This window comes from Trichosurus vulpecula, chromosome 2, assembly GCF_011100635.1.
Source record: "Trichosurus vulpecula isolate mTriVul1 chromosome 2, mTriVul1.pri, whole genome shotgun sequence".
Lineage (NCBI taxonomy): Eukaryota > Metazoa > Chordata > Mammalia > Diprotodontia > Phalangeridae > Trichosurus > Trichosurus vulpecula.
In genome coordinates, this window is record NC_050574.1 from 156,576,850 (window position 1) to 156,865,207 (window position 288,358).

At 39.6% G+C, this 288,358-nt stretch overlaps 2 protein-coding genes and 3 pseudogenes across 3 annotated transcripts; 2 read left to right on the forward strand and 3 right to left on the reverse strand.

Annotated features, from left to right (window-relative positions):
• Positions 1–11,235: 11,235 nt before the first annotated feature.
• On the reverse strand, positions 11,236–54,496 carry PANX1 (pannexin 1). Its single transcript, XM_036744312.1, has 5 exons — positions 53,511–54,496; positions 37,330–37,469; positions 18,938–19,161; positions 16,837–17,495; positions 11,236–15,289 (listed from the first exon to the last, which is right to left on the reverse strand). The coding sequence occupies exons 1-5, from the start codon at positions 53,689–53,691 to the stop codon at positions 15,204–15,206; spliced, it is 1,290 nt and encodes a 429-aa protein (XP_036600207.1). The 5' UTR covers positions 53,692–54,496; the 3' UTR covers positions 11,236–15,203.
• Positions 54,497–69,903: 15,407 nt separating this feature from the next.
• Positions 69,904–70,512, reverse strand: LOC118835284 (annotated as a pseudogene).
• A 7,438-nt stretch (positions 70,513–77,950) lies between these two features.
• On the reverse strand, positions 77,951–201,136 carry HEPHL1 (hephaestin like 1). 2 transcript variants are annotated; one of them, XM_036746688.1, is made up of 20 exons: positions 200,836–201,136; positions 155,519–155,763; positions 144,507–144,719; positions 143,379–143,558; positions 128,354–128,608; positions 126,365–126,533; positions 124,229–124,368; positions 123,952–124,083; positions 119,212–119,423; positions 115,775–115,925; positions 107,654–107,866; positions 100,383–100,596; positions 98,039–98,178; positions 93,767–93,907; positions 90,347–90,453; positions 84,763–84,985; positions 82,732–82,871; positions 80,245–80,407; positions 78,430–78,501; positions 77,951–78,332 (listed from the first exon to the last, which is right to left on the reverse strand). In XM_036746688.1, exons 3-20 carry the CDS (start codon positions 144,670–144,672, stop codon positions 78,133–78,135), a joined length of 3,018 nt encoding a protein of 1,005 aa, XP_036602583.1. In that variant the 5' UTR covers positions 144,673–144,719; positions 155,519–155,763; positions 200,836–201,136; the 3' UTR covers positions 77,951–78,132. The 2 variants fall into 2 exon arrangements, with proteins under 2 accessions (XP_036602583.1, XP_036602582.1); XM_036746687.1 differs by lacking the exon at positions 200,836–201,136 and adding an exon at positions 177,610–177,779 and having other exon boundaries at positions 78,133–78,332; positions 78,427–78,501.
• Positions 201,137–218,914: 17,778 nt separating this feature from the next.
• On the forward strand, positions 218,915–220,906 carry LOC118836799 (annotated as a pseudogene).
• A 54,525-nt stretch (positions 220,907–275,431) lies between these two features.
• Positions 275,432–278,826, forward strand: LOC118836800 (annotated as a pseudogene).
• The last annotated feature ends 9,532 nt before the right edge of the window (positions 278,827–288,358 follow it).

Consider the following 288,358-nt stretch of genomic DNA (forward strand, 5'->3'; position numbering starts at 1 on the left):
GTAGATAGCCCTCTCCATCATGAGTCCTTTGGAATTATCTTTGTACCTTGTATTGCTGAGAAGAGCAAAGTCTATCAGGGTTAGTCATCGCAGAATCCATATATCTGTGGTTTTGTATAATGTTCTCCTGGTTCTGCTCCCCTTGCTCAGCATTATATCATGTAGGTTTGCCCAGGTTATTATGAAGTCCATATCATCCCCATTTCTTATAGCACAGTAGTATTCCATTACCTTCATATAATACAACTTGTTCAGCCATTCCCCAATTGATGGGCATCCCCTTGATTTCCAATTCTTTGCTACTATAAAAAGAGCCACTATAAATATTTTTGTACATATGGGTCCTTTTCCCACTTGTTTGATTTCTTTGGGATACAACCCTAGAAGTGGTATTGCTGGGTCAAAGGGTATGAATGTTTTTATAGCCTTTTGGGCATAGTTCCAAATTGCTCTCCAGAATGGCTGGATCAGTTCATAACTCCACCAGTTGTATCCCCAGTGCTTAGTACAGGGTTTTGCACTTGGTACATATTAAATAAATGCTTCGTTCATTCATTCACTCACCCATTCACTCATTCATTCATTCATTTCTTCGTTCCTTTGTTCATTCACGAGGTTGTCCCACCTTTGCTTAAAGCCCTCCAATGAGTGGGAAGCCACTGCCCCTGGAGGTACTCTATTCCATTTGGGGGCATCTCTAATTGTTAGAAGCTTTTCCTTAGATTGAGCCTGATTTTCCTCCTTGCAGCTTTCACCCATCACTGCTTCTTAGTTCTATTTTCTAGTGCCAAGTAGAATACATCCACAATCTCTTTTCTATACAACAACCCTTTAAAAACTTAAAGAGAGCTAGTCTGTCCCCCATGAGTTTTATTTTCTCCAAGTTAAACATCTAAAGTTCCTTCAACTAATCTGCTAATCTGATTATCCTTCTCTGGATTCTTCAGATAGTCAATGTCCTTTTTAAAAATGGGGCATCCAGGACTAATAATTTTTAAAAGTTAAAAAATACATTAAAAAACTTCTCGGTCATGTATTCAAGGCCTAGTACAAGTTTCCAATCAGCCTCCCAAATTTTCACATTCTATGCCACTTCTTACACTCTACATCTCAGCCAAATCAGAATCACTCTACCCCAGTCTCATTCTGTCCTTTCTCACCTCTGTTCCTTTTCCCATTCTGGACTGCATGCCTAGAATGATTTCCTCTCCCAAATTCTGCCTGTTGAAAACCTTCCTTTCTTTTAAAGCCCTGCCCAGGTGTTATTTCCTTCATAAGATCTTCCTGGACGTGGGTAGCTATAAGTGATTCCTTCAAGTTGGTGAGTTTTATAATCTTATGTTCATTTTTTTTTGCTAATTTCATTTCTTCCTTTATTTCCTGAGGTATATTTAGTATGCCAGTGGATGTGTCTTGTATTAGAATTCTAGCTTCCTTTCTTGGGGTATTATTGATAATTCATTATATTTTCCTTTGGGCCACTTCATTTTCTTTTAATCCATTATATCTATTCATTGAGCTGGAGATTTTCTTTTGTTTGATCCTTTTTTTGGATTATTCCCTTTCTTTTTCTGAGAAACAATTTTCTTTTATGGAGATTTTTTTATATCTCTGCTTTCCTTTTTCTTATTACTATTGTTGGCATGTCTATTGCCACATTTGAAGGGGACATTGAAGAGTGGAGCTCTTTTGTGACCTCTTCTTTCATCACCGATTCTCAAGTCCCTCAATTAAAAAAAAATTCCTCTCTCAGAGCCGTTATCTCATTCTGTTTGGATTTCTCTTACCTGCTTACCATAATATAATTACTTCTCATGACGTAAAATGCAAGTTCCATGAGACCCAAAACTTTTTTTACCTTTGAATCCTCAGATTGTACATTCTGATTTTCTTGTATTAATGTTTGTTGAGTGGAAATCTTTTATTGTATTGACATATACACGTCTATATTAGTTTATCTATTTCTATTTATCATTTATCTATCTGCTGTTGTTGTTCCCCTAATAGATTATAATTATCTGAAGGGCAGGGACTTTATACCCATAGAGTCTCCTACAAATAGTACAAATATTATACTACCATCCTCCTGTGCTCCATTCTCTACCTCCCCCTCTCTTCCTATGAAGAAAGTGCTCCTAATTTTTAAGAGTCAAGGGTCTGGATTTACTTCTCTTGTATTCTTCATTCAGAACATAACAGAAGGCAAGATACGTTGACTCTGAAAAACTTTTTGATTGATTAATTCTGAGCTTTCCATCTTTTGGAAGAGAACACTTATAACGGTAAATAGGTGCCTCTTTCAGGCTCTCCCCAGCCCCCAATACTTAGCTCAATACTACATCATATCATGTAAGTACAACTCTATGTGACACATTACATTTCAGGCTTTTGATGTCTACATCTTAGCAAGAAAGGTCAGGAATGTGGCTGAGTAGATGAAAGGAGGCAATGATCCTGCCCCCAGGATTTGGCATTTATTCTATGCTCCGCCCCCCCCCCCCAATTCATTACATGGGAAAGGAAAGGGACTTGGACTTTGAAAACTGAAGACCACTGCTCCCCAGAGCCATTTATAACCTTGCCTTCACAGATTAGAATGGAAGGTATAGAGAATGCTTGTTGTTCACAAAAGCCTCAGCTGTGAAAGATAAAAATTAATAGTATGTCTGATTTTTACTGGATCGACTTTACAATGTAATTGATTTTATGCTATATTGATTTTTATAATTATTAGTATCTGCATGAATTCACCTCACTCTAAAATGTGGTCTTTCCTAGTCTGAATGAGTTTAAAGGAGTGGTTGGAAGGGAATGTTGTTACCACTCGTGTGGTTAGCCCCTGGGAATCTGCCTATTGTCGGTAAACCCCAACCAGCTTAACCTGCTGACACTCCCTTCCCCCCAAGATGTGTCATCTCTCCTTGTCTGTCCTTATACAGTTGGGGGAGATTTTATTTCTGCCAAAGTGTCATCAAACCTGGTGGTTATGGTACCCTAACAAAGATTACAAGAGGCAGGTGAGTCCCATAAAAAAATGAACATTCCTTAACTGTCAGCAAGTGTGATTAGCCAAACCTGACTACCAACTGACTTTTCCCAGTAAAACCAATTGCAATGTTCTCAAACTGCCCAGACCACCCTCACCCACCCATTCCTGTGTGTCAATAAAGAGGATACCCTCCTTCTCAATGAGGTTGCTGGCCTTACTGAGGGGGCCAGTCTGACCCTCTCTGTAAATGATTATACATGTCACTGTTTATAAACCGATTATGCATGGAGTATGTGTCTCAGTTTATCTTTATTGTATTTATTCTCCACACAGCCTAGCAGCCTGTAAGTCTAATTAAGGAAAAAAACGATTAAAACTGAGGGTACTAGCTATCTTCTAGGAATCTTGTCTTTGTTCTTAAGAGCTTGATGCTTGCATCTAAAAATCTCCTGCTGCAGGGATGAGATATTTAATACCCAACAATCTGAGGAAACAAAGACAGGAGAATCTGCAGAGTTTTTTTGTTTGTTTGTTTGCTTTCCAAGGTAAAAGTTTCTGTCTTTTTCTACAAGACCTGAAACAAGAAAAGGCCTATGAGCTCCAAGCTAAAAGGACATGACAGTGTGTCCTCTTCCCTGAAGAGAGAGATAGCCAAGGATTTAAGCTGAGCCTAAAGCTGGAAGCACTGAGCAGCAGCGGATACCATACTCCTACTCACACATAATCCATGGAGGCAGCACCTAGCAGAGACTACATGACTAGTTACCCCAACAGCAGGAGTGAGATGACATCTTTTATGTCTTTTATTTATGTCTTATTACCTTTATTACTAAAAGACCTAAGTGGGCCTGTAGTGTTGGAGACATGAATGGCTTCTTCATTAATGTGCTTTGCCAAATGTGTTTCCTCTATATGTGTGTGCACCTCTAGTAGCGTCCTAGTTAAATTGTGCATTTGTGGGAGAGTGAGCCCTAGATTCATAGGATGAACATTTCATTACCAATTGATTGAATGCCTTTGCTTTGAACTGGCTAACTACTAAGGGTAAATGCATGGATGGGAGCTTATGAGCTATGGCGTTAGGGGAGTTGGAGGCACAGAGTACCTTGAACCTCCTGGGGTATCTGTCTTATGAGTTGAGAGATGCCTTCAGATGCTGCATAGATATTTAATAAATAGTTTCAGAATCGAATGTGTGTCAGACTGAGATGAACTGAATGCCCCCTTTGGAGGTACCCAGAAGAAGCACCCCTTTTACATCATGAGTGTGCTCCTCTGAAAGATGAAGGGCCCAGAGTCGATCATTCTGGAAGCTTTTCATGGTTGGTGTATCTTACCTTGTGTTAAGTCCTGAATGAGGAATGCAAGAGAAGTAAAACCCAGTTCCTCACCTCTTACCAATTAGGAGGACAGGCCATAGGGAGGGAGCTTCAATGTGAGGGGTGACAGAGAGTGGAGGGGAGGAATACGGTGGTGTAGCTTCTTCCTACCTATCTGGGAACAGAATAGGCTTGGGGTAGAAAGTGAAGGCAAAAGGAAAAAGAGCGCTCTCTCCTGCCTCTCCACCTTTGGAATGTGGGCATTGCCAGCCAGGACCAGCCACAACTTTTCTCTTCTTGCCTGGCAATTCACTTCAGTCACCAACTTCAACTTTACTCTGACTTTCTCTGTGCACATGTTGGGAGGTTAGGGTGGGTAGTACGATGGGGACAAGGAGTGAGACCACATGTTCCAGCCTTGTTTCCCAAGAACACAATTAGCCTAGGAGGGCAAAGGAAGGAAAACCCCAGCTTCTGTTCAGTTCTACCCTGTGAAAAGTTTATAAAAACATTCCTAAGGGGGTACAGTGGATAGAGGGCCAGGAAGACGCATCTTCCTGAGTTCAGAACGGGCCACAACTGTGTGAGCCTGGGAAAGACCCTTAGCCCTGTTTGCCTCAGTTTCCTCATCTATAAAGTGAGCCACAGAAGGAAATGACAGACCGCTCCAGTATCTTATGAAGAAAGCAAGTATCGGCATCCCCATTTTACTGATGAGCAGGCTAATGTTCATAGAGGAGACAGGAGGAGCCTGGTGTTGAGAATGAGTTACTTAACTATTTGTTGTATCTAAAATTCCAAAGAAAATGTCCCCAGTAAATTAAATCATCGTGCAAGGATTAAACGGCGGCTGGAGGATTTGAAGCCAGATCTTCCCGACTCTAGGCCCCGCTAACCCAAATCCAGCATTCGTGGCAGATTGCATAAAGTGCCAGGCCTGGAATCAGAGACTCCTCTTCTTGAGTTCAAATCTGGCCTCAGATACTTAACTGTGTGACCTTGGGCAAGTCACTTCACCTTGTTTGCCTCAGTTTCCTCACCTGTAAAATGAGCCGGAGAAGGATGTGGCAAACCACTTCAAGTATCTCTGCTGAGAAAACCTCAAACAGAGTCACAAAGTATTGTTCATGACTGAACAATGACAACGAGTCCAACCCTTTTATTTTATAAGAGACCAAGACAAATGGAAATGCCCACACAGCTCATGCGTGGCCGAGCCTGGAGCTGGACCCTGAGCTCCCATCCACTGTCCTTGACATCCCATCCCAATCTTTCTACTCACAAAGAGATCCAGAGGAAGAGTCCAGTGAACGCTCATGGACGGTCAGACGCGACTGAAACCGCCGCACAACATGAAGCCTAGGGCTGGGTCCAGCTCCCGCCTCAGGCCACTACTAGGAGTGTGACCCGGGCAAGTCACTTGTTATCTTTGAGGCTAGGTCGCTTCATCTATAGAACAGGGAGGAGGATCGTGGGTAATTCACAGGATTAAATGTGATAATGCAGAATAATAATTGCTAACATTTACATAGCATTTTAAGGTTTACAAAGTTCTTTACAAACATCTCATTTTATCCTCACAACAACCCCAGTGGGTGGATGCTATTATCGCTTCCATTTTACAGATGAGGAAACTGAGGCAGAGGTTAAAGGACTCGCCCAGGGTCACACAGCTAGTAAATGTCTGAGGCGAAATTTGAATTCAGGTTTTCCCAACCCCAGGAGTAGCGTTTTATCCACCGTGTCACGTAGCTGCTTCATTTGTAAAGCATTCTGCAGATCTTACAGCGCTGTGTGCTTTATTTATTTATATGCTTTATTAGCAAAATATGTATCTGAACATAAACTGGTACAAGCAAGATAATTTGCTCCCTCAAGGAAGACAAAACTAGCCAATTTTGGTAATTTGGTCGTCTTCTTCTTTTGGGGAGTCGGACTCTGGGACAAGGGGGCAGGGCCACTCTTGCTGAGGATCAACCAGGAGGCTCCCCTGATACACCTGCTCCTTCCATCCTCTGTAACCGCAGCTTTGCCTCCAGCTCACAGAATCAGCTCTAGGGCAAAGAGGGACCTCAGAGGCCTACCTGACTTGAAGTGACTTGTTACCCCTGGCCTCTTCATCAGCTCTAGTACACACCTAGAGTTGAGATAGGAATTTCTCTCAAGATATGCCAATCAACAAGAAAGCATTTATTAAGCATGTAGTGCGTTCCAGACATGGGTAGTGAGTACCCTAGGGGGTATTTGAATCCGGATCCTTTGACTTCATTGTATGACCACATAGGGCTAGCTGCATCCGTTGATGCACAGAGATATATTACATTTCATAAGTGTACATATTTTTTAACACTAGGAAATTTCCATTTCTGTGGCGGAGAGGCATATTGTGACAAATTCAGTCCCATGTGCTGTAGCAAAGGCGCAAAACCTTGGGCAGACAGAAGATGCCATTTTGAAATGTAGGTCAATCCTTATCTCTGGTGCAGAAATGATTTACCTTAGGTCTCCGACTAGACAGTTTGTTCTTGTTGAATGTATCACTGCTTATGCCAAATGATAATGTTTTTTATAAAGTACTTTGAAAGAGGCAAGAGGGCCTCATGGGGCCTCTGTACTTAACAGTGTCTCCTCCATTGTAATGGTTCTCATATTTCCCAAAATGAACTGAATTGTTCCACATTAAAATCTTTATGGATATCCAATCTACCTCAAACTACCAAGGACAGAAAACTTTCTTTTAAAATGAGGAAGTTTCCATGGAAGCCTAGGTTCAATTGTAGCCTTAATTTCCGATTGAAATGCAGATTTTGTAACAGGGGACTTAGAAAAAAAAGATTGTTAGTATTTCTACTTTATGCTGAATTATACCCATGGAGCTACAACTTCTGATAAATAAATCCAGATCTCATAAATATCTATACTTTGCTTCCTGGAACATCATCTAATTGATTTATAAAGGGTTAAAATTCTGGGTGTGATCTTAATGCACGTGTGACTTTGAACAATGAGGAAGTTGAATAATTGAAGTCCCTTCTAGGGTTGTCTATCTGAAAACAATTCATAACTCTTGAATCTAGTCAAGCCCCCCTTAAGGGGGGCACCCCAGGCCAGCCATGTTTCATTCCTCTCCAAGCTACACTCCCAACTTTCTCTACCATTCCCCGACATCTTGTCCTCAACTCCTACCTGATTTTTGTTTCCTTCAGTTTTTTTTATATATATATTTTCTTCCTCCATTAGAATGTCTACTTAATAAACACTTTCTTGTTGATTGCCGCATTTTGAGAGAAATTTTTATCTCAATTTCAGGTATGTACTAGAGGTGATGAGGAGGCCAGGTGTAATTTATGAGGTTGGCATGGTGAAATGAGTCCTGTAGTTGGGGTCGAGAGGCCAAAGTTGTAAAAGCACGTCATTTACCTATTCTGCATTTCATTTCCTCTTCTCTAAAATTGGAATAATGCAGTGCCTACTTCACAGCATTGTTATAAGAATAAAAGGAGATCTCTGGAAAGCTATTTGCAAACCTTAAAGCACTATGTATGTCAGCCTTTATTATTATTTTAAGAAAATGGGGTAGGATTGGGCTGAGATCCCAAAACTCCTTTCTGCAATTCACATTCTAAAATTTGGATGATGAGAAAGTAGGGATTCTCTGGATAGTCAGTTAACAATCAGTAAGTGCTTGCTATGTGCCGGGCACTGTGCTATCTTCTGGGGTTACAAAGAAAGCCCAGAACAGATTCTGTCCTCAAGGAGCTTGCAGTCTATTGAAGGAAACAGTATGCAAATAACTGCATACATATAAGATATATACAATATAAGTAATCTAAAACTGAAGGCACAGGGCGGGGGTGCAATATGGTGAGGACTGGGAGAGGCCTTCTGTAGAAAGTGAGGTTCGAGCTGAGTCTTGGAAAGGAGAAAAAGAAGCTAGAAGGCAGAGGTGAGGAAGGAGAGCACCATGCAAAGGCATGGAGGTTGGAAATGAGAGTATTTTGTGTAAGAACAGCAAGGAGACCAGTGCAGCTGGAACACAGATTACATGGACTGGAGAGATAGGAATGGTCAGGTTGTGAAGGTCTCTAAATGCCAAACAGGATTTTATATTTGATCCTGTAGGTAAAAGGGAATCACTGGACATTACTGAGTCAGAGTGGGGTGTGGCATGGTCAGACTTGCACTTCAGGAAAAATCACTTTGGCAACTTAGTGCAGGCTAGATCAAAGAGGCTCGGAGAGACTTGAGGCAGAGAGACTGATTAGAAGGCTGTTGCAATAATCCAAGTGAGAGGTGATGAAAGCCTGGAGAGCTATTGTGAATGGAGCAACAAGATTTGGTAGTAGTTTGGGTGTGTGGAGTGGGTGAGACTGAGAAATGGAGGATGTGGTTGTGCAACTGGGAGGATGGTAGTGCCTTGGAGAATGATAGGGCTGCTGGGAAGAGGGGAAGATTTAAGGAGAAAGAGAACAAATTACGCTTTGGAAATGAGTTTGAGATGCTAATGGACATTCAACTTAAGATGTCCAAAAACCAGTTGGGGATAAGCAAGTAGCTTAGCTGAGACACTATGGCTGATACATGAATCTAGGAGTTATCTGCCTAGAGAAGATAACCAAATCCGTGGAGTTGATGAGATCACCAAGGGAGATTAAATAGGGAAAAGAGGAGGGACCCAGACAGAAGCTAGGGGTACACTGCAAATGTAGTGGGCAGGATACAAATGAAATACCAGCAAAGGAGACTGAGAAGTATAGTAGGGCTCTCCTTTGTCCCGTATTTCTCCCCATTTCATTACTCTTGGTTCCTCTCTGAACTGATGGATTTCTTTCACATAGAATCATGAAATTCCAGAGTGGGAGGGGTATCTGTCGTCACTGAGTCCAATACATACCCAAACTCCCCTTACAATATCTGACACCCTAAAAAAGGTCCTTATTAACTTATGCATGGTCTATTCTAACAGCCTTCTCATCCGTCCCCCTTGCTTCAACTTCCCATGCCAATCCATCTTCCCTACAGCTGCTAGTGATTTCCTTAAAGTGCAGATCAGACCATGCCACTGCCTCTACTCAATAAACTTCAGTGACTCACCATTACCTCCAGGATCAAATATAAGATCCTCTGTCATCCGAAGCCTTTATAACCTGGTCTGTTCTTACCTTTCCAGTCTTCTCATACTTACTTACACTTTCACTTTGTGAAAATACTTGGTAAAAAAAACAAAAAAACAAAAAAACCCAAAAAACTGCAAAGCAAATGTCAGGTGTTTTTGTGCTTATAGCTGGAGAGCATCTGTGTGGTACTCACTGACAAACGGTCATCCAGATCCAACACAATTCCAAAGTACTCATGATGAAAAACGCTATCCACATCTAGAGAGAGGACTGATGGAGTCTGAATGAAGATTGAAGCACAGTATTTTTCACTTTATTTTTTTGTTTTTTTCTTTTAGTCTGTTTCTTCTTTCACAACACCACTAATAAGAAAATGTTTTACATGATTGCACATATAGAACCTATATCAAATTGCTTACTGTCTTGGGGAGGGGCCAGTGAGGGTGGGAGGGAGAAAATTTGGAACTCAACATTTAAAAAAAATGAATGTAAAAAATTGTCATATGTAATTTGGAAAAAATAAAATATTATTTTAAAAAATGGTCATTCAAAAGCGTAAGTGGTGGCAGTAGAGAGCTGGTAAACCTCATGTTAGAAATATGTAGCCACTTCAATCTGTCCAATTGGGCAGAGGCTTGTACCTGAGGGAAAGTAATGGAAGAGCTCAAGGGAAACATTGAAATGTGCAGGGAGACTTCAAGCTGGCATCCCATGTGGAGCTTCTCTTCCCAAACCATATGAAGCAAGGTCACTTTGGGTTTTGTGGGTCATCTCTGAGGGTGCAGGAAGGGGTTGCAAGATGTTCAACGACCCCCATGCAAAGCAATTTCCCCCTTTTGGGAGAACTGAATGAATGATTCCTGGCGACTGAAGGTATATTTTCTGCCTCCTTCTCATCTAGCCCAGCAATAAAATTCCCTATCAAAAATCCTGCAATTTAAGCCTTAGAAATTCCATGATCTGGGATCTTTAATCAGAGGCTTTTTTTTTTAGTTATTATCAGCTGGGTTTCTGAAAATCCTGGATGCCTGAGATTCAGCTAGGAGAGCAGGGGGGCAGACAGGCCATGTATGTCCCATCACAAAGTCCATGAATATGATTCCCATTGTGAAGAAAGTACGGCAATGCAAGGATCTAAAAAACCTCCAAAAGACTCATGATGGAAAATGCTAACCATAAAAAGAACTATGGAGTCTGAATGCAAATCGAAGCATACTATTTGCTCTCTTTTTTTCTTCTTTCTTATGGTTTTTCCAATTGCTTCTTATTCTTCTTTACATGATTAATGTGAAAATGTGTTTAATATGAATGTACATGTAGAGCCTATATCAGATTGCATACTGTCTTGGGGAAGGGAGAGGTGAGAGAGGGGAAGAAAACATAGAACTAATCTTATGGAAGTGAATGTTGAAAACTAAAAATAAATGAATTAATTAATTGAAAAAGAAAGTAAGACACATACATGAACACACATGCACATTTTGTTTCTTCAGAAAACTTTTACTTGGGGGAGGGGGACACTAGACAGTGCAAAACTACAACATTATGTTTAACCTTTCTCTGTAAACATAGCAGCCTTGTTTATATCTTATTTCCATCTGATTTTCAGTCTCTCACCACTTTTTAACGAAAGTCTGCAGAGGTTAGTTATTGACCTTTTCAAGGAAGTAAGCAATGTATTAGTATCTATAAACACCATATTGCAGTGTTTTAAAGACATTTGTGTCTTATGAAGAGATATTTCAAGAAAATGCATTGTTTTTTGGGGGGGAGGGGAGAAATGGGGACACATCCTTTTTTCTTTTTGAGAGAGATAACAAGGTCCTAAGCTGTTATCCTCTCCCTGTCTGCTGGGGCCATCTTTATCAAAGATGCTACAGCAAAAACATTTTTTCTTTTAGAGTTAAAAAAAATAAGAACTGAGTACAGCATTTCCCAAATTAATTTTCTCAGTGAACACTTTGGAACTCAACGTATATTGATAGAATCCATAAATGGTGCTCTAGGGCATCTGGAGGTCTAAAATATACCCATGAAAAAAGGCCAGGGAGATTTGGCAGACAAAAAGAACAAATTAAGCCTAGTTCCATAAATCCAAAATAAAATCATTACATAGAATAATATTTTGTTTATGAAACTAATTTCATACTTAGTATTTTAGAGGGGAAAATATCAGTGGCATTGACATTGTCTTCTGGAGACTCAGTCTCATTAAGCAGAGCACCAGGGTTCTGCAGAGCGGTGTTTGGGAAATGCTGTTAGTGCTTGCAGGATTTAAGTCAACGCAGTACTTTTCTTAAACTGGGGGTCATGACCCAGGTTGAGAAAAATTTGGCAATGACCAAAAATTAATTCAAAATCAAACTCGTAATGAATCCGAGATGTTTCTAATAGTGCCTGCCTGTGTTGCATCAGGCAACTTCACTGCACTTTGCATTGTACATGCCCTCTGGCCACGCAACCCTGGTCAATAGCCCCACTTTGAAACAGACCTTTAACCTGCAAGACTAATAGAGCTCTAAGTAAATTTCAGCACAATCATTCTCTCTCCAAGGCACCAGAGCGCCTCATGGATCTAACATCATATACTGAGTACCTGTTATGCGTACCACCTCTCATCTGAGATACATTCCTCCCTCTGGTAGACAGAGCAAAGGGCTCAAGAAATTTGTGGAAAGATGTCACAGAGAAATAATTTATTTTATCAAGTCTCACGCTATAAATGGCAAATTATCTTTACAGCTGAAATGGGAACATAAGAAGCAAAAAACCCCAACGAATTCAAAGCACATTACAGTGGTCACTAGGAAGTTAATTACTAGTAATCATGTATCACAATGCCATGCCATCCTCCTCAGTCTTTTGAAAAAAGTACCTACCTACAGTTATGGGGGGAAATGATGTTACTACCAAGAACACTCCTCAGAACAATTTAATGATGAAATCATAGGGTGAAAATTCAATTTCTGTAAAGTGAAGATTTCAATTGACCTCCATTCCCTCAGAGATCACTCCATATAATTTCCACGGCCTTCAAAATTTCATGTCTTCAAGGTTGTTCTGAGTAAACATTAAATTGACAGCTTGCAGTTGTCCCAAAACAGAGAATATGAGGCCCTTCACTACCCATATGCAGGAACCTGGTAGTTTTCACAGAACTGCCAATAACTACATGAATTCTGCCCAAGCCATTAAGAACCAAAGCCTCAACTCACAGGGAATAGGATCTTAAAGTAATACAAATGTTTTACAGGGCAAATCCTTTTATTAAAGGGATTTGTTCTGTAAAGTTTGGACTCAAAGGGTCACACCCGAGGACCTAGAAGGCCACACATGGCCTCGGGGCCGCAGGTTCCCCAACCCTGCTCTCAAGGGTTTCATGCATTTGGGCAAGGCCCATTGTAGACAGTTTCAAATAGCACTCTGCAGAGTTGGGAGATTTGTCCACATCCTTGAAAGCAAACGCTAAGAATGTTCAAAAGACAAGGAAATTACTTAGTTTTTCTATAGCAAAAGATTTTACTCAAAATCATTACTGTTCCACTGCCAACTGGAATCCTCATGGTATAGTGAAAAGAGGGCTAACCTTGGTGGTGCAGGACCTGAGTTCAATGGTTCTGCCACTTAGTGGATGACCTTGGGCAAGTCACCTAGCTTTTCTGGGCCTTAGTTTCTTCATTTTTAAGATGAGGACGTAGAACTCTCTGACCTCTAAGTCCCTTCCAGCTCTAGATCTAAGGGAAGTACGTTGGGATTTTAAAACTCTGAGAAAAAGACTGAAACAGGCTGCATGAAGAAGACACACAGGATTCTTTAAACAAACACATTTATACTGTAAACCATGCTCCCATCATCAGGAGAGCTGGGCTCGAGCATCTCTGATATGAAGACACACGTGGTAATGTAACGTAAGGAGACCAAGTTGTCAATGTGTCTAAGGTCGTAGCAAAATGCTTTCCAAAAGGTAGCACTACAAACTCAAAGAGTATCATGAAATGGAAAAAGATTTTTAACACTGACTTCTTAATGCACATCATTAGCTATCCTAGAATTCCAGTCACAGAAAAATCAATCTACTTTTTAAAAATCTATGAGGCAGACACTACAATATCTTATGCAATTGTCCCATAAATAAGCACACTGGGTAAGCAACCAGGCCTGACTAGTGAAGATTCAGGTCTGCTCAGCTAAAAACCACTATTCACTTCTAACTATAAACATGGTTTACTGTCAAGATCACAATGAGAGGTTCGCAAATGCAATTTTTAAAAGGATTTATATTCATAAAATTTAAATGGAAGTAAGATCTTCACCAGGAGTGGGGAACATGCAGGCTTGAAGCCACAAGTAGCCCTCTAGGTCCTCAAGTGCAGCCCTTTGACTGAATCCAAACTTCATAGAACAAATTCCCTTAATCAAACTTTAAACTCGGACTCAGTCAAAAGGCATACGTACCAAAGACCTAGAAGGCCACATGTGGCCTCGAGGCCACAGGTTCCCCACAATGGCTTCGAATTCTCATCTGAAAGAATTACCTGATATATCTATCCATCTGTACATAGAATGTCTGTACCTACTGTTATTTTTAAAAATCTGCCTTATAAAATATTTCTGGTAAATGAGTGGCCAAATGGCTCTAGTACGAAGACCTTTCCTAAAGTGACCTATTTTGGCAGGAATTTTTTAATGCTTTCTGATAGAAATCCAATACAGGTTTTCCTTACTTTTAAGCTAAAGAAATATCCCTTTCAAGTTGTATTTCAATTGAATCATATCTTAAACGCATTAGGTGAGCTCAAGGTTTGAAGAAACCCAGCAGGAATTCCCTTTTGGGAATTTGCCAGTTTGGATTCTATGCCTGGGTTTTTAAAGCAAGGCTGTATTTGGAGTCACCCAGATGTGGGTTAAAAAGTTATTTTTGTCTCTATTTTAACTAGACTCTAGTTAAAAAAACTAGACTAATTTTCAGGTTAGTGTTCTCTATACCTTGGACTTCCTGACTTAAATGTTTGTTTTACAGCAATATTTGTTGCCAAAAAAAAAAACCCAAATGAAAATAAACAACTCCTGCCCCCAAACCCAAGACTTCGTTCAAGACATTAGACAGGTCTGATGTAGAAACTGCTTAAATTAAGGGGGCCAAAAAATCTAAAATGTGATACAAAAGCTTTAACAATAGAGTCTAATTTTTATTATCCCCAAAATAAGACACTTAGGAGAAAGTCAGTTTTTCTACCTACTTGCCATCCGTACGTACCTTGTAGGACACTTTATGGTCCAACAGTGATTATTAAGTACCCCAGGAGCTTACTATTCCCTATATCCTTACTTGATTTTTATCTTTAATAAGTTCATATCTTCGTGTTGATCTGGAATTGATTACCATTATCTGCCATAGAATGGCTTTTTTCCCAGATTTCTTGCTGGTACCACTTCTTTTCATACCTTAACTGTTTTATTATTTATGTATTAAAATGGTTCTGGTGGCTATACTAGCAATCTTCTTAGCTCTTGGGTAATTTATTCAATATGTTCTTAAAACACCATCACTTTGCCTCTTGCTCACAATACTGAGAATCTTTGAGCTCACCATCCCAGTGCAGACACTAAATCAGTTCCTTGCCATCCTCACAAATGTGCACCAGTTGTGAGTTGGGCCCAATCCAAGGTAGGTAATAGACTGATTCTTTGATTTCTCTAATCAACCAGGCTTGCACCATAATGGGGATGCTACTCATCGTAAAAGTCACAACACTGAAAGTTAGAGGGAAAAAGTCATTATGAAGACTCCAGGAGTCTCTGGCGAATTTTCTTCTCTTCATTACTTGATTTGGCTTCATCGCTTAAATCCTGATCTGTCAAAACTGAAAACAAAACAAAAACCTCACATTTTAGATGGCAGCATTAATTGAAGGGAACCAGTCTCATCCCCTAGAAACTGCTTTTCTCCTAACTGATCTGGATGGATTCTGAAAAAGGTCTCCCTTTGCTTTACCAGGTTTGGGCTTTTAGGCATTTTTAAGCATTTGGAAGTCATTCCCAGACAACCATTTAAATCAACAATTACATGAGAACTTTGACCCATTTGAGTCTAAGGTTAGTTGTCACCATCCAATGCCTTTGAAAAAAAATCACTAAAAGCTTCTACCAGAATTATGGAAACTGAAAACATGAAAATTGATCAGGCTTCGCTTCCCAGAACTATCAAAATATTTGACCAAATTTGAGAACTTAAATTTTGTCTTTTAGTCAGCTTAATTAAGCTTTTGGTAGGTTAATGAGGCAAAGAGAGCTAGCTGGGCAGAGTAAGCTTATGTGAATTCTAGTTAGTTGGCCAATCACCCTTTGATTTGCCCCCTTTGTCAATAATCTGAGAATTTTTCCCTCCGTTATAGAAATATGTGGGTAATTGTGAAATCTGTCACACTCACAAAGGCTCACCAGACAGACAGAAGGTATACACACACATATGCATATCTTAATAGCTATACTTTAACTTCAACAGATTTGGCTTGGCTTTTCCAGAAGTATCAAAGGATTTACGCAAATTTTAGAACTCAAATTTCGTTTTTAGTCAATTTTGACCACACTTGAAGTCATACCTCAACTTTAAGAGGCAGAAAAAACACAACTGAGTCAGTGCTTGGCTGAGACATAATTAATGGTTTCACTGAAGGCTGTAGAGATCCTCAGAACTGGGAGGGGAGCATGTGGAAGCCCCAGGATGGTATGGGTACACATATGCATGGTTAGATAGATAGACAGATAGATACAAAAGAAGAAACAAAGACAGAAGATAAATAGGAGACAGATGAAAGAAAGAGATAGATAGATATACATATAGGAAGAACCAGAGATTGACAGATACAGATATATAAAGCTAGATATAGGCAGATCTAAAGATCGATAGATATATAAAACAGATGCAGATAAATGAGAGAGAGATGGGAGAAAAAGATATATAAAGATAACTATAGATAGACATATAGATGTGGTTATAGGTTAAAATATAGATAGATAATACATATTATACATACATATTATTATGTATTATATATAATATTACATATATAGAAATATAGAAAGACAGATGGACAAATAGATAGGAGACAGGGAGGCAGAAAATCTGGAAAAGAGAAAAGAAAGATGAAAGGAGGGAAAGTGAAAGGGGCTCTGTGGGTGTCTCCTCTTTAGAAGTGTTTAGGATGATACTGGACCTCTCCTCTTTCTGACCATGAAATACCCATTCCCGTCCTCCTCCATACTCCATATTATCGTCACCTAAAATAACACTAAAATATAGTTTGAACTTTCAACAGAGGGGGTGATAATATCTATATCTACCCAAGAAAGGGTAGCTAACGGTCCTCTGAGGGCTGCCCTTCACCTCTGACCTTAAAGACATCCCTACCATTGAGCTCCATTGCATCATTCCCAGTTTCTGCTCCCTTTTTGTCTGAAGGCTTGGTGATTTTACCATCTACAACATCAGTCTTGATCATCCCAAGGTTAGACAGGAGTAGCATGGGGTCAGTCCCCTGACTGTTGTTTTTAATGTTCTCCAGGACTTTAAGACACTTAAAGGACTTAAGTTCACTTATATTTTCTTCCAGGAAAAGGTAGTAGAGGCTCAAGTCATTGTACTCTTCTGACTTGAAGTGCAAGATATCAAAGGTGGGCAGGATTTCATATACTTTGAGAACGTCGGTCTTCTGCCTAAATGGAACCAAGAATGTGTACACGACCACGGGTGCCAGAAGAGCATAAACCACCAGGTTAATGAAACTGAGAAGCTGGAAAATCCCAACTGCAATGAGCTTACACTGAATCTGTTCTGGAACTGTGCTGTCATTCTTCAGGATTCCCGACTTGATGCTGCAGACAAACTCATCAGAGAGGGAGGAAAGGCTGAAGTAATAACCCAGGTAGACACAGGCCAGCAGTATAATTATAAAAGTCACAGCCCTGCAGATGAGGTACTTGACTATTAAATTCTTTGACTGCTTTTTTGTCTTCAAATACTGTTCCACTATTGGGTATTTGAAATGGCTTTCAGAGATTTCCCAGATACTTTAAAGAAAAAAAGAGAGAGAAAAAAATTGATTAAGTAAAAACTTATTAGTAATAGTAATTTATAAATTATGGTAAATTATAAATAGTAATTAGTAAAAACTAATTAGTACCTCATAGAATAAGTGGGATGGGACTACACTTTATCAGAGAAATCTGCTCTAAGTGACCTTTTGTTAGCACTGCCATTCCAGAATTTGATTTGAGGCACTATTTTAAAGTTGTTTGGAGAGCAATGTTGGGAGAGCTCAGCTGAGTTCTTTTTCTACTCTACCATATTGGTTCCCAATAATCCACAGTATATTTTATAAGAAGGACTATGATTCATATACTTTTTGTCACTAAAGCCAGACCTTTTGAAGACAGATGGGAATTTAGAGAATGTCAAGTTCACCTGCTCATTCATTTCATAAATGAAGAAAGTAAGGCTCAAGGAAGATAAATAAATTTTGAAAGGCCACATGGTAAGTTTGTAAGAGAGCTGGGACTCCAACCCAAGTCTTCTGACTCAGAGGTCAGTGCTTCTCTTACTGTGACATGCTGGGATCCACCAATTAAGAGAGTGCCATTCTTGCTCAAGGCAAAACCCAAAAACTGAAGAGTAAAGCAGTGTCTTCTTATTCTAACCCAAATAGGCAACTAAAAGACATAGGTATAGTAGGCCAAGGATGGAATGCATATAACAACGGCTGGTAAGAATACAGCTAGGTCCTGATAAGTGTAATAGTATGAACAATGAATTCTTGGAAGTATTTCCACTATTCAAATTCACAATCCATATTTCTATTAGGCTAGGACCAATTGCCACATTTTATATTATTATAACCTTGAATAGTGTGAATTAAAATACACACAACCATTTCAGAGGATTCATTATTCACACTGAGAGCTAGCTGTATAACTTCCTGAGTCTTACAAATTACACAACTGGAAAGGAAGAAAAGAGAAGAAAATGGCATACACACATATACATATATATTCATGCATGTGTTTGTACACACGTGTATGTATATGTTGGATATGTGTATATGTATACATATATATTCATACATCTGTGCGCGCGCACGCGTGTGTGTGTGTGTGTGTGTTGTGTGTATGTATGTGTGTATTTGGATATACACCATGACACCAAAGACAGTTGCTATGTAGGAAGAAAAACAGCAAACAATCTGATAAACTAATTGATACTTTAGAAGCATCACTACTTTACCAAATCACCCCTGAGAAAGCTAGTGTTTTCAAATGAAAAGGGCATTGTTTAACCTAAAGGAAGGAGCAGAATTCCAGTGGTAGAAATGCAGGCATTATTACAGGTGGATGAGATAGAGATTTCTGAAGACTGGTTTTAGGTTGGTCTAGGCCTCAGGAATGGAACAAGAAACTGTCAGAGGGAGACCTGGTCCCCACATACTAAGACTGTTAGAATCCCCATGCAGTCTTACCTTTGCCCATCACCCTCATTCACACTCACAAATGGGCTGGGGCCATCTCTCACATCAACACCATGAAAACTCTTCACAGCTTTGATGGCCCGGTTGTAAACTTTATCAAGTTCCTCCATTATAAACTTCATATCCGAACAAAGGTGAGGGGCCGCAGTGAAACGCCAAAACAAACTAGGCATGTACAACAGTATGGCGAGCATCAACAAAATGTAAGGGAAAAACTAAAGGGAGGAAACAGAGAGAGAAAAGTCATTAAACCCAACCAGGAACCTCCTTTCACTTCTCTCTTCTGTTCAGGGTACCTTTGTGAATCCAGACAGTCAAATTCATAACCTCAAAGTCATCCTCAAGTCTCTCCTCTTGGTTATCCCTCAGATCTCGTCAATTGTGAAGTCTCCTTGGGTTGACCTTCACAGTATCTCCCACCTTCTCTCTCCTCACACAGCTATAATCTTGTTTCAAGCCCTCATCAACACTCTCATGGACCACTGCAAATAGCCTCTTAGTCTCCTTGTCTCCAGTCTCTCTCCTCTCCAATCCACCCCCCACAAAGCTGCCAAATTGATATTCCCAAAGCACAGGTCTGATGATGGTTCTCTCCTCAAAAAGCCCCAGGATTTCCCTCTTGCTTCTAGGATAAAAAAAAACTCCATTTGGCTTTTAAAGCCCTCCTTGGTTGGGTGCCAGTTTAACTACCTAGGCTTAGTGCCCATTTTTTCCCTCACATGCTGCATTACAGACTGCTTGCCTTTCCCCATTCTCCCCGATCTCTTGTTTTTGTGTCATATTATGAGTCTTCCTTCTTGCCTGGAATACACTCCCTATTCATCTCTACTTCATAGAATCCCTGGCTTACATCAAGGCTCAACTCAGGTGCCACCTGTTCAGGAAGCCTGTCCTAGGTACTCTCTCTCCCTTTCCCATTCCCCCCACATCCCTGGTTGCAATTGCTGGTAGCTTCCCCCCTCAAAATTAGCTTTGTACTTAATTTTCTGTATACATATTTTCCCCCAATAGGATCTAAGCTCCCTAAGGGCAAATCCTTTTAATTTTTCATCTGTGGTTATCCTAGCAATCAGCAAAGTACCTGGCACATAGTAAATGCTTAATAAACCCTTGCTGAATGAGCTAACTGAGCCTTTATGGTTCTAGTTCCAATTTCCCTCCCATTCTGAAGGGTGAGCGTATATAACATATAGTGTGCGATTATGAAGGAATGACACTTGTTTGGATGTATGACTGATGTATTCTGGCACTGGACAGAAGTCATGCATGGAGAGTTACATGTTAACAGAACATAGTCTATACCTGGTTAATTTCTCAAGTGGGCCATGAAAGTATTTGGACAAAGAGGTCCCTTCTTTGACCCACGTGGGAAGGCCTTTACATGGTCAGGTTTCAGACGGGGACTAGGTGAGAGAGAGTTACAGTCTGCAAGGGTTTGAATCTGGTTTACACCTGTGCCAAAAATGAAAGAGGGACCTCTCTCTCCCTCCACCCTCTGTGGGAAAGTCAGATGATCATTTTCTCTTTCCAGCCTAAGAAAGAAGGCTTAGGGAGCAGTATATAAGTGGACTCCAAGTGGATTCTGTGTTATGATGGCTTTTTCTATTAGGACTGAACACACCTGAGTTGGGGATTAAATGATTTGCTCACTACTGCCCTTGGGTGCTGAGTCTCCACAGTGGGAAATGAACCATCATCTTGGGTTTCGCTGGGTTTTTAGCACAGTGCCCAGCACAGGACAGGTGCTTAATACATTTTTACTTATTGATTGCTGCTGATGGGATAGGGAGGATGGCTACAGACATGGATGCTGGAACCTTACTGACAATCCCAGATTTATAGCTGGGGGATATCTAGTCTCATAACTGACTGAAGATAATGGAGAATAAAAGGACCTGCTGTTTTCATTGTTGGTTAGCAACAAGACACTTGGCTTTCTTTCTTTTTTTTGGTAAATTTTTTATGCATTTTAAACTTAAATACAGAAATGAGAAAAGAAAAAAAAAGACCATTGTCATGTACACAGCAGAACACAAGAGAGGACTTAATATCAAACAATAAAATTTCCATTTCAAGAAAACCTATATAATAAATACTCCACATTGTTTTCCAAGCTACGCAGCTTTTCTTTGCTTCCTTGTAGGTTTTCTTTTGTTCTCTGCTACGCACTTTTTACTTTATCTCCTCACCCTGCCCCCCCCCCAAGAAGGCTACAATTAAACATGGAGGCACATATATATTTATACATGTATATGCCAACATATACACACATGTATATCTCTACACATACATATTTTATACATATATACATTCATACACATATATGTAAGACCTATGCACATTTCCACTTTTGATCTCTTTCTCTGCAGGTGGAGAGCATCTTCCTTCATAGGTCCAAGTCTTTCCATATTTTTCTAAATCAACCAACTCATCATTTCCTAAACCACAGCAATATTCCAACACAATCACATCCTATCTCAGAGATTGGCAAGTTTTTCCCCAATTACCTACATTCCTTCTATTCTTGGCTACATTGGCTTCATTTATATAAGAAAATTTAATTTAAAATAGTCAAAATTATCCATTTCACAATTCAACAATACTATCACCTTACAGTATAGTTTAAGGTCTGACATTGCTGAATCTCCTTCCTTTACATCTTTTTTCCCCTGGTTTGTTTGAAATTCCTGACCTTTTGTTCTTCCAAACAGTCTTTGCAACGCTTGGCTTTTTAGAGCAAAATGTACCCTGAAAACCTCATTTACAAGAAGTCCTTCCTACGGATGTTAAAATCATACATAATTCCTTGGCCAGTGAAACCACAGAGATAAGATAATAAGGTTAAAGAATGAAGCCTTCATTATATTTGTAATGGGAGTCTGGTGCATACACAGACCCTGTCAGCTTGCCAAGATGGTGTCTCCATGTGGAAGATGCTAGGTAGCTGTTTCCAGGATAAGAGTGAACATGTGTTAGAGAGACCCATGGGTGGACATTCTGAAACTGGTTCTGGACTATGCTACAAACTCCTGTCCTCACAGCTCCCCCTCCCCCAACTGAGGTCATACAGCTCCCAAGAAGTGGGGCCTCCTTGGTCTGCTCATTTGTTCTTTTCTGTTCTAGGTGGTAGAAGTGGAGTCTCTGACCTTAGGAGTTTCAAAAGTAGGAAGAGTGAATCATGGTAATACAGAAATCAGAACCTAGGCCAGATTTGGCAGTGAGTGCAGCATAAATACCCCTTGTAGCATAGTCTCTCACTAGATGCCATTGGTGAAGGAGTTACCTTGTTCTCCTAGACATAAATACAGCAAAGAGGCAGCCAGAGCTGAGTATGGAAATAGTTCTGCTATGCAGAGAATAAGAAAAAGCTCCTCCCAATTATGTGGTGGGCCATCCGGAACCAGTTTCAGAATGTCCATACGTGAGTCCCTCACTTGGAATAAACTCTGCATGCTTAGTTTTTCTTGTGAAACGCCCTTATGTCAAAACTTTGTTCACAAGAAGGTATGAACGCCATGACCACCATCACTATAAATGTCTTCCACCCTCCCTCCCCCCCTTCCTTCAGTAACCCACAGCTGGCAGCAAAGAGAGTTATCTGTACTACTTGTTCATGAAAAGGAGAAAATGTCCCTTGTCTTGGAGAAGGAAGGCTGCTTTACCCTTAATCCAGAATGCCTGGTTCATACCCCAAGAGCGTTGCTGAGGGGAACACAAACAATCTGAGGAGACACGTCACGTATATTCACTTTGCTATTCCTGCTGCTACAGAGACTTCATTCTCCAGCTAATCCCACAGCAGCATGTAACTAGGTTTATGAAAAAATGTTAGCCCGCTTCCCCTGATCTCACTGGGCATACAATAGTGGGTGATTAGCGCGGGCTCCGGCTGCCTCATTTGAGATTCCTGCTAACACAGCAAGGTAAGTTTTCACCCAGGCCCACGCTGGAGAGTTTGCATTGTTGTGAAATGTAATTACTAGGATAACAAAGTCAGCCAGGATTCATAGTCTCAAAAGCCAGGCATTATCTACCATAGCCCACTGGAGAAAAGTACGATTTTTACCTTGGTCTCAAGAAATCTATTTCTAAGCCAGGTTGGTTTCAAAGGCAGCAGAATAATAGCATATTATCTCAAACTGAGTGAATGAATGAACAAGTGGCTGTTCATTGGGCACTGCAATTTTGCCCACCTGCCCCAGCCTTGTGGTACTCAGTACTAATGAACAGCTCACCCTGGCTCATTATAATTAGGAAAAATGGGTACTTAAATGTATTAAATTCTGGGTATTTACTTTTTTTTTTGAAATTTTCTCACACCAAGGCCATGTTCATAGGAAAGAATAAATGAGTACTGCCTGTAACACCACCACTGTTTCCTGCTTCTCTTTATCTGCCTAAATTTTCTCCCCATCTATTAATCATGCAATCAGCAAGAATTTATTAAGCACCTACTATGTAGCAAGCACCATCCTATGGCTGAGGTTTTAAAGAAATGTAAAAACAAAAAACCAAAAAAACCCAAAAGGCCCTGCTCTCAACATTCTAGTGAGGGAGACAAGTGGATTATTAGATACAAGACATACACCTTTGAGGGGAAGGCAGTAGCAGTAGTGGTGGAGTGGGAGTGACTGGGTAAAGAATTGGTAAAGGCCTCCCGAAGGAAGGCTGGGATTCTGAGAAGCGAAGATGCAGAGGAAAACATTCCAGGAATGGGGGCAGCCAGTACAAAGTCAAAAAGCAGCAGATAAAACACATATAAAGAACAGGAAGATGCCACTATGAATGTCTGTAGAGAACTAGAAAGATAGGAAGGTGCCAAACCTTGGGTGAGTTTGTGAGAACATGGGATTAAAAGTTAATTCGCAAAAACAGGCACTTAGAAAAGTGACCAATTATAGCCTTTAATATTTCTCTTCACCCAAACAAAGAACATGGGAAAAAAAAAAAACATGAGGATGGCTTTTGAAAGACTTCATAGCCCTCCAATTAACACAATAACAAACCAGAAATCCAAAAGAATGAAGATGAAAAACACCATTCATTTCCCAACAGAGAAGAAATAAACTTAAAATGCAGACATACATTTTTAGACACGGCTAATATGGGAATTTATTTGGATGGGGTGGGTTGGGGTGAGGAGGGAGGGAGAGGTTACTGGGAGAAATGAAAAAAAAAAAACAATGAAAACATGGGGCTGGGAGAAAAGCATCTTAGCAAAGGAGACCTGCTGTTTGTGTATGTGTCTACAAAATTTCTACCCTCAAAATTTGACTTGGGGTATTTCGTGAGGGAGCTGTAGGTTGTTTGCTAAAAAGATACTGTCTGTCCCTCTTCTGCCTTGGGTAGAGAGGCCTGGGCAAAGAGTCAAGAGGCTCCATTTCTACATTTCCAGATCATCTATACCACTTGTTCTCTTCCCTTACCTCCAACTCTCCTGCTATCCACCCAGACTTGGTCTCAGGAAGGGAGAAGACTAGGAAGGAATGGGGAAAGGTTTCCATCACGGTAATGGAGGTGCAAGGAAGGAGTGCCAGTGGACATGAGGGGTGGGGGCAGCAGTACTGAATAAAAGGTTTGGTCAGGTTTAGGATTTAGTGACTGATTTGGTTCCACTACAGAATGGAGATGGTAAACTGAAAGGACAGTGTAGGCTTCTGTGTGGCATAGGAGAAGCAGGGCTGCATTGAGAGTCAGAGGACCTGGGCTCAAAACCCAGCTCTGAAGCTTCCTGCCTTCTATTACCTTGGGCAACATCTCTGGGCCTCATGGGGGGTCATGCTAGATTGTCTCTAAGGTTCTTCTAAAGCTTATGATGTCCATCCTCTCTCAAATGCACAACTATACTACTGAATGTAAATATCTTGTCAGAAGCACTGTGATATATGAGGGGAGTCTAGAAAGGCCTGGGGTTCAAATCCTACCTCTGATGTTACTAGTTTTATGACTTGGATAGGTCACAAAGTTCTGAATCCTGAAAAACAGGGAGAATAATACTTAAAGTGCCTACTTCACAGAGTCGTTGTGAAGAGTAAATAAGATAATCAGACCATAGATTTAGAGTTGGAAGAGATTTTAGGGGTCATCTTGTCCAGGGCTGGGGAACCTTTGGCCTTGAGGCCACATGTGGCCTTCTAGATCCTTAAATGTCGCCTTTTTTTGACTGGAATCCAGACTCAGTCAAAAGGCTGCACTTAAGGATCTAGAAGGGCACAGGTTCCCCAGTCCTGGACTAGTCCAACCCTCTTCATTTGTAGAAGAGGCACAAAGAAATGAAATGATTTAGCATATAAAAATGTTTTGCAAGCCTTAATGAATTACTTACATGCCAGCTGTTATAAGTACTATTATTACCCTAACGAGTGATTCAAGAGAAGTCCCCCCCTTCCCCAAAAGGAAACACATAATTCTAGAAGCCAATTTTCAGCTGTCTAGGTACCTTATTCTTGGTCCTTACCAGGGCTATAGCTGCTCATTACTGGAGTTTACATAATCACTGGATATGTGTTTGATAGTCAAGGGGACCCTAGATTTCGAGTGAGAAGGTACTTCAAAGGCTATCCCATCCTCATGTAACAGATGAAGGTTATAAAACTTGCCCGGGTCACATGGCCAGTGTCTGAGGTAGGATTTGAACCCTGGACTTCTTGACTACAAACCTAGTCCCCTTCCAACTATTATGTTATGCTACCACAGATAAATGTTGTTATTGATATTTCTGTGTCTGGTAAACTAAGGGGTCAAAGAAAAATTGGTTACAAAGTTTTGATTTTTTTTTAAAGCCACACTTTGAGCTTTTCAATGCTACAAAAAGGAGGTAAACAGTATTATACCCCACTTCCCCCAAATCTCTTTGAATACATGATACTATACTGCCATCTGCTGGGCTCTTTTTAATTCTTCTCCTCAACTGCCCGCATCCATTACTTCTATGAGAACGATCAACCAAAGGCTAAGCAAAAGGGGAGGAAAAAGAAGGGATGGAAGAAGGAGAAAGGAGAGAGAAAGGAAAAAGAACGAGGTCCACTTTGTGATTCTTCTAATAGATGAAGTAGTTAAGCAGACAGAACACTGGGCCTGGAATCAAGAAGTCCTAAATTCAAATGCAGCCTCAGACACTAACTTAGCTGTGTGACCCTGGGTAAGTCACTTAACCTATGTTTGCTTCAGTTTCCTCGTCTGTTAAAAAATAAAAAGGGAGCACCTAAATCCTAGGGTGATTGTGGGGGTAAAATGAGATGTTATTTATAAAGAACTTAGCAAACCTAGCTATTAGCATTATTATCACATAAGCTCTCAATACGTACCACCCATTGTGCTAAGGACTCGAGATACAAACACAAAAAAGTCCCTGCTCAAGGAGCTTACATTCTAATAGGAGATGATAATAATACATAAAGGGATGCTGGGAAGCAGATGGGGGGGAGTGAGTGAGTATCTTGATTGAACAACTCATTAGATGACTAATATCTGCAAATCAACACACCAAAGGGAGATACAAAGACAGAAAATAAGATAGGGCTCTGTCCTGAAGGCACGTAGAGTTTATAAGCAGGGAAGAAAAGGGCAGGCATGGACAATCATATTACAAAATAAACACAGTACCACAGTCTCTGAAGACTGGAAATTCCAGGTCATCCAGAGAGCCATCCATGGGGAGAGGCGTGGGGGGTATAAACAGCTTGTTCTACATTTTCAAGGAGAAGAATGACGCACAGGAAGCAGTGGAGAAAGTATCATCAAAAAGATATAAAATGGGAAAATGAAGAGGGCTAGTCTTGAACAAGAGAAGCTAGGTAGCACAGTGGATAGAGCGCCAGGTTTGGAGTCAGGAAGACTCATCTTCCCAAGTTCAAATCTGGCCTCAGACAGTAGCTGGGTGATATAATCTTGTTTGTCTCGGTTTCCTCATCTATAAAATGAGCTGGAGAAGGAAATGGAAAATAACTCCAGTGTCTTTGCTGAGAAAACCCCAAATAGGATCACAAAGGGTCAGACACAATTGAAATGACTGAACAACAACAGCTAACTTTTATAAAGTACCTACTATACGCCAGAATCTGTGCTAAGTACTTTACAATTATCTAATTTGGACAAATCTTAGACAAGATGTCCTAATGCTACACTAGATCTTGCCTAGATCTATGATTTGAAGGCCCCCACCATATTAGGTGGATACCCTCTCAAGGATTCACTGAAGGATACACAGAAGAGTCAAACAAGGTGAGAAGGAATGAAGAGTGGCAATCCATACCACTGGAGGGAATACCTTCTTCCCTGGGATAGGTCACACATACGCTGGAATCTGTGAGAGGAAAGACAAATACAACATCCAAGCCAAGAAGCGGGTGGGGAGGGAAGGATTCAGGGAAGCCTTCAGGAAGAAAGTGGCATTTGTGCCCAATGTGAAAGAACGGACAGGATTTCAACTGGCTCACGATGATGAGGCAGGGATGTTGTGCATAAAGAAGAACAAAAGCCAATGTAGGGAGTGAGCGCTGGATAACTTCACGTTCGTGGCCCAGATCAGGAAGAGCATTTGTGAGAGATGAGCCAGAAATGTGGGCTGACACCGCACTGAATAGGTGCTTGGATGCCAGACTAAGCAGTGTGGACTTGATTTAATAGGGACAAAGAAATCATAGAAACAAGACAGAAACCAATGTCTTCTGGGGAATATAAGCTCTCAGGAGGTTTTTCAGCCTCAGCTGGAGGGCTGACGAGATCATGGAGACACACACCAAATTTGTATAAGCACTGGTCAGAGGAAAAGGAGGGAGAAGAGCTAAGTTCTACACAGAATGGAACCTCAGTTTTTCCATCTGTAAAATGGGGTCATTAGAATAGAGCTGCTTCTAGCTCCAACACTCTTTGATTGAACAACATTCCAGATAAATATTCTTAGTTTGAGTCCACCCTCTATGGAGGAATGTGGAAAAACTGTCTTCATGAAGGAAGGAAACAAGTATTTATTAGGTGACTACTATGAACCAGGCCCTGTACAAAGTGCTTTACAAATATTATCTCATTTGATACTCACAGAAACTCCAGGAGGTAAGTAGGTGCTATTATCATTTCCATTTTACAGTTGAGGAAACTGAGGCAAATGGAGGTTAAGTGACTTGCCCAGGGTCACACAGCTAGTCTCTAAAGTTAGGTTTTAATAATAATAATTAACATTAAACACTTGCTAGCTGTGTGACCCTGGACAAGTCACCTAACCATGTTTGCCTCAGTTTCCTCATCTATAAAACGAGCTGGAGAAGGAAATGGCAAATCCTTTCAGTATCTTTGCCAAGAAAACCCCAAATGGGGTCACAAAGAATAGAACATGACTGAAACAAGTGAATAACATCAGCTAACATTTATATAGCACCTACTATACGTCAGAATCTATGCTAACTGCTTTACAATTATTGCATTTGAGCTTCCTAACAACCCTGGGAGGTAGGTGCTATTATCATCCCATTTTACAGATGGGGAAACTGAGATAAACAGGTTAAAGTGACTTGCCTGCAAGTTAGTAAGCTGGATTTGAGCTCAAGTCTTCCTGATTCTAAGCCCAATGTTCTATCCACTGTGCAACTTAGCTGCCTCTAAGCATGGTATCTTTCCTTCTAAGATCTTTACACATCAAAGAGACCTCTGGGTGGATGTAACATGGGCAGGAAAGCAGGCTAAGGGAAGATGGGAAGAATTCTGGTCCTGTTACTAATGCTAGTTTAAAGCAGTAGACAGAGGAAACAATATAACCATGAAGGACAGGCCCAAATGCTGCAACTCATCTGGGGAAATTTTGCTTCTAGGAGACCAAAATAACATGAATGTAATGAGATAATATAATACTGTAAAAATGGTAAATAAAAAGAATACAGAGAATCATAGTCAGATACATTAACTGATACAAAGTAAGCATAACACACGCAGACCTCAGAGGTAGAGTGGGTTTGGTTCCAGATCACCACAATAAAGGGAATATTGCAATAAAGAGAGTCACATGAATTTTGTGGTTTCCCAGTGCATATAAAAGTTATGTGTACACTACAAGGTAGTCTATGAAGTATGCAACAGTATTATGTCTAAAAAATACATGTTTTCAGTAAAAAACTCTTTATTGCTAAAAAAAAAAAAATGTTAACCATGATCTTAGCCTTCAGTGAGTTATAATCTTTTTGCTGGTGGAGGGACTTGCCTCCACACTGACTGCTGCTGACTAATCAGGGTGATGGTCGCTGAAGGGTGGGATGGCCGTGGCAACTTCTTAAAATGAGACAACAATGAAGTCGGCCACATCGTTGACTCTTCCTTTCACTCGAACACTTAAGAGGCCATAATAAGGTTATTAATTGTTCTAATTTCTATATTGTTGTGTCTCAGGGAATAGGGAGGCCAGAGGAGAGGGAGAGAGATGGGGGAGTAGCTGATCCATGGAGCAGTTAGAATACATACAAAATTTATTAAGTTCACTACCTTATATGGGTGTGGTTCACGGTACCCCAAAACAACTACAATATTAACATCACAGATCACCATAACAGATATAGTAATACTGAAAAAGTTTGAAAAATTGCAAGAATTACCCAAACGTGACCCAGAGACATCATGCGAGCGCATGGTATTGAAAAATGGCGTGAGCAGACTTGTTCAACACAGGGTTGCCACAAACCTTCAGTCTGTAAAAAATGCAGTATCCACAAAGCACAATAAAACGAGGTACACTTGTATTAGGTAGCACGCATATAGCGCTTTAAGGATTGCAATGTCCTTTACATATATTATTTCATTTGACCCTCACAATAATCCTTCAAAGTAGGTGCTATTTTACTGATAAGGAAACTGAGGCTGAGAGATTTGAAGTCAGATGCCCATCATTACACAGCTAGTAAATGCTAGAAGTAGGATTGGAATTCAGGCCAACCCTGTCTCCACTACACCACCTACCTGGGTCTAAAACAGTGCATAACAACTACAACAGTGCAGACTGAAAGAATACAGAAAAAAATGACACTGAATGTCATCTAGTTATAATGACCAAGCTTGTCCCAGAAGAAGAAATGAGAAAACATACCTCCCTTCTTTGCAGAGGTCGGGGACTACAGGTGTGAAACAGTAAAGACAATCACCAGTTTGGGTTGATGTGTTAGAATTTTGTTGAATTTTTGTCTTTCTTTTAAAACTAGTTCAATAAGTCAATCAATCAGCATTTATTAAACACCTACTATGTGTCAGGCACTATGTGCTAAGTGCTGGGGCTACAAAGAAAAGCAAAGACTGTTCTTGATTTAAAGGGGTTTATAGTGTAATGGAGAGACAACATGCAAACAATTATATACAAATGAGAAACACAAAATAAATTTGGGGTGGTCTCAGAGGGAAGACACTGGAAAAGGCTTTTTGAAGAGGGTGGGACTTTAGCTGAGACTTGAAAGAAGCTAGGGAAGCCAGGAGGCATACATAAGGAAGGAGAGAGCTCCAGGCATGCAACTCTGGCAGCAGCCAATGAAAATGTTTAGAATTCCTAGGTCAGAGCAAGGAGGGGAATAAGGGTATAAGAAGACCGTAAAGATAAAAAGGGGCCAAATTGGGAAAGGCTTTAAATGCCAAACAATTTTATATTTGATCCTCAAAGCAATAGGTGTCAATGAAGTTTATTGAATTGAGAAAGAGGTGACATAGAATCTCTGAATGGGGCGGGGGGGGGGGGGGAGGAGAACAAATAAATTTAGAAATGATGGGGATGTGAAAACCAAAGGCAGCAATAAGAACTTTTAGAAATAATTAAGGAGACCAAGAAAGAAGCTAACAATGACAGAACTTTCATGACCCAGAGATCTATAGGACAGCTGGATCTTTAGCCTGAGGAGGTAGAGTTTAGAAGGCATAATGGGGTGGGGCTGGAGGGACAGGAAGAGTTCCTTGTCTGAGAGCCAAAGTAGCCAATTTAGGAGCAATAAAGCCTAATCTTGAAAGCCAGATTGAACTGAGGAACTAACTATAAGAGAAAGGCACTGGGACTGTACCCCCAGGCCAAAGGGTTGGGAGAATCACATTCCAGAAAGATGACACATCCAGCCATCTCAAAACAAATCCATTTGAATAAATCTGAATTTGAATAAAAGGGATGTGGAAAGGGAAACGGCATTGAAGAAAGGAAGAGATAATATTAGATAGAACAGGTTTCTGTCCTTGTAGTCAGGCTTTGAATGTTAGTTTGCCGTATTTGCCCATTTATTTCAGTTTTGTGTGTTTCACCTTTGATTACTAAAAAGTTCCTTTAAAGTTGTAATTATTGGTCAGAGGTGACTACCAAGAGGGGCTTTTTTAGGACTTAAGAAAGGCCAAGGGGAAAGAGATGGTAATCTTTGGGTTTGGGGGAACACCTCCCCTAGGAAGTGGGAAGAACTAGGAAGATAGGAGCTCATTAGTGTAGTCTGGGGTGCAAGCCCTTACAGGTTCATTAGAAGTTAAATAATTCAAATGCTAGGAAATCAGAGTGACCAAACCATCAGGTGGTTTTAAGCTCTTAAGAGAAGGGTCTGTGTTGCCTATATCCAAAGTACCTAGCACAAAACGGGTACCCGAAGGATATTAGTTGAATTAAATTATTTTGTTTAGATGAAAAACCTATAGCATTGTTGAATACATAACAGGTTATATCAGAATGAATAAATTAATGAATGAAAAGGCATTTGTTTATTAAACTCATGTTCCCAACTGATGAGGGTTTGGGGTGAGAGGTGCTCGACACCCCAAAGTACCGACACGCCGGGTCCTGCTGAAAGAATTCGACTCAAGCCTTCTCAGCCAAGGGAAGGGATAAAGTTTATTAAGAGTTAGCCAAATAAGCCTGCCCCGAGAGATCCCACCCCTTGCGACGCCTGTAAGGAAAAAGGGCCAGACCCATCTGAGCTAGATTGGTTCTGACCCCCCTCATGGAGGCAAGATGGAGATTATATACACAAAGGTTGTGGGAGGGATTGAGGGGTGGTCTGGGGTGACCAGAAGAGGGGTCTAGGGAGGGACTTAAGGACGAGGTCAGACTCCAGGGTGGGGGAAATAGCTGAAGGCCATATGGAAATGACAGACCATAAAGGGCTGGGGTAGCTAGGGTATAGATATTTTGATCAGGATTAAGGATGGGAAACAGGATTAAGGGTGGGAAACAGCTGGACAATAGAGGACTGGGCAAGGTAGGCATTTGGGCTTAATGGTTATAGCCTCAGGCCAAGGCCAGGTCGAGTGGCAAGATTCAAGGAGAGTTCAAGGGTTCAAGGGGTTCCCAGAGACTGTGCCCTCATCACAACATTGTATATTCCCCACCATTCACCCATACGGAACTCTCCCTTTGGTCAAGCCAATTTCCTTCCATATAAATGCTCATGTTCCTACCTCTCTGCTTTAGCTAGTGCTGTTTCCCCTGCCTGGAGTCCTCTTCCATGCCTCTTCAGGTACTCAAAGCCCACCTATCCTTTAAAGCTGAACTCAAGTCCTACTCCTTCATAAAACCTCCCAAACTTCCTGATAAATGAGTTGAATGGCTAGACCCAAAAGGTAGTCACCAGCATCCTGATGTCTACTTGGAGGGTCTCCAAATGGAGCTGAGCTTGGCCCTGTGCTATTTAACATTTTGATGTTATTGATCAATTTCACTGATCACTGACTTGGATAATGCCATGTTGGCATCCTTCTCAAATAGGCAGATGACAACACTGGATGACAAAGCTAACATATTGGATGGTGGAGTCAGGATCCAAAAGGATTCCGGCAGACTAAACAACAGAACAGAATACAATGGATTTTAATACTGAAAAATACAAAATTTTACACAGGTTAAAAAAGCCAGTATTTTAAAGCCTGAGGTGGGAAAGGCATGGTTAGACAGCAGTTTGTATGAAAAGGCTTGTGAAGTTTTATAGAATGCAATGTCTATGTGAGTCAAGTGTGAAAGGTCAGGCTTCAGAAGCTAATGTGATTTTGGTCTACAACAAGAAAGCTTCCAGGAATAAAGAGGGAGCAATCCCTCTGCACTGTGTCCTAGTTAGATTTTATTGGAAGCATTACATTCATTTATGGACTCCATTTTTAAGAGGAAGAACATTGATAAATTAGCAAGTGGAAGACAATCAGGATGATGAAAGGCCCTAAGAGTTTTTTCCAGTTAGAATCTTCAAAACTGGCGGTGGTAAACCTAGAAAATGCTTAGGAGACACATAAGAGTTTGATTCTGTTGGGTGAGTGCCTCATGTAGCCTAACCTGTCTAGACAGAATCTGGTCTTGCTTTCCTTTACTCCCCCAGTCATCTCTTCTCCAGATACCTTATCATTGTGCATGAACTACTGTCTGCCCCTTGACCACCACTCCCACCCTCCACTTCTGAAACTATGGCCAATTCAATACTGCCATTGCTATTAATAAGGATACTGTACAAATCTACTCCCCCATGGTTCCACTAACCATCCCCGTAAGTTTCAAACCAAAATGTCCTTCCTGGCCAACACTCCCCTTTATGTGTGGAATCCCCTTATTAGAATGTAAGCTTTTTGAGGGCAGGGACTATAGTAACTCCCCATTGATATTTGTGTACCCAGTGATCCACACGCAGTAAGCACTCAGTAAGTGTTTTTTTTCACTGTCAGTTTGCTCATCTGTAGAACGAAAGGTTGGATTAGATCTGGAAGAAGTCACTTCCAGCTCTAAATCTATGCAACTATACTGGCCTCTGGTGACACAAAGACCGATAGAACCTGAAACAGTCTGTGCCCTGGGACAACTGACATTTTACTGGGAGCAACAGAACTCCTATAAAGCTTACCATTTATATGACATCATTTATCACAGTTATGGTCCTGCTGTCCAACATTTTTAAAAATAATATTTTATTTTCCCCCCAACAAATTTGTGTTGTCTAACATTTGAGGTACCAATGAGATAGATTCCTTGAGGGATTGGAGCTGTTTTATTTCTCTTGTGTGTTCTCTCTAACCCTCCCCACCAGCATGGGACTGCATACAAATGAACAGCTGTGGTACACAGAGCAGAAAGAATTCTGGATTTGGAGTAAAAAAAAGCTGGGTCCTGGTTCTGACCCTTCCTAGTTTTGTGACTTTGAACGAGACACAATCACTCTGTACCCCAAGTTTCGTCATCTGCAAAGAGAAAATAATAAATACCTACTATTGTGCTAACCACATCCTTATTGGGGGGAACCAAATGAGATAATAAAGGTAAAATGCTCTGTAAACCATAAGGGGCTATATGATGTCAACTAAGAACAAATACTTGCTGCTTTAAGATCTAGTACTTTCAGGAGAAAATAACACAAAAAGTTTAAAACTGCAAATGGAGGTCTTTAACTCAGAGAAGAAAACCATGCATCTACTGTGGGAAGATAAGAATAGGAAGCATTTCTGTAGTGTTTTCAGGTTTACAAAATGATTTACATACATTACCTCATTTGAATCTGAGCTAGGTGCTAATATCATCCCCATCTCACAGAAGAGGGAACTGAAGGAGACTGAAGTTAAGCAACTTGCTCAGGGTAACACAGCTGGTAAGCATCTGAGGCTGGATTTGAACTTGGGTCTTCCTGAGTCCAAGTCTAGCTCTTTACCAAAGGAATACTGTTTTTCCCCGCAGTGAAGAGGTTATTGTAAATGATGATGATTGTAGGGAACCATGTGTTTCTAGGGGTAACCGTCGCGACCCCAAAATACCTACACGCCAGGTCCTGCCAAAAGAATTCGACTCAAGCCTTCTCAGCCAAGGGAAAAGAGAAAGTTTATTAGGGATTCACCACAATGGGCTGTTTTAAGAAATCCCCCCCTTTGTGACGCCTGTTTCCACAAGCGGGTCAGATTCAACCTACTGAGCTAGATTGAACCTGAGCACCTTCATGGAGGCAAAATGGAAATTATATACACAGAGATTGTAGGAGGGATTGAGGGGTGGTCTGGGGTGACTAGAGGAGGGGTTTAGGGAGGGTCTTGAGGGGAAGTCTAAGGAGGACCAGGTGAGGTCAGAGTCCAGGAACCAAGAGAATGGAATTAAGGGCAGGAAGTTCCTGAAGGCATGGATACTGATAATATCAAGGTTGGGAAGTAACTGAAGGCATACATATCTATAGTTAACAATAGAGGGCCAGGTTTAGACCTAATGATAATGTGAGGCTATAGTCTCTGGGGAAGGCCAGATCTAGTTGGAAGATTCAAGGACAGTTCAAGTGGGCTCTCAGAGACTGTATTCCAGATTCAAGGGGGTTCCCAGAGACTGTGCCCTCATCACCAGCATATAAACAAGTATTTTTAGGAACATGCAATCCAGTATATCTGGGTTGCTCCTAGCTCTACAATTTGCACCTGTGAACTCCACTCAAGAACTGTTTTTTTTTTTGGACTATTTTGTTTCCCTGGTGACTAAATTCTATAGTTAACAAACCCTGCTTACCCTTAGGGCTGAAATCCAAAAAATCAAGCAGGGGGAAAAAACCCCAGCACAAAAAGCCTAAGGGTGCCAACTGTCAGGCCCTCAACAAAAGCCAAATTCCATGAAATAAACATTAAGGAGACTAGGGTGAGTCAGGCAGAAATGCTCCTTTAAAAAGAGAGAGAATGCTAGTGTTGTGTCTGGTTCTTGCAGCAGAACAGAGCAAAGTAAACTCCAGTGTTTGGCTTTTCAGGATGGGATAAGCCTGCTGAGAGCTGCATCTCTGTGTTCCTCTAGGCAGATGGGGATTATAAAAGATGCACAACTACTCCATTTGTTTTCATGATGGACAAAAGGAATCAGTGGCTGGTACTGAAGGCCAGCTGAAACAGGGCTCTGCTTTCATTAACACATAAAAAGCAGTTATGGGCCACTTCATCACTAAAGGAGCTTTCTTCTTGAGAAATGCCATTTGGTATACTACAGCAAAGTTCATCAACTTTAGAGTTAGTTATCTGATGTTATTTTTTTGCCTTCTAGGCCAACAAGTATCACCCTCTGTGACAGTCTATCTTCCATACAACACTTAGCTCCAGCTCCAACGGGGAGCCCTATCAAAGCTGTAGCATACAATTCAATTTAATCTGACAAATTCAAAAGAGAAAAGCACCAGAAATCACTTTAGTTTCCATATTAGTAATTTTGTTTTCTAGGTCAATTGAAGGAACGTTCAAATCCTGACCCTGTCACATGTGGGCAAATCACTCTGCAGTTCTGTGACTATCTTTCTCTGTAATATAAGAGAGTTCTGAATGAAAAACATTTACTAAGTGTTTACTGTGTACCAAGCACAGCACTAAGCATTAGGGATATAAAAGCTAGACAATCCTTTCCTTCAAGAAGCTTATATTCTAGTAGGGTATAGGGTTAATGGAATATAAGAGCTTCCCTGTCCATTAATAGGCCTTTGGAACAGGGGCTGTGTTCCCAAGTCTAAAGGTACACAGGTATTTCAACCATGGATATCTTGTTGCTTTGAGCTCTGGCCCAGTTCACAGCTGTCACACACCCTGACTCACCCAGAGTCCATTGGGGGGAGGAACTTGCCTCAGGGGACACTTGCTTGGGGGAAGTTTGTTTGCAGGAAGGCTTTCATGCCTTTTGGTACTAAGCTAATTAAGCACTACATTATGAAAGTTGTGATGCCTTTTGGCTTTGAGCCTTTTAGCAGAAAGCATATATATTCTGAGGTGAGATTTTGCTTTGGGGCTCACTCATGGGAAGAGAGAGAAATGGGAAAGACCTCACCTGAGGTCTTTGTGATTTGGCCAGAAAGACTCTGGTAGCCATTTGTTAAGAGCCCCCACACCCCTTCCCCACCCCCAACCTTGTGAACCCAGATGTTGGCGCTCCCTGATCTGGTAATTATGTATCTGTTACTTTGTTTAGACAGTTGGAGCCCTGTCTATCGGATTCTTTCTTAGATACTCCCTTTTTTCTACTTACCTGTAATTAAAATAAGATTGTTGACCCCTTTGAAACTGTGTTTCCTTCAGAAAAGCAGATCAAAGAACCTGTGCTAGCAGGCCATCCTGGGTGTGCCAGGGTGCTTGCTAATACAACAACTAGTTTATATACTGCTTTAAGGTTTGTAAAGACCTTTAAATACATCATCTCTTTTGAGCTTCACGACAACACTGAAGGCAGATTTTATTTTTATCTGGAAGAGGAAGAAGAATAGGAAGAGAAGGAGGAAGAAGAGGAGGGGAAGGAGAGGAAGAGAAAGAAGAAAGGGAGGAGGAAGAGAAAGAGGAGGAGAAGGAAGAAGAGTTGAAAAGGAGGAAGGATTTGAATTTAGATCTTCCTTATTTCAAGTCCAGAGCTCTATTACACTACTTAGCTGCCCCATTATCTCTCGGGTTCTAACTCACTGGGGTCATGAAGTTATACCTACACATACCTTATGGAGCCACAACGGGAGGTTTTCTGAATCATTGTTCAAGAACTGCCTTTGCTGAACCGCTGCCCAGCAGTAGGAATCCACAAAAGCAGCCTGGCGCCAGGAAAAAGAACTGGGAGAGAAGCAGCTTATCTGTGTGCCTAGGAAACAAAACACAGTATTGCTAAGAACTGAAAACATCTTCATCTGTGACAGAAAATTGTTAGTATGACTGTTAATATGACAGAAATTGCTAACACCCAATGTGCTACAGACTGCCACTCCCTTAAAATGATCCTCTTAATGTCAGACTTTCAGTAAAGTCTTTGCATTCTCACTCTTAAGATATTTACTCTTGATTAGGTTGAGCTGAACCATAACCTAGGTCCCCCCACCCAGGATTTTGCCTTGTGGGGGAGCCCAGCTCAAGCTGGATCTCAGCTTCCAGTGTCCTTGCCCACTTCCGTTGGCTCTCGTGACATGAAAGGCAAAACAGCCAGAATGAAGTGGCTTTCCTTGCCTAGATTGCCAAGGGCCACTGGGGTCTCATACTGCCTCCTCCAGTCTCCTCCTAAAACTATAAAAACTTTTTCATGGGTCTCTTTGTTTGGGAAGCCCACTGGACATCTCCCAGGGTGGCAGGTTTGTTACCCTGTTATCCCAATTTAAGACACTTTATTCCTCAACTCATGGCTTTGATTTATTTTAGGACTTGACATCTGCAATGTGCCTTCTGACCATCATTCCCTCATTCATTCTCCAAAACAGCATCCACTTCAACAGGCAACTACACAAAGCACCTCCTGCGTAGGGGTGGCTGGGGACCCGGAGAGGCTGTATAGAACAAGACTCAGAAGATGCTGACAGCATGGACTCTGCCAGGAATCTGACAACAATCTAGTCTCGGAAGACGGAGCATGCCTTGCTGTTAAAGCTAGAAGAGATCTTAGCACTCCACTAATCCAACCTCCTCAAGTTACACATCTAGTTAAAATTTTCTGTCCCCAAATTCCCTGTGGAGGAATATTTTACCCCTTACTCCCAATCCTTCAGTGGAATATGAATGGGGGGGGCAGAGTAGGAGTCCTTTAGTCTTTGTAGCTCTAGGGCTTGGCACAAATGGCTCAATAAATGTTGGTTGAATTGAAATTAAGTGGTAATAAACACTAATTGCTGATATTTACATAGGGCTTGGATGTTTACAAAGTACTTTACATAAATTATCTCAACTGATCTTCTCTACAACTCCGGAGGTAAATCCACCTTTTACAAATGAGGAAAGTGAGTCTGAAAGAGGCAAAGTCACTTACCCAAGGTCACACAGCTAGTAAGAAAGAGTCTGAGGCAGAATTCGAACTCAGGTATTCCTGAAGATAAGTCTAGAGGTCTATGTACAACTCTTTTTTGCTCTTAAAAGGTCTGATGTGAATAGTGTGGACCTTTTGGTCCTAGCCTTCTTTCTATTATGCCAACAAGACATCATGTAATAAAGCGCTAAGGCATTGTCCATATAATGAAGATAACCTACCATCTCATCCACTTTTAACAGAATGTGCAAGTCCCCCCACCCTCCCGCCCTGCGAAGTACTGATGGTTACTTCAATGCATGCTTTCCCCACCTGCTTTGGGAGCAGTAGGCCTGCCTTTGCACGCTGACTAGCTAGCCTTACAATGTTGTGCAAGGAGGTTAATAATGGGTACCAGTTTGGGGCCAAGAAGCAGGATATTGCTAACTGAACTCTGGAGGGAACAAGCCTGATTTCTTAAGAACTGTGTTCTAAGTGTGGCCATGGGACCACAATTAAGAATGCGAATTACATATCTGAGAAACACTTGGGTGCCCAAGAGCAATGGATTTCTAATGAATAATAAGAACGTCCCTTTTGTTTTGGTACTGTAAACAAGGTATTATAAGGTACCACACCACCAAGGTTATATAACATGGTGAGAAGAGGGGGTATACCATGATTACCTGCCTAGGAGGACCAGATAATGGGTATGGAAGGCAGTGAGAATAAGCCACACATATGGCCAATATAAGAGTTATTGCCTTAAATAAGAAATATTATAAATTTACATTAAGAGAAATAAAAGGTATTGGGTAATTAGCCAACGGGGAGTCTTTTGCTATACACAGTGAACCTTTGTTAAATCTCTCTCTTCTATAGAGGTAATTTGTCTTTTTTTCTCCAGAGTGGGGAGTCTTCTGCCCCAGCATGCTACTGTCCTTATAGGTACCAGCTGGGAAGCAGGTAGGCTGACCCCCAAATCCCTTCATGCTATAAATGCTTTTGACACCAGAGAGCAGAAATGGGACCCATGAGTAGAGGTTTCAGAAAGACATTTCAGGTCCACAGGAGGATAATCTCAGAATGAGATCTGTTTAAAAGTAGAATGAACTAAACGGCCTTTGGAAGGCATGGATTCCCAATTATTAGAGGTATTCAAGTACTGGATGAATGAGCACTGGTCAGGTATATTCTAAAGGGAACTCCTATTTATATATGGATTGTCATAGTCATCCTGAAACTCTTCCCAACTCCAATATTCTGTGTCTGACCAAGTGTAACTGAACAGCAAGGGGAGGAAATGTGCATTCATGAAGGTCTAGTCAAAACCTATGCAAAGTATGACAAATTATTGCCAGATGTGGCAGTGCCCAGCATAGCTACAGGGGAGATGGAGGCAGTTAGGTCTCACCAGCTTGGATGTTCTCTATTGCAGTGAGCTGTTCAGACTGGTTGTCCTCATTAGGTTTGGTATTAAGAGGGTGAGCCCTTTGAGGGAAGGGGCTACCAGGTTGCCCAAAGAAAAGTGAACTGGGCTGGGTAAGAAACAGAGCAGGTTAACCTTCTGTGCTGATCAGGGCGGGAGTGGCTATGAGGAGCCCCTGCCCTTCCACTCTGGACAAGAAAGGGAGACCCTGCCAAGGAAGTTAGAATACCACAGATTTACTTTTCTTCCTGCCTCAACCCTTTGTCCCCAGGCTGCTTTTAGTCTTTTTGCTGGCTGGAAATCCAGGCAACATGTGGGCCATTGCTTGGCCCCTGTATTCATGCTGTAAGGATTGCAAGAATCACTACCACGTCAGGCCCAGAAAGCCCTGAGTGGGTTGATGACAGGTGAAAAGTATTGCCAAGTGCATGTGAATTGCTTCTCAACTCCCTTAGTCTGGTTCAGATAAGACTTGAGTTTGGCTAATTCTTTTTTTGATATTTTGTCTCAGTATGCTGTTATTGTTGGTTCTGTTTTTAAGGAGGCTTGCTCAAAAGGGCTCTGTGATTATTTGGGCCAAGTGTCAGTGACTGCCCACTTATGAGGAAGTCTCCTATGCAATGAATCCCTATTTATTGCAAAGGGCAAACAGGAAGTGGGGAAAGAAAGTAGGGCAGGAATACCAGAAAGTAGACCAATGGAGTGGAGGTTTCCAGGATACCAGAGAGTTGATCTTCTGTGGGTGTACCCCAGTGAAAAGGGATACTGATCACAAGATAAGATAGCATCACATGAGAAAATCCTTCAATGATCTAACCATTTCCAAATAGTCATGGCCACATGTTAGCTTCTCAGGTGAACAAAATGTCTGCAGAAGATCATACCGAGGTTTTGGGAGCTTGACGGAGTATTGTCTCCATAACCTTCTGCTCTGTGTGGTTTTTTCTTTCCTCTTTAGAAATTCATATTTTCTTCTTTATTACAAACTTAAGCATCAACAAATACAAACATTTCACTATGTGAAGAAAAGCAAGAGAAGACTGTAATGAAACTATGAACTATTTTATAGTTTTAAAAAATGTATATATGAAATTTAACACAGTAGTGAAAAAGTCATCCAGCAGGCATCCCCTTCTGAACTTTTTTTGTTTTCCTCAGTGTAATTTTAACATTTTTTGCATCTCTATCATTACCCATTAACTCAGCCTGGCCCCAGAGTTTGTCTCTTGTAACATATAAATAGTCAAGCAAAATAATTTAATACATTCGGCAGGTCTGAAAAAGGAGGCCTCCTCCTATACCTTTTTGCCAAGAAATGGGTAGGATGATTTAATCATCTTTGCATTCTCAGAGTTCTGAAATTTTTCAAAGTGGTCTTTTACAATATTGTGGCCACTGTACAAAATGTTCTCCCGGTTCTGCTCACTTCATTCTACGTTAGTTTATACCAGTCTGCCCCTGGTTCCTTTGAGATAGAAGGGGTATTTGTGATATTCATAATTTCTTACAGAATGGCAGTAACTCATTCCATCCATATGCCACAATTTGTCCAGTCATTCATCAACTGCTGGGTGCTCACTTTGTTTCCAATTCTTAAAATTGCTGCTATAAATTTTCTGTACATGTGGGTCCTTTCCCTGTCCTTGACATCTTTCGGGGTACATACCTATTAACAGTATCACTGGGACAACAGCCATAATTTACTGGTTTTGGAGGTACAGTTCCAAATTCCTTTCCAAAATGGCTGGACCAATTCACAGCTCCCTCTGGCTGTTTTCTCTAATACCTTTGTCAGAAAGGCACATCATTTCCAGAGGAGACCTCAAAAGTTATTCAATTAGAAAACCCACTTTGCCTGTACTGTACACTCATACTTGTATTAAATATCAGATGAATTACATTCTATATACTAAAACAACTTGTAGATATAATTGTGAATTATTCAGCAATTCTGGAGAATAAAAGAAGAGGCAGAAGCCTGGAAAAGGCCATATATAGTTCCTTTTAACAAGAGTTTAAGAAAGTGTGGACCAGTAATTTTGAAATTAATATTTGATAAAATTCTAGCCTGAATTATTAAACCAAAGTACTATGCACACCAGGAAAAAGAAACAGACATCACAAGAAGCCAACAAATGTCCTTCAAGAGGAAGTCAATGACAAATAAATTTAATTTTTTTGATAGAGTATTAGATTTGTAATATGAAGAAAATATTGTAAAAACTATCAAACCCATTGGTGAAAATCAGTCTGGGGTCGGGGGGGGGGGGGGGAGGTGTGACATGATTTTTTTCTGTGTAAGGAATTCCCCACATGGAAATTCTCTCCTCTGATGCAAACTGACAATTCATCTCTAATTTACAGTCTTTGAGAGCTACCCGGGGAACGAGGCAAGTTAAGTGACTCCCACACGGTCACGTGTCTAGTATGCATTAAGAGGCAGGATTTGAACCAAGGTCTTGCTGAATGAGACTTTTTCTCAATCCACTACAGAAATGCAATCAAACTCAGAGTTTGATCCCTGCAGGCTGCATACTGATTTAGACAATTACAAATTAATATTATCTATGTTTTATTGTATTTTACCTATTTTGTTAAACATTTGTCAATTACATTTTAATCTGGTTCCCATACCACTCAGGATTGCTGTAGGCCAGATGTCCACAGGCCATGAGTTTGACACCTCTGCCCTCTTACATTATACTTTCTCTTGTCCTTTCAAATAAGACTGAGAAATTTGGGCTCAATGATAGGGCAGTTAAATGGATTCATAATTGGTGGATGTACTATACACAAAGAGTATTGATTAATGAACTATTATGAACCTGGAGGGAGTCACTTTTTCACTGATTTCTGTCTTGGCCCTGTTCTTTTTTTCCATTTTTTGTCACCAACATAGAAAAAGACATTTTAAAAAAAATGCTTATAGATTTACAGAGGACACAAAACAAGAAAGGACAGCTAATACAATGGATGATACTGAGAATTCACTAAGACCTCAATCAGACGGAACAATGCAGTTAAGTCATTAAGGCCAAATTAATTTCTTACTTCAAATACTTGAGACTTTATCACTTTAAGTAGTCCTTACGTGGATTCTTATGCGTTATGCCTTAGTAAAATATTTTTGTGACTTGCTATGCCTAAAAATAAATTCAACATCTTATGTCTAAAGTTGTATCTAGGAGTTTTTCTATATTTAACTAGCTAGGCTGGTCCCAGACCAAAAAACATACTTCTCATGAGAAGGATTAATCACAAAGCCTTTCTAGCTTGATTAAACGTATCAGAGATTATGCTTGTTTACAACAGCCTTCAAAAAGTCATCACCTCTGTGCTATGATGAGACATCAGAGCAGGAGTTTGGTGAAAGGAAGTTAAAAGTAAGAGGAATAAATGTAAAAATTGATTTTCAAATAGCACGGGATTTGGAATTAGAGCACTTGAATCCTGGCTCTGCTACTTAAGTACTACGTGATGTTGGGCAAGTCATTTGCCCTTTTCAGGGCCTCATTTTCTCATCTTTTACATAAGAAGGTTGGATCAGAACAGGAGTTCTTAACCTTTTATCTGCCATGATCCCCTCTGGCAGTAGTTAATGAAAATAAAGATCTAATTTCTTTTCCCTTCCAAGTTCATGGCCCCTCCTGAAATTTGTCCACAGATCCCTTAGGAGTTCATGGACTCCTGGTTAAGAAACCCCGGACTAAATGATTTCTAAGGTCACTACCACCTCTACCACTTCTAAATCCTAGAATCCCAAAGTCTAAAAGATCTTAACCAGAATAAAATAGACACTTCTAAACTTTAGTCAGCTACTCCCTGCTCAAACTTCCTCCCCTCCCACCAATATAAAAAAACTGATTCAAGTAACCAACTCTTTCAAATTCATGAGACACTAGTACCTTCTGCATCTCAAACTGGAAAACTAGAATTGTAAAAGACAAATATATTCCTTTAGGCCAGGGGGTAGGGAACATGAGGCCCTCTAGGTGCTCAAGTGTAGCCCACCTGAATTCAGTCAAAGGGTTGCACTTGAGGACCTACAAGGCCACATGTGGCCTCGAGGCCATCAAGTTCCCCACCCCTGCAAACCTTTCTTGGTTTATTACTAGAACTGGCTTATAAAAGGAGGCACAGATATACACTTGATCTTAACCTCAATAGACTGAAAAGCGATGTTTCTTGCAAAGTAATATTTGTTCCACTAAAATTGGTCCAATCAAATCTCATTCTCTCAAAGTATAAACTGATAGCTCAGAAAATTGTCCCTCTTGCTATCCACATTCTGAGATACATTGCTCTAAACTACTCAGGGGATGAGATTTTTTTTTTTTTTTTTACTGTATCTAGAAGATTGGGCAAAGGCCATTCAACAGGCAAGGCAAATAATTTGATTAAACAGAGAAATTTCTTCAGGACCTACTGACCAATATGTCTGTGTAATATTGCCTCACTGCAAAGGAAAATGTGTACTTTTCAAATATAAAAAAACTTAATTACTTTAGAGAAATACTAAAAGGTACTTTGTTTAGCTTAGACAAGACAGCAGAACTCCTTGCTGTGTGACCTTGGGACATCTAATACCCTCTCTGGGTCTAACGTTTCTTACTTGTACATTGAAAGGGTTGGACTAGATGATCAATTTCTAAGTCCCTTCTGGCTTTAAAGTGTGATTCATGAGGCAGCAGCAAACATAGGTGGGAGTCATGTGTGGCTATTAGACATGTACACAAAATATTGCCTGCCACGGGGAAGCTTATATTATATTGAGGAAAATGACATGTACACGTCTAAGTATACATAATATCAAGTTATTACGAGAAGGACGCCTCGGGTAGGAGATGGCATTTGAGTTAGGCTCTGGAGGGGATTAGAGTTTCTAAATGACAGAAAGGAGAAAAGAGCCTATTCCAAGCACATGAAGGCAATCTGCGCACAGGAATGGGGGTAGGGGGGTGGGGTGATGGTAGTTAGTGGTGGTACTGTTGGCTTGAGTCATTTGTAACCCTGTGCCTGGGGTCCATGCTGCACTTTAACTGTACTGTCAGGTCCTCTGACTGTGTAAGAATGAGAATGGCCTATATTTTACCCATGAAGAAATTGAGAGTGACAGAGATTAGGCAAATTGCTCAATTGTCACACAATGAGAATTGGGACTAAACTCCAGGTTCTCTGACTCTAAATCTTGGGCTTCTTCTGCTGCATTTTTTAGGTCCAATAAGAAGAGACTTTCCTGTAGGTCCATAAAAAGGAGAGGAGTGAGTTCTATAGGAAATAACCATGACTTGGGAGAGTCCTAAATACAAAGCCATCAAAGCTGAGAAACCCGTTCTTGCTCCATACGCTTGGTCCTGCTCAGGTACTGTGCAATGAGCGTATTTGGGAATTTCCCATTTTTAAAAGACTAAAAAAAAAAACTGGAGGAGCACAAAAGCAAGTAAGACATTTTTAACAATATATATAAAATATTATATATCTTTTTTCTTTTGAATAAACTGTAAATAGTTCAGTATTTTAAAGTTTAAAAGTCTTATTTTATTCCTTGATTTGTTTCTCGTTTTTGTTCATAGGTTGTTAACTTTATAGTGAAATTAATTTTTGAAACAGATGTCTTTAAATTATACAAAGATCATTATTGTGCCTAATTGTTTTCCAATTCCACAATGATTAATTTAGAAGGCACTAAACCTAAAGCAAGGGATTGAGACATAGAATCATAGATTTGGCGCTAAAGAGGTCCTCAGAATCTAACTTCTTCATTATACAGCTGAGAAAATTGAGGCATCGAGAAGTTATAGGACCTGTCTGTTCTAGGTCACACAGGGGATAACAAGCAGAGCTGGGATTCAAATCCAGACTCTCTAAATACAAATCCCATTTTTTCTAACGTGACACAACAATTCCTGTAAAAAGGATAAGTAAACACTAAAATAAACTACAAAAACTGTAAGCTCTATGAAGGCAGGGATCATGTCTTAATTAAGTTATATATCTCTCCTTTTCCCCAGGGCAGTGCCTTGCACACGGCAGATGCTTATTAAATGTTGCAAAGAGAAGCTATAGAATGTGCATCCCTGGAGAATTTTTTAAGATACACAAATGAGATGATGATCTATCTCTTTCAGAAGAGTTAAGCCTACACACATTAGGGACAGGGAGGTTTCCGATGCTATCTTTTGCAATTATTACGTGAACAAACTGTTTTGCTTAAAAAGGAGGTTTGTTTTTTTTTTTAATCAATGGAACGACTTAGATCACCAAACCATATTTTGAATCAAAAGTTTGTGAGGCCAAAAACAAAGATTCCATCACTGTGACTGCTGCCAGGATTTATGGATTAGAAGAAGCATAACAACTGCTCTGAGTGGTACCAGGACTTGGTTATAAACATAGCAGTTCGCTAAAGGGTTATTATGGGCTTCAGATGGTGCAGTGCGGGGCAAGGGAGGGGGAAGGCACAAAATTAGAGAACATTCTAACTGGACAGACATGTAGGTGGTTACCGATGCTTTTCATTCGAAAGTTAAGGTAATATGGCTACAGAGGTAGTGGTTTGGGCAAAGTCACTCGATCAATCAACAAAGATTTATTAAGTTCCATGTACCGTCCTAGGCATTGGGGTTACAAAGGGGAAAAAAGTCTGTGGCCTAAAGGAACTTTTATTCCACCAGTGAAGACAAAATGTACGTATATATGTATACAAAATAAATTCAACAATCAATAAGCATTTATTAAACACCAACTGTGGTCAAAGCACTGTGCTAGGCAAGGGAGATACAAGTATAGAGCAATTCCTACTCCTGAGGAGTTTACGTTCTAATGAGAGAGACAAAAGGTTACATAATATAAATATATACAGTGCACGTGCAGGCACGTGTGTGTGTGTGCGCACGCGTGTGTGTGTGTGTGTGTGTGTGTGTGTGTGTGTGTACACATATAGGGACAGAGAGATAGACCAAATATAAATAAATACAAACTAATTAAATACAAAATAGTTTGGGAGGAAGGGCACTAGCAGTTGGTGTGGAACAGGAAAGGCTTTGTGGACAAGATAGCACTTCATGTGAATTTCAAAGGAAGAGAGGGACTTTTAGGAGGTATATCATAAATACATGATAGTTAGGGGAGCAAGGAGAGGGGAGTTTACCCTCTCAACTGGAAAGATCAAGAAAGACCTCATATTTAGGGTGGGACATATTGTAGCTGGGTGGTGCAGTGGATAAAGGGACAGGCCTGGAGTCAGGAAAACTCATCTTCCTGAGGTCAAATCCGGCCTCAGAGACTTACTAGCTGTGTGATCCTGGGCAAGTCACTTAACCCTTTTTGCCTCAGTTTCCTCATCTGTAAAATGAGATGGAAAAGGAGATGGCAAACCACTCTAGTATCTTTGCCAAGAAAACCTCAAATGGGGTCACGAAGAGTTGGACCTGACTGAAAAATGACTAAATATCAACAATATAAACTGTGTTTTAAACAAAGATATTAAAGAGGAAGAGGTGAGGAACAAACACATTACAGGCTTAGGGGATGGACTGTATAAATATGTGCAGACAGGAGATGCGATGTTATATGCAAGCAAGAGCAAGAAGAGAAAACTATAGAAGGAACTCATCTAAGTAGGCTCAGAGGTAGGTCTAGAACTCAGCTCTTCTGACTCTTAGTGCCTTGCTCTTTCTATGTCTGTCACTCTAAGTTCACAAAAATTCTACTCTTTATAAACCCTGAGAGAAAAGGGGGACTTTTAACAGTTTTTCTACCACTTTAGGAGAACAAGCATAGTTTGCATGTGCCTCCCAAGCCTGCTTCACCAAACTATGGAGCAATGACCTCTTTTTAAAAAACAAGCATTTTAAAATCACCTATCATGTGCCAGGCACTATGCTAAACACTTTACAAATATTATCTCATTTAATTCTCACAACAACCCTAGAAGGTAGGTGCTATTATCATCCCCATTTTACAGATGAAGAAATTAAGGCAGGCAGAGGTTAAATCAGTTGTCCAGGGTCACACAGCTAACAAGTATCTGAGGCTAGATTTGTAGTCACATCTTCCTGACTCCAAGTCTAGCACCTAGCCCAGTGCTGGCACAGTGTGTCATATTTTGGTTTTATTGTTTAGTTGTTTTTCAGTCATGTCTGACTCTTCATGACCCCATCTGGGGTTTGCGTGGCAAAGATACCGGAGTAGTTTGCCATTTCCTTCTTCAGCTCATTTGACAGATAAGGAAACTGAGGCAAATAAGGTTAATGACTTGCCTAGCTAGTATCTGAGGCTGGATTTGAACTCAAGAAGAGAAGACTTCCTGACCCTGGGCCTCACTCCATCCGCTGGGCCGCCTGGCTGCCATTTGTTCCATTTGGATTCTGAAAGCAAAACCAGCAGCAATGAGAGGGAGATGAAAAGATGCAATGCATCTGAGGTCAATATCTGGAAAAAATTCCCTAACAAGAAGAGCCATCTAAAAGTAGAATGAGCAGCCAAGAGGTGATGGGTTCCTTCCCTTTGCAGGGGCAGAGGCAGAGGCTGGCGGACAACTTATTGATTATGTTATAGTAGAAGATGCCTTTGTGGATGGATTGGATTGGATGGCCACCAAGTTTCCTTCCATCTCTCCCACTCTGTGATTCTGTAATCCCTGCCTGAACAAGTACTATTTTTCTATGGTAGCTGGAAGGGTAAGCAGGCACTCCTTAAGCTTATTTGCTAAATGAATGATTGGGTTTCACCACGTTAAAACATTCTTAAGGCACGTTGTGGCTGATGCCAATGATTTCACAAGCCCAAAAGGGAAATTTTGATATTTGTTAAGAAATGAAATTATCATAAATGAAAAGACAAAGACTGAAAAATGAAACCTAAAATTCTTTCCTTTCAGCTGTCACGTATAATGGGTCACAAGTCCCCTCAGACAAAGAGGTTAATTTCTCAAGAGCTCATTAAGAAATAGAAGGGAAAAAAAGCTGTTTACAATGAAAACCAAGTAAATTTTCATAGACCATTACCTAGGATTCTTCACTAAAGTTCTATTCTGACAACCCATTATGGGACTAAGGTAACTGAGGCCAGTTTCAGAAGAACCCAAGTACTGGCAGGTCCTACCTACCTCAGAAAGCTAGGACTCCAACAACAGACTGTCATTTAAGGATCCTCGATTTAGAATTAGAGGCCAGTGAGTCTGATTCCCTTATATAAGAGATGAAGAAAGGGGAGCCTAGAGAGGTCATGACTGGCCTAGAGTCACACAGCTAGTAAGAAGCAATATTTGAACCCAAGGCTTTCTGATTCCAAGTCCTGCTACGTCATTTTCCCTCTTAATGCTCATGAGAATTGGCATTTTTTTGGCCACATTTGGCAATGTGTGGAAGGAATACTCTTGTTGAAAGGGTTTTCCCGCAGAGATGAAACTGGTTCCTGATTCTGCCACTTATTAGGTGTGTGATCTTGCTTGGTACAGCTGAAAGAGTACTAGTTCTGGAGTCAGAGGACCTGGATTTAAATCCTATCTCTGACGTTCACTACCTGTGTGACTTCGGGCTTATAGGTCTTAACCAACCTGGGCCTCAGTTTCCTTGTCTTTAAAATGAGGGGGCTGGACTTGATTCTCAGGTTCCTTCTAGTTCTTGGGGGCAGCTAGGTAGTGCAGTGGATAGAAATCCAGACTCACACACTTACTATCTGTGTGACCCTGGGTAAGTAATTTAACCCTGATTACCTCCAAAAGAATCTTAAAGGTTCCTTCCAGTTCTGGATCTATGATTCTATGATCTCCCTCAACTCTAGTTTTCTCATGTGTAAAATGACAATATTGCTACTGATGATCTCTAACCATCTACTGCGAAATCATCATTACTATCACTTACGTAAATACCATCCCGTGTTGAGAGGCAAATATGAATGGCAGAGGGCTATGACTACAGTAGGCTCTCAAATAAGCATTTAAAATGTAAAGAAATGATCCATTCCTTATGACTTGTGGAAGCTACAGGACATCCGTGGGGTTTTTTGGTAGAGAAAAGGCAGCTCTGATTCTATTAGTCTGGACGTAACTTTGCCAATATGAAAGTGTAAGGGAGAAGGGTCTGAACTGATGATCCTGGAACGCAAACAACCAAACAACTAACCGACAAGCATTTAAGTACTTACTACGTGCTAGGCACTGCATAACATTTGTGCAAAGTTGAATATTAAATAGTTCCTTTCATTCACGATGAAAAATGCCATCCCCCTCCAGAGAAAGAATTGATAGAGTCTGAATGCAGATCAAAGCATGCTATTTTCACTTTATTTTTTTCATGTTTTTTTGTCTGTTTTCTTTCACAACATGACTAATATAGAAATATGTTTTGCATGCCTGCACATGTATAACCTGTATCAAATGGTGGACTTAAGATGTAGAATGAGACATACATTTTTAGACATGGTCAAAAGAAAACAAATTTGTTGTACACCTGAGTTATGTGATTTCCTCTAACTCTGTTCAGCAGCACCTGAATAGAAATGGAGTGGCCTTCTATGTCCTTGGGTATGGCCTTTTGACTGAGTCCAAGTTTTACAGAACAAATCCTTTTATTAAGGAGATTCGTTCTGTGAAGTTTGGATTCAGTCGAAGGGCCACACTTAAGGACCTAGAGGGCCACATGTGGCCTTTAGGCCACAGGTTCACCCACCCCTGCTCCAGACAATCAACATAACTATTTCCTATCTATTAAGCACAGTACCTGGCATATAGCAAACACTTAATAAATGATCTCTCTCTAACCACCTGCCCCTGCCTTCAAGGAATTTCCAATTAGTTGTGAAGTTGTGAAGAAAAAAATTCTACTTCCACTTCAATTTCTACTTCTTTTGTTCCCGCTACCTCTCTGTCCCATATCAACATGCCAGGCACATGGTCGCTAACTGACAAACTCATCAGAAGGATAGAGTGTGAATAATCCAATCCATCCAACAAAGATAATACTTTTTGCTGCTTTACACACTCTAAAAACCTTAGCTATCTAAAATACAAAAAAAAAGAGAAAATCCTTCCAGCCCCAACTCAAAAGCTAAACTAACTATCCGCCAGTAAGGTGATAGCCCAAGGAAATTTCTGTTCCTGATCCTTATTATGAACAGGGTTGGCTGGGCCCACATCAGGGCAAGACCAAGCAAATGTTCTAGGCCCCACCCTGACAACAGAACAAATCCCAGCTTGGCCAGGTCTCCTCCTCTGTGCTGGTGTGAACCCTTTCTTACAGATTTCAACCTACTTCAAGTTCAGTATTCTATCCATTACTCTATACTGTCTCTCACTGAATGGTAATCTCAGATTATAACGTCTTCAGCTATACAATATGGATGCTAATACCTGTCTACCAGTCTTACCCAATTGTTGAGCAGAAGGCTAATATATGTAAAAATATGTGCACTTTGCAACTACAATATGAATATCTTACATTCAGATAGCACTCTAACCACATTTCACTGCTTTGCCTTCATTTGGCAGAGTAAGCTGGTGATTCATAAAAATGGAGGATTTCTTCTGCACTCCTTTCCCTACCAATTATCGCTTTAGTAGAATTCCTGCTGAATTGACTCTAATCAAGGCTGGAATTCCCAAATAGTTGGAGAAAGAATCATATGAAACCCAAACATTTTATACCAGGAACGTATGAGTTTGTATTTCAAATCAACTTCTCAGTGATCACTGCTGGAAGGCTCAGCTGTTCCTACTTGATGCCACATAAATAGTCAACTGTTGCTTAGTCATGTCAGATCTTAATACCCCATTTGGGGTTTTCTTGGCAGAGATACTAGAGTGGTTTGCCATCTCCTTCTACAGCTCATTATACAGATAAAAAAAATGAGGCAAACAGGGTTAAATGACTTCCACAGGGTCACACAGCTAGTGTCTGAGATCAGATTTGAACTTGGGAACATGAGGCTTCCTGATGCAAGGCATGGCACTCTATCCACTCCACCTCCTCAATTTACTGACTGACAAGATGAGAAAGGCCTTCTTCTAATGCCAAATTTACAGTGGGAGCTTTAACAACTCCTCACTTTGGACAAGTGACCCAATGTCTCTGTTTCAATTTACTCCTGATAAATATCGTGGAATCAAAGATTGAGAGCTAGAATGGACATCTGAGTCCACTGAATTCAAACCTCATTTTTCAATGAGTCACCCAGGGAGACTAAGGGAGACCAAAGCTCATTCAAGCAATAAGCACCAGAGGTTATATTTGAACCCAGTTCTTTTGACTCTCAAACCAATGCCCTTTGCACTGTAGCTACCTTCCCATAACTGCCCTACATATCTCACATAGGAGCAAATGAGATAACAGATCTCATCATCTGGGCATGGTAAGCCCAGGTATAGTTATAACATAGCATAAAAAATTTTTCATTCATTCAGGCATTTATACGTACAGCACCTAACAAAGTACCAGGAATGCAGTAGGCACTTAATAAATGCCCACTGATCCACATCACTACTGCCTTTTAATAGTCCATTTCATCTTCTCTAATCCCCTAGTGCTCAAAATAGTACTAATGGCTGACAGCCTTTATCAAAAAACATGGTAGAAGTGTTGACCAGCATTGGCCTATTAAAAATAATTTTCAAGAAACCTTGTCAAATTTATTTTTCATTACTGTATTTAATTCTGGAAAAACACTTTGAGACATGCTGCAACTTGAACCGAAAATACTATGATTATCCTTAGGGCCACTGTGTAGCACAAGGTACACTGTAACGAGTCAGAAGACCCAAATTCGACTTCTGGCTCTGCCTCTGTTCTGGGTTCCTGAAAAAGCTTCTCAACTTCAGTTTCTTCAGCTCTAAAATGGAGACGACATTTATACTACCTCCCTCACAGGTTTTTTAATAAGCAATGTGCTTATGGGTGGTGGTTGTGGTTGTGGTTGTGATTGATTGTGGTTGTTATCCGGAAATGAAAAAGTTTACTGTCGAGGCCCAGAGTCAGAAATAACCTGTAACTGACTTCCGAAATGGACTGCAATTACAGTCAGTGCCTTTACAACACCTTTTATTTATTTTGCATATGTCTTCTGTATACATATCTGTGAATATACTGCATCCTCTTGGTAGAATGTAAGCTCCTTGAGGGTAAGATTTGACTGGCTTTTTTTGTTTGTTTAGCTAGCGAATCTGCACAGTGCTTGATACATAGCAGGCACCTAATGTCTGTTAATGGTTTCCTTATAAGCCCCTTATGCACTAAAGGTGTAATTTGCAAGGTGAAATGTTTCTACAAAGCGTGCATTAAATCTTTAAACAAACCAATGCACTCCCAAACCGCAACTACAGGAATTGCCAGGAGCACGCTGAGATATTGACCGCACAGCGTGGAAAGATAACTCTCAAGGCCAAGAAAGACTTCAGACCCAATCTGACCAGATAAGGCAAACTAGCACTTGGGGCTCCTCCCTTCCTCCGCCCAATTCCCCCTTTCCCTTCCCTCCCCCCACATATTTACCGATGGAGATCTCCTGGGCGAAGGCCAGCGAGATGAGGAGCAGGGGCAGCCCCACGGCGATGTAAGTGACCATCTTATCCACTGCCAGCTCCAGGCGCAAACCCTTGAACTTGGGCTCAGTGGGCTCCTTGAGCAGGAAGTCCGAGAACACATACTCCGTGGCCAGGTGGGCTATGGCCATGGCTGCAGGGCTGGTCCCCTAGAGGACTGCCGGGGAAAGCTAGCCTTGGGAAGCCGGCGCAGGACTCCGCACTCCGGGGTTCATGACGCTTGGCCGCGCCTTGGGGACTGGCTGACAGGCGCTCAGCTTCTCTCTCACCCAGCCACAGCCTCGGAGTGCCCAGCCCGGTTTTCACTTTCCTTTTGCAAACTCCCCAGTCTCATCCCAGCTTCTTTTGTTCCCTGTCTGTGACTGAGCACGCGCTCCGAGCGGGAAGGCTCAGCAGTACTAAGCACCGCCGTTGTTGTGGTTGCCGCTGCAGCTGCCTCGGAGCTCTGGGCGAGGTTCAGACCCGACTATTGGCTTGCTCGAGCCCGCGCGCTCCCAGGGCCAGATTCTGGGCCGGGGGCAGGCTCTCGCTCCGCCTAGCAACCGGGGCAGCTCCTGCTCCACGCGGCGCGCAATACTCTCTTCTCGAACGCGCGCTATTTCCTCAAAGACCTCTTCTTCCCGGACCAAACCCTGGACTGCGCGCGCGCGTCTCCGACCCCAGAAACCGGGCTCTCCCCGGACTACCGAGTGAGTTCGCCACCTGGCGCGCGGCTCATTGGCTTAGCCGAGAGCTCAGAGAACAAAGCTAGCTGGAGCTCCTCCCTAGGCGCCTCCCCAGACTGCTCTGTGGGTGCTGCTGGTGGAGAGAGAGAAAACACCAAGAGGACAGGTTGTGCCCGGAGTCCCTACTCCAAGCTCTTACGGTGTTCTGTTAATTTTACACACCGCTTTTTTCTCCTCGGCATCATCTGGGAAGACTACGACAACAAAGGAGGGTGTGGTTGGAATGAATGAGTGGAAGAAGTTGAGTTGGGTATGTGGGAATGTGGATAAAGAGTAGCACCTTTCACCACTTCTGATCAACAGTTTGAGAAACGTTTTGCAAATGGTATAACCCCTAGGGAACTGTTGCTTCTGCTTCTTGCTCCGACCCACCACAAATGACTTGTTTAAATCCTGTACCTCCAAGCAAACATTTCAGAAAGGGCCTCACCCTTTGTTGATTGCAAAATAAAAATGTATCATAGGATTTAGGGCTGGAGGGAGCCTTGGAGATTAAGAGGCCTTGTCGCTGATTCTACTTTCACATCTCTCACATCTCTCCCTTTTTCGCCATTCACACAAACCACCATCCTCTCTCCTCTCACCTGGACTATTGCAAAACCTTTCCGATGGTTTCTCTGCCTCAATTATCTTCCATTTCCAGTCTACTCCCCATACAGCTGGCAAAGGGATATTCCAAAACACAGGTCTGACCAAGTCATTCCCCGGCTAAATAAGAACCAATAGTTCACTATTTCCTCACGGGTTAAATACAAATCCTCTAGATAACATTTAAAACCCCTCACAATATACCTTACCATACTTAATACACATCACTCTCCTCCATACAGCTTATATTCTCACCAAACTTGGCTTACTTACTGATCACCTCACATGACATGATTCTCTACTTCTGGGTATCCTTTACTCTTCGTTTGGAATGCTTTTCCCCTTCACCTTTACTTCTACGAATCTAGTTTTCTTCAAAATTCAGCTGAAGTTCTACTTCCTACATGGAGTCCTTCCTAATCAAATAGTTCCTAGTACCTCCCACACCTAATATTCTTTGTATTTACTTTGTATTGTTTTTTTCTGGAGCTGTGATTTCATTGGTGTAGAGAACCTTCATTGTAGAAACTCCCCCTACCCACGCAGATCTTCAACTTAGAATTTTAGAGAGCTGCCTCAAACACTGACAGTTGCCTTGCTCAGGGTCATGAAGTAAATATGTCAGAGAAGGATGTGACCAGGCCTTCCTCTCTTCTACTAAGCCATGCTTCTTCAATTAATTTGCAAGTTTTATATTTACTCATCAAATTTTGTATTTATAATATTTACATGTGTGTCCTTTATTTGCCACAGTCAAATGTGAAGCTGCTTGAAGAAAGGTTGCCCACTTTGTTTCTTGTCTTTCTCCCCTGCAGTACCTAGCACAAGGACCTAGAATGATAGGTACATGATAATTGCTTGTTAATTGATTGATCTTCCCTAGTACCTTTATTTAACATGAGAGAAATGATTATTAAAAACCAATGATTTGGGGAGATCCAGAGTTCCCCCTTTTTCTAAAGTCCTCATTTCCAAGTTCAGTCTCTGATTCAGACCCCATCCAACCTAACAAAGAATTTAATCTAGGGTGAGGAATCCCATTGTGCTCTACACAGGTATGGGTAGGGGTAAATTATTTGATTATATTGCCCAAGGCTGGGTAATTTAGAGGTAAATGACATAATCAAAATTAAATCTCCCAGTCTCTCATTAGAATAGGCCCACCTCTCTTCATAATATTCATTCTTTCTCATTAATTGTTAACCAATCAGAATTGATAGCCACCCTCAGGAACACCCACTTTTCCAAGGGCATGTAAACTGTGAGCCCACCGCCATGATTCATCTTTGGTCCAAGAGAAATGGCCAAATGACCATTCCTTTTCATAATAAAAAGCTCACATTATTAATAAAATTATTAATTACCCACAAACTATATCTCTCAAATTTTTTAAATGTCACAAACAGATGAGGATATTGACACCCAAGACATTGTCCAAGATTTTATTGCTGGTAAGTGACAGATGTGGTACCTAGGGCTTCTGATTCCAAATCCAGTGGTTTACCACTGTCTAAATGGACCTTCAACTTTCATATTCTTCACCCAGGCCCAATATTTGTTATTGTTGTTGAGTCCTTTAGGTGATGTCCAGTTCTTTGTGACTCCATTTGGGGTTTTCTTGGCAAAGATACAGAGGTAGTTTGTCATTTCCGACTCATTTTACAGATGAAAAAACTGAGGCAAACAGGGTTAAGTGATTTGCCCAGGGTCATGTAGCTAGTGTCTGAGGCTAGATTTGAACTCATGAAGAATCTTTCTGACTCCAGCGCTGGAGCTCAATCCACTTCACCATCTAACTGCCCCTAATATTTATACATTAGTGGAAAACAGTAAAATGAACATTAAGGCCAGCCGTGGTGGGGAAAAGAAGTCAGGAAAGGCTGGCTTAAATAGGGGGAGGGGGATATAAAAAGGAGTAAGAGCAAGTCTCATCTCCTTGATGAGAAGAGGAAGAAAATGATCATATAGGATGACTATATGTACATAACTCAGGCCTTTATTTTTTTTTTAGCAAAAAACTAGGGAGCCAAGCCATCTTCTGCCCTAGATTGCTTATCTTCCCAGCAAGCCTTTGCAGAACTCTTCCACTAAGCCAATTATCATAAATAAGAAGTAATGGAGTTAAAATCAATGCATGACAGCCTTCATAGTAGCAATGATAAATATTCATCTTGAAAACTGCCAGTAAGTAGAGACTTAGCCTCTGTCAGGGCCATTGTAGAAAGCATTCCTACAAGGGTTGGGAGGTTGACTACATGAGATGGTGTGGCACAGTGGAAACCATTCTGGCTCTGCAGCTAGAGGAACTTTGGGTTCAAATTCTGCCTCTGATGCGTAATACGGGTGGGTGTGATATTGGGAAGTCACTTAATGTTCCTGAGCCTGCCTCAGTTTCCTCAGTTATAAAATGGAGTAAAAGTTGATGGACTCTGAGGTCCCTTCTACCTCTAAATCTGTGATCTGTCCATAGAGCTATCTATGAGTCTAAGGAACATACAATTGTAGCAGGTGCCAAGATAATTGTCCCTTTCTTATTTGAGTAGCAAGGTGAAATGGTGTTTCCTCAAGATATACATGTGTGGTGCAAGGTGAGGATAGTTACTGATAGAAACTGAAGAAAGCAAAGAGGAAGGAGAACCTGGAGAAGAAAGTAGTAATAAATGATGCGTTAAAGAATTGTGAACAGATTGTCTTGCACTGAAGAAATGGCATTAGAATGTTGAAAAATTTTATAGTTTTCCCTCAACCTGCCCTGAGAAGTCAGGAGACTAGGTGGCCTTGCTATGGAACCACAAGGAACAGCAGGAAAAAAGGAGAGAGAAATATAAACCTGCCCCATCACTGCCACCCTTCCAGCAGCAACACACAGCTTGTGGGTAAACAACCTTGGTTCCTTCCCAAAGGAGTTCTCATCATGGAGATTATGAGTGACTGGAGATTTACTCATGTCTTAGGGACTAAAAGTTGTGAATTCAATGATTTCTATTTCAATTTCCTAGTTTTTAATCATCAAACCAGAATTTATTAAGAACGTACCAGCATCTAGGATCTACTAGAATCAGATACAAATATAAAGAGAAAAATAATCCTTACACTTAAGGAGCTTACATTCTCAAAGAGTTAGTGACAAAGACATGTATAAGAATAAAGAGAATAGTTACAAACACAAAGTAGCTAACTATAAGGTAGTTTGGGAGGAAGGGCGCTGGCAGTTGGGGGTGGGGAGAAATCAGGGAAGGCTTCATGTAGGTGGTACTTGATTTATATCTTGAAGAGAGAGAGATTTTATGAGATGGAGTGAGGAGGAAGTGAATTCCAGGTCTGGGAGATGGCCAGTAAAAAGGCAATGAATGAATGAAATGAAAAGCATTTATTAAGCACTTAGTATGTGACAAGCACTGGACTAAGTACTGGGGATACAAATAGAAAGATTAAGACAGTCCTCAGTCTTCGTTTTTACATTAGCCTGCTCTAATTGGGGGAGACAGCATATAAAAGAAAGTTTGGCTCAGGACATACAGCAAGGCCTGAATGTCCTAAGAGGGTAGCAAGTGCAGTATGGCAGGACCTTAGGAGTAGGTAGGATGACAGTGCCTGGAATCTGCAGGCTATAGAGGCAGAATAGAAATTAAGGCCTGGAGGACCTTAGGATGCAGAGCAGATAGTAAAGCCTGATGGTCCTTCATCTCATGAGGAGGAGTAGAGTTGCTGATTTATCTCATCCAAATTGTTTTGGTAGTGAATCAGAGTAGATGGGTTCTGGGTGGTCTGGGGAGTAGAAGAAGGTGAAAGAGGGAATAATTCCCTCCCCCTATCGCCCAGCCATTCTAGATGAGTTCTTTTCAGCCCAGCCAGGAAGATGTGGGGCTGAGCGGACCCACCCTATCATAAGCTGGACCTTCCTGAATATAGAATGGGTTGACCCTGGCAGTGAGAGGGGTCAGAAGAGGAAGACAGGATACCTCCATGGTATCACAGAACTATTTTCAGTGGATTCTAGAATAACCTAGGACCAAGGAGGGGTAGAGAGGAGGAAGGCAATAAGAGAGGACCATAGATGGAGTATCCTGTATAAAGAACCAAGAACAAAAATTCCTGCTTTACTCCACTGGTGACTGGGAAAGTGTGAAGGCACCATCCACTATCCAGAACCCATGCAAGCACACCATCATGAAACTGTTGTACAATCCTGATAAACTTCTCCCAGCAACCAAATTTTGCAATGATTCTCCACAAGCCCTCATGACTGACGGTATCAAAGGCCTTGGTCAGAATGACAAATGTTGTGTGTAGACCTCTGCTCTGTTTTTGGCATTTCTCCTGGAGTGGTCAGGCAGCAAACACCGTATCAACTGTTCTTTGACCCTTCCTGAAGTTACACTGGCTCTCAGGTAGATGACCATCTTCCAGGTGAAGGGTCAACCTATTAAGGAGGACTCTAGCAAGAATCTTGCTCCATGATTGTCAGAGGATGATCTATTTCCTTTTTCTTAATAGAGATGGACAATGGAGGCATCCTTTAACATTTAGGGGATAATCTCCTCTTGCCATATTTACCAGAAAATTTTAGTCAGCTTTTGTATGAGTAGTGGACTCCCTGCCTTGTAAATCTCATCTGGAATAGAATCAGCACCAGGTGCTTTGCCACACAAGAGGAGCCTAATGGCATTCAAAACCTCTTCTTCAGTTGGAAATTCAGCTAGAGAGGGATTGACTTCAACCTGAGGCTTCAGCATTGATTCAGGATTGTCTCTTGAGAACACTATGGAAGTGTTCAGCCCATCTCTCCAGCTTCGTGTCCTTATCACTAATCAATGTGGTTCCATCAATACTGAATAGCTGAGATGCACCATAGGTCTTTGGCCTTTAGGGCATCATAAAAGTGCTTTGGATCATTACTATCAGCATAAAACTCAGTTTCATCTGCCTTCTTACTGAACCAAGAATGCTGCATTTCTCTAAGCTTCACTTGCACTTCACTTTTGATGGAGTTATATGCTTCTTTCTTAGAGATGGATGAACTATCCTGATGGTAAATCCTGTGGATTTCTTCTTTTTCATTTAGCAGGTTCTGAATTTCCCCACCATTTTCATCAAACCAATCTTGATATTTTCGAGCGTTCTTGTCCAGATGAGCAAATGTAGTGCTGTACACTAAATCTCTGAAAGCTGCCCATTCCTTTTCTGCTCCACTTTGGCCAATCATTTATTGACTCAGTTTCCCCTCCAAGTTAGCAATGAACTGTTCACTCTGAGAAAAAAATGCTATCTTCTGGTAGTTGTCTTGCCTTGGGGCCACTGCTTTTGTTGAATACAAATGTTTGAGTTGGAGAGGATAAGTCCATGATCATTCCAGCACTCTGCCACACATCACTTTCATCACTCTCACATCCTGTCTGTCTCTTCTCCTTACCATGACAGTTTATTAAATTGTCAGTGTTTGCTGTGAGGGTGCATCCATGAAGTTTTATTGTGTTTAGGTAAATGGAAGACAGTGTCGATGATGAGAATGTCGTGAGATGAACAAGTCCTCATCTCTGACTCCTTTCTCCCTTACACCATATCCGTTGCCAAAATCCCTCAATTCTTCCTTTAAAAGTTATGTATTTTTCTTTTCTTTATATTCCTGCTGCAACCTCTTTGCCTAGGCCCTTAAAACCTCTTGCTTGGACTGTTGAATTAGCCTTCAAACTGGCCTTCCTTGTCTCCAGTTCATCTCCTTTCTCATCCATCCTCCATAGGGCTGGGCTGCCTGATTAATCCTCTTGGAGCACTCCTTCAAGCATGTCTTTCTCTTGCTAAAAACCTATTGCCAGCTCTTCATCGCCAGCTGAAAAATGTACAGATCTTTCCATGTTGGCATGTAAGATCTTTTATATTGTGGTGTCCACCCACCTTTCCAGTCCTATTCCCCACTATTCCCTATGTGCTAGTCAGATGAGATTATTCACCATTACTTTCTCTTCCCTACCTTCATCTATTTTTTCATGTGGTTTTCTCCTCTTAAAATTCCTGCTTCCTTCTATCACCTGTGACTATGAAAATCATACCCAGCATTCAAGGACTAACTCAAATGCTTCCTCCTCCAGCTGATCTCCCCAGCTAGAAGATTGATTCCATCTAATTGGAGTATCCCTAGGCTTCCAAATGATCCCTCCCTCCTCCAGACACCTGTCATATTTTGTATGCGTCTCTCACATGGCACTTACAACATAGAGCCTGGTATTCTGTTCTTAAGTTTGAACTTGCCTTATCTCACCCCAGGTATACCAAAATAACTTATGACAGTACTTTTTGTGGTAGGGAAGCACTTGAATCAAAGTAGATACTCATCTGTGGGGAAATGGCTAAAGAAATTTTGGTACATATGCATAATAGAATATTAAGTGATGAATACAAAGAACATAGAGAAGCATAGGAAGCTGTATCTGAGCTGATGCAGATTGTAGTGAGCAGAACCAGGGGAACAATATAAACAGTGACTACAACAATGTAAATGGGAAGAAAATTAAACTGACCTCTGTATAATTTAAATGATCAAGATTAGGCTTGGCTAAGAAAATGAATCTCTTACATGTCCTTCTCTTCCCCCCAACCCCAACATACACACACACACACACACACACACACCCCTTCATATAAGTGGAGAACTATGGGCATAGAACATTATATATATTGTCAGGCTCATTGACATGCCAGTTAGTTTTGCTAAATTGCTTCTTTTCCCCTTTTCTTGTTTATTTTTTGTTATTAATGCTCTGAGCAGAGGAAGATGATGTAAAACAAAATGTATCATTTTTTTAAAAAGCATTTGCCTTGTCTCTTTACTAAATAGTAAGATCCTTGAAAGGAGGGAGTCTGCCTTAAACATCTTGAAAAAGTCAGTAACAGTAGGCTGGACTAAGGAGGCAGCTTTCTTCCTAGCAGGTTTGGATCTTCTCAGTTCACAAATAACCTATCCCTTAAAGGGATAGAATTCACAAAAATAAGCATAAATTCTGGTCTAGAGCTTGAAAAGCAGAAGTGACCATTTTTGCCTCTGGCCATCAGGGAGAGCTGAGTAGCAGGGGCTAGAGACACTGGCAAGAAGACATGTTGAAAGATCACAGATTTTGAGTTAGAATGGACCTCAGAGGGCATGTAACCCCCTCTTAATACTTTCCCAGTTTGCAGAGTCCCAGAGAAGTGATTTGCCCAGGCTTAGTGCTCTGCCCTGAAAAAACTAGAATTTGTGGGAAGGTCATGAGGAAGACATTGTCATGGGATGATTACTCTCTATTTTTTTCCTCTTCTCTAAGGAGCAGAGAAAGACTCACAAGCAGCCCTTTCCCTCTGTCTCTGGCTCCATGCCCAGAATCTAGTGTTCTTTTTTTCATTTTCATTTTTGGAGTCCTGGTTTTCCTTTCTGGCAAACAGAGCAACAGCTAGCACGAAGAGATGATCACAACTTGTCTTATTTGCAGGAAGTGTTGTGTGTGCAGGTGCTGTTGGGGTTATTATTAAAAGTTATATTTCCCAATTTGTAGAAACCATTTTAGATGAATTTACATACTTGTATTGAGCTAGAAATTTTCCCCAAAGCCTGTGTGCTTATAAGTCCTCATTAAACACTATCCTTCCATAACAAGACCTATTGGACGTTCTTGTTTTTTAAATTGAGTGAAAACCAGAATACTAGAGTACTCTACATGCTACTTGCTAAAATATCCAATAGTATATTTTCTAGAAATATTAAAACATCCACACCCCCATTCCACAAAAGGCACTATTCTCTCATTTTCCCATTTTCTTTCTTTTCTTCATTACCTGATATGTATATGTGTGTGGGTGTATGTGTATATATATGTATACATACACATTATTGTACCTTTTAAAAACTTCACCAAGATGTTTGTTCAGGCAGTGGCCCATCAACGTATCTGTAAATCTCTTTCTGGAGCAATATTGGTAATAGTCTGGCATAGGATGTGGGCATAGGATTTTAAAAGACTGAAGTATTAACATGGTATGTCCCTGGCCTCCCAGCTTCACTCTCCTAAATGAAGAATTGACTCTGCTCCAGAATTCACCAGTCTGGTGACATTTTTTTGGGTGCGGATCTTTTAAATTAATTAATTTATTTTTAATTTCCAACATTCACTTCCATAAAATTTTGAGTTCCAAATTTTCTCCCCATCTCTCCCCTCCCCCACCCCAAGACAGCATGTAATTTGACATGGGCTCTACATATACATTCATATTAAACCTATTTTCACATTTGTCATGTTGTAAAGAAGAATTAGAACCAATGGGAAAAACCAGGAGAAAGACGAAACAAAAACAAAAAGGAGAGAGAGAGCAAATAATATTCTTCGATCTTTCTTTTTCTAGATGTGGATGGCATTTTCCATCATGAGTCTTTTGGAAGTGTCTTAGATCCTTACCTTGCTAAGAAGAGGTAAATCTATCAAAGTCAGTCATCACACAGTGTGGCTATTACTGTGCACAATATTCTCCTGGTTCTGTTGATTTCACTCAGTATCAGTTCATGGAAGTCTTTCCAGGTTTTTCTGAAGTGTAGCATATTTTTAACTTTGTTTTGGAGGCTCCTGGGAAAAGGAAGTCAAAACCAATGCCATTATGTGCCATTTGGGAGGAAGACTCCCAGGCAGGATTGAGAGGTGTGTCAATTTTGGAACTTCATTCCAAGGTAATAGTGAGCTGTTACTATAGAAGAGAACATTTGGAGTTGTGAGGTAACAGAGATGTCACCAAGAGCTGATAGTGTTGATGGACGTTAAGCCCTGACAGATTCCTTTCTCACAGTCTTCATTCCAGGAGAGGAAATTGCCTTTATGAACTGACCAACTCATCTGACTGCTGTCTCTCCTCCTTTCCAGTGAGGGTAAAGAGTTAAAATGAATCTGGAATTGTAAATATACTAGCTTATATCTTCTATCAAGACTTACCAAACTGTTTGTTGGGGCCCAAATGCCCTGGGGCCTAGTACTCTCACAGCCTTCTACATTCTAGACAAGAGGATATCTAGAAGCTGAAATCAACTGATTAAAGACTTAATTTTTCTGAAAAGAAAGTATTTAATGAGGTATTAAATTATTAGTTTACAAATGAATAAATACATGCACAGGCTAAGTTGATATATGTAAAGCAAATGGACCATTAGATGAATTTTCTAGCTCAGCATCAATATACAAGTCTATCAAAAATTACTCTTATACAAAGGAAACAATAAATACAGATAGACAGACAGACAGATAGATAGATAGATATGGATATAGAGTTTTGGGGTGTGTGTGTTTAACTGTTTCTCTTCATCTTGCCCCACTGAAAGTGCAGTGGCCACTCACAGGACTGATCCTAATAATGATCGGCATCGAAGCTTTAATCTGTTCCATTTTTTTGCACTCAGACTGAGTTGTCCCTCCTTAGGCAGCCTGGTTTCTATCTGCTCCTGGGAGTTCACCATATTGATGCTGGACTTAGTGTGGATCCACAATTGGCTTTTGGCCCTCCTGCAGCTCAGAACTCCTGAACTCAAGCAATCCATCAGTCTCAGCTTCCTCAGTAGCAGGGACTATACCCACCACCAGGTCAGGCTGAAAACATGAGTCTTAAAAGTAATTTGAAAAAATACAGACATACCATTATCCCTTAAAGGAGGTTGGAAATGAATTAACAATCAATATCTATCCAAGGCTCAGGATGACTTAACAGGCAGTCACCTGAGGATGTCAGAAAAACAAAAACAAAAACAAAAACAGGGAGAGAGAAGAGGAGAACCAAGGCTCTGTTTTCTTCATCAACCAGAAGGGAAAAGAAATAGGACAGAGAAAGCAAAATCACAAAATCCGATCTTCTGGCTATTAGGTAGAGAATAGAGTGGGGGAGGAGCCAAGGGCCTGCTGCTCTCATAGCCGACTGGGGCAGGAGAAGAAGCTAAGGGTGACTTTAGAAAACCTGTGTCTTCAAGTCCTTCCTACTTCTTCCAGTCAAATCAATCAATCAATCAAGTATGCTAAGTGCTAAGGATACAAATATAAAAATTGAAATAGTTCCTGCCCTCAAGGAGCTTATATTCTACTGGGGGGAAAGGGAGGATACAAGGTATTCACAGATGAATAATACACAATAACAGATCAAGGGCAGGAAGAACTACTGAAATTTATCTAGTTCAGGGCTTCTTAAACTTTTACCACTCATGACCCCTTTTCACCTGAGAAATTTTTATACAACCCCAGGTATATAGGTATATAAAATAGGTATACAAATCAAATATTTACTGATAATAAATCATAAAGATGAAAGCAAAGTTGCATATTAATGATATGGATGGGCTTGGTTATTTTTACATAAAGAATTAAATCTTGGTGGAATATTTGATGCTGCAGGATGTAGAGTATCTTTAACATTTTTCAGAGCTGATTGATACTTTGATTTTATAGTCATCAATGCTGAAAATGCCACCGCATAAATACACAGTACAAAATGGCAGAAGTATGTTTAGGGCCATTTCAGAAATTGTTGAAAATTCTTTCCTAATCCCAAGCCAAAACCAACTTAACAATTTTTTAGGAAACTCAAGTTTTAACCTGTGTCACTTGATAACTTGGGAAATTCTTCTTGAACTTTTAATTGCAGATGACTGACATTTTTGATTTCAATTGAGTATGGCTTATGAACCCAAGTTAGTTTTTTAAAAGCAAAATTTGAAGGGAAGTATTTCTGAAACTGTGTCTCCAAGCATTTCAGATGATCAGTTGAACTCTTACAATTAAATCTTTGGGAAGGTTATTTTCAATTATAAATTATCTGTAGCTGTAAACATTTCTGAAGAATTATTTTTCCACCCTATTCTTCCATATGTTAACTTTTTTAGTAAAACTTTCCATTTTATCTTTTAACATAAACATGTTGCAATTTTTTTCCTTGAAGTGCCGTGTTTAAATCATTAATTTTTTTAAAAAATCCAACAAATAACACAGTTTTGAAAGCTATAAGTTATGAAAAAAATGAACAAAGTCAGATTTCAGCTCAGTCAAAAATATAACAACTTCACCTTTCAGTTTCAATACTCTTTGAACTTCACCCTCTTGAGAGCCACCTCACCTCTGTATGTAGTAATAAGCTTTTGTAATCAGAGTCTATGTCTTTTCAAAGGTTTGAAAACAAATAACTGTTAAGGGCAGGGCTTTTAATGAAGTTAATGATTTTGATAGTATTGCAAAGCACAACGTCTAACTCTGGTGATGTTTTTTTGGTTATGAGTGCCTCCTTATGGATCATGCAGTGAATAAAAGTGATATGTTCATTGCCACCAGCTTTAACCTTTGCTACAAATCCAACATTCTCACCGATCATTGCTGCAGCACCATCTGTACAGACTCCAATGCAATTTTTCCACCATAAACCTTCACTTCTGAAAAATTCATCAACTTTAAGGTGTATATCTTCCTTTCTTGTGTGCTTTTCTAAAGGGTGACAAAACAGTAATTCCTCATATATGCTTTCTTCATAAATATATCTTACATAAAGTAATGACTGTGCTGTTAGAAATGTCAGTTGTTTCAACTAACTGAATTGCAAACTTTGGGCTGCCCCTAAGCCTGGTAATAAGCTGCTGGAATTGGTTATTACTAATTTCAGAAATTCTTCTGGAAACAATATCATTCAATAAAGGAATTTCATCCCCATACCTTTTTCCGTGAACTATTTCTGAGATTTTAATAGCAGCAGGTGACATGAGATCTTATCTTATTGCATAGGGCTTTTTAGTTTTTGCAATTAAATAAGAAGTTTCATAAGCTGCAAGTAAATATTTTTCGTTGATAGTAACAAATTTCTCAAAACATTGTTTTTTTTATTTGAAGATTTTAAAAATCTTTCAAAATATTCCTTTGGTTTATTGCAATGCGCATCATGCTTGCTATTAAGGTGTCATTTTAGTTTAGCTGGTTTCATGCTCTCTGCAGCCAAAACTTCATAATAAATTAAACAAAGAGGTTTATCCACACCATCATCATTATTAGAAGTAAATTCACATTGCAGAAATGATTCTACATGTTTTCTTTTTCTTGTCCATTTAGGTGTACTACAGCCTGGTAGCAAAGACTCTGCCACATTGTCATTAATATTTTTACCCCTTCTGTCTAAATTTAGCCACTTATCCATAACTGAAATATATTTCTGTCCTAAAATATAAATGAATATTGCTAATGTTTTCTCAAATAAATACTAGCTTTAATTTATGAAATTATATTTGTTTGTGCTTAATTTAGAAAATCGATGTTCATATTTACATACACATACAGCAGTGATGGTGGAGAAATATTACTAAAGGGTTTTTGTCTTTACTTGCTGCAATTTAACACTTATATTTCTGTAAAAGAAGGAGATAAAAAGCAATTTTTAAAATCATTCTAACACAATACAATCCAAAATACAGCAATTTTAAAAATCAAACATTCAAAGAAAATACATCCAACACAATCTAACACAGTATACTAATTTGATACTTACGTGATGAGGAATGATGCTGGGAAAATATTAAAAGTTTTTATTTTCCATAATTAAACCATTATGTTTCTGTAAGAGGAAAAAACTTTGTATGTACAGTGAAAACACTGCAATTCATGACATATAATAGTCTCAAATCTGAGCTGAGGTGTTTCTGGCAGCATTTGTTGATGTTGTGTAGTGTGACAGCATGCACAGTGCAAAGTGTGCATGTTATGTATTCAGAACCAAGGCTGCAGTGAGGTCGACTCCATATGGGGTCTTGACCCACAATTTAAGAAGTTCAGGTCTGGTTCAGAGAGGCAGCATGGTGTAGTAGATAGCTAGGGGTGTGCTGGTAAATGTTTAATAAGTTCTACCCCCCAAAATGGTATTCAATACATACTTTTTTTTCCTTTGTAATTCTATGGTTTTTATTATGCATTTGAAAACACAATTCTGCAGAGGGGTTCATAAGCTTCACCAGGCTGCCAAGGACAGCCTTAACACAAAAAGAGTTAAGAACCCTTTTATTAGATGGTCTTTATGAAACATTCTAGCTCTGACACTATTCTAAGGTCATTTTTAAAATTTAATTTATTTAATGTATTTAATTTTCAGCATTGATTTTCACAAGAGTTTGAATTATGAATTTTCTCCCCATCCTGCCCACTCCAAGATGGCATATATTCTGGTTGTCCTGTTCCCCAGTCAGCCCTCCCTTCTGTCACCCCACTGCCCTCCCATCCTCTTTTCCCTTCCTTTCTTGTAGGGCAAGATAAATTTCTATGCCCCATTGCCTGTGTATCTTATTTCCTAGTTGCTTGCAAAAACTTTTTTTTTTGTTTTTGAACATCTGTTTTTAAAACTTTGAGTTCCAAATTCTCTCCCCTCTTCCCTCCCCACCCACCCTCCTTAAGAAGGCAAGCAATTCAACATAGGCCACATGAGTATCGTTATGTAAAACCCTTCCACTATACTCATGTTGTGAAAGACTAACTATATTTTGCTGCTTCCTAACCTATTCCCCTTTATTGAATTTTCTCCCTTGACCCTGTCCCTTTTTGAAAGTGTTTGTTTTTGATTACCTCCTCCCCCATCTACCCTCCCTTCTATCATCCCCTCTTTTTATCTTCTCCCTCCTTCTTTCCTGTGGGGTAAGATACCCAATTGAGTGTGTATGTTATTCCCTCCTCAGGTCAATTCCAATGAGAGCAAGATTCACTCATTCCCCCTCACCTGCCCCCTCTTCCCTTCCTACAGAACTGCTTTTTCTTGCCACTTTTATGTGAGATAATTTACCCCATTCTATCTTTCCCTTTCTCCCTCTCTCAATATTTTCCTCTCATCCCTTAATTTGATTTTATTTTTTTAGATATCATCCCTTCATATTCAACTCACCCTGTGCCCTCTCTCTCTCTCCCTCTCTCTCTCTCTCTCTCTCTCTCTCTCTCTCTCTCTCTACACACACACACACACACACACACACACACACACACATATATATATATATATATGTATGTATGTATATATATGCATATTCCCTTCAGCTGCCCTAATACTGAGGTCTCATGAATGATACACATCATCTTTCCATGTAGGAATTTAAACAAAACAGTTCAACTTTAGTAAGTCCCTTATGATTTCTCTTTCTTGATTACCTTTTCATGCTTCTCTTGATTCTTGTGTTTGAAAGTCAAATTTTCTATTCAGCTCTGGTCTTTTCACTGAGTAAGCTTGAAAATCCTCTATTTTATTTAAAATCCATATTTTGCCTTGGAGCGTGATACTCAGTTATGCTGGGTAGGTGATTCTTGGTTTTAATCCTAGCTCCATTAACCTCCAGAATATCATATTCCAAGCCCTTTGATCCCTTAATGTAGAAGCTGCTAGATCTTGTATTATGCTGATTATGTTTCCACAATACTCAAATTGTTTCTTTCTGGATGCTTGTAATATTTTCTCCTTGATCTGGGAGCTCTGGAAATTGGCAACAATATTCCTAGGAGTTTTCTTTTTGGGATCTTTTTGAGGAGGCGATCTGTGGATTCTTTCAATTTCTATTTTACCCTCTGGCTCTAGAATATCAGGGCAGTTCTCCTTAATAATTTCTTGAAAGATGATATGTATGCTCTTTTCTTGATCATGGCTTTCAGGTAGTCCAATAATTTTTAAATTATCTCTCCTGGATCTATTTTACAGGTCAGTGGTTTTCTTTTTTTTTCTTTTTTTTTCACTGAAAACACTTTATTGTTAAATACGAAGAGGTACACTTTTTCCTTTTTTTGTTATACTGGGAATAGTTGCTTTGTGTCTTCAAATGACTGCCAATTGCAGTTGCTAGACTCAAAGGATGTGACATAAGTTTCTCACTGATATGCTTGAATTGCATGGAACTTATTCTGGTGATCTGTAGCCTTTCTAACTTAGAAGTTCAGTATGCCATGATTTCTCACATCAAAGAATGAAGCTATGCCATGAGCAAAACCAGTTTGAGAACCAGTGAAGAGGTTGGTATCAGGCAGCTGGAAGCTGAGTTCAGTCCATATCTACTTTCCTGCTTGCCTTTATGGTGTTTTAGCCTTTCACAATTCATGTTTTCTACCCTGATCCTTTGAAGCACAGCATCCTCTTTGGATGGCTCCTTGGAGTTTGGCTGGCCTCAGCAATCATGTCTCTAATTTTCTGGAGGCAATTTGCCAAATTTCAAAACAGATAGCAGCTGGAATCAGAGGTAGTAATCAACTCTCCTGATCTGCTGATCTTATTTTTGAACAAGACAGCAATCTTTTGCTGGACAGGCTCTGCAATCCAGTCAGCTGTTGCTAAATGGACCTGGAATTCAGCCTTGGTACTTACTTTATTAACATTCTTCCCTCCAGGACCACTACTCTTGGAATAAGATATCTGTAGGCCATCCATAGGAATGTCAGTGCTGGCCTTCTTTGCATCATCCGGGACCCTTCAGGCAGTCTCCCAGCCTCAGGAATCTGGGTAAAGCTTATGTAGGCTGTAGATGCTCCTGAACTCAGAGCTGGCGGCCTTCTCATGAAAAGCATGGCAGAGGCAGCGGCTGGGAGGCTGAAGAAGAGCCAGCCTGAGGCAAGCCCAGTTCGGTAACCAAAGAAGACATCGGGCGGCGGCCATGTTGCTTTCTCTCGGCTGCTTCTGGTGGGTGTTCCCAGTGGTTCTTCTAATGAGATATTTCACATTGTCTTCCACTTTTTCATTCCTTTGGTTCTGTTTTATAATATCTTGATGTCTTATAAAGTCACTAGCTTCTGCTCGCTCCAATCTAATTTTTAAGGTAGTATTTTCTTCAGTGGCCTTTTGGACCTTCTTTTCCATTTGGCTAATTCTGCCTTTCAAGGCATTCTTTTCCTCATTGACTTTTTGGAGCTCTTTTGCCATTTGAGTTAGTCTATTTTTTAAGGTATTGTTTTCTTCAGTATTTTTTTGGGTCTCCTTTATCCAGTCATTGACTTGTTTTTCATGGTTTTCTTGCATCATTCTCATTCATTTCTCTTCCTAATTTTTCCTCTACTTCTCTAACTTGCTTTTCCAAATCCTTTTTGAGCTCTTCCATGGCCTGAGACCAGTTCATGTTTTTCTTGGAGGTTTTTGATGTAGGCTCTTTGACTTTGTTGACTTCTTCTGGCTGTATGTTTTGGTCTTCTTTGTCACCAAAGAAAGATCCAAAGTCTGAGTCTGAATCTGAGTCCGTTTTTGCTGCCTGGCCGTGTTCCCAGCCAACTTACTTGGCCCTTGAGTTTTTCAGCAGGGTATGACTGCTTGAAAGAGTACTTTGTTCCAAGCTTGAGGGGATGCGCTATTGTTTTCAGAGCTATTTCTATACAGCAAGCTCTGCCACACCAGCACTCCTCCTTCCCCAAGAACCACCAACCTGGACCTGACTCAGATCTTCAGCAGGCTCTGCACTCCTGCTCTGATCCACCACTTAATTCCTTCCACCACGGGCCTGGGGCCGGAAGCAACTGCAGCTGTAGTTCTGTAGCTGCACCACCCCCACTGCCTCCGGGGTGGTGGCCGAACCGTGAACTCCTTCCACTCTGTCCCCTGCAGCTTTTCCCACTAACCTTTTCTGTTGTCTTTGGTGTTTGTGGGTTGAGAAGTCTGGTAACTGCCAGAGCTCTCTGATTCAGGGTGCTAGGGCCTGTTCCACCTGGCTCCTGGTCTGGTTGGTCTGGGCACAGATCACTCTGGGCTCTGCTCTGCTCCCAGTTCTGTGTGGTAGACCTTACCCCACAACCATCCAGGCTGTTCTGAGCTGGAGCCCTGCTTCCCTCTGCTATTTCATGGGTTCTGCAGTTCTAGAATTTGTTCAGAGTCATTTTTATAGGTGTTTTGAGGGACCTGGAGGGGAGCTCACGCAAGTCCCTGCTTTCCAGCCACCATCTTGGCTCAGCCCTTTGCTGCATACTTTTAAGTTTAGTCTAAATAATTAATATTTTCTCCATTACTTTTTAAAGTTTTGACAATCTACAAAATACTAAATCAAACCCCGATTTGTAGCACTTGCTGATTTCTGAGGTATAAATCCTCAAATGAAAATTTAACAATTGGCTCTTGTGAATTGGTGTGAGCCACCCACACGGGCTTATATAGTACACTGGACTTGAAGTCAGAAAGTCATGATTTAAAATCCTTCTTCAGACACCAATTACATGCTTGGCCCTGGGCAAGTCACTTGATCTTACCTGGGTATCAGTTTCTTTATATGTAAAATGAGGGGATTGGATTTAATGACCCCTAAAATGTCCATTCCAACTCTAAGTCATTGACAGCTTCCTTTCCCTGTCTCTACTCCAGTTGAGGAAATAGCCCTCATCAATTGCCCAACTTATCTGAGTATCTCCTCCCTTCCAGCAAGGGGAGAAATTAAAATGAAACTAGAATCACTAATAAACTATGCTTACATCTTCTCTCATGACTTCTCAAGACTGTTGATGACTATAAACCTCGCCATTTTATAGACAAGGAAACTGAGGCCCAAGGAAGTATAGATATATACAAAATAAAGTAATTTCTTTTACATTTTATTACTGTTAATTTTATTGTTATATTTTATGTCATCTTCATTTCTGAATATAGTCTTCTTCCTCTACCCAATGAGTTATAACAGTGAATTAAAAAGTAATTTAGCAAAATCAACCCTTATATAATTGGGTCTAATCTTATATTCAATATTTTATATCCACAGTGCCCTACCTATGCATCCCCTACTTATGCAAAACACAAAGGGATTTTTGAGGGGCACTAACAGTTGAGGGAATTAAGAAAGGCCTCTTAAAGGGGCTGACACTTGAATTGAGCCTTGAAGTGCTTTCTAAAGGCAGAAGTGAGGAAGGAGCACATTCCAGGAATATGGAGCCCTCTGGGCAAAGACACAGAGGTGGGAGATGGAGTATCATGTATACATACAACAACAGCAAATAGGACAGTTTGGCTAGAATATTGAATGCATGAATGAGAACAAAGACTGGAAAATAGGCTGGAGCTAGATTGCTAAGGACTTTAAATGTTAGAGGAATATGTATTTTGTCATAGAGATAGTAAGAACAATGGAGGGGGGGAGAATGATGGGATGGTAGAGTGACATGGTCAGACCTGTTCTTTAGGAATATCATTTTGGAAGCTTTGAGGAGGATGGGTTGGAAAGGAAGAGACTGGATTCAAGAAGACCAATTAGAAGGTTCCTGCAGTAGTCCAGGAAAGGAGCAATGAGGACCTGAACTAGAATAGTTGTGCCGTGAGTTGAGAGGAGACAGATGCAAGAGATGTTAATAAGAAGGAATGAACAAGATTTGGCCACTGTTTGGGTATGGGGCACATACTTTCACAAGTCACATACTTTCATTTCTATTCCTTCCAACTAGAGTTCAGATCTCTCAACTATGCCCTCTTGAGGACTGGAAGTTACACTGTCATTTCTACATTCCAAGCTTGTGACAAATTAATGGTTTTCTCTTTTTCCAAGGAAGGATTCAGTAAGAAAACTAGAGAATCCTGCCCTATTCACAACAGAAAGTCACTTCTGTCTGTGATCCATTGAAGACCATTCTTTCTTGAGACTTATTTTCCTGACTGAACAGGGGCTGATTATTTTATAATACCCTACCACCACCAACAACTACCAAGTTTAAACTATCTAGAAGGTAATTGGTGTCAGTTGTTCATAATGATATTGCTAAGGATGCCATGCAGGCAGGCTTTTAAGAAATGCCCTGTACTGGTGAGTTCATGATTCCAATCATCAAGTCTACCATATCATGGATAAACAGGTAAGCCTCTAAGACTTTTGTTACTGTATTTAAACATTACAATATGATCTACATAATATGTAAGCATATTCATGATATTATCACAACCATTTCAGAAAAATTAAAATGACACTCTCAAAGACAATGGAAAGAAAGATGGAGGGCATAAGCAGGCTGCAACATGTTAGAAGCATGTAACAACTGACATGGACTAGATGGAAGAAATGGCATGCTAGACATTATTAAGGATATATCTGGTTGGAAAAGAAGATAAGCTAATAAAGTTGTGACAGTAAGTGTCCAGATAAACAACTAGAATGAGATAGCACCATCTCGGAGATTTGTTGTTTGTTGTTTGGTAGTGTCTGACTCTTTATGACCCCATTCAGGGTTTTCTTGGCAAATATATTGGAGTGGTTTGCCATTTCCTTCTCCAGCTCATTTTACAGGTGAGGAAACTGAGGCAAACAGGGTTAAGCAATTTTTCCCAAGGTCATACCACTAATAAGTATCTGAGCCTGGATTTGAACTCAGGAAGAGTCTTCCTGACTCAAGGCAGGACACTCTATTCACTGGGCCACCTAGCTGCCCCATTCCCCAATATCCTAAATAACAAAAGGAAAGCTTCAAGCACTTGGGTAGATCCTCTGTAGATAACAAGAAAACATAGAGAAGAATCCCATAAGAGGAGAAAGCATAGTGAGTATACCCACCCTGATAAACTATGAATCCTTCAAGGATCAAGGCAAAATATTAACAATTTTTAAATACATATTTTTCCCCAATTACATGTTAAAACACTTTCTTTAGCATTTGAATTTTTAAAATGTTTTGAATCCTAAATTCTATCCTTCTCTCCTTCCATTCCCCCTACCCTGAGATGGTAAGCAATCAGGTATAGGTTATACTTGTGTAATCATGTAAGACATTTCCATATTAGTTATTTTGTAAAGAAAGACTCAAATAAAAGAAAAAGAATGAAAGAAAGTGAAAATAGCATGCTTTACTCTGTATTCAAACAATATCAGTTCTTTCTCTTGAGGCAGATATTATGCTTCATCATTAGTCCTTTGGGGTTGTCTTAGATAATTGTATTGCCGAGAATAGCCAAGTCATTCATAGTTCTTCATTGTACAATATTGCTGTTATTGTGTACAATGTTCTCCTGGTTCTACTCACTTCACTTTGCGTCAGTTCACGTAAGTCATTCTAGACTTTTCTGAAATTATCCTGCTTGTTATTACTTATAGCATAATTCTATATGTACATAATACTATATATACTATAATACTATTCCATCACAATCATATACCACCATATTCCCCAATCGATGAGCAACCCTTTGATTTCCAATTCTTAGCCACCACAAAAAGAGCTGCTATAAATATTTTTGTACAAATAGGTCCTCTCCCCCTCCTTTTATGTCTTTGGGATATAGATCTAGCAGTGGTATTGCTGGATCAAAGGGTATGCAGAGTTTTGTAGCCCTTTAGGCATACTTCCAAATTGCTCTTCAGAATAGTTTGATCAGTTCACAACTCCAGCAACAATACATTAGTGTCCCAGTTTTCCCCTCCAACATCTATCATTTTCCATTTTTGTCAAATTAGCCAATCTAATAGGTGTGAGATTGTACTTCAGAGTTGTTTTAATTTGCATTTCTCTAATCAATAGTGATTTAGAGCATTTTTTCATATGATTATACATAGCTTTGATCTCTTTGAAAACTGCCTGTTTACATCCTTTGAATATTTATCAATTGGAGAATAACTTGTATTCTTATAAATTTGACTCAATTCTCTCTATATTAGAAAAATGAGACCTTTATCTCATATTTGTTGCAAAAAAATTTCCCCCATTTTTCTGCTTTCCTTTTAATTTTGGTTGCCTTTGTTTTGCTTGTGCAAAACGTTTTAAATTTTATATAATAAAATTATCTATTTTACATTTTGCTGTGCTTTCTGTATTTTCTTTGGTCCTAAATCTGACAAATGAACTATTCCGTGCTCTTCTGATTTCCTTATGGTATTACCCTTTATAAGCAAATTACGTGCCCATTTTGACCTTATCTTGGTATAAGGTGTAAAATGTTGGTCTATACCTAGTTTCTGCCATACTGTTTTCTATTTTAAAAATACTGACAATTTAAAGAATACTTTGTGGTTAAGAAGTGATTTACATATATCAATATAAGTATTATTATCCCTATTTTGTGAGTGGGGAAACTGAAACTCATGAAGAATAAGTGACTTTCCTGTATAAATGGCTAGTAAATGCTACAAGTGATACTTAAATACTAATCTTCTGATCAACCTCAAGTCCTGTGTTCTTGCTACTATTCCACAATGCCTATTTTTTATATTGGTTTTTATCCTATGCCAGAAGGACCTCACATACATATCCCAATTCCACTTTTACTGATAAGAATATTATCTTTGTACTTAGTTGATTAAGTAAAAGAAACCATGCACATTGTAATCTATTAATATATGAAACTTTATTAAATAGGGTATTAGAAAGAAATAAACTAATCTTTTACACTTATAGTTCCAGCAAATTAAATCAAATGGAAAGGAAGGACATATGAAAATAATTTGTTTGTTCTAATGGATAAAAATTTATGAAGGATATTACACACACAAAAAGACATTATTGGCATTATTATAATTCTATTATTAAGTAATTTAACAGCATTGACAGAATTTGCTTATGAACACAATGCTATCACATTACTCATTAGAACACATTATATCATTTTTTTGTTCTTGATTGAGTGGTACTGAGATGAGGGTAATTGAGGTTCCCTGATCGCCATTAGATATTCATTTAGTCAAGAACGGAGCTAATAGTTATTTAGGTACTGTTAAGATTTTCGGTGTTATTATAACTATCTTAAATTACCCCTCTCTCTGATTCTAACCCTAACCCCTAGATGCAAAAGAATATGCATAAAAGATCCCGCCACCAAGATTTATATTTAAGTATTCCTCAGTTACCCCCATATTTACTTGATCCACGCTAAACTTAGATATGCTACCAGTACACTTAACTGCTTTGCAGTGAGTTTCTTGGCTTTAGTAAGTAATGATTTGTTAGCCTAATGGTAGAGAATATTGCTTTTATTTGTCTTATTTATTCCCTAATAACAGGGAATGAGGGACAGGAAGTGTTCAGTTAGCTAGGAAACTGGTTGGGCCTATAAAATTTCAATGCTAATCTACAAGGCTGTTTAAATAAAAGTTTTTTAAAAGTAAAAAAGGAATTCCTTTCAGAAGTCCCCTGTTTCTAGACATGCCCTTCTCCTGGCTGCTTCCTCTCATCTCTTCTTTTTATCCATTTACCCCCCACCAAAAAAAAGCTTCAGGTCTTAAAGAAGTATAGAATCTATGGTTTGTGAGAGGTCAGTCACATAAATGAATTGCCTAATAACGTTTCTCAAACTATTTTGACTGTAATAGAAGATGCAGCTTTGTAATGATCACCTAAATTGAATGGAAAATCAGACTCAAATATTCAGTACTGAACTCCTCTGCTGGACAGCAACCCTCCACTTCTGAAATTCCCACTACAGTTTGACATGGAGGCCAGACGCGACAGTGGGAGGACCTGGCCTATTATTTCACAGATTCTAAAAATCCTAGTTTTCTAAGTATAAATATGAAGTTGATTAAAAAAAATACAAACCTTGCTACAGAAATGTATTGTCAAAACATCTAGTATTGAGTAAGTTTGTAAACCTTCAAGTATCACTAAAAGTTTGCATAAAGCAAGCAGCAATGTTTAAAAACAAAACAAAACAAAAAACTCCCGGATAGCCCTACTTTTGGTAATTAGCCAGTGCAGACCTGTTGGTATAATAGGAGAAAAAGAAAGGTTAGGAGCACTGGTTTATTGAGCAAAGAAGATTCACTGTTAGGTCATATTCTGCCAGCAGATGCTTTAAAAAAATCCTACAGATTCAGTAGGTAGTGACTTTTCTTGAATACTTTAGGGAACAGTCTGTTTGGATGTGGGAAAAATCAGGGCCATCTCATTGGATTGCTACAGTGCTTCCTGGTACTTTGTAAGCAATGCTAATCACCTAGGAAACAAATTTGATGGCCAGCTAGGACAGCTTGATCTCTAGAGTAGGAAAAATAGAAAATGAAAACATCTTTCCAAGTGTCCTTCAGGCATCCTCGCTTAGAAGATAGCCTTGGAATAGACTTTTCTCAGCTGAGCTAATATCTTGTAATGTGTGTGTGTGTGTGTGTGTGTGTGTTTGTGTGTGTGTTTGTCTCTGAGAATTAATCAGAGTCCATTTCAAGAGATGAAAGCAAATTGCTCTGAGTTATATTTTGAGGTTAGTCAGAAGCCTGGTCTAGGAGACAGTATCTATGTTGTCATTGTAAACTTGGCCTTATATAATCTTGTTGAGCTGGCTTTCCCCCCATCTAGGGGTGAAGCTTGACCCCTTTTTCTGCAAGCTGGCAAAGGAAGAGCGGGTTTATAAAGCATCAGTGGGAAGTGCACAGGTCTGAATGGCTCGGTAAGCCATACGGTTTCTCAGAGATCGGAGAATGAGGAAGAGAGCTATGACCGCTAGGAAGAGGAGAAGGCCAATGATAAAAAGGATGACCAAAGCCGCCTTTGCCGCTCTAGGAGTCAGATTTTTGCCGAAGAAATGTATGTTTTCCTTATCGATTCCTGTGAAAACAAGAAGTACTGTCAGCAACCTCCACATTTCTCTAATGGATTTTTTAAAAACACATATATAGATGGGTATGAGAGAGGCAATAGCTACCATCAGTAGGCACAGTGGGCGGGATCGGTTCTTCTTTAGGAGAGGTCTTAGTGGAATAAGGAATCGTGTTGTCTGGAGAAATTAGATAAAGAGAATGTCTTGTCAACAAGAGAACTTCAAAGAGTAATCTGTTACACTGTTCACAATACTGTTTCATCAGCATTTCATCCCACTCATTGGGACTAAAATCTAATCACTGAGCCTCCCTGTCCTTCCTCAGTAGTTCAGTAGGATCCACTTTGGTTTTTACTATCAAGACCTTTTAAGAAGTCTATCTTTTCACCACATGTATTCTTCTCATCACATAAGCGATGTGTGATCATACTCTTCCAGCCTTATTTCATATTACTCCCCTTCATGAGCTGTATCTTCCAGCCCTTTAACTATTCCTTGTCCCCAAACTATGTGCTTACACCTTTGTACTCATAAAATTCACTGCACCTGAAACATCCTTCCTCCTCACACTCTTTCTTTTAAAATTTTTTTTATTTTAATCTTATTTATATACTGAATTTGACAGTTTTCCAGCCAGTCCTGAGCCATTTTGCATTATTGCGTAATTGGTGGAGAGAATGTTGATTCAATACTGTCTGCTTAGATAAATGAGTTTGCTTGCTATTCATTATTTGTGATGGTCCTTTGTGTAACCTGCATTTGGTGGGAAGAGGCTAAGATGGTGTCTATAAGGTTGGGGTTCTCTCCTTCAATTTATAAAGGCCAGGGAAGCCTTTTTTTTTGTTTGGAAATAATTGTATCCCTACCAGGGGTGGGGAACCTGTAGCCTCAAGGCCACATGTGACCCTCTAGCTCCTCAAATGTGGCCCTTTGACAGAATCCAAACTTCACAGAACAAATCCCCTTAATAAAAGGTTTAGGGCCTAGACCAACATATTTAAGGAGTCAAGCTGGAAATTGGGGGCACATGGAAAAGTTGACTTCTCCTTTAGTCCCCAAGAAAATCTGGTACCATACATGTTTTTCTTTTGAAGAAATGAAGAATAGTGCTGTCTTTTCAATGCATACAGTATCCAATCAGCATTCTCTCCACCTGTGCAGAGAGACTCATGCAAAATGCTCCAGGCTTGGCTGAATATCCAGGTTGCACTAGCAAATGAGCGTTTCCACAAACAAAAAGTACAGAAAATTAAGATGACTTGTAAAATATCCTGAATCTCCACCAGATATAGTTTGCTTCTTTTCTTCTTTAATGTGCACAAAAAATGGAGCATATTGGTTCCAGAGCTGTCCCATTTGTGTTTCCCTCTGAACTTCCTTCTCTTTCTTTCTATGCCTTTTAAAAATATCACTAGCACACTCTTTCTCCCCCTGTTCTCCCCTCCCCCTTTGTAACCCTTCCTTTGTAGCCAATAAGCACAGTCAAACAAGACAAATCCTTACATTGGCCATATCCAAAAAAATATGCCTTATCCTGTAGTTCAACTCTTATGAGGTGGGAGGCATGTGTCATCATCAGTCCTGTGGAGTCGTGGTTGGGCCTCAACCCCTTTTATATGTTTAATCACTACCTGTCCTATAAAGCTTAATTCTAATGCTGCCTTCTTCAGGAAACCTTCCCTAATAGCTCCAATGGGTGATGACTTTTCCTTTCAAATTTCACATAACCTTTGACTTTGTGATCATATAACAGTGACTATTTCAGTTATTTGAATTTGTGTCTTATCCCCATTAGACTGTAAACTCCATGACAGCAAGTTCCACGACTCATCAAATGTTGTCTCTCCTTTAGCACCAAATACGGTAAGTAATATTAATTGCATTATATAGTATTAAATACCAATGATTCAGAATCAGCACCTAAGTTCCTGAAGACAGTATATGTTGTTTCCATGCCATTATGGATGTGATCAGAAACATGACAATGCAGGAGCCATGTTCCTGGATGATCTGCAATCAGTTCAACAGTCTGAAAGGTCCCAGGAAAGAGATCATACACGTCTTCACGAAAAGATTTATCCAACTGTAGAAATAAAATTAATCCTTAAGTTTCTCCTTGCCTGGCTTCAGGGATGCTAACAGGGTGGGGGGGACCCTCCATAAACTCTCTCCACCCACAAAATGTCTTCAGATTCTTCTTATCATCTACAGACAGAGGGTTGACACACAGGCGATGACCGTGGTAGTAGTAGCATCAGCACTGTGACCATTTCCAGTGAAAGTTATCATTTGTCTTCAGATTTCATTTCCTTGGCTTCCAGGCCCAGACAAACTTGCCTATCTGAAATAGCAGCATTCTAAGGGGTTTCTATTTAAATGGTGCCATTAAATTATTCAAAGTGTTAAGATATTAAATAAGTTGTTAAGGTGATTTAAAGGTTAAGCTTTAAAAAAGAATTCCCAAGTCAGGTCAAGGCTATTCTGTGTTTGAAGGTAATCCTGAGCATCCTAGTGTCCTTAACACACCAAGGTAGAACTTCCTCAACGGAGATGGCCTGGTGCATAATGGTATGATTTTAGATGCAACAGGACAGCTCCATCCGAGCATGTTCAAAACAATTGTTTGCTATGCTCTAATTGGTATCAGAAATGTCACTCACTAGAGTTTCGTTCTATTGATTTAAGGCTTCAGTCCTTATTAAAATTCCTTTTTCTATTCCCACTGAAAGCATCATGGTCTACCAGGGCTTCCTAGCCTTCAAATCATCACCACTGCAACGGCTTCCTAATTGTCTGCAGTGCGGAGGGAAAACAAGTAGATCCAATGAGGCCAGACCATGGAGTATTGGCTGGGGAATAATCTCTAAGAAGAATGACAAGATAAAGAACGTTCAGGCTGTGAAAGGCTTTTAAATGCCAAAAAGAAGAGTTCATATGCAATCCTAGCAGTAACAGGGAACCTCTGGAGTTAAGTTGGGAGATTTGCAATATGGTCACCCCCACGCTTTTGGAAAATCATGTTAATAGCTGTGTTGAGGATGGAGAGACAGCATGGAGGAACCAATTTAGAGGCTAGTCTAATAGTCCAGACAAGAGATGATGAGGGGATGAAGTAGGAGGGTAGCTATGTGAGTAGAAAGAAGGGGGCCATATGCAAGAGATGTGGAGATATAATTAACAAGATGAGACATCTGATTGGACATATGAGATGAGGTACAGTGAGGAGTTGAGGATGACACCATGGTTGTGAACCTGGATCACTGGGAGGATAGTGGTGTCCTGGATAGACACAGGGAAATTTGGAAGAGGGGTGTTTTTTTGGGGGGAAAGATAATTCTGTTTTAGATATGTTGAGTTTATTCCCATATTACACTTGAGAAAACTGAGATTCAGTTTTATTGACTTGCCCATGATTGCACAGCTGGTTAGGTATCTGAAGTGGGAGTCAAACTCGTATGTCTCCTGACTCCAGGTTCAGAGTTCTTTCTACTGCCCTGTGGTACCATCATGGTGATGTAACATTTTGCACATTAGGGATGATTCTTTTGGTCTCTTCTGCCTCTAAGTATCACTAAGCAAAGCTAAGGAGCTCTTCTTAATTCTTTTTTCAGATGCCCCTCCATTGAATGGGTTCATTAATATCTTCCTGAGAATCAGGGATTTTCTGTTGAGGGATATTTGTGAAAAGACTTAGAGCAAGAAGATCTTGGGTTCAAATCCCAATTCTGCCATACACTTGACTAGCTCTTATGACCTTGATTAAGTAATTTCATTTTCTTGGATCTCAGTTTCACCATCTGGAGAAACAGGATGATAATATTTTCCTTGTCTACCTTTACAGAGTTATTACAAGGATCAAATAGAATAAGATACCCAAAAGCATTTTTCATCTATAAAACACTATATGCATAAAAACTATCCTTTTTAATTGGGATATATTACATAAGCTGAACAGGTAATGTTTTTATGAACACTACTAAGGTATAAAATACATGTGGGCCATTAAACACAGTATTAGGAGGATGCCATACTTATATGATTATATTCTGTCATCTGTGTGAATTAAGAGAGACACTGTGTGTCGTGTGGAAGAGGTAGTGTAATAACATAGAAAAAAGAATTGGGATCTGGAGTCAGAGGACCTGGTTCAAATCTCTACTTTGCCACTTATTGGTTTTCTAACCTCAGACAAGTAATTTTCCCTCTCAAGGGCTTGAGGTTCCACCTCTGTAAAATGAGAATTGAGCTCACTTGTAAAGTGCCTAGATCTTAAGATCTCATAAATTATAATACCTCACAAATAGTATGAAATAACCACCATGTTTCATGGTGAAAGTAAACTAATTCTATGCTGTGACGTCTACCCAGAAACATTAAACATTTGTCACTTACTTGGTTTTTACTTACCTTGAAAAGGAAACTTTCTGCATGAAAATGGACAGTATGTATGTCAATTTCATTTCCTATTCCCAAAAGGTACCAGTTTGTCATCGTATTTTCATTCATTATTAAACCATGGAGATTTCCAAAGATCTTTCCATTAATTGCTGTGGAAAGGAATAGCTACTCATTAGTCTAAGGATATTCATTATTTAATCCATCTCTGAGCTGACGACAGCTTTGGGACAAAAACATTTTCATTGGTCTTTTGGATCTGGAATAATCTCTCCCACATTTATAAATATTCCTACGTACCAACTCAAACCTGTCCCGTATCTGTCACTAGCCTGAAAAAAACAAAAGCATTAGACACAACTCCACATTCTGATTGATATGAACTCCGAATAATGAATGAACAATAAAGTATTTATTAAGTGCTTTTGTTCAACCGTTTTTCAATTGTGTCCTACTCTTTGTGACCCCACTGGAGGTTTTCTTGGCAAAGATACTAGAACGGTTTGCCATTTCCTTCTCCAGCCCATTTTACAGATGAGGAAACTGAGGCAGACAGGGTTAAGTGACTTCCCCAGGGTCACACAGCTAGTAAGTATTTAAGGCCAGAGTTGAACCCAGGAAGATGATTCCTAACTCTGGGCCGGGTGCTCTATCCACCGTGCCACCTAGCTACCCTGTTAAGTGCTTACTGTAGGACAAGCAGTGTTCTAAGTTCTGGGAATACAAATAAAAAAGACAGATCCTGCCCTATAAGAGTTTATGTTGGAAGGGGAAGTGGTGGCCAGAGAAGAATATGTTGTTCGCTAAACTATAGAGGTGGTGAAGGGAATAAAAAAGGAAACCATTGGAAAGGTACAATCTCAAACTTTCTAATCTCAGAGGTTAGATTTTGAACTATTCTGTCTCAACTAGGTCTCAAAGATGCTTAGCAATGCTTTCTTCATCTTTAGCTTATGACCAATTAGATTTCCCACAGTGGAAATTCCAAACCTTGAACACTCTCTGAAGCTCCTAACCCCAACTCCTCCCTCTTCTGAAGGTCTGTCATATGAGGAAAGTCTCACTGTGCTTGGCTTTAGATTAGGCTCATTCTGCTTGGCCTTAGAAAGTAGAACTGGTAACAATGGGCAGAAATTATGGAAAAGCAAATCTAATTTAAAATAAGGGACAATTTCTTAACAATGAGAGCTGTCCAATGATGGAGTGGGCTGTTCTCTACTGTAAGTCTTTAATCAGAATTTGTGGCTACTTATTAGGGATGGTATGAAGGGGATTCATATTCCAAGGAGAATTGGGCATTAGGTCTTCGCTTCCAACTCTCAGGTCTATGATTCTAAATGCTGTGATAATTTCCCATGCCCAGGAGAAAAACAAACCTCCAAGGGAGACAGATAGGGGCTGTTGCCCAAACTTTGATATTTATGCAGAGATACATGACTTCAAATACTTGAATTTAAAAAAAAATACCACACAGTCTCTGTCACATGATAAGGATCTGTTGGTATTCAGAAATAGAATACTATAAGTTGGATCAGTGCCTCAGTGACTTGATTCTGCCAACTCACCAAAGACTGACTAAGGTGCTATGTTGAAAGAGGAACAGAGAACTTTCTTTAAATGTCCTTTTGGAAAGAAGGGAAGGGCAAGATAAGGAATATAGTCACAGAATCTCACAGTAGGAAGGGACTTTGGAGGTCATCTCATCCAATCTACAGCTGGACAGAAATCCCCTCTACAACATAACCAACAAGTGGCCATCTAACTTTTTGTCTGAAGACCTTGAATGAGGGGAAAACTATGACCTCTTAAAACAGCCTATCCCATTTAATGAACAACTCTAAACATGAGGAACTTTTCCCTTGCTTCTTCTATCCTTGATTATAAGTCTAAATCGATTTCTCTTCCACTTTCACTCATTGTACCTAATTCTGTCTCCTAGGAACAAACTGAGTTAGGACCAGGGACTTTCAGTAGTTAGAGAGATTCTAATGGCCATATTTTTGATCTGATCTTTTTCATGTCCTTGGCCCAACTCTTGCATACCATGCATTTTGTTGCTCTCCACAAAATCATCTGTGTGCTTAAATTTTTGGGGATCCTTATTGAGATACTTTTTGATATTTTCATTCAGGTACCAGGATTCATTTTCATTAAACACCAAAAACAGAAGGGCAAATTCATAGTCAATATCACTTCTTAGTCCCTTTTCATTCAGCACTCCTTCTCTACAAGTTATCAAAGGACCAATCAAACCGCTGTATGTATCCTGGAAGGAAAAGAAGCAATAGTTAAAGGTATATTTAAAAGTACCATTTAGATCTTTAACAATTTGAATAAAAGACTCTTGAAAATACATTAAGAAAAATTTTAATTATTTGAGACAGCCATGCTAATAAACCGTATCTCATAAACCCAGGGCCTGAAATGGAATTAGTGTACAGATTATGTCTCAAAATTTATTTTGTATCCCTGACTATACCTAACACAGGGTAATTCTCTGTTGAATGAACTTGCCCCAGATCCCAGAAGACAGAGCTACATAATTTAAATTTTATCACTTTCTTATGGATCTTAACTATAGCTTTGGTGTGTAGAGAATAAATATTTGCAATACTAATCATTCATTAACAGAAATGGAAGTTGAGATAATTCTTTTACTTTTTTATTTAATATATTTAGTTTTCAGCACTGATTTTCACAACAGTTTGAATTACAAATTTTCTCCCCATTTCTACCCACCACCCCCCCCACTCCAGTTGAGATCATTCTTAATTTCAGTTATGCAGGTAAGTACTGAAACTTTTTGTTGAATCTGGCTTTAGCTTGAGTTCCAATCTAGCATATATTTAATGTTGTGGTTATCTCACTTTACTACCTCAAAAGACCTATGATTTCATCAATTTAAATATGCCCTCCACTGACACAGATTGCTACTCCTCCGAGAGTTACTCTGGCCAAAAAATTCATCACCTGGTGACCAGGATTCTGATGCTGAGCTTCTCTGAACTCGGCTGATCATAGGATGTCAGAAAAGCAGTCTATTACAAGACCCAAACTAGAACCTTTTCCAGGCTGCTAGAGGCTGCTAGGGTTTGGGCTCTGAAAGCAGCGAGGTACAGTGGAAAGAGCGTTGATTCTAGAGTTGGAAAACCTAGGATTGATCCCTCCTCTGCTAACTGCTAGTGTGTACCATTGGGCAAGCCACTTTACCTGGGCTTAGCATCCTCAACTGTAAAACACAAAGGCTGGGCTATATGGCCTCTGAGGATCCTCCCAGCAGGCAGGGAGGGAAAAACATCTGTGATCCTTTGAGATACCACAGTTAATTCCACATGACAATGAGCCATAAGAGGAGGACTATAGTGGAGGCATGAACTGAGACACGAACCAAATATAACCTCATACTCTTAACAGCTATTTAACCTTTATTTTATGAAACTACATCAGCCTCTTCTGACATTTCAATTTTTTGTGTGTGGGGGTGGGGTATCTGATGCTGGTCTTGGAGTCAGCAAGATCTGAGTTTCAATCCTGCCTTAGATGCTTACTAGCCATGTGAACTCGGTCAAGTCATTTAACCTCTTTAAACCTCAGTTTCCTCATCCTCATATGAGGATGATAATAGCACCACCTCGAAGAGTGATTGTGAGGATCAAATGAGATATTTGTAAAGCTCTTTAAAATGCCACCTAAATATCATGTAGTAGTAGTAGTAGTAGTAGTAGGAGGAGGAGGAGGAGGAGGAGGAGGAGGAGGAGGAGATCCTTTGCTTCGTCCACCTCCTCAGCAGCCTTGCATTCACGTGGTTTCCTTCTCTAGGACCCTGCCCCCAACTGCCTTCTGATCTCTTTTTATGGTTTGTCTTCCCTTATTAGAATGTAATCTCCTTGAGAGCACACCTTAGCCCACTGCAGTTTAATGAAGGCTCTACTATCTATTTCTAAATCTAGATCTAATCTGTGTGTGTATCAGTCAAATGAGGATATTTACCTTTGTTGTGAGGCTCAATACATATGTATATATCTATCTATAGAAATATAAACATACACATTTATAATACAAAGCACTACATAAATGTTAATTATTATTACTTCTGAGTGAAGTTAATCCCCTTTATTTTAAAAGTGCTCCATGTGGTTGAAGTGTCTTGTCTCTTTTCCCAAAGTATAACCCAAACAAAGTTACAAATCCAAAGGGAGAGAATACAACATAATTTCACTTCTAAAACATATTTGATTATTTCTAATTCAAGTACCCCAGGGGGCCTCCTCCAGCTGGTTTTTATAAGAAATTAACAGAAATTTCCGGAATGATGCTTTGAAGTTGACTTATATGTCCTGTGGTCTTTGTGACTGAGCCTAAAGTGGGACAGTGCAAGGGGGAGAATGTATAAGACAGCTAAGTCAATTCCTGACACTCAAAGACATGTACAATTCCCAGTGATTGGGACTCCCAGCTCACCTTCACATTCCCAAAGAAGTCAAAAAGAAAGTCGACTAAGGAAAGGCAGGAAACTCTTATGAAGGTAATTATACATACACACACACACACGCGCGTGCGCACACACTCACAAATTTAGATGAGAAGGAAAAATGGGAATTATCTGAAGAAACCAATGTGGTTTCAAAGAAAACTTACCAAATAGCCTAGGTATTTTTTAAACAGATCCGAAGAAAAGATGACAGCAAGAAAGAGCAATGAAGGATTAATGCAAAAATGTGACATAGTCCTGTATAAGTGGTATCAGGAGATCTAATATCTAGAATGAGCAGAAGCTGGCAAGAAAACCTAAGGACAGCATAATAGATTTGGGTTTTTGTTCATTCCTTTGTTTTTAGTCATATTGGGGAAAAAGGAGAATCAGAAAAGGGATTGGACTTTCTAAGGGGCAGATGGGATGATAGTAAAAACAGGGTAGTGTCTCAACTCTTTTTTTTGTTTGTTTTTGTCTGCCAAGGTAATTTTGCACATATTCGTATTCCCTGATTAAATTTAAGTTCCTTGATCAGCTCAGACTGCTTCATTTCTGTCTTCATATCCCCTGTGCCCACACAATGCCTGGCATATAGGAGATACTTAATAAATGCTTGTTACTTGACTGATTAATGGACTATAATTGTTGACTATCAACAATATGCTATGGCAGTCTGAACAGCTAATGACATCTTAGGCTGAACTGAGAGCTGTCCTTTGCTTCCTGAAATTTGGAAACGATAGTCCCACTGGGCTCTGCCCTCATCAGACCCTACCTGGAGTATTATTAGGTATATTTTTGGGCACCACAGTTTAAAAAGACATTATTAAGCTGGAGAAGGGCAGCCAAGATGGTGAAGGGTTTTGAGTTCATGTTATAAAAGAATTGGCTGAAGGAACTGGGAATGTTTAGCCCATAAAACATAAGACTCGTAGGGGACATGATATTTGTCTTCAAGTATTTGAAAGAATACCACATGGAGGAGAGATTCAACATGTTCTATTTGGCCCCATGGGACCAAACCAGAAGAAGTGGATAAAATTTAGGCTTGCTGTCAGGAAAAACTTCCTACTGATTAGTGTAGTCCAGAAACAGAATAATAGGTTAGTGATAGGTTCTCCCTCCTTGGAGATCTTCAAGCAAAAGCTAAATGACTACTTGTTGGCTGTGTTATTGGGGATTTTTTTAGTGTATGGGCTAGACAAAGTATTTGTTCAGATCCCCTCTAGTTCTCAACTTCTCTGATACTGGAGTGACAATGGGCATGTCATCTACCCTTAAAACTTCTGGCCTTTCAAGGCAGCTAGGTGGCAAAGTGTCGAATCTGGAGTCAGAAAGATTTGAGTTCTAAAACTGCCTCAGATATTCACCATACTCTGAACAAGTCATTTAACCTCTCAACCACAATTTCCCCATCCATAAAATGGGGCTGTGATAAAGTATATCTCAATATGATATCTCAAAGGCTTGTTGTGAGGATTAAATGAGATAACATACATAGTGCTTTTCAAACCATAAAGTGCAATATAAATGCTAGCTACTTATAACTGAAAAATGAAGGGTTGGACTTTGATGGAAAGTCTCTTCCACCTCTATATCTATGATCCTATGGCCTGACAAGGAATAGTCCACAGGAGTAGTCTTTGAAAATGCAGGGTCCTCTCCATTCCAGAGTGAGGCATGTAGGTAGGACTTTATCAAAAGAAAAGAGGATTAACAATTATTTGTTAGCAAAAAACCAAAACAAAACAACAAACAACCTCTCACCACTACTGGAAAGACAACTCAAAGCATACATGCTATTTATAATGATTCAAGAATCATTTCTCTAGAGGAATAGCAGTATATCTTCTAAGAATGAACATATTTTCAACAATAGTTTAACAAAATTAGAACGATTGAGATAGTATCTTGAAATAAGAATTATAAGCCATTAACAACTATATGACAGATTTCTTCAACTCTCTGATATTACGAGAAATAGAAATGAAATCATCTCTGTGGTTTCATCCCATACCCAGAAAATTGGTAAAGATGACAAAATATAGGAAAGAGTCAATGCAGGATGGGTTGTGGAAAGATAGGCACACTAATACACTATTGGTGAAGCTGTAGATTGAGTCAGCCATTCTGGAAAGCCATTTAAAACTATGCTTAAAAAGTGACTAAAATGTTCATATCCTTTGAGATCTTAGAGCAAGGCATATGCCCTAAGGAGGTCAATGACAAAAACAAAGGTCTCGCATATACTCAAATGTTTAAAATAGCGCTATTTGTAGTAGCAAAGAGCTGGAAACAAAATATATGCCCATAGATTAGGGAATGTGGTAAACGAATGTAATGGAATATTACTCTGGAGTGAAGTGGAATAAGGAACTATTAATACAAAGACTACAGAGAAGCATCAGAAGACATAGGACCTGCCAAAAAGGAAAGTAAACAAAATCAAGGAGACAATATGCCTCATGACTACAACAACGTAAATGGAAGAAAAATAGCAAAAAAAAATCCAGAACTGAAAAATGTGAAATTATAACAACCAAGAAAAAATATTAGATTATACTCCCTCCCTTTTATGAAGAGCTGGGGAAGGTGGGGTGTCAATGCGTTTGAACACTACATATCTAGTCCTAGATCTGATTAGTTTTGCTGAACAATATTTTTCCTTTCATTCAAAATGTTTTATTATGAAGGATGACTTTCTGGGAGAAGGAAGGTCAGGGACACAGAGGAAAATGAAGGTGATGAACATATCAAGAAAAATTTAAATAAAAAATTAAAATGGCAATGACTGGTATATGAATGACAGCTTCTTTGTATAAATTTCTCCCAGTTGAACAATGACTGACTAAAGACATACCACTCTGAACCCGACCAGCAGAGCTTACCAATCACTTAAGTAGCACAAAATTTCAGCAACAACTTTATATTTATTTCAATTTCTCTCTATATTATTTTCTATACTTACTCTAAGAAGTCCCAAATTTAAGGGTTACAACATTAGCTTTTCTTCTTCCTTCTTTAATTTTTTGCACTATGAATGACATAATCCTTCACCTTGTACCTGTTGTCACTATTTGAAGAATCGAGTTAAAGGTATTTTTTTACTTTACTTCTATGTATGTGAATATCATAGTTGTCGCATTATGTTACCTTCATAAAATTTGCTGTTGAGTAGTAGGCCCAAGGGATACAATTTGGGTCAGAGGGGCCTGGCCCTGACCTTTTAGGGATATTCCACTGGTATGTTTTTACTTCTCCTGAAACAAAAATAGAAAGACTTTGTTAGTATCAGCCTTGGGTCAAGGCCACTTACCTGAAGTATCCAAACATGTGATTGTTCATATTAGTCTCCCACAAGATCGTGCCTTTTAATTATAGACATAGCTGTCAGGTCCTGATTGTCCGCATTTTGATTCTTTACTTTGTGGGGTCTTCATGGCAAAGTTTCAAGCTCAAACAGCTTCCCCCACCACAATTCATCACAGCTATGTGACATATCCCCCTTTTGCCCCTCAAAATATCTTTTTTTTAAAGAAAGACATTGATATATGGCTGTCATTGACTGTCATAAGAAAGACATTGACATGACTGTCAAATCATACATGCTCAGTGAATTAAAACTCATTTTATTAGTTAGGATAAATTACTTATTATTAGTAAGGTAAATATGTCTCAAAATATATGTTTTGTAGCCAAAGATAGATTCTTTTGCAACACCTTTTGTTTCATATTATTGTCATGTCTCTGGTCAATTAGTGGTGAAAGAAATGATTATTTCTCTCTTATATGAATAACAAATTATTAATTGAGATTAATAGATTTCCCCTTTCTATTTCCTCATTCAGAAATAAACCTCTGTACGTTGTTCAGCCAGTCTCCGAAGGACATTGCTGATAGATGAGATCGCCCAAATCTTGGGGGTACATGTAGCCTTTCCTTCTTGGGTGGAACCCCACTCAACTAGAAAACCTTACAAAGAGAGTCTAAGTTAAGTGAATTCTGGCCCATTGTGTTCTACTCAGGCAGGCTTGAGTACAGTCTAGGTTGCCTAAGCGGGAGTGGTCTGGGTAGAGATCAGTAAGAGTGACACAATTAGTCACATCCCCCCAGTCCTTCTTTAGAATAGGCCCACCTCTCATTATAATATTCATTCTCCTATTAATTATTAGCCAATCCGAGTTGATTTCAACCTGTTGGGAACACTCACTCATCCAAGGGTATATAAGCATGAGGTCTTTGGTTTATGAGAGAAAGCCAAAATGACCATCATTTTATTAATTATCTGCTAGCAATAATAAACAAAATTGATTATTAACTACCCAGAAACTATGTCTCTTGAACTTTCCATTTGTCACAGTTTGTCATCTAGAATTGAATGTATTTGTGATAAAATAAGTAATTCTTCTCCAATATTGAGGTGCTACATGGTATACCAGAAAGAACGGCTAGACCACGATTCAGAAGACCTAGGTTGATGATCAGTTTCTGTCACTAATAACTGTATGACCCTGAACAAGTCACTTAACCTCACTGAACCTCAGTTTCCTAATTTATACACTAGGATTAATATTGGAACTACCTCAAAAAATTGCTCTGAGAATCAAATAAACTAGAGGAAAGAGTCACATAAAGTGTTAAGCCAATTTCACTATATATATAATTAATATTACATATATATCCACCTTTCCTAGCTATAACATAGATAAAAATTTTGAAACCAAACTTAAAACTTCGGAACGAGCCACCTGAGCCCCATGCCCACTTTTTTTGATAGTCATGATTTCATGGGTGAATCAAGCTTCTGGTGAGGAAACTTACTTTATTCAGATCAGCAATCACACTACAATTTATGGTCTTAGAGATTTGTCTGTATTAAGAGTCAAGGGTCGAAAGGTTAAGTGACTTTCCCAGAGTCACATGGCCAGTATATGACAGAGGTAGGACTTTAACGTAGAACTTTCTGACTCTGGGGCTGGTTCTCCATCTACACCATGCTGTCTCTTTGTTAACTGTGTAATGATGAGTTCTCCTGTTTTCCTGCAAAACTTGCAACTATTTGGGTGGACAGCAGAGAGTAGTAACTTGTAGGAACTAATCTCTCACCTCTGAATATAGTCTTGTATCCACTGTTTTCAGCATTCTTCCTCACCCCGCCCCCACCGGACTCAACTCTCCTCATCTGGCCCCACACATCCACTTTGCTATTATTTGATTTCTTTTGGGGCCCCTTCCACCTCAGGACTCCCAAGCCATGCAGTTTATCCTTGAGCCATACCTACATTGACGAGCCCTATGAGGAAAAGACTGGTTCTCCAGACTCTCATAAATCCCTCCAGCATCACTGTATGAGAGGGACTAGATGCACTAGAGAAGTCTATAAGCATGGGGACAACAGACCTTGTCCTCATTCGACCACTGCACCCAACTAGTACAGAACCCTACCCAATGCAGTTCTAAAATAGTCACTTTGGGAAGGTGAGATCATCTAAACCAGACTTGACAAACATCTGGCTCACACATGTGGCCCACAACACCCTATAGTGCCCAGACCAGATTAAAATGTAATTGGGAAATATTTAGCAAAATAAATAAAAATACAGTACAACATAGGCAAGTTAATTTGTGGTTTTCTAAATCAATAAGTGGCCCATAGGGATCCCTGTGTGTGGTTTACTAGCCCCTGTTTCTATTTGAATTTGACACCACTGATCTAAAGCATTGCTACCACAAAAAAAATTCAGGGATATGAGTGAAGGAAGAGTTGTTGCCTGCTCCTGCACTTACTCTCCTGATGCCCTTGTGAAAGGCCATTGATTACTTTGTCCAATACCACAATGCTCTCTCTACCTCCTAAATAAAGCCTACCTATCTTTTAAGGATCCTTTCAATACCTTCTTCCTTCATGAAGAGGTAATATGCGAGTAGGAAAAACCCTGGAGTGGGAAGGGAAAGACATCCTCATCCTGCTACTTGTTATCTATGTGACCAGCCTTGACTAAATCATTTAACCTACATGGGCCTCTGCTCTGTCACATGTAAAACAAGAGGGTTGGAACTCAATGGACACTAGCTCTAAATCTATCATTCCATGGCCTTATGATTCTATGATCCTTGCTATGCTTCTGTGACCTTGGCCAATTGACTAGACCTTTCTGGGTCTCAATTTCTTCATCTGTAAAATGGGGAGAGGGATATTGATTAGGTAATATCTAAGGTACCTCCCAGCTCTAGGCCTACAGAGATGATGCAATCAAAGGTTCCCAAACTACCCCAGCCCTCACTCCTCTCCCTCTTCTCCCAACTCCTGCATCACTTCAACAATCCTTCACTGGCATAAAATTCAGTGCATGATCATGCTTCCTTGAATGGTTATTTGAATGTTTCCTGGGTCTTATCTGTGATTCTCCAACCAAATTGGAAACTTCTCGATAAAGCCTGGAACTGAACACATAGGAGGAACTCAGTAAATATTTGCTGATTGATTCATTAGCTATCTTATATTTAGAGTGATTATTGAGCTAGGCCTGGCATTGCCTCTAGGCTGTCATCAGAACTTGAGATATCCCTTACCTGGCATTGTGATTGGCACTGCAAATCTTTCCCCACTATTCACATCTTCTACACCATGGGCTGATATGGAGTAGGGTCTGGTGGCTTTGTTCTTAAATACAATGAGGATGGTGTCACCGACCTCTGCACGAATCAGTGGTCCTGACATAAAACAATAGAGCCATGAAGTTTGCCATTACTCTTTTAATATTCACACACTTAGCATTTAGGAAAGATTTAACAAAGCAACATTGGAAACAAAGTCATAGAACCTTCAAATTTAGATTCATTCTCTGAAACTTAAGTGTTGCTTACAAATGAACTACAACAACACTACCCAGGTGGGGTGAATTTTATCCCTCCCCACTAGTGAGATGAGGCCTAGTGCAAATTGCCCAACTTTCCAGTGCCTCAGGGTCTTCATCTCTAAAAGGCACCTGCTCTTCCTAGCTCATAAACTTGTAAGCATCCAGTGAGATGATTTGTGTGAAAATTCTTTGAAAAAAATAAAAGTATGATTCAAACGAGAAGCAGTGTGATACAAGAGAAAGACAGATGAGTTAGAGTTTGAGGTCCTTGGTTCAAATTCAAACTCTGTTACTCACTACCTGTGGCTCTTACCTCTCTGGGCCTCAGGATCTTCAGGTGTAAAAGAGGGGATTCAACTAAACGACCTCTGAGGTACCTTCCAGCTCTAAGTCTATTCTCTCGAATATTCAAGTGGATCTGTGACCAATTCATCAATTCAAGTCTTTCCTCCAATAATGCAAAACCCATCCTGGGCATGTGTGCCCATCCTGGGAGACCTTCAACCATATTCTCCCAAAAGTTCACCACACTGAGTTCACCCAATATGCTGAAGGCCTTCTTTGCTTTCTCTTGATATCTTCAGGGCGCTAGTGGAGCCTGGTCATCTGCCTATCATTCCTTGCTTATTCTGTATGATCAGCCTCTCATGCTAGTTGTGTGGCCCTAGGCAAGTCAATTTACCTCTGTTTGCCTCAGTTTCCTCAACTTCAAAATGGGTCAATAAATAAATAAAATAAATAAACAATAAATAAAGGTTGCGTGAGGATCAAAAGCTGTAGTAATTACCGCATAGATCTAGTGAGAGGGTCAAATGAAATAATGTATGCACAGTGCTTTGCAAACCTTAAAATATTATATAAATGTCAAGTATGGTTTATAACTAGCTTGGAGCATTTTTGTCAGAAAAGTCACTGAGCTGTCACAGAAATACACTTTTTCACTATAAAAGTGAGTTTTGAAGAAAACAAATTTCATATGAATTTGTCTCTGAAAAGCATCTATTTTCATCGTAAAGTTGTCAATTTCAGTATTTCATATTGTTATTAAAAGAAAATTTAGATATTCTATAGCTATAGATACATATGTGCATGTGTGCATTTGTATGTATATGTTACATGTAAACATATACATTGTGTGTATATATACATATTACACATGTATATACACACCCAAAACATATATAAATACAAACCATAATTTAGAAATGCAAACTCTTATATGCATAGCTTCACTGGGCAGGAGTAAAATGATCGTGAACATTTGCTTACTCTTCAAAGGCATGGATTTACTGAAGGTGTGTCTATTCTGCCCTTTGTTCCAACTTTAAAAGTGAAACTCTTGCCTTTAGCTTTTGAAAATGAATAGCAGCAAGTCATCTGCAATCATACTGTTTTAATTCACTTCCCATCCCTTGAAGCCCAACTTAAATGCCACTTCCCTGATAAAATACTCTTTGATCTCCACTACTTACACCAGTTTGTAATAAACTTTTCCCTTAGACCTTACAATAACATTAGCATGTAATATTGTATATTACTGCTGTATTGATATCTTATCAACCCCATAAAGGCAGAGGTTGATGTCTTATCTAAACATTTATGATACCAATAGTATTGTGGTATTCCACTTTAAGTACTAATACTTTAAGTCAGACACTAATACACTTGTTAGCACAGTTGTGAACTGATCTCTAATTATTTTGGAAAGCAATTTGGAATTATAGTCAAAGAATTATAAAATTGTGACCCAACAATACCATTATTAAGTCTGTTTCCCAAGGTGACCAGGGGAAAAGGAAAAAAACCCTATATGTTCTAAAATATTTATAGTAGCTCTATTTGTGGTGGCAAATAATTGAAAACAAAGGGGATGCCCATCAATCGGGGAATGGCTGAATAAATTGCAGTATGTGATTGTGATGGAATACTATTGTGCTGTAAGAAATGACAAGCAGGTTCATTTTAGAAAAACATGGAAAGATTTTCATGAAATAATGCAGAGTAAAATGAGCAGAACTAAGAGAATGTTATAGTCAGAGCAATATTTTTCAAAAGGTAACTGTGAATGACTAAGTCATTCTAAGTAATATGATAATTGAATCAACTATGAAGGACTTAGGGAAAATGCCATCCACCTCTAGAGAAAGAACGGATATATAGAAGCATGTATTATATGGTTCGATATAGATATAGATATAGAAGTAGATATAGATGTAGATCAAATGTTGGCCTTCTCTAATGTGGGGTTGGGATGGGTAGGGAGGCAACTAAGAAAGAGAGAAAGAAAAAAGATATAAAGGAAGAAAGACAGAAAGATAGAATGATAGAAAGATGAAAGAAAGAAAGAAGGAAAGAAAGAAAGAAGGAAGGAAGGAAGGAAGGAAGAAAGAAAGGAAGGAAGGAAGGAAGGAAGGAAGGAAGGAAGGAAGGAAGGAAGGAAGGAAGGAAAGAAAGAGAAAGAAAGAAAGAAAGAAAGAAAGAAAGGAAGGAAGGAAGGAAGGAAGGAAGAAAGAAAGGAAGAAAGAAAGAGAAAGAAAGGATGTTGGGAGCAAGGGAGGAATGAAGGAAAGAAAGAGAAAAAGGAAAGAAAGAGAGAAAGAAAGAAGAAAAGGAAGGAAGACTTTAAGTCCTAATATGTTAGTGAAATGTGAATTATTACTATTATTGTTGTTACTAACACTAATAAAAAAGTTGGTTGTATGAATGCATGCTTACAAGGTCGCTTGGTTTAACCATGGCAGACTCTGTCTGTTCTGTGGTACTATTTATACTGAGGACCTGTTGGACTATAAATATTAACTGAAATGTGCCTTCAAAACTTAATACCCCTCAGGAAAGTCAAGCAGAGAATTCTAGATCTTCCAAAGGTCATCTACTTCAGTGCCCTATCTTCAGGCTCTCTGCTTTTCAACTATTTCCAGTGATTTCAGATTAAATCAATTTAGGATGGGGAAATGGGAAACAATTATCTAAACAACTCAAGTATTTCCAGAAGGCTTCAGAGTCCAGAATCCTACCGAATCAGACCTTTGGCACTGCACCCTACTCTCTCTAGGTATTAATCTTTCTTCCTGTTTATTCCTATACAAGCTATTATTACACTTATTATTAGATGAGGTGCTTCTAGCACCGTAGAGGCACTGTGCATAACTCCGCTTTTCATCCTGTGTAACTGTTATGGTTTTCGTTATAAAGGAAGAAATCATTCTTCTCTTGTTCATTTCATCTTGTTCATTTTTCATCTTGCTCAATGGAGATAGAAATGGTCTAAGAATAAGTTGCTCTCCTGATCTTATTCTCTTATATTCAATGTCTGCACAAATGAATAAATAAAACTACTTTTTCTATTATATTACTGTTGTTGGTGATGATAATAATGATGTAATATCAGCTCACATGTATATAACATTTTAAGGTTTACACATTGCTTCCCTCACAGCAGCCTGTGAGGGGGTATAGTGCAAGATGATTGCGCCCATTTTTTAGATGAGAAAACAGTGGTATAGGGAGGTTCAATGATGTAGTGGGCTCAGATTTGTAGAGGGGATTTGTAATTTTGGGAAAGCAGCTTTATGGTTAATGTCATCAGGCTTACTCTGTAAGTAAACTCTTATGTTTCTGTGCTACATCTGGCACTAATTTTATAAAAATAAATAATTCCTTTCATCTAGGCAATTATTTCATATAAACTGGGTACCAATTGATCCTTTAATAAAAAGAACCACAGAATATCAGTGTTGGAAGGGATCTTCATAGGTCATCTGTTTAACCTGCATCTCACCAGGAACTTTCTCAATAGAAAGACGCTAAGACACTCCACCGTCAATGCAAATTTTCCCTGCAGTAAAAGAATCAGATAACTATTTTGGAAAAATTCAAATTATGTTTTCTTCCTTTCTCTTCAAAGTAACAAAACTAAAGGGAAACAAGCATATTCATGGAGGGAACAGACAGTAAGTTGGTGCAGGGTGTACCTTCCACTTACCCAGAATTTCCAAATGTTCTTCCCGGGGAGAACGGGCTTTGATTTCCACAAACTCTGCATTGGTGTACTCCCTATAAACCACCTTCTTGTACTGAGATCCAATCCAGTTTTCAGTACGGTTCATAAATATATCCCCATATCTACAGATGAGAAACACAAAAATTAAAAAGGTCCCCAACTATATCGCTGTCCTCGTTCATCCTTTGTTCTCACAGAGGACCAATGACATTGCAAGGGTGATGTCTTGACTTGAGCACGAATTGGATTTAAGTGAGGCAGAGTTACATGAAGTCATCAGCCTCACTCTCTCCTCCAGAATCATCTAAGTCCAGTGGCAAGACAAAAGTCAAGATGACTGGCAATGGTCTGAGATGAGAATAATAAAACAAGAGCAACGAAGTAAGGGTTTCTAGCTACAAAGATGATAGAAATCTTTGATTTTCTCTACCTGTTCTCATGTACTTGTTTTGTTTGGTTTAGCTGGGGTTGAAGGGGTGGTGTTGGGGAAGAGTGGGGAATACTCTGGTCCTATGGACACACACAAGTTTACACCAGGCATTCATATCCATTCTCTAGTAATCCTTCATAAAGACTGACTCTGAATTCTGCCAGCACTTAAATCTATAGACTATCTTATTTGGTCCTTGTTATGCACTATGAATTGTGTGTAAATATTATCTCCCAAGTTAGATTGTGAACACTTTCTCAAAGGAAGGTGATTTCTCTTTTTATGTCTCAGAGTATATAACATAATGTTGGGCATTCTTGAGGATAAATGCTTGTCAAATGGATGGATGTTGAATTCACTACATTTCAAAATTATTGTCAAAGGGATTCCCACTTTAAGGTAAATCCATTCCAACTCTGAAATTCTATGATTGTATGAAATACTTGTAGATTGAAACAAAGCATGAATAGACAACTTGTTCCAAAAGATAGGTCGTCCTAACAAAAAATAGTTTTGTTATTAAGAGGAAAAAAGCCTGACATTTCTTAAGAAATGAAAATTATTTCATGAAAATAAATTATAGTTCAGTTTAGAAAAAATAACTATAACTGAGTTCTTTCGCATCAGCACCAGTCAAAATCATGTACTGGCACCACCAGTTCTAGAAGGAAAGACTACTTGATGAATTAATGAGTTAATGACCTAGTTAACTTTTATTTTAAAAACCAGTCTTTTAAATTTTATGCTGTCCCAATTTTAAGGGTGGTTCCCCTATTTATCCACGAGGTGGCACTGTTGTACTTGCCCCCAGTAAACATGCAGCCCACAGGTCTAAAAACAGAATCACAAAATCCTCATCTCAAAGCATGAAGGGCTATTGGAGGCCATCCAGTTCAACCTGTACAGGAGCAGGAACATCTTCTATGATACCATCCAGCCTCCACATCCAAAGAGAAGAGAAAAAGCACAAGAAGGAACTGAACTTTATTCCAGATCAGGAGTATTTGAAATAAAGCACCTTATTGTACTGAGAGCTGTGTATTTGTGGAAGTGGGTGTATATATATGCAGTGTGTGAGTATAAGAGTTATATAGGAAGGTGTCTAGGTGAATGTGTATCAATCAACAAACTTTTATTAAGGGCTTACTATGTGCCAGGCAGATGGTAGGTGCAAGAGACACAAAGACAAAAATGAAACAGTCCCTGCCCTCAAGGAGTTTGCAATCCATTGGAAGAGACTGCATGTTGATAGATATGTATATGTAAAATATATTAATAATAAATATAAGGTAATTAAATAAGGATTTAGTCACAAACTGTGCATGGGTTTATGCACACACACACACACACACGTATATATATATGCTAATATAAGCATTGCAGCCCCCCCCCCACTTCTAATTCCATCTCTATCCAGGCTAGTACCAGTCCTCAAAACTCACTTCCAGCCCACTTCCTGTTGAATTCCATCCACTTCAGCCTACCTTTCCGTTCCCCTGAATCTACATCCAAGATGTCTGAGAGTTCAGTCCTTTTTTCCGCCTTCCACCTAAAGCATTACAGAGTCTCAAGACATCCATCCATCTGCCCTTCTTGCCATCCAGTCTTTCACCTTTCCATGCTATCTCAAGGGTGACCTTTCACAGATAGGCACTGACCACCATCCAAAAGCGCCAGTACTAGGGGTGCCCACAAGGGAAAATTGTGGTCAAATGAGGGCATTCTAGTTCCCTTTCAATGATAGAAATCGGCAGTTCTCATACCCAGCAAGTCTTTCTCAAAATTCTTATTCTAAAGTCTATAAAATCAATGCATCTTCAGGTTTCTATCTTTTAGCAAATTCTAGCAAGCATCCCCATCAGTCACATGGCCACCCACTGGATTGGTCTTTGGTACCTTTCTCCTCCTGCATCCAAGTGATATTTTTCAGACTCCCAATTTTTGTTAGGTGCATAGTCCCATTCAATCTCTTCTGCAGCAATGTAGAAGGTCCTTATCATCCCATAGGGCTTCTCCAAAGGTGCCATGTTGCCGCAGCCACTGACTTCATACATTTGTTTCATACCCCTTGTAAAGTGATCCATTGTGCTACAAAACACCTTAAAAATGCCTGAAAGAGAAATCATTTGGTATTTGTGCAAGTGGTTGCTTGATTTTGTTTTCAAGAAATCAAAATATTTTTCTCCAAATCAAATTTAACCTGAGATCATTTAATTAAGCCAAAAAATGTTTTCCAGTTTGGAATTCATTTATGATGAAGAAAAATACTTTGCAACCATAAAGCAATTTGTCTGTTTCTTTTCTACTGTTAGTATTTAATGAATATGTAAGCTATTTTTGTGTCATTGATAGAATATTACTATTTTCGATCATTCTGCTATAGTATCTCACTTCTAAGACTCTGAAATCATGTGTTTCCACCTAAAGGCAAATACACAACCTACAGCCAAAGGAAAATTTGCTTTACTGAGGCCATGAACACATTATGCCAGAATTGGAAGAATTATAAAGGTTAATGGGAAGATCAACCTATTATATTCGATATAAAAAGCCTTAACTGGTTTTTAAACTGAATTGTACACTTATTATTATCATTAATCATCACCATTACTGTTTTGCTAAATTAGCTACATGTTTTGGCAATTTATAAACATGAGCTAATCAATCATTATCAGATAATATAAAACCCTATTAGGATTTCTAGAGGGATCCAAACTGAAGAACTGGAAAGTACTTAGATTAACATTACAGTTACTTATTGCCCTAGCAGAGATTTGCCCATACGAGTTAACTACTCAGCACATGCTCCATTATCCATCTTTGGATTTTGAACAGCTGCGGAGAAGGAAACTTCAAGTTATCTTCTTTGCATCAATCCATATCTGTGCAACACTTTGCTTAACAGAGTGAAGTAGAGGTAAAAACTATAAAAACAACTTCAGGATAAGCAACTTCTATAACTATTACCATCTAGCCAGTCAGCTCCGGGCAATGCTCAAATGCCCTCTTCCCCCAAAAAGTGCATGATGAAGATGTTTCTGGGGATATGGAGCAGGACAGAGGCCCTCATACAATCTTTTTTGGTGGGCCCAAGAATACAAACTCAGGAAACTGATAATAACCTGGTGGGACTGTTATGCAGTGAACTTTTCAAAGGTTAAAAAGGAAATATCCGGGGTGGATAAAAAAAAAAAACTCCAAGTCTTTTAGCTACTGTATTGGCAATCTTATTTGTTCATTAGAGAATGAGGGATAGGGATTGGTGAAATGAATAATTTCTCAAATATCAGGAAACATATCTGGCATATCCATTGCAAAATCATTAAGAAAGCTTCAAAAACATTAAAAACCTTTCCAAAAAATTGAAATCAAATGAAATGGAATGAACTGCCATAAAAGATAGTGAGCTCTCTGCCCTTCAATGAATTTAAGGAAAGGCTAGAAGACTCCTTGGAATTGTAGATTTTGAGTTGGAAGGGGCCTTACAGGCCATTTAGTTAAACCCCACCACCCTTGATTTTTCAGGTAAGAAAACTGAGTCCCAGAGAGATTAAATTGTAGACAAGATGGGATTTGAATCTTGTGGCTGATATTACAAATGGATTTATGTATCAGACGGGGCACTGAACTTGATTACCTCTCAGGTCCCTTCCAAGTCTGAGATTGTGTGATAGTACGGTTTTAAGAGATTTAGGAGTTGGGGCAGCTGGGTGGCACAGTGAGTAGAGCGCTGGCCCTGGAGTCAGGAGGACCTGATTTCAAATCCGGCCTCAGACACTTGATACACTTACTAGCTATGTGACCTTGGGCAAGTCACTTAACCCCAATTGCCCTGCCTTCCCCACTCAAAAAAAAAAAAGAGATTCAGAAGTCTTATTTCAGAACTTAAGAATTGAATTAGGACCTAAAATTAGCTCTACAAAACTTGTAAAAGTATTTGTTATTATAAAATCATAAAATTTTCACATTGGAGGGATCTCACCGGTCATTTAGTCTAATCTATAGCTGATCACAAATACTCTCTATTGAATTCCTAACAAGTGGTCAGCCAGTCTTCTCTTGATGACCTCCTGTGATAGGGAACTCACAACTCTCAATTCAACCCAATTTTTGGTCAATTCAGTAGCTAGGAGCCACAACGGGGAGAGCACTGAGCCTGAAATCAGGAAGAGTTCAAATTCAGCCTCCAACACTTACTGGCTGTGTGAGCCTGGGCAAGTCACTTAACCTCTGCTTCCCTCAGTTCCCTCATTTGTCAAATGGGGAGAATAACAGCGCCTACCTTCCAAGGTTATCGTGAGGATCAGATCCAAAAAAATAACTGTAAAGTGCTTATCCCAGTGCCCGGCACATAGTAAGCACTATATAAATGTTAACTGCTGTTATTTGTTGTTATTATTAATCCTAATAGAGAGGAAGTTTTTCTTTATACTGAACTGAACTGTCTCTCTACAGCTTCCTCCCGTTGTTCTGAATTCTTTCCTGGGCCCTAATTCTGGGGCCAAGCTGATCAAGAATTAATGAGTTCACAGAAGACAGATACCCCAGGGAATAGAGCTCCCCTCCACCTCCCCATGCCCAGTCTTCAGTCCTGAAGAGGGAAATTTGGAAAAAGAGCTTTGTGTCGGAGGCTTCCCTCTGGCTTGGGAGTCACAAATGATCTGCTAGTCTACCAGAGATAGGTTAAGAACTAGGACTGCCCACGAGGCAGAGATGACGGAGCTCCTAGTCTCAGCCAGTACTCGGACAAAGAGTTTGTAGCTCAAGCCTCGGCTGGGCATTGCTGACAACGTCTTCGCTGACGATACTGAGAGGCCTCTAAGCAGCAAATCAGTGTTTGGGGCAAAGAAGCAAAATGTCCATTAACACATTGGACACAGCAGGCAAGGACTCGTTCTGAAGGGCAGATTGATTTCTGGACACCGCTTAGGGTCGGTGCTTAGGAGATAAGAAATTTGCTCCTCGGCATTTCTGACTTGTTTGCTGATTGGCACTTGGATGCTACTCTGATAGATTGGCAATATTCATCTCCCCTTCTGGAGTGTTATGCCTTTTAAAGGCAGGAAGCATGTCTTACATCTCTTTGTATTCTCAGCATTCACCACCGTGCTAGAAGATGTTCATTGTTGCAGAGAATGATGGGATGAAAGTATGACACAGATACAACATCTACTCCGATCCAAGAAATGTTCATTGCATTCAATCTTTTCAGATTCTTCATGATCCCGTTTGGGGTTTTCTTGGCAAAGATACTGGAGGGATTTGCCGTTTCCTTCTCCAACTCATTTTACTGATGAAGAAACTGGGTCAAACAGGGTTAAGTGACTAGCCCAGAGTCACACAGCTAGTAAGTGTTTGAGGCTGGATTTGAACTTAGAGAGATGAGTCTTCCTGATTCCAGGCCTGGTGTTCTTTCCACTGCGCTACTTTCCTGCCCAAATATTTGTTAAATCTCAGCCAAGTGCAATACAGGGCAGCCAGGTGGTGCAGTGGATAGAAGGGCACGCCTGGAGTCAAGAAGATTCATTTTTCTGAGTTGAAATCTGGCCTCAGACACTTAATAGCCGTGTGACCCTGGGCAAGTCACTTAGCCCTGTTTGCCTCAGTTTCCTCATCTGTAAAATGAGATGGAGAAGGAAACAGCAAACCACTCTAATATCTTTGACAAGAAAACCCCAAATGGGGTCATGAAGAGTCAGACATGACTTAAATGACTGAACAACAACACCACATGCAATGTATGGTAGTAGGCATTGGAGATAGACAAAAATGAAACTTCCTGCCCTCAAGCTACTTACATTCTGTTGGGGCTTATTCTGTTAATATATAACTATATATATACACATATGTTTATGTGTATGTATATATATACATATATATGATATTTTGAGAAGAGAAGGATTCCAACTAGTGGGGGTGGGGGTGGTGGTAGTGGTGGAAGGACATCAGGAAAGGCTTCCCAGAGGATGCAGCGCCTGAGCCTTGAAGGAAAGCTAAGGATTCTAAGAAGTGGACATAAAGAATGCATTTGAAAAAGCATTCCAGGCTCATGCAAAGGTATGAAGGTGAGAGATAGAATGCTGAAATCAAGAAAGAGTAAGTAAGCCAGCTGGTTTGGAATGTAGACTGCATGAAGGGAAATAGCAGGGCAAAGGCCTAGAAAGTTAGAGTGGAGCCAGATGGGGAAAGATTTTACAGGTCACTCAAGGGGTTTGCATCTTCATCCCAGAGGAAGCTGCTGAAGGTTGCTGAACAGAGAGTCTTGTGGTCAGACAGATTTGTGCTTTAGAAGGTTACTCCGCCAGTCTGTGCAGTGGGTAGATTGCAGAGGGGAGATACTAGAAGCCGGGAATTCAATCAGGAGGCTTCTGCAAGATTCCAGGTGATGAGGGCCTGATTTACAGTTGTAAAGACAGAGAGGAGAGACTGAATGCAAGATATATTGTGGGAATAGAATTTTTAAAATGTGCCAACTGACTAGGTAGGGTGGTGGGGAGAGAAGACAGGGTTAAAAAGTCAAAGATGACTCCAAGATTGCAAACCTGAGTAACGAGAAGTACGGAGATTACCTCAATAGAAATAGAATAGTTTGGATGGAGAGGGGGTTTTTAGGGGGAGGAGAAGATAGAGTTCTATTTTGTGCATGTTGTTTTGAGATGTCTATAGGAATCCAGTTTGAGATGCAAAACAAATAGCTGGTAATGTGGGACTGAATCTCAAAAAGAGATTGGGGCTAGATATCTATTTATCTATCTATCCAGATGCAGATGAATATATACACTCATCTGTATTGCACACATACATATTACATAAATATATGTAAACATTCATGTGTGTGTTTATATACACGTATATGTCATCATCACAAAGGTGAATAATAAGAACCCAGGTAATCTTACCAAGAGATGACATAGAAAGGGTAAAGAAGAGAATACAGGACAGAGCAATGGGGGAAAAACAGTTACAAGGTGGGACACGGAGACTAGGAAGCAGAAGCCAGACCCGTAGGGGTGCAGGACACAGCAATGTTACAAAAACCCAGAAAGGAAATCCAGGAGGAAGAGGTTGTCAGTAACGTCCGATGCAACAGAAAGATTAAAAATAGATGTGGACCGAGTTGAATTTAGCAATTAAAAGTCATTGGTAACCTTAAATTGTCAGCTTTGAGTCCTGAGGTTAGTAGTTGAAAAGCAAATGGGAGAGAAGCGGATGCCTCACACATAGATGGCAGTTTCTTAGAGTTTGGTTGCAAAAATCAGTCAGTCAGTCAATTAGCATTTATTAAATGCCTGCTATGTGCCAGATACTGTTCTAAACCCCAAGGATACAAAGAAAGGCAAAAACAGTCCCTGCTCTGTTGGAGCTCGCAGTCTGATGGGGGAGATAGCACACAAACCACTGTGAACAAGTGAGATATATACAGGATAAATTGGAGATAATCTCTGGGGTATGACATTTATATGAAGGAGGACTGGGAAGTGCCTCTTGCAGAAGGTGGGGTTGTAGCTAAGACTTCAAGGAACTCAGGGAAGCCAGGAGGTGGGCATGAAGAGGAAAAGCATTGCAGGCATGGGGGCAGCCAGTGAAAATGTTCAAGATCCAGCAATGGGGTGGGTACCAAACAAGGAAGCTGGTGGCAATGAAAGGGAGTAAGGTGTAAGAAGATTGGAGAGGTTAGAAGGGGACAGTCTATGGAAGGCTGTGAAGGCCAAACAAGGGATTTTATATCTTAGCCCCCTCTTAGAAGTAATAGGGAGTCATTAGAATTTATTGAATATGGGGGTCAATATGGTCAAATTTTAACTTTAGGTAGATCAATTTGACAGCTGAGTAAAGGATGGATTGGAGTGAGAGACTGCATGCAAGGAGACCAACCAGAAGGCTATTGCCTTAGTCCAAGTGGGAGGTGATATGGGATTACACCAGGGGAGTGGCAAAAGGGAGAAAGAACAGGAAATGGGAGGAAAAACAATACAATAGCTTGTGGGTCAAGAGAGGTTTCTTTAAAGATGGAGGAAAACTTGAGCATATAGGGAATAAGGGTGAAGCCAGTAAGTAGGAAGAGATTGAAAATTAGAGAGAGAAACAGGCAATTTTATATATATATATATATATATATATGTTTGTGTGTATGTATACATACATGTACATACACACAGATATATACATGCATATGTGTATATATGTATATGTATGTGTATATATGTGCATGTATATATGTATATGTGTTTGTGTGTATGTATACATACATGCACATACACACAGATATATACATATGTGTATATATGTATATGTGTGTATATATGTGTGTGTATATATATATATATATATATGTAAAACAGAGAGAAATTTGAAGGGGCAAACTCTTAGAGGAGGCAGGAAGAGATGGGATCAAAAACATAAGAAGAGGGATTTATTTAGTTAGGAAAAGGGTCACCTTTTTCTCAAGGACTGGGGCAAAGGAGGAGAGAAGTGGAATGATGTTAAGGGGGTCTATCCTTAAATTCCTTTCTTCAAAGTGTGGGATAGAGGAAAAGAAACTCACAATTCTTCACATCTATGAGAACTTTCTGTTAAAAGGGTCATGGATTCTTTGAGGTCAGACACTGGCTCCCCTATGCCCCATGGGTAGATGATATCCTATGGAAGAGTCCCTCATGGACTCCTTTGCATAAGGGTTCTAGTAGCAATGCAGCCTACTCTTAACGGACCCTTGGGCCACTGGAGGATTAATTATTAGAAGGCAGGATTCCTTGAATGCCCTACCAACTAAGTGCTTCTGGTCAGGAAAGACCTAGTTAGGCCAATGACCTGGTTGTCTGTGCCTCCTGGATGCCTCATGGTAGTAGTTGAGGAGAATAAAGAAAATGTGTATCTCTTTAGAGGACTGAAGTACTCAGTGCCATGAGACGTGTTTTTTTTTTCTGGGAATAGGGTTGCATCATTTTCAGGACTCTGTTTCATGGCTGGATATAATTTCTGAGGATTTTCATCTTCTTACCAACATAAATTCTAAATTAAACTTTTACTCTTTTAGCCAGAGTAATCTCTAACTAACATCATCATGGACATAACTAGACTCTAGTTGCCAGCAACATACAAAGGAGTCATCCCTATGCAGAGAACCCCGTGCATACTATGCATTTAGCTAGAAAGCACAAATTTACCTGCATGGTCTGGCTGCATAAATGCTGTTGTGGCCATGTGTGGAAATAGGGCCAAAGTATCCCTGTGAGTCCCTCTCAGATGAATAGTATTCCCTGGAAAATAAACTCCGTGCATATCTGTGTCAGTACCCATTCCAATCATATGCCAGGAAACTTTATCGCCTTTGCACATATCCAGGCCCGGCTGATTGCCAAACATGTAACCGTTTACAGCTGAATAAAAGAAAAAGGAGGCAAATGGTTAGAGACGATGCTAATACTGTCGATGCTGATAATACATTGGGGCATAATTCTAGTGAAAGATATCAACTTATGTTGAGTAGAAAGATTTGCATTAAATATCATTGATAAAAGTTTAATATTGTAGTTATTTAAGGAATCTATAAAATAGATAAAACTAACGGCTGTTCACCAACAGGAAAGTGGTCAAAGGATTTGAAGAGTTTTAAAAAGAAAAATTGCAAGCTACAAAACCATGTGAAAACATACTCCAAATCCTTAATAGTAAGAGAATTATTAGTTAAAGCAATTCTGAAGTTCTGTCTCATACTTTGCAAATAGGCAAAGATGATTAAAATGAGAATAATGTTGGAGGGCCTTTGGGAAGATGGTCATATTAATAATTGAGGTAGCCAGGTGTCCCTGTAGGTAGAGTGCTAGACTTGGAGTCAGGAATACCTGAGTTCAAATCCTGCCTCAGACATTTCCTAGCTGTGTAATCTCTAGTGAGTCACTTAGCCTCTATTTCCGTCAATATCCTCATCTGTAAAGTGGGGAAAGGAATTGCACATATCTCCCAGGATTGTTGTGACGATAAAATGAGATATTAGTGAAGTGCTTCATGAACCTAAAAGTGCTATCTATCTATCTATTATATATGTATGTGTGTGTATGCTAGCTATTATTGGTATTAATAAAAAATAATGATGATGATCATATGATAATGACTTGTTATTGCTCAGTTGTTTCAGTTGTGATCAACTCTTTGTGACTGCATTTGGGGTTTCCTTGGCAAAGATACTGGAGTAGTTTGTCATTTCCTTCTCCAGCTCATTTTACAGATGAGGAAACTGAGGCAAACAGGGTTAAGTGACTTGCCCAGCATCACAAAGCTAATAAATGTCTGAGACTAGATTTGGACTCAGGAACATGAGTCTTCCTGACATCCAGGTACAATGCTCTATACACTGCCTTACCCACTTGCCAATGATAATGATAAGTGACACCAATAATAATAAATTAATAATAGTTAGATAGTAACATTAATGATAATAGTATGATAGTAAGATGATAGTAACATTAATAATAATGTTTGCTTAAGCTGTGGCTTGATCCAACCATCCTGGAAAGCAATTTGAAGTTATATAAGAAAATTGACTAATCTGTCTATATTCTTTTGACTCATCAATTTTATTACTGGGAATATACACCAAGGAGATCAAAGCCAGAAACAAAGCTCAAACATATATACCACTATTTTCTTAGAAGTCTCCTTTTTCATAGCAAAAGATTAAGAAAAGCGAGTGCCCATCCATGAAGGAATAGCTGTGACATATGAATTTAGTAGAACATTTTTATGCAGCAAGAAACGATAAGTGGGAGGAATTCAGGGAAACATGGCAAGATGTATCTGAACTGAAGTAAAGTGGGATAAGCAGAAACAAAAGACACATTTGCATGATGACTACAACACTATAAATGAAAATAATCGTTAAAAGGAAGCCCAAATCTGAAAACTAAGGAGCCAGTGATAGTCCCAGAGAGCAGTTAATGAAAAATATCCCTCTCTTCACAGACAAGAGGCAGCAGATGCAAAGTCACTGTTATCAGATATTTTTGCTTAAACAGTTTTCTTTGTTACAAGGGGTGGTAAATCTGAAGAGTTAGGAAAACTCCTCCACTCCCACTTTTAATATAACTGTGAAATGTAGAGAACTAAAAACATATTAAAAGAAAAATATAAAGTTTATGTATATCTACAATGTGGGTATTCTGTCTCACAGTTGAACGATGCTAACGTCAACAATAGCAAAAGGCAATGAATGTATTATGGTAGAAGAACATATGTGTTCATTGTGAAGATGTAAAGAATAATAATCTGTTAGTCTGATAGGGTCATAGGATTTAAAACTGGAAGGGACCTAAGACATCATGGAGTCCAACCTCTTCATTTTGCAGATTAGAATACTGAGATTTAGGGAGAGGGCAATGACTTGAATATTCACACTGGTAAAAAGAGTTGAGATTGGCCTACAAGGCTAGAGCACTTTCTATCACGCCGTGTGCTTGTATTTGAAAATTATTGTGGAAATACATAAATAATAGTAATTGTAACATACATTTCCTCTACTGCAGTCCTCCTTGGATGCCTCAACATTGCACAGAAGGGACTGTGGGTTCATACTAGCTGTAAGGGACCTTAGAAACCATCTGGTACAACTCACTTGTTTTACAGATGAGGTAACCAAGGCCCACAGGGAGTAAATGACTTGCCTTTGGTCATACAACTAGTAAGTGATAAAGGTAAGATTCTTGAAGGTTAAACCAAGGAATCACAAGCTCAAGTATGAGCTTGTTGCTTGAGTTGATATTATCATTAAAATTCTAAAATTAAAGTCTAACCAGATAGGATAAATTCCTGCCAACTCCCCTTCAGTATACTGGAAAGAGCACTGGATTTGGTGCTAGAGGACTTGGATTTGAAACCTGGCTCTTATACTTACTACCCTTGTGACCTTGAGAAAATAACTCCTTGTTATTGGGAGCCTACATCAAAAGCCTCCAAGGAAAATATGAATTGGGCTCAGGCCATGGAAGATCTCAAAAAGGATTTGGAAAAGCAAGTTAGAGAAGTAGAGGAAAAATTGGGAAGAGAAATGAGAGTGATGCAAGAAAACCATGAAAAACAAGTCAATGACTTGCTAAAGGAGACCCAAAAAATACCGAAGAAAAGAACACCTTAAAAAATAGACTAACTCAGATGGCAAAAGATCTCCAAAAAAAACAATGAGGAGAAGAAGGCCTTGAAAGGCAGAATTACCCAAATGGAAAAGGAGGTCCAAAAGACCACTGAAGAAAATACTACCTTAAAAATTAGATCGGAGCAAGTGGAAGCTAGTGACTTTATGAGAAATCAAGATATTATAAAACAGAACCAAAGGAGTGAAAAAATGGAAGAAAATGTGAAATATCTCGTTGGAAAAACCACTGACCTGGAAAATAGATCCAGGAGAGATAATTTAAAAATTATTGGACTACCTGAAACCCATGACCAAAAAAAGAGCCTAGATATCATCCCTCAAGAAATTATCAAGGAAAACTGCCCTGATATTCTAGAGTCAGAGGGTAAATAGAACTTGAAAGAATCCACCAATCACCTCCTGAAAAAGATCCCAAAAAGAAAACTTCTAGGAATATTGTCACCAAATTCTAGAGCTCCCAGATCAAGGAGAAAATAGTGCAAGCAGCCAGAAAGAAACAATATGAGTATTGTAGAAACACAATCAGGATAACACAAGATCTAGCAGCTTCTACATTAAGGGATCAAAGGGCTTGGAATATATTCTGGAGGTCAACGGAGCTAGGATTAAAACCAAGAATCACCTACCCAGCAAAACTGAGTATCATACTCCAAGGCAAAATATGGACTTTCAATAAAATAGAGGACTTTCAAGCTTTCTCAGTGAAAAGACCAGAGCTAAATAGAAAATTTGACTTTCAAACAGAAGAATCAAGAGAAGCATGAAAAGGTAAACAAGAAAGAGAAATCATAAGGGACTTACTAAAGTTGTCCTGTTTTATTTACATTCCTACATGGAAAGATGATGTGTATAATTCATGAGACCTCAGTATTAGGGTAGCTGAAGGGAATATACATACATACATATATATTTATATGCATATATACATATATATATACATAGAGAGAGAGAGAGAGAGAGAGAGAGACAGGGAGAGAGAGAGATGGAGAGAAAGAGACAGAGAGAGACAGAGAGAGACAGAGAGAGAGACAGAGAGACAGAGAGAGCGAGGGGGCACAGAGTGAGTTGAATATGAAGGGATGATATCTAAAAAAATAAAATAAAATTAAGGGATGAGAAAGGAATATATTGAGAGAGGGAGAAAGGGAGAGATAGAATGGGGTAAATTATCTCACATAAAAGTGGCAAGAAAAAGCAGGAAGGGAAGAGGGGGCAAGTGAGGGGGCATGAGTGAATCTTGTTCTCATCGGATTTGACTTGAGGAGGGAATAACATACACACTTAATTGGATATCTTACCCCACAGGAAAGAAGGGGGAAGGGGATAAAAAGGGGGGACGATAGAAGGGAGGGCAGATAGGGGGAGGAGGTAATCAAAAGGAAACACTTTTGAAAAGGGACAGGGTCAAGGGAGAAAACTGAATAAAGGGGGATAGGATAGGAGGGAGCAAAATACAGTTAGTCTTTCACAGTATGAGTATTGTGGAAGGGTTTTGCATAATGATACATATGTGGCTTATGTGGAATTGCTTGCCTTCTTAGGGAGGGTGGGTGGGGAGAAAACAGGGGAGAGAATTTTGAGCTCAAAGTTTTAAAAGCAGATGCACAAAAAAAAGTTGTTTTTGAATGCAACTGGGAAATAAGATATACAGGCAATGGGACATAGAAATCTATCTTGCCATACAAGAAAGTAAGGGGAAAGGGATAGGGTGGGGGAGTGGGGTGACAGAGGGGAGGGCTGACTGGGGAATGGGGCAATCAGAATACATGCCATCTTGGAGTGGGGGGGAGGGTAGAAATGGGGAGAAAATTTGTAACTCAAAATCTTGTGGAAATCAATGCTGAAAACTAAAAATATTAAATAAATGATAAAATATTAAGCTAAAAAATAGTATTACAGTACAATAATATTACATCACATTCACAATTTGTTTGGCCATTCCTTATTTGATGGTCATCTGCTTAGTTTCCAGTTTCTTAATACAAAAAACTGCTATAAACATTTTTGTACCACAGGATGTCTTATGGAGTGATTTAGCTAGGTCAATGGGTCACTGTTTAATAATTTTTTCTATGTATAATTCCAATGTTTTCCAGAATGGTTGCACCTATTCACAGTTTCACCAGTAGTGCTTGTTTTTTCCACAACCCCTCCAACATTTGTTATTTTATTTTTTTGCCTGACACGTAGTAGATGTTTAGTAAATGCTAGTTGATTGGCTATCATCTTTGCCAATCTAATGGGTGTGAGGTAGAGCCTCATAATTATTTTAATTTGCATTTCTCTTTTTATATCATCATTAATACCCAATGTGTATGTATTCACTTATACACGTCATACATAAGATCATACCTTTTATCTGCTCTGAGAGTTTGGCAGTTACAGAAGAGATTTAGAACAAATAACCCTCCCTTGCCGATGCCTCCACTGGTAGCTTCTTAGCTAGTAGTAATGATTATACACTATCTCTTGCATCCTACTGTGTTACACAACAATAGAAGGTTATGTAACCATTCGGTGCCGTCTACCTTTCCAGACGTCTTACAGGGCTGCATTCCACACACACTATATCTGGCCACTGTCAGGGCTTTCATGACTCAAATACCTGATCCTCTCCTCTCCATGTGTCCAATTCTTTCCTATCATTTAAAGTTTAAGTGACCTGTATTCCAGCTAGTTCTCCAATTAAGCTCCTTTCTTCTTCACCACTCCCAGGTCACTTTCCAAACACTGCATGGCCTTCACCAGGGACTATTTCCTGACTCCCTGAAATGGGAATGGAGAATAACTGGCAGCTGTAGGTCCTTCCCCTACCCTCATCTCAGTAGAATACTCAACCTTAGATATCTTTCCTCCCACTGTCTCTTTGCTCATACATGTTCTCTGTGCCTGGAAGACTCTTCTTTCCACTCTTGACCTCAATTTCTACCCATTCAGTAAACCCAACCCAAATGCCACCTTTTCTGGAAAACTTTTCCTGATCTCTCTTTTCAGCAATGATCTTCCTCTTCTAATTCATAGAACATATACGGCTACAAATCTGGTATCATAGCATCATAGGTTTAGAGTTAGGAGGACCTCAGAACCATCTAGTCCAACCTATTCCTTTTACAGATGAGGAAAAAGGCCAAGTGACTTACATAAGGTCACACAAGTGACCAAATAAGCATAAGAGGCCATATTTAAACCTGGTACCTCTGATTCCAACCTAATGCCTTTTCTACTATACCACACTACATTTGTGCATCTCGATAAATTGCAAGTTCTATGCTAATGAGAGGCAATATGTCATAAGGGACAGAGAACTGGCATTGGAGTCAGGGCAGGTTTGAATAGCACCCTTAACCTATAGTAGCTATGTAACCCCAAGTCATTTAACATCTCGGAGCTCTAGAAAGCTCTCTAAGACCATAAATTGTATAACCATTGCTGAATTTCATCAGCAGAGAGGGGGTTTCCTCATAGGAGATTCTTTACATTAATGAAATCACAGTTCCCCTTTGTTGGACTAAAGTTTTCATCATTGAAGGGACTGTGTCTTATCTAAGCTTTATGTTTTCCATAGTGTCCTGGTAGGTACTTAATACAAATTTACTGAATTGATCTGAATATGTTGTTAAATAAAGCCACTAGCCAATGGAGTGGATTAGTAGGTTCTCCTGCTGAGTCTGCCATATTGAGAATATTAGCTACAAAACTGGATTCCATGGATGTCTCCTGTCCAGTGGAAGTGTTTCTTCGACTTTAAGTTCCCTATAAATGAGCTGATTAATAGACAATGGCTTGAGAAATTCAACACTCCCTTTCATAATTCACAGGAGGGTTTATATAGTGTTGAACTGGTTATCTGACATTATAGGAAATCCAGAAGACCACATACTATGGTGGAAAAAGGGCTGAATTTCAAAGGCCTCAGGTCAATCCCTAACTTTGATACTACTTTCATGGCCATGAGCAAGTGACTTAAACTTTCTAGGCCTTGGTTTCCTCATTTGTAAAATGAAGAGGTTGGACTAGAATCAGGGGTGGGGAACTTGCGGCCTCAAGGCCATACATGGCCATCTAGGTCCTCAAGTGCTGTCCTTTGACTGAATCCAAACTTCACAGAACAAACCCCTTTAATAAAAGGATTTGTTCTGTAAAACTTGGACTCAGTCAAAAGGCTGCACCCAAGGACTTAAGAGGCCACACGTGGCCTTGAGGCCACAGGTTTCCCACCCCTTGACTAGATGGTCTTCAAGCTTTCTTTCATCTCTAAATCAATGCTATCCAGGCATTGCCTAGGACCAAGTTTTAATCACCCGTAATAAGATAAATTGCTATTGTTATGACTGATATGGGAGAAAAAGACTATTTACTTAATGATGTTTGCTGAATTAAATTACTGAAAGTAAAAAAAAATTCACAAATGAAGTTCTAGGTGTACAGAGAACAAATGTTTTCCAGATGAATACTTTAAGCAATCATTGATACTTGGAGTCTTAATTTTTTGTATTCTAGTCCCTTTTGTTAATCTAGTGACACCTGTTCTCTCTAGTGAAGACCTTTCTTAGAATAATGTTTTTACAAGTATCAAATAAAGTATATAGGATCACAAAAGAAACTAAATTAAATTATATATATTTATTAATTATATAAATTAAATATATAGTTATAAAATATTTTTTTAAAAGCAAGTTCACAGACCCCAGGTTAAGACTCCTGTTCTACTTATGTTCTATAATGGAAGGATGGATGAATCTGTCTTGGGTATCTCTAATTATCCCAAAGCTTGAACTTACTGCGAACCCAGTAGAAGATATTTTGTAAATTGTTTTCTGCATTTATGAGGGAAGGTTATACTTGTAATTCAACTGAGTACTTCTGCAGAAGAATTTGTGCTATGCCATCTGAAGCTTATACATTCAGAGTATTAATTAATCTTCACAACATTCCTGGGAGACTGATAAGTTACAACATAATCATTTAAAGGTTATGAATTGGGAGACTAAAATAACTTGCTAGTGGTCAAGCACACCAAAAAGAATTCAAGGAATCAAAATTGCAACAGCAGCAAAATGGAGGTTTGATATTTCCAGAATATTTTACACTTCAAAGCAAATGGTTTTTCATTGACAGAGGTCGTAACGATTTTTGGTACCATTCATTCGGTTGGATTTCACAAACTCTTTATCCTCTTTGTCAACACCAAAAGGACGCCAGGTAAACTTCCGAATGTTTTCATCCAGGTACTGGCTCAGATTCTCATCAAAGACTGTGAAGAGTAGATAGAATTCTCTGTCTATTTCTTTCTATAATAAAGAAAGAAATGAGTGCATGAAAAATGCATGACAACAAAAAAAGGAAAAATTCTTAGCATTTTTCCCCTTTAAAATTGAATGCAGAGTGCCTACTAACAGACATCAAGTTGCAGATTTAGCACCTTGTTTTTCAAATAAAACATTCCAATGAATATCAACAGTGCATCGTTGACAGTGCCTCATGCAGAGGCCTTGTTTGGTGACATCCCTCTGTCCTCTCCCTTCCAACCAAGGACACATGGGAAAGGAGCTGAAAAATACAGACACATAGAATGCACAAGTGCCCAGGTATGGATGGGAGTGAATAGGAACAGTGAGAGATGAAAGAGTTCTTGCAAAGTGATGCAGTCTTCCTCATCAAGGCAGTATTAGTTGGCAAAGATTAATAATGTGAGGCTTGCCTCCCACTCAAAGCAAAATTACCATGGAGGGAAGTGCCTAATTATTTCCTACTTGCAAAGTGCTTTTTTGGTCTTTATTTATTCCTTCCAGTCCTATAAGCAGTAGTAATTTTGATTTGTTGGTTATCCAGTCCTAAGCTGCTAACTCAATATTTCCATTCCTATAAAAGTCATGTCAATCAATTGTCCAGTGGTTTCACTCATTCCTGTGATTTTGCTGTCCAAAATTCCCCCATCCTCGGTCACTATTCCATTATCGTTGTTATATGATATTGTTAAATGAAAGCTCATTAAGGGCAGGTACTAGTTTCTAAAAATAATGTATCTCTAGTGCTTAGTACAGTGCCTAACAGACAGTCCTTAATTGATGCTTTTTTCATTCATTTATTCATTGCTTCTGATACAAACTTCTCAGTGTACCAGACTGAGTTGCAGTCACAACTTTTAGTATATCTCTATTTCCTTCAGAACTTTAAGTGTTGGTGCTTTCCCTGCCCTTCTGTATTTTGTTGTTCAGTTGTTTCAGTCGTATCCTACTCTTTGTGACCCCATTTGGGGTTTTCCTGCAAATGATCCTGGAGTGGTTTGCCATTTCCTTCTCTGGCTCATTTTACAGATGAGGAAACTGAGGCAAACAGGGTTAAATGACTTGTCCAGGGTCACACAATTAGTCAGTGTCTGAGGTCATATTTGAACTCAGGAAGATGAGTCTTCCTGACTCCAGGCTCAGGCCTCCATCCACTGCACCACCTAGCCGTCTTGTACTTTGTATTTACTCATCCATATACATGTTGTTTCTGCTCAGCAAAATGTAAGCTCTTTGCATGCAGGGGCTGTTTCATTTTTGTCTTTGTGCCTCCAGGACCTATTACCGTGCCTGGTACACATGGGTTCATGATAAATGTTCGCTGAATTGAAATTACTTCACTTTTTCTGGTACCGCATTGGGAGCATTCACATGACCGTTAGCCAGGATCTCGTTCCTAAACCCTTGCCCTTTCTCCAATCCATCCTCCATACGATAACTGCCTAAGCAATTTTCCAAAAGCCTAGGTTAGACACTTTACTTTCCTTCTCAGTCAGCACCAGTGACTCCTTATTGCCTGTGGGAATAAGTACAAAATTCCTCTGTTTGGCATTTAAAACCTTTCACAACCTGGCCCCAACTGACCTTCTCAAACTGACTACATATTACTTCTCTACTATATTCCAACAAAACTGGCTTTCTTATTGTGCCTTACACACAGCTCTTTATTCCTTGTATTTGTCCTTTGGCACTGGCTCCTCTACCAGGGCAATGTTCTCCTGGCTAGATTCTAGGTACCTTAAGGATAAGGCATTAGTATGTGTATCCCCAGTGTTTAGCACATTGTAGGCTAATAATAAATAATAAATCCTTGTTGACTGACTAATGGATGGACTTGTGCGTGTTAGCGTCTTCCTTGTAATATGCCCATTTGGGTCTAAGTCCAAGAAGCAGTATTTTTCTTAAGAGAGAACAGAACAGGGCAACAGGGCAGCTAGGTGGTGTAGTGGATAGAGCACTGGCCCTGGGGTCAGGAGGACTTGAGTTCAAATCTGACCTCCAACACTTACTGGGTGTGTATAACCCTGGGCAAGTAACTTACCCTTGAATGCCGAGAGAGAGAGAGAGAGAGAGAGAGAGAGAGAGAGAGAGAGAGAGAGAGAGAGAGAGAGAGAGAGAGAGAGAGAGAGAGAGAGAGAGAGAGAATTTTTAGCCATATCTATTTGTGAATAATGGGTAGAAACTAGGAAGCTTACCTCCAATTCATCACACAAGGAGGGAAGTTAATGCTGACTAGGTTGGGTAGGCTCTTGCTTGAGTGTGTAGCTGAAGCATTCCCTGGCAGTACATTACCAGGGAAAGAACTATCCTTACTACAAGACTCAAACTATTTTCTCCTTTGCCTTGAGAATCATTTTCCCAGAATGTACTTCATTCTCTTTAGGTAGAGAGATACTTGTAGGAAAAAGAAGGTATGGACCAGAATTCAAAGCCTCAGACCCACAACTGGATGCTTTTTCTCTTTTGAGCAGCACATTTATTAGCAATGCATATGGAAAGCCTTTATGATCAACAAATTGATAGAATTTAGCACCATTTTCTAGCAAGAAATTTTATTTTTAGGGCTAATAAGAAAGGGACTTTTGAATTACACATATCTCTGTCACCGGGAGGAAATATGGCTATAGTGCTTAGCGTGTGGCATTTAGAACTTAGGACTCCCAGGAATTACAGGGAAGAAAATTCTAGTAGACCATACAGCCACCTACCAGGACAGAATTGTTTCTTCCTCTCTCCTTTCTAATACTAAGGTCATCACAATATTGGTTGGGGGGAGGCAGCAAGGTGATATAGTGGACAGAGTGTTGGGCCTGGAGTCAGAAAGACCCAAGTTCAAATCCAGCCTCAGGCACTTACTAGCTTACACCTTACTAGCTGTGTGTCCCCGGGCAAGTCGTTTAACCCTGTTAGCCTCAGTTTCCTTATATGTAAGATGAGCTGGAGAAAAAATTGCAAACCACTCCAATATCCTTGCCAAAAAAAAATCTCAAAAAGGAGTCACAAAGAGTCAGACATGACTGAAAATGACTACACAACGAAAGCCTACTATTGGTTGCAACTTGCTAGAACAGAATTGTTTCTTACTCTATTCTCTCTGATTATTTAGGTCAATTTGATTTTATCTATTTGAGGGAGGCTAAATAAGGTTCTGAAAAAAGGACTTGACAAAGGGAAAGGGGACTTTATTTTCTGCTTCTGCTCCTACCACTTACTACCTGTGTGACCTTGGATAAAGCATTTCAGACCAAGTTAATCCAGCAATCATTAAGTGCCTACTGCATTGATGTACCTGTGTTCCATCATCGTTTAGAGTGTTCCTTTTACAGACCAACAATGGCCCCACTAGACCAGAACTTGTGTCCTTGATTGGATCCACTGCTGAGAAGTACATATATGTCAAACAGGGGGGATCATCGACTGTTGGGCTCACACTTTCAGGCACCATCCACCTGTATGTGAATTTGTCACCTGGCTTTACATGGGCTCCCATCTTCTCAAACCCTTGGAAAAGCAAAGAAAAATAATCAATTATACAAAGGAAGGTATAAGAACATAACACAAAAATCTCTCAGGCCTGTGTTTAATCCAGGCTGGGGTTCTGTCCCTGACAGTGGCACCAAAGGCTATCTTTCTCACTGGTACTGTTGTTCTTGTTCTGTCTAAAGTGGAATCCAAATAAGGTATGACTACAGCTTTTTAGAAACAAGGCAAGGGACAAACTTCTTTTTAATCCTTATTCCTGCGTATTTGGGAGATTGGAGACAAGGGTTTAAAGATGAGGCAGTCAGGGGAGAGTAAAAATGACAAATTTTGCATTTCCCTTTTTCTCTTGTCCTTGAAGCAAAACTTTTGAAGTTTCCAAAAAACTTTTTACTATTGCCAGCAACAAGAAACAAACAACAGGTAAAATAACATATATTGGATTCAATTTGACAACTATTTAAGTGCCCACTGTGTGCAAAAGTACTATGTTAACCATAATCTCTGCCTTCAAGGATGGCAATAGAAGTTCAAATGTGGTAAAAGGCATAGGAGAGGTCAAATAGTCATGCACAGTTTAAATAAGCCTTGAGAGTCTCAAGAAAAATTGTGGGATTCAATGAAATGTAAATGGAGCTAGACCCTAATTTTCCTATCTTAATGTTCTTTCTGATTTACCACACTTACTCTGAGAAAAGATCGAATTATTCACCCTAAAATTCTGATTTAATGCATTAAAGATCATTTTGAAATAGAAGAACAACATGGTAGTTGTCCTTCTTGGTATTAATCCATAAAGTTGGATTCTTCCAATACCCTTTAAATCTCAACTTGTTATTGATTCGTGAACTAATCTACACCATTGATTTCTATATTTACGTTTTCAGTTCCTCAATGAGACTCCTACCTAAATGCCTGATGATAGAGTGGAGGTGGCCATGAGCTCTCCAAAACTGTGCCAATGGAGCATAAGATCTGTCAAGGCTTATCAAAGTGGAAAGTCTTCAGATATGAGCTTAGTGATGGGTCATATGGTGACATACTGAGACCAGGTGCACTAAGCTCAGAGACTCATTGCCAGATTGACCATAGGGTGATGTGTCTTTTCAGCCACAGCAGTTCCCAAAGTAAGTAATAGAGAAATTGCAATCTGCTTGGTTAGAGGGAAAGCTCCCACTGATGAAATCCCATATTCTTTAAGTATTAAAGTATATTTTCGGCTGTAAAGTCTCTTGGATAAATGTTTCCCCCAAGTTTATTACCTTTTGACTGTCAAGGTAAAAGTAGCCAGAATTCTGTTATAGGATGTAGTTCTCTGAGGACTTTTCTATGAAGGCTTAGCAATGGGTTCTACATCCACACTGCCCAAGCTTATGGCTTAAAGACCAGACAGGATCTGAATATTCTGTACCCTGAGCCAGGCTGAAACTCTGCCTCCATACCACCCTTCAGCAGACGTATGAGAGTAGATCAGCAGAACATACGGGTCTAACCTGAGTAAGAAGCATTGTAGCCTAGCTGTCTACTGCAGCAAGAGGTAAATCATCAGTCTGGCCAAATTCTGCCCTTCAGAGCAGTGTCTGGGAATCTGCTCCCCTTTGTTGCTGACCTCTCAGGGCCATGTGCTACCAATGATCAGATGAGAACAGGAATTCAGACAAGAAGGCCTGTACCTGCTTCAGGCTACACAAATGAGAACTCACCCTGGATTTCAGGTGACTTAGTTGTTAGCTGAGTTGCCTACAAATTTGGAGTAATTAGACTTAGACACATCTTTTAGAAGAGTATCAAGGTGATTTTCAGCCTGTATGAGGCATAAGGGGACTGGTTTTATGTGTAGTTTATGGAGAATTGGTCTCACTACAAAAATCAGGAAAGAAACAAAAGAATTAATGCTGCCTGGCTTGCGCTAGTGGAATGTTTTTCATGGGTTGTTGTTTGAATCAGAAATTGTAGTCGCATTGTCCTGGTGAATGATTCCTTTTCTTAACTAGACCAAAAAATATCCCAGGGACATTGTGTAAGAAACTTCGCTCTTTGTAATGAGAGACAGCTCTGTATAAGGGGGAAAGGAAATCAGGAGACATGGAACTGAATCCTAGATTTGCTAAGAACTAACTGTGTTGCACTCCCTGAGCCAGTTTCTTCATCTGTAAACTGAGGAGGTTGAACAAACCTAAGCTTACACGGACGGGGGTAGCAAGGAACTGAAACTGGGCATCAGAATACTGCTGATGACAGCACAGCTGTTAAGGAAGGGGAGAAGTTGTCATGAGGCTGGCCTCTTGTTTTTGTTCTTTCTCCCCTTTGCTATCTGTTTGGCCTGCCACTGCCCGGCTTATCCTTGACTGAAACTGGACTAGTGGTGGAGCAAGCAAAAAGCAGTAATCAAGACTCTGGGGATAGAGATGCCAGGCACAAACCAGCAGAACTAAACTAGACATTTCTGTGGCCAAGGCAAGTGACACGAGGTGGAGGGAGTTGGGGGAGAGCTAATGAGGTGGGAGAGGAGTTCTAATAGCTTCCCATTTTAACTAATTGTTCTTGCTAACCAGATGCTAAGTTCTGTTATACTGCCAAAAGACTTTGACTGTTTTGGGCACCCTGTAAATTTGTCATCCCGGAGCCAATGTCCTGATAACCATTCCCTAGTTAAAGCTCTTGGCAACAAGCTCTGAAGTAGGAAAGGAAAAGGTGAGTATTGAACGCCCTGCAAAGGCAAAATGAAAATAGAAGAAGGGGAGTTTCTATAGTCACTATTCATAGATAAAGATACACACACACACACACAGACACACACACGCGTGCACGTGTGCACAGACGCATGCACATACTACTATGTATACCATCTTCCTAAGTTCAAATCACTCTTGCTGTGTGACCCTGGGCAAGTCACTTCACCCTGTTCGCGTCATATGTAAAATGAGCTGGAGAAGGAAACAGCAAACCACTCCAGTATCTTCGCCAAGAAAACCCCAAATGGAGTCACAAAGAACTGGACCGACTGACACAACTGAACAACAACAAGATACATACTATACTACATTATACTATATGTATACATACTGTCATATTATATATTTTGTCTTGTCCTTTAAAGTTGTTACATTACATTGTATGATAAAGTGTTATGTTATAGCAACAATTGTTCACTAGTTGTTCCATATGTGCATGTCTTCTTCCTGGCTAGGCTGTAAGTTCCTTGCGGGCAAGAAATGTGCCTTTTACTCCTTCCTACCCTCCAAATGTTAAGTACACAATTATAAGTACAAATAAATACTTGATTGCTATAGCTCAAAGACCATATAAGACTGGTATGAATTGAATACAGAATACAAATGCATTCTATTGCTTTCACTCAGTATCCTTTCCAATCTTCCCTACAAAACATCTAACAAATTAATACTTATAAACTATTATATTACATAAATTAATAAATGATAATTATATAAATAGCTACTATATTATATAAATTATACAAACTAACAAAACTAACAATTAGCAAACTGATAATAGCTAATATTTATGTTGCGTTTACTATGTGCCAGACACTGTGCTAAGGACTTTGCAAGTATTACTGCATTTGATGCCCTCTACAACTCTGGGAGGCAGGTGCTATCATTTCCCCCGCTTTACAGAGGAGGAAAATGAGGCAAATGCGGGTTAAGTGAGTAAACTAGATCACAACTCAGGTGACCTCGATGCAGAGCCATCCCTGACCCCACCAACACTCTAGCCTGCTCTCTATGAACATCATCCTTCCTCAGATTTCTCACTGTTCTTCCCCTAGACCTGTCCTTTGCATTTTTCTCACTGGACTTCATATGCCTGGATCCCAGTTACTTATGTACCTGTGTTTCTTCTGATTAGATGGAAAACTCTCTTGTGAGCAGAGACTGTCTTATCTGTGTTTACAATCCCAGTCCCTACTGTCGAAAGTGAATTTCTGGAGGAGCATATTTTGCTGTATGTGACCTTTCACGAACACCAGCTGTAGCATCTATTGTCCTTCAGTGTCTCCTTTTCTCCTCTTACTGGTACAAAAAGACTTAGTTGCTGAAGGTAGAAAATTCCAGAGTCCTGGGAATGGCCTCTTCCCTTTTCTGGCCTAATGGGCAGCTATCTTTAATTCAGTGGAACTAGCTATATTAAAAAGATAATTCCCTTATCTATTTCCTGTAGCAAATAATATGCATTTTCTTTTAACAAATATGCTACATTTTGTATGGCCTCCTGCATCTTAATGATAGCAATCTTTCTTTTTTCTTTGTTTCATATAATGTATAAATATTGTTTGCTGAATTGTGAATGGTGCATTCCCCATCAGTGGAGAGGGTGTGGAAAATGCCACACTTTGAGTGTAATAAAACCCATTTCTGATTCATTTTGACTGATCGGCATTAGTTGAATTGATAAGTAAATTCATGTGACACTACCACAGCGCTTTGCTCCTAAAAGGAATTTAATAAATGTTTGTTGAATTGAATCGAGCTGGTGAAGCTGCTCATGCTTCGATCCGCTGTGTTTGTACACACAGACCACCACTTACCATCAAGGTTTGGTGCCGCATCAGATGCCTTGTTGTAGAACACACCATGGGGCAAAATGCTATAGACCCTGTCTGCTTTGTTGGCAAAAGTCACTTTTATTGTATCACCCACCTCAGCTTTGATGACTGGGCCTGTGAGTGATGGAGAATGGGAAGAAAGTGACAGGAGGAGAGAAGGGAAAGAGAGGGGAGGGAGAGAAGAATCTATTAAGAATCATCAGGTCTTACAACAGAAATCGATCCCCCAGGTTGAAATATTTGGAATGATTTACTGTACCAAGTATTCCAAGATGGATTTCTGCCCCAGACCGGATCTTTCTTCTGGTAAAAGTTGCATCAGTATACTCCACATACTGAACTTTCCAGTATTTTCCTCCTATCCTAGTTTCCCCTTGTGTGAAGAAGGGCTCAGATTCACTGTGAAAGGATGTGGGAACCTGATTGAGAACATTTCCACAAGCACAACAAATGCCTCCATTAAAGGGCTTAAGCTCTTCACCTCCCTGACCCACCAGAAGAGATTCTGGACAGGTCCCAGGTAAGTATTCTTCAACCAAGTCCCTAGGGACAGTTAATCAGTTGAAAGTGAAAAAGCTGGTAGAAGTTTGGGAACATTTATACCCTAGCAATTCAATCCAATTCCATAAGCACTTATGCCTACTATGTTCAAAGCAATGAGGGTACAAAAACCAACATGGAAAACAGTATTTGCCCTCAAGGACTGACATTCTACTGAGGGAATATAGCATTTAGGCAGATAAATAAATATAATGTAATTTGAGGAGGGTGAGAAAGCACTGATAACTAGGATAATCAGCAAAGATTTCTATGGTACCTGACTGAGCCTTCAAGGAAGCTAAAGATTCTAAGGCAGGAGTTCTTAATCTCTTTTGTGGCATGGATCCCTTTGGCAGTCTAGTGAAGTCTATGGACCCTTTCTTAGAACTATGGCTTTACATACATAAAATAAAATTCTTATGATTACAAAGGAAATAAATTATATTAAAATGCAGTTATCAGTGTATATTTCTTATTTAAAAAAAAACCAAGTTTTTATACCCCACACTGAGGACTCCTGTTCAAAAGGATGGAGATAAGGAGGGGATACATTCCAGACATTCAAGACACCAAATACAAAGTCATAGAGGTGGGAGATAGAATGCCAAGATCTGGAAACGACAAATAGGCCAGTTTGGCTAGAACTGAGAATACACAAATTCAGCGATGTGAAATCAATGTAGAAAGGTAGACAGGAGTCAGACCATGAAGGGTTTGTGTGATGATAAGTGTGGTAGCCATGAATCCACCAAAAAATATGTTACACTGCTGTCCTTCACAGAGCTCTAGCTAAAAAGGATTAACTCCTTCCTTATTAGTAAGGACTGGATAACAAGGACTAGATTTTGTGTTATGATGATTACATATGTGTTTGTCTTTCCACTAGAATATCAGTTCTATGGGGGTAGGACTGAACTGTGCCTTGCACAGTGCTCTGTATATAATAGACATTTGATACATTTTTTTAAAAAAGTAATTCAACAAACATTTGTTAAGGTTTTCTACAAAGGAATAGGTAAATTTTCTTTGCATAACAAATTCTCATTACCTCAAATTGAAGTCAGTACTGTTAAATACAATATATAACAAATTCCTAATTATCCGAGATCTCACTCCTCTACTCACAACTCTTCAAGAGATTTCTACTGAATAGAGATTATGATATTATTGATAATAAAATATTCTGACTAAAAGTTACTTAATTGGCTGTGCATGAATTACCATTCTTTAAAGAAGTATACAATAATATTTCTTTCACCTTAAAACTATACTGGCCATAAAGTTTAGCACAAAGTCTTGCACATGATGGATACTCAATAAAAATTTATTTTTCTTGAATGACCAATTGAATTATATGCAGGCCATCACATATGGTGATGAAGTACAGCAACCCCATGGACAAATTTAATGTATCAAATCCTAGCCATTATGGTCTGAGCCAGAGTATCCTTTGTTATTTCATTCAACTGCTCGGTGAGATTCTGCCATATTCTTTTCTTTGTCTTACCTTTAGGCCATGAGATCTTAACACTTTTTGTGTGTGTACTCTGGACCTCTTTTGTCAGTCTGGTGAAGCCTATGGACCCCTTCTCACAACAGTGTTTTTAAATCCATAAAATGAAATATATAGGATAACAAAGAAAACTCAATTATATTGAAATCCAGTTATCAAAAAGAATGTTTTAAGTTCTTGGACCCCACATTAAGAACCCCTGCTTTAGAACTATATGAAGTAGATGAGAGACTTAGTAGAGAGGTATTTAGTTTTACAATAGGACACAATGGGTTTTTCTTACGAGAATCTTAAAAAATATCTACTCTAGCAGTAATGACCTAGCAAAGGGCAGACACTTACCTTCCAGTGGCATTTAAGGGCAGGCCACTGTACTTATCGTAACCCTGAGGACCATAGTCCCAAAGAACTTTTTCCGCAGCAATAAAATAACTTCTCTCCCGGCCTTTCAGTGTAGGTTGATAAATATTATTTTTGCATGTCTTGACATCATACTGTCCCAGCATACCCGCTGTATAACAGAAGAAAACTACGAGTCAGGTTAAAATATTGCTGATGACCACCTGTTTTTAGAGTTTTCTGATATTGCCCACGGTTTTCAGGATATATTATTACATTCCAAGAAAAACCTAAATGCCAGCTATAATCAATATTTGCTGAACAATCTTAACATTAGCCTGAAGGGTCTTGCTATTGTGAAAAGGTGATGGTTTAATGATAAAAATGTCACAAATTTCTGCTTATTTTTCCCAGATTACGTACCAATATTAAAACTATCTAGGCAATGTTGACATGAGTCATATTTCAATTTTTGCAGGAAACCAACCAGGTAGGATGGACAGTGGGAAAATCTACCACCTTGAACACACCCTTCCCTCCTTCTATTTCCTTCTTCCCAGGAATCTAGGTGGCACAGTAGATGGAGATGAGTTCAAGTTTGGCCTCAGACACTTACTAGCTGCATGGCCCTGGGCATGTCACTTCAGCTCCACCTTCCTCAACTTCCTCATCTGTAAAACAGGGATAATAACAGCTCCTACCTCACAAAGTTGATGGGAGGATCAAATGAGATGATGTCTGTAAAGCACTCAGTAAACTTTAAAGTGTTATATAAATGCTAGTGATGATTTTTATTGTTGTTATTATTAATTTACCCAGGCCCCCAGACTGCCTAAGAACCTATCTCAGCATTGAGAAGACCTGCTGCTATTTGCCCTTGGGGATACCATGCACTCTTGTCTTCCCACTTCAGCCCTGACCCAAGTCGAGGTCCTTCTGAGCCAATCTGGAATGTTTGGCTGTTTCCATGACTTGCCTGAGGTGGGAATCACCAAGTCTGTTCCTTCTGATCAAATGGAGGCTCACTAGGCTTTACCAGCCACTCTGCCATTGCCTCCCCAGATCCTCTATGACTTACAATGTGTTCTTTCTCTGTACCCTATAGCCCGCAGGCATCATCATCTAACCTACAGAGTCTAAGACTTTCAGGTTTTTCCATCTGCCCTCCAGCTGAACTTTATTTTATATGTTGTTTCTCCAAACTGAAGGGTGGGCTCCTTGAAAGCAGAGACTATCTCACTTTTGTATTTGAATCCCTAGGGCTTAGCATGGTGCCTTGCTTGTTGATTAATTGATTTAAATCCCATATTGGGTTATAATGGCTTAACGGGAGAAATACTATCATATATCCCTGTGTACCAAAGGAGAGTGACTTCTTCAGGGTCAGAAGTTGGCCTTGTGCTGGGTACTCATTTAACAATTATTTGCTAAATAAATGTTGTAACATATGCACATATTTATGCATGTATATATTGATGTATGTCAGTCCTATCTCCCTTTGTGGCAAGTTTTAATAAGCAAACCGTCTCACAAAAAAATTACTTACTATATGTAAGATATCATGTGAGATATTGGGGATGCAAAGATGAAGGATGGAAGTTCCCATATGTAGTTGCTCACAATCTAATGGAAAGGGGTATGACATTTGGCGAAGAGGATGCTCATACACATCTTGTTTTGTCTGATCAATGTCTGATCAATGAATGCTAGTGGTTGGTGGGAAGCCATACAGTATAATGAAAGGGTGTCAGAGAATCTGGGTTCAAATCCTTCCTCCTTCACTTAGTACTTTGTGACCTTAGGCTAGTCATTTTAACCTCTTCAGAACTCAGTTTCCTCATCTATGAAATAAAGGAGTGGTACTAGATGAGCTCTAGCATCTCCCTTGCAGCTCAAAATCTATATGATTCAATGATCAGTGATCCCATGATTGTCAAGTTGAGTGGATTGTAACTTTCTATGCTTCCTTATCAACAGTCTCCATTTCTTTACCTTGCAGGTGGTCACTGACTTGGCAGGTGATCATCCACTTCCCAGCATTCTCAGCTACCATTTCTAAGGTAAGGAAAGTGGCCGGGAACAGGTTGACAACATCAGTCCGATGTCCTCGGCTGATGAAGGTGTTCCCATAAAAGTAGATGGAATGGATGTCAATCTCATTCCCCATTCCAAATAGGTGCCAGGACACAGAGTCTCCCACACAAATCTCTGGCTCAGGGAAGTTTCCAAAAAGATAACCATTGAGAGCTAGAAAAGAAAAAGAAAAACCAAAGGAAACAAACTTTCAGAAAGGAAACACTTTTTGGTTGAAATGTAAAGTGGAAATATTTCTTATTTCAATATTTTGAAAGATCAGGTTTGAAGGGAGTTAGACCCTTCACACAACACACCAAAAGCAAGCAAACAAAAAGAAATAGGGAGGAAATGCTAAAACAAACATACTCCTACTAAAAACCAACCAAAAAAATTTAAAATTAGCAAAACAATGTCAGCATACTTAAAATACCACAGAATAACTGAATCGACAATGGGAACTAAACAAAGAAAGCATGTGAGATCTCCTGAGTGGCATCTTCAAAGAAGGAAGCCAGCATTTTATTAAGCACCTACTACCTACCAGGCGCTGTGCTAAGTTCCTTGCCGTATTGTTTAATTTGATTCCAACAACTACTCTGTCAAGTAGGTGCTGTTATTGATTCCATTATGGCCACTTTATAGTTGAAGAAACTGAGGCAAATGGAGGTTACATGACCAAGATCACACTAAAAGCTACTAAGTGTCCGAGGTCAAATTTGAACTCCAGGCCCAGTGCTCTCTCTACTGCATCACCTTGCTGCCAAAGCATTTTAAAGATCTAATCAAGAATAGGAAAAGGATAAGAAGACCACAACATCAAATAAAAGAAGGGCTTGAGGTAAGAAGTGACATGGGGAAATGAATTCCAAAATAGAGTGGAAAGGAGACAATTTTTTAAAAAACACTGAGGAGAATACAAGAGAAAACCTCCCAAATTCCATAGACTCCATCAACAATAATAGAAAACAGAATTGTACACCATGCAGAGCAGTTGGTGAGAGAGGTTCAAGATATCACTGAATTGTCCAGAGAGTCAGGGGTAGGGAGCCTGTGGCCTCAAGGCCACATGTAGCCCTGTAGGTCCTCAAATGCAAAGCTACTTGAGGATCCAGAGGGCCACATGTGGCCTTGAGGCCACAGGTTCCCCACCCCTGGTCCATACTGAAGGACAACATGTGGACCCAACTGATACACCAGGACAATAGATCACACTCAGCAATCTCAAAATTGTTGACATCACAGAGAACTAAGAAAAATAAAAGAATATGAATTTGGTATTTGAGAAAGCCCAACAAACTTTTCCAAAATTTGCTAAAGCAAAAATTAATTCTACACAGGATAATGACAATATTTTACATGCCTAGATAATTTGTTATTAAATTCCAACATTACATTGCTAAGGAAAAAATATATTACAAGCAACTTGAAGGGAATAAGTCAGTTATAGGAATAATAATTACGAAGAAAATGGGACTTCGAAGGAGAAAAAGATAGGATTGCAGAAAAAGCAATTCAACATTTACAAAATTAAGAAGCATGACCATAAACCAAGAATTATCTCCTCAAAAAAAGCTCAGCATATTCTATGAAGGCAAGAAATGGTTATTTGAGAAGCAGCCTTTGAATGGTTTTCAGAGAGCTGTAAAAATTTCAAAGAAATCTTTGAAAAACAAATAATCTTCCCAGAGAAAGAGATAAGTGTTTAAAATAACTCAAACTTCCGAAATCAAATTAAAAGAGTGCCTAACAAGATGTGAGAATAGAACCTGAAGTATTGTACTGACTAAATTACTAAAGGCATCAGAAGGATATTTCAGAGCAAATCTTCTGCCTTGGATAAAATGGAAATGCAAATTAAAATAACCTACAGAGTTATTAATATTACAGAAGAACTTTTTAATAATGATTCTATCTAATATGGGCTAATATTAAAAAGAATTAAAAATCACTTATTTCCGTACATTAAGATTAATGAAAAGACAAACTATTAACTGTAATAAGATATAAATCCTTCCCCACAAAAAAAGCAAAAACAGAAAAGAGGTACAGAATGAATTAAAAAGCAGAATTAAATAATCTGGTACTGAGGAAACACGTTTAACCCAGAAAGCTCTAAGAGATTCAAAATTAAAGGTGCTATAAGATTTACTATTAACAATATCAGTCACAGTTGAATTAAAGCTAGACTGTGTTGAGATAAACAAAGACATTATGTATTATAATAAAATGTTCTGTCCAAAATGAGACAAATATGTGTGCATACATACACGTGTGTATATGTACCTAATAATTCTGTGACAAAATTTATCAACAAAAACTTCATAGAATTCCATCAAAAAATAGATGGAAAGAAATCATCATAGTGGTATGGTTTCACAATTCATTTTATTAAATTGTAACTCCCTTAAAAAGATAGAAAAGAAAGCTATAAAGCTAAACAAACTATGATACAAACAAGTTCTTAAAGATATATAGTGAGAACTAAATAGTAGAAACAAAGAATATATATATTTTTTAGGTTCATAAACATGCTCATTGACAAAGCTGACATGCAAATATTTTTTTTAAATTATGAAGAATTGTAAGTCTCCTTTGCCATGTCACACTACTAACTGCAGGTGTTCCCAAATGGTCTCTCCTCAGCCCTCTCCTCTTTCCCCTCTATATTATCTTCCTCGGTGATATCATCAGGTCTAGTGAGTTCAATTATCTTCTCTATGCCGATGATTCCCCAATCTATATTTCCAGTCCTACCTCTCTGGTTAGGTGTCTTTCTGATCTCTGGTCCCACATCACCAACTGCTTTTTGGGTATCTCAAACTGGATAACCCATAAGCATCTCAAACTAGATGTGTCCAAAACAGAACTCACTGTATCCACCCTGCCAAACCTTCCCCTTTCCCCAACTTTCTTAATACTGTCCAGGGCACCATTTTCCCATTTCCCCAGTTTGGCAACCTTGATGTCATCCTCTTATTCTTTGCTCAAACTTATCCTATACACCCAATTTTGTTGCCAAGTCTTGTTTCTACCTTCACAACATTTCTCATAACTCCACTTCCATGGCCTCCAATCTAGTGTAGGACCTTATCACCTCACACCTCAACTATTTACATAACCTAGCTGGTCCCCCTGCCTCAAGTGTTTTCTCATTCCAATCCATCCTCCAGTCAGTTGCTACAGTAATTTTCCTAAATTGCAGCTATAACTATGTTATGCCTACTCAATAAACTGCAATGGCTCCCTATTACTTCTCAGATCAAATATAAACTTTTTTGACATGAAGCCATTCATGACCTGCATCCTTCCTACCTTTCTAGTCCTCTTATGCTTTACCCCTCTCGATATTTTCTATGATCTAGCTGTACTATTCTATAGTCTGTTCCTTGTACATATCACTCCATCTCCTATCTCTGTGCATTTTTACTCGCTGTTCAACATGCACTTCTGCCTTCTGGTTTCCCTGGCCCCATCCAAAACCCATTCCAAATCCTTTCTTCTGCAAGAGGCCTTTCCCTGTAACTACCTCTTTCAACTCCTAGTGCCCTCCCTCTGGGATTGCCCAACGTTTACCTGTAGATACCTTATATGTAAATGGTCATACATGTTTTTTTTCTCATTAAAGTGTAAGCACCTTGAGGATAGGGACTGTGTTTTTGCTTATCTTTGTATCCCCAGTGCTTAGAATGGTGCTTGGCAGATAGTAAGTACTTAATAAATGAAGTGGAACTAAGATGGAGAAGTAACAAAAAAGTACAGAGGAGCTCCAGTTCCTCCCCCACCCCAAATAAAAATCCCTCAAAATATCTAGAAAACACAAGAGACTGAATCTGGATCAGGAAATACAAGGAAAAATTAGTGAGTCATTTTTTCAGCCCAAGTCAGCATAGGGAGACAGTCAGAGAGGTTTGCAGACACTGGGAACAGGGTCTGGCTAGAAGCATGGCATGCAGTACTCCTGTTCAAAGGGTGAGGATATGCACCAAGGCAAGAGAAGGCCCCAGAACTAGCACAGAGGGACCTAAACTTGTGTAAGATGCAGAAACAGCTGTCAACTGGCTGTTCAGTTGCTCACTACCTAGTTCCAGGTAATAGATTTAGGGTGGATTTCACCTAAATGTAGTGTTCTACCATCAAGAATGGCCACTGGGCCCCAGCTATGTATTGAGCAAGAAGCAAGTTCAGAAATAAGCAGCAGGCTGGTAGCTTCAACTCCAGGAGCAGAGGGGTTCTGGATTCTAGTCAAGTCTGAAGCCTGCAGAGAAATAACCAGGACAAGAATCACAAACCAAGGGGAAGCCTATGATCCAAATCATTCTGAACCAAAAGGGCTTTCCAGCTGTCTCACAATGGCTGAGTGTGGCATCAGTCTACCCAAGCAAGCAGAACTTATACTAAAGGAGACAGCAACCAGAGTTTTCCCTGGATCAGTCCACTTTGAGAATACTCAAAGCTTGCAAGCCCTCAGCCTGAACTGTGTCTGAAAGCCTGGAATATTACAATATTCACTATCCCAAGAAAAGAGTAATGGAACTGGCCTAGATATTCCTCTTAGACATTTTCATATCCTGACCCTAACATACAGTCTGAAATCAGGAAATGGCCTGGAATAAGGAGCAAAGGGAAAAAAGAATCCCACCATATTATGGTGACAGAGACTCTAAAACCATAAAACTAGAAGAGAATGATACAGCATAGCTTGTGCATAATTTCAAGCAGAATTCCTGGCAGAGAATAAGCAAGAGGATTTTTTTTGAGAGTTAAAAAAATTTTTAATAAGTGAAATGAGAGCACTATAGAAAAAAATGGAAAAGAAACGAGAGCTATAGAAGTAAGAATAGGAAAGAGAATTGAATACTTGATATTAAAAGTACAAAACCACATCCAAACAACAAACTCCTTGGAAATTAGAATGGACCATTAGGAGCTAACGACTTTCTGAGATAACAGGAGATAACGAAAAAAAAATCGAAAGACTGAAAAAAAAGGAAATTCAAGGTCATAGCAAAACAGCTGACTTTGAAACCAGATTGAGGAAAGAAAATTTAAGAATCCTTGAACTACCTTAAAGTCATGAACAATAAGTGTTCTACACATCATATTTTAGAAATTCATAAAAGAAAATTTCCCAGATTTCTTTGAACCAGAAGGAAAAGTAGAAATAGAAAAAAAAAATCCATCAATCATCTCATAAAACTCGAAAATAAAAACTCCCAGGAACATTATAGCCAAAATCCAGAGTTTGTAGGTCAGGGAAAAATGCTACAAGCAGCCAAAAAGAAAGAATTTAAGTATGAGGGAGTCACAATCAGGATCATACATTATTTAGCAGTTACTACTATGAAAGAATAGAGAGCTTGAAATACCATATTCTGGAAAGCAAAGGAAATAGGTTTACAACTAAGACTAACTTACTTAAAGTTACTTGGCTAAACTAAGTATTATCCTACAAAGGGAAAATTGACTTTTAATGAGTAGAGGAAACTAAAGTGAAAAAGTTCTTATTTTATTTAATAATTTTTGTACCTTGTAGATGATCCATTCCTTGTATTATGTGTTGAAACAAAATTTGCCAATAAAAATAAAATGACAAATGTAGACACTCAGAGAGTCTATGTATTATATTTATGGGCATACCACTATAAAACTAGTAGTTAAAAATCATGTGATGAATTTCAGGTAACAATGTTCCTGGAAATGAAAACATTAGCAATTCAATAATGCCTAAGTGAAAGAAGAAATCATAAAATAAGAGGAGATTCTTCATTAATGATAATACAAATAGTTAATATAAAAACACGCTGAAAACAGTACTCAGACGCAAGTTTCTTGCACTGAATGCCTATATTAATTAGTATAATGAACAAAAAGTTAATGAACTAAGTCTATACTTAGAAAGCAGAAAAGAAGAAATAAACAATATTAGAGCAGAGATCAATAAAACTGAAATGATAACCATTGAAATGTTAAATCCAAGGCTATTTTTTAAAATGACAAATAGTTAATTTTAAAGAGAAGGCTAAATCATGAAATGCCAAGATTAGAAAGAAGAAAAAAGAGATCACAATAAGGAAAAAAGACATTGTGAAAATTATTAAAGATTAATAGACACAGCTTTATGTGAATAAATTTGAGAATCTAAAAGAAATGGATGATTTTCTGTAGAAGTGTGAAATGCTAGCTGTGTGACCTTGGGCAAGTCACCTAACCCCAATTGCCCAGCCTTCCCCCCTGCAAAAAAAAAAAGAAGTGTGAAATGCACAAGCTAACAAAAAAAAATGTAGATAACCTCAATAGACCAGTCTTGAAAGGATAAATGCATTAGAAAGCTTCATTACAAAAAGATACTTGATCCAGAGGTATTCACAAGTGAATGCTATCAAACTTCTAAAAAAGAAATAACTCTTGTACTATAAAAACTAATTCAAAAACAGAGAAGATGAAGCCTTTCCAATTCCTTTTCTCAACAAATATGGTTTTGACCTCATACTAACAAATGTAAACCTGAGAAAGGAAACCACATATCATTAATGAATATTAACACTGAAATATTAAATAAAATATTTAAGTATAAGTATTTAAAAATAAAGATTACTATAACCAATAATATAAATGATAAATATAATAAATTGATAGAGTGAATATTAATACAACATTAATGTTAAAATAATGTATTTAAATACAATAATAGTATATAAAAATCACAGAGGATTTTTAAATATAATAAAAGAATTATAGGTATAAAATTTATAAAATGATAAAATAAAATCAATCAACAAATGAAAAAATAAAACTACACTATCATGTCATCAGCTACAGAGAAAATATTTGATAAAATTCAGCATTCATTTTTACTAAAATATTTAAAAACTCCAGGAATAGAAAAAGCTTTCCATAATGTGACTTTAAAAAAGTATATATTTAAGATCACAAACTAGGACTGTACACAATTGAACTTTTCAGTTCAGTTTGAGTTTTTCCATTTTCATAGGTCCTTGCCAGAGCTTACGCTGCTCTGATAGAGACTAGGAGAACCCAGAGTCACCCATGTGCCAGGATGAAGCAGCAGAGGGGGCCTTTATTAAAGGAATTAGCATTAACAGCTGTTTGTTGGGAAATGCCATTATGTCTGCTGGAAAAAAAATAATAACTCAGATCACACCCTATTGTTAGTAGTTCAATAGTGGCATTTTGCATATGGAAGTTAGAACAAATGCATCTCCAACATTCTTATCACTAAATTATCTTAAAAAGCAATGGCTGAAACTCTAAGTGTTCCGAAGACAATTTTGTAAAGCCTATGGAAAGAATAAATCCTTTCTGTGTATTCTTCACTAGAGAAAACTATTCAAAACCAAGCAAAACATCAATAATCTTCCATTAAATCAGGCAAAGTAAAATAAATAAATCTCTGACTTCCATATAGAGACATGGAGCATAGACAATGGACCTGTAATTTAATTAGTAGAGTGAAATCCCAGGTGAGGTATCTCCTTTGCTAATTCAGGTAAGAACCTTCCCCACAATTTACAATCATAGAGATGTATCGAGAGCACTGAGAAGTTAAATCATGTGCCCAGGGTCACACACACACACACACACACACACACAGTGTTAAAGGCAGGACTTGAACTCAGGTCTTCCTGACCTCAAGGCTAAATCTCTACCCATGAAGTATAATACAAAACCAATCCATTAGAAAGTAATTGTACAACACATAGGATCTGAATATAACTGCCTGTTTGTGAACATTCCCGTTTGTGTTTATGGGCCATGTTTTATTTTATGTAGTCATACTATGTTTTCTTGCATTGTGTCTGCATTTTCTCTGTTATATTTTTACTCTAAAGACAGAAGTGGGGTCAAGTGGAATGGAAGAAATTAAGCACCATTTGCACCAGCAACTTTCATTGATCTGTGAGATTGAGGTTGTTTGTTGCCAAAAACAAAACAAACAAAAAAAAAAAACCAATGACAGAGTTAATCAGTCACAGTAACTGGACTATCTCCCTACATTCTTCTGTTCCTCTTTCTCCTCTCTTTTTTTATACCTCTAATGAGAACTTACTATGTGCAAGTCTGTTGGAAATCAACAAAAATATGGCAGTATATATATTATAAAAGCCAACTCTGTGACATGTATGACCCTGGGCAAGTTACAAAGCAATGATTATTAATAATAATAATAACATATAAGTAGCATTTAAAAGGTATAGAGTCCATCATGTATAAATACATCATACAATTTAATTTAATTTTAATTTGAGGTAAGTGCTATAGTTATTAATATAATACAGTATAATATAAAATGACATGATATAGTAAATAACATATATTAGGTGTTATATAATATATGTATAATAACACAGTGCCTGGCACATAGTAAGTGCTTGACACATGCTTGTTGACAGCCCCATTTTGCATTTGGAAAAGCCAAAACTCATAGATGTTAAGTGAATTGCCCACAACAACACAGCTAGTAAGTGTCATAAGCAGAATTCAAACGGAGGTCTTTCTTGGCTCCAAATCTAGCACTCTTTTTATGTACCAACCTTCCTAAGCCTGAGCTTGCCCATCTGTAAAATGAGGGGCTTGGACTAGAAGAATCTCTTAGGCTCCTTCTATTTCTAATCCACCTTTTTTGTGAAACTTTGTGCGACATTAGTCAAGCTCAATACCATGAAGTATAACTATAGTGTAGGGACAATAGGTATAGATATGCCCAGAAGTTCATAGGAGACAAAAATCAAAGATAGGAGTCAGCAATAAAATCCTCAGTCTTAGACATTATATGTAAAAGCACAAAATATAGGGAACAAGCAAGATGAACTAGAGATGCTAGTGAAAAGAGTCACTTAAGACCTTCAGGAGGCCAGTAACTGGATTTTGTCTCTGAAAGAGTATACCTTATCCCAAAGTACGAGGATAGACAAAGGAAGGTCATGGAGTAGAATTATATAAGTTAATGTGAGGGAATCCAGAAACCAGAGCAAGAAAAGTGAGGTGGAGGGCAATGGAAGCTGAGATAGAAGTGACATCAGAGCATTCTATGGATTCTTAGGTCTAAAAAGAGGCCCGGTGGGGAGGGGGCAGAGCCAAGATGGTGGCTGGAAAGCAGGGACTTGCGTGAGCTCTCACCCAGGTCCCTCCAAAAACCTCTAAAAATGGCTCTGAATAAATTCTAGAACTGCGGAACCCACAGAATAGCAGAGGGAAGAAGGGCTCCAGCCCAGGACAGCCTGGATGGTCGCTGGGTAAGGTCTATCACACAGACCTGGGAGCAGAGTGGAGCAGAGCCCAGTGTGGGCTGTGCCAGGACCAACCAGACCTGGAGCTGGGTGGAACAGGCCCTAGAGCCCTGAATCAGTGAGCTGTGGCAGTTACCAGACTTCTCAACCCACAAGCACCAAAGACAACAAAGAAGGTTAGTGGGAAAAGCTGCGGGGACAGAGCAAAAGGAGTTCCCAGTTTGGCCACTGCCCGGGGGGCAGCAGAGGTGGTGTAGCTACAGAACTACAGCTGCAGTTGCTTCAGGCCCCAGGCCCACCTGGTGGAAGGAATTAAGTAGTGGATCTGAGCAGGACTGCAGAGTTAGCTTAGATTTGAGTGGCGGTCAAGGTTGGCAGTTCTTGGAAGAGGAGTAGCGCTGGAGTGGCAGAGCTTGCCATGTAGCTCTGAAAACAACAGCGCAGCCCCTCAAGCTTAGAAAAAAAGTACTCTATACTCTATGAGCAGTCATACCCCGATGAAAAACTCAAGGGTCAAGTACGTTGGCTGGGAACACAGCCAGGCAGATTCAGACTCAGACTTTGGAATCTTTCTCTGGTGACAAAGAAAACCAAAACATACAGCCAGAAGAAGTCAACACAGTCAAAGAGCCTACATCAAAAGCCTCCAACAAAAACATGAACTGGTCTCAGGCCATGGAAGAGCTCAAAAAGTATTTGGAAAAGCAACTTAGAGAAGTAGAGGAAAAATTGGGAAGAGAAATGAGAATAATGCAAGAAAACCACGAAAAACAAGTCAATGACTTGCGAAAGGAGAACCAAAAAAAATACCGAAAAAAATATTGAAGAAAATAACAACTTAAAAAATAGACTAACTGAAGAATGCCTTGAAAGGAAGAATCAGCCAAATAGAAAAGGAGGTCCAAAAGACCACTGAAGAAAATACCTTAAAAATTAGATTGGAGCAAGTGGAAGCTAGTGACTTTATGAGGAATCAAGATATTAGAAAACAGAACCAAAGGAATGAAAAAGCGGAAGACAATATGAAATATCTCATTGGAAAAACCACTGACCTGGAAAATAGATCCAGGAGAGATAATTTAAAAATTATTGGAATACCTGAAACCCATGTTCAAAAAGAGAGCCTAGATATCATGTTTCAAGAAATTATCAAAGGAAACTGCCCTGATATTCTAGAGACAGAGGGTAAAATAGAAATTGAAAGAATCCACCAATCGCCTCCTGAAAAAAGATCCCAAAAAGAAAACTCCTAGGAATATTGTCAAATTCCAGAGCTCCCAGATCAAGGAGAAAATACTGCAAGCAGTCAGAAAGAAACAATTTGAGTATTGTGGAAACATAATCAAGATAATACAAGATCTAGCACCTTCTACATTAAGGGACTGAAGGGCTTGGAATATGATATTCTGGAGGTCAATGGAGCTAGGATTAAAACCAAGAATCACCTACCCAGCAAAACTGAGTATCATGCTCCAAGGCAAAATATGGATTTTCAATAAAATAGAGGACTTTCAAGCTTACTCAGTGAAAAGACCAGAGCTGAATAGAAAATTTGACTTTCAAACACAAGAATCAAGAGGAGCATGAAAAGGTAAACAAGAAAGAGAAATCATAAGGGACTTAATAAGTTGAACTGTTTTGTTTACATTCCTACATGGAAAGATGATGTGTATAATTCATGAGACCTCAGTATTAGGGTACCTGAAAGGAATATGCATATATAGAGAGACAGAGGGCACAGGGTGAGTTGAATATGAAGGGATGATATCTAAAAAAAAATCAAATTAAGGGATGAGAGAGGAACATATTGAGAGAAGGAGAAGGGGGGGTGTAGAATGGGGTAAAATATCTCATGTAAAAGTGGCAAGAAAAAGCAGTTCTGTAGGAAGGGAAGTGGGGGCAGGTGAGGGGGAATGAGTGAATCTTGCTCTCATCAGAATTGACCTGAGAAGGGAATAACATACACACTCAATTGAGTATCTTACCCCACAGGAAAGAAGGAGGAAGGAGATAAAAAGGGGGGACAACAGAAGGGAGAGCAGATAGGGGGAGGAAGTAATCAAAAGCAAACACTTTTGAAAAGGGACAGGGTCAAGGGAGAAAATTGAATAAAGGGGGATAGGATAGGAAGGAGCAAAATATAGTTAGTCTTTCACAACATGAGTATTGTGGAAGGGTGTTACATAATGATACGCATGTAGCCTATGTTGAATTGCTTGCCTTCTTAGGGTGGTGGGGAGGGAAGAGGGGAGAGAATTTTGAGCTCAAAGTTTTAAAAACGGATGTTCAAAAAGAAGTTTTTGCATGCAACTAAGAAATAAGACATACAGGCAATGGGGCATAGAAATCTATCTTGCCCTACAAGAAAGTAAGGGAAAAGGGGATTCAAGGGAGTGGAGTGACAAAAGGGAGGGCTGACTGGGGAATGGGGCAATCAGAATATGTGCCATCTTGGAGTGGGGGGAGGGTAGAAATGGGGAGAAAATTTGTAATTCAAACTCTTGTGAAAATTAATGCTGAAAATGAAAAATATTAAATAAATGAATAAATAATCAAAACAAATTTAAAAAGAGGCCCAGGATACAGAGTTCTGTAAACCACCAACAAGCCAGGCACAGAGGTTTGATATAGTAACAATGATTGGCTTCAATGATTGCAACAATGAATGACTTCAGTGATTGTAACAATGAATGATTTCAATGATTATAAGATTCAATGATTGTAACAATGAATGACTTCAATGATTCAACAATCTCTCTGCCCAAATCAGAGCTGATAAATTCACAGCTTTCTTTAATGAGCATTTCTTTCTTCAAAATGAACAAGAAGTGACAAGAAGGAATTGTTACTCTGGAACTGATTCTGACCAAGAAGGAGGAACAGGTTATGGAAGTTCAAATGGTGAAAACTTTAATGGGAAATGGCCATGTTATCTTAATGTTTGTGATAAAGAACAGGAGGAAAGTCAGGCGTGGTCTTACCCACCCAAAGACAGAAGTGGTTGGCATGAGTTTAAATCCAAGATAAGTGTAGGTAGGGTAATAATAATAATGCTATAGTGTCTAGTACATGCCAGGCACTATGCTAACCACTTTACAAATGTTACCTCATTTAATCCCCACGACCCTGAGAGGCAAAAGCTATTATCACCTCCATTTGATAATTGAAAAAAAACTGAGACAAATGGGGCTTAAGTAACTTGCCCAGGGTCTCACACAACTAGTAAGTGTTTCATGCTGGATTTGAACTCAGGTCTTCCTAACTCCATTCCCAGCACACTATCTACTGTGCCACCTAACTATAGTCAGTGAATTCAAACTGCTTGGCTGGATGAACTACATCCCAGTGTACTGAAGAAAAAAATGCTTGAGAGACATGAATGCTGAAGCCATTAGTGAGCTTTGGAAAATTATAAAGATCAATGAGAAGAGTGTGTAAACCTAAAAATAGGTAAATGGTTCATTTTTTCAGGAAAAAAAAGATGTTTTCTGAAAACTGTATGCTCAAGAGTTTAATTTTGATTTCTAGAAAAATCTGATGACATACTGAAACAGTGGTAGGGAACCTATAGCCTTGAGGTCACATGTGGTCCTCTAGGCCCTCAAGTGCTTTAACTGAACCCAAACTTCACAGAAACAATCCTCTTGTTAAAAGGTTTTATTCTGTAAAACTTGGACTGGATCAAAAGGCCTCACTTGAAGACCTAGAAAGCCACATGTGGCCTTGAGGCTGCAGGTCCTCCACCCCTGTACTAAAAGAAGGTTGGTTTATGAAAGTTTAGTAAAAGAAGTGAGGGTCACTAATAGTATAGATTCAATAAGAATAGGCCATGTCAGGCTATTCTCATTTACTCCTTTGACTGGATTACTAGATGAGAGATTTTGAAGTACTTGACTAACAGATTCAGAAAATGACATCGATAAAATACACCTGACACATAAAAGCATTAAACAAAGTTTCTTAGGGTGTCTTTGTGGATAAGATGAAGAGAGAAGAGCTAGATAATAGTTATTAGGTAAGTTCAGTGGTCAGGTTATTGAATGACCAGAGTCAACTTGGAAGGAAGGCTTTAGTAGAGAACCCCAGAAATATATCCTTGGTCCTATATTATTTTAACATTTTATCCAGGACTGAATGTCAAGACAAAGCTTGTTAAACTGTAAATGACGCAAAACTGGGTGGGATAGCTAATAACCTGGATGACAGAGTCAAGTTCCAAAAAGATCTCAGTAGGCTAGAATGACCAGAAAAAAACTGATAAGAATAACGTCCTGGGGGCAGCTAGGTGGTGCAGCGAGTAGAACACAGGCCCTGGAGTCAGGAGGACCTGAGTTCAAATCTGCCCTCCGACAGTTCACACACTTACTAGCTGTGTGACCTTGGGCAAGTCACTTAACCTCAATTGCCCTGCCTTTCCCCCTGCAAAAAAAAAAAAGCCAGACAATGATTCGTTCAAAGCCAGACAGCCAGACAATGATTCATTTCAACATTGTGATATGTGACATGTGACAGCCAAAAAGCTCAATTCATTCTTAGGCTGTCTTAGGAAGGCTATCCAGAAGGAGAAATAACAGTCTCATTCACTGTACTCAACCCTAGTTAGACCACACTTGAAGTACCATGTTCTGTTCTGAAAGCAACATTTCAAGAAAGATATTACTAAAATTCATGTGGAGCATATGGCCAACTTGATGGGAAGACTGGAGATCATGGAGAATCAATTGAAGGTATTAAGGCTGTTTAATTTAGAGGATGGGGCTGGGGCTAAGGCTACAGCATTTGGAAGATTATGTGTGAAATAAGGATCCAATTTGCTCTGTTTGACTCTAGGAGGTAGAATTAGAAGCAGTCATTGGAAGTTACTGAAGATCAAGTTTTCAGCTTGATGCAAGGAAAAATTTCCTAACAATTAGAATTGCCCAAAAGCACAATAAGCTGCTTTGAGCGGTAGAATAAGTTTGACTCCATTGAAGGGCTTTAAGTAGGGATTGAATAATGACTTGAAAGTGATGCCGTAGACAGAATTCTCTCCCGAGAATAGGTTGGACTAGGCAGACATTGAATTCTCCATCTACTCCGAAATTTTATCATTCTACAATTCTTCCACCGTTCTCTAAGTGTTTCATTGGTTTAATGAAAGAGTGTTGACTTGGGAGTCAGGAAACAAGTTTGAACCCTGGCTCTAAACCTCTACCATGTATTTTTGGGCTACTTTATTTATTTGAGACCTCATTTTCCTCATCTGTAAAGGGAGGAAATTGAACTAAATGATTTTCAAGGTCTCTTCCAGGCCTAACAAACATTCTATGATTTGAATCCCAGCTCTAATACATTCTAGTTTCATGACATTGGGGAAGTCACTTAATCTCTTTGATCTTCAGTCAGTTTTTTCATGTGTGAAATAGGAATAAAAATATCAGCACTAGCTACTGTCAAGGAGTCATTGTGAGGAAGTGTTTTATGAAGGTGAAAATGCAATACAAATGTGAACTATATTAATACGTTATATATCACAGAATCCTACAGCTGGAAGGGACCATGGATATCACCCCATCCGACCCTCTCATTTTGCAGTTAACAGTAAGTGCCCCAAGAACTAGAATTTTCATTCATGATTCTCTGTCCTCCACAGTGCTGGGCACACAATAGGTGCATAATAAATGGTTTGTCTTAAACTCATTGATGACACTCACCATGCATTTTGTTGCTCCTCCGGAAAACAGCATCATCCTTGTCAACTGTACCAGGGGCAGTGCAGAAATTCCTGATGTTTTCATCCAGGTACCAGCTTTGATTTTCATCAACCAGTGTGAACATCACTATAAATTCTTTATTGACATCAGTTCTGATTGCTGGATTATTAGTCAGAATTCCTGCAGGACATACATATATTTTTAATTGTGAAGTCAAGGTGGATGCTAACTAAATTAGGAAGTAAGTTTTAGCACTATGTTCCCTTGATGGTGTTATTTGATAACCATTGAATTGTTTAAAAAGTCATGCGTATTTTATCATGGAAATAATAAAAATTATAATAATAGCTCATATTTATGTAGTCTGCAATACATATCTATGAATTCTGAAGACACAAAGAGAAAACATTACTTTGAGAAGGAACTGTGTTGTGTGTTGTAGAAAGGATTTACAATTTACACTTACAATTCTGAAATTCTAAGATTCTGGAATCTAGGGACTATCTTAATTGGACTAATTCATAAAAGTGGGAGTAGCATGGGGGAACAAGCTGAAAATTGATGGAGAAAATGAGAAACTGTCTCCTGAAAATTAGAGACTGCTAATAGTCTTTGTCCAGAAATCATAACTTCAGGCCTAAAACTCTTCTACCCTTTCATAAGTAAGGGGAACCATATCCACTCAGAAAAAAATCCAAAACTGCTCAGTTTGTTGTAAGAATAAACAAAAACAAACAAAAAATGCATTAATCTTATTATTTGTTGTCATGGACAGAGGCCAAATAAATAATTTTATTTTGCTTGGTTGAATTCCTTACTTTTGAATGGTCCAGACACATCCATTAAGGCTGAATTGTTCTAAAAGAATCAGCCTAATGACAGGTCTTAAAAGGTTGTGAATGGTAGTCACCATCAGCCTGATTTACTGCCCTCTTTCATTTACAGTCACATCATTATCAATCTGAAGAGTTTCCTTATCCTTGAAGGTTGAAGTGTGAAAACAAGGGAGCACATTTTGCAGGTAACAAGGGACAGATAGCATCAGAATTAGGTCTGTTACACACACAAGCTGGCAAGTAATCCAAGAACAGTCCCCCATGGAACTTCCATGAGATCATTTCTTCATACCTTTTTTGCAAACCAGTAGTGGACCTATTAACCCAGAGCATATGTCCTTCGGTGCATCAATGTGAGAATGGTAAACCCAGGTCAGGCAGTTGGCATCTGCAAAAGTAGGGGCATATTCTTCCCTTGCAGGCCAGACATAGGTATAATTTTTACCAGGAGCAACCATGTCATCATCCTTATTTTTTCCAGATGTTCCATCAGGATATAGAGCTCCTAGGAAGAAAAAGAAAAGACAGTGATCACAGACTTGAAACATGGAGATAGTTTTCTATTTCTGGATTCCCAGTATTAGTCACTCAAATTCAATTCAAAGCTAAAGGCATTTTATTGAATGACTATTAAGGATAGGAGGCAGCTAGGTGTTGCCGTAGATAGAGTGCTGGGACTAGAGTGAGGAAGACTCATTGTCATGAATTCAAATCTGGCCTCAGATACTTATTAGCTGTGCGACCCTGGGCAAGTCACTTAATCCTGTTTACCTCAGTTCTTCATCTGTAAAATGAGCTAGAGAAGGAAATAGCAAACTACTCCAGTATCTTTGCTAAGAAAATTCTAAATGGGGTCATGAAGAGTCAGGCATGATTGAAAAGTGACAGAATAATAAATAGCAGTAAGGATAGGGACTAGATGCGATTTCAATGGGACAGGGAACTTCCAGGTGGAGAAACTTCCTTTACCAATGTCGGTCAGCATCTTCTCAGCAACTGATAGTTTTAGAGAGGCATGTAGCCAAGCAATTAAGTGTTTACCCAGAGTCATAATGCTAGTATGTTTCAGAGGCAGGAGCTGAACATGAATCTTTCTGGTTTCAAGGCAAGTTCTCTACCCAATGACTACACCATTCTGCCTTTTCTTTTCCTTTCTAGCATTATGCAAATCAGTATGGAGGTATATCAAAAAGTACATGCCACAGTCTCTGTCATCCAGTCACAGTTTTGTTCAAGAGATAAAATTTATTTGTATGACATAATTCAATCTGATTCAAGAATATTTATTAGGTCCCACAACATGCAGAGCACTTAGGCTGTTGGATGAGATACAAAGATAAATCCAGCAGTGGGTGCCTTCATGGAGCTTTAATGTCCGTTAGCTTAGTATACAGATATACTAAGTATACTACATGATTAAATGCTAAATTAAATATAATCGAATGCCAAAATGTACAGAAAAGACAGTAAGCTTTATTAGGCGGTCAAGAAAAGATGAGATCAGGGTGGGCCAATTCCCACTGAAGGTTTCATTGACTTCACATTCCACCTTGAAGCCTGGGTTGGGTTATGGAGAGGTGAAGAGGTGGACAGAGGGCAGTCCTAGTGAGGAGAATAGCATGGCATGTCATAGAATCACAGGATTCATGGCACTACACCCCCAGTGCCTTTGTTTGTTACTGTCCCTTCTCACCTCTGTCTCTAAGGATCACTAGCTTCATTCAAAGCTCAGCTCAGGTACCTCCTCCAAATATGCTGGAGGCTTTCATCTGGATTTCTTGGCACTGCATATATACCAATGGAATATATTGGATGTCTATTGTTTATCCCCTGCTCACCACATGACCCGTCCTCCTTCTTTTCCAACCATACATCTCTCTGATGATATGCCTTACAGTTTTCTTATTTGTACAATACTTTACTAGGAATATATACTACAGTAAATTAAGCTATCAATCAATAAGCATCTTATTAAACATTTACTCTGTACCAGGAAATATACTAAGTTCTGGTGAATATAAGTAATGGCAAAAACATGGTCCCTGCCTTCAAGGAGCTAACATTCTAATTATTCCAAAAATTTGTACTTCTGAAAAATTGTATATGCAACACATGCTCGTGTCTACCATACACTTCTCTATTGTCCTCTGAGTGCCTCTCGACATTAATTCTACATGATTCACAATCATCCCAAAAAAATATTGATGTTTAAAAGATGACCTTTTATAACAGGAAGAATCTTGGGATTTTTAAAAGTACCACTTAATGCCAAAGAGATCATAAAATGGGAAAAGGACCCACATATACAAAAATATTTATAGTAGCTCTTTTTGTAGTGGTCAAGAATTGGAAATTGAGGGGATGCCCATCAACTGGGGGATGGCTGAACAAGTTGTGGTATATGATTATGATGGAACACTGTTGTGCTATAAGAAATGATGAGCAGGTGGACTTCAGAGAAACCTGAAAAGACTTACATGAACTGATGCTGAATGAAGTGAGCAGAACCAGGAGAACATTGTACACGGTAACAGCAACATTGTGTGATGACTAACTTTGATAGACTTGGCTCTTCTCAGCCATGCAAGGATCTAAGACAACTCCAAAAGACAAATGATGGAAAATGCCATCCACATCCAGAAAAAGAACTATGGAGTGTGAATGCAGATCAAAAACTATTTGCTCTCTTTGTTGTTGTTGCTTCTTCTTTCTCATGGTTTCTCCCTTTGGTTCTAATTCTTCTTCACAACATAACTAATGTGAAAATACGTTTAATGTGAATGTGTGTGTATAGCCTATGTCAGATTGCACACTGTCTTGGGGAGTAGAATTTAGAACTCCAAATCTTATGGAAATGAATGTTGAAAACTAAAACTAACTAAATAAATAAAATTTAAAAATAAAAGTACCATTTAAAAGGATCCAAGACAGATTGGAGGGTCTGTTCTGGTATGGGGCAGAAGTTGTCAGTACTTGCTTACCAGAATACTGGAAATGGCATTATATTCATTAGCATTTTAATGGAATTACACTACCTTTTGGGGATGGATCCAGGCCAGCCATGTCATATTCCTCTTCCAACTGTGCTTCTGACTCCCCCAATTTCACCACTTTTACTCTGCTGCCGTCTTACCCTGAAACATCCCTTTGCCATGCCAGCCCTCTTCTCCCATTGGTGAATTCCTTGTGGGGGGAGCCTCCACTGAGGGAAGGCGCCCAGGCTGGCCATGCTTCATTCCTGTCCTAGCATGCTATGCCTGTTATCCCTTCCCCTGCTTCTTTTATGTGTAATTTTCCCTCATTGGAATGCAAGGTCCTTGAAGGCAGGGACTTCATTGACTTCCCATTCCATTTGTTTTATTTGTGTTTATAACCTCCATACTTGGTACAACGCCTGGCGAATAGTACATGCTTATTAAAAGCTCCAAAAGACTCATGATGGAAAAAGCTATCCACATCCAGAGAAAGAATTATGGAGTCTGAATGCAGACTGAAGCAAACTATTTGCTCTCTCTCTTTTTTTTGTTTTGTTTCTTCTTCTCATGGTTCATTCCATTGGTTATAATTCTTCTTTACAACTTGACTATTGTGAAAATAAGTTTAACGTGAAGGTAGATGTAGAACCTATATCAGATTACATACCGTCTTGGGGCGGGGAAGGGAGAGGAGAGGGTGGGGAGAAAATTTGGAACTCAAAAACTTGTGGAACTGAGTGTTGTAAACTAAAAATAAAAAATAAATTTTTAAAAAAAGCATATTTCTTACCTGCCTTATAGCTGCCCAATTTTTACCAATATCGAGTCCACATTAATCAAATGAATATTGAACCACTCTCCTGCAACAGACAAGTATTGAGCAGGCCTACAACATGACTAAACTTCCTTTATGCAGAAATTACTCTGCACAAAGCACCATATAAGAGTCAAGGTGCTGCCTTGCATTACAGCTAAACAATATCAAATTCCAAGGATCTTAGAAGGAACCCTATCGCACCCCAACCCACACATGTACATATAACAGAAGCCTCTAATGATTTCATTTTCTAGGGGATACCCACATTTAGTAGACCAAGTCCAAGCTGTGATTATAAAGTAATAAAACTGTTTCTTTAATAAACAAACACACCAGATCGTACACATCCATGTAAATGGGGTCCCTTTCAAAGCAGTTAGCTCTGCAAGCAGTACACTTATTCTAACTTTGATGCTATTGCTCAAAAATTTTTTGGAACACTTTCTGAGAAGGTGCCTGCAGATCCCAAACTCCTCAGTGGCAAAGGAATTTAATCCTTTGGGGGTGAACGAGTTTTAGAAAAGACTGGGTCTCATTCAGAGTCAATTCTGATGAATGGGAGGCAGGTAGACCCAAATAGGTAGTATCATTTTTAGTCCAAAAGAAGGTGTAACCATAAATTAACTAGAACGAATGGCTTGGCTCATAAATTCATCAGTTCTGAAGACAATTTCTTTATTTTCCTTAATTAGTGATAGGTAAATTATGATTGACTGCAACATGAAGTAGGAAGTGGGAGTGACCACAGGTTCAGGCAAAGTGAATAAATAAATATTGACAGCAATGACTCACATTTATGTACCACTTTAAGAATTACAAACCATGTTATTCTTTACTGTAAAGTAAGCAGGTCAAGAATTATCATTCTTGTTTTGAAGAAAGGAAACTGAGGCACAAGATGCAACTAGAAAATGTCATGGTCAGGATTTGGTCATTCAGTCAACAAGCATTTATTAAGCATTTTTAATGTGCCAACTGCTGTGCTAAGCACTAGACATAGGAAAAAAAGGAGGGGGAGGAAATACTGTTCTACCTTCAAAAGTTCACAGTGAGGTGAGGAAACAACACCGTAAAACTATGCACTTTCAAGATTTATGCAGAAAAGAAAAAAATCAAACAAAAATTGACTAATATATTGGCACGTTCCTACACGTAGCTCAAACCAATCCAAAACACCAAGCATTCATTAAGGACCTATTATATCCAAGACACTGTGAAAATACATAGCACAAAACACTCCTTGCTTTCAAGGAACTAATTTCTCCTTGTTGAATACAATATTAAAATAGGTTAAGTATCTGTATCTAGTATATTACTTGTCCTAACTGTGGATGTGTTCCCCAAAGTTCTGTTCTGGTCCCACTTCTCTTCTTCCTCTAGCCCTTAGTTATTGAATGGGCATTGCCTCGAACAGACTTAGATATGGGAAAGACCTTAATTTAAAAAGGACAAGGTCACCCACTGCATCCTGGGCCATCGCCAGTCATCTTGACTTTTTGTCTTGCCATTGGACTCCAATGACTCTGGAGAAGAGAGTGTCTCACTTAAATCCAATTCACTCGCAATGCCAAGGCATCACCCTTGTAATGTCATTGGTCCTCTTCGAGAATGAAGGATGAACAACAACTCTATATTGGTAATCTCAATGGTGTCCATAGGTTTAATTACCAACTTCATGCAGACTCCCAGATCGACATATCCAGTTTCAGGCTCTTCCTCGGGTTTCAGTCAAGTATCAGTAGTCGCTTATGTGACATTTCAAACTGAATGTTTCAGAGATGTTCTAAACGCAGCATATTTAAAACTGAACCCACTATCTCTTCTCTTAAACCTTTCTCTCTTCAAAACTTCACTATTTCTGCCAATGGCACCATTGTCCTTTCAATGTCTCATGCTCATAATCTTAATTCCTCGCTCTCCCACATTCCACATATCCAATCTTGCTGTTTCTACTTTCATAACATCTCTTGAATCCTACCCCTTTTTCTCCACTCAAACAATTGTCACCTTAGTTCAGGTCCTAATCACTCCTCACCTCAATTATTGTAATAGCCTCTTAACTGATCTCCCTGCCTTAAATCTCTCACCACTGCACGTCATTCTTCACACTGTTGCCAAAGTAATTTTCCTTAAGCACAGATCTCACCATGTGACTTCTCTATTCAATCAACTCCAGTGATCCCCAGTTGCCTCTAGAATAAAATATAAACTTTATTTAAGCTGTTAAATTTAAACTGTTTAGCTTTTAAAGCCCTATACAATTTGATCCCAACCTAAGTTTCCAGCCTCATTGAATATTATGTCCTCCCTCACTCTGAAATCTAGCCAAACTATCTACTTCCTTACTTTTCATACACAACATTTCATCTCCCATCTCCACGCCTTTGCATTGGCCATCTCCCATGCCTGAAATTCACTCACTCTTTAACTCTGCAAGAGTCCCTCTTCCTTTAAGACACCATCTTCTACATAAAGACTTTCCTGATCCCCTTAATAGCTAATTCCCTTTCCAAGATTATTCATAGGACTCCCCTTTCCTCCTTCACTGTTGTCTACTTGCTCTTCCCTGAATTTGTTATTACAAATACTGCTTCAATGTCTTTGCATAGGTGGTGCTTAAATTTAGAATGTATTCCCTCTTCTCCTCTGTCCCTGAGAATGCCCGGCTTTTTTCAAAGCTCAGCTCATACATTGTCCCCTATAAGAGGCTTTTCCTGAACCTCCCAGCTGTTAATGTTCTCTTCTTCAAATAATTATGAATCTGGTTATCAACCAATCAAGTATTTATTAAGCACCTGTTATATGACAGACACTGTGCTGGGTGCTGAGGATAGAAATGCAAAGAATAAAACAATCCCCACTCACAAAGATCTTACATTCTTGCAGATAAGACGAGTGTATATGTAAATACATATGGCAGGAATATAGTCAATAAATACTAGCATATATATGAATATGTGTATATATACATATGTGTGTATACATATATATGTTTACAAAGTAGTTAAACGTGAGCTAGTTTAAGAAAAAGGGTTACTGCAATAGTCTAGGCTAAAGATGATGAGGGGCTGAACTATATTAGTTGTCACAGGGGTAGAAAAAGGTAGAAAGATGTAAGACATTGCGAAGGTAGAATCTATAAGACTTGGCAATTGATTGTATATGGGGGTATGATGGAAAGGGAAAGGTACAGATTCTCCCCATTCAAATACCTTAGATTTCTTTTGTATATATTTGATACACAGACACATATATTAATGTACTACTATTCCTTGATATAATGTAAAGTCTCTGAGAGTAGAAACTGTTTCATGTGCATCATTGCACAAGTTCCTACCAAAGTATGGGCACATAGCAGGCACTTTATAAATGCTCGTTGATTGACTGACTGATTCCAACTCTAAAATTCTGTAAGGGATGACTCTGTTATGAATCCCTATGCACAAGGAAATGATGTGTGGAACAATGCTGGTGCCCTCCACAGACATAGGTAAATTTGGAGGAAGCGTATATTAAAGAGGGAAGAGAAGTTCCATTTTGGGGCCACCAAAGTTAAGATGGGATATCCAGTTTGAGTTGTCTCATAGTGAGTTGATGCTGAAAGAGCAGGGCCCAGGAAAGAGATTAGAGTTGGATGTATGGTATAAATCTGGAAGTCATCTGCACAGAGATAATTAAACCCATGGGAACTGATGAGACTATTAAGAGAGGGGGTGTAGAGAGAGAGGAGGGCCCAAGATTGAACCTTGGGGGACACCAGTAGGCAGGGGGAAGATATGGATCAGGATTCAGCAAAGGAAACTGAGGAGCAGTCAAACAGGTAGAAGAATCAGAAGGAACCAGTGTCATGAAAACACAAGGAAGAGAGAGTATAGGAAGAGGAGGTAGTCAACATTGTCAAATGCTTCAGAAAGATGAAAAAAAAAAACATGAGGACTGAGAAAAAGCCAATGGGTTTAACAACTAAGAAATCCTTGGTAACCTCAGAGAAAGCAATTTCAGTTAAATGTTGAGGTTGAGAAGTAGGTACAAAGAAAGCACACGCAATGAGCACAGATTATTTCTTCTAAGAGTTTCCCTATCAAAGGGAAGGGAGATGCAGGACCGCAGCTTAAGCAGAAGGTAGGTCACATGAAGATTATTAAGGATGTGGGAGACTTGGGCACTTTTTCAGGCAACAGGGAAGGAGTCAATGACTAAGGAGAGATTAAAGATTAGAAAGAAGGTTCAGAAGTTCTCCATGAGGAGCATAATAAGGTCGATTAGGGAAAAATTAAAGGATTGTTGTGTAACAAGTAGGGCCAGTTGAGGTTAGATAATACCAACATGCAGTGGACCCAGTGCACTATGTTATGTGACTTTCTTCACAGAGTTCAACAACACATTCAAGAGCAGAGATGGCTGGGAAGTAGCCTAGGATTGCTTTTGGCAAAGCAAGAATGACCACAGGACAAGAAACCAAAGCTTTTGAGAACATAGGTCAGTGTATGATTGAACTGGTTAACTCTTGAATCAAGATTGTAAAGACAGGAAAATGAGGACAGAGCTGGGGTGACCAACCAGCAGAACAAGGAATGGAAGATTTGATCAGGCATCCAGATCTAAAAAAGCATAGTGACAGCATTCCCAAGTACCTAATGCTCACATTTAGTGCCAGGCCTTTGCCTCATCCCAAGATGTTGGGTGATGATGCACCCTCAGCATTTGTATAGCACTTTAAAGTTTACAAAGTATATTACGATTTTATCTTGTTTTATCCTCCTCCAAATCCTGGGAGGAAGGTGCTATTATTTTACAGATAAAGAAAATTACTTTCCCAGGCTGGATTTGAACTCAGCTCTTTCTGACTCTAGCTTCAGCACTCTATCCACTGCAGCACTTAGCCACCTCAGATAGGCAAAATGTCCTGATGCCAAGAAGACTAGTACCCTATGTTTTGATCTTTGACTGGGCTATGGAGAGGAGGAGCTGAGTGGTGGAGGCTAAGGTCCTCAGGGAGAATCTAAAGGTAAGGCTATAGCCTTGGGTAGGGGGTCTGGAGGTGAGCCTCACAGCTCAATCCAACAGTGAGAGATTATTCTAGTTCCATGGTAAAGGAGAGTGCAGTGTTGCTTCAATAGGCTAAGGCAAAATGTCAGTGGACTCCAAGGAGGCAGGGGTTGAGGAATGCCTCCAAATCTAGTGCTAGAGCAAGACCAGAACCAGGGCACCCCAACCTTGCTTCTCTTGGATGATACCTAGAGCTAGGGTTATTCCACAGATTCCCTGCAATTCACTATGAGCATTCCTCTTTAGGAGCCTCCTGGTGGTGTTTACTCCCCAGCATGGACCTTTGCTGGACCTCAATTTTGTTATCTACAAAATGGCGGTAATGATAGCATCTACATCACAGGATTGTTGGGAAGAACAAGCAAGATAACAATGGTAAGGTGCTCTGCAAACGCTCTAGGTGAAAGCTAGCTATTATTATTACTAGAACCATATGATCATCAAGACTTGTTTATCTTAGGAGGGAGAAGGATGCAGAAAATCATCGTGGGCATGGAGGTATGGGGTCCTTGGCACATGTGAGTATAGGGACATCTGTATCCCACCCTACACTCCACTCAGGGTCCTCTACAACTTGAGCCCCATCTGCAGAATGGTAACCAATGCACCAAAATATTGGAGGGCCAACAGCGGTTAGAGTGCATGCAAAGATTCTCAGAACCGCAACTCCAGGATACTTCCAGACATTCTTGAGACTGTTTTTTCCTCAAAGCTCTGAGTCTGCCAGCAACCTCATTGGCCCCCATCCCTGGGCTCCCCTTGTCAGGACTCCTATATTTATTTAGTGTTCAGAGTTTTCAAAATGCTTTTAGATACATGGACTCATTAGATCATGTCATCAGCCCTAATGCTTCCTTCACTGTGGCTTATAGCACCAGCCAGTACCGAGGGTACCATCTTTGCTGTGCACTAGATAAAGGAAAAGTGCAGGAAACAAATATTATCCTAAATTCATCATTTACCAAGGGAAAATTATGGCATGACCTGTCACATGTACCTTGCCTGATGTGTTTCTCATTGCCAGTAAATTAACACAGATTGCATAATGTGTCTGGGATTATTCATTCTCTTCTTTCCATTCATAATGCAAAGGTGAAACCTAGGGTCGAAAAGCTGATGTTGAGATAATCTTCTGACATCTCAAACTTTAATCTAAAAACATTCCCAAATGGATGTTTTAAGAAAACCTGGGAAGACTTATATGAGCTAATACAAAATGAAGTAAGCAGAACAAGGAGAACAATCTCCAGTAACAGCAATATTGTAAGGAAAATCAACTGTGAAAAACTTAGTAACTGATCAATACAATGGGCTACCACAACTCCAAAGGACCCATGCTATAAAATGCTATCCACTTCTAGTGTGAGAACTCATGGACTATAAGTGTAGATTGAAATATATATATACATAAATATATATATATTTCTTTCCTGTCATATTTTTCTTTGTTTTTTGGAACCTGGCTAATGCAGAAAAATGTTTTGTGTGACTGTATATGTGTAATGGGTCTTGTCTTTCTTGTCTTCTCAGTAGGTGGTAGAGGGAGAGAGGGAAGGAGAGAACATGGAACTAAAAATTAAATTTAAATTTGAAAATAAAATAAAAAATAAAAACACCCCCTAAGAATATAATTGAAACTCCTTTGTGTATCAATGGAGTCAAAAGCATGCACACCCAGGTACATGCCCATGGGTTGCTTTGTCAATGTGTTGGAAGCAACAGCCAACAGGCATCTGGCCTGAAACAGACAAACTGTATATGAATTTGCACCAGGGAAACCCAACCTGGTTGGGAATTTTCTTTAGTAATGTGGCACTAGATATGGGCAACTAGATAATATAGTGTTCAATGACAGATTGGTTAACGAGTTGACTCAGAGAATAGAGCTCTGGACCCCACGTCAGGAAGATCTACATTCAAATTCAGCCTCACCACTTGCTACCTATTTGATCCTGGGCAAGTCTGTCTGCCCCACAAGGAAAATAATGGCACCTACTTCCCAGGCTTGTTGTGATATTAAAATCAAATAATATTTGTAAAATCTTTTGAAAACCTTAAAGCACTATATAAATGCTACCTGCTGCTACTGTTACTACTACTATGATTATGACTACTTCTACTACTACTACCAATACTACTCAAGAAAGTTGGCAAGACTGTGCAACATTGACATTTATACCGCCAGTGTGTCATCAAACTTTAGACCAAAATGGAGACCTAGGAAGGGCAGAGGAGGGAGAAGAGGAAGGGAGGAAAACAGGAAAGAAAGAAGGAGGGAGGGGAACAGAGGAAAGAAAAAGAGGAAGGGAAGAGGGAGGGGAAGGGAAGAAAAAAGGCAAGGAGAGAAGGATTAAAAGTCACAAATGAAGAATTCTAATCATTTTACTCTCATTCATGGTTCATACTACTTAAATGCATCAAATTGAAGAAGACACAATTAGGCAATACAAAGGGACTCTTTACCTTCTGAATCTTTTGCATAGAAAACTCCGTGCGGATGCAGAGAGTAGGGTCGAGAAGCAAAGTTCCTTAAATGAATGACAATCACATCGTCCACTTCAGCCCTCAAGATAGGGCCCAGGAATCCAAGCCAGGGAGGTTTGGGGATCTCCTTGGAATAGGTTCCATCTGTATACTGTCTGTAAATAGCCTTTTTGTAAACATTTCCAATCCTGTTGGGCCCTCTTTCGAGAAATAGAGTGGCAAGCCTGAAGCAAGAGAGATAACATTTTGAGATTGACTTTTAAAAGCTCTAGCAACAACAAGAAAAACAATTATAATGTCAAGTTCAAAGTCCTCTAAGGTCACTATTCCAGTTCTGCCTTTCACATTTAAAAGAGAATGACAATATACCCTCCCATGCTCTCTCTCACATCCACTCATTGATTCAACTAATATTTATTTCGAGGTGCTGAGCTACGTCCTGTGAGTAATACAGGAGAAATTTAAGATATGTCTCTTGCCCTAAAAGAACCTACAATCTAGAGACATCTGAGACACAGGTACACAGAAAATATAGTTATTTACTACACAAGGTCAGATGCCAAATGAAGGAGATAGACAGTATTCACAAATAGTCTCTTGAGCTCTATGAGTTCAAAGAAGGCAGAAATCATCATGGGTTGGATAATCAAAGAAGACGTCACAGAGAAAGTGATACTTTAATTAAATATTGAGGATTAGGTAGAATTTGAACAAGCAGAGAGGGGGCCTTCTAAATAGAGGGCACAAAATGAACAAAAGTATGGAGGTGGGAGAAGACACGGCATGTATGAAGGGCAGGGAGTGGAATGCCCTTGCTGGAGGAGAAGCCAACTAGTGAGAGGTAAGTTTGGATAAATAAATTGGGGACAGGTTATAGAGGGAATTATGTTAAGCTAAGGAGTTTAAACTTTATCCTATAGGAAATAGGGAACAATTGATAGTTTTTGAGTAGGAAAATGATACTATCAGAGCTATATTTTAGGGAAATTAATCAGGAAAAGGTATTCAGGTTGAATACAAAAAAAGGTATTCAGGTTGAATACAACAAAAGTTGAAGGTGTGGAAACTAATGAGGAATAATATAAGTATGAGATAGGAAGGCCTTGATGGGCCTGTTTGGTTGGCTGTGATGGAAATGGAAAGGAGGAGATAGATAATAGGATCCTGGATTATAAACCTAAAATGGACCTTACAAATCACCCAATGTAACTGTCTCACCTCAGAAATGGAGAAACCAGGAATAGGGAAGGGGAGGGAGGGAGAAAAATTTGGAAATCAAAATCCTATAAAAGTGAATGTTGAAAACCATCTTTACGGGTAATTCAAAAAAATAAAATAGTATTAAGTGGGAAAAAATTTTTAAAGAGAAAGCAAATCCAGGGAATCCACAAGTGGCATCCATTTAAGCTGTGGAGGGGGCCCAATAAAGCAACTTGCATAAGGTTACCACAAGAAGGAAAAAGACATGAGTACTGTAAGGCTGGAGGTGTGAATTGCCTTGGATGTTTATGTTCTCTAAGTATGTGTGCCTATCCACTTGTGAACTCTCTGGGTCCAATTTTCCCACTGATACCATGTATATTTGTGGGAGAGTGGACAAAAGGTTTATGTGGAAGATGTTGCATTGTTATTCTTTTATTATGTTACATCAGGAAATATCTTTACTTTGAGCTAATTGTATCAACTAGTTGAATATTAAAAGTGAAGGCAACCCAAAAAAATAAAGAAGGAAAAAAAGAAATGGAGAGATCAAGTCCTGGAGAGGTGAAGTGAGTTGTTCCATGTCACATAGGTAGCTGAGCCAGTATTCTAGCCCAGATCTTCTGCCTCTGAATCCCACAGTCTTCCCACCATGCAGGATCTGAGAGACATTTTTAAGGAAGAGTTGACAGTATTTCATGATTTAATTTTCTGTTTTCAACCTTACATCTATGACAACACTATTACTGCTGTTGTCACATAGAAACATTGGGGTTATTTTTTATTCTACTTTTTTAGCTTCTCATATCCAATTAGTTGCCACATTCTACTGACTCTGTTTCTCAAACACTGCTCATATCCATTCCCTCTTTTATTTCCAATGCCACTACTTTAGGACAAATCCTCTTTATCAATAGCCAGGAGTATTTCAACTGGTCTAAGAGAGCTTTGCATCTCCATCATCCTCCCATACTACACCAATACATCCTTCATATTTCTACCAAAATAATCTTCTGTCTGCATAAGTTTGTGTTCATAGCTTCTTATTACCTATCAAAAAAAGTTTTGCAACCTACACAATCTTTCCCATCTGTATTTCACATTTTTATTCTCCAACGACTTAATGTTCTGGCCAAATTAGATTATTCCCCTTAATGAAGACTGCTCTATTTTCTTTGTTTGGACTATCTTTTATATGTCAACATCTTCTCTTTCCCTCCTCACCTATTGAATTTCTACCTAGCCTTCAAAGATGAATTCAAACCATCTTTCCTCCATAGAGTCTTCTACAAACTTTTAAGTTAATTATGATCTTATTTCTCAAAAGTAATGCAGTTTTGTACTTCTTTAAGTATTTGTGGGGTAATATTTGCATATTTTAGCTATCTGTATTTGGGACTTACCCTTCCATTAGATTGTAAACTCCATCAGGGACTAGATTATGAGTTATCTAAACTTTGTGTATATGATAGCATAGTATTCTGCATCCAGTAGGTGCTTGATGGGTGTTTGTTTAACGGAAAAAACAAAGCAATGAATAAGTTTGGGTATTTTTGCTTTAAAAATGGTCACAGATGAGGTGACTTTTTTTCCTCTTTTCTTACTTTTTGAAGGATGACTATAATGTACTGAGACCAGTTCTTCATGGCCCACACACACATTGCTGCTATTGAAAGGGGAAGTCATTTCCCAGTTGTTAGTAGCCTACACTGCCACCAGCAATGATATGACTTCTTAGAATTATATCTTCTTTTGAGGAATCAAAAAAATCAGCAATCGTTTATTTTTTATTAAATTTTATTTTGTTTTTCAATGAACAAAAATTGATTTTTCTCTCCCTCCTACCCCTCACCATTGAAAAATATCTCATTTTTCCATTAGCCAGTCTTCCCAGGTTTCTCTGAAAACATTCCCTTTATCATTTCTCAAAGCACAATAGTATTGCATTAAATTCATATACTACAATTCATTTAGCTCCTCTCCAGCAGATGGGAACCTCCTTAGTTTCCAGTTCTTTGTCACCACAAAAAGGCTGCTATGAATATTTTTGTACATGTGGGCCCTTTCTCTATGTCTTTGATCTTTCACATAATAGCTTTTAAAATGCTTGAAAACAGCTCCTATGGTCCCCACCTAAGTAATCTTTTCTACAGGTTAAACATCCTCAGGCATTCATATGTCATAACATGGAGACCCCTTGCCATTCTGGTCACTCTCTTCCTACAACAATCCTGTAAAGTATTATTATCTGCATTTTATAGATGAGGAAACTGATGCCAAGAAAGATTAAGTGGTTTGCCAAGGTTAAAAAGCTAAGCAGTTCCTGAAACAAGACTCTAATTCTGGTCTCCCTGACTTCAAGACCAGCTCTCTATTCACTATGATATACTGCTTTTCCTGAATTCAAGTCAACAAGTTCAAATGAACTATATCTTGAATTCTGAAAGAAGTAAAGATTGTGATTACTTAGCCACTATCAGTGATATCTGGAAGACTATGGGAAATGGGAAAAGTCCATGAAAGACTAGAGAAGGGCAAATTTTGTTTCAATTTTCCAAAAGTAAAGAATGATATTTGCTGAACATGTCAGTGAGTATCACCCCAATTCCTGTCAAAAGTCTTGAATGTATTATTAAAGGTGTGGCTAATGACTGTCTCAAAAAAGAAACAGGAATGACAAAGAGCTAGCATAACTTCCTTGACAAGTCACACTAAACTAACTTTATTTCCTTGTTAGGGTTACTAAATTGGCAGATCCTAGGAATGGCGTAGATATAATTTACCTAGATTTTTAGAGAAGTGTATATAGCTCATGTTGTACTTGGTATAAGTGATGGAGAGAGCAGAACTAGACAATACCATGGTTAAATGGATTTGGTACCTGGTTGAAAAGCAGGACAAAGAAAGTAGTCACTGATGGTTTAGCATTACCTTGCAAGGAGTCCCTAGTGATCTGCCTTGGGCTAAACTAGATGGCCTCTGAGATCCCTTCCAAGGCAGCTAGTGGGCATAGCAGCTAAGAGTGAATTTGGGTCAGCAAAACTTGAGTTCAAATACTGCCTCATGTACTTAGCTATACGACCATGACCAAGTCATTTAACCTCTGTCTGCCTTAGTTTCCTCATCCTTAAAATAGGGATTATAATAGCACCTATCTCATCAGGTTGATGGGAGGATCAAATTAGTTATCCTATGTGTACTGTGCCTTAAAGTGCTATATGAATTCTAGCTATTAATATTCCAACTCTGAGATTCTGTATTTCCATGATAGTGCAATTCTATAGTATATAATTTACAGCCGTAACTCTTACCCTCTTCCTGTGAGGTAAAGAGAAGGTATTTATTATTCCTTTCATGAGGATACTATAGCATAAGGAGTTTAGATGAAGCAGCTGGGTGGTGCAGTGGTGCAGATTGCTGCTTATGGAGTCCCGAAGAGCTCAGTTCAAACCCAACCTCAGATGTGTGCTTAGTTGTGTGACCCTGGGCAAATCATATAACCTATCGCAGCTTCCTCATTTATAAAGTGAGGATAATAATAGCACTTACCTCCCAGGGTCTTTGTGAAGATCCAATGAAATAGCACATGTAAGCACTTTGCAAACTTTAAAGGGCTATTGTCATCATTATAGTTACTATCACCCACAAGATCATAAAAAATTTTAGATGTGGCAGCAGGAGCCAAGCTCAGGTGCCCTAACTCTGATGTTCATTTGTTATCTAAAAAATTCTTATTGAGTACCTATTTGTCATGAGGTGGGTACTGTAGAGAATTAACTGAAAAAGATCCAATCCCTATAACTAAAGACTTCCGGTTCTAAGGAAGAAAAGATAGACTCAGAACAAGGAATGGATAGTGCCAAATGATTGCCTTACTGTTTTCCCTCTTTCTGTCCATTCATTAATGTATTGTTAGGGAGGTGATGGTAAAAGAAGTGAGAGAAAGAAAAGGGGAGGAATAAAAATCACAATATCAGGTGATATTTTATGATTAAGGGAAAGAAGAAGGAGAGAGTTTCTGAGAATAGAAAAAGGGAAGAGGTAACAAGAGAAAAGGATTAAGAGGAAAAAGGAAGGGGGAAAAGAAACAGGGAGGGAGGGAGAGAGAAATGGATGGTAGAGCAGAGGGTAGAGAGCACAAGAGGGAGAGATTCTGGTGGTTGATGTCACAACAACCATTTTTAATCGATGTGCCTTCAAGTAACATATATCTGTTGGAAGGAAAGATGGTAGGAATAGATATTTGACTTAACCTACTAAAAGAAAAACTTCCACCCCACCAAGGGAGAAAATTTGGAGTGAATCGAATTGTTTCCAATTGCTCCTCCTAAATTTCAACAAGCTTTAGTCTCCTGATTCTCGTCTCTATGGCTTTTCATTAAGTCCATTTCCTTTTTTTCTTTACATGAATATTGGGGGAAGAGAATAGATAATAGAACAGAGATGGTGGCTTTTTACATGTTCATCACTTCACACAAAAGCCATGTTAACTGAGACAAATCCAACACAGGAAAGAAAATAAACAACAATGATCTCTGTCAAGGGTTGCTGACAGCTACAAGACTTTACATACTATATTCTCTCTTCCTCTCCCACCTCATATACTATATTCTCTCTCCTTCCCCTTCTCTTTGTCTCTCTCTCTCTCTCTCTGTGTCTGTCTGTGTATGTGTGTGTATGTCTGTCTCTCCCCCTCTCTCTTTCTTGTTCTCCTTTGACACATTAGTCTTTCTTTCCCATTATCCATTCCTACCCTTCCTTCCTCTGTATGACTGCCCCTACCAATGCTAGACAACCCTTGGGAATATTCTGGAGAGGACACTCTGTAGGATCTTAAATGTACTCTAAAGTACCTTCCAACTCTGAGATTCTGTAATTTCTCCCTCTCCTCTTTCACTCAGTTTCTCTATCTCCTTTCTCTATTTCCACTAATTTATCACTGACCATTTAAAATTTCTCTCTCTTTTCTTTTGTTTCTCCTTTATTTTTCTAGTGTTCCCCCCCACCAGCAATATGTGACATAGACGTGCCCAGAAAAGAGCAGCATCTGTTTGTGATAATCTATGTTGTTCAATTCAATTCCGATTGACAGTGGATGATGTGGTTAGTTCCAAGATGTACCTATAGGTCGGATCCAGAAAAGCTTTGAGAGGTTAGATGTGCTATAGAGAGTCCCAAAGAGTATGCTTCCATGCCATGACATTGACTGACCTATCCCTCACTTTCTACCCTCCCCTTCCCACTTTATGGCACAATGATGCCAGTGACCCCCACTTTTCTTTATAACTTATTCGAGTATCACTTTTGTTTGCTTCTAGCCTCCTCCCTATAGTCTTTATCTGACCTTTTACTTTCTTTATGTCCTTTCCTTCTGAAAAGGAAAGTTCCTAAATTTAATCTAAGCAGAGAAGCTATAAGCTGAATACTCCCAGACCTAGATATCTAGCCCCAATTTCTCTCCTTAGTTTCGATGCCACTTCACCAATTGCCTATTGGACATTTCCAACTTGATGTCCTGAAAATAATTCCAGCTCCACATGTCCAAAACAGGACTCATCTTTCCCCCCAAGCCTATCCCTCTTCTAAATATCCCAACTCTTTCTGTTAAAGGCATCATCATTTTCCTAGTCTCCCAGGTTCATAACCTTGGCGCTGTCCTCCACTCCTCACTTCCAATCAGTTGCCAAATCTTTCCATTTTTATATCCATATCTCTCAAATCCAAATTCTCTCAACTCATAGTTTTCACTTTAGTTCAGACCCTTATCATCTCTTGCTTAGATTACTACAATAGATGCCTCATTGGTTTCCCTATCTCAGGTTTCTCCCCATTTTAATCCATTTGTCCACACTGCTGCCAAAGTAACATTTTTAAAGTGCAGACATGGCCATGTCATTCCCCTACTCAGTAAACTCCAGTAGCTTCCTATTGCCTTTAAAATCAAATATAAAGTTCTTTGTTTAGCCTTTAAAGCCCTTTACAACATTATCCCAACCTATCCTTCCAGTGTCACTGTAAATTAAACACTCCATCTACTGTTCTCATGTCTTTGCATTTGCAGTACCCATCTCTAGAATGTACTTCATCCTGACCCTCCCAACTTCTAGTGCCCTTCCTCCAAAACTACTTTGTATATAACTACTATTTTCTTTATATTTCTTCTGCATATGTTTACATATGCTCTTGTTGTCTCCACTATTAGAATGTAAGTACCTTGGAAATAGAAATTATTTCATTTATTTTATTTGTAACCCCAGTATCTGGCATAGTGACTGGCACATAATGGGCACTTAATAATAAAGGTTTATTGATTGATTGATATTTCGGGTGGAACCTCATCAGGCCTAGAAGTCTAGTCTGACTAAGTGGATAAAATGTCTTCACTCCATCTCCTTTGGCTAGGTTTTCTAAAAAGTATAAATGGATAGAATAATGAAGGAAGAATCAGCTTCAGGGGTTCACATTTCCTTCCTCGAAGTTGTGATCAGAATACACCAAATGGCCTTGTAGGTCTTACATCATCTTTCTAAGTAGATCTACCAGTCTTCTACCTGACTCAAAGGCAAGCTCTCAGGTATTTCCAGCATCACAGTTCCTGCGTGATCTCAGTGGTGAAGGGCTGACCTAGTATACTCTGCTGAGAATTAATCATTCAGGAATGATGGGACTGAAAGACAGAGAGAGAGAAGATATTACTGTCAGACAAGAATAGGAAGCTCCTGGCTGAAGGCAAATATGTAGGAAGGGGGACCTGGGTCCATCTAGTAAGTAGGTTACAAAGACTTGACTGAAAGTAGGAGCAATCTTTAGGTTTAGTGTAATTTCCTGAGCCTTCTGAATCTCTCTGAAAGCAAAGTCAAGGCTGGTGAACCAAGGAGTCCAGTCACTCCATTCGTACAACACGTTATCATGATTGTCCTTAATCATCAGCTAGACAGATATACAGGTAACACATCACTCAGGACACCCAACAATGCAACATCTTCTTTATGTGGAGATGACATCATTGACACACTAACAAAAGGAATGAGCCTTCAAGTAACTCTTCCATAATGGGGCTAGGATGGTAGAGGAAAGAGCTTTGAACCTAGAGTCAGGAGTCCTGGGTTTAACCCCCAACTCTAACTCTTACTAGTTTGGTTACCTTGATGGGACATTTCACCTTTCTGGGCCTCAGTTTCCCCATCCAGAAAGTAAAGGTAATACTTATACTATTGGACTCACAAGGTTGTTGTGCAGACCAAATGTGTATGTGAGGGAACAATATGTGCGGTGAATGGAGGGACTGGGTAGAATAATCAAGTCAATACTACCATTGTGTCTGAAAAAAGAGTGAGTGTCAATTGACTCCGCTATGGCTCCACTCACCAACCTTGTGACTCCTCAGATCAAAACTTCCCTCCTTGGCCACCGTTCCTCTAAATGTATTGTCTCTCTGCTCTCCTCACTTTTGTATCTCTGGCATTCCACACAGTGCTTGGAACATGGTGAGCTCTTTTAAAAATACTTTTGAATTCATTCATTTATTCATCTCTTGATACTAACTGTGAACCCCGGGGAAATCATTTAACTTCTTTTGGCCTCGGTTTCTTCAATTGGAAAATTGGAACAATAGTGTCTTTCTCACAAGATTGTTACGAAGAACAAATAACATAATGTAGGTAAGGCATTTTACAAACCTTAAAGTGCCATATAAAATCATCTGTCATTATTATCATTACCATTATATGAAAGTGTTTTAAAAGTAAATGCAAAGTTTTCTACAAATGTAAAGTATTATTGTTACTGTCTATGCTCCCTGGCCCAGTTCCCCTTGTCACCAGTGGCACACAATGCACTTGTGAGACTTCTGATTGAGTCCGCAAATGTGTTTGAAAAACACCAAATAGGAAGAGAAAAAGCAGGAGCAAGAGAAAGGCCTTTGTAATCCACAAACTGGCTAATTAGGCCCTGAATAATCCAGAGTGGCCTGGGTGTCATGATTAGCTAAAGGTTGACCAACAAATCTGTGAAATTGCAGGAATGAGATGCAAACTTACTGACTCAGTCAAAAACTCATGAAGTTCTACAACTGTGCTCCTGAGTAGGGCCATGTAGGGACAGATGGACACAACCAGTCACCTCTGGGCCACCCTTTCTCACACCCCTCCCAACAGCAGACAAATCCTGAACATTGTTACTCCTCCACTCTGCCAGTCTCCTATCTTCCCCACCTTTCTCTTATCTCCCCTTTTCTCTCCCTCTCCTTTTTTTCTCTTCTCCCTTTCCTTCTCTTTCACCTTTCCCAGAATCCCTCTCCATCTCTTCCTATGACCCTCATTCTTTTACACAAAGATTGTGTTAAGAATCTAGACAGCAGCCCCACCCACATCTCTGCAACCTTCACTCAGGCAACAGGAATTGATGAGGTGCCTAATATATGCCAGGAACTATGCTAAGTGCTAGAGATACAGAGGGAAAAAAATCACATTTGTGCTCTCAAGAACCCAACGAAGTTCCAAATAATCCATTCGCTTTCTCCCAGTGCTTCAGATTGAAGAAGTCAGTTAGCCTAGCAAAGAAACCCAGAATCAGGAGAAATTAGTCTCTGCCTGATCTTGTGAGATATTTTTGGAAGGAGGGGAACTTTCAGCTTTATTAATGTGTTTTGTTTTTACATTACATACATACATTTATATTACACACAGTTTCACTTTACTACCATTTTGACAGGTCTCTTGTAACAAAATAAAACAGTTAAGAAAATTAATAATATGGTGGCCTCATCTCATGCAACATTTCATATCTGTGCCATCCCCCAACTCTCTATTTTTAAAAAAATTAACAGAACTCTTTTTTCTCTCTCTCCCACTCCCCTACCTACTCTATTAAAAAAAGGAAAAAAACAAGTTTCTAGTAACAGATATATGTAGTCAAACAAAATCAATTCCTGCAATGACTGTGTACACACACACACACACACACACACACACACACATGCACACACTCATATGGCTATATGCATATACACACATATATACAGAATATATACTCACTTTTGTATACAGCCATATATGTGCATGTATGCATGTATGTATTCACACATACATACATATATATACTATACAAGTCATTTTACATTATAAATATCACTTCTCTGAAAATGGGTAACATGTTTCACTATCAGTCCTCTGGAATCGTGAATGGTTATCATATTGACCATAGTTCTTATAGCTTTCAGAAATATGCATATTCCTTTCTATTTCCATTTAATAATCATAAAATGTCTATCATATCTAATTTTTAACAAAAATCTATTTATCCTTAACTTCTTTCTGGATTATTTTTTGGTTAGGTTTATCTAGAGCTGATGGAGTAAATTGAGGTCTCCTATTATAGCTTTATTGTCTACTTCTCCTTGAAATTCATCAGTTCTTCCTTTAAGTATTTAAAGGCTATGCCATTTGCTGCATGTGTTAAGTATTGAAATCAGTTCATTTTCTATGTTACCTTTCAGCCAAATGTAGTTTTCTTCTTTATCTCTTTTGTCTATTTTTGTTGTTGCCTTGTCTGAAATTATAATAATTACCCTTGATTTCACTTTCTCTTTTGTGTTTATCCCATACGGAATTTCTTAGTGCTGAGATCTGAAGTCTTTCATCTTCATCCCTAAGGGGATCTAGATCATATTTACTACTTGTCTAAGGGACAAATTGCTTAGTAATCCATTTGTTTAATGGCAAGATTGAGCTAAAATCTATTTCCTTCTATTCAGCCATCTTAGTACTGTACTACACATGTGGGTGCTTGAATAAATGAATGAAAATTAATGAATGAAATGAAAAAATTAGTGTGTTTACCATGAGGAAAATACTGTTTTAAATGCTGAGGATATGCACAGAAAAGCAGGGCTAGTCTCTGATCAGGAAGCTTACATTCTAATAAGGGAAGGAGGTAACATATATAAGACTCAGTCCTTGACCCACTTTTTGTTTGTTCTTTCCCATTCTAGGTAAAAAAAAAAAGTGGAGTCTCTGACCTTTAGAAAGCAAGCCCCAGAAATCCTGGAGTTAGAATCCAGGCAAGGTTTTGTATTGAGGGAATTGAAGAGATTATAGTAGCAAGTAGTTAGTTGTGGGAATTGGAGCGAACCACACTGATTCCATCTTGTGACTCAATTCTGGAGCTGGCTCAGCTCCTTTTCTGTTCAATTATGGATCTAGTCTAATATCTGTCTTGTAAGAAATTTGAAATGACTGGTACTAGATCAAACTGACAAGACAATCGCAGACAAAGAGGAGAAAAAGAACAAAAGACTCAGAGGTGATAAATATGTGAGCAAACTAAGCATAAAATATATAGCATGTGTCTAACGTCCTAGCTCTTGTTCACCTTGGAGAATGTGAACCATGTATGTTCCAGCAAGGTGATAAGGGTGTGACTTCAAGGGAACTCTCAAAGGAATTAATACCAGATGAAATATTAATTAGAATGCCAAGGAAGGGTGAGTTTATTGTTTATAGCGTAGCCCCAGGAGGACACCATTGGGAGCAACTACAGAAGAGCTCCTCCCCACTACTCCCACCCCCAAGACATTCCATCATTGGCTACAAGCATGCAAGCTTATGAGGAACTCATTTCCTATTGCTAAGGAATCCAGTTGAGTCAGGCCTCCTTGCCTTACCTGCTACTATGACACAGGTCAAGGATTGAAACAGGATGAAGCTTCTCAGATCCTGCCAAATCCCTGAGGGCAGTGATGTCAGCACAGACACCTTTTAAGCCAGAAAAAGAACTTGTTTGCCAAAATTAGCCTTCTTATGGTTATTGGTTTTTTTAAAAAACAAAACAAAACAAAAACAATTCCATGGAAACTGCTTGAGGAAAGTAGCTACAAATCCTTGGAAATTAGTTTTGTGGGTTTTTTTTGAACAGGTGGATGTCAAGGTCAAGGTTCTTAGAGTAAAAAATCCATGCCTAGCAAATTGGGTCTTTAAAGCACATTACCCTTCTGTAATCAGTCAGCAGCAGCATCACCACCATATTGAACATTTATTAAATGCTTGCTACGTACTGGGCGTAGAGGACGCAGAGGTCTAAGACTTGCTTGCCTGCCCTCTAGGAGCTTCCAATCTAGTTGAGATGATTGGACATGTAAATAAAGGGATCCATAACAATACAAAGTAGCATGGGACAAGTAGCCATAAAAAGGCTCATGGCACATTGGAAAGCATCCCAAATTTGGAGTCAGAGGGCCTGAGTTCATACCCTAGCTAGACTATTTGCTCCCTGTGTGACCTTGGAGAAGTCATTTAATTTCTCTAGGCTTTGGTTTTCTTGTATGTAAAATGAAATGATTTCTTAGATCCCTTCTAGCTCTAAATTTAGATTGATTACAGTCTTTGATTGATTACAATTGATCTGAATGATTAGATGATCTTATGATTCCATTAAAAAGGGGACAATAAACACAGTAGGAATTCAGAGAAGGGGAGTATCAATGTGGGCTGGTAAACTTATCAGAGGAATTCAGAGCTTGAGCTGGGCCCTGAAGGAAGGGAAGGATTGATCTAAGCAGAGAAGATGAGGGAAAAGATTCCACATAGGGAGGGGAAAATTTGTGAGTTGTTAGGAGCTTACTAAGGCTACTTAGGGAACAAGCATTTATTAAGCACTTACTATTTGTCAGGCACTATCCTAAGCATGTTAATTGAGAGTCATCTTAAATTGAGGAAAACTATTATTCCCCAACAAAAAGGAAAAAGAACTAGGACTATTTCAACTCTGATTAAAAAAAAAAGAGGCAGAAGATTTTGATTACACACTACAACCAACTGCAAAGCCTACACACCCTCCCTAATTAAATTAATCATTTTAAAGTCTTCCGGGCCATGTGCTTCCCCTTGTACTCCCTCATCCTGAGACTCTTTCATTTCCGTCAGACTCTTCTCTAAGACAGAAAAGGTTCATTCCAAAATGAATCACTAAGTTGTGGCTGAATATAGAGGGGAGAAAGGGAAAGCGTGAAGACAGAGATGAACCTTTCCCCAGAGTGGGTGCTCAGTTCTTGGTACTATGGGGAGGGACCTTCAGAGGAAGAGGGTTATGACTTGGGAATCCTGTGTGGAAACTGTAGCCTGCCCTGAGCCAATGTGTCACACCAGCTTGGGTTTGGAGACAGAGGGGTCTGTAGATGGGTGTTCTGGTAAATGTTTAAAAGCTGACACTCCAGAAAGAAAGAAAATGTAAATATCATACATTTTAAAATTTTAATCTGTATTATCAATATTTTATCCATCACATTCTTAATTCTAAATCAATAAAACAATAAATCAAACCCTGAATTGTAGCCTTTGCTCACTGCAAGGTTGTAAATCTGTATGGAAAATTTAACAATCAACCTTCTTGAGCCACCTGGAGCTGACTCCAGCCCATCCCCACTATGTAGTACCTTTGCAGACAAATGAACTGGTTCTCTGGGAAGAGTTGGCAACAGAACAGTGTATCAGAAAGAGCAAGGGGTGGGGAATGGGAAGACATCACCTCAAGCCTACCTCTGACACTAGCTAGCTGTTTGATGGTGGGCAATGAAATGAAGCCTCTCTGCATTTCAGTTCTCTGCCTCATCTGTAAAATGGGAACATGACAAGTTCACTGATTGTTGTAAGGAAAGCACTTTATAAACTGTTGGGCAAATCCCTTGGCCTCTCTGGGCCTTTCCTCATCTGTATGATGAAAAAGTCGGGCACAATGGCGTCTAAAGTTTCTTCCAGCTAAATCTGTGATGAAGGCTATTTTTATTCCCCTTCCTTCATCTCTTTTGGTTCTCTTTCTTACTTCCTCCCCACCCAAAGGACCATTATGGTGGGCTTTTCCCTGTTACCAGCCCAGAGGCCTCCTTTTCCCCCTCCCTAAAACCAGCCCACGGGGTAAGAGGAAGAGAGAGAGCTAGGCAGAGAGTAGGAAGGGAAAAGAGGCAAAATGGATGATCATGCATTACGGAAAAGGGAGGGATGGAGTAGTAATGGAAACAAATAGTAGAATAAACAGAAGAGGGGGGAGGGGGGAATCCACAGCACATGACAACATCCTTATCCAAGAACTTAATAAATACTTTTTGATAATGATGGTGACGATGATGATGATGGTGGTGGTGATGACAATGACAATGATGATGATGGAGGTGAGAATGTAAACAAATTGTGAATGATATCCTTTTTCTAAGACTTAGTCCTAATAAAGTGGCATCTTCCTCTTGCCTTCAAAATTTGGACAAGTAGCCCTGTCTCTTTCTTGCCTTGAACTGGTCCTCCTCAGATTGGGGGAGGGAGTAATCAGAAGTAAACACTTGTGAAAAGGGACAGGGTCAAGGGAGAAAATTGAATAAATGGGAGACGGGATAGGATGGAAGGAAATATAGTTAGTCTTTCACAACATGACTATTATGGAAGTGTTTTGCATAATGATACATGTACAACCTATATTGGATTGCTTGCCTTCTCAAGGAGCGGGGGTGGGGAAGGAAGAAGGGAGAGAATTTGGAATTCAAAGTTCTAAAAACAAATGTTAAAAACTCTTTTTACATGCAACTGGGAAATAAGATATACGCGCAATGGGGTATAGAAATCTATCTTCCCTACAAGAAAGTAAGGGAAAAGGTGGGGGGGGAGTGGGGTGACAGAAGAGAGGGCAGACTGAGGAAAGGAGCAATCAGTATACATGCCATCTTGGGGTGGGGGGAGGGGAGAGATGAGGAGAAAATTTGTAACTCAAAATCTTTTGGAGATGAATGTTGAAAACTAAAAATAAATAAATTAAATTTTAAAAAGACTATAAACAAAGAAACAAAAAAGAACTGGTCCTCCTTGCAGATATACAAGTCCCTTCCCAGTATCAGGTTTTGTATTGGGTGATTCCATGAAGAAATAATGTGATTAGCACAACTTTCCTTTTACCAATTCCTAAAACCCTGGAACGAGGGCAATTGTCACCATATGGTTGCCACCACAATCTAAGTCCAGGAGCCATTTTGCCTTCATCATTTTTTTATTAGTTTGGCATTGACCAGAAATGAATTCTCCACTATTGAACCAGCATGATGTTCAGGCCTCGGGTGAGGATTATGGCTTAGATACTCCAAAGAGGAGTATCCAAGACTCAGAAGCTTTAATTAAATACTTTATTGGCCCAACTAGGATTAGCTTAAGTAGATCAAAATGTTGGCACAGTTGCCAAGTGAATCAAAGGAGCTTGTTTGTTCAAATTAAATCCAGCTAAGAGGTGCAGAATGGGAGCCTGGTATGAATCTTTCTCAGTAGATTCTAGCTCCTAAACATCACACTTTCCTAAAAACATTGTCACATAGTTTCAATTGTTCATTGCCACTAGCCAAGTTACTTACATATAAGTAAGTTATTAAATTGTCTTAAATTGTACCATCTTAGTTTTGCAAAAATCTTGGCATTCAAGACCCTTCACAATCTGCTGCCAAGTTACCTTTCTAGTCTTCTATCAAATGATTCCTCCTTCAAGTACAATTAGTCAGCCAGAATGGACAATTGTCTCTCTGACTCCACATCAAACAAACACCCCATGTTCCCACCTCTGTGCCTTTTCTGGGGTTCTCCCCTGAGCCTGTGCTGTCCTCCCCTACCTTGTCTTTACCTGTTGAATTCTTATCCATCCTTTAAAGTCCAATTCAAATGACATTACCTCTAAGAAACCTCTCTGATCAGTCAGTAGCAAGTTTCCTGTTTGGATCTCACATAGCACTTTATCATGTAACATGGCATACTACATAGCTATTTGCTATATTTAACTATTTTGTGTTTTATCCTCCTACTAGACTATAAGCTTTCTGAAGGCAGGTGCCATGTCTTACATAAACTTTGCATCTCCCCAAGTACATAGCATGCAGCTCTGCATGCACAGAGTAGGCATTTAATAAATAAATGATGCTTTTGTTGGAGAGGTGAAGACTCTGATCATTTATTTTCCATCTCCTCCTCAGAACTGAGGAGTTAGTAGATAAGTATGACATTGGCCAGTTTGGGTCCCCAAACTTTTTTCTGCTTCTAATTCCATCTGATGCCTCCTAATTTGTAGTTGAGAATAGAACCATAACTAACAAGTCTCGTTCTCATGACAAGCAGCATGAAAAGTACTCTTTTTCCCTCAAATCTTTAAAAAGAAAAATTCAATTTAGCTCATCAGGACACAAGTTCCTGGGGGCTTAGAGATCCTTAGACTCTGGGAAGGAGCTGTTGAAGAGGCTGCTTCGAAGAACTCACCTGAAGTTAGACCACAGGATTAAGGAAAAGGGAAGTAAGCCCTAACTAATTGTCCTTATTACTTAGGTATTAAGATCAGATTTTTCTATCTGGCAAGAGGTAGAAATGTTGTTAGCAACCTCTAAATTTCAGTGCCTTAGAAGGAGATCCAGTTGCCCTCAACTTTAGCGTCTGCACTCAAGAAAACTTTAACTCTTCAAGTCTATCTATACTATGACTACTAAGCTCCCTACTAAAGATCACAAAGATGCTAAAATAGTCTCTGATCCGAAAGGTCTCACAGTCTAGTAGAGGAAGAAAAACTGACGTACTTGGAAGGACTAGAGAAAAATTGGAACAGAATCAAGCACCAAAATGCAGGATATGGCTCATAAATTCTATGAGCATTTAGGAAGGGGAGTGATTGGCATAGACTAGGATAGTTTGGGAAGCCTTTGTAGAAAAGCCTAGGCTTGAGTTGAGTTGCCTTGAAGGCAGACGTTGGATAGATGGAGGTAAATTTGAAATCTTTTATGTTTTTCCCAGTTTGTTCCTGGATGTCTTCTGCTCTGGTCCATGTTATTAAATAGATTGCAAATTATTTTTGTTTCTGTGGGGTTTTTTTTTTCCATTTCACTGACTTCTTGAGAGAAGCCTTCCTGGAATAAGGAGTTTGGGTCAAACTTTAGAGATGATCTAGTCCAGTACCTTTATTTTAAAAATGAGGTCAATATTAGTTACTAAATAGGCAGTGAGAACCAGGGGGTTTAAGCAGTTTGCTCAAGGTCGGATAACTATTAGTGACCAAGTCAGAAATAAAACCCAGTTCTCCTCTTAGTTCAGTGATTCTCCCACTACCCTATGTTGTCTACATATATAGATTATGTGCCTCCCTTACATCTCGTTCTCTTTTTCATTCCTTAATTTGTACTTCTTCCAATCATGATTCATTTATTTATGCAGCAAACATTAAAATTGTATCCCACTTCTGTGCAAAGCACCATGCCTCTAATCATCATGAGGTGACTAAATTAGAAGAAAAAAGAGAGAGAGAAAAACTAAAAGCTAGAACTAATCACAGGGAGCAATGAACTTGACTGCACAGTTTTCGTGTTTATGAATAGAATCACAGAATCTCCAAGCGGGAAGGGACCCACTATAACACATTGGAAAGGGTTCATCTAGTCTTCCCTTTTAAAGACCTCTTCTGAAGGGGGATTCTCCACCACTGGAGGCCACCCATTCCACTCTCAGGTAGTTTTCCTATCATAAGACACACAGAACTGGAAATGTTCCAAGTGCCTAATTTTATAATTGAAAAAACTGAGATCCAGAGAGTAGAGGAGACTTGCCTGAAATTATACAGTTAGTAGTTAGAGACAGAATTCAAACTCTGGTCATGTGATCTTCAGGTCTGTTATCAAGGACACTTTCCCCAAGACCACATCTGTCCCTATCAGAGAATCCTTGTGTTGTGCCTAAATAAGTCAATCTCTTTGCATCTTGTATGCATTGTGCCTAGTTCTTTCCTCTGGGGCAAAACAGAATGAGTCTACTATCTTGCTACATGACAGCTAATGAGAGACTGTTACAACGTCATTCTTAAGTCACCTTCTCTCTTCCAGGCTAAAAGTTTCAGTGTTGTTCATATGACCTGGTCATCATGATGGATTGCCCTCACCCTCCTGGTTGCCCTCCCATAGATATGGATGATCTCCCATTTGTCAATGCCCTTCAACAAGTTGAACAAACATTTTAAAAGAACCTACTACTTGCAAGGTCCTAAACTATATGGAATGCACAGTGACCAGTTGGTTGAATGTAGAGATCAAATCATAGACTGGACTATGTACAGGATGTTTAACCTCTGCAAGCCTAAACACCCTAGTGCTCTGTTTATACAAACATAGAATCTGGAGTGGGAGGGGACCTCAGTGAGCTTCTGGTCTAACTGCCTCCTTTAATAACTGAGGAAACTGAAGCCCAGAGAAGTTAAATGACTTACCCAAAGTCATAAAAGTAAATAACATGGCCAAGATTCAAGTCCAGAGTCTCTGACTCTAAATCCAATCTAAGTTTACATTTATCCCACAAACACATCCTGTTGCTCGTGAGGAAGACTAGGAAAGAACGTGAAGGTATACATTGTTCAGGGCAACCCATCCAAACAACATGTCCTTCATATAAGATGGAAAGCACATCATATATGTGGTGTATGTTTCATTGCCTCAGAACAGGGGTTAGTGTCCCCTGAACGGCCCAAGGCCCTACCCAACACTTTATGACTACCAGCTGCTCACCCAGAGAATCAGCCAGCAGTGAGCACCAACTTTCCACCAACCTCCTTCTCTCTTCTGAAAGTCAGATTTAGAACAGAGTTTGTCAGCATGCATCCTCTTCCTCTTACAGAGTCAATGTGCACGTTGTTCAATCTCATTCAGTCCCTAATTCTGATCCAACCAAATTATTTGGATCCCCTTTCTGTCTTGCCTCATGCCCCACCTTTGGTTTCTTTTCCTTACTTGGACATTTTCTCCATAACATTTTCTGTTTCTGATTGAGAAAATTTTTGTGTGAGTTAGAATGAAACCAAAAGCTCCTTAAAACCTATTTTGGGGAAGCAGCAGCCCAGACTTTAGATCAATAGGAGGCAAATCGCCAGTTTGGCCAGTTGATCACCAATGTTACTCCTCAATCTTTCCCTGGGAGGAGGATTTATATGAGTATTTGGACCCTTCAAAATATTTTCAAGGGGATGTAGGCCTTCCTTGTAATTAGTCCTCAGGTGTATTTCTTTGTAATTGGAGCCAGTAGTTGCAATAGCCTCTCCAGGAGGCTATAGCTACAGCTCCTGGATCCAATTACGGAGAAATACAGAGGTTCAGAGGAATACAGAGGCTCAGAAGCCATCTTGTCCAACCTGTGTGGCCAAATAGAAGTACCACCAGCAACATTTCTGCCCGGTCTTCATCCAGCCTCCATTTGAAGGCCTTCAGTGAAGAAAAACCTCTAAAGGTAGTTCATTCCATTTTAAAGGTCTCTACTTTTTTGGAAGCTTCTTCTTATATCTATCAGAAATCTGACTCTTGACAACTTCTACACAAGTCCTCTTGTGCTGATGGAGAAGTTCTTCTTAGCAACCTCAACAGTGGATGCAGTCCTTTCTCAGCAAGCAAATTTGGACTGTGCCTGCTTTGTGTTTGGGTTAAAGGCAGAGGCTTTTTTTCTTTTTCCTTACATCTCCCATAGCATGATGCCTAGTACACAGGATATACTTAATAAATGCTTGCTGACTGACTTAATTGGTAGAGGAGTAAATAGATCACCACACTCAGAGTCAAGAAGGCCTAACTTGTGTCATGTCTTGCTTTAGACTCTTATTAGCTGTGTGACCTTGGGCAAGTCATTTCAATACTTTGTTCCTCAGTTTCCTCATCTCTGAAATTAGGAGGTTGGATTTGTTGGCTTTTAACTCTAATTTGTTGACCTTTCTAACTCTAAATCTATGACCCTCTGTTGATTGATTGATTTTAGGGACCTTAAATACCAAATACAGTAAGCCAATTGGATCTTTCCTCTTTGTTCCCCACCACTACTACCACCACCATTTCCAATGCTGCTATGTCTTCAGGTTTTACTGGCTTTCCCTCAGGTCTTCAGAGAAAAAAAACTTTTCCAAAAATTGTCAGGTTCATTCAAACCCTTAGGAGAATTGGACTTACACTGTTCTATATTCCCAGTAGCATTTTTATCAGCTGAACTCCTTAGAAATGGAGCTTGGGTGTCCATGGGAAAACTCCGGCTTATCTAAAGCACAAACCTCTGGACTTCTAGCAGCAACTGCCAAAACATCTGAAAGAGTGTTCAAAAAGCACGAAAATGAAAGCAAGCACTAATGCTCCTGACGTCAAGGAGAGAGGCATATGGTGGATAGGAAGAAAAGGGAGGAATCCTAGGTAGTTAACCCTTGGAGTAGCAGGTAGCAGGAGGAGAAGGGAGAGAAGGAAGGAGTTTCTGATGAGAAATGTTCTTAGGTTATTATACATCCATTGTCTGCCTCTCCTTTCCACAAAGTAAGTTAAGAAATAAAGGTCCATAAAACCACAGCAACAACTCACATGCATATAACTCTTCACAGTTTACAAAATCCTTTCTTCACAACGACCCTATAGGATCATAAATCTAGAAGTAAAGAGGACCTCACAGACAGTCTCCTTGTTTTATAGATGAAAAGACTGAGGCCCAGATAGAAATGGGACCACTAAATGGAACGTAAGGATTCTTGCTGCTGCATATTGACTTAGAAAACCACATATTAACATTTATGCTCTATTATATTTTTATTTATTTTGTTAGATATTTCTGAACTACATTTTAATCTGATTCAGGACACACTCTAAAGTATGGAGCCAGCCAGGTGCATGTGTGCACATGAGAGGGTGTATGTATGTGTGTGTGCGCATGCGAGGGTGTGTGTGTGTGGGTGTGTGTATGCGTGTGTGTGTGAGTGTATGTGTGACACATCTAGGTTGTGACTTGCCCAATGTCACACAGTAGTAAGGGGGAACATTTGGGGTGGGTAGTTCAAGCAGTATTATTCCTATTATATAGATGATGAAATTGTAGGTCATGGTGGTGTGCCTGTGATTGCCCAGCTATTAAATCCTGGAGACTTGACACAAATCTAGGTCTTCTGAATCAGTCAAGTCCTCCTTCCACCACACCACATCCACTCACCTTAAAAACCCTGAAAATTTAGTACTATTCTATAAACCTGTGCTACAGGCTCTAGCTATCCTGCCCCACTCCAGGAAGGAGTGAGAAGAGAAACAACCCTCCTCCTACCGTTGATGAAAGAGAAAAAGAAAACAGCTAATCTAATTCAATTTAATTATTGGTTGAATCTTTCTGATGTCTAAGGTACTCTATAGTGATCTAACAAACCCTATGAACTCCTAAATTGGTCTAAAAATTAAGATAAATGCATCTACCAGTCTCTTTTTCTTCTCTTTTAAAGTTTTTGAAAGAGATTACTGCCTGGAGGACACTCTTACTTCCTTTTCATTGTAAAAGAAAAATGCCAAAAGCATATGGAAACAAGTAGATAAATATACAAAACAGAGGATGTATTTTGCCTTGGGGAGAATTTGTAAAAATCCAAAAATCCATAACTTTTCATCCTAGGGTATATACACCATTTTCCTACAAACCAAACCTAGGCTACTACCAACAAGACCAGGGGGAATGGGGACATGGTGAGGTTTGTTGTCATCATCGTTTTTTAAAACCTGGTCTACAATATGAATTGCTGTTAAGGAAGACATCTGATTATTGTGTCTTCATAGAATGAAGTCTATAGACTCATTCTCCACTGGGAACTTTAAACACACACCATCCCTCCCAAATTATTGACAAATGCCTTTTACTGTCATTCAACAAAACCAAATTCCCCCCTTTCCATCTTAGCTGAGTTAACACATGCTCTAACTGGCCACTTTTGTAGTTTCGGAAATGTAATAAAACTTCTCAAGGAAGGAATTTAAAAGCAAAACAAATAAACAAATAAACAAACAAACAAAAGACAATTCTGGGTATCTATGCTAGAGCCCCAGATTTACTCACTTGTCTTCTGAGAAACTTTTGCCCGTAATAACATTCTTCCCTTGGGGTACATAATCCCAGAGTTCTTCCACAATCCCAATGTAGTATGTCCTTGTGACTGCTTCAACCAGCCCAGACAGATGAAGGAATGTGAGGAAAAGGATGCAGCCAGTGAGCTGCTCTGGAGGCATTGGTGAATGTAACTCAGGCAAACAATGTGCTCAACAGAGAGCCTTGCCCTGTCCCTCCCCCTCACCCACTAGTTATAAGTAAGGAATGGATGAAGTATGGCTCCTCCTATTTTCACTTTGGGGTTGGGACAGAGTTTGAAAGCTTATTGAAGTAGAGCAGATCCAATGAGAGAGTTACTATGGTGACAAGACATTTTCCAGCCTTCCAGAAAATGTGCAACTGGCTTATTTGCTGCCCAGGTATGTTTTTAAGTTTGAGTGCCCATTAGTCATATGTGTTTTTTTTTTTACCAGGAATGACAGTTGGACAATTTGGCACCTTAGGTGCTTGGGGTTTTTTTTTTCCTTCTTCCTCTTTTTTTTTTCCTCCACACCTATTTCAGTCATATATTAAAATCCAAAAACCAAGTTAACCTGAATAGGGTACAGGGAAGTATCATGAACTCATGGGTAACAATCTTACCTTGAGAGAGGGACAGAAGGATGATGTAACAGCTCTCTGCCATCTTCAACTTGTTTTATAGAGAAACATGAAAAGATCACTCATATCATAAAATATGCAACCTGGCCATACAACCTTACTAATTCTCCATTTACTCACTGCCCATATCCCCTAAATTCTCTCTGTGAAATCCCACCATCACCAAATAGGAATCTGACCATCCAGCTTAGCCCAAGATTGGAAGATGGCTTCTTTCTTCAAGGGTAGCACCATGTTATCCCAACTAAAATGAACCACATTTCCCAAGATGAATGAGAAGGTTATACATCAGAAGAAATTATTTTAGACACATGAATTCAGTAATCAGCCCTAGGTCTTTGGGTCTCGAACATGACTTTAAAGCCCATGTCTACTTGGAGTCCACTGTTGCCATGGAGAATAATGGGAACTTGAGTGGTGGGAGCTGTCCAGCTACTTCTGTTAAAAGGAAGCCCTAGCAGGGTGGGGTTGGCTGCACTGGAACAAACATCAAAACATCCACACCCTGCAGGATGCTGAGTGCAGCAAAATGAGTAAATGAGTTGTCAAACTTGTACCCCTGTTGCTTATCTCAGTATCCAGCCCCTATACCTTGACCTTGGAGCACATCTCCTTGTATACCCTTGGACTGTTCTTTATTCCAAACCTGTCCCTAATTCTCTTCTGAACATCATTTTCTACCTCTATCCTACTCCTCTTCACAATCCATATCTCAGATCCTGACCCTGGTTTATTGAATAATACTTCTAATACTTAACTGCACATGAGTTTCATAGCAATAACATCCCATCATCTTTCAGACAGGTTGGTTTCATTGATGAAAACACAGAATTAATTCATCCTAAGCTCACGACAGGTTCCATTCCCATCCCATATAATACATCCATTTTTTCTTCATGTCTCCAGTGTAATTTGATAGGCAGTATGGTATGATGAAAAGAGCACAGCATTGGGAATCCCTTATTACCTACAGGGTCTTGAACATATCACTCAATCTCTCTAGGCCTCAGTTTCCTCATCTGAAAGTAAGAGGTTTAAATTAGATGACCTCTGAGGTCTCTTACAGCTCTAAAGCTATTACTCTATAACCTGGGTGTGAACTCCAGGTTTGTTACCTGCATGACCTTGGGCAAATCAATTAATCTCATCGGACCTCAGTTTCCTCATCTGTAAAATGAGAAGTTTGAATTAGACATGATAGTGATGTATTTGTTGTCTCCACACCTCGATAGTATGTGAAAACTTAAGGAAAGACTCTGGGAAGGTGTGTATACAACTGAGTTGATAGAAGTAATTTGCTTCCTTCAGTCTCCACAACCAATTCCACAGGCTTGTCACCACCATTCCCTACATGCTCTGCCCTGATGCCACTCATCAGACTTAAGTAGGCTTTTTCTTCAGATGACAGAGCCTTCATTGGAGCACAAAGGCTTTGAATTAATATCATGATTAAGTAAATAAAATTAATGCTTGATACTCTGTTTTCTACTCACATCTGCAAAATTTGTGACATTGATATTAAATAATATTGATATATTAAAATGAATAATCACATAAAAAAGAATATAGTAAGTGCTTACTTTGTGTGGAACACTGTGCTAACACTGTGTTGTTATTGTTCAGTTATGTCCAACTTCTCAAGACCTCATATAGGGTTTTCTTGGCATAGATACTGGAGTGGTTTGTCATTTCCTTCTCTAAGAATTAGAGAAAAAAATTCAAAATGAAGCCCATTTCTGCCCTCAAGAGGCTTATGTTCTAACAGGGAAATAACATAGAGGGGAGTGGTGACTAGGGAGGGATATTTTGGTTGGAAAAAATCACAAGGATGACACATTCTTCCTCATAGTAGTGGAATATGGGTTAAGCTGTGGCCAAAGAATTGAAAGGAGAAAAGGGGGAGGCTGCAAAGAGTATATGAATACGGTGGCACGGTAGCTTTCGATAAGATGGCGGAACAGCGAAATACGGCCACAGTAGTCATACTAGTTTAGTGGGCTACACATGAAGCATTCATTAGTTAGGACCTAAGAGCTTCAAGCTGGAAATTCTGGAGATTAAAGGGTTAAGTTCTCCAGGGCACTATCTCTGGTCTGGGTGGCAAGGCATGTGGTAAGAGAAGATAATTGGGAGAGTAGAGATGCCAAGAACAATGAGAGCACTGGACCAGGCAGGCTCCAAGGAACCTTTTGGGTTTGGCATTCTATGCTTCTGGGACATAGATGTGCCAGGCACAACAGTGCAGCTCCCAGGTCACGATGTTGATGATTGACTAAGAGTTTGGAAGTTTTGCATGGAATAGATCTGCATAGCAGCTTCTACACAAGAGAGAAAAGACTCAGAGGGCTGGCTGCTTCTTTTAGGACATCTTTCAAAGAAAGCTGATTTGAGGGAATTCCTCTACCAAAAAAAATCCTAGGTGGATTCTAAAAAATAGAAATCTCAGTTCATTCTCTAGAGAAGCAAGTATTTATCATATGCACTATTAAAACACCTTATTTCTAGCATGAGGAAGGAAATATACAGACCACCACCATCCTACCTCATCCAAAATCAAGAAACATGAAAAAGTTTTAAACTTTTTATGGCAGTTAGACAATTCAGGGCATAGAGCCCTACATCTGGAGTCAGGGAGACCTGAGTTCAAATCTAGCCTCCAACACTTACTAGCTGGGTGACCCTGGGCAAATCACTTCATCGATGTCTGCCTCCATTTCCTCAACCATAAAATGAGAAGAATAAAAGCACCTGCATCACAGGTTATGAGGATCAAATGAGGTAATGGCTGTCAATAAATTAGCACAGTGCCTGATGCATAGTAGGCACTTAATAAATTCTTTTTCCTTTCTCATCTTTACTACCAAAATGTTGAATTTCTATAATGAAAACCCTTGGAGGAAATATCACTGAACCAAGGTTGCATAATCAGAAACAAGTCATAATAGAAAAAGAGACATTCTAGAAGAAGTGATTAATGCAATTATGTTCATTAGCAGCAAAGAACTCAACTCACTGAGGGGGCAAAAGAGTCAGCCCCAAGCTTATTACTCAGTTTTCTCATCTGTAAAGTAAGGGGGTTCAACTAGATGACCTCCAAGGTTTTTCCACTTCAAGATCTAGGATCCTTTGAGTCTAAAGAATGAAACCAAGTGTCCTGCGATATTCTAAAAATTCTTCCCTGATGTGGACCCTCAAGTGGAAATGAGGCCTCTCTTTGGTCCACTGAAATCTGAGTTGCTATAGGTTTTGTTGTTGTACAGGGATTTGACCTACATTGGAGAAAGGAGTTACTACTACCTGTTTCCTTGTTGTTAATGTCCTGAGGTACATAAAAGCTCAGCAAGACCACAAAACCTTTCAGTGAAATGGATTTTGTTGGTTGGTTTATTATTATGGTTCTTCTTGTTGTTACTGTAAATAAGAATTCATATTTATATAACGTTCTGCTTGGTTGGTTGGTTGTTGTCCTTCCTTCTGGAAGAGGATCAAAATGACATCATTATGCTAGAGTCAAGATGCAGTGTGTCTGTCTGTGGCTGATCAGAACAATACAAGTTCAGAATGCTCTACCACAGGTCGGGCACAAATAGTCCATGTGAACATTTGGGGTGGATTCTTTAAATTTGTGCATTCTGCATTTCCTTTGAGCACAGCACCTTCTCTGATGTGGGCATGCCATGCTGAAGGTCCTGTGCCAGTGTCTCCCATGTCTCACAATCAATTCCAAGGTTCTTAAGAGAGACCTTGAGAGTGTTCTTGTATCACTTCTTCTGACCACCATTTGAGTGCTTGCCCTGTGTGAGTTCTCCATAAAATAGTCTTTTGGGTAAACGTATGTTTTCCATTTGAATGAAGGCATCTGAGTTGCACTCTCTGAAGCAGAGTTTGAATGCTCAGCAGTTTAGCACTTTACAAATAAGCTGCCTCATAAGAACTCTGTGAGATAAATGGTGTCAATATTATCATCTCCATTTTACAGATGAGGAAACTGAGGAAGAGATTAAGTGATTCCTATGCTTACGTGGCTAATAAGTGTCAAACCCAAGATTTGAGACCAAGTTTAATGCCTCTAAATCTAGGAATCTTTCCATGACATGATGCTACATAAAACCAGAAGATCCATGTTTGTCCTTTACCTCCTCAGCTAAGTGGTACAATAGAGAGAGTGATTTGGAGTTGGGGAGGCTTGAGTCCAAATCTTGCTTCAGACCCCTTAACTAGCTATGTGACCCTGGGCAAGTCACTTAACTCTCCCTTCCCCGGTTTCCTCATCTATAGAATGAAAATAAAAGCACCTACCTTAGAAGCTTATTGTGAGGATTGAAGGAGATAACATTTGTATGATATTTTGCACACTTGAAAGCACTATGTAAATACTAGCTATTACTGTTATCTGATGATGCTAAGGAGTCTTCATCTTATTCCTCACTCCTTTTGCTATTTATCCTGATTCTCCTCCCTCAGTAACGGCTTACCTGTGCTGGCTTTACTGAAACCTCCAATGACCTAGCACCCCAGGGAGTGTGGAAAAACTGGATGGGACAACTAGGAAGGGAGGGGTTCCTGGGTTTTCTGGGACAGTGCCAGATTATTGGCCCCAGTGCTTCCTAAAAGTCCCACCTGTGGAGAAAAGAACTTCAGGAAGCCCTGTCATATAGCATCAGAGACGCTATTAACTGGCAGCAAATTGCAGGGTGTGGTTTTGGGAAGTTACTTCATGTCAGGAAAGAGGGGGCTGGCTCTAGGTGGGGACCTGCAGTCCATGAGACCTCCCTGACAGAGGGGTTCCCAGGAGACCCATGGCCTCCAAACATCATCACAAGATAGCCACAAAGGACTTCCTAGGGAGGAATTCCTCCTAGGAATTTAGATACCTAAATATACAGACTGAGACAGTGTTAGAGCAAATAACCACCTATGTTATGTGGCTTCATAGACACTAAGATCCCTCTGATCAAAAAAAAATTCTCCTTTACCTGTTCAGGGATACCTAAAATTCCCTAATTAATGTTTCATTCCTTAATCTTGAGAATGTCCTAGTAAAGATAGAGATATCCTTTCCAGTTCTTTATAATCTCTTCATTTTACCTTTCCTCATGTCCCTAGAACTTAGCATCGTGTGTGGCACATTGTAAGAGTTTAATAGAAGTTTGCTGACTGACTGACCTTACTTACAGTGCAGTATTTCAAGTGTACATTCTTACATTGGGGTGAATGTTTCCTCTACTGATGCCTCCCCATGGGGGCATCACAGTCCCTCCATTACTTAGTTGATGGTCTTATAGAATTGTTGAGGCTGAAAAATCCATCCCCCGGCATCCATCCCCCAAACTGATTCTCTCCAAACATTCACCCCAACATGAGAATGCACCCTTGAAATATTGTGCTGTAAGTAAGGACAGTCAGTCAACAAGCTTCTATTAAGCTCTTACAATGTACCACACACCATGCTAAGTGCTAGGGACATAAGGAAAGGTAAAATGAACTAGACTAGTCCTTATGGATGGATCTGGACATATACTTCAAGACTTTCTGGCTAGGAAGAACCTTTCAGAGCTTATGTATTGTTGGTAACCCAAAGACACCTCCATGCCATAATGAGGAGTAACATCAGAACTTGAATGAAGATGGTTCTTTGAAGACCTCAGTATGATTGAACCTGTTGCCTTTTTTCTGAGAGCAAGTTTTGATAGTGGGAACAAGGGACAAAAAAAGAGGGGACGGGCAGGAAGAGAGCAAGGCATAAAATTCTAGAGCTGGAAGGGATTCCAGAGGCCATTAACTCCATTCCTCTACCCAATTCGAGAATCCCCTCTCCAACGATCCCAAATCCCCAGGTCAAACAGTTCCAGTGATGAAACCGTTCCATATTTGATAGTTTCATTGGATAGTTCCTTGTATTTAGCCAAAATCTCTCTCCTTATAGTTTCCACCCACTGATACTAGTTCTACCTTCTGGAGGAAAATAGAAAAAAAATCTACTCTTTTTTCCACATTACTACAAAACTCTAGTGATCCAATATGTCTGTGATATCCTTAATGTGATATTCCTTCCAGTGATGAAACAATGAATCAGTAAGCGCTTATTAGTCACCCACAGTGTACTGGGCACTAGGGATACAGATACAAATGAAACAATTTCTATTTGCAAGGAGATTACATTCTATTGGGAAAGACAATTAGTAAACACACAAGCATTTAGAATACAAATTCAAAACAACTACAAATAATTACAAAATCATTGTGAGGTAATCTGGGAAGAAATGTACTATTAGTTCGGGAGATCAGGAAAGATTTCATGTCAAAGGTGGTACCTGAGCTACATTTTGAAGGAATAGAAAAGTGGAAGTAAGGAGGGAGTACAATCCAGGCATGTGGCATCAGCAGTACAGAGGCATGAAGACCAGAGGAATGTTATGTGTGAGAAACAGAGAAAAGGCCAATTTGGCTAGATTTCAGAGAGCAGAAGGGCAAATTATATCCAGTGAGGCCAGGAAAAACAGATTGGAGGCAAGTTGTGTAAGACTTTAAAAGCTAAACAAGGATTTTCTATTTTATCCTAAACAGTAAATGGAAGGGCCCTGGAAATGATGTAGGGGAATGATATGATTAGATCTGTGTTTAAGAAAAATTAATGGACTGGAGTAGAGAGAGACTTGAGGCTTGGAAACCAATTAGGGTGTTCCAATAATTTAAGCAAGAGGTGTTGAGGGCCTCAACAAAGTTGGTACTTTGTGATTAAAGAAAAAGTGTCACATGTGAAGATGTTATGGAGTTAAGAGTAACAAGATTTGTCAATTGATGGGATCCATCGGTTGAGTCTGAGGAGTCCAGGTTAATGCTGACATTAAGAACCTGAGAAAGTGAAGAGGGGGTGCCTTTGACAGAAATTGTGAAGTTGGGAAGAGGGTGGGATTTGGGATGGAAAGTGTGATTTCTGTTTGGATGTATTGAGCTGACGTAGATGGCTCATCCATCCTGTGCCCTTCTTGTTTATGTCCACCTATAAGTTCACCATAGGAGGTCCACTCAACATACTGGGAGCCTCCCCAATGTTATCTTGTCATAAGTAGCTCATGGGGGCAATCAATTTAATCCTTTCTCTTGCTATGGGACTTGTCCATCTTTTTTTTCTTTTTCATATATCTTTTGAAGGTGTTCATTACACCTCACGATGACCCTTCAGATATTTGAATGAAGCTCCCTGCTATATTTTTTCTTTTCTGGACTGACCATCCCCAATTTCCTCAATCATTCTTCATATGGCATAGCCTCCACACCTCTCATTATCCCTGTATCCTTCTTCCATTTCATCTAGTTTGTCAACATTTGACTTTCGAAGCTCTTTATAACCTAGACCCTTCCTAACTTTCCTAACTGTACTGCCCATCACATACTGCAGTAAACATGCATTCTGAACAAATATACTCTAAATACAATCTGATCATGGCAAAAAAATGGTACATCCTTCATTCTTGGTACTCTTCCTTGCCTTTTGCCACTAAAAGCCCCATATTGTTTTCACAGGCTCTGTTGTCTAACCATACTTTTCCTATTCAGCACTTATGTGGCTGATTTTTAAAAATCTAGATATAGAATTTTTATTTCACAGGATAATATATTTACAGTTGAGGGACTTTAAGGGTCCCCAAGAACAAACACTTCATTTCAAAGATAAAAATCCTGAGAGTCAGAGAGGTTAGATGAATGAAATGTTAATAATACAGAATAAACTTAAAATTGTGCCAGGAGTACTTTTTCCCCCCGGGAAAGATGGTTGTTAAACATTTGTCAGCATACCATTGTATGAACAGAAAGTTTAGCTAACAAGTTGACTTTTTCTTCAGGAGAATGACTGGATGTGGAGTCCATTTCCAAGTGGGAAACTGACAACTAGAAAAGTTAAGACTGCAGGCTGGCCGGGGGGGTTGCAGCTAGATGGTGCAGTGGAACACCGGCCTTGGAGTCAGGAGGACCTGAGTTCAAATCCAGACACTTGACATACTTACTAGATGTGTGACCTTGGGCAAATCATTTAACCCCAATTGCCTCCCCCTCCAAATAAAACCAAAACAAAATAAATGTTAAAGAGTGCAGACCAGGGTTGGATGGTCTTTTAGCTATTCCAAATTAATTGAAAATTATTCACTTACAGAGAAGCATAGGAATATAGAGGATACAGTGCTGCACGTTGAGTTAGGAAGACTTGGGTTAAAATCTAGTCTATTATATTTTTCAGCTATGTAACCAGGGGCAAGTCACTTAACTCCTATGAATCTCAAGGAGCTCTCCAAGAAAACATTACTAAACTGGGGAATGTGAACTTTTGAAAAATAATTAATAACTATATATAATAAAAAGGGAAATCCCTGTCCAAATAACCACAAATTTCCTCCCATTAGTTCTAATTCTTCTTTACATCATGACTAATGTGAAAATATATGTAAGTAGAGCCTATATCAGATTCCACTCCATCTTGGGGAGGGGGGAGGGGAGGGAAGGGGAGAAAACTCAAAACTGAAAATCTTATGGAAGTGAATGGGTAAAACTAAAACTAAATAAATAGATAGTGTTTTAAAAATAGCCACAAATTGCATAGATTATCTGGGGATCAATCTACCTAAGTACATAGAAGAGTTGAATAAATTCAATTATAAAGTGCTCCTTAGAGAAATAAACAACTTAAATAGCTGGGGGAATATTTAGAGCTTATGATTGGGCCATGCCAATAAATAAAAATGGCAATACTGCCAAAGTTAATGTATAATTTTATGTCATGTCAATCAAATTATCAAAGTTATACTTCATAGAACTCGATAAAATAACAACAAAATTCATTTGAAAAAACTAAAGATCTAGAACATCAAGGTAAATGATAAAAAGAAATAGAGACAAAGGGGAGGTAGAAATTCCAGATCTCAAACTATACCATAAAGCAACAGTCATCAAACCATCTGGTATTGTTTTAAAAAAGGGGGGGGTAGCTGAAACAGACTAGAGAAAGGAGAAACAGAAAAAAATTAACTAGATAATCCAGAGACCAGTAAAGTGGAAAACATTAATTACTTAAGAGAAAAAACTCAGTGTTTGTTTCTTTTTTTTTTTTTAAACTGCTATGAAAACTAGAAAGTAGTCTGGCAGAAATTAGGCTTGGACCAACATGTACCACATTCCACAATATGTTACCAATTGATATGTGACTAAATATTAAAGACCACGCAATCAAAAAAATTAGAAGAGAAGCAGATAATATAATTCTCACAGTTATAGGTAGGAGATGTATTCTTAACCAAACAAGAGACAGAGGAAATTATGAAAGATAAAAAAGACAACTTCAATGGCACGAAGCCAAAAAGCAACACAAATGGGACAGAAAGGGAAAAGTCTGAATGGGGAAAAACATCTTTGTATCAGATTTCCTGATCCAAGACATATAAATTATTGTATATGTAAATAATATGTGTGTGTTGTGTTGTTCATTCATTTTATTCATGTGTAACTCTTTATGACCCCATTTTGTAATTTTCTTGACAAAGATACTGGAGTCATTTGCCATACCCTTCCCCAGCTCCTTTTATACAACAGAAGCAAAGAGAGTTTTAAGTGACTTGCACAGCTAGTAAGTGTCTGAGGCCAGATTTGAACTCACAAAGATGAGTCTTTCAGATTCCAAGCACAGTGCTCTAGCTACTGAGCCAGGTCATTGCCCAATAGATAAATGGTCAAAGAATATGAACAAAATAATTCTCAAAAGAAGAATTGAAAGGTATTCACAATTACATGAAAGAGTGCTCTAAATCTTTAATAATAAGAGAAATCCAAACCAAAACAACCCCGAGGTTTTACCTCTCACTCTACATATTGGCAAAGATGAAAAAAGATAAAAATAGTCAATGTTGCAGGGGTTGTGGGAAGCTAGGCACACTGATGCATTGCTTGAGGAGCTGTGAATTGGTATAATCATTTTGGAAAGCAATTTGTAACTATGAAAATAAAAGGACTAAAATATACATCCCCTTTGACTCTGAGATTCCATTACTGGGCTTTTACCCCAAGAAGGCCATTGATAAGAAGAAAATCCTCATATACACTACACACTAAAATATTTATATACTGTTACCTTTTGTGACAGAAAATGATTGGAAACAAAGTAGTTTCTATCAATTGGAGAATAGCTAAACAACATATGGCATATGAATGTCAAGGGATATTGCTATGCTATAAGAGACAATGAATGTGATGAATACTGAGAAGCATGGAAAGATCAACATGAACTGATGCAGAGGAAAGTGAGCGGTCCAGAAAACAAAATACACAATGATTACAACAGTGTAAATGGCAAGAACCACCACACAGCCAAAAAAAACCCAAAAAGTGAATGTTGCATGATTATAAATAATAAGCATGGCTTGAAAGAAGCAATATGAGAGAATCCTTCCAACTCATGCTTTTTTCAGAGGTGGGAGGGCCACAAGTATTGAATATTAAACATATTTTCATACTTTTTATATATTGATCAATTATGCTTGTTTTTTTCCTCTTTTTTCTTTCTTTGTCTTAGAAATATAATTTGGGGTGTGGAGCCAAGATGGTGGCTGGAAAGCAGCAACTTGCCTAGGGCTCTCCCCCAGGACCCTCCAAACACCTAAAAAATGGCTCTGAACAAATCCTAGAACTGCAGAGCCCACGGAATAGCAGAGGGAAGCAGGGCTCCAGTCCAGTACAGCCTGGATGGTCGAGGGGTAAGGTCTATTGCATGGAACTGGGAGTGGAGCAGAGCAGAGCTCAGTGTGAGCCACACCTGGACCAACCAGATCAGGAGCCAGACAGAACAGGCCCTAGCGCCCTGAATCAGTGAGCTGTGGCAGTTACCAGACTTCTCAACCCACAAACACCAAAGACAACAGAGAAGGTTAGTAGGAAAAACTGTAGGGGACAGAGTGAAAGGAGTTCATGGTTTGGCCACCACCCCAGAGGCAGCAGGGGTGGTGCAGCTACAAAACTACAGCTGCAGTTGCTTCTGGCCCCAGGAGCACCTGGTGGGAGGAATTAAGAGGTGGATCCGAGTGGGAGTGCAGAGCCTGCTCAGATCTGAGTTTCAGTCCAGGTTGGCGGTTCTTGGGGGAGGAGGAGCACTGGTGTGGCAGAGCTTGCTGTGTAGAAAAAGCTCTGAAAAAAAAAACAGTGCAGCCCCTCAAGACTGGGACAAAGTACTCTATACTCTACAAGCAGTTATACCCCGACAAAAAATTCAAGGATCAGGTAGTTGGCTGGGAACATGGCCAGACAGCGAAAATGGACTCAGATTCAGACTCAGACTTTGGAATCCTTCTTTGCTGACAAAGAAGACCAAAACATACAGCCAGAAGAAGTCAACAAAGTCAAAGAGCCTACATCAAAAGCTTCCAAGAAAAACATGAACTAGTCTCAGGCCATGGAAGAGCTCAAAAAGGATTTGGAAAAGCAAGTTAGAGAAGTAGAGGAAAAATTGGGAAGAGAAATGAGAGTGATGTGAGAAAACCATGAAAAACAAGTCAATGACTTGCTAAAGGAGAACCAAAAAAATACTGAAGAAAACAACACCTTAAAAAATAGACTAACTCAAATGGCAAAAGAGCTCCAAAAACCCAGTGAGAAGAAGAATGCCTTGAAAGGAAGAATTAGCCAAATGGAAAAGGAGGTCCAAAAGACCACTGAAGAAAATACTACCTTAAAAATTAGATTGGAGCACGTGGAAGCTAGTGACTTTATAAGAAACCAAGACATTGTAAAACAGAACAAAGGAATGAAAAAAATGTTAGACAATGTGAAATATCTCATTGGAAAAACCACTGACCTGGAAAATAGATCCAGGAGAGATAATTTAAAAATTATTGGACTACCTGAAAGCCATGGTCAAAAAAAGAGTCTAGACATCATCTTTCAAGAAATTATCAAGAAATTATGCCCTGATATTCTAGAGCCAGAGGGTAAAATAGAAATTGAAAGAACCCACTGATCACCTTCTGAAAAAGATCCCAAAAAGAAAACTCCTAGGAATATTGTTGCCAAATTCCAGAGCTCCCAGATCAAGGAGAAAATACTTCAAGCAGCCAGAAAGAAACAATTTGAGTATTGTGGAAACACAATCAGGATAACACAAGATCTAGCAGCTTCTACATTAAGGGACCAAAGGGCTTGGAATATGATATTCTGGAGGTCAATGGAGCTAGGATTAAAACCAAGAATCACCTACCCAGCAAAACTGAGTATCGTGCTCCAAGGCAAAATATGGATTTTCAATAAAACAGAGGACTTTCAAGCTTTCTCCGTGAAAAGACCAGAGCTGAATAGAAAATTTGACTTTCAAACACAAGAATCAAGAGAAGCATCAAAAGGTAAACAAGAAAGAGAAATTATAAGGGACTTGAACTATTATATTCAACTATAATTAGTTGAACTATTTTATTTACATTCCTACATGGAAAGATGATGTGTATAATTCATGAGACCTCAGTATTAGGATAGCTGAAGGGAATATACATATATACATATATATAGACAGAGGGCACAGGGTGAGTTGAATATGAAGGGATGATATCTAAAAAAATAAAATCAAATTAAAGGATGAGAAAGGAATATATTGAGAGAGGAAGAAAGGGAGAGATAGAATGGGGTAAATTATCTCACATAAAAGTGGCAAGAAAAAGCAGTTCTATAGGAAGGGAAGAGGGGGCAGGTGAGGGGAAATGAGTGAATCTTGCTCTCATTGGAATTGACCAATGGAAGGAGGGAATAACATACACACTCAATTGGGTATCTTACCCCACAGGAAAGAAGGAGGAAGGAGATAAAAAGGGGGGATGATAGAAGGGAGGGCAGATAGGGGGAGGAGGTAATCAAAAGCAAACACTTTGGAAAAGGGACAGGGTCAAGGGAGAAAACTGAATAAAGGGGGATAGGATAGGAAGGAGCAAAATATAGTTAGTCTTTCACAACATGAGTATTGTGGAAGGGTTTTACATAATGATACACATGTGACCTATGTTGCTTTGCTTGCCTTCTTAGGGAGGGTGGGTGGGGAGGGAAGAAGGGAGAGAATTTGGAACTCAAAGTTTTAAAAGCAGATGTTCAAAAAACAATTTTTTGCATGCAACTAGGAAATAAGATATACAGGCAATAGGGCATAGAAATCTATCTTGCCCTACAAGAAAGTAAGGGAAAAGGGGATGGGATGGAGTGGGCTGACAGAAGGGAGGGCTGACTGGGAAATGGGGCAATAACAATATATGCCATCTTGGAGTGGGGGAAGGGTAGAAATGGGGAGAAAATTTGTAATTCAAACTCTTGTGAAAATCAATGCTGAAAACTAAAAATATTAAATAAATAAATAAATGTTTAAAAAAAAAAGAAGCATATACCACTGTGGGGGTAGACCAAATCAATTCAGTGAACATTGATTAAGTACCTGCCAGTGCAAGGCACTGGGTTATGTGTGAAGATGCAAGTACAAATTTAATAAGGTAGAAAGTGTTAGGGGTGAAGGAGAGATCCCAACAAGAGTACTCTAGAAATATTTGAGGTGAGGTATCCTTTCATTTGGAGCTTTGTGGAGGCAGAAAATGAGGCAGCTAAGTTAAGGCTTGAAGGAAGAGAAGAATTCTGAAAGGCAGAAAAGTAGAATTGTATTCTGGGTAAGGGGAATGGATTTGATGTTCTGGAGAGTGTTCTTCAGTGGTCCTTAAATCACAGGAGAATATAAGTAAGGATACTTAGACTAGGGCTGGTATATAACAGCAAAACAGCTGATTGAAATGTGGAAAATTCAATATGACACTTTAAAAAAATCTACACATCAACCAAATGGACTTGGGCAAGACTTCACCTCTCTGGGTCTCTATTTCCTTTTTTGTAAAATGAGGGGAGGTTAACTAAAGGTTCAAACCTGAGGTTCTTTCCAGCTCCCAATCTACAATTCTGCAAGCTCATTAGTAATTTCTCTAATTCTGTCCTGTAAAACATAGCCCAAGGCCATTTTTGAAAGATTCCCCAGAGCTCATTAATTTGAAGCACTGGTTTGCCCAAATCTGAATGTCTGGGTCTATCTATATATCTATATATGCTCAATTATAGGAGCTCTGAAGATTGTCCATTTCCCCCATCTCCCCACATCAGAGGTATTCCTGACAAAGATCCTCTCAGTCTGGCAAACACAGAAAGCCAAAGAGATTCTCTGATTTAGGGAGTTGGGCAACAGGGCAGTATGAGTCTTAGATAAAAATTAAAATCCTAATTCAGTGTCTGCCCTCTCCTGGCTTGTAATTAATGGCAGCAAAGGGACAAAAATAACCACATTCATATCCAAGGAGAGAAGAGTGAGCACTGTGGCCGTATTCGTTGAAATGGCCTTGCAATATGGGAAATGCTAAATGCAAACCCACAACTGGAAGGCAAAGGAGGGAAGAACCCTTATCTCAAAATAGTAAGCTCTGCATAAAGCATCCATGGGGTACAGATGAGTGCAGTGTGCTGAGTGGAATAGAATGGCCAATGGCACAACTATAAAAAACATAGACATTAGAAAGGAGGTAGTGGAGACCAGCAGCATTGCCATACTACCACCACCACTACTACTACTATTACTACTACTACTACCAACAACAATGATAGCAATACTACAGACAAGTAAGGTAAAAGCCCTGTGGAGAAGGCTATAAACCTTCCTGTAGTTTCTGGTAAGCATCTACCTCTGCTTTGGAAACATAGACAATAGAAGTTCATCTTTCCTTCCAAAACTCTTGCCAGAAAATCCTTCAATTAAAAGGCATGGGTTTGATCATTTCAGGCTACTCCTTTATCTGATCACACAATCTGTTGCCATTCCATTTCTTTCTCTGCTTTGCCACCCCAAACCCTGTTCCTCTCTCTCCTTTTCTTTTGAGTCCTTTGTCCCCTTATCCTGGTGCCTCTTGCCCAGCCAAATGTCAACTATGGGTTATTGCCACAATCTGTCCCCCTTCTCTCCTACTCAGGAGCTACCGCATAAAGGTGGAGAAAATAATGAAACTGTGCCGGCTGGATACACTAGAAATTTGTCATAATCTCAACGGGGCCCTCACTCTGACAAGGAAATCTGTTTACACCTCCCTAAATAAGTCATTCTCCCATTCTCTATATTGGGTTTTTCCAAATTTTTTCTTCCTTCATCAAAGCTTAATAAATGCTTGTTGACTGACTCAAAATTTTCACTGTCTTTCTCTCACTTCTTATTTGATCCTTACAGCAACTCTGGGAAGTAGATCCTCTTTTTACAGTTGAGGAGATTTAGGGACTTGCCCAAGGTCACACAACTACTAAGTGTTTGAGGCTAGATTTTAACTCAGGACTTCTTGACTCCAGGTGCAGTGCTTTATCCACTGTGCCACCAGCTTCTTCTATAGGGAAAAAAAAGTATAGAGGAAGAATTCCAGAATATCCAAGGATCTGTACAAACAAAACACTGTCGAAGATGGAAGGGGAGGAGGGACATTACTTCTAGTTGGAGTGGAAGTTTCACAGAGGAAGTATCATTTGAGCTGAATTTTGGGTAGGATTTTATAGGTGGAGATGTGGGAGAAGAGATTTTAAGGAGAAAGTACAGTGTGAGAATAGTCAAAGGCTTGGAAAAAATACCAGAGAATCAGAAATAGTTCAGTTTGGTAGGAATGTAGGGTCTGTTAGGAAGTCTGGAAATGTGAGTTGGGTCCAAACCTTTGATGGCCTTAAATGCTAGATTGAGTAGTTTATATTTGATTCAGTAGGCAAAGAGGAACCATAGGGAGTTTTTAAAGCAGCGTAGAACCATTATCAATGCTATGCAATCATAAGATTAAAATAGTGGCCATGTGCAGAATAGTTGGGAGAACGAGGGACGTTATTTGGAGGCAAAAATAAATAGATTAGAGGGGCAGCTAGGTGGCTCAGTGGATAAAGCACTGGCCCCGGAATCAGGAGGACATGAGTTCAAATCCAGCTTCAGGCCCTTGACACTTACTAGCTGTGTGACCATAGGCAAGTCAATCCCCAATTGCCTTGCCAAAAAAAAAATAGATCAGACATGAGGCAATCAAGGGTTGCCATGGGAGTGGTGGCAATGAGAATGGAAAGGAAGAGAGATACTGGAGAAAAAATAATAATAATGATAGCCAGCATTTTTAGGTCTTAAAGAATCCCATTTTAACAGAACTTTGCACACAGTAACAGCAATATTGTAACAATGATAAACTATGAAAGACTTAGCTACTCCGATCAACACAATGATCCAAGACAATTCTAAAGGACTCATGATGAAAAATGCTAGAGAAACAACTCATGAGCTCTAAGTGCATATGGAAGCATACTTTTTTCACTTTATGTTTCTTGCTTTTTACTTTTTTTTTTGCAACATCACTAATATGGAAATATGTTTTGCATCACTTCATATGCATAATTGATATATTGCCTGTGTGCTCAATGAGTTGGGGAGGGGCGGGAAGGACAGAATTTGCAACCCCAATTTTTTAAATGAATGTTAAAAAGAAATAAAATTTTATAAAAAGAACCCCATGCTAAAATGGTGTCCCTAAGAGACGGGATGCCTTAAGTCATGATCAACTAATGCTTCTTCAGTAGAGAGGCAGCATTGTACATTGGAAGGAGTTCTGCACGTGGAGTCAGAGGACCTAGGTTCACATGCCACCTCTGTCACTTGCTTACTGTGTGACCTAGGGTGAATTAATTAATTTTATCTTTCTGGGTCTCTTTAATCATAAAAAAGACTTGAACTAAATTAACTTACAGGTGATTTCTGTGAGCCCATGATCTTAGCCGAGATTGTGGAGAGCTGGAACAAGAGAATCACCCAGGAAAGGCAGAATGTCTAGCTTCCAGACTTGCCAGCAGCGTTGAGGAGGGACTGGTAGGAATGATGGAAGAATGCCAAAGAAAAAACTGCTGGATCTTGCCTAGGGTTAGGCCTGCCTACGGTAAGAAAAGTTACCTTGCTTGCTCTTTCCCCGGAGGAATGCCAGGTCTTCCTGAGGGCAGCTTCAGCAATGTATCCACTATGGCCAAGTAGCTGCCCCTAACTGGAAATGAGCATCTGTGTGTGTGTGTGTGTGTGTGTGTGTGTGTGAGAGAGAGAGAGAGAGAGAGAGAGAGAGAGAGAGAGAGAGAGAGAGACAGACAGACAGAGACAAAGAGATACAGAGAGAGAAAGAGAGAGAGAGACCCACCTCAATCTTCCTATGGTTACCTCAAGTCATACATGTGCTGTTTGGGTGATACTCAGATACTCAGCCCCTTACACCAAGTGTATCAAAAGTTGAGAAATTTTTCTCTTGGAAATAAATTTAGAAGCTACTTATTTCCCTTAAACTTCTGGTCGGTCAGTCTCCCTTCTGGATGTTGTCAGATTGCTGCCTACCCTAGAAAGCAAATTCATTATCAGATTTGGCACCAACCCAGATTTTTTCCTCTGGTGTGTGGCAGCACTCTGGGCCTGGGGGATGAGCCTGGCAGCCACTTCAGCTTCGCTTTACATTCCCCTAAACCAGTACCCCTATTGCTTCACTCAAAGGCTTCATGCAGCCAACAATTATCAATGAGATGGGCACAACACCAACCACACTATTAAAATTTTGTCCGGGATAGCTCTCTGTGAAAGCACACAGGCTGATTCAGGCTGGGTGAGTCATCAAGATTAAACAAGAATCATTTCTGAAAACCCAGTATTTCTTGGGAAAGTCCCTTGGGGCTGCTGAGCAACCAGGTTAAATTGCTATTTTAGTCGGCAGGGCTCTTTGTAGCTCAAGGAGCCCCGAGACTTATCCTCCACATCTCCTGCAGCATCTTTCAGTGGAGCTGGCCAGGGAAACATCTGAGCATCTCACAACCCAAGATCCTAGCAAAAAGGGGGAAGTAAGAGGAAACAGAAAACAGGACTAAGGTCTTGATTTTTAATTTTAACCTCATGCAAAGGGCTTCTTCTAATCATGGCGCTAGATGTGACCAAAGGAGGATATAGGATCTTCAACAGGGATTTTTAGGAATAAAATAGAAAAGTTCCTAGAAGCAAGGTAACCCAGGTGACCTTTGGAAGAGTAAGATTGACTCAGTACTGCCCAAGAAGCAACCCCTGCTGTCTCTCTCTGTCTCTCTGCCTCTCTCTCTCTCCCTCCCTCCCTCCTCCCTCTCCCACCCTCCCGTCCCCACGCCCCCCCCCCACTCCACCCCGCTCTACAAGGAATTTGGGAGTACCTTGCTGTATTCAAACCATTCAACTCCTCTAGGTCAAGGAATTTAAATGTAATCTCTTGGACAAGGAGAACTGAAAAGTTTTTCTCCATTTTTCTCATGAATTTTCTAACTATAAATTATTTTTTATTTAAATATATACATATATATCATTTTATACTACAGTCATTCTGACATACTCCTAGTCCACACCCACTGAACCCTTCCTGGTAAAGCTCATTTAGTCAGAAAACAAACATTTACTAAACATTTACTAAGGATTAGGCCTTGTGCTAAGCACTGGTAAATCAAAGAAAGGCCAAAATTTTGGTCCCTGCTCTCAAGGAGCTCCCACCCTAATAGGGAGATAAATTGCGAGTAATTGTAAATACAAGATATGTACAGGGTAAACAGAAGATAATCTTAGAAGGCAGAGTCTAGCAGTTTCACTAGGCCAGAACAAATGTGGGGTAACAAATAAAAATAGTTAAGTAAAGCCGGCCAACAACAAAAAAGAGCCTCATCTGGCAGAGTATGCAATGCTCCTATTCCTCTGCCTTTCTACTGAGAGGAGGGAAATGTTTGTTTCTGTTCTTGGAGTTCAAAATTGGTTATTGCAATTAATCTCAGTTGAGTTGCCTTCATTTGTATTATTATGATCACTGTGCATGGTTGCTCTCTAGGTTCTTCTCACTTCACTCATGGTGGCTGAATTCAATTCTATTTATGACTCTGGATATTTCATCAATACAGAAGAAACCTACAAAAGTAAGCCCTATACAGCTAGAACCAGAGATTCACCGTGTTACATCAACAAAATAACTCCCCAGAAAGCATCAGGTGTGTGGACAGGGAAAGTCCTCAGAAGGAGCCATGAAAGATCAAGTAACATCTCCTTACAGTCATGCCCAACCCCCATACTCCCTCCCTGAGATAACAGGTCACCATCTTCTGTATGAAGATGCAGCTAGATGGCACAGTGGATAGAAACTGAGCCTGCAGTCAGGAAGAGCTGAGTTCAAATTTGACTTCAGATACTTACTAGCTTTGTGACCCAGGGAAAATCATTTAACCTCTGCCTGCCTCAGTTTTCTCAACTGTAAAAAAAAAAAAAAACTCTGTTTCCCAGGGTTGTTGTAAAGATCAAATGAGATATTTGTAAAATGCTTAGCATAGTGCCTGGCATTAAATGTTTGTTTCCTTCCTTCCTTTCCTTACTCTTTTGTTTCCTTTCCTTCCTTCCTGCCTTCTTTCTTCCCTTTCCTCCTTTCCTTCCTTCCTTCTTACCTTCCTTCCTTCATCTTAATCCTTCCTCTCCTGATGTCATCCCCTTCTGGCAATCAGAGACCAACCATCTACTTCAGGGAGGAAAGCATGAGCCAGGTAACAAAACTGTCTACCCTCCTCTGATTTCCACAAGGCTCTGGGAAAAGACCCTTAGAGGCAGATAATAAGCCAGGTACCCAACAGGGCTTACTCCATATGTAGACAGAGTAAACATGACTGTCGGCTGCCTGTATAGTGGCTCACAGAAGACTCAATTAACCCTAATTATTTCTGTCTCTGATCTGAACAGAAATTATCACCATTTGAATCTTTAATTAGATGAGGGCTTGCCAAATCCCAGGTGCCAGGACACCATAGCCCCTAACAAGTTTAACTTGGCACCTAGTATTTTGGATGCATAATTACTTGAAATTACAGAAGTCTTTTCCTTTTGCTCATTCACATTCTCATTTTACTGATAAGAGAGGTGAAAAAGGAGGCCGCAGCAGTAGATTTTAGTAGAAGCGGCATTCAGGGCACTGCTTCTCAGTCTACCCAAACCAGCTCCAATTCAGGCTTGGGCACTGTATCCTTCACACAGAGTAGGGAAGATTAAGGAAGTAGGAATGGATAGCCAGGAGAAAAAGCTGCTGACTACTAGTCCTCTGGCCAAAAATGTTCACTTCCCTCTCTGAGCCTTTCCAGAGGTTTCCACAAGAACCTTCTGTAGTTCCCCGGGCACCCCAATTTGAGTTTCAACTTCAGGTTGGAAACCACAACTCCCTATGGTAATTCACAACCTTTTTATTTGTTTTATTTTGTTTCTTTCCTTGAAAACCAAAAAATGAATCTGCGTCCTACATGTTGCAGTTAATTTCAGCCCAGAATAACATGACTAGATCCAAAAATTGGTCATTGAGAGCTGGGAGGATTTCTGCAGTGGAGAGTCCCAGAGATTTACATTTGATCCTGCACTGTGTCACACTTTTTATTGGTGACTTGGATAAAAGTGTGGATGGCAGGCTTAGCTCATCAAAAATGCAAGTAAGGCAAGAAAAGGAGAGATAACACACTAGGTGACAAAGTCAGAATTCAGGAAGATCTGGCAGGCTAGAATTTTAGACTAAATTAACAAATAACATCTAATAGAGATAAAAGTCGAATCTTAGTTCAAAAAAGCAAATCCACACATCCAAGGCAGAGTGCCACAACTAGAAAGCAGCATGTCTGAAAAAGATTTGAGGCTCTTAGTGGACTGAAAGCTCATTATGAGTCAACAGCATGATATGCTAGGAAAGAAAGCTGATGTGACCTTGGGCAGTGTTGGAAAAGGAACAATGTTGAGGAGAAGGAGCTGACAGGCCTGCTGGCTCTGTCCTTGTCTGACCTATGGAGCACAGCATCCAGTCCTGGTTGCCATACGTCTGAGAAATAATGAGGATAGTCTACAAAACATTGCGAGGAGCACAAACAGGAGAGTGAAGGGCCTCCAGTTCATACCACATGAGTACTGACTGAAATACCTGGGAACATTTCATCTGGAAGAAAAAAGACTTAAGGGAACAATGGTAGCCATCTTTAAGCATTTGGTGGCAGATTAATTCTACCTGGCCTTAGAAGGCATAATGAGGAGGCAATGGGTGAAGAGAAGGAAATTTAGGCTTGATTTAAGTAACAATTTGAGCTATTGAAAAGTGGAAGCAGCTGCTTCAGGAGGTAGTTAACACCACCTCATTGGAGGTATTTAAGCAAATCTCTTGGCATCAGGTTGATGGAGAAGGGATTTTTGTTAAGGTAGGATTTGGATTCAATGGCCTCTGAGGTCTCTTTCAACTCTAAGGGTCTGGGACCTGTGAATTAAGTAATAGTCAGGGGGCAATCATTTATTGAACACCTACCATGTACTGTGTGCTAAGTTCTGAGGACACAAACATAGGCAAAAGCATTCCATAGTCTCAGGAAGCTCCCAGTCTAAGGGATGAGACAATATGTAAACAGCAATGTACAGACAAGGGGTGTGTTAGTGTATATGTATTATATGTGTATGCATATATAATATATATGTATATGTGTATTTATAATATACATGTATATAAGATAAATTGGAAATACCCAACAGAGATAAAGCAGTAGCATGAAGCGGGCTTAGTAAAGGCTTCTTGAAGAAGGGAAGGCTTTAGCTGAGACTTGAAAGAAGCCAGGGGATCCAGGAGGTGGAGATAAGGAGGGAGAGAATTCCAGGCATGGTCAAAAATCACTTATATGGGCTTATGTTCCCCATTTATAAAGATAAGGCAAGGATCAGATTAAATTGAGTTTTCCAGAATCCTATGGCTATATTGTCACAGAATTTATACAGATTTATAGCTAGAAAAGACCTTAGAGGCCATCTAGTCCAACCTCATTTTATAGATGAGGAAAGTGAGTCCCAGAGAAGTCAAATGTCTTACCCAAGTTCTCACAGGTAATATCTGCGATCTCCAGTGGCAGAGCCAAGACTTGAACCCACACCCTACATCTCCAAATCCAGCACCCTCCCCTCTGTACTAGGCTGCCTCCCATCTCTGAGGTTCCGTCTGTTCTGAAATCCTGTGATTCTCTGCCAAGATGATCTCTAAGATCCCTTCTGGCTCTAATGTTCTGTGACCTGCCGTCTTGCCTCTTAACACTGAAATTACTTTGCAAAGGGGTGGGGAGCTGGGGGTGGAGGGGGTTTCATCTGAAACTTGTTGAGGAGTATCAATAGCAGATGCAGTTTTATGATGTCTATTCCCTGAGCTGAACAGTGATGGGAACAGCTAAAGGCAAAGAGTCAGAGTCACCCACTCACTGTCTGCCCTGCCACCAGCAGTCAAACTGGAGGATGAGGGGAGTGAGAGAGAGCTACTTGAGGCTTTATGATCCATAACATCAATCCATAATAATAATAGCTCGCTTTTATATTTCACTTTACAAAGCACTTTATATACATTATCCCATTTGATCCTCATCCCAATGACATAAGGCAGGTAGCGCAAATATTATTAGCCCTTTTTTATAGCTCAGGACACTGAGTCTCCAAAAGGTTAAGTCACTTGCCCAAAGTCACGGAGCTTGGGAATGTCCAAACTGGATCTCAGGTCCACATCCTCCTATTCTGAATCCAGGGATCTTTACACTCCAGCACAGGGATACAGATCACTGTCCAGTATATGCAGAAGAAACTACACTAGGTCTGTGATTCTCAAAGTTTCTGAAGGGTTAGAGGCTTCCAGTGTTGATTTTTGTTTCCCCGGAAGTCAAATTCCTTATGTAGGGGAAGGATAAAAAGGGTTGGAAAGTAGAGAAAAGAGGGGTGGGGGAAGAACATGGTGTTCTTTTAGATCTTCAAAAAAGTGATGACATCTCCCTAACACTAAAGTTTTTCTTCATAATCATCCCATTATTACCAACCCTCATTACCTCATGCCTAAATCACTGCAGAAAGATCCTACCTGGCCTCCTACTTCCTACTTCCTCCTACTTCACTCTAGCTTCAAACCCCATGATCATAGGTGTACTCACTCTCTCACTTGGTTAGCTCATCAACTTCCATAGGTTTAATTATCATCTCCAGGTAAATGACTCCCACATTTAAAATGTGTGAAGATTGAACACCATGCCATATAAGAAGTACCTTGAAGGCAGGATCTGTTTCATTTTTGTCTAACACGTCTTTCACATAAACAATATTATATCCATATCTCAAAACCCCTGCTGTTACACCCTTTTCTCTCCTCTACTGGAGACACCCTCTCTAGTCCCTGTTAAAGATGCATTGCTCCTCACCAAAGCCATCCCCTCTACTTGTACCTTTGCTCCTATCCCCTCCCATATTCTCCAACTTATTATTCTCACCAAAATCCTTCCCCCAGTCTTCAGTATCTCTCCAACTATTGGTTTCTTCCCCATTGGTCACAGATATGTCCAACTCTCTCTCATCCTTAAATAAATCCTCATCAGACTCTACTGTCCCCTCAGGCTTTCAATCCTGAGTCTTTCTGCCTGTTCACAGCCAAAATTAAAAAAAAAATTAAGCTATCTTTTCCTCCATTTCTCCTTCCATTTACTTCTCAGTCCTTTGCAATCTGGCTCCTGACCTCAACGCTCACTGAAGCTACTCTCTCCAAAGTTATTTATCATCTATTACTTGCCAGAGCTAATAGTCATTTCTCAATCCTCACCGCTCCAGACTTCTTTGCAGCATTTGACATTTTTAATCATTCTCTCGTCCTGGCCTTTGTCTTTCTCTGGGTTTCTGTGATACTACTCTCTCGGTTCTCCTCTTACCTGTCTGACCACTCTTGCCAGATCATCATCTATATCAAACCCTCTAATTATAGGTATGCTCCAAGGATCTGTCTTGGGCCCTCTTCCATATTTACACTTTCATTTGGTGAGCTCGTCAGTTTCCATGGGTTTAATTATCATCTCTAGGCAAATGACTCCCAGATTTAAGTTTCCAGCCCTAGTCTCTCTCTTAGGCTGCAAGCTCACATCACCATCTGCTTATTGGACATTTCCAAATGAATTTTTCACAGACTCCTCAAAACCAACGTGTTCAAAACAGAACTCAATATCTTCTCCCCCACGTCTAAAAAAGAGTCCCTCTTCCAAACTTCTTTGTTTTAGGGAGCACACCGTCATCCTACCAGCCTCCCAGATTCACAACTTAGTGCTCTCCGCAATCCCTCTTCCAGTTCTTGGCCATATCTTTTCATTTCTACACCCACAAAGCTCTTGCATCTATCTTCTGCCTGCTTACATTACAACCATCTTTGTTCAAGTCTTCATCCCCTCTTGCCTAGGTTAATGCAAAAGCCTACAAATCAGTCTCCCTGCTCCATCTCTCCCTAATCCATTCCACCCTCCACACAGCTGCAAATCATTTCCTTAAAATGTAGACCTGATTATATCACTCACCTACTCAATAGACTCTAGCGACACCCTACTGCCTCTAGTGCAAAATAGTGATTCCTCTAGATCTGGTGATCTGGCATCATCAGATTCACAGTCTTCTCTATGTGACCTTGGGCATATCTCTGATCCTCAGTTACCTCCTTTGAAAGAGATAGGAGACTAGACTTGTAATTTTGTTGGTTTAGGGAATGCCTTCTAAAAATGCAGATCCTCGCCCATTCACCTCTGTTTGATATTTAAATTTCTGCATAGCCTGACCTCAATCTAACTTTCCAGTATTATATAATAGTACCCTTCACCCTCTGTGATTCAGCCATACTTATCTTTTTTTACTCTTCCTCATGCATGACACTCCATCTCTCATCCCTGTCCCTTTGTCCTGGCTCTCCGCAATGCTTGAAATGTACTTCTCACCTCTACCTCTTGGAAACCCTTGTTTCCTTCAAGATTCAGTTCAAGCACCCCCTTCTGCATGTTGTTTTGCTGATCCCTCTGTTCCTAGTGCCCTCCCTCTCCAATTATCTTGCATTTATTTTGTATGGGTCTTATGTGTACTTATTTAAGTCCATCTCCTTGGAATCCTTGAGGACAAGGTCTATTTCTCTTTTGTCTTTGTATTCCTAGTGCCTGGCACACAGTATTTGTATAATAAATGCTTGTTGGTTGAAAAGATAAGACTAATGCATCACATCATGTTTTCTTCACATTTTTAGAAGGTTCTCATGTGGAAGACCTTTTGTGCCTGGGCCCCTGAGAACATAAGTAGAAGCAATGAGTACAAGTGGCAAGAGAGGCAGATTTTCCTTCTATATAGAGAAGAAAATCCCAACAGAGTTGTTCAAAAGTGGTAATAATGGTGTTCCCCTTCCTGATCGTCAAGTAGAAGCTAGATGACCACTTGCGAGGACTATTGTCAAGCCAGTGCTCCTTCAGGTATGGATTGGACTGGGTAGCTTCTGAGATCTCATTCAGCTCTGAGATTCTGTGACTTTGTGATACTAGAACCATGGGTCACACCTTCTTTGTTATTTCAATCTTTTGGCAATAGAAGCCCCCTTCTCAATGTTTTCGAAGTAATTGTATGTTTGGGCATAACCTCTCCCGACCCCAAAACCATACTTTCTGTTAGTAGTTATAAAATCACAGACTGGCAGAGCTAAAAAGGACTAGAGTGTCTAATCTAACACCACCATCCCTTTTTAAAGTGAAAACTGAGGCCAAGAGAGTATAAGTCTATCATTCACTTCTTTGTCTTAATCTTTTTAAATATTATTTTCATTTTTAGTCTGTTGTACCACTCAGATCAGTAGGTTCCCCCAGTTTAATAGAAAGAGAAATGGACCTGGAGTTGGAATCTCTGCATTCATATTCCGACTCTGACAATAATTAGCTTGTGATAATAAAAATTACCTTGTGGAGATGTCACTTTATTTCTTTGATCCTCAGTTATCCCTCTTAAAGCATTTGGGACTAGACCTGTGATTTCATTCATGTAGGAAACTCTTTTTATTATTTATTTATTTATTTATTTAATATTTTTAGTTTTCAGCATTGATTTTCACAAGAGTTTGAATTACAAATTTTCTCCCCATTTCTACCCTCACCCCACTCCAAAATGGCATATATTCTGATTGCCTCATTCCCAAGTCACCCCTCCCTTCTGTCACCCCACTCCCCCCCCGTCCCCTTTTCCCTTACTTTCTTGTAGGGCAAGACAGATTTCTATGCCCCAGTGCCTCTGTATCTTATTTCCTAGTTGCATGCAAAAACTTTTTTTTGGAACATCTGCTTTTAAAATTTTGAGTTCCAAATTCTCTCCCTTCTTCCCTCCCTACCCAGCCTCCCTAAGAAGACAAGCAATTCAACATAGGCCACATGTGTATCATTGTGCAAAACCCTTCCACAATACTTATGTTGTGAAAGACTAACTATATTTTGCTCCTTCCTATCCTGTCCCCCTTTATTCAATTTTCTCCCTTGACCCTGTCCCTTTTCAAAAGTGTTTGCTTGTGATTACTTCCTCCCTCTATCTGCCCTCCCTTCTATCACCCCTCCTTTTTTAATCTCCTTCCTCCTTCTTTCCTGTGGGGTAAGATACCCAATTGTGTGTGTATGTTATTCCCTCCTCAGGTCAATTCCAATGAGAGCAAGATTCACTCATTTCGCCTCACATGCCCCCTCTTCCCTTCCTACAGAACTGCTTTTTCTTGCCACTTTTATGTGAGATAACTTACCCCATTCTATCTCTCCCTTTCTCCCTCCCTCAATATATTTCTCTCTCATTCCTTAATTTGATTTTATTTTTTAAGATATCATCCCTTCATGTTCAACTCACCCTGTGCCCTCTGTCTATATACATACATGTACGTATATTCCCTTCAGCTACCCTAATACTGAGGTCTCATGAATTATACACATCATCTTTCTATGTAGGAATGTAAACAAAACAGTTCAACTCTAGTAAGTCCCTTATGATTTCTCTTTCTTGTTTACCTTTCCATGCTTCTCTTGATTCTTGTGTTTGAAAGTCAAATTTTCTATTCAGCTCTGGTCTTTTCATTGAGAAAGCTTGAAAGTCTTCTATTTTATTGAAAATCCATATTTTGCCTTGGAGCACGATACTCAGTTTTGCTGGGTAGGTGATTCTTGGTTTTAATCCTAGCTCCATTGACCTCCAGAATATCATATTCCAAGCCCTTTGGTCCCTTAATGTAGAAGCTGTTAGATCTTGTTTTATCCTGATTGTGTTTCCACAATACTCAAATTGTTTCTTTCTGGCTGCTTGAAGTATTTTCTCCTTGATCTGGGAGCTCTGGAATTTGGCAACAATATTCCTAGGAGTTTTCTTTTTGGGATCTTTTTCAGAAGGTGATCAGTGGGTTCTTTCAATTTCTATTTTACCCTCTGGCTCTAGAATATCAGGGCATAATTTCTTGATAATTTCTTGAAAGATGATGTCTAGACTCTTTTTTTGACCATGGCTTTCAGGTAGTCCAATAATTTTTAAATTATCTCTCCTGGATCTATTTTCCAGGTCAGTGGTTTTTCCAATGAGATATTTCACATTGTCTAACATTTTTTTCATTCCTTTGTTCTGTTTTATAATATCTTGGTTTCTCATAAAGTCACTAGCTTCCACGTGCTCCAATCTAATTTTTAAGGTAGTATTTTCTTCAATGGTCTTTCGGACCTCCTTTTCTATTTGGCTAATTCTGCCTTTCAAGGCATTCTTCTTCTCACTGGGTTTTTGGAGCTCTTTTGCCATTTGAGTTAGTCTAATTTTTAAGGTGTTATTTTCTTCAGTATTTTTTGGGTCTTCTTTAGCAAGTCATTGACTTGTTTTTCATGGTTTTCTCGCATCACTCTCATTTCTCTTCCCAATTTTTCCTCTACTTCTCTAACTTGCTTTTCCAAATCCTTTTTGAGCTCTTCCATGGCCTGAGACTAGTTCATGTTTTTCTTGGAGGCTTTTGATGTAAGCTCTTTGACTTTGTTGACTTCTTCTGGCTGTATGTTTTGGTCTTCTTTGTCAGCAAAGAAGGATTCCAAAGTCTGAGTCTGAATCTGAGTCAATTTTCACTGCCTGGCCGTGTTCCCAGCCAACTACTTGAACCCTGAGTTTTTTGTCAGGGTATGACTGCTTGTAGAGTTTAGAGTACTTTGTTCTAAGCTTGAGGGGCTGTGCTGTTGTTTTCAGATCTATTTCTACACAGCAAGCTCTGCCACACCAGTGCACCTCCTCCCCCAAGAACTGCCAACCTGAACCAAGACTCAGATCTAAGCAGGCTCTGCACTCCTGCGCTGATCAGCCATTTAATTCCTCCCACCAGGTGGGCCTGGGGCCAGAAGCAACTGCAGCTGTAGTTCCATAGCTGCATCACCTTTGCTGCCCCCGGGGCAGTGGCCGATCTGTGAACTCCCTTCACTCTGTCCCCGCAGTTTTTCCCACTAACCTTCTCTGTTGTCTTTGGTGTTTGTGGGTTGAGAAATCTGGTAACTGCCACGGCTCACTGATTCAGGGTGCTAGGGCCTGTTCTGCTTGGCTCCCGGTCTGCTTGAACCTGGCACAGCCCATGCTGGGCTCTGCTCCACTGTGCTCCCAGCTCCATGTGATAGACCCTACCCAGCGACCATCCAGGCTGTCCTGGGCTAGAGCCCTGCTTCCCTCTGCTATTCTGTGTGTTCTGCAGTTCTAGAATTTGTTCAGAACCATTTTTATTGGTGTTTGGAGGGTCCTGGGGGAGAGCCCTAGGCAAGTCCCTGCTTTCCAGCCACCTACTTGGCCCCGCCCCCCATGTAGGAAACTCTTAAGGGAGGAAACTCCCCCTACCAATTCAGGTGCTTATCTCCTCTTCAACTGAGTTTTGGACAGTTTCCTAGAGCACTAAAAATGTAAATGACCAGCCCAAGGTTATTCAGTCAGTAGGTGTCAGAGGCAGGGTTTAAACCTGGATGTTCTTAGCTTGGAAGGAAGTTCTCTATCTTTTACATATAACTACTTCTCTCTGAAAATGGAGTTAATAATGCTGCATTGTCTAACCCATAGAGTTAAAGCACATAAAACAGTTTAAAAATCTTAAATGCTATGGGAATAAGAATTAGTATTACTTACTACCTGCCAGAGTCATAATTAGGGATTTTTATAGCTGGGGCAAGAGCCAAGAATGGTGCCCTCAGTTATGGTGGAAATTGTAGGGTGGGAGAACAGAAGCCTTGGGACCCTAGTGCTCAACTGGAGCAAGAGGAGTTCATAATTGTGGATCATCTGGTTGCTCCCAATCCAATCCAATGACATTTATTAAACATCTACAACATGCAAACAGCTGTGCCTTTGAAGTCCTCTCCAGTCATGGAGACGTCCTCTATAAAAGCACAAAGGGAAGATACAGAATGTCAAATTCAGGGAAATGTAAGTTAGCCACTTTGCCTAGAATTTCATGTGCATAAAGAGGAATAACATGATATAAATATGAAAAATAAAGTAGACAATAGATTATGAGGGGAGTTAAATGTTATATGAGGAGTTTATAGTTTACCCTGGAGATGAGAAGGATCCACTAAGGCCTCTTGAACAGGGGAGTGATATGGTCATGCTTGTAGGTGTGATCATAGCAAGTACAGATTGAAAAGGGAAGAGACTTGATGCCTGGAGTGCATTTAGGAGGCTACTGTAACAATCCAGGTGAGAAGTGATGAGGGCCTGAAGTAGGATGTTGAGTGAGCCAATGAATGAGAGATGTGATTGGCGTAAAATTGATGAGACTTGGTAGTTGATTGGACCATAACGGTACAAGAGAGAATGAAAAATCAGAGGTGATACCAAAGTTGCCAACCTGTGTGACTGGACAGATGGTGGTGCCCTCAACAGAAACAGGAAAATTTGGAACCCACCTGATGGGTATGAGGCAAATGTGTGCAGTAATTCCAATGGTACCTACTGATCCCTTAATATCCTGTGTTCTTAATGTCCATGTTCTCTCATAAACCCTCCATAAAGCATCCATCTAACATGCTTGAGATCTTTTCCTAGGTCTTTTGACATCACCTGCTAGCTCAGAATTCTTTCTGTTATCACTTGCTAATACTATATGACCAACCAATTTCCTTTTTCGGTCATACAGCTCCTGGATGATATATTTTATGCCAATTTATGCATGTGATTCATTGTGGCTAATATGCGGCAGCCTATATTTGATTCATCATTCATCTCTCCTAGAGTCTTTTGGGTCACCCACAACTTTTATTCTTCTGAAATTATGGCATTCTATAATATGATGTCATACAGAATCACTAGAATAGTGTTATTGTTTAAAAAAAAAAGAATGATGTTTTGTTTCAGGAAGTGGGTTGGGATTGGTAAAAGTCTTGTGAATTTCCCGAATATGATTTCCACTTTTTTCCTCAATGAATGAATACATGAAAAACCACTTAAATACTTATTATGTGCCTTACACGGACTAGGGATATAAAGACTAAAAAAGCAGACATGTCTTGCCCTCAAGGAACTTACCTTCAAATAGGGGAAGACAATACATATAAAGGAGAGGTGACCAAGGAAGGATGTTTTGTTTTGGAAGGAGAAAAGTGAGGGAGGGAGGAGGGACAGAAGAGGGTCAGATAGCTTGGAAGGATGGATGGATGGATGGATGGAATGTAAAGCCAAGGAGTGGTCTAATGTCTAAGGCCAGCCAGGCCAATGGATATAGAAGGCTATGAAATAGTTTTCATGCATTAAGTTAGTTACAAATTAACTGGATTGGGCCTTTGGGCAGGAGCATCCAAAAACGAGTGGATTAACTTCCCTGGGGACTAGAGCATGGATTCAGGAAGACCTGGATATGGAAGTCCAAGTCTCATTTCTGGTGTGGAAAGTGCTAGTCCAGGTAAGAAAGAGCAGGTCAGTGGATGAAGGCAAATGGCAAGATGGCCTAGGTGTATGACTGGATGGGATGAATTAAATGTGTCAGGGTTCAGTAAGATTCACTCAACAGCATGTCATAATCTGGATTATAGATAAGCTTTCTTTATCTATTTGATTTTTTTGTGGATAGTTAGACCAAATTCTGGGTCCTATTTAGGAGGCCCTATAGTATTCTGGGACTGAGGCAATCAGCTCAATATCAGCTCAAAACAGGCATCTGAAGGACTTCTCCATCTGTAGTGGGGGTGGGGGTGGGGGTGGGGATCCTGTATAATTGCTCCCTTGACATAAGTGACTCCATTTTTAAACTAGCCCCTATTTCAATGTGAATTTATCAGTCACATTTACTTCCCTGTATTTAGGTTTACCCTTAGCCCAGTCTGCTTTCAAGGTTAATAGAAAAACTAAGTTTCTTTATCCCCTTACAAGGCTAACTTAATGGAAACAAGCATTTATTAAGTGCCCATTGTGTGCCAATCACAGTGTTTTACTGGGAGGTAGGTGCTATTATGAACCCCATTTTACAGTTGAAGAAAGTGAGGCAAAGGTTGGCTTGCCAAGGGTCACATGGCTAGTAAGTGTCTGAGGCTGAATTTGAACTAAGGTCTTCCTGACTCCAGGCTCAGTGCTCTACTCACTCTGCCATCTAGTGGAGGTAAGAAAGACCAAGTCACTCTGCCCCACTTGTAAGGAAGGAAAGTTAGAGAGAGCTTCAAAAATAATAAACTGTTTTCCTCAGACCATAAAAACTCTACCATACTCCCTATTTGGGAGAGACTCTTTAGAATCCTTCCTGTAACTATGTGTCTCTGAATCAACATCTTTCTGACTTGTTATATCAAATTGAGTTATTAAACTGTGTATCTTTACCTCAACCATAGAGAATCCTTCTTTCATTGGGGTCCTGCACTGGAAATGATAAAAATAATAACCATAATGATAATAATCATAATTTGCATTTACAGAGAGCTTTAAGGTTTGCAGAGTGTTCTAAATATTCTCTAAGTTTATCCTCAGAACACAGGTAGGTACTATGGGCATCATTATTCTCGTTTTGACGTATAGGGTTAATAATATTTTATTTGCTGGAGGTGATTGGTGGGAGTGAGGAGGAAGTAGAGCAGCTTGAACAGCTTGACCTAGCCCTTTTCAGTACTGCTCCCAAGTTTGTTCAGGGTCATTACCAGGATTGAAAAGAATCTCTTCATGCCAACTTCACCCAGATCTTTCACAGTTTGGATAACTGTAGTCATCATGAAGATTTGAAGGGAACCAGGCTAATGACACAGGGATGTGATTGGAGTTAAAAGGAATTTCCTATCATTATTTGGAGTTTAGACTGAGAACATGAGCAGCAGCAAAGGAAAGAGTCATTCAAAAAACAGATTTGAAATGTCTAAAGGCTTCTCTAGCTGGGCTGCCAGATGTAGCTGGCTAGAGCCTGCTTCACAAAAGGGATAAATATAACCTCTCATAATTGAAGGAGCTATCAGATCCACCCTACAGAGAAAAAGCTACACTGTTCATGAAGACAGAGAGATGGCAGGGTGGAGCAGCAGCAGTAGCTTAGTTGAGATGCCCAGCAGAAAATAACACAGTAGAATAATAGTATTACCAGAAGGCTTTAGCAACTCTTCAGTGTTGGAGGTATGAGCTACCACGGCCACACAAGTTCCCTGGCCAGTGTTTCCTACCTATAATCCCCTTCTCCACATATGGTGTATAATCTGTGGGAAGATACAAATTTTGTGTTCAGGAAAAATCTTCCTTTTCACTCATTTCACCATGTCTTTTGATGCAATTTCTTTTGCTTTGAACTAATTGTTCCCTCTGTTTGATCCAGCAAAATTAAACACATCAGGAAGTGTTCCTGAATTATGATTTGAGTAAAGGCTGACCCACAGAATGACACAAACCTGGAATAGCTTTCTGGGAATGAAAATGTCTGTTTGGGGAGTGGTGTGGGCTTGGTGCTACAGATGAGGAAACAAATTCTGAGAGCAAATGAATGCGTTTATTAAGCATTTACTATGTTCCAAGCACTATGCTAGGCACTGGAGATCACTTGTCCATAGTTGTAGAGGGAGTAAATGTCAAAGGCAGGATTTGAACCCATCCAGGTCCAGAGGTCTATTACACTAGACATCCTTCATAACAACCTTTGGAAATCATACATCTTTCTATTTTATATTTCACTTGTCATTAATAATCAGAGGATCATTAAACAAAGTTATTGCTATGGTTGTAGCTACCAAAAAATCTTCTATCATTTTCACATTTGTATGTGAAACATCTTGCTAGAGGTAAAGCTTTAAGGCTGCATTTTATTCTATATAATCAAGTCGGGGTTGGGAGGGGGAACAACAATAAACACAACAGAATGTTATATTCTCGGTGCCTTTCCATCAATTATGTGACCATGAAAGTTTTCTCTCACCATTTCTTTGTCTAGAAAGGATTGACGGACATCAATTAAATCTATCATTAGCTCACTGAAGTCTCAGGAAAGTTCCCTGGTTTCAAGGAATTCTGTGGGTTCAAGAAACTGATTCCTATAAGGCACATTTAAGGTAAAACAGTGCTATCATAAGATCATTTTGGCCTCAGGTTGTTCATCTCCAAGATGATGGGCTTGGTCTGGAAGATCTCTGTGACTCCTTCTAGCACTAACATTCTATGAAACTCCCCTTGGATAGAGTCCAAGGTGAACATGCCTTATGCCTAATCACATATATCATTAGTAGATAGTGTTACTGGCAAGGTGCCAAGGCAAATAAGAGGAAAGATATTCAGTCTATGAGGATTTCCAGGATTACAGAGGCTTTATTTCTTCATACCTGATATTTTGCCTTCCTCACTTCTCTACATCCAGCCAAATCCAGCTTATCCTCCAAGTCCCACATCAATACCCACACATTACAGGAAACTTCCCTGAATTACTCCAGCATTCCTCAGTCTTCCTCTCCCCTGGACTCCCATCAGACATGGAGGATCTACCTTCATTTGACAATTAATCTTGCATTATTCATCTTGCTTTGCTTCTTAACTATTTCCTATGCATCTGTCTTTCCTCCCCAACAAGAGTAGAAACTCCTTGAGGACAGGAACTATGTCATATTTCTTTCATATCACCCCAAGTACCTCATAATAATAACTAACATTTATATGGCATTTTAAAGTTGTTTAAGTGCTGCCAATCAATCATTGGGTAGCTAGGTAGTGCAGTGGATAGTCTCATCTTCCTGAATTGAAATCTAGTCTCAGACACTTACTAGCTGTGTGACCCTGGGCAAGTCATTTAACTCTATTTGCCTCAGTTTCCTCATCAGTAAAATAAGTTAGAAGAAAAAATGTCAAACCACTCCAGAATCACAAACTGGAACACGAAGGATCTGACACAACTGAAAACAACAACAAAAACAACATATTCGTTACCGTGTGCACCCCATGACAACTTTTTTGAGGTAAACTCTATAGGCAGTATTATCTTAATTTTATTTTATGATGGAGCTGCTATGGATCATACAGGGGCTTTCTGCCCATGTCTGAGGCCAGAGACCTCACACAGAAAGTCAGTAACACAAATTACAATGGTCTTTGAGATCTAAGGTGATGAGAATGATGCCAGTGTCAACCCAACAGGCAAAGTCTAGAGCAGACCAGAAAGTGCCTGCCACTTTGGAATTGTGTGTAAACCACATAGTGGTCCCAGCTATACAGAAATTCAAATAGCTCCTCTGCACAGTCCTCCTCAGTGAAGGGTCAGACAGACACACACAGTCATCGCCCAGCCTCTCCTCAACCTCCACTCGTTTCTCCATCTGCTCACAGTGCTCTCTCACCATTGTTAAGGGATCCATTAATTCTTTCTCCTCACCTTCATCCTCCTTCTTGGAGTCCCCATTGCCCACCAGCACCTGGTTCTCGTCCTCCAGTCCCGTGTCTAGCACCCTGCTGCATGCGTAAGAAGTATTCTCATTTTAAAAATGAGGAAAACATCTGATGGGGTTAAATGAGGTGAATGTTGGGGGCCAGATTTTATCCTAGTCCTTCCTGGCTTCAGATATAGCCCTCTCCCATCATGTCATGCTGTCTCTCTGTCAAGAATATCTACCACAGTACTATGCATGTATTATTTATTATATGCTTGATAAATACTCATTGATTTGAATCATTTCTATGTTGAAGGGATGTGCTCCCTCCCCAGAGAAGAAGCCTGATGACTGTTCTTTCTTACTTTGACATGATGCCTGGTATTCTAGGGTAGGGTGCCTGCAATCTGACTGTGTAGACAGAGGTTCCCAAACTTAATTGGCCTACCACCCCTCTTTAAAAAGAAACCATTACTCAGTCCCCCACCCCCAATCTACTTTCTTTAGCCCTTTAATGTTTTTTTTTCCAATTTGCATCTTATAAAATTATGGGTTTTTTCTTGCATTGAAATTTTGATGATGCAATATTGTATCATGTAACCATATAGTATCATACTGTAAACAAATCATTATACACATATATTTCTGCTGATGCATGGTGGACTTCCCAGCAATGCACAACACACTCTTTTGCCAATACTTGCTTGTTAAGACCTATTGGTAGACTTGACCACTGATCAGTTATAGCTTGCATTTTGTGTGTTTATTTGGAAAATAATGTAATCACTATGACTTTAACTCTATAACACAACAGATGAAACATGTACAAACAGTTTTTCAAAATTTTCTTATTTTCTCTTCTTTCCTTATGCTTCCACAACCTGCTTACTTTTATTCAACACTGCCTCCCCCAGTTGCATCTGAGGCTACTACCACCCTCCCTGGATCACTGCAGCACCCATCCCCCAGGGAGCAGTATCACCCAGTTTGAGAACTTATGGAGAAGAAAGGCTACAAGGGCACATTGTGGCTGGGTGTGTGTAGAGACAGTCAAACAGATGAAAACTAGAAAACCAAGCAACTTGTCTGGAAACTCCCAAATAGCCAGATCTTTAGCACTGTGTTGGCAAAAACATCTGGATAAGCCGTATATTTAATGATAATTGTAGGTGAACAACATGTACCTAGTACTTTAAAATTTGCCAAGCATTTTACATCCATTACCCCATTTGAAACTCACAACAAGCCTGTGAAATGGGTACCCACAGGTGTCACTCTCCTTGTTTTACAAATGATGACACAGAGGTTCAAGAATTTTGCCAATCAGCCAGTAAGCATTTGAGGTGGGGTGAAAACCCATGCCTTTCTGATTCCAGGCCTAACATTTGATTCATTAAGTCACCCTGCCTCTGGATTTTGGATGGCTGCCACAAGCAGGCCAGTATGCAGGCTGTGGAAGCAGTCAGGAAAGGGAAATGGGTATTTCTGGTTTGTTTTGATTTGACAAAGGATTTGGGTTGATTTCAAGTTCAAGAAGCAGAAAGTCCCCAAGAATTAGATGTTATAATAGTGGTAGTTTTATCTCTTTGTGTCCCCAGAACAAAGCACATTGTGTGGCACAGAATAAGGGCTTGATAAAGATTGGTTGATTGATTGATTGGTTAGTCACAGCCACAACCAGATGAGCATCTTTGCATACCCACCTCATGGAAGGACTAATAATAAATGCTTGTTGCATGAATGAGTGAATGTTCTCATTTCAATCTTTATATCCACATGCAGATTCCTGGCAGCCACAGCAAGCAGCATCATTTTTAAAGATGAAAGGGAGCTATAAAAATAAATATACGTTACACATATAAGAGTACATTAAATTGAAATGCACTTGTATAAATTCAGAAATATTTTCATTGGTTCATGACCACTAATGAACCCAATAAAGATAGAATCCCAAGATTAGTCTTGACACTAGAAACTACAAAGCGCATGGACTTGCTATTAGTTCTTCCCTGCTGTGAACATCAGCCATGGATGTCACATAAATATTCTTTGTTTCACCCAATGAAGATAACTAGACACCTACAACTAGCCCCCACTGCTTCCTGACATATTCTCTCACACTCTGTGTTCCCATCAAGCAGGAAGAGGCTTCAAGCCAAGAGATTTGAGAGAGATTTAAAGGGATCTCAGTGATCTAGTACAATGATTTTATTATACAGAGAAAGAAAGGGCAGGCCCAGGAGGTAAAGTACCCTGCCCAAAGTCACATAACTAGTTAGAGGCAGAGCCAAGGTTTGTCTCTTGATCCACTGTCCAGGTGCATGATAATTCTCACAACAGCCAAGCCATTGTGAGAATGCCAATTTCCTTGGGCCACCAATTTAGCTTCCTCTTGATCTTCCAGGAGGTTCTGGCCACTGTACTTGGAGTATCCCAGGCTGGTGGGAGGAGACCAGATTTTATAGTTCATCAACTGCCTGGCATCATACTGCTCTGGCCATCATCCTTCTTGGTCAACGTCAGCTGCCCACAAAGACAGTGTGTAGGGGGAAATCATTTTGGAGGAGAAAGAAAAGTAAGAAGCTTCCTCCTTTTTGTATCTGAGTCTTAATGCCGATCCTAATTATGCTTCATGAATTCCTGTGGGAACAAGAGGCTTTGTCACAGCTCATTTCCCAATGGGGAAACTGAGGTATCACAGGGTGAAATCATTGTCCTGGGGTGACTTGCTGAGTCAGTGACGAAGTATGGAACAGAGCCTTGAGCCCGGGTTTCCCTTGGATAGTAGAGTAATGTATTAATGAAGTTCATTAACTAATGAGAGCTTTCAGAAATAATGATAGCTTTCGTGTATCCCTAGTGCTTTATATAAATTACCTCATTTGATCCCTACAGCAATCTGCAGAGTATAGAACAAGTACCATCGTTACCATTTTTCTGATGAGAGAACTGAGAGTCTCAAAGAGATGAAGTGGTTTTCTTAAGGCCATATGACTAGTATTATTGGCAAAGCTTGGACTTACACACAGGCCTCAAGTCCAATACCATTTCTTCTCCCTATATAGCATATGTGAGAATTCTGCTCAGTTCTGATTTGGGCATATGTGAAAAAAGCCTGAAGAAATGTAAAGTAATGAGAGTGAAAGGAAAGATTCCATGAGGTCAAGGATCCTAAAAGGAATCAAGACCTGATTTGGTTTTTAGACAACTATTAGCCTTTCCTAGGACTGGTACCTGTTAGCATTTACTGAGGGGCCTGGCAGGATGAGAACGAAGAAAAATAAAATTGCCATGCTTATGTCCATTAGTTACACCAAGGAATTTGTGGTGTGTGGGCATGATTGTGCTAATCGATGTCTACTTCAAAATCAAGAATGGCTCTCCAAAATCCTACTTCCCCTTCATAGATTATTACGGACAGATGTGTGAATTTATCTTTTACCTTTTTTGAAGTAATATGTGCACATTATAGAATTATGAGGAACTGACTCGATCAGGATTTCCTCATCTATAGAATGAAGTGGTGGGACTACCTGTCCCCTAAATTCTTTTTTAACTCCAATGATCTACAATTCGTATCAAACTGCTCTTTGACACAAAAACTTCCCTTTAAAAAAAAGAATATTGTCTTTGTAATAAGCACCTAATAAATGCTTTTTTCATTTATTCATCTTTTAATTCATTCATTAATTCATTCCTGGTAATGTTTTATGGGTTCCAGTCTTAGGGTACCATGATTCCCAAGAATCAAAATGATGATTGACCCTAAAGGCAGAGGAAAGATGTATGGGGGTGTAAATAGACTTCAACCACTTGCCAACAGTAACGTGTATGCAAGAAGTGGTGTAACAATAACTGACATTACAGACAAAGCTTTAAAGTTTTGGTGCAATTTGCATACATTATCTCATTCAATCCTCACAGAAACCTGATGAGTAAGTCCGGCAGGTATCATTATCCCAATTTTGCAAATAAGGAAGCTGAAACTTTAAAATATTAAGCAACTAGGCTATAGTCACACAACCAATAAATCATACAAGCATTTATGAAGCATCTGCTATGTGTCAGGCATTGTCCTAGGAGCTGGAGATACAAATACAAAAATTAACCATATTTACTCTCAAGGAACTTATGTTCAATCAGGGGAGACAACACAGACACACACAAATGTATACAGAATACAGATAAGATAAATACAAGGTAATCTAGGGGAGAGGGCACAAGTAGCTGTGCGGAATAGGAAATGTTTCATGGAGGAGGTGGCAGGAGCTGAGCTTTGAAGGAAACACAAGAATCTGAGAAATGGAGGTAAGTAAGGAAATGAGCCGTCTAAGCATGGGGGCGGGGATACAAAGAGTTAGAGGTGCAACATAGAATATAACGTGTGAGGAATAGCAAGAAGCCAGTTTGGTCAGACTAAGGAATGCATGAAACTCAAAGAAAAGTTGAAAAAGGAGGTTGGAGGTTAGAGCCAGACCATAAATACCTTTAAGTACCAAACAAAGGAGTTTCTATTTAATAATAGAGACAACAGAGAGTCAATGGAATTTATGGAGCAGGGGAATGATATGGTTATACCTATGCCTTAGGAATATAGCCTTTACATCTGTGTGGGAGACAAATTGGAGGCAAGGAAGCCTATTAGGGAAATTGTTGCAATAGTCCAGAAAAGAAGGGATGAAAGATAGTGGCCATCTGAGTTAGCAGAAGGGAACCAGCATAAGAGAACTTGTTTGGGGTGGAACTGGAAAAGCTTTGCAAGTGATCATATGTGTGAGGTGACAAAAAGTTGAGGAGTCAGGGATAACCCCAGAGGCTGTGAATCTGAGTGACTGAAAGGATGGCGATGGCCTCAACAAATGTAGTAAGTATCAGATGTCCTGATCAGTGCTTGCCTCAGTAACACTAAATCTAGGCCCACCTCTGGTTTTATTTTGCTTCTCTTCCTGGACTTTTTTTTTGGCAAGGCAATCAGAGTTAAGTGACTCGCCCAGGGTCATACAGCTAGTAAGTGTCTGAGGCTGGATTTGAACTCAGGTCCTCCCGACTCCAGGGCAGGTGCTTTATCCACTGCGCCACCTAACTGCTCCATGCTGGATATCTTCTTGACATTGATGCCCAGACTAAAAACTGAGCCCCAGAGAATGCAACCGCTTGATGCTTAGAATTCCTGGGGGGGGGGAGCTGCTGCCCTGACTCTGTTTATCTCCACTGCGCACTACAACTAGGCCTAGCTCCTCTTCACTCCTGGCCATTTCTTCACCACCTGCCAGGCCTCCCAGACCAGAAACCACACCCCTCCTGGCATCCTTGCCCACCACCCTGCTCCAGCTTTGCAGGTCCGGAACCCTAATCAAATCTACTCTGTCACTGTTCCTAGAAAGGATATGTCAGTCTCTCCTATGGGGAAGAGGAAGGGAAAGGCATGAACATTCGTACATAAAGCCTAGGATGCTTGCTAAGTGCTTTTTGTAAATATCATCTTATTTGATCCTTAAAGTAAGTACCATTGTTCCCATTTTCCAGTTGAAACAACACACTGAGACGGAGGTTAAATGATTTGCCCAGAATCCTGTAACTTGTCAAGTCTGAGCCTGGATTTGAACTCAGGACTTCCTGACTCCAAGCCCAATGCTTTATTTGTTGTGCGCCAGCTGCCCCTCCCATGGCTCCCTTCATCATTCCTATAACTTTTTAAACCAAAATATCCCTACCTCATCTCCATTCCCCTGTATGTGTTGTCTTCCCCTGTTAGAATGTAAAGTTCTTGAATACAAAGGCTATTTTAGCTTTTTATTTGCATACCAAATGTTTAGCACCTAGTAAGTGCTCAATGAATGCTTTTTCATTCACTCCTTCATTCTCTTGATTTTTTCATTCATTTGTAACGCTCCATCAATGACACCATCCCATCTGTCTATAAAGGATGTCATCAAAGATTCCAGAAAAGGAGGTAAGCAACATATGAACCAAAATATCAAGTGTGCCCCCCCACCTTCGCCCAGCATACACATGTAGAGGATTCAAAAGTGTACGTTGGTTCCACTTTCCCTTCCCTGGGTTACCTTGGACATGTGATGCTCCATCCATTCTTACAGAATGGACTTGGATACCTACTCATTTATTGCCAATTCCTTTGCCCTCTCTATGTCTCCCTAGATTCCCTTGCTAACAGAGTACAAGGAGTAACTTGGAACCAAAGGCAATCTTGAACTCCAATGCTTAATTCACAGTCTCCCAGAATGCCCTGTGGACTAGTGTGAAAAGAGGACACTGGTAAACACATCCTTCATCTGACCTGTGGAGAAAGTGAGATACAAAACATTTTTCTTGGTCTTTTGGCCCTGACACCTTTCTATGAAAACCCAACAAAACTCAGTAGGAAAATTTCCTTCAGTTTCCTGTGGGCTTGTTACCTTGTTTCTGTTACTCCAGCCGCGTGATGTCTGTTCTCTTGGCCAGGCTACCTGGTGCAGTAACCCAAGAGTCCCATTATAATAAGACTTCTGTTGTGTTTTTTAGCCTAGTTATTAACATCCTGAACAACGGAGCTTCCGTCATACTCCATGGTTCTGGGTTCTATAATAATATTTTATATTTATATGACACCTAACATCTAAGCATGTTATAACATTATCTCACAACTTCCCCGTGAGGGAGGTAGGAGGTAGGTATTATTATCCCCACTTTACATATGGGGAAACTGAGGTAGAGAGCTCATAACCAACCCGCTGAGCCAGTCCCTCAGAACTGGGGGGGGGGGCAAATTTTGATTTCTAAGCCCTGGGGCCCTTGAAAGGGATTTTGGGAGAGCTAGCCTTGGTTTTCTGGGCTAAAACGTATTCTTCATGAAGGCAATAGTGAGAGTGCTCAGTTAGCAACTGAATAGTTTTTTTTTCTTTCTGAGAAGCAGCGCCTACTGTTTTGTAAGTGCTTAATCAATGTTTGTTGATTGCTTATTAAGGTGATGAGAAGGGGAGGAAACCCACAGAGAAGAAGGTGGAGAAAGCTAGAACTACTAAGAAGCATGGCTCTGATGGACGGAGCCCCAATGTAATTTCATTCAGTCAGCAAAGAGGTGTTTATTAAGTACAAATAATGTACCTCAAACTGTGCTGGGTATCATTGGGGAACACCAAAGAAGAATAAGGCATGGTCTTAGCCCTTGAGGAGCTTATAATCCATTTAGTGAGCCAAAGCCCATGTAAAAATGAGAGAATAAGGCTTCGTGTTGTTAAGTGTTAATCTATATGGTCCAGACTCTGACTGTAAGAAGAATTTGGTAGAGAGATGTCTACATAGACAAATGGGTAAATGAGCATGACACTGAGCCATGGGAAAGCCTGGATGGGCCTTTTAGGATACTGCCCACCAAAGGAGCCATCCTGGGGGACACCGCAAGTCGCCACACGCACAAGATCTAGAGAGTGGATCTAGCAACTGAGAGGCAACTGACCTGGGCAATGAAGAGAGAAAACAAAAGTTCTTAAGACTAATGGGAGCTGGAAAGAAAGAACACACTGGCCATCTTGTTATAGGAGATCATATGTCAACATCTCACTTCAGAACAGGGGAAAAAGATAAGGAAATGAATGAAGAACTGGAGTCACAGCATCAACAGAGTATGGACAGTAAATTATTCGGGAGATATCAGCAACACTGCAGACTTAGCTTCAGTGAGTTAGAGGATCCTGATGGAGAAGGCGATGCTGCTGGAAATGATGATGACGATGACGGTGATGATTCACTTGACCCTGAAAGTCCAGAGGATTCTGAAAGCAACTCAGAAACTGAGAAAGAGGAATCTGCTGAAGAACTACAAGCTGCTGAATAGCCAGAGGAGGTGGAGGACCCCAAAGTTAAGAAGATTGCAAAGAGCATTTACAAAATTATGTTTGTTAAATCCAATGGTTCATAACTCTGAATGTGTGATTAGTCTTTGTATTCCAAATAAGCCTATTGTTATGACGCACAGTGGAGTGCTGCTTTTGCAGTGTAGACTTTTTTATTATAATTTTTAGAAAGACCCTTCTTTTAAGTAATTACAAAGAGTGGTTGCTTTCAGATGCCATGGATTACAGTTTTGTGAGCACGATAATATCCATTTTTGTAAAATATGAGTTGTATCATACAAAAGACAAATTAATATGATTCCTAGCTTCCTTTCACATTTGCAGCATCTACCCTCTAACTACTCCTCTCCCCCTCGCTTTAGTCCCTTCTATTGAAACTATGTGAGGAACTTTGTTGAAACTTCTTAGTACTATTTTACGGGTACTTCTTAGTACTATTTTGACAGCTGTGTGTTCAGTTTCTATTGCCTTGAGGAAAAAAAATCCTACCTCAAGTAAGATGCCTCCTCCCAAAGTTAAAGTGCTGATGATTTCTGGATGGACTTTCTGACCCATATAGAATAGTCAACAGTTTCTAAATCTATCTAAGGTGAACCACAGGTTGTGTCCTGAAAACTTCTCATGGTTATTTTGATCTGAGAATACATTTTCCCACTTCAATATAGTAGGTGTTTGGTGTACTCCCACATCACCCAAAATGGGGCTACCCACATGAGGGATGCTTAGGAGACAGGAGAACTAGGACACATGTGGACATTCCATGTTATTCTACCATGCAGTTAGGAGCACCCTCTCTCCATGGACTGTGTAGTAGGCACTACCTGTCTTTAATACTACCTGACTGGGACAGTCTTGTTCTCTCTTTTCCAGTGCTGTGTAAGGGGAAAGATTCATTCACTCATAGCAGATGACACCATGCGGTGATAGGGGAAGAGACTGAGGACTACCTTCCTTTCCCCCAACAAACATATTGGGGAGTTTAGTACGTTTCATTTGCCCTTATCAATTCTAGGTTCAATGAGCCAGTTCTGGACCTGGGCTTGAGTCATGGGGACCTTGAAGTCCAGGATTATAGGCTAGATATTGTAGTCAGCCCAGCAAGGAAGACCTGGAAAGCTAGGGTCCCAAGATACTCACCCAAGGGTATCTTTAGGCAGGACCTTGGTGAGATTAATGCTTTGTAGAGACTGAGATTTGCTGTGAACCTCATCTTCCTCTCTTCCCCCAGAGACCAAGATGGTATGGGATAGGGGGGCTAATGACCTTTCAGGTATTGGGAGATATGTTAGCATATTTGTTTTTATTATACCTTTGAAGTATATTTCAAAACTGACTGTTAAGTAATTAAATGGAACTGGGAATACTTGGACCTCTAAAATGGGAGGAACAGAATCTGTGGTGGCTTTGGCCAGTGAGAAAAAAGAGAGACTTCTCCCTCAGCCTCCTCAGGATACTAGACAACCCTAGGAGATGGGTCGAAATGTAATAGCGTTACATTACACACCTTTCAGGCAATGGCAGTCAGAGAATCATAATTATATTAAAACAAACAAAAATAGTCCCATAGTTAGTAGTTAGGTTTCAAGGTCAGCTCAGAAATCTCTATCTAATCCACTAATAGTATTAGACTGAGTTCTGGGTCCTAGCAAGCAGTGAGGAGGAAGAAGAAGAAGGAAAAAAATCCCTCCCCCCATTTTTCCTGAATTGCCGGGCAGGCCCAGGGCAAAATTTTGAAACAGGAGGAGGTTGGCTTTGGCATTCTCCCACCTCCATCTCTGCATCTCTCTCCCATCTCTCATTTCCACCTTTTCAGTCTCTCAGGCACAAAGTTCTCCTCACCCCCAGTGAGGCAGCCCATCCAGGCCTGCCATGCCTACAAAGTAATCATTGCTCCAAGTCCAACTTCCTCTTCCCCTGAATAAGAAACTCCTATGCCTTCAGCGCTCCTGACATCATCTAGACCAATGGTTCCCAATTCTTGGAAGACTATGGAATTGTGTAAAGCTCACTAAATGATTCAGCGTCACGAATGCTTAAGAAAAGCAACGCGGAATCCAGTCCTGCCCCTGCTACATACCAGCTGTAAAACCAAAGGCAAGTTACTAACCCTCCTGTTGCCACCCAGAAACTCTCTGAGGCTACCGACTATAGAAGAGTTATGACTCTGCATTGGTCGGGGTTCCCTATACTGATGAAATCACAGGACGGGATCCATACATAGGAAGGGCACGAGATCCCCCATGAAAAGGCTACCTTGGTGTCAAAGGACTCTATGTTTCTGCATCCCCCAAAACCATAATCCGTGAGTCCCCATGAAGGGGTTTGTCTTGAGCAGTCAGCCAAAGGACAAAATTAGTTCAAAGAAAAGGCATCTGATGAAATGACACAAGAAAAGTAACAACGAAATAGAAACCCAGGGAACTCTCCCATAGACACATAAACTATCAGTGGGAAGAGCATATCCTCATAGGGAAAGCACACGAAGAAACACACATATGGGGAGCAAGAGTGGCCAGGATACACTGGATATAATATATATAGTAATATATATAAGGATATAATAATAAAAACAATGAAGGCAGCATTATTCAAGTTTAAAAGTGCTTTACAAATATTATTTAATTTGATCTTCACAGTTACCCTGGGATAGAAGTGCTGTCATTATCCCCATTTAACAGAGAGGCAGACATTCAGTGACTTACCCAAGGTCATATGGTTGGTAAGCGTCTCAGGCAGGATTTGAACTCAGATCTTCCTGACTTCAGATCCAGGACTCTGCACTTTGTGGTACCCTCGCTGCCACAGAGAATGCTCATGTGGAAAGCACACAAACATATAGGAAGCCCTGCAGCAAGGACACACACAGGGAGGGGTGACTCGTACCTCTCACACTACAGGACTGCTACAGGACACTACAATGATGTCTTTGCACTGTGTTTGTTGGGCCTGCCTGCTCCCAGTGGTCTCATCGTCTCTCCTGAATAGCTGTGGGCTTTCTCCTTTATACTCATAGTTTCTACCAGATAATTCTCTGCTAAATTTTGCTCTTCTTGAGGCACAGCTCAAATTTTTGGCTATTTCCTTCTCAGAGAAAGATCTAGTATGGCCATGCCCTATTAGGGTAAAATGCTTAGTCTTTTTATCTGATTCTTTCAGAAAAAGAAGAAATATTGTCCTGAGAACCAATATGAAACCTCCTCTCTGGTTTTCCCTTCTTGCTCCCTCAGAGTTGTGATTTTGAAGCCTCTCATCAGTCCCAACAGGAGATCTTTAGCCCCATGTACCAAGTTCTCTGAAACAACAACAAAAAAATCGGTGTCTTCTCATCTGACTCAATTTCTCTTGCCGGTCCACGGTCTTGGGTCCTATTATCAGAGAGTTCACCTTAGCTCGCAGTGTGTATTCCATACATCTTCCAATTTTCAATTTGAGAAGGCTGGATTATGAATCAGGTAATACTTACTTACCTAGTAATTATCAAATGTCTCTTGGGTTTAAGGTTCCCCATTTCTTGAATCGCACATCTCGTCCGTTCTCTCATGTAAATTGAGTGGAGAGAGAGAGACAGAGAGACAGACAGAGACAGACAGAGACAGACAGACAGAGAAACTAATTCCAGGAGGCAAAGTCTTTGTTTCTGCCACCTGTTTTACTTCTTTTCTGGAGTTCTTATATGCTGATGGAAAGGTACTTTCCCCCCATAGTCCTATAGTTACATACATACATACATACACTAAAATATGTATGTACATAACACACAGTATTTTGTCAACTGAATAAATATATCTTAAACATATTTTCAAATGTACATAGATGGTATTGCAATTTAATATTTAAATACATCAGTGGACTTGTGATCTCTTATATGTGGGTACTCCTTTAGTGGTATAGGTCACAAACCATCCATGTGTTCTCATCCTGTGGACCATCAATCTATGTCTTTCCATAAATCTTCCACAAGGAATCTACCCAGGGCCATGCTGGAGCCTGTTCCAACTAACTCCAGAGAGCGGATTGCTAAATTTTCATTGTTAGCATTTAAACTTCAGAAATTGGTGAACATTACATGTCAGGTCTTGATTTATTGTTTTATTGATTGTCTAGACTTAAGAAAGTGATGGGGAAAATTTTAATAATGCAGAGTAAATTTAATTTAAAAGTGTGTCCTGTGTATGTCATCCTCCCACCCAAAGGGGGGATTTGGTTATTAAACATTTACCAGCGTACACCTGGGTCTGCCCACTGTGCTGAGCCCCTTCTTCTGGCTCTCAACATTGTGGATGCCAGTGAGTTGTCTATATGTTATCCCTCACTTTTCTGGTCATATACATCACTGATTTGTCATCCCACCTCCTCTTCTTGACATTTTAATGCTAATGCCTTGTGTTCAAATTATCATAGGTAATATGCTATACTGTTTACACTTTGTCTTTCTTTCCTTTATACTTTAGCTATTCACAAGCATTACTATTTTTTTCTTTTTTATTCTGTGCTCTCTCAACCAATAGTTACTAATTGGACAACAACTATCACATGGGTTTCTGTGCATTTTTTACATTAAATATTCACAAACGTTGCAAACTGCTGAAGTGACTATCTGAATTAATCTCATTTTTGCAAGCTTTTCCACGTGTTACATCTTTCCAAATAACCCCAAAACCCAGATTTTCTCTTAGTATGGATGAGTGGCTGATTTAAGAAAGAAAGTAAAAAAGAAAGAAGGGGAAGGAAGAAGGGAGGGAGGAAGGGAGGGAGGGAGGGAGGGAGGGAGGAAGAAAGGAAGGAAGGAAGGAAGGAAGGAAGGAAGGAAGGAAGGAAGGAAGGAAGGAAGGAAGGAAGGAAGGAAGGAAAGAAGGAAGGAAGGAAGGAAAGAAGGAAGGAAGGAAGGAGACAGAGATGAAGAGGAAGAGCACTTCAGGCATAGGGGACCACCAGTGAAAACTCTCAAGATCAGGAGATGGAGTATCTTGTTCAAGGGACAGCAAGGAGGCCAGTGTCACTAGATCCTCAAGTACATAGAGGGATAAATAAGAGGATCAGAAGGGGGGAGGGAACATGTTATGAAGGGCTTTGAGTATCATAGGATTTGATATTTGATCTGGAGATAATAGAGAGCTACTTGAGCTTACTGAGTTAAGGACTGATATGATCAGATCTGTATTTTAGGAAGATCATTTTGACAGCTGAGTAGATGATGAGCTGGAACAGGGAGAGACTTGTAGAGGGGAGCCCAAACTGTAGGGTTTATTCCTGTCACATCCTGGCCTCCAATGAGGAGGCTAGACTTCCTTTTCTCACTCTCCTTAAGTGTAACCACCCTGGTACCCCAGGGAAGATTCACTCATAGCTTAGATAGTGAATCATTTCTAGAGTTTCCACAAAGGGGAAAGTAGAAAGATACTTAATATACATTATGACATAGGAGTGGGACAGGTGTTTTATTCCTACACACACACACACACACACACACACACACACACACACACACACGATATAAAAGACAGTCCTCAGGGACACTTTGATTTCAACAACAGTCAGTAATTTAACTTGTAGATACTGTTAAAATCTCCTGCGAGGCTGATAACTTAAATCTCATTAGAACACAAAGCAGTTTACAGCATTTCTGATTCAGCATTTTATGTTTCACCTTGGTTTTTCACTGTCTCTCTAAACTCCATATTTTCCAGCAAACCCAGCCAGAGGGCTTGATCTCCTTCCCTATTTGGTGGTAATCTTCTCTGATGAAGAAACTCCCTTTACTACTAATCAGCTTCATTCAATGGACCCAGGACCTCCAGACCTTTCAAACTTACAAGTTCACCTCCAAGCCTAGACACATTGAATTCAACTGGATCCTTGGCCACCTACTCAAAAGGGGAAACATAAATTGAAAAAGTCAGTCATGGGCCCAAGCACAAGTTTGTCTGGTGGAGTACTCCTTTTCTAGTCATCATGTTGCCAGAGTAGGGAAAAGCCAACCTATCCCACATCCTTCCCTGGAAGTCTTAGAGATACATGATGCTATCTGTGAGGTTGAAGGAAGAGACAGCCAGACAGAAGTTACCATTCCTTTTAACCTATGCTATGCCCTTCTCTCCTGCCACTGTCAGCTATTATGAAAGGACCAATGGGCCACTCCATGATTTTAGCATCATACCTTTCAGTTCAAGGCTACTGTGTGGCCAGAAGCATCTAGGAAGTTTATTATCTCCCAAAAGCCTAAACACTGAGTCACCATGTCCCTGGAGTCCCCAAAAGTTTCTAGGGAAGCATCCAGCTCACAGGGATGAACTTTATAGGCTAATTCAGCTCCTATTACATGGGAATGTCTGCATATTACTTATTTGTATTCTGGAACAGCACTCTTTATACCTTAGGCTTTCCCATAAGACCTCATGATTGGATACATGGCTTCCCCAGGTATGAGTGTGTGTGTGTGTGTGTGTGTGTGTGTGTGTGTGTGTGTGTGATTAAAACAAAGGCTTAAAAAGAAAGGTTCTAATGATCCTTTTCTGATCCTCACTTTCTATTTCCATGCATAATACAGGAGCCCTCTAATGGTCATATTCAGTACAGAGAAATTTTGCTATGCATGGTACCATTCTCTAATCATTTCTAAAGCATCTTTCAGTCTTTTAGGGGAGTGGGTTTGTTGACCATGAATGGAACTGAGGTGTCTCAGGCTATATAATGTCTCCTGATGTTGAGGATTATGAGGGCATTTGATGACAGCACCTAATTTAGATTTCCTCTCCCTTAGGAAAAAAGAAACAGAAAATATAAAACAAAAATTTAAAACGTTTGTCTTGCTAAGGCTATCTGGTCTTCTTACTGATCCTGAGTAACAGTGAGCTTCCAAGTACAGTCTGGTCTCCTTAAAACTATCTCAATACAAAAGCTGGGCAGCAGACAAAATTCAATACACTGGCTGCAGTTGGATGGGAAGACCAGAGTGGAATATCATGTCAGGTGCTGGCTGTACACCTGTCCCTCACTTGCCCTCATCATTTACTCCCTGGCTTTCTCTCCTGAATCTTTCTTTTCTTTACCTTCTCTCCAATCCACACCCTGAAGATTACTCTAAAAATGAATTTAATCAGACTTAACTATTCTCAGTAAGACAATCTCAAAGGAGTCGTAATGGAAAATTCTGATGTTGGTAAAAACAGACTGAATGTGCTATTTTTCTCTTTGTTTCTCCCTTCCTTCCTCCCTTTCTTTCTCTTTCTCTTTCCAAGTCTTCTTGCACCAAGTGACTAAAGTAAAAATGTTTTGCATGATTGAGCATGTATAACCTATATCAGATTGCTTACCATCTCAGGGAGAGAGGAGAGGAGGGAGGGAGGAAGAGCGTTTGGAACTCAAAATGTCAAAAAAAAACCCCAACCCAACAGATGTTCAAAATTGTTTTTACATGCAATTGGGGGAGGAAATAAAATATTATTAAATGTATTTATTCAATATGCACCTCTTATGCTTGCTAGTCCTTGCTTTGGCCAAGTTAATTAACCATCCTGGGCCTTAATTTCCACAGCTATAAAGCAAGGGGGTTAGACTTTAACAACTGGATGTCTGGATGAGGGCTATACATAGGACACACTTTTAAGTTTAGTCTGCATCATTAACATTTTCTTCATCACTTGAGTCTAGAAAAAAAATGAAACAACAAATTAAGCCTGCATTTGTAGCATTTGCTGATATCTGAGGTATAAATGCTGGCACTAAATTTTTAACCATCAGCTCTAGGGAGCCAGTTAGAGCCAGCTTGAGCACACTTTTGCAAGTTCCAGGTCCAGACCTAGGGTCTTTTTTTCCTAACCTGGGCAGGCTAGTTTATCTAGTTTAATTCCCTTATTTTACAGATGAGAAAATTGATATGTAATGTCACACAAGTAATAAGTGGAAGATCTCAGATTAAAAGCCAGATCTTCCGTTCTATAAATCATTTCCCATTGTATCACACACACACACACACACACACACACACACTTCTTCCCCAAATACATACATATATACACATAAATGCACTTATTCATAGTCATAGATTTGTATATACGTATTGTATATATATATATGTATACATGTGTATATATATTATACACACACACACACATCTATGTTGTTGCTGTTCCATTGTTTTAGTTGTGTCCAACTCTTTATGACCCTTTTAGGGTTTTCTTAGCAAAGAAACTAGAGTGGTTTGTCATTTCCTTCTCCAGCTCATTTTACAGATGAAGAAACTGAGGCAAATGGGGTTAAGTGACTTGCCCAGGGTCACACAGTAAGTATCTGAGGCTCGATATGAATTTGGGTCCAGTACTCTATCCACTGTGATACCTAGCTGCCCTACATGTACGTGTATGTATACAAACGCACATGCCCACACACATACACACATCATTTTTCTTTAATCATTCCCTCTCATACATTAGCCCTTAGTGAACTTAATTTGCTGACCACAAATGAGATGTTTTGGATCAGAGGATCATAAGTCTAGAGCCTGTAAGGACCTCAGAAGCCATCTATTTTACCCTCGCTCTCATTTTACAATTGAGAAAATTGAGGCCCAGTTAGGATGAGTGATTTGCCCAAGGTCACACAGGGAGTGGAAGGAGTAAGATTTGAACCTGGCTCCAGTCAGCGCTCTCTCCATTATACCATGTTGCCTGCTTCCCCTCAGAGTACGTGGCTATCTCTGATATTTAGGAACATCCAGCGACTGGAACAAATGTAGATTCCTATCTACATTCGTAGGACAAAATGTAAGAGAAATGGGTGTAAATAAATCTCTAAGGTTTCTCCCAGCTTTTCCTCAATATGTAAATATAGTTCAGTCATTCTTGGATGGCTGGTTTTGTGGTGGGTAAAAGAGGAAATTACTGCAGAAACAAAGATTGGAGCTTCTGATCATATTGATTTATTAAGCAATTTATGCCAATTGTATGACAAATGGGGACCAGTCACCTTCCTCAGCTTTAGCACTGGACGCTGAATACAGGGGGAGACAGACTTTTATACGTTAAAAAAAATTAATGAAATAAGACCTATTAATTAAAAGAAAGCAAGTAATCAAGATACAAAATTATGGAGTCTGATTTCTAATTGGAGGAAATATTAGGGACTTTCCAAATTGGGAGGGTGAGAGTAAATAGGTGCATTTCCCTGAAATTAGAAAAATGGATGTCTCACTCCCCCCAAGAGTTGGTAAACAATCAAAAAAGAACACAGACACAATAACGATCAATCAGTATGGGGGCAGTTTTCAGATAAGACATATGGGGTTGTTTGAGATGTATAATTGTGAGAAAACTCCTTTCATCAGTCTTTGGGTCTGACTGAGTTTCTGGTCAGCATAACCTAGGTACTTAGTTAAGGGTTTCTAAGCAGCAAATAGAGATGGTCTGGCTTCCCAGCCATGCAAGGCTGGGTTCAAACAACGCAACCAAGTCCTCTTACAATTCCCACAATTGAATGAAGTTTTCTCACAAGACAGAAATTGTGCTAGATGCATAACTGAATAGAAAGGGAGCTGAATTAGACCTACAATTGAATCACAAAATGGAGTCAGCATGGCTCACTTGATTCCCACCACCACTTGGGGCTCTAATCCCTTCAATTCCCCCAATTACCCATCCATAGCCCTATTTTCACCAACTGTTAGTCTCTCTCTCTTCTCCTGATATTCTCATAAATGCAGGGACAAAGAGAAGAGTTAATATCGTTCTATGGCTTTGGGAAATTCCGTGATATTTCTGAGTCTCAGGAGCTGTTTGCCTCCTGGGAAAAAGCATGGGGGAGTATTACCAAGATACTGGGCGTATACCCATATATTGGGTGTAAACCCACACAAGCCACCACAGAAGAAGCTAATGATTTTCAATTAGAGGGACGTTTAGGTTCAGGGCCACTCAATTTTGATCAAACTAAATGAGCCCAGCATCAATCAGTATTTATTGGGTGTTCCAACTGCACTAATCACCTGCTTAGTTCCCCCTTTGATGAACCACAAGCCTGAAAATGCTTCATTTAAAAAGGTGGCTTTCTCATCATTCTTCACCCCCAAGCCAGCCCTTTTTCAATAATAAAGAAGTTGGAAGAAGGCAAGACTCTGACTTCTCATCCTCTCAAGGAAACAATCGCATAAAAGGTTGGAAATCTATGTGTAGGTCAGCAGGGGACAACTAATTTTTCACTGTACAGAATAAAGGCACTATATCAAGTCTATGGGTTTATTGATACCATATCATGGCTCTTAGAGCTGAAGGGAAACTTAGATCATCGATCGTATATTGCCAATCCTCATTTTATAGATTTGGATGTTGGGGCCTCGAGAGGTTAAATGGTAGAAGAAGAACTAGGCTCCTGATTCTTTCCTCTCTGCCTCTACCATCTGCAAAATGAGGTAAATGGTCATTTTAGAGACCCCACACCCATTAGGGATAGTGGACTGTATAATACAACATTTGATTTAATTTTTTAAGGTAGTTTTGCTTTCAAAATCCCAAAGTTCCAGTTGACTTCTTGAATGTGCCCTCATTACTAACCACTCAAAGTCATAGATTTTTTAAAACAATCACATCAGCTCTTTACTAAGATTAAAGAAAGACAATATTTAATCATTTTTTTTGCAGGCTGCATCCACCACCAGTGATGAGGCCCAGATAGGTTAAGGCGATGTCTTTGATGCCATCTCATCCCTTGTCTTCAAAGCTGGAATTGGGTAAACCAAGGCCATTTCTAAAATTCAAGACTGACTTTGGTATAGAGATTATTGGGCTTCAAAACTTTTGAGACATCACTGCATGGAAGATAGAAACCAGCCCCTTTCCAGCTCCACCACACATCTAGGTGGCACAGTGGATAGAGTGCTGGGCCTGCAGTCAGAACACCTGAGTTCAAATCCTACCACAAGCACTTATGTGGCCAGAACGGCCTTTGTTTTCTTTGAGTGACTCAGCTTACCTCATTGAGCCTCGCTGGGCACTGGGGCTTCTCTTCCGTGGCAGGAAGCCCAGCATCCATGCCAGGAAGAAGAGAACTTCCTGTGTGATGAGTCATGGGGCTGGCTGAGGGGAGGTGTTAACTCCAGAGCCATGCCCTATTGGGTGTTAACCTAGTCTATGCTAGGGGGAGGGGCCAACTCAAGAACCAATCGGCCCTGGTCATTCAGGTGGCGCTTGATGATGTCAAAAACTCTATAAGAGGGGAGAGGACAGCTTGAAGAGTCCTCTTTCCTTTTCTGGTTGGTGTGGGAGCAGCAGCAAGTGTGACTCTGGGCCAGCCCTTACACTCGGGCCGAGCCCAGATGTTGGTAACTATGAATTGTATTGGGTCTGTCTGTTGATATTTGTAATTTGTTTGTATTTTGGTTTTGAGGTTCGGGGTGCTGGTTCGTTTCCCCTGATCTAAATGAATGTTCTGAACCTCAGGGTGCTGGCTTTTTCCCCTGAAGTAAGTGAATGAAACTGTATTTGGTCTGTCTCTTGATGCTTGTCTCTTTGTTCCCCTGAACTAACTGAATGCTAACTGAATGCTGGCGTTTTCCCCTGAACTAAATGAATGTTGTCTGTATGCTAACTGAATGCTGGATTAAAGTAAGCTGGTCAACCCCTTCACCGTGCTTTCCTTTTTTAAGCAGATAAAAAGAACCTGTGCTTTCCCAGCATGCCAGCAGCCTCCTGGGTACTGGCTGTGGGGGGATCTTACGCCCCCACAGGAGCTGCTAGCTGGGTTGTTAAAACAACTTAGTAGCTGTATGATCCTGGGCAAGTCACTTAATCTTTCTCTGCCTCAATTTCCTCAATTATAAATGAGGATCATAATAGCTCCTCCTCCCAGGTTAGTCATGAGGATCAAATGAGATAATATTTGTAAAGGTGCTTAGCACAATGCCTTGCACAGAGGCTTAATAAATATTTTAAACTTGTTTTCTTTCCCTCCTTCCAAAGGAAGAAGTCAGTAGAAACTATAAAGATTGCACCATGAAGAATTGACATTAGCTGTAAGGAGAATTTCTAGATAATAAAAGCCAGAGGCATCATGACACAGTGAATAGAGAGCTAGCCTCAGAAAGGTCCAGCTAAGTTTAAGTCTGTCTTCTGCCATCTTTACTACAGCCTTGTCTTTGCCCACAGGGTATGTTGCTGGCACAAATGAAGTTAGGAGTAGGTGGAAAGGAATGCTGGGCTAATATGTATGGGGTAAATACCAAGCAAATAAGGCCTTAGGATCAAAATTTTAGAAGGATCTGTAGGAATCATTTAATCTAACCCCTGGGGTGTATAAATGTCCAAGGAAGACTAGTATCTCTGGTGTGAGGGCTGCTTTCCACCTTTGGTGTCCACCCAGTCACCCGACTCTTACCTATGGCTCCAAGAAGCTGTAGCATGTACAGCAGCCACACTCTGGCAAGCCATTTCTGCAGATGAGCTGAAACAGACTGAGGGTAACTAACAGACCTCAAACCTCACAGTGAGTGAAGGGACTGTTTGCCCCAAGCAGGTGAAGACTTCCCTCGGCAGAATGAGTGGATGAGAACAGCCAGAAAGGTATATGAAGCAGGTGCTGTGGAGCACGTAGAGCTTGGTTAAACATCAAAGATGTCAAGGACATCCACTGCATCCCCAACTATCGCCAGCAGTCTTGACTTTTGTCTTGCCAATGGAAGAGAAAGTAAAGCCAATGACTTCACACAACTCTGCTTCATTTAAATCTAATTTATGCGTGAATCAAAAGATATCACCCATACTGCTTTACCACTTTTATCTACTTCAAAATCCTATGGCAATAAGCAAGTGATGAGACATCAGGTATAGATACACTGGAAACTGTAGTCACAATCCTACACAGAAGCAGACCAGGCCATAGAGTTGTCTTCTCACTGGACTGAAGCAACAGTGGGATTTGGCAGTCCCCTGGGTGTCTGATCAGCCTTCTTAAGGACTGTGCTGCTCACCTCCTGGAGTAAAGAAGGGGCCAGAAAAGGTGTCATAAAAATTATCTTCTTGACCCAACCTAATGCTGCCCTGCTTATCATGGCAGGTGGAGACCCTATCCTGCAGTCGAAACAAAACCAAAAAAATGAACAAGAACTTTTGTGAAGATGTTTCTATTCACCATCAGTACATGGAATGTATGTATGCTTATAGACAATGTGAAATCCAGTAGACCTGAGAAACCTCCTGTTGAGGGAGAACTCAGCAGGTATTACATCCAAATAGTAGCCCTGGTGAAACAAAGCTGGCAAATGAAAGCTAGCTTACCAAAGTCAGAGTTGGATACATGTTCTAAGTAGCCACAGTCATGGGGAGTATGATAAAACTCGCATAGGTTTCACAATCAAAACTAACATAGTCAAGAAGTTTGTATGCTTCCCAAAAGGAGTGAATGATAGGATCATGACAATGTGATTGCCACTTGCAAGAAAGCACCACACCACTGTCATCAGTGCCTATGTTCCCACCATGACAAACCCTAATGAGGTCAAAGAAAAATTTTGTGAAGACCTGGAGAATTTCATAATTAATGTGCCAAAAGAGGACAAGCTTATAATTCTGGGTGACTTTAATGTTAGAGTAGGCACAGATTATCAGAATGGCAAGAAGTCCTTGGGAGGAATGATATTGGAATCAGCAACAGCAATGGTTACTTACTACTAAAGATTTATGCATCTCATAAACTTCTTGTTACCAAGTCTTCCATTTACCTAAACATAATAAAACTTTATGGATTCACCCTCACTGCAAACATTGGCATTTAATAGACTATGTTATTATAAAAAGAAGAGATAGACAGGATGTAAGAGTGATGAAGGCAATGACTGATCATAGACTTGTCCTCTCCAAGTTAAACATTTGCATTCAACAAAATCGGCAACCCCAAGGCAAGATGACCACCAGAAAATTTAATATCAACAGATTAGAGTGCTTCTCTGAGTGAGAACAGTTTGTTGCTAACTTGGAAGGGAAAGTGAGCCAACACATGGTTGGCAACTGGAGCAAAAAAGGAGTGGACAGCTTTGTGGTGCAGTACCACATTTACTCATCTTGGCCAGAACACTCACAAACATCAGGATTGGTTTGATGAAAACGATGGGGAAATTCAGAAGCTGTTAAGAAAAAACAAGAACTCCATAGGGTTTACCAACAGAATAATTAATCCATCCTTAAGAAGGTATCATTTGACTTCGTCAAAAGTAAAGTGTAAGCAAAGCTTAGAGAGATGTAGGATTCTTGGCTCAGTAAGAACGCAGATGAAATCCAGTTTTATACTGATAGTAACAATCCAAAGCACTTTTATGGTGCCTTGAAGACTATTTATGGGCCAAAGACCTATGGTACTACTCAGTGCTGATGGAGCCACACTAATAAGGGATAAAGACATGATCCTGAAGAGATGGACTGAACATTTTCATAGTGTTCTCAATAGAGCATGGTCAACCAATGATGAAATCTTTGATTGTATAAATCAAGTTAAAGTCAATCCCTTTTTAGCCAAACTTCCAACTAAAAAAGTGGTTTTGAATACCATTAGTCTCCTCTTGTGTGGCAAAGTATGCAGTGCTGATTCTATTCCAACTAAGATGTATAAGGTAGGAGGTCCATTGCTCAAACCATGACTGAAATTTTCTGGGTTATATGGCAAGAGGAGATTTCCCCCAGGAGTTCAAGAATGCCTCAATTGTCCATCTCTATAAAGGAGTGACAATAATGGGGGGGGGGTGTCTCTCTCTTAGTCATTGCTGGCAAAATTCTTACCAGAGTCCTCTTTAATAGGCTGATCCTTCACCTGGAAGATAATCATCTACCCAAGAGACAGTGTGGCTTCAGAAAGGGCCAAGGAACAGTTGATATGCTATTTATTGCCCAACAACTCCAGGAGAAATGCCAAAAGCAGAACAGAGGTCTCTACACAACATTTGTCAATTTGACCAAGGCCTTTGATACTGTCAGTTATGAGGGCTTGTGGAAGACCACGCCAAAATTTGGTTACCTCAGAAGTTTATCAGTATTGTGCTCCAGTTCCACAATGCCATGCTTGCATGGGTTCTGGATAATAGATGATGCTCTTGCACTGTCCTAGTCACCAATGGAGTGAAGCAGAGCTGTGTGCTTGCTCCCATGCTTTTTAGTATGATGTTTCCAGCAATGTTATCAGATGCTTTCACTAAGGATGAAAATGACATCAAGGCTTGTATTAGCGAGGCAATAAATACAACATTGACCATAATTGTGAATATGCCTATGTAGTTCTGTATCACAAAATATGAGAGACTCTTCATATAGAAAGTAGGAGAAGTAAAACATTTATTCAGACACCAGAGAACCAAATCCCATAACCAATAAGTTCAGCCCATCCAAGCAGCAACCAACTTCCAAAACCAGTAAGCCTACTTTATCATAACAGCAAGGAACTTAAAACACAGTATCACAACATGGAGCCTCACCATCCCATAAGCCATCCACCGCCTTGCTGGGGCCTTCCCACAAACAATCACTCTCTGAGCATTTCCTGTGACACACTTTCCTTTTCCTCTCAGCAAGCTCCTCCCACCACATCCTGTGTAAGCAGGTCACATGGCCTATTAATGGGTGGGAAAGATATTCAAATCTAAATTGCCATTACAAGGCTACAAGCCATGACTAAAGTGGAAGGAGAGTTAGTGCATGATTTTTTGTTAGCAGATTGTGTACTCATTGCAGCTTCTAAGGCTCGGTTGCAACAGAATATGCTGAGTTGCAACAGATTCTCTTCCACTTGTGCTGATTTTGGCCTGACAATTAACATCAAGAAAACAGAGCTTCTCCACCAGCCAGCACCACAACATCCATACATGGAACCACTGGTTACAGCAAATGGAGAAATTCTGAACACTATGGATAAGTTCACTTGCATTGGCAATATACTTTCCAGGGATGTATATATAGATGATGAGGATGATGCATGCATTTCCAGAGCTACCTAAATGTTTGGGAAACTCCAAAGGAAACTGTTGGAGAGAAGTGGTATCAGGCTGCCTGCTAAATTAAAGGGGTAAAGAGCCATTGTGCAGACCTCATTGTTGTTTGCCTTTAAAACCTAAATAGTATGCCAGTGCCCTGCAGGGAAGCTGAATTGCTTCCATTTGAATTGTCTTGGGATGATCTGAAGATCACCTGGCAAGATAAGGTACTGGACATTGAAGTACTTTCTCAAGCTGAACTACCAAGCATTCAAACTCTGCTGCAGAGAGTGCAACTCTGATGGCCATATTGTTTGAATGACAAATATATATTTGCCTGAAAGACTATTTTACAGAGAACTCTCACAGAGGTCAGAAGAAGCAATATGAGGACACTCTCGAGGTCTCTCTGAAGAACTTTGGAATCGATTGTGAGGCATGGGATACACTGGCACAGAACTATCTAGTACGGTGTACCTGCATCAAAGAAGGTGCTGTGCTCTATGAACAAAGTAGAATTGCAGTAGCTCAAAGGAAATGTGAGATGTGCAAATTTAGAGACTTCTCCACTCCAAATGTGCATGCAGACTATTGTGCTTGACCTGTGGTAGGGCCTTCCAAGCTCATATTGATCTAATCAGCCACAATGTTGTACATTGACCTGACATAGTGATGTCATTTTAGTTCTCATAAAGTATGGAGTCTAAACTCTTTATTTTACAGATTGGGAAACTGAGGTCCAAAGAAAGGAAGATATGAGCCCAAAGTCACTCAGGTAGTAACAGAGCCCAAATTAAAACCTAGCTCCTCCAACTCCAAAATCAGTGTTCTTTCTACTAGTTTATGTTCCAAAAATGTGTTTATTTCCTCTCCAATATGCTTTTTTTAGTCAATTGACTAAGATGACATAGTAACTTCAATATGTAACCCTTATACAGAATTAAGATAGCTAAGGAAAAGAAATGCTGTAAAGGGCGCCCAACTTTTCCCTGGGCCCAAACCAGAGATTGGTTCCACTCTAGAGAGGGTGGGTGAGGACAGAGGAGATATAAGGTCTATAGAATCATGGAGTCTCAGTGTCTGGAGGCACCTCCATAGTGAACAAGTCCAAGAATTAGCCAGTCAACTAGCACTTATTTTTAAGGCTGCTAAACAAGAACAAGATTTCCCTCCACAGCATAGCAGACAAGTGATCAATCAGTCTCTGTATAGGACAAACTATTTTTTGGCTTCTGGCCCATTTCCAGAGAAGAGCTGGGATATCATCTCCTCTTTTAATTTTCAAGATAGCCCCAAACTCCCCCTCTCCTTGATAAACAATAGTCTCAGCTAAACCTGTGCCTGTGAACAGCATCCTGATTTCTCCAGTAAGAGTCAACCCTTCATTGTCACAGAATCATAGACCTTGAGAACTTAAGAGCTGATGGTGATGTTGGAAGTCACTTTTTAATTCATTTAACAAGCATTTATAAAGTAACTCCTATAAGCACTTAACTTATATATGACTGGACCATGTGTCTACATAAATTGCAGATATTATGATTATTACTAATTTTCAGGATATATTGTTTTTATTGAGAGGCAGCAAGCAGATAGAGCACTGACCTTGGAGTTAGGAAGTCCTGGGTTTATGATGTGTCAGGTCACAACCTCTCGGTGTTTTAGGCCACTCTCTAAGATCGTAATATGCAGAGAATGTGCCAACCCATGTTGGTAAGAGAAGTTTCTTCACAGAGAAGTTCTGTATACTAATTAAATCAATGGTCTGATCTCTGTACCTTTCTTCATGTGCAAGACACTGGGCGTACAAATAAAAATTTTAATACCCTCCTTCAAGGAGGTACAAGTTGGAAGGGGAATACAACATGTAAACAGATAAGCAAAAGCAAGATGATCCGAGTAAGGAGGGAGGGATCATTAACAACTAAGGGGATCAGGGAAGGCTTCAGAAAGGAGGTAACACCAGATTAGGCTAGTCTGTTACATATACTGCGAAGGCTTGTCTCAAACGCTCCATCCTTAAGGAAGCGTTCACTGACCCCTCAGCCTCCAACGGGATATGAGCCTTTTAACCCCTACAGCACTTCTTTTATACCTATTTTACAATACCTAATTAGAAGTACTCAATAAATACTGAGTTGAATTGAACATATTGTCTCCTTTGGTTCCCTCAACAGGTAAGTAGGGCAGATGCTACAATAATAGCCTCATTGCTAGATAAAAAATTGAAACACATGGACTAAATGATTCATCGTTGCAGAGCAAGCTAATGGTGATGCTTTACTGAGAACCCAAATCTCTTCATTGCTGCTAGTCCTCTTTCCATTTCAATAAACCGTCTCCTCCCTTAAATTTCCCATTAGCAAAAAGAAACCCAGCCCACTTTCTTATGTTTCCAGTAACAATTAAAAACCATTAGGACACAAGGCTTCTAAGACTCATCAAACCAGGCGACTGCTTCTGGTGATTCAACCAGCCAAAAACGATGCTGCCAGAAGGAATCCAGAGAGTATCATTACACGTTACAAAGTCTTGAACAAGAAACTGAAGACCTTGGGGCATGGGTGGTGTTTTCATTACTGCTACATCTACGGATCAAAGGCAAAAATTTTGGAAAATGAGAGGAGATTTAGGAAGTGGCTAATAAGATGAGAAAAGAAACAAGATTTCTCAAGTAGGGTTTCTGGACAAAAATAGTTGCTTTTGGCTAATGATAAAATGAACCTTACAGGATCTGGTAAGAATGTACTTGCCAAAAATCTGGTGAATCTAACAAAAAGGGACTTTAAAATGCAAAGAAAAGAGAAAACAGATCTAAAAAGGGGTGGGGAACCTGTAGCCTTGAGGCTACATGTGGCCCTCAAGGTCCTCAAGTGCAGCCCTTTGACTGAATCCAAACTTCAAACTTTGACTGAATCCAAGTTTGGGTTTAAGTTTGGGTTCAGTCAAAGGGCCGCACTTGAAGACCTAGAGGGCCACATGTAGTCTCAAGGCCACAGGTTCCCCACCCCTAAATATACCAGTGCTGATAGCTGCTACAATAAAAAAAAAAAGAATATAGTAGTAGTGAAAATGGTAAAAATCTATAGAAGATAAAAAGAAAGAAGCCAGGAATAAAAATGTAAGAAAGAAGCCAGTAATAGTAGACTCATATATCTATACACAAATGCACAAAGTAGGGCTAACAAGCCAGATGAACAGAAGATACTAATGCAATTAGGCAATAGGAAACTGAGGCACAGAGATTAAGTGATTTGCCTAAGACCATATTGCTAGAAAATATTTGAGACAGCATTTGAACTTGGGTCTTCTCATCTCCAAGTTCAACCACCTACCTGCCTACAGGTATTATTATCACTATTTTGCATACAGGGAAATTAAAGTTCAGAAAAGTTAAATGATTTGCTTATGGTCAATACATACCAATGAAAGTATATGTCAGAATCAAGATTTAAACCTAGGACTTCCTAACTTCAACTGCCCCTCTGCCAACTATACCAAATATACCATACTGTGATGAAGGATTTTAATTAACTGCATAGCTATAGAGCTCCCTCTCTGCCCTAAATGGAATAGTTGACAATTTTTTGACGTGCCTTAATGCTAATTTCATCATTCATAAGGTAGAAGAACCATCAAGGGAAAATTCTATTTCAGATCTAATTCTCACCAAAAAGGAAGAACTAGTTGCCGGAATTTAAATGATGGAAACCTTGGAGGACTTGACCACTGCATCTTAGAATTTGTGATAGAGGAGAGAAAAGTCAAGTATAGCCCGATACGCATTCAAGATTTTAGGACAATAGTTTAAAGGCACAAAGAAAAGAGAGATGGGAGCCCATGGGCTAGAATTCTAGAGGCAAAGTTGGCCTAGGAGAGATGAAAAGCTTTCCAGAAGCTTCAAATTCTGAAGATAAAAGTACAAAGAATTCTGAGGAGTAGGAAAAGAGGGGATTGCCTAAAGAGATCAAAGTAGATGCACAGGGAATTCATTAACCTACTTTGATTTTCTTTAAGGTTTGTAAAGAAGATTCAAGCAAGGGCAAATAATAGAGTATGAATGTCCTATAAGAAACAATTCAGGGGTGCTAAATTGGACAATTAGGTGGTACAGTGGGTAGAGTGACTGGCCTGGAGTCAGGAAGACCTGAGTTCAAATTTGACCTCAGACATTTACTAGATATGTGACCCTGGGCAAGTCACTTAACCCTGTTTCCTCAGTTTCCTCATCTGTAAAATGAACTGGAAAGGAATGGCATACTACTCAAATGGGGTCAAGAAGAGTCATACAAGACTGAAATGACCGAACAACAAAGGCCAGAATAATCTGAAGCTGATGAGGAAAGATATGGACAACAAAAAGGGGGGAGGGGAGTTTGGATATTGTTGTGTGTTTTTTAGCTATACTGGGGGAAAGAGAAGGAGCAAAGAAGGGAGAGGGCTGCTTCTCAGTTTGAATGGAATGATAGCAGAAAACAGTGAGGAGGCTGACCTGTTCAGATCTAACCTCATTTCCGTTTTTGACAAGATTAAGAGGCTGGTAGATTAGGGGAATTGCTACAGATATAGTTCGCCTATATTTTAGAAAGCATTTTACAGTCTCTCATTCTCTTCTCATTGAAGAAATGGAGTAATATGGGCTAGATGATAGTATAATCGGAAGGATTCAAAACTACCTTATTCCCCAGACTTAATGAGTAAGAGTAATGATTCTATGTTACCTTAGAAGGTCTCCTGTGAAGTACCTTAGAGATCTGTGTTTGACCTTGTGCTGATTCATATTTTCAATGGATAAGGGCAGAGATGACGTATTAAATTCACAAATGAAACAAAGCTGGCAAGAATAGTTAGAAGATTAGATGACAGAATTAGAATCCAAAAAGATCTCAATAGGGTAGAATGTCAGGGCCAAATCTAACTTGAGGATTTTAAAAGGGACAATAAGTCTTAGACTTGGATTCAAAAATACAATAGCTGTCAAAAAAAGATCTGGGAATTTTGTTGTATTGTTTAGCTCAATTTTAGACAAGAGTGTGATATAGAATTTTTAAAAACCTAATATAAACTTAAGTTGCATTAAGAAAGGCATAGTTTCTAAGACTTGTGATGATTCCTCTGTAGTTTGCTCTATCTTAGTTATACCTCAAGTGTGATCTTCAGTTCTGGGTGCCACATTTTCAGGAAGGACATTGATAATCCGGTGAATGCCCAGAGGAGGACAACCAGGATTCCGAAGGACTTTGAGGTCAGATGAGAGTCGGTGGAAAGAATGAATGATTTTTAGCTTATGGAGGGGAAGATTTAAAGACACTCATAGCATGATATATTCTTAATGACATAATAGCTGTCATCAAGAATATGAAGGGTTGTCATATACATAAGGAAATGGAGGCACAGAGAAATTAATTGACTCTCTCCAGGTCACATAGTTAGGAGGAGTCCAAGGCATGATTTAAAAAGAAGTTTCCCTGACTCCAAGCCCAGAGCCATAAGCCATCATAAGTATCTGAAGGGGGATTTGACTCTAGGTCTTCCTGAGTCCAAATGCAATCCCTTAGCCACTAAACCATGAACCTCTTTTATAAATGTACCAAACTAGGATGGGCAAATGCCAAGCACTTCTGAATACTCCAACCATACATAAAATCAGATATGGATAAACACAGGAATCGGTAGAATTCCTTTAGTGTCAAGAGCTATACTCATGAATTTATTAGGAATTCTAGCTGTTTCTCCCCACCTCACCCCCACCTCCTCCTTTTAGAATAGGGTGCTTCTATAATTATCCCGCATAAGTTGTTCATTTAAATTCAACAAATATTTATTAAGGACATTATGTCAGGCACTTGGAGATAGAAAGATAAAAAGAAAACACTACTGCTCTCAAGGATCTTGTTCTACTGGGGGAATACAACTGTACACAGATAAGTAAATACAAGTAATTAAAGGAAAGAGAGTTCATTAACACCTGAGAGTGAAGGATCAGAAAGGGCTTCAAAGAAGAGCTATCACCTAATTTCAACTATTTGAAGGCAATGCATTCCAGGCAGAGGGTTACCAAGAAGAAATGCACAGAAGTGGTAGGTAAAATATTAAACTGGATAAAAAACTAGCAGTACAATTTAATTAGGATGTGAAAAAATGGTAGTGTAAGGAGGGGAAGGCACTATCCAGTGGCGTTCCAGTCCTTGGAACATTACAGTATTCTCTACCTGCTATCAGCCCGTGAGGAAGTTTGTCGAACCTGCTTCAGGGTGTTTGGTGGCAGGTCCTTGCCCCAGTTCAGAGCATACATAAGTATTTGATTCCTATCAGTTTGCTGCCTGGTGACCAAAAGCCTCCTAAATGACTGCTGAGCTAGAAATGAATGTACATACAAAAGGCAAGAATGTACCTCATTCTCTCTCTCTCTCTGTCTCTCTGTCTCTCTCTCTCTCTCTCTCTCTCTCTCTCTCTCTCTCTCTCTCTCTCTCTCTCTGTCTTCACTGATTAATTGAGTTAAAATAAAGAACTGTTGTTGACTTCTGAGATGGGGAGGGGCCTTGAGTCATCTCTCTTGCCCAATTGCTATGTGACTATGAATGCTATTTATTTTTTCTTGATCTTAGTGAAAAAGTATCCAGAGTAGAGCAAACCATTCTATAATCTCATTAGCTTTGAATTCAACAGAGCTTTCAGAAGTATTCACTACAACCATAGCTGGTAGCTGCTCCAGGCCACCCTAGTGAAGAGCCAGACTGACCAATACCCCAGTTACATTAGATTAGAGCCAGGTTGTGGAATGTCTTAAATGCTAGGCCAAGATGAGCTCAGGAGGGCTTATTCATAGGGTAGAGGTTAAATGAAAGAAGTAGAACTTGGTATGAGCCTTGAAACAAAGGTAAGACTTTAAACAAACCTAGAGAAGGAAGGAGTGTATTCAAGATAAGAGGAATGGCATGGAATGGGGATGGAGGGAAGAGGTCATACATCATGGTTTAATAGGAAGTTAGAGTGAAAAACTAAAGGTAATCTAAGCAATAGTCATTGAAAATTCATGCATGAAAAATACTTTTTCAATGTACTCTGTCAGCCTAAACTCTATTTAGTGGAGGAAGCCATATTTATATTTTTCTAAAATGAAAATTTCAGAATACTCTTTTTTTATCCTAATTTTGTATCATGGCTCCAGGCTGTGACAGACAGATAGAATAGCTACAGCTCCCAAAACACCAACATTGTAAAGCTCTGAACTGCCAGTGCCAGGGCAGATAACCCCATAGGACCAGTGCTGCAAAGCTCTCTTCTGCTGGTGGTAGGGCAGATAATCCCATAGTACTGCTAGTGAAAGGCCAGAAAAATAAGGAACAGAAGGAGTAGGATGAAACAACAGGAAAGAACACTGTGTGTCTGTATATGTGTCTGTGTGACAGGGTTGCTCTGTAGCATTCCACTAAGACTGAGAGAAAGAGCGCAGCATCCCACTAGGGCCAGTTCTGATCACCCAAAAGTCAATTAGGGCAGAGACCTAGGCCGGTGAATCATGAATGATTCACCTTAGCATGGGAGGAGGCTGAGACACTTTGAGATCCAGCTCCCAAGGAAACCACCTTTCCTTGGTGGAAAGGAAGTTAGAGAATGAATAGAGGAAAATCAGAAGAAAAACAAAAACTAAAATTATCCAAGCTCTCAGGAAGAAGAAAACTGAAAGACCTTGAACATAAACAGTAGATCAACAGGAAAAACAGTAACAACAGAAGACTATATGGCTTCCAGATATAGTAAATTAGTTCAGGTGGCTATAAATACTACAAAATAAAAAAAAATGATCCAACACTTGATGAGACAGAAGACTGTGGAATTTGAGGAGAACATGGAACCACAACACACTATCTCTGAGTGATTAAAAAAGAGAAATAAAGACTATAAGAGCAGAATATGTGGCCTGCATTGCAAAAATAATGAGTAGAATAGAAAAACTGGAATTTGCAATGACAAGCCTCACCAAAGCAACAAAAGAAAGAACAATAAATTGGGAATGCAAATACAGAGAAGTAAAGACAAAGAGAAGCAAAAAAAACCAAGAACATTAAAAGAAAAAAAAGCTTACTATGCAAGCATAGTGATCTCAAAGACAGGAGAGGTAGAGACAACTTAAGGATAATAGGTCTCCCAAAAGAGCATGAGAGAACAAAAAAACACCCCTTTAACACCATAATGAAAAGAATAATATATGAAAATGCCCAGAATTTCTATGCATAATAAATGAAATAACAATTGAAAAAATTCACATATCACTTCCAGAAAAAAAATAAAACAAGGCTGCAAAGTCTAGGACACATAGTGGTTAAATTTAACAATTCAATTAAGGAACAATAAGTTCAACAAGCCAGTAGGAGAAAGACCTTCAAATACAATGGAAAGAACGTTAAAATAATGCAAGATTATTTGACTCCCAGGAAAGGAGGAGAGAATGGAATAATGGGTTCCAAAGAGAGACTGGAACTCAGATTGCAGCAGTATCTGTAACCCTGAGCTTAACCATACAGGAAAAAGTTGGACATTTGATAATAAATAAGAATTTGAAACATTTTTAGAAAGTCAGAACTGAAGAGATTATTTGCCTCTCCAACACCCCCAAACAATAAATGTAGCAGGCAAGGACAGCAACAGTAACAGAATGACAACAGAGAGACAAGAAACACAAGGAGTCAGGGATCAAGGCAGGAACCTGGTAGAGGTAACAGTAAAGAGGTGGACAGCGGGTATTGTGGACAGAACCTGGAGATGCCCTGCCTTTAGGTGAATCAATGTTTTTTTTTTTGTTTTGTTTTGTTTTGTGGCACTACATTGTAACATGGGAGGTTACATAAAAGGGGAAAAGTGGAATGGGGGTAGAAAGAGAAGTGTGGGATGTGCTCAGGTCCTTTAATCAAGGGCTACTAACTAGGGGAAGGTGATCTCTATAGTCTCAAAAAGAGAAGAGCTTAGGGGTTATTGAGTGAAGAGGGGGAAAAGTTTGAAAAGTGGAAGGAAAGAAAGGAGGCTTTACTTTGAAGGCGAGAAAGAGTTCCACTGATGAATACTCCTATGGGGCAAAAGAGAAGGTTAGTGAAGAGAGGTGAGGACCTTCCACTGTATGAGGACTGGAGAATTTAGTGCTTACAAAGTCTACTTGTCCTACATTGGGAGGAGTCAGAAAGTTGGAACCCCTGAGAGCAACTGGCACCTAGAAGAGTAGGAGAACATGGACACAGGAAGGATATTTCCTGGAAAATGTAGGAAAAAAGTTAACAAGAGAGGTATTGATCAGTGGTGGGCTGCGTAATCAGGCTTGTGGTGGGCATGGGCCCTCGCATCTGGCAATGTTCTCTCTGACACTTGCAAGAATTGGTATTGTTCTGGGAGAGAAGCACAGGGGAAAGGGGAATCCATGAGGTAAGCCCAACAATGTAGTGGCAGAAAGCCTCTAGAGAGAAGATCCTAGAATGGATGGCTTGGAAACTTTGATTTCATGAAGAATACAGAGAAAAGAAAGAGATCAGATAATTATAAGGACCATGAATCAGACAATGAGGGTCTAGAGTAAACAGAAAGAGAAGATGAATAATGAAGAGAATGAGAGAAATCCTCTTTGGAAAGGGGAGCAAAAAAAAGAAATTGAAAAACAACTGATGAACAGTACTAACTGAAGGAGAGGAGAAGGGGGAGTCTATCTGACTGAGAGAGAGAAAAGGAATGCATACACACATACACACATATTGTATATATGTATGTATGTATGTATGTATGTATGTCCAGATAAAATCAGAAGGGAAAAAGAAACTAATAAACAAAACCCTAAAAGAAAAGGGGTAGCACATGAGAAGAGGGGATCACAGGTGAGGTAAAGAGAGCCAGTGGGAACACGGCCGCCTTAAGAAATTAAAATAACTAGGAACATAATGCTACAATAGAACAGAAGAGGGGGGAAAAACCTAACCAAAAAGGAAGAAAAACAATTTTAGGGACAGATGCAGGAAAACATAAATTTAACTCATAACTTTAAATGTGAATGAATCAGATAATCCAATAAAATGAAAAAGTGACAGATTGGATAAGAAAATCAAATTAGCTAAAATAGTTGAACTCTTCCCAGACCTATCTCTACCCAAATATGCAACATCCTCTTTCCTAACAAATGATGTACTTTTACTACTGTCCAAAAATGTAAATACTTTGGATTAGTGTGTATATTTGTTCATTTTTTGTGCAATGGTCTTCATATCTGTTTCCATGTTGTCTTTCCTAAATCATAAGCCATTAGACACTATGAGTTTTGTCCAATTACCCCATCCTATACAGGAGTCAACATTCACAGAACACTTAGTAAATTTCTCTTATTTATTATGGTGATATTTATGGAATTCTTGAGACTTTGTGATTTTCTCAGATTTGGATTTTTTTAAATGAGTTTGTATTTATTTCTTTTGTTTTTCATATCACTATTGTTTTCCCACTATCACTCCTCCTTCTCCTCCTGGAGAACCATCCCATATAATAAATAATATATATTTTTTAATTTTATCATTATTATTTAACATTTTAGTTTTCAACATTGATTTCCACAAGATTTTGAGTTACAAATATTCTCCCCATTTCTACCCTCCTCCCCACTCCAAGATGGCATATATTCTGCCTGGTTCCCCAGTCAGCCCTCCCTTCCATCACCCCACTTCCCACCCCCCATCCCCTTTCCCTTTACTTTCTTGTAGGGCAGGATAGATTTCTATGCCCCATTCCTTATATATCTTGTTTGCCAGCTGCATGCAAAAAAAACCCCAACTTTTTCAAGCATCTGCTTTTAAGACTTTAGTTCCAAATACTCTCCCCTCTTCCCTTCCCACCCACCCTCCCTAGGAAGGCAAGCAATTCAACATAGATCACACCTGTATCATTATGTAAAACACTTCCACAATGCTCATGTTGTGAAAGGCTAACTAGATTTCTTTCCATCCCATCCTGTCCCCCTTTATTCAATTTTCTTTTCAAATGTGTTTGCTTTTGATTACTTCCTCCCTCTGTCTGCCCTCCCTTCTATAATCCCCCCTTTTTTATCCCCCTCCCCTTACTTTCCTGTGGAGTCAGATACCCATTTGAGTGTATGTTATTCCGTCCTCAGGTTCAATCTGATGAGGGTAAGATTCCCTCATTCCCCCTCACCTGCCCCCTCTTCCCTTCCAATAGAACTACTTTTCTTGCCACTTTTATGTGAGATAATTTACCCCATCCTATCTCTCCCTTTCTCCCTCTGTCAATATATTCCTCCCTTATCCCTTAATTTGATTTTATTTTTTTAGATATCATCCCTTCATATTCAACTCACCCTGTGCCCTCTGTCTATGTATATATGTAGATAGATATAGATATAGATATATAGACATTCCCTTCAGTTACCCTAATACTGAGGTCTTGTGAATTACACACATCATCTTTCCAAAACAAACAAAACAGTTCAACTTTAGTAAGTCCCTTATGATTTCTCTTTCTTGTTTACCTTTTCATGCTTCTCTTGATTCTTGTGTTTGAAAATCAAATATTCTATTTAGCTCTGGTCTTTTCACTGAGAAAGTTTGAAAGTACTCTATTTTATTGAAAATCCATATTTTGCCTTGGAGCACAATACTCAGTTTTGCTGGGTAGGTGATTCTTGGTTTTAATCCCAGCTCCATTGACCTCCGGAATATCATATTCCAAGCCCTTTGATCCCTTAATGTAGAAGCTGCTAGATATTGTGTTATCCTGATTGTGTTTCCACAATACACAAATTGTTTCTTTCTGGCAGCCTGCAGTATTTCTCCTTGACTGGGAACTCTGGAATTTGGTGACAATATTACTAGGACTTTTCTTTTTGGGATCTTTTTCAAGAGGTGATTGATAGATTCTTTCAATTTTTATTTTACCCTCTGGTTCTAGAATATCAAGGCAGTTTTCCTTTATAATTTCTTGAAAGATGATGTCTAGACTTTTTTTGATCCTGGCTTTCAGGTAGTCCAATAATTTTTAAATTATCTCTCCTGGATCTATTTTCCAGGTTAGTGGTTTTTCCAATGAGATATTTAACATTGTCTTCCATTTTTTCATTCCTTTGGTTCTGTTTTATAATATCTTGATTTCTCCTAAAGTCACTAGCTTCCACTTGCTCCAATCTAATTTTTAAGGTGGTATTTTCTTCAGTGGTCTTTTCGACCTCCTTTCCCATTTGGCTAATTCTGCCTTTTAAGGCATTCTTCTCCTCATTGGTTTTTTGGAGCTCTTTTGCCATTTGGGTTAGTCTATTTTTTAAGGTGTTATTTTCTTCAGTATTTTTTGGGTCTCCTTTAGCATGTCATTGACTTGTTTTTCATGGTTTTCTTGCATCTCTGTCATTTCTCTTCCCAATTTTTCCTCTACTTCTCTAACTTGCTTTTCCAAATCCTTTTTGAGCTCTTCCATGACCTGAGACCAGTTCATGTTTTTCTTGGAGGCTTTTGATGTAGGCTTTTTGACTTTGTTGACTTCTTCTGGCTGTATGTTTTGATCTTCTTTGTCACCAAAAAAAGATTCTAGAGGCTGAGTCTGAGTCTGAGTCTGCATCCTTTTTCTCTGCCTGGCCATGTTCCCAGCCAACTTCTTGACCTTTGAGCTTTTTGTCAGGGTATGACTGCTTGTAGAGTATAGAGTGCTTTGTCTCAAGCTTTAGGGGCTGCGCTGCTGTTTTCAGAGCTACTTCTACTCCACTGTCACTGCAAGCTCTGCTACAGCAGTGCTCTTCCTCCCCCAAGAACCACAAACCAGGATTGCAACCCAGATCCAAGCAGGGCAAAGCAAGCCCTGCACTCCCGCTCTGGTCTGCTGCTAGATTCCTCCCACCATGTGAGCCAGAGAATCAAGCAGCTGGTGCTGGAGCTCTAGAAGCAGCTGCAGGAGCTTCCTGCTGCTGCCACCACTGCCACACCACCTCCACTATCCCCAGGACTGGTGGCCGGACCACTTTCTAACCAGATCTAGCAGTTTTCCCACTAATCTGCTCCATGGTCTTTGGTGTTTGTGGGTTAAGAAGTCTGGTAACTGCCACAGCTCAATGATTCATGGCCCTAAGGCCTGCTCTGGACTGACTCCCACACTGGGCTGCATTCCACTTCCAGCACCATGTGATAGACCCTTCCCAGCAACCAACCAGGCCATAATGGGCTGGAGACCTGCTTCTCTTTGCTATTTCATGAGTTCCACAGCTCTAGAATTTGTTCAGAGCCATTTTTCACAGCTGTTTGGAGGGATTTGAGGGAGAGTTTAAGCAAGTCCCTGCTTTCCAGTCTCTATCTTGGCCCCCTTGTACTATCCTAAAATCTGTTTATTTAAGAAAAAGAACTTTCTCCTCCTAAGAAAGCTCCAAGGCCTCTCTCAATCCTCAGGTCTTCTGTGTTCCACTTCACTCACATTCTAGTCCAGTCTGGCCTGGTGAAACCTCCTGAATGCTGCAAATCTTCCTTCTAGTCAGCTGCAATTTCCCAAAAACTAGTCATAATTTAGTAATATTCACCTGAAAGGAGAGAAAGCTAAATATCTTAAATGATCAAGTTATTAAGTCAAAGTTTCAATCAGGGGTTGAGCTGAGGCTATTTATTAGGAAGTAACATAGTGGGGGAGGATGGGAGAGGAGGAGGAAGGAGATGAGGAAAGAGGCCTTACATCCCTACATCTCTTAGTTATATGAATGCTCTTATTTGCTGTCTCTGTGACCTTGGGAAAATTACTCAGCTTCTCTGTGCCTCCATTCTCTCATCTGTAAAATGCATTGTGTGTTATATACTATAATGTCTCTGGGGTCCCTTCCAGTTTTAGGCTTATAATCTTATGACACAATTAGTTTGTCTTTTGGGGGGCAAGTACCACAGAAGGATCCAAAAAATCCTCTGATGACTTGGTAAAGGCACAGCACACCTTCCCTATCCGAAGAAGGGTAAAGAACAAGCTCATGGCCCAAAGGTTAATGTTGTCTGACTGTTTGCAAATGCCTAGGTGCTCAGATTGAACAAATAAATGCTTTCTCAGGAAAAAGAAGATACCTAATCAAACACTTTAGTGTTATAAACAACCATAGAGAAAATTTAAATCTAAATTAGAGTCAAAGGATATGAACAAACAGTTCTCAAAAGAATTGCAAACTATTAACTATTGCATGAAAAAATGCTCCAAATCACTAATAATAAACTCAAATCAAAAGAACACTGAAGTTTCAACCTTGAAATTGCTGAAGATGACAAAAGATGGGAATAGTTACTGCTGGAGGTGTTGAGGGAAAATAAACATTTTAGTGGTAGAGGTGTGAATTAGTACAGTAATTTTGGAAAGCAATTTGTAATTCTGTAAATAAAATGACTAAAATATCCATTTCCTCTGTTTCAAAGATTCCATGTCTGAGCTTATGACTTAAGGAGGTCACTGATAAGAAAGAATCCCCATAGACACCAAAAATATTTAGAGCAGCACTTTTTGTGATAGTGAAGAATTGGAAACAAAGTAGATGCTAATCAACTGGGGAAAGGCTAAACTAATTGTGGTATGTGAATTTAATGGAATATTTCTGTACTGCAAAACATTTTATGAATGTGATGAAAATAGAGAAGTGTGGAAAGATATATATGAACTAATGCAGAGTAAAGTAAGCAGAGTTGAGAAAACAATATACACAGTGGCTACAACAATGTAAATGGAAAGAACAACCATACAACCAAAAAAACCCCAAAAGTAAATATTCAAAATTATAAAGAACAAGAATGGCTCAAAAGAAGAACTATGAAGACATTCCTACCACAACCATTGCAGTAGGAGGAGGTCCACAAGTATTATACATTGCACATATTTTCAGATTTTTTTGATGTTTTGATCACTTGTGTTGATTTTCCCTCCTTTTTGTCTTAAAAAATATTATTTATTTACAAGAATCAAGAGAAGCATGAAAAGGTAAACAAGAAAGAGAAATCGTAAGGGACTTACTAAAGTTGAACTGCTTTGTTTACATTCCTACATGGAAAGATGATGTGTATCATTCATGAGACCTCAGTATTAGGGTGGTTGAAGGGAATATACATGTATATAGACCAAGGGCACAGGGTGAGTTGAATATGAAGGGATGATATCTAAAAAAATGAAATAAATTTAAGGGGTGAGAGAAATATATTGAGAGAGGGAGAAAGGGAGAGATAGAATGGGGTAAATTATCTCACATAAAAGTGGCAAGAAAAAGCAGTTCTATTGGAAGGGAAGAGGGGGCAGGTGAGGGGGAATGAGGGAATCTTACTCTCATCAGATTGAACCTGAGGAGGGAATAACATACACACTCAAATGGATATCTTACTCCACAGGAAAGTAAGGGGAAGGGGATAAAAAAGGGGGGATTATAGAAGGGAGGGAAGATAGGGGGAGGAGGTAATCACAAGCAAAACACTTTGGAAAAGAAAATTGAATAAAGGGGGACAGGATAGGATGGAAGGAAACATAGTTAGCCTTTCACAACATGAGCATTGTGGAAATGTTTTACATAATGATACAGGTGTGATCTATGTTGAATTGCTTGCCTTCCTAGGGAGGGTGGGTGGGAAGGGAAGAGGGGAGAGTATTTGGAACTCAAAATCTTAAAGGCAGATGCTCAAAAAAAAGTTGGTTTTGTTTGCATGCAGTTGGCAAACAAGATATATAAGGAATGGGGCATAGAAATCTATCCTGCCCTATAAGAAAGTAAGGGGAAAGGGGATGGGGTGGGGGATTGGGGTGACAGAAGGGAGAGCTGACTGGGGAACTGGGCAATCGGAATATATGCCATCTTGGAGTGGGGAGGAGGGTAGAAATGGGGAGAATATTTGTAACTCAAAATCTTGTGGAAGTCAATGTTGAAAACTAAAATATTAAATAAATAATAAAATTTTGAAAAATAAACAGATTTTAGAACTTCACCTCCTTTCTCATAATCAGACTTAAAATGTTTCACTTGAGAAATGGCACCAGTAGTGTCTGAGAATTCACATAGTCTGCTCTTCTCTCTTTAAGTAGTAACAAGTACACTTGAACAACCAAAGCATACAGTCTTATCCTAGGAAATAGTGCTGAAGAAGACTTTCTCCTGGTCTCCTGGCAACTGGACCTCATCTAGTCCAACTCCTTCTTTTTACAGATTAGGCAACTGATGCCTGAAGAAGAAAAGGGACTTGCTCAAGATTACAGAAAATGTTCATGATCAAGCCAGAACTGTAGTGTCCTGATACCCAGCCCAATCCTCCTTCTAGTCCTCCACATTGCCCCTATTGTGAGAATCAATTATGTTTAAAAGAAAGAAGATCATGGGATGAAAAAAGTTTAACACGCTCTGGTTGGTGTTAGTTTTAACTTAGCCAAGTTGGAATTAGAAGATTCCATTCAAATGCAGGGATAGGTCCCACCCCCATAGTCTAATCACTTAAGATGCATGAGCACCAGTGGGTCCAATAACAGTGGCCTTTTGATGGAAATGTCCCAATGTCCTAGGATTCCCCAGTCTCTCCAAGTTGTCTCTGCCACCTCCAACAAGTCCTACCAACCCTGTGAAGCAACAAGGGGAGATGGACACCCTAACAATAGGAATTTCTAAACCATGGTATGCCATCAAAGAAATGGACCCTGAGAGTCTCCCCTTTCCCTCTGAATAGCCCTTGAAAGTGTTATTGAAACAAAAATTGGTTATTCTAGTGATAAGGAAGCCATGGGTGGAAATAAATATAGCCAGGAAGACCAGGGAGGGTGGTTGACGGTAAATGTTCATATTTACAGAGTTCCACCCATAAGTTACAGGAAGGAAAGCAATAAAGCTGCCAAAAGGAACTAGTCATTGCTATTAAATAGGTAGGTTCCTTTTCAACACTGCTGACCTGATTCTTGAACATTCGAAGTATTTCTTTCTGTCCAAGTTTTAAATAGTATTTGCTTTTAAAATAGTTTCTGTATCCTCATACCAGCTGAAAATTGGTAGAAGCTAGATAAAAGGTGTCTGAGCCACAGGGGATCTGTACACTAACCTGTACTTCAGAGGAATGGGTTAGGAGTGAAAAATGGTAGTTATCAGAAGTCATAAAATCTTAGATGGAACAGGTAGGTCTGAGGACTCATAGAATCATAGATTTAAAGCTAAAAAGGGCCTTAGGGGGTAAGCCCTTCATTTTAAAAAAAATGGTATAATTACATTTTTTCCAATAAGCAAAAATCTATTTTTTCTCCCTCCTACCTTCCCTTATCCCTGCCATTAAAAAAAGAAAAGGAAAATCCTTGTAACAAATATGTATATGGGGGCAGCTAGGCAGCACAGAGAATAGAGCACCAGCCTTGGAGTCAGGAAGACCTGAGTTCAAATCCAGTCTCGGACACTTGATATTTACTGGCTGTATGACCTTAGGCAAGTCACTTAACCCCAATTGCCTTGCCCCCCCTTCAAAAAAAATAATAAGAAACCAAAAAAATATGTATAGTCAAGCATAACTAATTCCCACATTGGCCACATCCAAAAAATATGTCTCAAACTGAATTGTGAATCCATCACCTCTCTGCCAAGAGGGAGATAATATACTTTGAGCCTCTGGAATCATTGATGGTCATTACATTGATCAGAATTCTCAAGTCTTTCAAATTTGGTTGTCTTTGCTATATTGTTATTATTGTATTCTCCTGGTTCTTCTCATCTCACTCTGCATCAGTTCATACAAGTCTACTCAAGTTTTTCTAAAACTACTCCCTTAATAATTTCTTACAACACAATAATATCTCATTATGATCATATACCACAATGTTTTCAGTCATTCTCAAATAATGGGCATCCCCTCTTAGTTTCCAGTTCTTTGCCACCATAAGTTGTTATGAAAATTTTTGTTTAAGTAGGCATTTTTCTTCTTTATTTAATCTCATTGGAATATAGACCTAGTAGGGACATCTGTGGGTCAAAAGGTATGTGCAGCTTACTAACTTTATGATCATAGTTACAAACAGCTTTCCAGAATAGCTGGGTCAATTTGCAGTTCCACTACCTGTGTCATAATGTGCCTGTTTTCTGCAGCTGTTCCCACCTTTGTCATTTCCCACCTCCCTTTTTCTGGTTCACTTTGTCAATCTGAGGATACTTCACAACATCAACTTGGAAATGTATTTACATTTTAATTTACATTTCTCTAAGTATTAGGTATCTGGAACATTTTTTCATATGGCTAGTGATAGCTTGAATTTCTTTCTTAGAAAGGGAAGAGGAAGAGAAGGGAATAAACATTTATATAGTACCTACTGTGTTACTAGGCACTGTGCTAGGTGCTTTTTACAAATATCATCCCATTTGATCCTCATAACAACCCTGCAAGATAGGTACTATTATTATGCCCATTTCAGAATTAAGAATGCTGAGGCAGAATGAGGTTAAGTACCTTGCCTAGGGTCTCATAGGTAGTCTGAGTCCAGATCTGAACTCTGGTCTTCCTGAGTCCAGGCCCAGAACTCTAGTAATTGTGCCAGCAGGTGCCTCTCATATACTACCTGTTGATATAACTGGCTATCTATCAGTTGGGAAATGGCTATTATTCTTAGGAAATTTCATCAGTTCCTTATATATTTTGGAAATGAGACCCTTATCAGAGAAACTTACTGCAGAACATTTTTCTCCAATTATCAGTTTCCCTTCTAATTTTAACTCCACTGTTTTTGTTTGTAGAAAAACTTTTTTTCAATTTTATGTAATCAAAACTGTACATTTTATCTTCTATGTTCCTCTCTACCTGTTGTTTGATTATAAACTCTATCTTTAGATCTAAAAGGTGTTTTTTTCTTCTTTAATTTGTGAATGTTAGTTTTGTGTTTAATTCACATGTCTGACTGGGTCTTATTTTAATCAATGATGTGAGATATTTGTCTATACCTAGTTTCTGCCAGACTTCTTTCCTGTTTTCCTAGCAGTTTTTATTCAATTTTATTTATATAGTTTCTTTAAATAGTTTATATATATAATATATATTTATATATTTATTTATATAGTTTCTATACCAGTAGGCAGGGGTTTGGTATTTGTTAAATACTAGACTATTGAGTTTATTTGCTTCTGTACATTATGTACCTCAACTATTCCTTTGATCAACCTCTTTACTCCTTAACCAGTACCAAACCATATTGATGATTATGGCTGTGCAGTATAGTTTGAGATCTGATACTATTAGTCCTCTCTCTCATTTTTTTTCGTTATTTCCCAAAATTCTTAACCTTTTCTGCCTGAACTTTATTATTTTTTTCAGCTCTATAAAATAGTCCTTTGGCAATTTGATTCATATGGTGCTGAATAAATTAATTTAGCTCAGATTGTCATTTTTATTATACTGGCTTGGTTTACACATGAGCAATTAATATTTCTCCAAATATTTAGATCTATATTTCTCTGAAGAGTATTATAAGTTGTATTCCTGTAGTTCTTTTGTATATCTAGGTAAATATTTTATACATTTCCAAGTATTTCACACATACTATAGCTACTTTAAGTGGAAGTTGTCTTTTAATCTTTTCCTGATGGATGTTGTTGGTAATATATGCAGCCTCTCATTTTTACAATCAGGAAACTGACGCAGAAAGAAGCTAAGTAACTGTTCCAGGATCACACAGCTAGAAACTATTTGAGGCAGAATTTGAAGTTAAGTCTTCTTGATTCTAAGCCCTATACTATTCATTGCCCCAACTATTTGCCTAAAAGCTTATAATCCATGGTATTCCCAGGTATTCTCCTATCTAACCATTGATAGAGGCTGACCTTATTTATCTTTAGACATTAGACAATACTGGACCTGATTAGTTCTGCTTATGGTGGTATGGTCCAACCTCTACTTGAAGAATGATTTCTCTTGCCTACATCTACAAGTGGTCAACCAGTTTTTACTGGAATACCTTAGCCTGCCTCTCACTTTCATGAAAGTAGCAACAACCCCTTTAAAGCCCAGCCCTCAGAAGTACACCTCCTTCCCTAAGTGGCCTAACATAATGGAAGTAGGTTCAATCTACTGCATACATGTGGTACCAACCTTTAAAGAAGAGATCTACTTGACACAAAAGCTACACTGACACTAATATGTAGAAGACTAGGGTGGGAACATTGAGTCCCATTCTATTTTTAAAAGGATGTTGACATTTGTGCTGATAGGGCTCAAAGAAGGACAATCAGGATGGTTTTATCTCATACAAGGTTTGATGGAAATATCTGGGAAATTTTTTGTCTTCAGAAAAGAGAATTTGGAGGGTGGTAGTCACAGGGGAGAAGACAGGATGTGATAGTAAGCCTTAGGTATTTGGAAAGTTGGCATTAGGAGAAAAACAAACTCAAAATATTTTGAAGATACCATTTTCCAGAGCTAAGACTTAACAAGTAGGCTGTGCCCTGATCTTGACATAGCAATAATCCTTTGCACTCAGGATGATATCACCCTCTGGCAAAGTGTGTTGCTTAGACCATCACATGTTCACAATCCCTGTTCTGTGTCACTGATATATGCTGTGCTCCTGTTCCTGTCACAGAGCTCTGGTTCTGTCCCTGGAAGAGTGGCCATGACTCCTAAGACTTGAAGCAATGACTGTTCCATGGGACCCAACAATGCTTGTATTATCCCAAGAAATGCCAACCATTAGAACTATCTCAAGATCTAAGAATGATTGTGTTGCAAGCCAACCTCTTTCATGTATGTAAGTGGACCCAGTCTTGGCAGCCTTAAGCCCTCTATCTTCAGAGGGGTGGCTTCCATGTGCGTATGTCATTTTCCTCACTCTGAAATTCATTAAATTTCTCTTTATGTCCTGACTCTCCTGTCTCTAGCTTGTTCTGTTTGTTTGGCTCTGTCCACCCACAGGTTAGAGGCCAGTTCTGGTCCAGTTGACAAGGCTTATTCAACTTGGCCCCCAGAGGACATAACTAGGACCATGAGAAGTCAGGGAGAGGTAGAGAGAGAATTGTAGAGAGCAGAGTTTTCCTCCACACAAGTGACAAACTGATATTCCTAAAGTATATGTATGTCTGCTTCTAGGACAAAATACCAGCTACTCAGTTTGGTGTTTAAAGCCCCTGACAAACTAGCTCTAGCCTATCTTTCCAGCTTTATTACATGTTAATCCCTTCACATATCCTAATGTGTAGCCAAACTGTCTCTGATGTCCCTCACCTGCAATATTTCATCTCTGTGTCTTGGTCCAGGCTGAACCCTATGCCTGGAATTCCCTTCCTCCTCACTTCTGCCTCTGAGAATCCCAAACTTCCTTCAGATTTCAGTTCACATGCCACTTCCTGCAGAGGAAGTCTTTCCTGATCCTCCTAAGTGCTAGTCCTCCACCCCCAGACATTACCTTTTTTTCACTCGGCATTTTTGTTGTTGCTTAAACATTTCAATCGTGTCTGACTCTTCATGACTCCCTTTGTGGTTTCCTTGGTAAAGATACTTGAGTGTTTTGCCATTTTCTTCTCCAGTTCATTTTATAGATGAAGAAGCTGAGGCAAACAGGGTTAAGTGACTTGTTCAGGGGCACAAAGCTTGTAAGTGTCTGAGGCCAGATTTGAACTCAGGAAGATGGGTTTTCCTGACTCCAGACCCAGAACTCTATCCACTGCACCACTTAGGTTCCCCATATATATTTTATATTTACTTTTATGTGTTTGTATTGTTTCCCATGACAGAGTGAAAGTTCCTAGAGGAAAGGGACTATTTTGTTTTTTTTGTTTTTGCATCTTCAGCCCCTAGCATAGTGCCTGGCACATAATAGAAATTTAATAAAATCTAGCGATTGATTGACTGATAGGCTCAACATAAGGAAAAGTTTCCTAATGATTAAAACTATCCAAATGCAATGCCTTGGAAGATAGCAAACTTCCCATCTCTAAAGGTCTTCAAGCAGTGGTTGGATGACTCCCTTACTATGGAGTGTTATGGAACAGATTCTAGTTCAATTCCAGGTCAGGCCTCTGATGTGCCTTCCAACCTGGGAATTAGCATCTTATCTTTTGCTTTAAGAAATCATAATATCCTGCTTGTTGTGCAGCCCCTCATCTCTGTCCAGAAAGAGATGAAGCAATCACAAGACTGAAAGCCTGATACCAGGGGGTGGAGCTTCACTTGGCTGTAGTACTATTTCTCTGTAAGAAGAGAAATCCAACCTTAATAGTTTATAAGCTTTTTCTCATCAAAACATTTGCTTTATGAAATGAAGGATTCAAAACAGGGAAAGGGGAACATTTTCTGCCTCTGGCAAAAATTCTGCTTGTGATTATGCCTTTGGTGAGTGAAAGACATTAGATGTTAACACAACAAAGCTCTACAGGGTTGCTGCTGGCCAATAAAGTATACTGAGACACACGGCTCCCCTGAACTGGAACACACCCAAAGTGTGTGAAATTCATCTCATAAATACACACAGAATCCTAGTAATGCACTCCATAAAGTGCTTTGTGGGGAGACAGAAACCACCAACAGTAGTTTAGAATGGAAAGGATTAAATATTCATCAGCTTAAATGTATTTTTGTTGCCAAATGAAGGACAGTTCTCTGAAATTAAACGAGAGTGAGCTGTCTAATTTAAGGTTTTCTAATACCTGTTAGACATTTAAGACTGTCTAATACCTATTATTTATACTTTCCTTCACCCATCCATCCATTCATTCACTCAACATATACTTCTGAAGAGTTCATCATATGCTTGATATAGGGAGGCTCTGTAGTACAAGGGAAAAAATGCTTAAGTCAGTAATGGAATCTGGGTTCAACCTGCCAATTACTACCCATGGTTCCTTGGACAAGCAATCTAACCTCTCTGTTCTTCATAAAGGGATTGGACTAAATGATCTCCAAGGTCCCTTATAGCTCTAGGTCTATGATACAATGATCTCTACTTGTATGACTTCAGCAGAGCACCTGACACATGGTAGGTGCTTATGAATACTTGATTAACATCCTGTCAGTCTATCAAACTCAACTTGTTCAAAATTGAACTTAATATCTTCCCTCTCACACTTGTCTTTCTGCCTATCTTCCCTATTTCAGCTGATGGCTCCTCCATCTTCTGTTATCCAGACTTGGAACCTCTCTACCTGAAACATCCAATCACTTATTGGTTCTAGATCAGAAAACAGGAATGCCTCACCTGACATTGTTCATTGGACCTGTAAAAATAACAACTGGGCAATTATCTTGATGTTCTTTGGACTCTGTGTTCTAACTAATGAGCACTCACCTTATTTTGCCCCAACCCAGGCCCATTACAAGATGTCCTGGCCAACTGTATGCTATGCCGTCTTCATATATGTCATCCCTAAATCTCACCTTCCCCATTTTCTAAATCTAACTCTGAGAATAGTAATCAAACCAACATTTCCTGGAAAGGATATAACAATCAATTGCACTGTGGCTCTAATCACCATTCACTCTGATTTCCTTGCCCAAAACACTCATGCCTGGCCACCATATCCCCATATATGTTATATTTCCTCATAAGAATGTAAGCTCCTGATTGCACATGTATAAAATATATTGGATTGCTTACCATCTCAGGGAAGGGAGAGGAGAGGGAGGGATAGAATTTGGAACTCAAAATTTTAAATGTTTAAAAATCATTTTATATGTTATTGGGGGGAAATAAAATATTATATTAAAAAAACAAAGTTTTTAAAAAGAATGTAAGCTCCTTGAGGTCAGGGAAATCTCTTGCTTGCTTTTATGTGTATTCCCAGCACCTAGCACAATGCTAAGCAGTGCTTACTAAATGCTTCTTCATTCATTCATTCATTCCAGAAACAATGTCCATGCACACAATGTAAGCTATGCAGCTGTGGTAAGTCGGAAACCAATTGAGCCGGACTAGCCTATATGACTCTGGAACTAGGTTTGCCACATGGTTATCTTTTGTGCATGGTGTGAGCATGATTATATCCTCGTGAGAAAAAGGACATACAAACTATAGGTGCATCCCGATCCAGTTTCCTTGCTCAGCAAATGAGAAAATCGAGGCCTGGAGAGGTTGTGACTTACCTAAGATCACACAAGTAGCAAGTGGCAGCTCCCATAACAATCAAGCTACCATCCAAGCTTACACCATGAGACAAGAACGTAGAAAAAAATGATAGGGTTGGGGTTCGCTTCAGGTTGGTCCCAGAGTCAAATTAGGACTGGAACCCTTAGGACCCGACTGGATCCAACTGTTCCAGTACCAAATGACCTTCCCGTAGGTCTAGGCAGGTTGAAATCTATTTGTTCAGCAGCGTTTACCAGAAGGTCTACTAATATAGCTTGGTTGTACCAAAAGAGAACCAGAAGGTTTGTGCATTTGTCCTCCATGGAAAAAAAAATGTACGTACACACACACACACACACACACAAACATATATATATATATACATATATATATATATCTTCTAGGAAAAGATATAAGTCAGTGTGACATAATGCCAAGAGATAATCGGATAAATGAATGAATGGGTGGATGGATGAATTAATGAATGAATGAATGAATGAATGAAAAATTTGTTAAGGATTTACTATGTGCCAAGTACTGGGATACAAAAAGAAAAAGAAGGGGCAGCTAGGTGGTGCAGTGAGTAGAGCACCGGCCCTGGAGTCAGGAGGACCTGAGTTCAAATACGACCTCAGACACTTGACATACTTACTAGGTGTGACCTTGGGCAAGTCACTTAACGCCAATTGCCTTGCCTTCCCCCCTCCAAAAAGAAAAAGAAGGCAGTTCTTTCTCTTAGGCAGTAGATGACACAGTGAATATTGTGCTAGGTGTGGAGTCAGGAAGACCTGAGTTCAAATCCAGCCTCAGACACTTACCAACTGTGTGACTTTGGACAAATTATTGAACTTCTATTTGCCTCCATTTCCTTGACAGTAGCACCTATCTCCCAGGGTTGTTGTGAGAAGCAAATGAGATAATGTTTGTAAAGAACTTACCACAATGCCTGGCACATGGTAGTTGCTACATAAATGCTAGCTATTATTATCTATCAAGGAGCTGACACTCTAGTTGAAGAAGACAAAACATTAGTAGAGTTCAGATGCAGGGCAGATGGCAAGGCCCTGGAGTCCTTAAGATTCATTGAGGTGTCTGTCCCAAAAAAGTGATCTACCGCCATTGGGGAGTAAGGAGTGTGTTGAAGAGTTAGACAGCAGACGGAAATCAGGGTTCCCTACTTGGAGAGTGGTAGGGTTGTTGAGTATCAGTGCCTAGTCAGAAGAGAAAAAGGAGCAAAGGACATTGGGAGGGTTTGGGCAGGGAAGGGGGAGGACAGTCTCATGGGATCTACTGAGCTACACTATGTTTGATAAATCCTACAATTCCCCGAATACTTATTAAGCACTTGCTATCTGCAAAGTATCATGCTAGGCACTGTACATAGACAAACAAAAACGAAGCAGTTCCTGCTTTCGAGGAGTTTATGTTAAACTGGGAGGAAAAAAATGAATACATAAGCAAGCCTTAGCCCAAGGAACCATGCAGAAGGAGAAAGTCTTAATAGCTGTAGGGATCAATGATGGCTTCATGGAATAGATAAGCCAATTCCATTCAATTCCTTTTAGTTCCATTAATTTTTATTGACAATACTTTATCTGCAAGACACTATAGGTGGATGTGTGGCATAATAGAAAATGTATAGGGTGAGTGTCTGGATTCCTGAGTTCTAATCCTCTTTCTTATAGTATTTCTTTTTTTGGAGGAGGGAAAGCAGGGCAATTAGGGTTAAGTAACTTGCCCAAGGTCACACAGCTAGTAAGTGTGTCAAGTGTCTGAAGTCGGATTTGAACTCAAGTCCTCCTGACTCCATGGCCGGTGCTCTGCTCACTGCTCCTCTTACAGTACTTTTCCTTGGGACCTTAGACAAAAACATTTCATCGTGGCCTTGGTTTCCTCATCTATAAAATAAAGAAGTTGGGTTAGATGATGACTAAGTTCCCTTCTTATTCAAACACTCCCTGATCATTCATGCTATAGAAGATATAAAGAAGAATAAAACAAGGCATATGTCTTCATGGAGTGTAGACTTGAGTGAACTGGACCACAATAGACAGATTGTGCAGCCATAAATCATTATTATATATTTCTTTGGCTACTTTAATATTCTACAATTTAATTTAAAATTTACCATAGCATTCTCCTGGCTTCTACCTGAAGGCCTATCCTGAAATAGTTCTCAAAAGTTTGGTTGTAAAAATATTAATTGCAGGATTTTTCATAACAAACAACTAGAAACAAGTTGGGTGCCCACTAACTAGAGGATGACTAAACAAACTGTGGTCCATGAATGCAATAGAATATTACTTCTCTGTAAGAAACAGTTAATATGAAGAACACAAAGATGAAGTCTGTGAACAAAGGCAGAAGGAAATAAGCAGAATCAAGGGAACAAAAAACACCATGACTATAACATTGTAAAGGGAAATAATAAAACAAAACTGAAGATTGTATAATTATAAGCTTGGCGTTGTAGAAAAGATAAAAAAAAATGTATCTCCCTACTTTTGTTTAAAAGGTGGGGAAATGTGAGTGTGGAACAATGCATATTCTGTCAGACAGAGGTAATGCAGACAGAGGTTGATTCTGATCAACCATTTTTTAAAAATCTTTGCTACAAGGGAAGATTCACTGGGTGAGGGCAGGGGAAGGGGTATATTCTGAAATGAATGTGGTACATAAGCAAAGGACACCTACACAAGTTTTAAACCAAAAAGAAAGTACACATACACACACAGTTTTTTAGTTTAATTCTTTAAAATATGAATGTATATTAAAGTATAGAGTATATTAAAGTGTAAAGTATAAAAATGACCACAGGCTAACTTGGAATTGTAGATTGAAGGCTGGTGGGGACCTGAAAGGCCAATCTAGCTCAACCCTTTAATTTTCCAAATGATGATGCTGAGGCCCAAAGAGAGGTAAGTGATTTGTTCAAGATCACATAGATATATAGTAAGTGACCTAGCCAGAATTTAGACCCAAGACCTCTGGCTCCATATTCCAGGTTCTTTTCACTTCATCACAAAATTACATTTTTCTTCAATTTGGCTGGATAAGGAGAATGCAGTGAAAAGGAGAGTCACTTACTGGGATCGCACTTTCCTACAGAACAAATTTAATGATATCTAATCCTCTGTAAAGATTTTTGGGTTAAAAATAGGCTTAGGTTGGGCAAGATGGAGGAAGAAAGGACCACAATAACTCAACTTTCACCATTTGGAGCTCTCAGACCTAGCACTGAAACAACCAGAGCTCAAACCTTCTGGCCAAAAATCAAAACAACAACCCAAACAAAAAACAAAACAACCCCAAAAACAAACAAAAAAGACTTAAATGGAATCAGCTTGATCCAGGCCTAGAGGTTTAGGTCAAGTCAGGTTTATATTTATTGAGGGCTTACTGTTTACCTACCTACATAATAGGGCAGGTATGCAAGAGAAAGCAATTGGTACACCTTGCTCTCTTGCTACCCATCCCTACCTTCATTCCAAATACCCCTAAAGCTTAGGATTCTAGAGAAAAGGATCACACTTGGGTCAGATATTACAAAATGGAACCTAATAATTCCCATAGCCTCTCATACTGGCCTATACCCTAATTGCTTTCAACTTCCTCGAAATTCAACAGTCAATCTAAAGATTGCTGAAGATTTTTCCAAACCTATCCTGATCCCTAAGTCCACTGACATAAAAATAGCTTTGGAGGATGAGGTGGTATTACCCAAGTCTACTAACTACATAAGTCATAGATATTTTATTGTTATAGTAACCCAAAAGAAGATGGCAGTTTCTGAATCAAAAGACCTCTGTTTGAATCCAAAGTTTGCCATTAATCTGATGTGCACTCTGGGACAAGTCTGGGACAAACTTCATTTTTTTTGTAAAATGAAAAGATTAGTGGACTAGATGAGAAGTTCTTAACCTTAGGGTCCCAAGGGGTCTGTAGAAAGCTTTCAGGGGGGTCCACTATGAAATGGAAAAAATGACATTTCTATTCTCACTAATCTTTAGTTTGTTTATAATCCTATGTGTTTTTGGTTTATGTTTTTAAAAATGTTATTCTGGGGAGGGGTCTATAGGCTTCCCCAGACTGTCAAGAGAGTCCACAAAACAAAAGAGATTTAAGAATACCTGCTTTGGATGATCCTCTAAGATTCATTTCATCTCTAAATCCAAAATTTAGAGAGAATCTCATTAGTTTGGAGAGAGAGAAAGAGAGAGAGAGAGAGAGAGAGAGAGAGAAAGAGAGAGATCACTTCTAGCTGGGAAGAATCAGAGAAGGTTTCAATTTAATTCAACATTTATTGAGAGCCTACTCTCTCAAGAAAATTTAGCTAGATAGGTTAACCTTTGAAAACTGTTGACTTGTGGTTAACCAATTGAAAACAAGAAGCAAGGTATAGTAGGAAGAATACTTGAACCGAGTGTCAAGAGACCTGGTTTCTACTTTTAGTTCTGCATTTCAACAAATATATTATTCAATTTGACAAACAATCTGTGCCTATTATAGTTGAGGTACTCAGGACACCCAATTTTTTTTAAAGTTCCTGATTGTAAAACAAATCCATTCTATTGGACAGATATAACATTCCAGTGCAGAAGGGAGAGAGCAGTTCAGATGAAGAACAGTAGTATCGCACAGGAGTAACAGTTAATGAAACTTTTGTTCTATTCACTAGAGGAGGAAGAAAACAAGGAACAATCTCAATATGTTGTCCCCATTGCCCTCATATGAGGGCAGCACCCAGTGGGGTCTGCCTTTGGTCATGCAATCACACAATGGCAGCCACTCTGGCCAAAGGCCGAAATCCCTTTTGGGCTCCAACTTGAGTTTTAGACAATGAACTAATATGGCCTGTCATCCATAAAGGAAGATAGTAGGATAATCATCATGGTGACATAAAGGTCTTTTCTGAATTGCCTCATAAATAATGTGGGCCAGGAAGCAGGAAACTGCGCCATCCAGCAAGAGGCTGGGGAAGGAGATAGGGTAATGTCCAGTCTCAGGTCATATATACATCCTGGGGTAGGGGTGGGGCAGCACAAAGGCCATATTAATCCACATTATTTTCACCAGCTCACAAATGTATATATGGACAAGTAAATAACAAGTAAAATTAAGGAGAAGGGAAGCATTAACAACATGAAAGAAAGGGATCAGGGAAAATTTCATGAAGAATGTGAAACCTAAGAAAGTCTTGAAGAATGGTAAGACTTCTGAGAGGCAGAAACGAGGCATTCCAGAAATGGTAAAAAAGCTTGCGCACTTGTGCAAAGGCAGGAGGTGAAAGGTCAAGTTGGAGAATATCTATTAGAACAATTTGATTGGAATGTAGAGTACACAAAAAAGGAAAACAATATAGAACAAGACAGTAAAGATAAGTAGGACTCAGATTGTATAGGTCTTTGAATTTTATCCTAAAGGTTGTAGGGAACCACTGAAGATTTTTGAGCAAAGAAGAAAAATGGTCAGACTTGTGCCTCGGGAAGATTATTTTGGAAACTAAGTGAAGGGTGGATTAGAGAGAAAAGAGAATAGAGACAAGGAGACCAATTAAGAGACCATTCTATGTAATGGAATATTACAGTGGTGTAAGAAATAACAGATGTAACAGATACAGAGAAGAATGGAAACAATTATACCAACTGATGCAGAGTGAAGTAGACAGAGCCAAGAAAACAATATGCACAATGACTGCAACAATGTTAATAGTCAGAACAATCACTCACAAAAAAAAACAAATGTAAATGTTGCAAAATTATCAAGAACAAGCAGGGCTCAAAAGAAGAGATCAGAGTAAGTACTCCCCCCCTGCCCCTTTGCAGAGATGAGAAGGCCACGTGTGGTATACATTCATTGCACATATTTTCAGATTTGGGGTGGGGCAGGGCAATTGGGGTTAAGTGACTTGCCCAAGGTCACACAGCTAAGTACATATGTCAAGTGTCTGAGGCCGAATTTGAACTCAGATTCTCCCGACTCCAGGGCTGGTGCTCTACTCACTGTGCCACCTAGCTGCCCCCTATTTTCAGATTTTTTAAATGTATTGATCAGCTATAGCGATTTTTTTGCTTTTCTGGTTTTTTTTTGGGGGGGGGGGGTCTTTAAAAAATACTATTTGCTGTATAGGATAACTCTCTGGAAGGAAAAGATGGAGGGATAGTGGGAGAAAATATGGTAATATGAAAAAAGACCTCAATAAAAGTTTATTTTTAAAAAGTAAAGACTTTATAATAAATCAACTGAGAGGTGGTGATGGCCTGAATTAAGGTCATAACTATGTGAATGGAGAGAAGGAGATGGATGTGACAGGACTAGGCAAATAAATGGAAATGAAGTAAAGAAGACGTGAGAATCTAAGGTGGCAGCAAGTATATGAACCTGAGAAAAGGGTACTGCCCTCAACAGAAATAAGCAAGTTTGGCAGAAGAATGAATTTAAAAGGAAAGATGGTGAATTCTGTTTTGTATATAAGTTTGAGAGTCAAGGTGGAATAAGGAATAAAGGAGATGGCTTTGGAATCAGAAAGACCAAGAGTCTAGTCCTACTTCTCTGGCATACACTGGCTGTGTGACTCACAAATCATTTAATGTCTCGGCGCCTTGAGCACTTCTCTAAATGGACAAGCATATGCCAGTCTGGGAGAGGGAATTCCCTCACCAGGGCCCTGTATACTCAAAGATGTGCTGGGTCCAGATTCAAACACAAGAGCTGATTGTTTAATTTGCAGTGGGAGTATTTACATCTCAGAAATCAGTAAACACCATAAATTAGGGCTTGATTTATTGTTTTGCTAATTTTCCATACTTAAGAAACTGAAGGAGAGAATGTGAATTATGCAGATTAAACTTAAAATTATGTTCTGTCTACATTTTTTTTCAGAGAGCATTGTTAAACATTTATCAGTACACTCCTGCCTATAATAATAAAGTCACATATTTGGTTTTAAAAGTCACATATTTGGGGAAGAGGAGGCAATGTTAATGAGTTATTCAGGTGGAGATGAGCTCCTAACTGAGCATGAGGTTTTGAGCATGTCTCTTAGCCTGTCTGGGCCTTATTCCCCTATGGAAGTTGAACTAGGTGATCTCTGAGTTGCCTTTCAGGTCTAACACTGTATGGGGAAATCATTCTTGAAGCTTTGCAAAAGATACGTGTAATTCTGCACTCCTTTGAAGGAGTTCACTCAGATGTGCGGTGTGACTTTGATGTCTTTCCAGATTTTCTGGAACCAGCTCTGCCCTTTCTGGTGTCTAACCGGTCTGAAAATTACCATGTATTCCTCTCAAAGATACCTTTTACTTAATTACCCACAGATAGGACACCTCTGAGCTACGTAAAAACATACAGGACATGATTATTGTTATAATGGCTTTATAATACTCCATTATTCTGAATTAACTTGCAACACTACTAAATTTATTGTCTGTAATGCATATTATATTATACGCTGTATGTTTAAAATTTTTCAGTCAGGAATCTTACAGCCTGTTCTTTTTATTCTCTGATGAATCTAATCCCTATACTTATGAATGTGACTTTGGGTTCTGCAGTTATGAATCCAAGTGAAAAGAATAAAAGGTCCTGCAGGAATCAGAAACTGCAAGACAGCACAGTGCTGTGACCTAGTGTCTGGGCAGCCAAAAAGCAAGGAAGACCTGGGTTCAAGTCCCACTTCTGACACATAGTAGCTGAAACTGACAAAAATCAGTGGACTGGTGGTCCAGTGGAGAAGGAGCTGTGATTTGGAGTCAGAGGACCTAAGTCTCTGAACTTTTCTGAGCCTCAGTTTCCTCATCCGTAAAAAGGTGGTGGGGAATGGGGAATGGGAAAGATATGGAATAGATGATTAAAGTCCACACAGCAACTAGATGGCTCAGTGGATAGAGTGCTGGACCTGGAGTCAAGAGGATCTGAATTCAAATTTGGCCTCAGATGCTAGCTGTGTGACCCTGGACAAGTTGCTTAATCTCTGTTTGCCTTAATCCAATGGAGAAGGAAATGGTAAATCACTCTAGTACCTTTGCCAAGAAAATCCCGTGGTCCACAGCATCCCGAAGAGTCAGACATGACTGAACAACTGAACGACAACAACAAAAGTCCTTTCCCACTCTGTTTCTGTGCCTAGGCCAGTCTCATAAATGCAAAAGGAAGGCCAATGTGACTGGGCCAGTCACTGAATTTCTAAGTTTCCTAGGCAACTTTAGACCACAAATTACAGAGTAGATATTGATCCACACTGGTAGTCAAGTTTTACCTTATGCTCTCTCTGCCCCCACCCTCCCCACATTCTCTGACGTAGGGTCATTGGCCCCCTTCCTGTTCCTCTAGCAAGACATTCACTCTCTTGGTATTTTATCTGGCTCTTCCCAATGCCTGGAATGTGCTCTTTCCTCATCTCCACCCCATGGTTTCCTTCCAGTAGCAATTAAAATCCCATCATCTACAGGAAGCTTTCCCCAATCCCCTTAATTCTAGCACCTTCCCTCTGTTAATTATTTCCTGTATATCCTATATATAACTTATTTGTATGTATTTGTCTCCCCCATTAGATTTTAAGCTCCTTGAGGGCAGGGACTGTCTTTTACCTTTCTTTGTATCCCTAGAACTTAGAGCAGTGCCTGGTATATAGCAGATGCTTAATAAATGTTTATTGACTGCCTGGAGGAATTCCTTTCATTGATAAAAATCACACACACAGAACAAAAGAAAAATAATGGAGCAGAAAGAACACTGGTTTTGGTGTCGGAAGATCTGGATTTGAGACATGGCACTGCTCCTTATTAGCTGTGGGACTTTAGTCGAGTCATTTAAGTCTTTGGGCCCTGACGGCAGGGTCCTCTGCCAGATGAGAAATGTAAACTAGATGGTCTCTAAGGTTTCTTTTAGTTTTAAGTGCAGTGGATAGAATGCCAGGTCTGAAGTCAGGAAGACTCATCTTCCTGAGTTCAAATCTGGCCTCAGATACTTATCAGTTACGTGACCCTGGGCAAGTCACTTAAGCCTGTTTGCCTCAGTTTCCTCATCTGTAAGAGGAACTAGAGAAAGAAATGGCAAACCACTCCAGTATTTATGCCAAGAAAACCCCAAATGGGATCTTCAAGACTTGGACGCAACTAAAAACATAAGCTTCTTCCTACCCACCATGTACCTCTTTACTGGCCTTTGGGTGAATTTATACATAATAAGAATAATGGCAGAATTCGAACTCTGGTCTTTCTGACTCCAAGTCCGGCTCACCAATTTATAGGACACAGCAAAAAATACACACACAGATGCTCAAAAAAACATCATGTCCTCCCAGGCCATTGTCTAAGTCACCATTATACAACTAGTCATTTTTTAAAATAATATTTTATTTTTCCTCACGTAAAGACATATAAAGATATGTAAAGACATCTTTTTAAAATTTTGACTTCCAAATTTTCTTCCTTCCTTCCTCACCTCCCCCCTCCCTTAGACGATAAGCAATTTGATATAGGTTATACATGTACAGTCATGCAAAACATATTTCCATATTTGTCATGTTGTGAAAAAAGACACAAACCCAAAGAGGGGAAAAACAGAAAAAAATAAAGTGAAAATAGTTTGCTTTGATGTGCTTCCAGACTCCATCAGTTCTTTCTCTGGAAATGGATGGCATTTTTCATCATGAGTCCTTTGAGATTGTCTTGGATCATTGCATTGCTGAGAAGAGCTAAGTCATTCATAGCTGATCATTGCACAATGTTGCCATTACTGTTCTTGTTCTGCTCATTTCACTTTGCATCAGTTAGTGTAAGACTTTCCAGGGTTTTCTGAAGTCTGCCTGCTCATCATTTCTTTTAGCACAGTAATAATCCATCACCATCATATACCAGAGCTTATTCAGCCATTCCCCAATTGATAGATATCCCCTCAATTTCCAATTCTTTGCCACTACAAAAAGAGCTGCTATAAACATGCTTGTACAAACAAGTCCTTTTTCCTTTTTTAAAAAAAATCTCTTTGGGTACAGACCTGGTAGTGTTATTGCTAGATCGAAGGGTATGTACATTTTAGAGCCCTTTGGGCCTAGTTTCAAATTGCTCTTCCAAATGGTTGGATCATAGAACTAATCATTCTTAAGTAACGATGAGAAATAGAAAAAAATCAACCAGAATGATTTGTGAATTTTTCAGTTTAGAGAATTCCCCCCACCAGCAAAGATTGTAACCTATCTTCAGCTATGACAAATACTAGGGAAATATCTGAAACTCAGAGATGTGATTTACCTAAGGTCACATAGCTAGTAAATGTAAGACACAGGATTTGCACTCAGTTCTTCCTGACTCTGAGAACAGGTCCCATCTATTATACCAGATTGCCATAAGGGGAAAAAAATCAACCCACGTGGCAAATGATGGGTATAGCAGATCCTGAAATCAAGTACCTTCTTGACATGCTATTGGCTTGAAAAAGAATTTATAGGTTCAAGAGTAATAGCTTGGTTGTTGTTATTCATCCTTCTTTTTCTAAGAGGGTCAATGACATTTTGAAGTAATGTCTTGACTTGTTCATAAACTGGATTTAAGTGAGGCAGAGTTACACAAAGTCGTCAGCCTCACTCTCTCTTCCGGAGTCATGGAAGTCCAATGGCAAGACAAAAGTTAAGATTACTGGAGATGGGCTCTGGGATGCAGTGGATGACACACAGTAGTTTCTTTAAAAGAGAAATGTTCTGTAACTCACAGATTTTACGGATTCATACTGATATGCCTTTGGACTCAGAATTAGAAAGGTTTTTGCCATAATAATGGGACAAATTACATCAAGTCAAGTCAACAAGCATTTATTAAACACTTAACTGGATGCCAGGCACTGTGCTAAGTGCTGCTCTACATCCTCCCCTAGTGAAGAATTTTGGGTCTGTGTAAGTCATACTGGGATCCACTAAGATACCTAACGCATATGTAGCACAACATACACAAATTAGAATATCAAATAATTAAAGAAATTAATAGAAAACACAGTCATATAGTTAACACAGCTAGTCTCCGTAGCAAAAGTTAAAACAATACAGTCACATGTATATGTTAATCTACCTCTTTTACATCAGAATTTCGTGTAGCTAACTAGAGTACACAAAACAATTGTTTTGTGTGAATAGCTTTAGTGACTAAAGAAAAAGAGCCAAAATTTGTTCCAAATATTTAATTTGTTACGATCTTGAATATTTTTTAAATGAGCCTATCCAACCAACAGAGTGGTTCTTCAGGGGAAAGTTTTTAGGATCAGAGGACCTGGGTCACAATTTCTCTGAACCTCAGTTTCCTTATTTGTAATATGGATGGGGTGGGGGAGGGACTAGGCAAATAAATGGATGTGAAATACAAGAGTCTAAAAGAATACCAAGCATCTGAACCTGGAGAAGTATATTGCCCTTAACAGGAATAGGGAAGTTTATGGAGAAATGAGTTTAGAGAAGAAGATGATGAATTCTTTTTTTGAGATTGAGTGAATCAAATGATCTCTGAAGTCCTTTCCAATTGCGGATCAGTGTAATTCTCTTACTAGACCAGTCTCATTGATGCAAAAGGAAGCTTACTGCTACTACAATGAGTCCCAATCCCTATGGAGTTTTGACACCTTGTAATTAATTGTTTATTTTATCTCTCACAGAGATCTGAAAATCATTGTTCTACAGGCTCCACATACTCATATGGGTGGTGGGAAGGAAGGAGGAAAGGAAGGAGTCATTCTCTTTCTTCTCTATTCTCTCTCAATCTCCAAAACCACTTCCTACTTGCACTACTCTTAAATAAGGAGAGGAATCTCATATGAATCGAGTAGATCCCCACATCTATAGGCCAATTCAATCAGAAGAGTCAGGCCCCACTGCATATGTCCAGGATGTGCAAGTCACAGTGATTTAATGCTTTCTCGGTTGGCTAATATTTCCTCTGTACTTACTCACAAGGTGAGATTTTTTACACCTGACTTTGGGGAATATCTTTCATCTTGGATTCTCAAAGACTCTTCCAACATTCATTAGTTGCGCTCCCCCCCTCCATTTCACAGCTGATGGGTTAAAACTCTAAGATTAATCACTCAGATCACACCAAGTTCTGCCTTGTGCAATAGCCTTCATCCAGCAGGCAATGGGGTTAGATTTGATCATCTGCCAAATTGTTTGATGTGACTCCTAAAGAACAAACTGACTGGTGGCATCAGGCAATTCTGTGCACATCAGAAAACACATTAGATTTGCAAAACAAGAAGACTGGACTACAAGATTTTCTATATTTAAATTTATGAGCCAACAATTCTAGAGTTACATAATCATGTAGGGTACCATCAGTGCACCAACCATGTTATATAATTTTGTTGTTGTTTAGTCATTTTTCAGTCATGTCTGACTCTCAATGACCCCATCTGGGACGTTCTTGGGAAAAGATACTAGAGTGGTTTGCTATTGCCTTCTCCAGCTCACTTTACAGATGAGGAAATTGAGGCAAACAGGGTTAAGTGACTTCCCAAGGGTCACCTAGCTAGTAAGTGTCTGAGGCTGGATTTGAACTCAGGAAGATGAATCTTCTTAACATAAGATCTGGCACTCTATCTACTACACCATCTAGCTGCCCATGTTACATGATAACACTAGCTAAAAACTTAAAGGAGACGTGAATGGTCATAATCATAGTAATTCACATTTAATACTCAAATGTGCCAATGGCGAGTCCTTGTCCTATGCCACTCTCGTCCATGTCCTCTCAATGTACAGGTGGCCCTTTATATATATGACATATTCATTACTTATCCTTCACGCTTACTCTGTGACCAGTTCATCTTCTGTTCTCTCGTATGTCACTTGGATGACATCTTTAACAGCGCTTCTTTATAATTCCTTGTGTGTAATGTGTTTCAGACCCCTCAAAGGGCAGCTAGATGGTGCAGTGGATAGAATGCCAGGTCTGAAGTCAGGAAGACCCATCTTCCTGAGTTCAAATCTGGCCTCAGATACTTATCAGTTACGTGACCCTGGGCAAGTCACTTAAGCCTGTTTGCCTCAGTTTCCTCATCTGTAAGAGGAACTAGAGAAAGAAATGGCAAACCACTCCAGTATTTATGCCAAGAAAACCCCAAATGGGATCTTCAAGACTTGAACCCAACTAAAAACATAAGCTTCTTCCTACCCACCATGTACCTATCTACCAACCTTTGGGTGAATTTATACATAATAAGAATAATGGAGAGGTAGCCTGGTATAGCAGATAGATAGGTGGCCTCTGAGGCAGGGAGTTCAAGTTCTGTCTCTGAAACATACTGGCTGTGTGATCCTGAGAAACTCACCTAATTTGTCATTGTTCCACACAGCTCTCTAAGGCCTCAAGTTGTAGAGAAGGTGAAACTCTGCATTGGGGTAGAGGAAGTTTGTCATTACATCACCCAGGCAGCTAGAAAGTACTATAGAGGTTACCTAGTAGAACTTATTCTATAAATGAGGTAATAGCAGGTCAATATTAGGGATAGATGGATGGATGGATGGATGGATGGATGGATGGATGGATGGATGGATGGATGGATGGACAGACAGATGGATGGATGGATGGATGGACAGGTGGATGGATGGATGGATGGATGGATGGATGGATGGATGGATGGAGAGACAGATGGATGGATGGACAGGTGGATGGATGGGTGGGTGGGTGGGTGGGTGAGTGGACAGACGGATGGACAGATGGACGGATGGATGGACGGACAGACGAATGGATGTATGAATGGACAGATGGATGGACAGGTGGATGGAGGGAATGGATGGATGGATGGATGGATGGATGGATGGATGGATGGATGGATGGACAGACAGATGGACAGGTGGATGGATGGATGGGTGGGTGGATGGATGGTTGGAAAGAAAATCATTTAAATAAATTAGTGAAAATGCTTGCTAGATTCAAAGCACTGTGCTAAGTTCTGGGTATATAAACAGAAAAGCAAGACAGACTGCTCTCAAGAAGCTAACATTCTAATTCCAATGCAAAATGGAAATGTCTCATGGTACTTAGAATATAGGAGCAACAGAGATGGAAAATCATCCTTAGAAATACCATTTCTGATGCCAAATCATTTGATGGTGCCAATGACTCTGGAGTGAAGGACTTTCTTTTCTGGATCTTGAGGAGCTCTGGTTGCTAAGGGAGTAGGCTGTAGCACTTGTGAAGAAGTTGACAGGTCACATCTCTATAGGAGCTGCTTCTGGGATGATAGCTGCAGGGTCCTGACTGGACTGCAAACAAGACCAGTAATCTATGGGATACTTGGCTACACTTGGCTTCCCTGTTCAATGGTGGCAAATGGTCAGCAGTTGGTATTGCTGGTGTCAACGAAAAGGGCTCCTTCTCCACAGTGGCTACTCCCTTTAATGATGGCCACAGAGCATGGACTAGATAGAAGACCAGTGGTATTGGGGGTACTGCAATTCCCAAAGTTGGATTTGGGGTCCTGGGCTATCTTCACTAGGGTCTGAGGTGAAGTGATGGCAGGATTGGTGATGGTAGTTTGGCTTACCTGGTACACACTTCCTCTTGTCTCTCCCTCAAGAGGCTTTGCTTCAACCCAGCCTTCCTGACTCTGAGGCTGCCTCTCTATCCACTATACCATGCTGCCTCTCACAGATCTGGACCAAGCTAGAATTGAGAAACAGAGAAAGCTGAGGGTAAGGGTGAATCAGGGAGGAGGATTAACAGAGCATGAACAGTAAAAGTACAAGGTAGCAAAGGATTTAAGGACATTGCCTTCTTAAGCTTTGTTCACTTTTGCCACAAGACACAGTCTTTGCTAGTTACTATAGAAGTGGACCAAGGTAGGCTCCTGTCCATGTCACCAAAGGGGCCACGTAATATGAGATCCAGTGTGCAAGTGGGTCAAGTGTCAACTACCAAATTACTTTCTGGCTAGCTCTGTAAACATGGGATGCTCAGATTTAATTCCAAACCTGGAGTTATTCCCACCCCTCCTTAGATAATATCTCTTACTAATTTGCTCCAGGATGGTTTCTAGACCAACTTACCTTTGCTATGCATTCATTTTGTTTACATTCTATGATTGGTGGATTTAATATGCTGTTTTATAATAAACTGAGATCAGTTTTGATTCTGGACATGTTAATGCCTATTATGTTGAGTTGAAATGGAAGGAAAGAAGGAAGGAAGAAAGGAAGGAAGGAAGGAAAAAAAGGAAGGAAGGAAGGAAAAAAGGAAGGAAGGAAGGAAGGAAAAAAGGAAGGAAGGAAGGAAGGAAGGAAGGAGCAACAGAATTTGAAGTGGGAAGCTATTAAGCTGGGCTGGAGGGACCCATTATTTTAGTAAGAGTCTTGCTCCATGGAGATAAGCAAATCACTGTCCATGTTACAGAATGACACAGCTGATGTCAATAACTCTTCGTACACCCCATTATGATTGGAACAGCCCATACACAGTGCATGACCAGCAGTGCAAATGGCAGGCTTATGAAAAGATGGGAGGACAAAAGGAAGGGCTGACAAGGGGTGATGGAATCGGAAGGATGGCAGCATGATATAGTGCCAGGAGCACTAAAATTTGGAGGCACAAGACCTATGTTTAAGTCATGGCTCTGGCAGTTACAAGTTATGGAATTATGAACATGTCACTTACCTCTCTTGACCTCAGTTTTCTAATATGTAAAATGGACATAGTGTTTGTACAACCCACCCCCACAAGGGCTGTGGTCAGGAAAAGCATTCTGTAAACTTTTAAGTATTACATAAATAGGAATTATTATTGTGGTCATTGTTATTGCCCTCTACAAAGCATAATCTCCTACCAGGGCAATTTTGAAGGAGAAACAGAATTCAAAAAGGGAGATTGGCTAATATTGGCTAACATGATTGAAGAGGTAAATGACAAATGTTGGAGAGGATATGGGAAAATTGGAACACTAATTCATTGTTGGTAGAATGGTAAAATGATCCAACCATTTTGAAGAGCAAAGAGTTATTAAGCTATCTGTGTCCTTTGACCTACCAACACCACTACTTGGTCTAGGGAAAAAGGAAAAGAACCTGTATGTTCTAAAATGTTTATAGCAACTTTCCTTGTGGTAGCAAAAAACTGGAAATTGCAGGGACGACCATCAATTAGAGGAACAAGTTGTGGTACTGTGCTATAAGAAATGATGAGCTCAATAACTTTAGAAAAACATGGAAAGACTTGCATGAAATAATGAAGAGCAAAATGAGCAGAACCAAGAGAACATTGTATACAGTAACAGCAATATTGTTTTAAGAACAACTTTGAGTGAATAAGTTATTTTGTCTATTATGATACCCAAATTAACCATAAAGGGCATATGAAAAAAGACACTATCAACATCCAGAGAAAGAACTGATGAATAGAAGTGTGTATAGGATAATTTTACTTAAATGTACCTATTCATGTCTAATCATAGCTATCTCTAGGGTGGAGGGGAAGAAAAAAAGAAATTTAAGTGATAATTTTGCTGTATATTTGAAAGGAATAGTAAGTTGTGCATAGTAGATTTGCAGTTTTATGTATGATTTCTTATTGTAGTATGTTATGGAAATGATTGTTTTATTCCATAAATTAAAAATAATTTTTGTACAAAAGAAAGAAAAGAGTCTACATTTTAACAGACCTTAAATGAAATTTATCTCAAGAAACTGTTGATCACTTTAGAAAGAACTCAAAAGAGATGGTAACGACAGTCTTAGATGCCAAAGAGCCTCAAGTTTGAGTTCACTTTATGATTTTCCACATGTCAAAGCCTGTCACCTTTAGACTCACCATCTGTAAAATGAGGATCATCACACCCACTTCCATCCCAGAGCTGCTCTGTATTAATTACTACCCTTTGAAGATGAAGGATTCTAGCCCGCCCTAAAACCTCCTGCAATTAGAGTCACCATTGGCTAAAGCAGAACTAACAGATTGTTTGGTGGTGCTATTTGTCTTCTTTAACCAAGGATGAAAGGGAACACTGGGACCACAGGGCATCCTCAGGGAAGAAGAGATTTGGTCAAAAAGAAAATGAGCTTTCTCCCCTTAATGGTCAACAAAGCACTCTTCGCCCATTTTCTCATTTGAACTTTATAGCAACCCTGTGAGGTAGATTACTAGTTTTATCTTTGTATTAGATGTGAGGAAACTGAAGTTCAGAGAAGGGAAATTGCTTGCCTGAGCTCCTGAAGCTAGTTAGTGGTAGGGCCCAGATCTTCTGTCTTGAAATAGAGTACTTTTCCCTCTCTCATATTCCACTCTGCTCTACTTCTCCTTTGTTCCTCTCCCCCTCCTCCCAGGAAAGGATAGCATGGTAGACATGCTTAGATTAATGAGATATTTCCTTTAAAAAGGTAATAATTTTTCTTTTGGCATCTTCCTTTCTCAGTCCAGGCCCGACAGGTGTCCCTGGTTTCACCATGGAGGAACCGGGCAGGTGTTCAAGGGCCCTACTAAAGAGGCTGTCCCGAGTTTCTGCTTAGACATAGACTCCAGCACCAAGGATTTCCTGTTGCCACAAATAATGTTCTGAGTAAAGGATCTAAAAAAAATCACTTCTACACAAGGGTTCTTGGAATGATACTAATGCAAAAGTACGATTTTTCCCACTATGAAGTGTTTGCTCCACTTCTTGACTTTTGAGAATAAAAATGACATCCCAAAAGATAAAAGTGAAAGAACAGCTTGGATGTTTTCCAAGCAAGGTACACTTCAGTTAACATACAAATGGGGCACTGAAAACCAGACTTACCATCATTCAGACCCTTGGGCATTTGGACACATAGGAGTAGCTGCTCCTGATATACAAGATGCTTATAAAAGATTTGAGGGATTAGGAGTAAAATTTGTGAAGAAACCTGATGAAGGCAAAATAAAAGGACTGGCATTTATTCAAGATCCTGATGGCTATTGGATTGAAATTCCAAATCCTACTTATATGATAACTCTCTTAGTTTTGCCAGGACAGTACAATTCTGAGATTTTTTTTAGAAGACATTTTGAAAATGGAGCGATATGATTCAAGGGTGCTACACTAAAGGAAGAATGCAGTATTTACATAGTCCTCCCCACTTGAAATTTGTTCTTCAGTTCTATTCATGACCCATTTTTGACTACATTTTACATTTGTTGTTCAGGTTTTAAAACATTACGTCTCTTCCCACTAATTGAAATAATGTATTTCCAGTTCTGTCCTTGAATGTAGTCATGCATCTTTGCCTTTTATAGAATAATTAGTACAGTTCCTTCTCAGAGGCTGATTTTGAATTAGCCCTTTATGCTTCCTGAACATCATTTCTCTTTACCTTTGAACTTTGTTTAACCATCATTTTCAAAAAAAGCATTTAATATGTTTGCATTGTGATGTCTTAAGGGAAGGTGTACACATTAAAATTTAATGTAAACTTCAAATGGAAAAACTGGGGAACTTGGTATAAAGTATTCATTGTGTCAAAGCAGATATCCTCAAATGCAGCTTTTTAAAATGCCATCAGGTGGACAAAAATATTTTAAGCAGTTATAAAAGCTTTTTTGAGATGAGTGGAAACTTTATTCCATTTAAGGTATGTTCATATAATCAGGATATCAATGATTAATTTTTTTAAAACTCTGCTTTTGAGATCATGCATCTGAAATGAGAACCTTAAAATACATCCTGATAAGTCTTCTACATGAAAGTGTTGGTTGGTTGGTTGTTGTCCTTCATACTCAAAGAGGACTAAAATGACAGTTCAATTGGAGAAACGACCTTTGTGTCCAGTACCTTATCTTGCTAAGTGATCTTCAGAATCTTCCTAAGGTAATTCAAATGGGAGCAATTCAGTATCTTGGCATGATGCTAGTATGTTGTCCAGGTGTCACAGGCATACAACAATGAAGTTAGCACAACAGCTCTGTAGACCTTCAGCTTGGTAGGCAGAATAATATCTTTTCACTACCATACTTTTCTTTGAGTCTCCCAAGCATTGAGCTAGCTCTGGCAATTCATGGTCAACCTCATCATCTATGTGTACTTCTTTGGAAAGTATACTGCCAAGGTAAGTGAATTTCACCACGGCATTCAAAATTTCTCCATTTGCTATAACTAATGGTTCCACATATAACTGGGGTGGTGTGGCTGGTGAAGAACATCTGTTTTCTTGATATTGTTAGGCCAGAATTAGCACGAGCAGCAGAGAATCATACATACATAAAAAGTGTACCATTAGAAAAAGTGAAAAGTTTTTTTTTCATCAGCCCACCATTGCTAGGTTGGTCTTCAGGCAATAGACACAATCTGCCTACTGGGCCCATATTTAAAGTCTCTCTCTCTTGGCATAGGAACTGCCTAGACTTATGTTCTGCCAGTATAGATTTCAGGAAACCAGAGTTGCCTCCACACCAAAATAAAGAATTTGAATAAATGGATACTTCTGCTTAGTGGTTGTAAATCACATTCATTGACCACTCAATACAGAATCTAATTAACACAGGAACTGCTCATTAGCAAATGCCTCTGCTAAATGTACTTCCCTATCAAACAAACATCTATTTGATCTACTCTCAAAATATAGCTGGTCTTAATGTTCATTATGGTCCTGTAATACAAAAATCCAATTTCATTGAGCAACAGATATTTTGCAAAATGTAGTAGATCCCTATAGGTCATTCCAGTAATGATCACACTCACACTATATGTCCAATCTATGATCAAATCTTGACATTCCCACCTTACAACATCTAGTATATATCCTCTTCTCTCCATTCGCACAGCCATGATCCTAATTCAGGCCCTTATCACCTTGCACCTGGACTATTGTGTAGTTTTCTGGTTGGTCTCTCTGCCTCAATTCTCTCCCTATTCCAATCCTGCCAATGTGAATTTTTTTTTCTAAAATGTTGGTCTGATGATGTCACCCCCACCTACTCAAAAAGCTCTAGGAGCTCCTTAATACCCCAAGGACAAAACTGGCTTTTTAAAGCTCTTCAGAACCTAGCCACTCTACTCACTTCCAGGTACTCTGTTCCAGCACCTCTGGCAACTCCTTGAACACAACACCATTGCCTATCTCTGTGATCAAGAACCAAGAGAACATTGTACACAATAACAGCAATATTGTTCTAAGAACAACTGTGAGCAAATAAGTCATTTTGACTATTATAAATACCCAAATTAACTAGAAAGGACAAATGAAGGAAAATGCTCTCTGCATCCAGACAAAGAACTGAAGAATAGAACATATTTGTATCTAATGTAGCCATCTCTATGGTAGGGGTTGGGGCAGGGAAGAGGAAGGGAAAAAAAAAAGAAATTCACATGATAACTTGATTACATAGTTAAAAGGAATAGCAAGTAATATGTAATCGATTTGCAGTTTCATGTGCAATCATTTTTTTATTACACTATACTATGGAAATGCTTGTTTTATTCCATACATCCAAAATAAAATAAATAAAACTAAAAAATACATTTTTCTTTGTCTTGCAAATTTTCATCTTATAGATGGATGTGCTGCAAATAAATCTTGACGGATTGCCTCATTTATAAATCAGCAGCAAATTCCCTCTACCTCAAAAATACCTTGGTAAATCTGTTGACAAATTCCTATAGTTGAGCTGGCTGTTATTAAGAATGATTTTATCATTCAGGGGTTGGGAACCTGTGGCCTTAAGGCCACATATGGCCTTTTAAGTGCAGCCTTTTGACTGAATCCAAATTTTACAGAACAAGTCCTTTTATTTTTATTAATATATTTTTGTTCATCTTTTAAATTTATATTTTATTTTATTACAGCTAAATATTAATGCAGCCTTCCAACATGAAAAGGCTCCCCACCTCTACTTTATAGTCATCCATAATGGTAGGAACCAGTTCCTTTTTAAGAGGATTTTTACTGGCTTTTGGAAATTATGGGTGGAAGCTTCCCTGTGGGAAAAAAAAGACATTTTGTACTTTCACAAGACAGCTCCCAGCAATATCAGCTGGGTAACAATTGTGTTCTTGAAATTCTCAACAACTCTGGTGATAGTTCTCATAAGGAGCTATTATTTTAAATGTTCTTGCTTAAGACTGACAGGCTATCACTGGACATTTTTGAGTACTGTCCAAGGTACTGGTGTATCCTGAAGCATTTTGCCAATGGGCCTCTAAGTATGAAACAACTCAGGGCTTTACCATCACAAACAATCAAAATTATCCATTACTAGTTGATATGTACTTCTATAACAGGTCCTGGGATCTTTTCTGGCAGATTTTTAATAGTTGATGATGATGACGATGATGACGATGATGACATAGCTATGATAATAATATAACTCACACTTACAAAGAACTTTAGAGTTATAGGTACAGAGGAGTAACTGATGTTTCAGAGGACAAGTGATTTACCTGAGGTCAAATAGCTAATAATTGTGCACATTCCAAATCCAATGCTCTTTTAACTACATTCCAGTTGCCTCATACTGGACCCTTTTTTGTCAGGAATTGATGATTCTGGAGTAGGAAGTCCTCTAGAGGAATAAGAGGGCCTCACTCAGAGGCTTCAAACAGTAGTCAACTAAGTCTAAGGTCCCTTGTCTTGTCCTTATCCAATTTCCCTGGCATCTGCTTGGTCAATCAATCAATCCATGAAGTATTTGTTGAGGCAGTTAAGTGAGGAAATGGAGAAGAAGGCTGAGCCTGGAGTCAGGAAGATTTCAAAACCCAGTTCAAATCCTGCCTCGGAGACTTGTTAGCTGTATGATGTTGGGCAACTCAGTTAGCCTCTGTCTGCCTCAGTTTACTCAACTGTAAAATGGAGATACTAATGGTACCTACTCCCAGGGCTATTATCAGGATTAAATGAGATAATATTTGTAAAGCACTTACCATAGGTTTGGTGCTTAATAAATGCTTGTTTCCTTCTTTCTTTACTATTTATTAAGCACCTACCTGTGGCATGTTCCTCCCTGGGAATACAAAGAAAAGCAAAAGCAGTCCCTGCCCTCTAGAAACTCACAGCCTACTGGGTGGGAGAAATATGTGCAAACAAGATATAGATGGGATAAATTGGGGGTAACATCAGAGGAAAGGCACTAAAATTAAGGGAGATTAGGAAAAGCTTCTTGTAGAAGGTGGTATTTTAGCTGAGAGATAAAGAAAGCCAAGGAACTATCATACTTGAGAGTATTATTTGTATCTGTGTTGAATTTGCTTTTTAAAAGTACAATAGGAAGTAGGGCTTCTTATTTCATTTTTATTGACATTTGTTTTGACAGTACCCTCATTTCCCTATGTATCTTTCCCTCCTCCCCTCCTCAGATAGTCATCCCCTACAATAAAGAATAAGGAAAGAAAGAGAGAGAAAAAGCAATTCAGTGAAACTAACCACCACATCAACCAAATCTGATAGTATGTGGAGCGTTGCATGCCAATACTTTTATATGCCTCCAAAGAAAAGAGGAAGACACGTTTTCCTTTCTTTTCTTTGAGAACAAGTTTAGTAATTATAATTACACACTGTTTGGTTTTGTGATTTTGTTTTTGTTCTTTCCACTTTGCTGTAATTTTGTATATTTTCCCCCATTTCTGCTTACATCATTCTTTCCAGGCTTCTCCAATTTTTTCATATTTATCACTTCCCATGGAGCAGTAGTATTTCATTACTTTTGTGTACCACAATTTGTTTAGCTATTTCCCTAGTCACTGGGCATCTGTTTTGCTTCTGGTTCTTTAATAATACAAAAAAGAGCTGCTACAAATATTTTGGGAACATTTTTATTCTGTTTTTGACCTCCTGGGGTATGTGCTAACCAATGGAATCTTGGAAGTGAATGAGAATACTATTGCACGGTACTTAGGGTAATGGGTATGTGAGTGGTAGGAAGCAAATATAGAAGAGAGCTCTTGTAAGGATAGAAATGACAAGACTTGGTAAAAGATTGGATGTGTAGGGTGAGTGTGAATGAGAAGTCAAGAATGATATTGAAGTCAGTGTGCCTGGGTAACTGGAAGGATGATGGTACCCTCCACAATAATATGGAAGTTTGTAAGAAGGGAGGATTTAGGAGAAAAGATGAGTTCCATTTTGAACATGTCGAGTTTGATATGCTTACAGGACATCCAACTGAAGATGTGCAAGAGGTAGGTGGTAGTGTAAGACTGGAGCTCAGTGAAGAGGTTAGGGCTGGATACCTAAACAGTACTGTTTACTATGCTCTTACATTGTAACTCAGCTTCTCAGTTATTTCATTTACCACTTTGAGTTATAATCCCCTAAACTCTAAAGTCAGTCACATGGAAATGAGCTGAGAGACTACAATGCCCTGTAGCCTCAGTTGTTCTTCTGCCCCAAACAGGTCAGTCCATTCAACTGAAGGACAGTTCCCTATCTGCTCCTCTGAACATTATGTCTCTCCATTTTTTCGTTCAAAAACTGTTTATTTATAAATAGATTTTTGTACACAAAAGCTCTTTTTCTGTCCCTTTCATCAACTAAACTATTCATACAAAAAGGGCAGTCACTCACATCCTTTACAAACTGATTTAATCCTTTTATTTACACAAAAGCTACTTTTTTCCCCTTTCAAGCAACCAAAATGCATATAAAATGGCCAATACCATGTGGTAGTGGCCATTTCATATGTAAATATATACAGTATGAATAAACATGTATTTGTGTGTACACACCCCCCTGTCTATTCTAGAGATACATGCACGTATCTATATGCTATTGTGTTTGTTTGTTTTAAAAATTGGGTTTCCCTATCTTGCCTAGGCTGAAAGTGTAATGACTATTCATGGTCCCAATCCCAACATCTGTTCTCTTTTTGCCTCCCTGGCCAATTTATTCTTCTCTGGGCAGACTGGTTGTCCCCCTCCTCCACCTCCCCACTCTCTACCTTCCAAGGGCTTTCATATTGGTTCCCAATTTAATACAGAGAACTTATTGGGTTTAGTTCTCCTGCTTCTCAGAACCCCTGGGCTCAAGTGCTCCCCCACCCTTAGCTTTCCCAGTAGCAGAGATTGCAGATGTTTGCCAGTTTGGCATAATGGATAGAGAGCTAACCTTGGAGTAAGGAATATCTGGGTTCAAGACCTACTCCAACACACACTAGTAGTGTGATCTTGGGCAACTCACTTCTCAGAGACTATAAATTGCAGAGAAGTGATTTATTTCTATTGCACACTAAGAGTCTCCTCACTAGGGAACTTCCTTTGATGAAACCACAAAGGTCTGAAACAAAAAAAAATAATGTTCTTAAAACTGAAACTTCTGAACACAAGGTAAATCTTCTATGATGATTCAGAAAGCGCTTGGGACTCTCACAGTGCCCTGGGGGCATCATTAGGAACCTCTGCTACTCTGTAGACATTGGAGGGGGAAGGTGGCAGAGGATAGTGCCAGTTAATAGAGATGTCCAATAGATGGGCCACTGGCTCAACCAACTCTGTCTACTCAGGAAGGAAAGGTAGAACATTTACAGACCCATTAACTCCATTAGCCAAGAGTTGCTTTAGCTGAATTATTTCCATAGTACTGTTTGCATTGGTCTATCTGTTCATCAGAATGAAAGTTCCCCAAAACAGGTAGCTTACATAAAGTTATAGAGACACACACTCACATCTAACTTACACAGAAATAGTCTTATACATGGATAGAAAAAGAGACGGTAACATGAAGAAAGAGCAGAGATAAAACTAGGATGGGGTGACTGAGACTTTGCCCCAGAGCTTCAAGTTTCAAGAGCACTGACAGTATTTATAGCTTTTTAGCAGCAGAAACACAGTAAAACTTGGCATCCTATTGGCAAGAATATTTGAAGTGGGAAACTACCAGACAGTAGGATGGGGTGAGCTTCTCTCACCCTTCTTAACTGAGGGTAACCTTCCTGCTGCTTGCCCTGTGTATTCTTTCTGGTATTTGCTCCAGGTGACAACATTTCTGGGAAGGAGAGGGAATACGTGTGTGTACATAAACATGTATAGATAAAATAGTATGGCTCTGGAAGGGAGGGAGAATTAGAACATACATACACAAAACATAAAATAGATAATGGGAAAATTATACAATAGTTATGAGACTGGGAAGGAGTGTGGGTATGAATATCTGTAAAATACATACAATACAATGAATCAATTTCAGGGAAATGTCACATAAATAATAAGTTTTTTTAAAATTCCCTATAAAATGAGATTTCACCAAATGTCCTCCAATCTCTTGATTCTTTTCATGTGTTCCAGATCATCAGTCTCCCAAAGAACTCAGCAGTTTTTATAGAAAGATGCTATAGTCAGAAGATGCCAGGGCTACCTTAGGATTAAGCCCAAGCTCAATCCAACCAAACAGATCCCTCCATTACATCACTCCCCAAATTAAAAATTAATTAGTTAATATTATGGCCCAGGCAAAGTACAACTCATTTACAAATGAACTAGGCACACACCTTAAAATATTCATTTACTTACACTTAGCATAGTCACAGCCAACTATCTCAAACACCTCAATCACTTGCAGGTAAGTAGTAAATAACAGAAAAATTATAATCACGTATTGATGAAGTCTGTTAGATCAGGTCCAGTCCCCCAGAGGAAAGAGACTGACTGATTCTTTGATTCCAAAGGAATTTTGACAACACTATAACCTTATCTGCTCACTCTAAGACAATGTATTGGTAGAAAGCTCCACACCTCTTTTATCTACTTCATTATAAAATACTATAGCCCTTTGACATCTATGGACCACCAGTGCTAGTCTTTGGCCTGAAACAAGCTGGTTTCTTGGGATTCAGCTGTCAATGCCAGCGTTCTCACTTCCCTATACTATACCAAAGCACAGTGGTGGCAATAAAACACAGTTTTCTCATCCTCCACATCATGCCTGGGTTTCTTCACATAAGCCACAGTGTGACACCTAGCTGACATCTTTCCTGACTCTCCCTAGATTTTTGTAATACTTAACACCAAGGAATCAAACTAACTTTCCTGTATGAGGCAAGTGTTTGCAATTCATCTTTGGGAGCCCTGACCATTCTCCAGGGCTAGTTTGTAAAATGGCAGATTGGCCACCAAGTCTGATGTCTTGTTTTTTTCAATATACCAAGATCACATTGATGTAGAGTTGAACAAAACCTTAGAGATCATCAAGGTTAACCCCTACATTGTACAAATGACGAAACAGAGGGCAAGAGAGCAAGTTACTCAACCAAGGTCACACAAATATTTGGAATCCCTTACTCCTTCAGTAAACTCAATATATTTCAGTAAGCAGCAGAAGTAGAATTTGCAATTAAGTGTCAGACTCACAGAATTTCAGAATGAAGAAGGGACCTCAGCAGCAACAGCACCGGCACCAGCAGCAGCAACAGCAGCAACAGTACCAGCACCAGCAGGACCAGCAGCACCAGCACCAGCACCAGCAGCAGTAGCAGCAATGTAATCCAAGATGCTCTTTTAAAAGAATCTAACGGCTGACAAGTAACCATCCAGCTTTTGCTTAAAGGTGGTAAGGGGATTCCCCTGCCTTTTAAGACAGCCTGTTATCCTTCCAGACAAATTAGATTTTTAGAAAGTATTCCTTAAAGGTAGCTAAAGTGCTGAACTTGGAGTTGGGAAGACCTGAGTTCAAATCTGAACGCAGATACTTACTAGCTGTGTGACCCTGGGCAAATTATGTATCCTCTCTAAGCCTCAACCTTCTCATCTGTAAAATAGGGATGACAACAGTAACTCCCTCCCATGGTTGTTGTGAGGATCAAATGAGACAACACAGAAAGTGCTTTGCAAACCTCAGAGCTCTAGATAAATGACAGCCGTTAAATCAAGCCTAAGTAGCTCTTTTTGTATATTCCAACCACTGTTCTTAGCTATGCCCTCCGGAACCAAGCAGAAGAAATCCTATCATCTCACTCACACTTGACAGCCTGTCAAATATGGAAAATAGCATTGATGGAAAGGAGAGAGAGCTGCACATGAAGTTGGGAAGACTCAGCTTTTAATTCCATCTCAGCAATTTATTAATTGTGTGACCCCAGGCAAATAATTTAGCCTCTCTGAGATTTAGTTTTCTTCTCAGTAAAATGAGAGTAACAAAACTGACTTCAAAATTTATGACATGACTGCACATGTATTACCTGTATAAGATTGTTTATTGTCTTAGGAAGGGGGAAAGGAGAGAGGGATAGAATTTGGAACTCAAAACTTTTTTAAAATGTTTAAAAATTGTTTTTCAAGTAATTGAATTGGAATTTGAATTGAATCTAATTGAATTGAAATCTCAAAAGAGATAATATATGTAAAGGTCCTTTAAAAAAGGACCACAAAAATAGCAGTTGTTATAGTTTTTAACTGGACCTGAAATTTTATTAGTATAGGAAATACTTATGGAGGAAAATTCCTCTACCAGTGCAGGTCAACATCTACTTTGCAGCTCATAGTATTAGAACAGATATCAAACATGCAGCATGTGACCCAGAACACTCTAGAGTTTCAGTATTGCCTGAATCAGGGAGAAATGTAATTGGGAAATATTTAACAAAATAAATAAAAATATAATAACATATAAAAATAGCACATTTTAAAACTAAATTACTAT

What these genes read in the sequence shown, in the direction of transcription:
- PANX1 (XM_036744312.1), bottom strand. Translation starts at nt 53,691, where the DNA reads ATGGCCATAGCCCACCTGGCCACGGAGTATGTGTTCTCGGACTTCCTG. An exon ending in AATGAGGGTGATGGGCAAAG is followed by an intron (nt 17,496 to 18,937) that starts GTAAGACTGCAT and finishes TTTTCTTTAAAG; the next exon opens with TATCTGGGAAATCTCTGAAA. An exon ending in TGATGCAATGGAGCTCAATG is followed by an intron (nt 15,290 to 16,836) that starts GTAGGGATGTCT and finishes TTTTGTTTTCAG; the next exon opens with TTTTGACAGATCAGGATTTA.
- HEPHL1 (XM_036746687.1), bottom strand. Translation starts at nt 177,779, where the DNA reads ATGCCTCCAGAGCAGCTCACTGGCTGCATCCTTTTCCTCACATTCCTT. An exon ending in CAACAGCAAATTTTATGAAG is followed by an intron (nt 84,986 to 90,346) that starts GTAACATAATGC and finishes TTTTCCTTCCAG; the next exon opens with GATACATACAGCGGTTTGAT. An exon ending in GGAGAGCAACAAAATGCATG is followed by an intron (nt 82,872 to 84,762) that starts GTATGCAAGAGT and finishes TCCTTTCCACAG; the next exon opens with CAATTAATGGAAAGATCTTT.